Raw genomic sequence first — 244,542 nt, forward strand, 5'->3', positions numbered from 1 at the left:
AAACTAGCATATAGACATGAAAAACAGAAACATCAGACAATGGAACAGAACCAAGAGCCCAGGAATAAACCCACACATATATAGTCAACTCATATTTAAGTGAGAATATCCAGTGGGGAAAGGATGGTCTGTTCAATAAATAGTGCTGGGAAAACTGGACAGCCACATGCAGAAGAATGAAACCGGACCCTTCTGGATCTGCTTCCTTCTAAAGAAGGTGGAACAATGAAGACATTAAAAGGATCAGTGGTCACCACAGCTTAGCAGAAAGGGAGAGAGAAATAGGCTGAACATGGAGGACACTTAGGGCGGTGAAAGTACGATATTGTAGTGGTAGGTATGCATCCTTGCACATTTGTGTTGTGTGCAACACCAAGAGTGAACCCTAACACAAACTATGAGCTTTGGGTGATAATGATGTGTCTGTGTAGGTGCATCAGTTGTAATAAATGTACCCCTCTGGTGCAGAGGCTGTGGGTATGTGGGCACAAGGGCATATAAGGGAAATCTCCGAACCTGCCCCTCAATTTTGCTGTGAACCAAAAACTGCCTTTAAAAAAAAAAAAAAAAGTCTTCTTCAAGTAATAATAATCATGTCAACAGCAATTTATCATCCAGAAATAACCACTTTTTCCTCACCATTTTATCATGAAAAATTTTAAGCATACAGCAAAACCAAAAGAAGTTTACAATGTATTAGGCTGAATAATGGCCCCCAAAGATATCAAGTCCTAATCCCTGAATCCCTATAAATCTTGCCTTGCTTGGAAAAAGGGTTCTTGCAGTTATGGATTAAGTTAAGGATATTGAGACGGTGCGCTGGTGGGGTGGGGGTGAGGGGTATTGTCCTGATTATCTCAGGGCCCTAAATTCAATCACATGTGTCCTTATAAAAGAGAAGCAGAGAATGACCACCCCAGTCTGGGCCTCTGTGACCACAAGCTAAGGAGCCCCCAGAAGACGAGAGAGGCCAGAAGCCTTCAGAGCAAGCACGGCCCTGCAGAAAGCTTGATTTCAGACTTCTGGCCTCCAGAACCAGGGAAAGAATAAATTTCTATTGTTTTAAGCCCCCTCAGTTGGTTGTAATGTGTTACAGCAGCCACAGGAAGCTAATACCCAGTGGGTGCCCAGTTAGTCGCCATCTGGGTTTGACCAGTTGCGTCTTAGCGTGCTCCATGCTGTATCCATCCATCTATCCTCTCCTCCACCCACCCATTAATCTATCTTGTTTTTTTTTTTATGCAACTCAAAGTAAATTGCAAATACTAGTATGTTTCTCTCTAAATATTTCAGTATACTTACCATTAAGTGGAACTCAATAATAGTTTCTTTTTATGTCAAATTTATATGCAATGGACAAACCTTAAGGGTGTATTTGCTGATTTTTGACATATGGGTGATCCAACCTCCTTTCAAGATAAAAAGTATCACGATCATCCTTCCCACCCAATCTTCTCCCACATTGCACAAAAGCAACCTGGTCTGATTCTTTTTTATACCAAAGAATAGTTTTGGCTATTCTAGAATTTTATGGAAATGGAGTCATAATTATGGACTCTTTGGTGCAAAACTTCTTTCATTCAGCATGATTTTTTGAGTTTCATCCATTTTGTTGTGTGTATCAATAGTCGAGCCCTTCTTCTGGCAGGGGGACAATCCATTTTGTGGCTAGACCACAATTTGTTCATCCAGTCTTCTACTGATGCACACCTGAGCTGCTCCTCTTTGGGAGCCACTATAGTCCAAATGGCTGTGGACACAGACTGTTTTTACAAGACTTTTTGTGAGCGTATGTTTTTATTGCTCTTGGATCAAAAACCTAGGAGAGAATTGTTGGATCATAGGGTAAAAAACAACCAGAATTTTTCCCAAATTATTATATAATGTACACTCCCACACTATATTCCAGGTGCCCACCCCAACCTTGTCGACATTTAGTGCTGTCCATTTTCTTAATTTTAGCCCTTCCAGTAAATGTGTACTGGTATAGAAGTAACCACGTGTAACATTTTTATACATAATGAGACTTTTCTCATGCCACTAAATATCATGCTAAGGCACAATTTGGGCTGGCTGCAGATGGTAATTATTGGGGTGAATGCACCATAATCCATCTGATCACTTCCCCTCAACCATTCACTCTTAACAAGTAAGTATTGCCGCCTCCCCTGTTCCAGCCACGGGCACAGTGCCTGGGTCTGGGGGCTGCATCTGGTGGGGGACATGTACTGCCACGATTGTACACTCTGAAATACTGGAGCAAGAACAGGGGTCTTGGGAAGAAGCCCTTTGAAGGAACAGCTGGCCCTTGACAGGTTAGAAAAGGTTTCTAGGGGGCACCTGGTTGGCTCAGTAGTTGAGTGTCTGCCTTTGGCTCAGGGAGTGACCCCGGGGTCCTAGGATTGAGTCCTGCATTGGGTTCCCACAGGGAGTCTGCTTTTCCCTCTGCCTATGTTTCTGCCTCTCTCTGTGTGTCTCTCATGAATAAATACATAAAATCTTTAAAAAAGAGAAAGAGAAGAAAAGATTTCTAGAAGGAGTGACAAGCAAGCTAAGTGCCAAAGGATGAGCATGATGCTGTGGGTGTACAGGGATGAGGAACATGATGGAGGTGAAGAGGGGCTTCTCCCTCCACTGGCTGCCCTGCGCCCAGGCTGGGTCTAGGTCGGGGACAGGGGAGGGACAGACAGTGGCCCCCAGAGGCTCTCTCATGGTGTGGGGCCCACACAAGCTCTGCTCACCTGACCCCAAGCACTCTGGGGTGCAGCTGTTTCCAGAGGTAACCCCGTGTAGATGCCAAGGTCGAGCCCTGAGATCTTCAGCGTTCACTGTTGCTTTCAGAACGCGGACTCGTTAGCCCAGACCCCGTGGAGCAGCCACGTGGAGGAGACCCGGGAACCCTGACCCGGAGCCCTTGCCGAGCCCCCAGCCAGCAGCCAGCACCGGCTACCAGCGATGCCAGGGAGCCCCGTGATGGTCACAGCCCTCAGAGGACCGGGACCCAGCCAATGCCCCGGGAGCACAAGAACGAGTCACCGAGCCCCACCAACCCAAAGCACCGTGAGAAAATAAGTGGAAGTCATTGTCACTTGGACACAGGTATTGTGCCACACTTCATGGCGCACTGACTGATCTAGGGGAGCAGCACCCAAGAGCCTCAACCATGGAGCCCCACCCGTACCTGGACCTCAGGCCTGAGTCCGACGCCTTAATAGAACACGCTGAAAGCATTTTGCTTTTGAGAAGAATGTACATAACTTGTGACCGTATAGAAGACGGTGCTGGACTAGAGATGGCTCGCACATGCCACTCCTCCCACGGAGAAGCCAAGGCGCACGGAGGACGGCCACGTGGTAGACAGCCCCGGCCAGCTCCCCACCAAAAGCCAGCACCAGCCAGCAGCCATGAGGGTGAGCGTGAACTGTCCTGAAGACTCCAGCCCCCCTGCCTCTCCAAGTGCCAGGCTCTGGCCAGAACCACAGGGAGCCAAAGAGCGCCCCGCTGACCCCACTCAACCCACAGAACCCACGAGGCAGCAAGTGGTGGCTGCACTTTATGCTACCAAGTGTTCCACACAAGGGACAGCTGAAACCTCGGGGTGGGGGGACGAAAGGGGGAGTCAAGTCCAGCTCCCAGCACTCTGGCCTGCACGCCGGCGGGTAGTGGTGTGGTGGAACCAGGGGGACAGAACAGGATTTTGTTCAGGGTGGAGGTGGAGGGCTTGGAGTTGGATACTGTAAATTAAGGCACGGACCAGGAGTACCTGGGTGGCTCAGTCGGCGAAGCATCCTCCTTTGGCTCAGTTCACGATCTCGGGGTCCTGGGATCGAGCCCTGCATCAGGCCCCCTGCTCAGTGGGGAGTCTGCTTCTCCCTCCCTCTACCCCTCCACCCTGCTCATATACTCTCTTGCTCACTGTCTCTCTCAAATAAGTAAATAATAATTTATTTTAAAGGTCCTAACCAGATATTGAGTTAGAAATAGCAAGAGGGCAACTTAAGAACTCCGTAGGGAGATCCCTATAGGGTCAGGAGTCCTCGCCGTCCTGGGGCAAGATGCGGCTGTGGCCCCACACAGCCAGAAAGGCGATGGGGCTGGAGGGCCAGGGACGAAGGGGGCACCCGCAGACCCCCAAGGAGGCCACTGGAGCCAGACGACGAGGAGGCGGTGTCTCAAGGAACAGGTGCAGAGAGGATGAGAGAGGCAGGACGGGACCCACCCTTGGACCTGGCAGGGACACCCGTGACCGTGGGAGCAGAGGCGGTGAGGGTGTGCAAGCCAAGGGGAGTGGGTCGAGGAACCGTGGGAGCAGAGACGTGCAGATGGACAACGCCGAGAGGTTGAAGTTTGCTGGCAGGGGCGCCGTGGAGCAGCCGGGCTCTCGGAGGCCACGGTGGAGAAGGCGTTCGCAAAGGTAGGTGCTGGAACCGCGTGTTTTTAAGCTAAGGGGCGAGGTCCGGGAGAGAAGAAAACCTGCGGACGTGGGGGGAGGAGGAGGAGGAGGAGGGTGCATGAGCTGGCAAGAGGGGCGCAGGGGGGCCCCTGCAGCAGGTGGGCAGCAGCTCTGGCCGGTGGCCCGTGCGGGGCAATCTGCAAACGGGGTAACTCAGGGCTTCCCCACCATAACGAGGCCTTCCCGTGAGACATCCATGGAGACTGGGGAATTGGGAGAGTTTGAGGCAACTGGAAAGAAAGGAGAGAGCAGCCACGGTGCTCCCGGTAGAGCGCAAGTGCGGCCCCGCGGCCGGCACCCTGCCATCAGAAAGCCCCTGAGAATCCCAGGGAGTGCACAACAGGCCCTTGAAACGGGGGTGTAGGCGGGGGTGGCCCTGCAGATGTGCTCTGTGGCTCTCCACTCCCCCCTCCTCGGGCCATTAGCCGGAAAGCCTGCTGCAAGCCACCTCCCAGGGCCTGGAGGCCAGCAGGGCCCAGCACGGCGCCCTCGGAGGGCCGGGCAGCGACCTCGCAGAGCCGAAGACGAGCACGTGTCATCAGAACCGCTGCGCTCTGACAGAAAGAAAAACCTGCAAAAAAAAAAAAAAAAATGCTCACAATTGGTGAATCTTGGTCTGCATGGTTTCCACGCTTTTAAACTGCAGGTTTGAAAGAGTTTCCAGATACAAAGTGCTGGGGGAGGAGGTAAGGGAATCCCACTTGCCCACTTAAGGGATAGACGCAGGTGAGGAAGGGGGCTGCTTGCAGGCTGCGAAGCTGAGATCCCGAAGGTCCGGGCTCCACAGAGACGCTGAGGGGCCCCAGGGTCACCAGGGAGTCACAGAGGGCGCGGACAGCAGGACAGCAGCCGGCCTCACCCAGCAAGGTGGAGGCCACCGTCCTGGGAGGATTAAAGAATCGGGATGGCAGACGTGCACAACAGCCATGCTGTTCGGGGAGTCTGAACACCTACATTCCCGCGTCACCCAGACCTGATGGCGCACGGGAGCCTACGCCCTTGGGCTGACCCAGCAGCTCCCAAACTCATGGACTGGCGTGCCCTCGACGGGGGCTCCAGGCCCCACGGTGCTGAAGTGTCTTCTGGGGGACTGTCCCCCGGACTGAGGCCCCTGCCGCTGTCGCGAGTGGCCACGAACCGGGCACCGTACGACAACACGACTTCGTTGTCTCATTCGAGGCCAGAAACCTGGAATCCAGGTGAGGGCAGGGGCCCCCTCACCCGGGGCCCTTGGGGAGGCTCCCGCCTGCCTCTGCCCAGGCCTTGTTTCTAGCTGCTTGTTCCCGTCCGCCCGTCCACTACCCACCCCCCGTTGCCCGTCTGCTGATAAAATCCCCTTAGAGGTCAGCCCCGCTGTCCTCACCAGCCCCCAGGCCGCGTCCTGACCCCCTGGTTGGGATCCAGCCTCCAAGCCCCGCTGCCCAGATGGGGCTGCCCCGGCCCATCGCCCTCCACCCACCCTCCTCCAGCCTTGGCACGTTCTCGACACTTCAGATTCGAGCCCCGCTGGACAGGCCTGCAGCGAGAGCTGCCTGCCCGCCCCCCCAGCAAGGTGTGTGCCCAACGGGAGGTGAGGAGAGGCCCGAGTTCCTGAAAATTCCTCTCAAGTTCAACTGAGTAGGTCCTGGCGGGGAGCGCCTGCCTTCCGTCTGGAGGGTTGAGAGTTAGGCCACCGAGGATTCCAGCACTAATTTTTGGCCGGGACCAGAACTAAATGCTGAGGCTAAGTGCTTGTGAGTATTATTTCAACTGCCTTTAAGAAAACTAGCTCCACGTCATAAAACTCTTGGCTGGCACCTTTGCGCTTTAGCTCTCGGACTTAAATGCCATCGGTATGTTTCTCAGCAACATTAATTAAAATCCTTTTAAAGACCGGGCTGTTTTCCGCACAGGAAGGCTCTCACCTGGGGAGCACTTTCACAGGTGAATTGGCTCCTTAAAAGCTTTTAAATTAATGCCGTTCCCCATAACTCTTATTTTTCCAAAAAAAAAAAAAAGAAAGCCTTACAACTGCTCTGGCTTCCTCCCCATCCAGTGCGTGGTCGGCGGCGGGGCTGGGGGGAAGTGGGGGCAAGGCTCGGTGCTGGGGGTGGGGGGCGCTCCATGGGAGGCCGCGCTCCCGGCCAGCAGCGCCATGTGGGGAGCCCTTGCTGGAACGTCGGCTCAATAACACGCTTCTGGAAAGCGAGGCTCCTCTGTTTGGCTTCACACGCTGTTTCTGCTGAGAAGAAATTATCTGGGGAGGACCATGCCCCCCACGTTGCTATATTCCTTGAAGACCCGCTAGCAACCCGGTCCTTGCGCTCGGCCCCCTGCTTCTGGCAACGATGAGGCGCCCGTGTGTCCCCCGCCCCGGCTCCGTGCGTAAGACATTTGATCCGATGTGGTCCTCACAGCCTCGCCGTCCTGTTATCTCCTTCTACAAACGCAGAGAGGCTCCAGGAGACCAAGTCCGTTGTGCCAGGGAACAGCAGGTGGGAAGGAGGGGAACGACGTCAATTCTTCTGCCTTCAAAGTCCGCGTCTCCACCACGCCAGGAAGAGTGGCTGCTTTTGTGCGTAATCTGATGAGGATTAAAGAATCGGGATGGCAAACGTGCACCTTGTGTTGAGAGTCTCCTCCACCCCTGGTGGTCCCTCCCCACCTGTTGGAGAGAAGGGGTGAAGCAGAGGCAGGTCCCAGGGGCTCCCCAGGAGAGCCCGGGGAGGCTGGAATAAAGCGGGGTAGGAAATGCAGCACCGGAGGCCCCAGGTGAGCAGGGCAGCCGCGCCGGGGCCCGGGTGCCGTTGGCGCCTGCGGGGAGCAGTGGCCCGGGCACCAGGCCGCCCCCAGGCCTCCGCGCTGCCCGCACCTGCTGGCTTGATGAACAAGCAGCATGACCACCTGGCCCACTGAGAGCACAGCCTGGCTCGCCGCCCCCAGACCAGGAGCTGGCGGTGACAGGAGCCCTGCAGGCCCGACCTCGGGGCCACCGCGCAGGGAGGGCCTCTGGCTCCTGCCCCCCCCCACCGAGTGGTGCTTGCCCCGAGGGTCGCGCCCCGTCTCACCTTGACGTTGGGGCGCGGGACAAACGGGGAGCGCTGGGACGGCGAAGGGGCCGGTCTGGCTGCCGTGACGCCGGTGGTCTCCAGTTTTTAGGAAGATCCAGACTCGCACACAGCAGTGAGCGTGTTCCGGGGGGTCGGGATGGGGCAGCCGTGGGGTTCAGCGCGGGCGTCCAGGGAGCAGAGTGCAGGAGAGGCCAGCCCGCGGGGCTCCGGGAGCCCCCTCCGGACCTCAGGGGCCGGGGGCCAGCAAAGGTCTCCGAGCCTGGATCTCAGCAGGCCAGGGCCCAACGACACCCACACTGAGGCACGGAAGACACGGGACTCGACGGGCCAGCCCACGGGGGCCCAGCAGACCTCCCACAGCTGTCACCCCCACCATGCTGCTGCGGGGGCCCTTCCCCCCGAAAGCCAGCCTGGTGGAAATGAAAACTTGAACTTCCATCCTGTCTGCAGCTTCTCCCACCCCAGCCCAGGCCAGACCCCTACGTCCTCCCACCGGCCCAGGGAGCAGGAGAGAATGGGCTTCCCCCAGCCGCACCCCTCCTCTGCACTCTCCCCCGCCTGTCCCCGCTCTGCGAGCCTGGTTCTCGGGCTGTTGTTGAACCAGGCTCTGGCGCCTTCCTCCCAACGCCTGTCCCCGAGCCTGCCCCTGCGCCCCTGCCGGTGGCCACCCCGGCCTCAGCTCCGTCCCCGTGCTCCATCTGTCCCCTCTCCCTGCCTTCCCTTTGGCAGGAGCTGCCACACCGGCCTAGTGCTCAGAGGCCGCCCTGCCAGCAGCTTCAGCTCATCCCTGAGTGGGGATTTGCAGGTGGTGCTGCAGGTGGCACATGGGTGGGACTCAGCGCGGCCCACACAGGCCCAATGCCACGGGCAGGGGCACCGCCAAGGCCAGGGGAGACCAGGAGAGCCAGATGGGACAGATGCCCACACCGGTGCCCGGCGGCCCACCCTGCCCCCACCGCGCCTGCCCCCAGCCCTGGGACATGGGAGGAAGAACCCCAGAATTGCCGGTTTAAACCACTGGGTGGACCTGGGAGACATTATTTTTTTATTTCTTTCGTCGGGCTAGGCATAGCCTTGATTCCAAGAATAAGTATGGTTATATATAAAAAAAAAAAAGTAAGACTCACTTTTTGAAGGTTTTTACTGAGTCTACTACACGGACAGAAGAGCGTGCACGCTGTAAGCACGGAGCTCAGTGGACCTTTCGCCAACTGGAGATGCCCAATAAAATAGTCACTTCTGAAACTTTGCGTGTGTGGCCTCTGAGAATATTGTTCCCAACGCACAGGAAATGAGTCTTCCTGCCAACGAGGGTTTTAAATCCCCTCACGAGGGCCCCCTCGCAGACACACGCCACCCAGGGGGGTCCCGTTCTCCGCGGGGAAGCCGATGGGCTCTTGTCACCCCAGTGACAGTGGGTCCTTGACGGAGGGACCTGGGGACTGATGCACAACACGCCCCTCCCCGGTGGCTCGTCTGCGTCCCCTGGGAGCTTGTAAAAGCCTGAAGCCTGGGGTGCACCCCCCACCAGCTCGGTCGAGGGTGGGCCCCAGGCCCTGCACGCTGCTTCTCATAGCGGCCCAGACGGCCCCGTGAGCCGCGAGGTGGAGAAGCCCCAATGCGGGGTCCTCTGTGCAGCGGCTGAGTCCCCGGCCCCGCTGCCCCCTCCCCGGCGGGCTCAGGAGAGCTCTAGGAGCCCTCTGTCGCACGGGAAATGAAAGAGCCTCTGGGGAGCTAGTGGCCACAATGCAATACCACACCGGGCTCGTTTCCTCGCACTTCTGGAAGCAGGGACGCCGGAGACCAGGGTACCAGCGGGTTTCTCCAAGGCCTGTCTCCTTGGCTTGAGGAGGCTGTCCCCCCCCCGGGGGCCCCCACATGGCCTCCCTCTGTACGTATCTCCTTATAGGGACACCAGTCAGACTGGATTAGGAACCTTCCCTAACAACCTCACTTTTCACTTACTACCTCCCTAAAGACTGTCTCCAAATGCATTCACGTTCGCAGGTCCTGGGAGTCATTCGTTCCCGGACAGGAGGGACACAACCCCGTCCGTACCAGCCAGGCGTGTCCTACCTGGCCATGCAGGCCTCTGTGGTCAGGACACCAGAACGCACCGTGGAAGCCCCAGTCGGGATAGACCAGGCTTCCGGCACCCAGAGGGCCGGCCCCCCTGGGAGCAGCCCCTGCCCCAGCCGTCCGGGTGGCTGGTCCTGATGGGGCGTCCCCACTTCACGTGAGTTTCAGGGGACAGGCAAGTGTGTCCCAGGGAGGAGGTGAGCAGGAGGAGGGGGCGGGGAGGGAGGTGTACAGGCTGGGGCACAACAGCCCCGGCCACACGTCATCAGGACACATGCGGACTTGGGGGCCACGAGGAACCATCTGGAGACATCTGTGACCGCTGAAGGGAGCCAGGTTGTGCGCCCAAGCAGGCTCAGCACCCGGTTAGGCCCCGGGGGTGCCGCTCTTAAGCGCCGCGCGGGGGCTCCCTGCAAGTGTCCCTGTCTGGGCCCTGTAACGGCCAAGGTGTTTTATTTCCTGGAACGTTTAGATCAAAGGACACCGTTTTAAGACCCCGAGCTGCAATTTCCATTTCCCTGGAGAAATCCTACGAGGCCGCGGGCAGTTACTATCAGTCTGGGTGAGAGGAGGAGAAGGAGAAGGCTGCCTGCCTCCTTTGGAAAGCGGCACCCATCAAAGCCCCGCAGGGCCTGCAGGAAACGCATGGCTCCAACTGAACTCTGCCCCCGCAGCAGATAAAGAATGGAAATTCCTTTGGCAGAAGGAAAAGGGATCAAGGCCCCGCTCTCCAGGAAATCCACACGTGCTCGCCGACGCCATCGCAAGAAGAATATTCTCCATCTGCTGCTTCTGGAGACGTGCAGCGGTTGCCTGCAGCCACGCCGGCGGCTGGGGGAGCCCTCTGGGTGACCTCGGGCTGTCCAGGCCACGGGCCCGCCGCTGCGGGCTTCACCGCGCTCCTCGCGGAGGGCAGGCTGCTCCGCTGGAATGTTCTGGATGAAAAAGAGACGCTTCATGATCGCTTCCACGTACATCATTCCCATTTCCCTTTAAAACAGCTCAGCGTCACTTAGGTTTTATGTGTAAGGGGATCCCGGGGCCACCCACGTCGTCGTGGAGGCTGGGGTTGCCAGAACAATTCTCAGAGTCCACATATCTGCCTTCCTGGACCTGGGGTCTTGATCTCACCGCTGAAGGTTGAGCCTCTGGCCCAAAGGTACAGTTTTCAAACCTTTTTTTAAGCAAAAGGATCCTTTGTCAGGTGAAATCTTACACAGCACTAATTTCCAGAAGAAAAGGACATGGAGCTCTTTGGCGGTGGTGGTCGGAGCCTCCTCTTGGCCCTGGAAGGGGTGGTCCCCGTCCCTGGCGCTCAGGAGCGCGGCTGCCTGACACCCACGAGGTGGAGGAGGAAAGGCCCAGGCCCAGGCCCCCGGAGGGACAGCAGGACAGAGGGACGCTCAAGGCCGTTCCCAACATGCTCCTGCACTGTCCGGACGCGCGCTCCGGTGAGTCCTGCAAGGCGCCAGCGCTCGGCTCGTTTCTGACGATACAACCGACGAACCCGGTCTTGCCTTTGCTCTCGGCGCAGGGACAAGCCTCGGGGAGAGGGGCTGCGCTCCTGAGAAGCTACCCTGCATGTAAGCCAATTGTCCCAAATCATTTTGAGTTCAGTGCTACCCCCCCCCCAAAATTTGACCAGGTGACAAAGATGATCCGAAAAGATGGACCGACGGGAATAAAAACTGAGGCTTCTGGAAAAGAGGAGCAATGGAGGCCGTCCGCACTGCGGGATCCTCAAACACGCAGGAGGGAGCCAGCAGTGGAGCAGAAACCTGGTGGGGAGACCCCGGCGGACGGATGGCGGGGACTCGGGGGAGAGATGCTCCTCGCAGAGCTGACGTCAGCATGAAAGCGGCGCCCTTGGCCAGCAGGCAGAGCCGGGAACTTCCAACCACAGGTGCTTCAAAAATTGCCTCTTTGGGAAAAAAAAATCCAGGTTGGAGGCTCACCTCCCAACACCATATCCCAAAATAAATTCTAAAGTGATCGAAAAGCTAAACATAAAAAAAAAAAAAAAAGCAACAACTGATTTTAAAGAGAGTATAGCCGTGTATTTGACTGACTTGATGGTACACAAGGTAAGATCTCTGAAAGTCTGGGAAAGGAATTTCCACCTAAAACGTACGAGTGTCTGTACCTCAGACGGGAACATGGAGCAAACGACGAATCAAGAAAACTGGGCAGCAAGGACGACAGCGGTAATAGCCTCCCCCTGGGAAGGGTGTTCTAACGCAGCTGTTGCTGTAAAAAGGCGAGGTTCCAAGGGGGGGGGGGATAAAAACCTGGCAATTCACAAAGAAAAACACCAAAATGGCCAATAAATGTAAAAAGGGCATCAAACCCCAGTCCCTAACCAGCGTTTTCTTCTCTGGAGTTCACTGTATTTTCTAACTTTGGGGAACGGCTGTGCTACTTTCGTCCTCAGAAGGGAGCGCAGAGGGTAGGGACTGGCCTACAGGAAGCTGGGGAAGCGGGTCAGGTCGGCTCCGGGCTCCGGGCTCCGGGGCTGCTTACTGGATGCCCGGCGAGGAGGCGTCTGGCCTTCTAGTAGCATTTCGCGTCTCGGTTTGGTGGTGACCACACAGGCCTATTCGCCTTGTCAAAGTTCACCAAGCTGAGGATTTATGATGCGTGTGCTGTTCTCTGGGAACATCTACTTGAGCGTTTAGGTTCATTTGAAAACACGAACACCACCACGTATATACGGCCAAAGATACCACCGAGAAACAGAAAACAGGGAATGTGCAAAATACATTTTAATGGAGACGACCAATAACACGTCAGTGCCTAAGATATACGGTAAGCACAAACTCCTAGGAAAAAGTCAAATATCCCACAGAAAAGTGGGCAAAAGATATAAAACGGGCAAGAGAGGTGAGCCGGAGCAAACACAGGAGAGGACGCTCAAAGTCACAAGAAGTCGGGGGAGCGCAAATCAGAGCAACAAAGAGGTATTGCTACACCCCTGGGATCACAGAAAAAAAGTTCAAAAACATGTTGTAGGTAGAGGTCTCTGGTGCACTGCCGGTGGGAACGCGAAGTCTTCTGGTCTTTTAGGAAGCACAGGGGTAACCGCTGTTAAAATGAAACTGGAATCCGCTCCAGGTAGAGTCCAGGACAGTGGGAACCGCGTGGGACAAAGCATTTGTAATTTCAGAGAAATTTGCTTTCTCCTCCTCATCTTCAAGGTCCTGTGAGCTACGGGTTCATATTACAGGTCCCGGGTTGGAATCCCCAACTCTTTATGCATCCTGGGAGAAGGGACGGACCCAGACTGGTGTCTGCCCCCTGCACTCCCCAGGGACGCTGGCTCCGTGCCCCTCTCAAGATCCCAGGAGGTTGGGACGAGTGCAGTAGCCTCAGCCCACTCAATCCAGCTGGCACGCCGCAGCCACGGAGCCTCCCAGAACACGGATATGGTTGGGCCACCATCTCCCGGTCGCTCTTGAGGGTGACACGCCTGGAGCAGGCCTTTACACGCTGGCCCCTGCCAAGCACTTGGCCTCATTTCTCACCACCCTGAGCCCGCCCTCTGCATGCCCTGGCCCTCTGGCCTTTCATCACTTCCCTGGTGATCTTGACTCAGCCTCCAGCACCCTTACTTCCCTGCCCTGGAGGCCCCTTCTCCCTCCAGCCGGTCCCCAGAGAGAGCGCCACCCGTCCCCCTTCCTCGCCGCTGCGTCCCCAGCACCCAGCAGGGTCCAGCACGGGGAGGGCCCCCGGTGAGTAACTGCCGAATGCTGCCCTGGCGCCCTCTGTGCCTGGCGGGTGACGTCTCCTCGAGGGCGCGAAGGCAGCGATCTGTGATGGGAGGAGCAGGGACAAGGGGTGTGTGCTGGTGTCCCTGGGGGGGCAGGTGCCCAGATGCTCCATGGTTCCCAGGAACACCCCGACGCCCTCGCGGCTGGGGGCGCAGTGCCCGCGGGCTCTACTCTGGGGCGGGGTGGCTGGGTTCCTGGCGCGGCTCGGACAGCAACAGCACTGGGCTGTGACCTCTCTGGGCCCTGTTTCTTAGCCTAAAAACAGGGCGGGCAGCTGAGGAGATGATGGCACCCTGGGTGTGCCACCTGAGCAGGGCACAGGCCTGAGCAGGGCACAGGCCCGCTCCGCTGTCCCCATCCTGAGGGCCTTGAGCAAGGGGCCCATGCACTGTGTGCCGGGGCCTGACGACACCCAACCCCCTGCAACAAGGCGGCGGAGCACCTGCACCCACCCGGGGTGCGGGAGGCCCCAGCGGGCGGCACCTGCCGTCAGGGGGGTGGACTGGCAGCCTGACTCCGTGTAGCCTCCCAGCAGCCCCGGGGGGACAGGGGGCGCATTGCCACAGCCACAGGGCAACGCGGCGAAGGGGCCTCCCACCCACTGCTGAGCCCCTCTGCCGCAATGAGACATTCTAGGGCATTCCGGGAACTGTCCCTGCAACCTCACGGGGATGCTTTGAGGCTCCTGACCCTCCGGGTCTGCGGGGGTGGGGGGGCTGGAATCGCCTCTCCCCTCCCAGGCAGGGCCTGAGCACGGAAGTGGGGGAGCCCCCGCAGCCCTGCATGCCTGCCTGAGCCCCGCAAACTCTCCACGGCAGCTTTACAACGGGGCAGTGGCCTCGAGAGCAGAGGGAGCGCTGCTGAATATCAATATCCTGGACAATTAGGACGGAGATATTTCAAGAATCATATATGCAAACAGTCGAAAGGCAAATGGTTTTAATAATGACTTATTAAAAGGTTTTTTCCCCGGACTGAGAGTCCCATAGCACATAAAGCCCAAAGCACTTAGCGTAATGGATTTAAGGCATGTTCGTCGTGTGGTTCTCCCGATGGCCGTGCTGACACGGGCACACTCCCGGGGGGGCTCTGCTCCGCTTCCTGTCTCAGCCTGGGGACGACGGGGACGACGGGGACGGCGGGGACGGTGGGGACGGCGGGGACGGCTGGGCACTGACCTCCCCCCGCTGCCTCTCACTGCACCGCCAGCAACCCCACGGCAAGACGCGTTCCCGCAGCGCGGCACCGGCGCCCCAGAAACCCACGGCTCGTCCCGACCGGCTCGCCTACCCCTCGCCCTGTGGGTGACATTTGAAATGATTTTAATACCTCCTGCTCTTAATTTGAAAAGCAGATGAGGAAAGCAGTCGAGATAATCTCTAACAGCACAGCAACCCCGGCGCTGACCTCCCCTGTTTCCGCCGTCCTCCACGTCTCTTTCCTCTTCTCCGTGGGTTAATGGCTCTTGGGGAAAACCCGCTCAGCACACCCGGAGCTGGGAGGACGGGCTCCCCGAGAGGATGGGGCAGGACCCCGGGGGCCCAGGAAGGCCCCCGCCGGCCAGTGAAGTGACGGGACACAGGCAACCAAGGCTGGGCCACGACGACCAGGCCTGGCCGCACGGGGCCATGGCTGAATGCAAGAAAGGGGATTCCCTAAAACATCGTTCAGACCCACGGACACAGCCGAGGGCTCACCCCACACCAGGCCAATGCGGAAACTCGACACCTACGGTATCTAAGGTTTAATGACACCTAGTTCAAGCCACCGGCCCTCCAGGTCCCCACCCCGACCCATGCCTCAGCCTGTCCTTCCCCTGCTGGAAGTACAGCCCAGCCCCCACCCCGCCCTACAAACCCTGCCCAGTGGGACCCCTCCTCTCCTCCATGCGCCACCAACCCCAGGGCAACCATGGCGACCGACTCGGGTGGGAGGGGATCCCCCAAGCATGAGGCTCGCAGTTGTGAACCACATGTTCTCCTTGGGGCCTCCCGCCACTGACCACCGTTCTCAACCCCAAACCACCAACGTATAGACCAAAGCTCTTCCATGAAGCCGGAGAGGGGCACCGAGCAAGGGTCTTTTCTCCCCGCAGGACCTTGGCACGGCCCCCCCTTGCCTTGCAACCTTTCCAAAAGCACCAGAGAGACATTTTTGTTAGGCGCACACGCATCTGAGGCCTCCTCCCACCTGGCACTCTGTGCCCCCGCCCTGACGAGCAGCTCTTAGGAGTTACTGCAGGCCTCACGGGGCCAGTGCCACCAGGGGCTCTCGGCCGCCTAGTCCCCCAAGCCAAGCTGGCCAACCAGCATCAGGACACAGGAGGAACTGCGGGCCGGCAGCCTCTGCTGGGCACACCTAAAGCACCACCTGTCCCCAGAACACACCCGGGAGTGGGCCTCTTCCAGAAGCCCTTCTCTCCCTGTCCCTGCCACGGGGGGCGGCAGGACGGAGACCAGGGGCTAGAGGGACCTTCTCACTGTCCTCGTCCTCTCCACCTACGCTGGTCCAGGGCTGCCCGCCTTCCCGGCCCAGGACCCCAGGCTCCGTGGCTGAGGGACTTGCTCCCGCCCCGTGGACCCCCAGTCTGCCCCCTGTCCCTCCACCCTCCAGCTCCACGAGGTCACTAACCTCTCTCACGGCCGATGTCCCTTTCTCTTGCTCATCAGTCCTCAGTTTGGGGGGATTCAGAAGGGGCAGCATGAACCCGTGTCCGCCCTGCATCCCAGGCTGGAAGGCCCTCACCTGTGTCAATGGTGAGAGTTCCAGAATTTCTATCAAGGGCCCCGAGGGGCAGCAATTTGGGGGCCGGGGAAGGAGGTTGCCTGGGGGTCGTCCTAGGGCACAGCAGGCACGTCCTGTGACGACCTCTCACCGAGGAAGTCGAGAAGCATTTTTTTAAATTTTTTTTAATTTTATATTTATTATGATATCACAGAGAGATAGAGAGCAGAGACACAGCAGAGGAGAAGCAGCTCATGCACCGGAGCCGACGTGGGATTCCATCCCGGGAGTCTCCAGGACGGCCCTGGGCCAAGGCAGGCGCCACGCTGTGCCCCCAGGGATCCGAGAAGCATTTTTTTAAGGAACTATTTACAAAAATATAGGCAGGAAGCTTAAACCAGCACAGAGAGCCAAGCACGCCCGGCTGCCAAGCGCTGGGCGACGCCGCCCCGGGCCCAGGGTGGTGGGTGGCACCTGGACAGATGGCACCGGGCACGCAGGCCGGGCTCTCCCAGGGCAGAAGCCGGGCTCAGGTGAAGGCGTCTGCTGGGAACCGCCGCGAGGGCCAAAGGTGTGTGAATGGGTCACAGGCCCACGAAGCCCGGCGGGCCCTGTGGGGAGCTGGGAACGGGGGTGTCCCGGGCGAGGGCCACACACCAGGAGTGTGACCCCCGTGAGGGGTGTCCCCGGGCCCAGACAGAGGCGGACAGGTGGGCGCCGCGAGCCGACCCACCCGTGCCGGGCAGCCCACCTCCTCTCTGGAGGGGAGACCACAGGCCGGTGCCTGCACCCTGGCCGCGGGGTGGCCTCCCCACCCAAGTCAGAGCAGGGAGCGCTGGGGGCTGCGCCACCCTGAGCCCCCGTGGGGCACCTGCGGCCGCCAGCCCTGCACCGTGGCCCGCGACTGTCGCCGTCCTCCACCCACTTACTGCTCTTGTCGTACTTGGAGGAGCTCGGGGAGCCGGAGCGACATCACGGGAGGCACACAGGTGTGCACACACACTTATACACACGCCACACCACACTCGCACACTCACATGCTACACACACCACACTCACATATACATACAACACACACTTGCACACTCACATACTACCCACGCACACCACACACCCACATATACATACAACACACACATCACTCCCACACGTGTCCCACACTTGCACTCCACATGCACACGCTCACATAATGCACATGCACACACACACACACCACGCTCATGCACATATGTACACACAACACACGTACACATGCTTGCACACATGTCCCCCACACTCGCACTCCACATGCACACATTCTCACACCCATATACACACAATGCACACTTACACACTCACATACTACCCATCCACACGCACACCACACACCCACATATACATACAACACACACACCCCACTCCCACACGTGTCCCACACACACCTGCACTCCAAACGCACACACTCACAATGCACATGCACACATGCACCACACTCACACATATGTACACACAACACATACACACGCTTGCACACGTGTCCCCCACACTCGCACTCCACATGCACATTCTCACACCCATACTACACACGCACACATACATCACGCTCACACATATACACACACAGTGCACACACACAGCACACTCATGCACAGGCCACACACATTTCGTTGCTACAATGCTTTTCCAGTTTTCTCAAATGTCTGTTAGATGTTGGTGCGTTTATGTTTCCTGCCACTTCTTCAAGTAATTTTCATAACACAGACTTTTCCAGAAAATTATCTCTCTGGCCACATTTTCGCACTCTTAGTGTAGAGCTGTAAGATTATTCTCTTCAGATTCCGGTTTCTCTGAGGCTATTTTCATGTGACACATTGATGTTTCCCGATACTTTTCTTGATCAGCTGGCTGGTAGTTGGTTCTATTTTTCTAGAAAGTCAGCTCTCAGTGTTATCAGTTCTGTTGTGTTGTTTTCCAAACGGTTACTTCTATTCTCTCTGCTGCTTTCCTTGGGTTTGTTTGCTTGTTTCTTCTGAATAATTTCTTTAATTAATTTCCTTTGACGGTTTTTAACCTAGAGACTTATTTTCTCAGGATAGTGCAAGATACAGCCAGTAAGCCCTCACATGCAACTTTCCTCTTTCATTCTTTTCTAAATATTTGGTCATTTCTGCCTTGATTTTTCTCTTTTATCCATGAGCTGATTGTTTTAATTTTGCAAGGAGTCACTGTTCTGTTTCTAATTTGTCCTCTCATTTGTGTTTTCGTTACATGGCAGTTAGTGCACCGTCAGTACTATCTCGGCCATTTAGGATTTACCGGGGCGCCCCCATCTGTGGGGTACGGTTACGAGGTAGACTTTGGGATTCATCTTGTATGATTCACTTACCCGGTACCCTTATGCGCTGGCTGACTTGGTGGGCGCCCAGTGCCGCAGACCACGTGGCAGGGCTGGGGGCAGCGTAAGGAGGAGCTGCCATTGCGTGACCAAGGGCACCTGCCTGCCCACCGGGAAGGGAAGGCCAGACGTTGTCTTTCGAAATATTGAACCCCTGCATAGGATCTCTGGTTGGTCTGGGTTCTGGGACCTGGCCATCGGGACCACAGACTCCTCCTGGAGCCACCAGTCACCAGCCCCGCTGAATAAGGAAGGGGAAACAGAAGGGTTTGCTTTAGCAGGAAAAGCAGGACAGCCCACGCCCCGCCCGGCCCTCGGAGCAAACAGGTCCTCACCCGTGCCCCAAAGCAGGGGGATGGCGAAGGGCTGCGGGGCCACATTTGGAAGAGGCCTCTGACACGCCACTCGAGCTGCCAGACTTTGAGGGGACGGGCCTGGCCTGGTCTGCTGTGGCTGGCAACAAAGAGCTAGGGCCCTCTCCCCTTGGGCCGGGAAGGGGTTCCCACCTAAGGTTCCGGGCTGGTGGGGCCGAAGCTTCGTTAAAGAAGAAAACCTCATCTCAGACGGGCCAGCAGTCTTGGCCGGCGGACCTTGCGGGTGAAGTGACCTTGCCGCGACCTGCGCTCTGTATCCTGCAGAGTAAGGAATAACCTGGCGAGCCGCTCACCTCTGTGCACGGCACCTACCGGGAACGAAGAGGTGACAACTGCCTTTGTGGCCGTTTCTCCTTGCGTCTCTGGTCCCTTTTCAACTAAACGCTAACACCGCGTGTGACTTTATTGCGGGTTGGCATTTTATCGGCAGAAAGGAACCGCCTTCGTGCAGTTTAGTTTTCTTGCTTTGACCTCGGTCCTCCGGGAGTGAGCAGACACGAGATGAGGCATCCGGGCAAGCGCACTCACCACCACTGTGCGGACCTAATTTGATGCTTCAGGAGACCCTGCTCCCCTCCAGATCCTCCTTTCCAAGATCGACCTAGGTAGGCCTCGGGTTTACCGGCTGGGCCCACCTCTCGGCGGTGAGCATGGACGTGAAGCAGCTCCTGCTGGACGGAGGAGGCCGCGCACGCGGCGTGGGCCCGGGGCAGGGCAGCAGAGCGCACGAGGGCCACGGCTGTCGGCTGCTGTTCAGAGCCCGGGAGGCCCCGGGAGGCCCCGGGAGGCCCGTCCCCTCTGAGCTCGGACAGCGCGCAGGATCCCCAGGGGACATGCCTCGGGATGCCGTTGGGTCATTTCTGCACTCACCCGTGTTACTGGGAGCTGGTGTGGACACGCCCGGAGGTGAAGGGTCACCGGGGGCTCACCTGGCGGGGGCGTGGGATGGGAACAAGCACCTGGGCTGCGTGCCAGGCGCCGCGGCGGGGGCGGTGGAGCACCGGGCAGGGCTCGTGCACACGCAGCCCCGGCGGGGTCAGGGGCAGGGCCGCCCGCGCACACACCCGCCGGGCGCGGAGCCTGCAGGGGGTCGGCAACCCGCGGGCTGGGGGGCCGGGAGGGGAGGCGGCCCTTTTGCTTGAAGCCTGTTCCTCGTCTCGACTTCACACGCACACAGGGGAGGGCTCCGTGGGGGGAAGTGCGGTGTGGTGCGGGGGCGTCGCGTGACTTGTGTGACGGGGCGGGTGGGATCTGTGCAGGGCGGTGGGGGCGGGGGTGGGATCTGCAGGGGGCGGGCGCGGGGGGGGGGATCTGTGCAGGGGGCGGGCGCAGGGGGGCGGGTGGGATCTGTGCAGAGGGCGGGTGGGATCTGTGCAGGGGGCGGGGGCGGGGGTGGGATCTGCAGGGGGCGGGCGCGGGGGGGGGATCTGTGCAGGGGGCGGGCGCAGGGGGGCGGGTGGGATCTGTGCAGAGGGCGGGTGGGATCTGTGCAGGGGGGGGGCGGGGCGGGGGTGGGATCTGCAGGGGGCGGGCGCGGGGGGGGGATCTGTGCAGGGGGCGGGCGCAGGGGGGCAGGGTGGGATCTGTGCAGAGGGCGGGTGGGATCTGTGCAGGGGGCGGGGGCGGGGGTGGGATCTGCAGGGGGCGGGCGCGGGGGGGGGGATCTGTGCAGGGGGCGGGCGCAGGGGGGCAGGGTGGGATCTGTGCAGAGGGCAGGTGGGATCTGTGCAGGGGCGGGGGCGGGGGTGGGATCTGCAAGGGGCGGGCGCAGGGGGGCAGGCGCAGGGGGGCGGGTGGGATCTGTGCAGGGGGGCGGGGGTGGGATATGCAGGGGGGTGGGCGCGGGGGGCGGGGGTGGGATCTGCAGGGGGGCGGGTGCAGGGGGGCGGGTGGGATCTGTGCAGGGGGGCGGGGGCAGGGGTGGGATCTGCAGGGGGCGAGCGCGGGGGCGCGGGGGGATCTGTGCAGGGGCGGGCGTGGCGTGCGGCGCGGGGCCCTCCTGCGGGGTCACCTTGCGGGGCGCGGGCCAGCAGGAGGCCGGGAACGGCGCGTGGCCCGGGAAGCGTGGGCGGCGCACGGAGTCCTCGCCGGCCGGAGATGGAGACCCCCACGTGGACCCCCGCACCCCCGCACCCCCGCACCCCCACGGCCAGGGCGGGCGGCCCTGAGATCCCCGAGGCCGCGGTCCGGCGCCTGCGCCCCATCAGTCGGGGCTGACGCGGAGGTGGCCCCCGAGGAGACGGGGCATCCTGGGGCTTGGCCACGAAGAGCCCTGGGACTCCAGAGAGGGCGAAACAGGGCGGGGGAGAGGGAGCGGCAGAGGGACGCTGCCTCCGGAAGGAGTAGACTTTGACGCTGCTCTGACTCGTGTTTCAGCCACAGCCTTTTAAATGAGATGCAGCTGGGAAACCCCTCCCGCAGCCCCAGGCCTGCCCTGCTCAGGCCGAGGTCTCCAGCCAGTGTGAAACGGATAAGCCCGCCAGGCTCAAGTGTCACTGGAACAGATTGAGGCAAATCAGTAAACCCCGAAGCACCACCTGCGTTTGGGATGCCCCTTGCCTGGCTCCCTAACACGCCGCAGACGGCCAGGCCCCGAGGGCAGCAGAAAGTGGCGGCGTTTACCGGGCTCTGGGAGCGTGGGAAGAGCCCTGACTCCCTGATCGCGGCCACCTGAACCTGCACACGCATCAGCAGGTGTCATCGTCACACGTCTTCCCCGCCTGCGTTCCTTCCTTCCCTGGAGCATCGTCCCTCCTTCCACCTGCCTTTAGTGGGACAGTTCAGGTGTCACAGTGTCCTGAGAGCACACAGATGGGGAAGCCAGCCTAGGACATTTGATCCGAAAAGCAAGCAAGCGAGCACCAGCCTGGCCTGGCCATTTTGTGCAGTGGCTGGGAGGAGCGGTCTCCTGGGGCTTCCTCTCCAGGGCTCTAGTTACAGGGGCAGATGCCTCAAGGCACCGTCAGGAGCCTCCGAAGTGAACCTTCCAAGACCTTCCTCTGCCAACCTCACTCCTAGGATCAGTGGTCTGGCCCCGGGATCCTCCCCTCCCCTCCAGAGGCCCTCCCTCCAGGAATCTCCCACCTCAGCTCTGCCCCTACGGCTGCTGGGTGCGGCTGGGGCGGCCTCTGGGTCATCAGCCCCCGCAGAGGCGAAGCTTCCATGGCGCCGAGATGATGAAAGCCGCTCACCCAGTAGATGCCCCATGGCTAAGGGCTTTGAACGATATGCACTCTGGGTGGTGAACAGAAAGACCCCTTAACTTTAAATATGTGCAGTAATAAATAATATCCTCATAGTGCTTTTCTCGTGATTCCACTTCGCGTGATGAACTGTGAGCTTGCCATGCCTCTGACAAGGTGCCTACGGCCCAGGCCCCATGGGCATCCATCCCTCTCTTTGCTCTCTTTAGACCCGCTTTCCCTGCCTGTAACATCACTCCCACTTTCCTGGTAGAGAAACAACCTGTCCTCTGTTGCCTGTGGTCTGTTGGGAGGTGTTTTGGTCAGGGTTCCCCAGCCCAACAGGATGGAGAAAGAGATGTATTTCAAGGAGCTGGCTCACACAGTTGTGGGAGTACAGGGCCAAAATCCACAGGGTAGACCAGCAGGCTGGAGACCCAGAGGAGGGGTGCAGCCTGAGTCCTAAATGCTGTCCACTGGCGGAATTTCTTCTCGCTCGGGGGAGTTCAGTCTTTGTTCTATTCAGCGGTTCAGCCAGTTGGATGAGGCCCACCCACACTATGGAAGGCAATCTGTTTTACTCAAAAGATTTAAATGTTAATCTCCAACAAAAACACGTTCATGGAAACATCTAGAATAACGTTTGACCAAATATCTGGGCACCATGGCTCAGCCCAGTTGACACCTAAAATTAACCATGACAGGGTAATTCCAGGTAATCAGCTTCCATTACAGAAGTGGCAGGGTCCTGAGCGCACCCTCACTGGAGCTGTAAGAACTGAAGGGCAGGTGTGGGGGTCCACACCCTCCCCTAATGCCGTGCTGTGGCACTTCCTGCCGCCTGCTTCCTGGCCTCTAGAGCCCCCTCTACTTCTCTTAATCCCACACCTGGCCCCCAGTCCTCAGTGGATTCTGAGAGCATCTCACCTCTTCCCCAACAGACACACTCAATAGCCTTCCAATAAAACTACCTGGGGTGGAACCCAGTTCTTGAAGGTAATTCTTAGACCCGTTTTCCATTTATTCCTATGCATCGCTTTTGAGTTCTTAGATCAATTCTGCTAATTCACTCTTCCCAAGAGAATCATCCATCTCATCTGAGGTTATAATGGATTGAGATAGAGTTTGTGGCAGGGACAGAAGGCTCATAAATATTCTATCTGCTCCCCACCCTGCCCCACTCCCTTGTAGGGTCATGTGACTGGTCTGGTCAGGGGACTTTGAGCGGCTGTGACATGGGCCAAAATACAGAGGACCCATGAGTCCTTCTCCAGGGGTCTCTTCCCTGCTGTCATATCTCAGATGGAGAGTCTCGGTCGACATGTGTCTCTGGCTTTCTGGGCAGAGAAGGTTCCCTGCTGACCGACACTGGACATGCAGCCTGAAGAAGAAACGCATCTGCGTGGTATTGAACCTCTGAGACATTGTGAAAGGCTCTGTCTTGTTCCTAATATCAATTATTTGTGTGTCTTGCCTGAAAATATCCTCCCATCCTTAAGAATACAAAAATATTCTACTGTACCTCCTTAAAATTTTCAGTCTTCCCGTCTTACGCCTAATCTTTAATTCAGCTGGAATTTATTTTAGGTATGGAATGGGGAGGGAGGATATTACCTTTTAGCAATACTTTTTTTAGGTAACATTTTTCCCCCTATAGATAGCCAATTAGCCAAAATCTTGTATTCCAGTTTCCCTACTTATTTGAAATGCCACTCTTATCAAATTCTAAATTCATATCGTGGAATCTGCCTCTGAGCTCTCTGCATTGGTGACTGTGAACTAACTAGAATTACAGGGCTGTTGGCTATGTTCAGGGACGTTGCTTGACTCGTTGCCCTATGACCTTTGAATCAGTGTCTACTCTGGACTCACAATACTGAAGGGCCCGGAGCCTTATTCTAGGTGAACGTGTGAAGGAAGGATGAAGTCATCAGAAACCTGGCAGTGAACAAACCAGAGATTTGTTGGGATTCACATGAACCAAAAGTCTTCCTAAGGAAGGTCAAAGGGCTTTGCCAAATCCACTCGAAGAACATCAGAGCCTTCTGATGAAGAGTGCTGAAGAGGGTAGTGACACAAACTCCTTGGGAGCCCAGCCACCCCTGCACGCGCCCAGCTCCGGGATGGAGAAACAGTGTTCTTGGTGCCAGGACAACTCTTGAGACGGGTGAGGTAGAAAATGCCAGATAAGACCCACTCTGTGCTCAGACACCTCCTGGATGCTGACTGGGACCGGGCCCCTGGCCCAGCATGCAGGACTGGGTACAGAAGGAACACCAGCAACTACAGCCATGGTCATCCTGTACCAAAGGAACAACCTATCTAGGAGCTCAAAACATCGGGGATTGACGACCCAGCTCCTTCTTAGCTGTGTCTTCTCTTTGTTAGAAGGTGGAAGAGCCCCCGATGGAGAAGGGAGCGGGAAATGAGGATTGTGAGCTGGGGTTTCTACTGCTCTTTGAGTTCCTGGGAGTACTCTGCTGGGATGGCCAGTTTCCCCCGTTCTAACTCAGACTCTCCTGGAAGGCATCTTGCTCTGCTAAACCCAGGACCAACCCCAGCCCAGTGGTGGTGGTAAGAGGTGGCTTCAGGCCCTACTTCTCTCCCTGGCTGCAGCACCTTCTGCTGGTTGGGCCGTCAGGGACAGGATACATTGATCATGTGCACCCAACCCATCAAGCCCACCATAGGCCAGGAACCTGGACAGCTGGCTATTTGGGTTCACCCGCCCAGCCAAGCCAGAGAACACACACATCCCATCCATCGGGCTCCCTCTGCCACACAGTCTTCCCACTGAGGGCTGTATCCATGAGCAGCATTGGCGTCCCAGGTCAGCTGTCACTCCAGCCAGCCAAAAGAACTGCCAAGAAAGAGAAGCTACTGCCAGCATTTGAGGTGGGAAGTGATGAGATCCAAACTGTATTTCAGGGAAACATGCTCTCTGAGAAAGGATCTGGACCAAGTCGGGTAATTCGTTTGCTTGAGATCTCAGGAGGTGAAGGGTTCTGGAAAGTCCAAGCATTGGTTGTCAGGAAGGTTTGGATTTCAACCTCCACTCTGCCTCTGAGCTGCATGACCTCCAACAACTAGCCAACCTTCTCCCACCACTAGCTGCTTCTCCTGGATAATCGGGGTGAACGCCCATGTGACCCAGGTCATACAGGCCTGAGCGAGTGGGCCAAGCCTGATACACGGTAGATGCTCAGCAAATGGTACCGTATGTGTGGGCATAAGCTGTGGCCCATCATGGGGTTTTCCTGTCTCTCCTGGTTAGAGGAGAGGGGTGCTGTTGTGGGACCGGTTGGCGTCGAGTGTAGTAAGCAAGGAGGCTCTCTCCACTTATCTCAGCTTCCGGAGAACTGTAGGGCCCCTTCTCACTGAGTTTAAGGAGAAGACTTCAGCCCATAGAATCACATGCTGTGCAAACTCATCACGGCAGAGCCTTCCAGAAGCTGTCGGTCTAGGGTTGAACAAGAGAAAGAGAGGCCTGGCCTCTGCAGTAAGACAGCCACTGCGCACCCTGCGAGCCGAGTATGGCCATGGTGTGAGTCTCCCACGAGAAGGCCCATCTCATCCGCCCACGAGGAGAGTCTGCGGTCCCTGGAGCAGGCCTTCCAGACGATCGTAGCAGACGAGTGTCGACACATGACCCGGGCCAGACTGCCACGACCCCGCCACGGGTCCTCGTTAACCCTGTTTCCGCGGAGGCCTGGCGTGTTGGCATCGGAGACAGAGAAACGTAAGAGCAGCAAGGCAGTGGGGCCCCCAGCGGGTGCTGTGCCGGCAGCAGACGTGAAGGCCGCCGCCCTCCCAGGTCACAGGGGAGGGTGCCCGCGGCCGGGCCGAGGCCACCAGTGCCCAGACAGGCGCCGCCCCTGCTGCGGCGGTGGTAGGCCTGGGAAGCCGTACAGAAGAGTTGAGCGTCAGCGCCCGGGCCGCGCCCCTCCCCGACTCTCTCCCAGGCGCGGCTATTAAACCCCTTCTGGCCTCCAGATGCACGCCTGCAAGCCATTTCCCTTTTGTTATTTCAAGCTCGGGGCCTTGATCTTTTGCCACTTTGGAAGAAGCGGAGAAACAAAGAGGTCTGGTGCAGTTGCTTAACAGCGAGGCTGGCTTTCCAGCTCGGGGCCAGCAGTCAGATTCGGGTGCCGATTACTGAACCATCACTTTGATGGGTGGAGGCAGGGGGATCTGGCGGGGGCCTGAGCTCCTCGGTGCTCCCAAGAGCACTCTCAGCAGCTCTCTCCCCCTGCAGCCTGCGGGCCTGGGCTCATCGGAGGGAGCAGGGCCGCCCCGTTGTCACCCTACTTGCAGTGGCTGCTAGAAGACAAGAAGTAAAAGAGGAGGCTCCTGATGTCAGTGCCAGGTCAGGGCAGGGTGCGTGCGCAGAACAGCTGGCGCTGCTGCGTCCTCGACACCACCGCACTCATCCAGCTGAAGGTGCAAAATGCCCCGCAGTGCTGGGCCAGCTGGTAAGCTTTCCACAGCATTTTGGGAAGAGCACTGAAGTACGAGTCCGCAGACCTCGGCTCTGACTCCAGGTGAGCAGAGCCTGTGTTTGTTTTGTTGGCTACCTGGACGCTGGCTCTGAACACAGAGCTGGGCCCAGGAGGGGACACAGCAGACACTTGGCGAGTGATGGAAATCCCAGCTCTGCCATGGGGAGCCTGAGCAATCCTGGACATCTCAGTCATTCCCTCCCTCCCTTATTCATGCTCTCGGGGAGCACTCAGAGCCTGCCCTGTGCTCTGGACTGTAATTAGGTGATAAGGGCTGTGTCTGGCTCTGATGGCAGGACACTGGGGGCATCTCACCCCAACAGAGGACCAACGCGGGCTTCTTGCAGGCGGACACCCAAACCTGGCTGAGCCTGAAGGATGGAGGGAAGTTTCTCGAGAAAGCGAAGGAAGAGGAAAGACCAGTCCAGGTGGAGGACAGAGCCTGTGGAGACCTGGACACACAGGGAGTAGGACCACTTGGGAACAGGTAAGGAGCCCCATGTAGTTAGAACACACACGGTGAATACGCAGGAATGAAGACATGTTGAAGGGGCAGCAGAGGCCCAGGTCCCACGAGGGGTCCCAGGAGTGACAGCAAGAAGTGCAACCCTCCTGGGAAGTGTGAGGCACACACTAGATGGGGGACTCCAGGTGGGCAGCCAGTACCGACGCCACTGCACTCTGGAATAGCAGTGAGGGGGCAGCAGCAGGTGGCAGGTGGAGGCAACCGTGAGAACCAGTGAGGAGGAATAAACAGGACTCAGGTTACACAGGGACAAGTGACAACCAACCACCAGTTCCCTCTACACCAAGTTACAGAGCAGGTGGGGGAAGGGCTCGGCTTGGTTTGTTCAGGAAGTGACTGAAACAGGTGGCAGGATGCCAGGCAGAGTGCAGGGGATGTCTGGAGATCAGGAGGGTGGTCGGGGCTGGAGGCTGGGATCTGAAGCCACATGAACTGGGGAAGCAGAGGCTGGGGATGGAGGGAGTCCAGAGAAGCATCCATATCCAAGGGAAATGGAAAGGTGAGCAGAACGCCAGCTGGGGGTCCTGGGGATGGCTCGGCCTGCCCTGGGGAAATACAGTCACCTATTCAGGTCCCCTGCTCCTGGAGGTAAGGAAGGTCCAAAGACATATGGACAACGGTTTCACCCTCACCATAGACTGGTCCCCCACAAACACACTTCCCCACTTTGGTCCCTGCAAACCTGCTCCTCATCGCACATTCTCCTGGTCCTGGGGCTTAGGCTATGGCCATGTTTTCCTGATCCTACAGAAATGTGGGCCTGTGCAGTGGGATCCCAGAAAATCCCTTTCTTTCTGGATGCCTTTGTTTACCACAAGATGCCAGCACTCTTGGGGCAAAGTAGGACAGAGCACTGGGCTGGAGAATAAATGGTCTGGGTCAAGTTTCAGCTCTGCCTCTGGGCCAGCAGAGACATCTTCTCTTGGCCTCATTCACTCTGGTGGGTGATTGATAGACCGCCTGAGTGCCTCCCCAGAGGGTCAGACAAGTATCAGTTGGGTATGAAAAGGAATTTTTATTCATGGTCAGCATAATATGAACAGAAAAGATTAGATCATCATTACCCTCATCATCACCACCACCATCATCACTATCATTGCCACCATCACCATCACCACCACCACCAATACATCACCACCACCACATCACCATCATCATCACCACCACCACATCACCATCATCATCACCACCACCACTACCATCATCACCACCATCACCATCATCATCAACACCATCATCAGTCCTGTACTTGATGTCCTGCCAAGTGGTCCTCTTGTGACAGAAAGCACATACGACCATCTGTGTCATCCCATCTTATTTGTCAACAATTTTCCTAACAGAAAGCTCTTCGTCTTTTTGCTTATTTCCATAATAATCAGTCTCCCATTCCTATCAGAAAAAAAAATCAACATCCCTCCTTCATGTGACATTTCTTCAAATATTTAAAGACAATCATTGTGTATCCCCAAGTCCTTTTTACTCTAAACCAAATAGTTTCTTCAGCCATTCCATTTTATTTTTAAACATTTTAATTACTAAATTACTACATGCTCATAATATAAAGTTTAGAAAACAGAGCTAGGTCCCCAAGAGAAAGGTTACTGGGGCACCTGGCTGGCCCCGTCAGTAGAGCCTGTGATTCTTGATCTCAGGGAGGTGAGTTCAAGCCCCACAATGGGTGTAGAGATTACATAAAAAATAACATCTATCGGGGTGCCTGGGTGGTTCAGTCAGTTGAGCACCTGCCTTCAGCTCAGGTCATGATCTCTGGGTCTTGGGATCAAGTCCCACATCAGGCTCCCTGCTCAGCGGGGAGTCTGCTTCTCCCTCTCCCTCTCCCTCTGAACTCTCTCTCTCTCTCTCTCAAATAAATAAAATCTTTAAAATCAATCCATCAATCAAACAAAATCTTTAAAAAAACACACAATTACCTATAAATCCCAATCCCATCACTTTGAGATGATTATTCCCAGTGTTTCTGTTCTTGTAGTTCTTCTATTATTATATATAATAAATATATACACATTCACCAGCCAAGCTGTAAGATTCATGTTACGACTTGCCTTTTTCATGTAGTGCATCAGCAACATACTCACTAAATGTCCCTCTAAAATAACATCCTTCTCCTCTTTCTAAAACTTCTGACAGCCTCACCTGCTCCTTATTCTTGGCAGTTTCTGAGAAGCTATTGGAAGAGAATTTCCACACCCTCCGCCACCACATGCACCCTCACCTGCGTCTGTGTCCATACTCTGGGCCTTCCCACCTGTCCCTGCTCTTCCCCATGGCAAGTGCCCAAAGGGCCTGAAAAATGTGCTTCTCCCTGAGGACTCTGCAGTGAGAGGGCAGGCTCTGATGAAGGGGGACTGTGGGGAAAGTGGTATTTCTGCCAGGGTCACCTTAGAGGCCCAAAGTAGCTAGGGGCTGGGTCCCCTGAGTCAAGGACACAGGAGAGTGGGAGCTCTGTGAGGGCCCCGAGGACAAGCCGAACTTGACCGGGGCAGACCCTTCCCATGACCTTTCTTTCTCCAGGGGCCCAAGCAGCCTCCGCTACATTCCAAGTCAGTCTCTTAAAATGGGAGCAGACTCACCCAGGCTAGGAAGCAAAACCTGGATGAGGGAGGGCAGGATCCCGCATGGAAAGGGAGGGAGGACAGGGGCTGTTGGCTTCCAGTCCAGCCCAGCCACTAGTCACCTGGGGTCTATATGCCCATCTGGGCCTTGCCTCCGATCTTTGAAATCAGGCCCGGCCACATGCTGCCCCACAGACCAGAAGTTGTGTGCATGTATGTGTCCAAGTGCGTGTGTGTGTGGGGGAGCGTATGTACACACACCCCAGGAGGGGGCTCTGGGATCTTCAAAAGATCCCCACAGGGCCCAGCACTGAAAATTGGACAAGAACATCAAATTCAATGGTGCAGCCACTGTGGCTGGGGCAGCCTCCCCTCCCTGGGTGGGGCAGGGGTGCTCAGAGAGCAGATGCAACCCCACAGCCAGTAGGGACCCCTGCAGGATGGTGAGAACACCCTGACTTCTCCTTTGCTCCCTCTGAATAAGAGAGGCTGTAGGACCTTGCCCAAATCCTGTTGATTAAAGAATAGCTGACAGGGGCCCAGGGTGAAGATTAAAGCCATGAGTTAGCGCTGCAGGAACAGTTCCTGATAGGTCAGATCTCAGAGTTGGACATTTAATTAATGAAGTTCTCCATGTAAAAATAAATAGAGAGATGACCCAGCTCAGCTTCATACCACAGAGAGGGTTGGGAAGGAGCTGAAATCTGCCCCACACATGGCGAGGCCAGGAATGTGTGTGGGTCTGCGTGTCTGTGCAAGTGCGTGTCTGTGTAAGTAAATACACTGACGTGTGTGTGAAGTGTTTTAACATTAAGCACTCGGACCCTCCATTTTCCTTGGGAGGCGGAAGCACTCAGTGAAAATCAGATGCAGCTCCGTGCGCGATGGAGAGTCCAAGTCTGATTAAAGCAAGCCTCCTGCCTCCCCTCGCTGGGGACTTAGGTGACCCCTGCAGATTCGAAGCAGCTTCTGCAGCCCTCGTGTTTTTAGAAGGAGCTAACCATTATCCCGTCAAGTACAAACCATGAATGGTATATGTTTCCATTTAAACCTCCCGAGTCTACGAGGGTATTTCATTCCATGAAAGCCATTGAAATCATGCAGAATTCTAAGGAAACAGTCTATTGATTCATGTCAGTCCTTCCTGAGCCTCTGACAAGATGGGAATTCTTTCCCGATGAGTCTCCAGCTCCAGAGCTGGATGGATGTTTTGACGAAGCAAGAGCTTTGATGTGAGAGAATTGCCGTCATTTGGACTAACAGACACGCCTGCCCCATGAATGGACCAAGAAGATTTCCCATTGATTAGCCTCGACAAATTCCAGGGCTGAGGCAGGTTTTTGCTCCAGCCTGGACGGCCAAAGAAAAATGGCATAATAGTGCACATTTATCAAAATACCATACGTTTTTATACAAATCACACCCCAAAACGCCCTCTCTCTCTTATTCACTAACATGAAAAATGAAGATGAAAATCAAAGACCCTGAAATCAAGAAAAGCCACAGCCTCACGATGGATGCTCTGGAGGAAACCGGCTGAGGGTGTGTAGAGAAGGCTCCTCACAGAACCCCAGGGGCTGGGCTGGGGGTGGGGAGGCCACCACGGAGCTCAGGCATACAGGACAACGTTTTTGTTCTCTCTGATTTGGGGCAAATGGGAAACTCATGTGAAACTGCTGTACTCCAAGATAAGCAAACACAAGAAACCCAGCATCTTAACCTATGAAAAAATTCAAAATCAAAATATAGCAAGTAAGAAACCAGATGAAAAGAACACTTCAAAACACTTCCTACCTCATATGCTCAGGTAAATGAAAGGAAGCATGCAAAAATATATACATCTGGGGAAAAAAAGGTATATCTAGTGCCTTTTCTTGAGTTCCTATATATACATTTATATAGTATATAAATACTTATACTTATCTTACTTAATCCTTAAGTATTATTTCCATTTTACAGATAAGGAAACTGAGGCCCCAAGAAGTTAACTGATAATTACAAAAACAATGAACTTAAATGGGATAAGTTTACTGTTCCTGTTTCTATATGCTGTATAACAAATCACCTCAAAGCTTAGTAGTGTAAAAGCCATTTTATTATGCTCACAATTCTGTAGGTCAGGAATCAGGGCAGGCACCATGGGGAAAGCTCGTCTCTGCTCAACAACGTCTGCAGCCTCAGCCACTGTGGCTCAGATAGCAAGAGAGGCAGTGACAGCCCAACCAGTATCTTGTGTCTGGGCCTCAGTTAGTCTAACTGTGGCCCCAGAAGGGACTAGGCTACTAAGATGACTTGGTTACCTATCTAGTACCTAGAATGAAATGGCTGAAGCTGCTGGAAGCTAATTATGGACTGTCTGTGTCCCACCCCAAAACTCATATGTTGAACCCTAACCCCCAGTGTGGCTGTATTTGGAGATGGGGCATCTAAGGAAGTAATAAAAGGTTAAATGTGGTCATGATGAGGCTCTGATACAATAGGATTAGTATCCTTAAAAAATGAGGTACCAGAGAGCTTGCTCAATCTCTCTCTCTCTCTCTCTCTCTCTCTCTCTCTCTCTCTCTCCTCTCTCTTCCATGTGAGGACAGGGGCAACTGTCTGTAAGTCAGGAAGAGAGTTATCACCAGAAACTGACCATGTTGACACCATGACCTTAGATTTCCAGTCTCTAGAACAGTGAGAAAATATATCTCTGTCTTCTGGGCCATCCAGTCTATGGTATTTTGTTATGGCAGCCCACCCTGACTGATACAGGGCTGATCAGCACCTCTCTATTCAAGTGGCTTCTCCACATGGCTAGCTTGGACTTCCTTATAGTATGGTGGTCTCAGAGGAGTTGGACTATTTACATAGTACCTATCAGACGGACCCCCACCCCCAAGCAAGCATTCCAAAATACCAAAGCAAAGCAGCAAAATTTCTTCCAATCTAACTTTAGACATAATGTAGCACCAATTCTCCTGTACTCTGTTAGCCAAAACAGTCACAGAGCCCATCCAGATGGAACAGAAGGGGAACTATAAGCCTCATCTCATGATATGAATGTCAAAGAATTTGTGGCTATCTTTAATCCACTGTGTTAACCTTTTAAAGCAAAAAAATAACCCAAAAATCAGGAAAGACTGCATGCTTTTGTTCAGCTAAAGAAAATAAACACATTCCCAAACTACCAATGTGTCCAAGAAGAAATCACAGGGAAATTAGTAAATACTTTGAGATGAATTAAAATGAGAACACAACATGCCAAAACTTATAGGATGTAGATAAAGAAGCAGTTAGAGGGAAATTTATAGTTGTAAATGCCTAAATTAAGAAGAAAGAGCTTGGGTGGTGGTCATAGGTGGGGAGTGGGGGGTGACTAAAATGGGTGAAGGTGGTCAAATGATACGAACTTCTAGTTATAAGATATGTAAGTCCTGGGGATGTAATGTACAGCACGAGGACTAGAGGTAATAATTCTGTAGCATTTCAGAAGTTGCTAAGAGAGTGGATCTTAAAAGTTCTCATCACAAGAAAAAATGTAAAAATATGTGGTGAAAGATGTTAATTAAACTTGTGATCATTTTGCAAAATATATTAATTATATTGTACACCTAAAACTAATACAATGTTATATTTCAATTATATCTCAATTTAAATTAAGAAATCAATAAACTGGGGATCCCTGGGTGGCGCAGCGGTTTGGCGCCTGCCTTTGGCCCAGGGCGCGATCCTGGAGACCCGGGATCGAGTCCCACATCGGGCTCCTGGTGCATGGAGCCTGCTTCTCCCTCTGCCTGTGTCTCTGCCTCTCTCTCTCTCTCTGTGACTATCATAAATAAATAAAAATTTAAAAAAAATTTTAAAAAAAAGAAATCAATAAACTAACCTTCTACCTTAAGACACTGGAAAAACAAGAGAAAACTAAAACTGAAGCAAACAGAAGGAAAGAAATAATAAGATTAGAGCAGAAAATAGTGAGATTGAAAAGAGAAAGACAGAAATCAATGAAACAAAAAGCTGATTCTTTGAAAAGAACAAGTTTGACAAACCTTTAGCTAAATTAATCAGAAAAAGAATATTCAAATTACTAGAATCACAAATGAAAAAGGAGACATTACTACTGACCCTACAGAAATAAAAAGTATTGTAAAGGAACTATTGTATGCCATGAATTAGGCATACAATATACATATATTGTATAATATATATATGTATATATATTATGAATAACCACATACCAATAAACTATGTAACTTAAATGAATTAGACAAATTCCTAGAAAGACACAAACTACCAAAATTAACTCAAAAAGAAATATACAATCTGAATAGACCTCTAGCAAGTGAAGAGACTGAAAAAGTAATCAGAAAACGACATACAAAGAAAAGCGCAGGCCCAGAGACTTCACCACTGAATTCTACTAACTATTTATAGATAAATAAACACTAATTCTTCACATACTCTTCCAAAAAAATAAAAGAGAAGGGAAAATACTTCCCAACTTCCCAGGAATCAGATATTATCCTGATACTAACACTGTAAAATATCACAGAAAAAGAGAACTGTAGACCAATATTTTATATGACTATGGACACAAAAATCATCAATAAAATACTAACAAGCCAAATCTAGCAACATATAAAAAGAATGATACAACATAACCAACCAGGAATTTCAAGGTTGTTAAAACATTTGAAAACCAATTAATATAATACATCAGTTCCATAGAATAAAAAACAAAAATCACATTATCATCTGAATAGATGCAGAGAAAGCATTTGACAAATTCCAACACCTTTTTTGTGATTTAAAAAAAAAACACCCCAACAAACTAGAAACCAAAAGGAACTTCTGCCATCTAATAAAATGAATCTACAAAAACCTCACAGCTAAATTCATATGTGATGGTGAAAGACTGGATGTTTTCTCTGTAGAATTGGGAATCAGACAAGGGTTATTTGCTCTCACCATTTTTTTCAAGATTTTATTTATTTATTTGAGAGAGAGAGAGAGAGAGAGAGAGAGAGAGAGTGCACAAGGGAGCAGAGGAAGGGGCAGAGGAAGAGGGAGAAGCAGATTCTCTGCTGAGCAGGGAGCCCGACATGGGGCTCAATCCTAGGATCCTGGGATCACGACCTGAGCCAAAGGTGGAAGCTTAACCAACTGAGCCACTCTTCTTTTTCATCACCATTTCATTTCTCCCCTGTGAAATTTCTCCATTTCTAGCCAGTGCCACCTTGGCAGATTAAAGAGGGCCACAAATTCTTTGATATTCATTCTATCAAGTCATCTATAAACAGAGAGTTTTACCTCTTCCTCTCCAATCTGGATGCCTTTTATTTCTTGATCTCCTGGCTGGCTATCAGCCAGGGGCCTGCATTCCTCTTTACACTTTCCTTTTGGTCTCCTCCAGCAATGGTGGGCCTAGTCCTTATAGTCCTCTGACTTCTTCTTGGAAGAACACAAGATCTACCAAGAAACAAAGACCTCAGTCCTATAACCACAGACACTGAAGTAGGACACCAACATGAATGAGAAGCAGATTGTTCCCAGCAGGCCTACACCTTAATTTTGGATGCTGAGCAGAGAACCCAATCATGCCAAGTCAGATCTCCAACATAGAGAACTGTGAGCTCACAGCAGCCATGTGCCGTTAAGCTGAGGTGGTGATGATTTGTTATGACAGCAACAGAAAACTAACACACACTCTCCCCTTGTGACTACTGACAGTCTCCTCCAAGACCCTGCCTAGTGCATCAATGTAGGAGAGAAGAAAAGTTCACGCAGGCCTCAGGTGTAAAATTCCTGCTTCTTTAGGAAACGCCTTTAATGGGCCTGTGTGTTCCCAGGACAAATCGTGGAAGAGAAAAGTGAAGACAAAAGAGCAAGATGTTCATCTGCATGGTAAAGTAACAGAGCAGGGGGGAGCTGGACCCCAGAGCATTCACCTGGAGGGCATTTCCTCCCTATGCTTCTGTTGCTCTGTTCTGCCCAAACCTGGAACTTTGGGACACCCCTCTGTAAAGTGTTTTGAGGAGACAAAGTAGAGGAATGGTGTCCATTAAAAGAAATAATAAACCAGTGAGCAAGCTATCCAAAGTCAACTGAGACAGGTGAAGACTCCAAGGCAGACTACCAGGGGAGTCAGAACCTCAAGCCAGTTTATTTGGGTTCCAAAGGAAAGAATGACCCCAGAAACTGAAGGATTTTGGAATATCCAGGAGGCAGATTATTCGGGTCATTTTTTCAGCTCGTTCTTGCTTTAAATTTTTAACAACTTCCCATTCTACAGATGTAATGCCTTTTTCATTCTCTCTTGAGAACACTAATATAATTCTGTTAATTTTAATTTTTAAATGCGATTTAACTTAATCTGAATTCTAACATCTAATTATAATTTTTTTAAAGCTTTTATTTATTTATTCATAGACACAGAGAGAGAGAGGCAGAGACACAGGCAGAGGGAGAAGCAGGGTCCATGCAGGGAACCCGATGTGGGACTCGATCCCGGGTCTCCAGGATCACATCCCAGGCAGCAGGCAGCGCCAAACCCCGCCGCGCCACCGGGGCTGCCCTATAATTTAATTTAAACATTTTGACTTTCCCTGGGCTGTGTCTACCTTTCTCGGAGCCAGTTGTTCTGCCCGTGATCTTCACACTGGGCGCCCATGCTGTCGGTCTCCCTCAATGTCAGCTGTCCTTGGTTTGGCCCTGGATGTACGCACAGGGGACAAGGGCAGGGAAAGCCGAGTGGTTGGGGAGGCAGCCGCAGGCTTCAGCACCACGGAGAGCACCCCCAGGCCTCGCCGCGGGCTCCTGGGCACGGGCCAGGCCGAGCAGGCACAGCTGCCTTCCTTCCTTCTGTCCCTTTGGTGCCCGGTGGGTGACTTGAGCACCTCAAGCTGTGCTGTTTCTCCTTTGGTCCCAATTCCCACATGACGGCCCCCTCCTCAAAGATGGAATATGGGATCCCCGTGTCAGGCATTATCTTCTCTCCAGATCTGCCCACAATCAAGGTCCCTGCATCTGTGGCCCTGACCTAATGCCAACAGCAACCGGCACACAAATCGCACAGAATGGAAGAATCCTAAGCCGCTCTGCCAGGCCTCAGATGAAACAAGGCTGCATAGGATCCCGTGTGACCTCCTCTGGGATCCCATAGCCATGAGTCTTGGCCGAGGACTCCAGAGGTTCAGGGAGTGGTGGGGGAGGACGCCTGGCTCAGCAGCACGGCTGTAGGAAGCCCAGGTGGGCTGCGAGCTGTGGCCCATTGCCTGCTGCCGGACATCTCATCTGCAGCCACAGCCACGGCTTTTGAAACCAACACCACTGCAGAGGCACCAACCTGCCTGTCAATCGCTCAGATGCTCTGGAACCGGAATCCCCACTCCCTGCAGGTGCACACGCACACTCTTGCACATATAGACACATGCGTGTGTGCAATTGCACACATATACATGCACACATACATTTACGCACATGCATACACAGTCCCACCACCACCAGCACAGCCACCATGTGGCCTCCACGTAGCATCACTCTAGATTCCTCTCTTGCCTTTTACATTAGTGTCCTGGGGTTGCCGTAACAAAGTACCATAAACTGGTGGCTTAAAACAATGGAAATGTATTCTCTCACGACTCTGGAAGCCGGAAGTCTGAAATCCTGGTGTCAGCGGGGTCCCCCTAGAGGCCATAGAGAAGGGTCCTTCCTGGTCTCTCCCCGCTCCTGGCAGTTGTTGGCATTCCTGGGCTGTGGCAGCGAATCTTCAATCTCTGGGACTGTCTTCGCGTCACCATCTCCTCTGTGTGTTCGTGTCTCTTCTGCCCCTTATCAGGACATTTATCACTGAATTTAGGGCCACCCAGATGATCCCAGATGGAATCCAACATGATCCCATCTGAAGATCCTTAACTTAATTACATGTGCAGAAAGGCTCTTTCCAAATTGAGTCATGTTCTCATGTTCTGGGTATTAGGATGCCCGCGTGTGGGGCCACGATGCACAGCACGGCAGCACCTGCACAGCAGCTGGGCTTAGAGCAAAGGGTGGGGCGTGGTCCCACAGTCCACTGCTCACCCACAACTACCCAAAGCAGCTGCCCACCCACTGCCTAGCGGAGGTGGGTGCCTGGGCCCCAACACCCAGATAGGGTGGCCACCGACCCAGACAATGGGACCCTCTCCAAGATGTAGTCATTAGGACACCCTGCCAGAGCTCTTGAGCCCAGCCTACCCTTCCCTTGTTTCCTGGACTGATGCTGCCAGAAATGCAATTGAAGCTGACTCCAGAGCCAGCCTAGGCTTCCTCCAAGCCCAAAGTGCCCAGGGATCAGGACTCACTCAGCTCCAATGGAGTATCACCCCCGAGCCACAGAGGAGGGTGCCCTTCACCCAGCCAAGCCCTCCAACTCCAGATGGAGGTGCATGCCTTGCACCCATGACCATCCATGCCACTGTCTGGGGTCTTGCTTCAGATTCAAAAGAGCTCAGAATCCACCCATGCCCCCAAATGACCACTTGATCCGCTGCCCAGGGTCTCCTGCTGTTGAAACAATAGCCACACTGGGTCGGCCCTCACCACTGCCCTGGACACCAGGACTGGAGGGTCCTGGCCACTTCCCAAGAGGACCAGCCTGATACAGCAGTCCCTGATGGTGACCCACCCCCAGATCCCTGAGGGCCTGGCTCAGGTCAGAGAGAAGCCTTATGATGAGTGTGGAACTGACACACACACACACACACACACACACACCCCACCGTGGGTGTCCCACCCGCAGGGACGAGCAGTGGCTTGGCCCTCCTTCCAGCACTGCCCCTTCTGAACACTGCATGGGGGTGGCTGGTCTTCCCACACTCTGAGCCTCAGCTTGGCCCCCGGCTGCCCAGATGCTTCCAGCAGGGCAAAGGCCAGAAAAGAAACAGCGCTGAGTCCCACCTCACTCTTCAAGTGGGTTAGGCAAAAACTTGTAGGCTTGGGAAGGTGAGACCTGTCCGGATGGATCCGTGAGGTCCGGGAGTGATTGCCTCCCCCTGGAATTCAGGGGTCCTATTCTGTTCCCTGCTGTGCATGGCTGGACTTTAATATAATCTCCTTCCACACACCAGAGCATCCGTTCCCAACGCCTCAGGCTCAACGAGCCCTGGAGAAAATGCCTTAATAAACTATGAGTGTTAATACCCAGTGCAATAAATAAGACGCAGTTAAATTTTCCCCAGGGGAAAAGAAGTAGGTACCTCAGAATCGTAAAAACGTAGCTTTTCCACAAAACCGTCAGTATTAGACATAAATAGAGAACAAAAGGGCACTCGGGTTTGTTCAGACTGTTCCGTTTGTTTATACTAAGTGCACACAACATAAAAATCACCTACTCAATCTTTAAAATCAGTCTTGTCCATCGTGTACATGAAAGCTATGGTCGAGAGAGGGTTTTTTTTTTTTTAATAACTCCAACCCATTTGGTGGTACCCAAACAGTGCGAAGATACAAATCTTACTTAAAAAAAAAAAAAGCATCTAGACTTCCCCTTAAAAATTCAATAAAGAGACACACAAAGGCAGGCAGGCAAGTGGGGGCAGCTTTTGGGATGCTCTGAGCTGGCCCCCACAGGAGCGAGTGGCCAGGAGGGGCCTCAGGCCAGAGACCCCTGCCTAACTGGTCGAGGGGGTGCTCCCACTCCACCCCGTCCCCCCAGAGCACACACCCAGCTCTGGCAGCTGGAGTTACTAAGAGGAAAGAATCCCAGGGCTCCAAACAGAGGCACCATGTCAGAGGCCAGGGTAGGCCAGCCCCCAGCCCTGCGCACTTGCCGTGGGACCCGGGCTGCGACTGAAGCCACTAGCTCGCGGAGGCCACTCTTCTTAGCTAAAAACTAGAGACCCAGGCGCACCACCCCGAGCGGCTGCGTGAAGTAAAGCCATCTGGAGCATGTGCCAATGCCCAGGACGGAGCCTGGCACCAAACGGCAGTTTTTATATGATGAGTGGCCACCGTTACTACTGTTTGGTGGAGACCCGCACTCGTCAGAAGGGGCAGATCACCTTAGAAATGAAATTGGGGTGCACTCCCGTCAGACGACAGAACAAACAGAAGCCCAGCACGGATGGCAGCAGATAACGGCCGAGGTCCCCACAGACAGAGAGAACCAGAAGAGGCCACAACAAGAACGAGGGACGGGCAAGTGAACTGACGGTACAGACCCAGGAAAGCCCAATGCGCGGCCAGGAGTCGGGAGCAAGCCGGCCGCCCCGGGAAGGCCCAGAGGCTGCCACGAGCAGGTGCCCGCCGCTGCAGAGGTGGGGAAGGGGCCGCAGACGCCAGGAGTGGTTGCTAGTCTTGAGAGAAGCACCTCGGCCTGGTAAGATGGACACGACAGCAGAGGCGTCCGGGGGGATGCCGGCCGTCTCCAGAAGCTGGAAACATCAAAGAAACCCGTTCCCCCTCGGATGGAGCCCAAGAACGGCCTCGACACCCTCGGGAGAACAGACCTGCGCCCTTGCTGCGAGCCGCGGGATTTGGCAGCTCGTGCACTGTGCCGGGTCTGCATTTATAAGGGAGGCTGAGTGATGACACGAAAAGGCTCGGGCCCTGGAAAGCAGGTTCAACCCCCGCAGCCCCCAGGAGACAGAACTGACCAGACGCGAGGGGAGGGAAGCAGACGGAAGCACGGGGCTGTGGCTCTGTGGTCGCGGAGGCAGGAAGGGGCCCAGGAGGCATCCCCTGGGCGTCAGAGCTCAGCGGCCAGGACAACCACAGGCCCGCGACAGCTAGTCTGCCGCGAGGCCACCCGGTTGGGGTCTGCAGTCTGGCCCTGTGATTCAGCAGAAGAACGGGGAGGTGGAGAGCCAATACGGGACGCGCAGCGGTGAGCACCTCCCCGGGCCTCTGTCGCAGCCGCCCTCGGAAACGGACGTGCCACTCCCGGGGAGCAGCCCTCCAACAGGTGCCACGGCCCCTGAGCAGAGGACTGGGAACAAAGACGTCAGGAGAGGGGCTGGGGGAGGCAGCAGCGCCCGCGGGTGGCTGTCTCCTGGGTCCAGGGAGACTGGAAGGCAGCCCAGTGGCCACTGGGTCCTGAGCCCACCAGGGGCCGTGCAGGCGTGTCGGGCACCTGACCCCATGCTCGAGGCTGGCTGCTCAGGAGCCACAGCCCCCTCAGTGTGGACGGGGCACCTTGCAGGAGGGCGGCAGCGAGGAGGAGCCTACGTGAGGGGGAAGGGGGTCGGCGAGCCACACCTCAGATGTGACACGGCCTTCGGGCTCTTGGGGCCAGAGGAGAACCCCAGACAAGCAAACACCCAAACAGGGCTGCCCTGGGAAGTCTGCCCGAGGCTCGACCCCTCTGCGGAAAGCAGGGCCAGTGAGATGCAGGAGGTCGGAGGCCCCAGAACGTTCTGGAGGATTTCACACGTCTCAGCGGTGCTCGCGGAACTCGGCTGCAGCGGGGAGAAAGAATTACGGCTTGTGGATCAGGAAAGCGAGAAGCAGCCGGGGCTCCCCCCGCCTCCCCGCGTGAGACGCCGGGGTGGGAAGTTCAGGATGAATTTCAACTGTGAAGACCAAGGTGATTTAGAAGGTAAAACATTTGCGTTTGTGTCAGATTTCCACACCTTCCGCCTCCAGGTCCCCGCGCCCCAGCTCCCCACACCGCATCGCTCAGCCCGCGCCCCCCTGATGACAGCAGGCTTCAGGGGCTCACGTCTGCAGGTTAGAGCCCTCCGCGGCCCTCCCGCTCCCCCGGGGCCCACCCCGAGCCTTCCGCGGCCCCGATCCCTCGGCCGGGCCACCCGGGGAGGAAACTCGCCCTCCTGCCTGTGGTCTCGCCGTGCGGGGCCAGAGCACACACTGCCCCCATTGTGCGCCAGCCCGGGCTGGCCGGGGGCCAGGCTCACCCCCCGTTATTACATAGTTTTTAAATCCTACCATTTATGCATTCGGTTTGGTAGCTTTGGGTTGCTGATGTACTTAACTTCTCCACGATATTGAGTTTGAATGAACTGAAAGGAAAACACACAAATATAAAACAACGCCTGGCCAGTCTCAACACCAAGGGAACAGGTGTTTCCTATCTGTATCTCCGTCGCTCGCATTTGCCCTGCTGGCCATTTCCTCCCTAGGAGCTAGGTGTGCCCTGGGGCCGTTTCTTTAAAACAGCTTTGTGATAAACAGGCAGGTCCCGGGGCCCAGCTGGACCTCCCCTTGGGACAGCTCTCTCCTGGGTCTTTTAAATACAGCGGATCTGGCAGGAAGGCTCATCTGTCACGTCGGTGGACTGAGCCGGGGGTTAACTATTTGCAACCATCAGGTGTTTCTAACTCCCACTGCGGACGACAGGCAAGAAAAACATGACTATCCGTGGACAAAGTGAGAGATTTATACCGAACTTCACCGTCCCTTCCAGAATCGTAGGCTACAGTTTTGCAAAAGTGATTTAAAAAAACAATAACCAAAGGGCAGAGCAGCTGAATGAAAGGATCGGCAGGGAACCCCGGGTGTCTTGCTGTGGAGCGATGGCTTCTTCTCGGTGCCTCGCCTCAGGCCAGGGGCACAAGCTTGACTTGAGGGGCCTCAGTGATCCTCCCTTCAGGTCAGAGGCCTGATCCCAAACAGGGGTCTGCCTGATGGCCCGCGTTCCCCGGGGCGGAGGCCCTCCCGGCCAAGTCCCACGGCACCCCGTGCTCAGGGGGGTCCTGCACCTGGTGGCGCTGCCTTGAGAGTCTTCACAGGTGTCTTTGTGTTTGCAAAATGAGGTCCCACGGGACAACGGAGCATGCCACCTCCCAACCCAGTGACCGGTGCCCGAGGCTGGAGGCGGGCGTCGTGTGTTGGGGTGGCCCGGGCTCCGTGAGAGCCTGCGCTTGCACAACAGTAAGCGGCAAATGAAAAACACTATGACAGGTCAAAAGAGAAACCACAGGAAAAGCTTTGTTCCTGCGTTTTGAACAAGGGGCCCTGTGTTTTCATTTGACCCTGAAGCCTGCAAAGTATCCAGTCGCCCGAGAGCGAGTGCCTGGGGGCCCCCCCAGACGACAGGAAACGTGCCGCTGTTGGGGTGCTGACATCGGGGGCCAGGAAAGGGTCTGCTGCCTGCCGACACGCTGAGAAAGCTGAGAGGGCGAGGTGACAGGGGAGGGCTTCCCTAATATTAAAGATAAGGGAATGAGGCCAGAGAGGAGAGTGAGGTCCTCATGGTGATACCCCCCACCCCACCCCCGGAGGGCCTGAGTCACAGAAGAGGGAGAGTGTATGGGGTGACCCGGGGTCAGGACCCCCGCCCAGCGACATAGCAGTAAGGGTGGGGCCTGGCACTGGCCACAGGCAGCAGCTCCGGGGGCGGGGGAGCACCCCCATCCCACCCCGGGCGGCTCTGTGTGCCTCGATCGGATCTGAGCTCCGCACGAGCAGAAGAGGTGACCTGATTTTTGTTAGGCCTCGGCCTGCCCGCCAGCCAGCGTGGAGTTGGGTTTACCGGGGAGAAAATGATCAATCACTTCCAATAGCCTCAACCTACTTGGGCGGCCGACACAGCACTCTTCAGAGTATTTTCAGGTCTCTTGGCCCCCTAAAAAGTCACTTATTACAAAACTATAAATGAGATCGATATAAAGATATTTTTAAAGCTCATTTTGCTCTGACTGAGACCCCGGTGAATACATCTATCTGTTAAATACATAACAGCCCCAGCATGTTTCATTAAGCATCAGAGTCCTCTAAATTCCTCGTCAGGCCCAGCCCTGTGAAAAGAACAGAATTTAAGAGCCGCGAGAACGTCCACTTGGCGGGGCCGGCCCCACCGCCTGTCACAGGGCCCTTTGTAGGACTGAATATATTTTGGCTTGGGGCAGAGAAAATGCATTTGCCAAAAGGGTTATTATTACCTTAGCAGTGATTCATTTAAGTGGTTTCCCGGGAGTGGTGTTTTATTATGACTTCTCAGCTCTCAGCTCGGTTCTTTCCCCTGCCGGGGGGACCAGGCCGGTCAGAGCACAGACGGCCCATTCAGCGGACCCTCGGGGCCTCCACCGCAGCCTCTACCCTGCCGCCCGCCCCAGGTGGGCTGCCCCCCAAGGTCCCTGCGGGCCTGGGGGTGGGAGCGGCCCACATCCAGGAAGTGAGGCCGCCCCTGTTTCTGGTGCCCGTGTGTCCCGGCTGTGCTGGCTGCACCATTGGGCAATGACCCTCTGTCCTTGCTCTGACCCTGATGATGCCAAAGGAAGACAGAGACGAAGCACCAAGAAAAGAGAGTGAACTTGCCAGTGAGGTTTGCAGGGGAGCCAGGCTTTGGAGTGCTGGCTCACCAACGCAAATGCAACCGGAATTCAGACAAAATGGGATGTTACCAAAGCCACCAAGTGTGCAGTGAGTCTATTCCTGGGTTTGTTTGGAAAGCAGCAACTTGTGACACGATTAGCATATATGAACGATCACAGCAGATTCTAGGAAATGCACCCCCATGGCAGGAGGTGGTGGAGATGGGAGTCAGGGACTCCCAGGAAGTGTCCAGGTGTCCTCGCCACGGGGAGTAGACTCCCTGAGATGGGACATCCCCCCAATCCCACATTCCTAACCGACCTCTAACCAGCCTTCCTCTACTCCCTGCAGGAGAGAAGGGGCAGCCATTCTCTTCCCATGACCTGCTGCCCAGAACCCTCATTCAGGAGCCCTGGCCTGATGGGGAAGGGCTCCCCAGGTAGCCGGGTCTCTGGGGTCGCTGAGGCAGATCCCTCGTGTTCTGCCCACCTCCCCAGAGAATGAGGGCATGCCTGGGGAAATGTGATTCTGTCCCTAAACAGCCCGGGGGAGGCGGCTCCCAATCACACGCAGCTCCCCCAGCCCCACACTCATCTTCCTGCCCACAGACTCCTCTTTGACAGAGAAGACAATCTGCCCAAGGAAGACCCTCCCTCCCTTCATGGGGACCTGACCCTCCCACGGAGGCAGCCAAGCACCAAGCTCCCTGCTCATCCCCCTTTCACCTCTCAGACCTGTGCCACCCATGTGAGGTGGCAACTGGACATGTGAGGCCATAGACATGTGCGGTTTAGTGTCAAATGTACACTGGTGTCCAAGACTCAGTACAAAACGAGGACACGCAGTATCTCAATGATAATGTTTATATGTTTATACAGGTTGAAATACTATTTTAAAAAGAGTACGTTCAGAAATATATTAAAATGACTGTCACCTGTGTCTTCTTCCTATTTTAATGTGGCAGAGATACGATATTAAATTTAGCAGCCACATTTTAAAAAGGAAAAAGAAACAAGTCTTTCCATATCTCATGATCAGGAATTGACTATATCAGGAAGACTTGTCTCATTTGGGGGTCCTCCGTGGTAAGCTCTGACCGCCCCAGGAATGAGATATGAAAGGGGAGGCGGGTGTTTCCTGCAAGTAACCAACCAGTAAGAACATACCTGAGCCATAGACTCTGACATCCCCCACCTTCCATGCAGAAGACAGTTCTGGCTCTGCGAATGCCCACTGCCTCCCTTTGGAGCAGTAGAAGGCAATTATTAAAACCTGTTTGAGGTGAACCTAAGTGATCCAAAGATACTCTATGCACAAAGAAAGGGTTCTCCTCACCTTTCCATCTGAGTCATGATGAAAAGAACAAGATCTGGGCCGATGCCCAAAGCGAGCACCTTTGTGAGGGGTTGCCATAGGATCCAACCCTTCAGTTAACCACAATCTGGGAACTAAAGTTCAAGAAAGGTGGCTAGCTTTCTCCAAGTGGCATGGCTGGCTCATGGCAGAGTAGCAATTACAGCAGAGGTGCGGGGTGACTCACCTTTTTCCATTAGTTTTCGGTTTTTAAGTTCTGTAGGTGCAAAGAAGGGAGAAAGTGAGATGTAATAGCAATCTGCTTTTGTTCCTCTTGGAGAAGGAGACAGAGGGGAAGGGGAAGGAAGAGGACATCTTTCAATGCAAAATACAACCGAGCTCTTCGATGTATACAGATGCGGGGGGCAGGGGTGTACATCTGGGCACATAGCGTGCTGATTTTGAAAGAAGTGATATGACAGTAAACTGGGAGATGAACACTCTGCACAGAGCCCCAGTGAAACCAGTGTTTGCCGGGATCGCCCAGTCTGAGCAGGTGCTTGCCTGGCCTGTTTACGTCAATGCATCTAGTCTCTACCTCCTTTTGGCCACCAAGCTAGGAAAAGCCCCACTGTGTTCACATCAAGTGGGAAATTATGTTTCCCCACCAAGATATCACCAGAGGATGCAATAAGACACAGAGTTTGTCTGAGAGTCAGCACTCTGAGCACATTTGAGGAAGGAAGGAAGGAAGGAAGGAAGGAAGGAAGGAAGGAAGGAAGGAAGGAAGGGAGGAAGGAAAAAGGGAGGGAGGGAGGGAGGGAGAGAGAGAGAAGGAGGGGGAGGGAGGAACAATATCCAAGGACCCAGGCTCCATCATTGACTGCTAAGACCAAAATGGCACCAACTGTCCTTGTGACCACAGTAATGACAAGAAGAAAACAGAAATCCTTCTCTTCACCTGGGTCCATAAGGCACAGATGAGGTCTGAGGGACCGGGGGTGATGTTGCTAGAGCACAGAGGGTGGGAGCTTGGGTGGGGTAGGGGGGCACAGCAGGAGCTTGTTGCCTTCCCCTTCCATCCTCAGACCCACGGACACTTTCCCTCACTCATGTGCTGCCCAGAAAAGGACGTGCCAGAGAAAGGGCTACAGTCGTTCTCAGCCTCCTTTTGAATCTGGAAACCCCATCCCTGTTCTCCTTTCTGAAGGAGGAAACCGTTTGGGTTAGCGGAGACCGCCCGCATGCTCCCCCTCTGTTGCTTTCCTGATCTGCTGGAATACTTAAGTAGACCTTTTGGGAAGGACTTCTGGTATAAAAAGTAATCACTGGTTCAGCTAAAAGCCAGAGAGAAACAAGAACAGGGAAGCAAAAGTCCAATGTCTCAGTTATTAATTTTATGAACTACACAGGGTTGCCGTCTCTCCTTGCAGCAAACTTCCTTTGTCATGGATGAATGTAAACATACAAAATTTCATTGGCAATTCTGGTCAAAATATTTAAATAGAAAAATTTATGAGCAAAAGAGTGATTTTATTATTCAGTTCTATTACAAGCAGCCCCCTGAGTGTTTGCTCAGATTTATTTCAGCTTGAAGGCAGTCTTCTGTTCATTCTCTAATCCCATCAACTGAATTAACATGTAACAGTTGATCAAACACTCTTGCATTTTATTTTTTCTGATTATAAAAAGAATTCATGTTCCTTCTGCTTCTGGGAAGATGAAGTGGACTTACTTTTTCCCTCTTTTCCCCACTAAGTATAGCTGAAAACTCTTCACATTATATATAAAACAAATACAAAATACCCTTAAAGGTGGCAGACTGCTAAGGACCCAAGTGAGGGATGACACATTGCTGGGACAGGGGTTGGGCGGGGTGGTTCCTGGCTTTGCTCTTGCCTAGTATATTCCAGACTTGGATATGGATGATGCTACAACCCAGAGAGGTCAATGGGCAAAAACCCAAAAGAGCCCCAACAAAGCTTGCTCCCTCTAGCCAGAGGATCATAAAAGGCCTAGCTGGGCCTAGCTGGGCAGAAAACACTTAGACAATAACTCTCTACTCCAGCCAAACACCACAGAGAAAGCTGTGGCCCACCCCCCTCACGCATAAGAGCAAGGGCAAGTGGGGAGCCCTCCCCACTCCCACCCCTCCCCTGCCAGTGGAGTGTTGCAGGCTTCAGGCCAAAATCACTCATCACACCAAGAACCAGGCAGATCTCAAACTGGGTGAACAAAGACAACCAAGAGATGTTGACAGCGAGGTGGCAGGGGCGTTAGAATTTCCTGGCAGAGATTCTAAAGCAGCCGTAACAAAAACGCTTCAGCAAGCAATTACAAATATGACTACAACAAATGAAGAAATTGAAAGCCTCAGCAAAGAAGCAGAATATATTCTTAATGGAAATATAAGGACTCTGAAGTCCAGTAGAAAGCTCGGTGGGTAAGCTCAACAGCAGAATGGACAGGACAGAGGAAAGACACAGTAAACTGGGAGACAAAACAGCAGGCATTGTCCAAAGTGAACATGGAGAGAAAATGTTCTGGGGAAAGACACTCACTACAGAGTCTCAGGGACCTGTTGGGCTGTAACAAAAGATCAAATGTTCACGTCATCAGAGTCCTGGAAGGAGAGGAGAAAGAAGAAGGGGCCAAAAAACAGTCAAAGTATAGTGGCTGGAAACTTCACCAAGTTGACAAAAGACACAAACCTACAGATTCAAGAAGCCTAGCAAGCTCTGAACAGGACAAACCCTAAGAAATCTGCGCCAAGACACAGCATGGTTAATGTCTAAGAGCTCAGGACAAGGAAGAGATCTTGAAAGCAGCCGAGAAAAGCAACATTGTACTCTAGAGAAGAGAACAATTGGAATGGCCATGGATTTCTCACGAGAAACCAGAGTCCTGAAGGAAGCAGCTCAAGTGCTGAAGAAAGAACTGTCTGCCCAGAATGAAGGGGAAATCGAGACAATCTCAGGGGAAGGAAAGCCAATAAGAGAACCTGTCACCAATAGACATGTCCTAAAGAATGACTTGTGGAAGTTTCCTGAGCAGAAAGCAAACAGCAGGGATCCCTGGGTGGCGCAGCGGTTTGGTGCCTGTCTTTGGCCCAGGGCGCAATCCTGGAGACCTGGGATCGAATCCCACGTCGGGCTCCCGGTGCATGGAGCCTGCTTCTCCCTCTGCCTGTGTCTCTGCCTCTCTATCTCTCTCTCCCTGTGTGACTATCATAAATAAATTAAAAAAAATTTTTTTTAAAAAAAGAAAGCAAACAGCAGAAGAAGGAACCTGGGACATCAGAAAGGAAGAAAAACACACGTCTGACAAAGACACAGAGAACCACCACTGGTTTCCCTTTTCCTCCTGAGATTCTGAGATTATGTTTGATGTGGTTCTAAATATTTTAGAGTAATATTAAAAACAATACTCTCCTAAGTGGGGAACAGTAAAGGGACATACAGAGAGGTAAGATATCCATGCTTCATTCCATTTAGCAGCAAGGGACTGGGCCAGCACTGTCTGAAACACTGCATCTAGGGCGCCGGTGCCCCATGCACATGTACCCGAGGGGCTCATTGGCCCCCGTCCACCGGCGGGACCGACTGCATTGCTGGGCCCACTCCCCGGTCCTGGCACAGGGCTATCCTTTCCACCACTTCTTGCAACCAGATGGGAAGCCATACGCCTCTTGCTGAAAGTCCCCTGACAAGCATAAGATTGGAGTGACTTGAAACTGCCTGCTGCTCTGAAGGGCCAGACCTATCTGGGGAATGACTGGGGAACCAGGCGAAGGAGGCGTGGGCTCCCATCATCATCCCTACCTGAGTGAGCGTCTGTTAACCCATCCCTACTAGCAGCTGCTGTGTGGCCTCATTGGAGCAGCCCTGGCACTGTGTGTTCGTGGGCCCCTCTGCCCGAGGCCCAACGAGGGGGCCAGGGGGCCGGGATAGTCAGACCGAGCCCTCCCCGTGCAGGCACTGCCACCGTGGACCCACAATCTAAAGGAAGACCAAGAATGGGAGAATGAACAGGAGTCTGTCCCATCATCAGGAGGACGACAAATGGTACGGGGGGCGCAGATGTCTTAAAGGGAGTTGAGAGTAATCACGAAGAGGGGAGTCCTGGAGCATGGGTAGCTAGAGGGCATGGGGCTCCCTGCCACGGGAAAGAGGAAAGGCACAGGGTCCCCCAACCGCCAGCCAGTTTGTGTGTGAAACAAGACCACGGCCTTGCCATCGGACTGGTGATTTCCACACCCCCACTCTTCCCTGTGGGACCCGTTTTGAAAACTTTGGGATCCAGACAGCAAAGGGGACAGGGGGACAAACTGAATCTGAACTTTCAGAGGCAGGGGGAGAGAGGGCTAAATCTGGAAGCATCTAGACTAGATCGATGACAGATTCTGAAGACACGATTTCAGGGACAGGGAGATGAAAGGGGGTGCAGAGAGGAGAGACTCAGAGCTTGCACCAGGGTGACCAGGTCGTCTATGCCGACTGTGTGATTCATGGTGAATGCCCGTCTTTGCCCTGGGGGCTGGAGCCAGTCACACAGACACTGAGTCTATGTGACTAACCCCAGTAAAAGCCTCGGCGAGCTTCCTCCGCTGGTGACACTCCACGCATGTTGTCACCCATGCCTGCTGAGAAGACAGTGTCTGTGTGACTCCCCTGGAAAGCCACGGGAGACCGGTGGCTGGTTTCTCCCGGACTTCACCCCGGATGCCTATTGCTACTAGCCCCACCGTGGCCACCGGAAGAAGCGTGCCCCGGGCACCCACACTCACCCCTGCACCTCCAAAGGTGCTGCTCCCTGGAGAGGAGCGCTCGGGCTGCAGGTCGCTGGGCTCCTCACCCTACCTGAGGGCTGGCAGGGGCCGGGGACAGGATGGGGGGGCCCGACGCGATGTCCTTCTGACCAGTGAGATCTCCGGCAGCTGCCACCCGCTCTCCACAGAGAAAGGGAGAGAAGGCGGCGAGCGGCCTCCACCAGCCCCGACTGCCCGCTTCCCGCACACCTTGCCACCCGCCAGGCTCTGTGCACAGCGACGCTGGTGACACTTGCAGGCTGCGGAGCAGCGCCTCCGCTCCCTGCGCCCTGGCTGCAAGCCCCTTGGCCTGGGAGCTACGATGCATCCAGCCTCGGCCCTTTGTCCCCTGAGGCCAGAGCCACTGCTCTGGAAGCACTTGAGTAACGTTCAATATTCGGTATTCAGCTGCTTTCTTCAAAACCACGTTTGTTGCCTTTACAAAACACGCACACACGTGCGCGCACCCCCCACAGAAAGCCGGCTTCCCGGAGGTCCCAACGAACTGTCCTCTCAGAACGGCCGCCGCACGAGTCGGGAGGCCCGAGCGGGGCCGGGGGGCCGGGGGGGGCCGGGGCCGGGGGGCCGGGGGCCGGAGGGCGGGGGTCAGGGGCCTGGGAGGACAGGGCCCGAGACGCACGCCTGCAGGCCCAGCGGACCAGCCCTGCTCCGGGGGACACGGGCCGTCGCTCGGGGGCCTCGGGCCAGCAGGTCCTGCACCCGGGGGCGGCGGGCCGAGGGGCCAGTAGGTGCCCGTCCCCGGAGCCTTCCGGACGCGCCGCCGCCCCTCCCGAGCCATCGCCAAGCCCGGGTCGGAGCCTTTGAAGACAGCGCTGGCTCCTTCGTGATTCACGGCCCTCCTGGCCCCCAGGGAGCAGAGCAGGGAAACAAAAACCAGTCATGGGAGTGAGAACATTCCAGGGCCCCGGCCCGGCTCCATCGCTGGACCAGCCCGGGAAGGGGGCCACGCGGCCCGGAGGGGCGGCCACCCGGGGACACAGGAATTCCTTACTTCAAGGCCCGCCTGTGAAGCGCTGCTGGCAACCGGCGCGGGTGCTTCCCTCTGAGAGGAACCAGAACAGCCGAACACGGCCCGGGGCCGGCCCTGCGAGGCCAGGGGCGTAAGGGAAATCAGAACCTCCCGCGAACGGTTAGGAGCGCAGGGCGCCGGCCGGGTGAGGCCGAGGGCCGGGAGGCTGCGAGGCTGCGAGGCTGCAGCAGGAGCCCGGGGGCTGAGGTCACCCCCGGGGGGGGGGGGGGGGGGTGAGCCTGTCAAGGCTGACGATCACCAGAACACGGCGAGGCGCTCAAACCCTGATCAAAGGGCGGCCTCTCCTGCTTTTGAATAATTCCAACCCGGCCTACGGCCTACGAACGCGGAGTCCACTCGCCTCGGCCAGGGAGGCCAAAGGTGAGGCTAATTAAAGCAAGCTCTGGAATGTGCGGCGGGGCGCGGGGTGGCCCAGAGGAGCCCCACCTCCGGAGCAGCACCTGGGGAGCCCGCGCCATTTGAAAGCTGATTCAGAGGAGAGAGTCCACGATGCTCTCATTTACCTTGAACCTTAAGCCATGCCCTTTCGCCCCCTGGGCCCTTGCACAGGCCCACATTTGTCTGCCCTCCCCCCTCCCTAATCTACAAGGTTGTTCTGGAAAAATCCCTTCCTCACGAGATCCCCAAACCCCAGGACACATCACCAAGGAGGCTGGAATCCCTCCCTTAGGGCTCACATGACAGCCAGTGAGACACTTTTCCCAGTTTTTGTCTTGGGTCCCTGGGCTGAGGGTCCCAGGAAGGCAGAACCAGGTCATCCTATTCACCTGGCACCACGACCAGTGGCTTCCACTTAACTGGGGCTCAAGAAATGCCCGTGGAATCGAGTCTGTTTCCAGGGCGGCTTAACACAACAGCGATGTATTCTCATAGTTCAGGAGGCCCAAGCCCAAGATCAAGGCATGGGGCTGAATCCCTTGCAGGCCTCCCTCCAGCCTGTGGGGGGTCCGGCAGCCCTCGGCAACCTCTGCCTCCCTCTTCACGGGGCCACCTTCTCTCTGGGTCTCCTCCAGGTCTCCATGTCCAAACCTCCCTCTCCTTCCTCTTTTAAGGATACCGGTCACTGGATTTAGGGCCACTCGGACTCCAGTATGATCTCACCTTAACCTGCTTACATCTGCAAAGACCCTATGTCCAATTAAGACCAACATCCACAGGTAGAGGGGTTAGGACAGGACACAGCTCACCCCACTGGAGCAGCCTGAAGAAGGTCAGTCCCAGCCCCAAAAGCAGTATCCTTGAGCATCCCATCTCCCTCAACTTTCCAAGGCCTACAGTGGTGAGCACTTCCTGTCCTTGGAAAAGCAAGAGCTTGAGACCAGGCGGCTCAGTGCTGCCCCATGAGGGAGCCGTCCAGTCTGCAAACCTGCAATTCCAAACATGGAAGCAAGTCCCCAGTCACTAATCATAACCATATCCCAAACACATACACCACACCACAGCTGTGGGGATACATGTGTGGGATGGATGCATGCGTGTGGTGTGTGTGTGCGTGATGTGAGGTATATATGTGAGGCTGCGTGTGTGTATGTGCGTGTGTGTGTGTGAGATTGAAATATGTACGTGAGGTGGGTGTGAGGGAGTGTGGACAGCTGAAGGCCTGCTTCATTCTGCTGACCTTGAAAGGTTTCATGGACTGGATGCACTTCACTAGATAAAAAATGTTTTGGAGATACCAGGGAAGTGTCCCCAGTGGGGCAGGGAGGTGGGAGAAATGCCAGTTTTCAGTCTGTGGGCAGTGGTAAGCGGTGGTGGTATTAGTCAGCTCAGGCTGCTCTAACAAAGGACCACAGAGTGGGGGCTTCATCCACAGAAATGTATTTGCTCATAGTCCTAGCGACCAGAAGTCCAAGGTCCAGGGCCTTTAGGATTAGTTGGGTCTCCTCCTGGCTTGTCGACAGCCACCTTCTTGCTGTGTGCTCACAGGGCCTTTCTACTGCGCCTCTTCCTCTTACAAGGACATCAGTGCTACTAGATCAGGGCGCCACCTGATGACCTCCTTTAGCCTCAGTGACCTCCTTAGAAGCATTATCTCCAACTACAGTCACATTGGGGTTTAGGGCTTCAACATATGGATTTTGAGAAACACGACTCAGTCCATAAGGAGATGTAATTTGAGGAAATAGGTATTAGTGCCAACACTTCTCTTTGGAAGGACATCCAGGACCAAGGAGAAAGGACACCTGAGTGGTGCTGCAAGAATGTCGAACACGGCACATCCTCACCCGGGAACCTGAGGCATGAGGCACGAAGTGTGAATGGCTTGAGGGGGCTCCAGGAACAGTCAGTGAGGCCACAGAAGTGTGGCCCCTGGATCTGCACCTGCCAGAAACACTTGGAGCTTCCTGGCTCCCTGAAGGGGATGAGAGATGTGGAGAGTGAGTGTCTGAGAGGAAAGTGGCACCCCAGTCAACCCTCACGGGATTCCCGGTGACCTTGGTACCATGTGCTGAGGGGGCTGAGGGAGGGGTCCCCAGGAGACCACACACAGACTCACAGAGGCCCAGAGCAAAGGGGACTCCAGGTGACGTGTGGCGACTAGGGGACGTAACACCACCTGTCCTGAGATGATGACCTCATATGCGGCAAAGGCACCAGTGCAGCAAATGTGCGAGATGATCAGACGAGCATGGCTTCTATCACATCTCTTACCAGATATGAGCTGTCTACCCATTCTCTTGTGCTTCTTCAAACACTCCCTGGAGGCCAGGTCCCTATCAGCCTCCCCCAGATCCTCCAGACTGTTCTTCATGCCACCATGGAATATGCAGAGCTCAGAGGACTCCCAGGAGGCCACCTGAGGGGGCTTACTTTCCCTCACAGATGTACAAAAACAATAAAGGGGGTCCTTCCCCTTTGCTGCCTTTCCCAAGAGGATAATCAGTGTGGCTGAGACCAGGCTCTGTGCCTCAGGGGTGCCACACCCTTGCAGAGCCTCCACTTCCTCACCTGTGGGTTGGTACTTCTCTCAGGAAAGATGGATAAATGGTACTTTGCCCATGAAATCACTGTGCCAACCACCAACACCAGTCGAGAAAAGCTTACGATCCGCCCTTCAATGCCACCCTTCGCAGAGGTGATCATGAAGCAGCCAACCAGCAGAGGGCACCCCACAGTCCCCGAACCTCAGTTCCACCAGGGCTGGTGTCTCCAGCTCTGCTTCTCAGCACCTCTGCTCAAAGGAGGTGGTGATGGCCGCATTCACTGCACATGGAGCAGGTTTATTTGCTGCTGGGACTTCCCAGTCGCTTAGAGTGAAAATAATTGCATCCACATGGCATTTGTTTATAGAGAATTTCACTCATGTTTCACTGAGTACCTTCCTTTTAACTCAGTGACTGAACCACCACCCACCAGGTTCCCCTTCTTCGATTACTGCTGTTTCCTGTTCCCTGCACACAGTTTGGGTTCTCTTAAATGGTGTCAGGTACAGTGCAAGTGGGCCTCAGTGTTGAGTAAGGGTTTCAGATGACCCCACCACATATCAATGATAGAAACCCCCTCAACCACTTTAGTCCTATGAGCCTCAGCGTCCCCCACATGTAAAGTAGGGACAATAACTAGCTAACTATTTCATTGGACAATTAGGAAAATCAAATTTAAGAATCATCTGATAGAATGCAAACTGATGCTGAAACAAGGTGCCTGGAATTATTCCACCAATCTGCTCTAGCATGACAGAGTAGCTTGTATCAGACCAAACTCTGTGCCAGAAATAATAAGAAAAGCTGGATGAAACACAACAATCCCAGGGAAAAGAAAACTGACTGATGTGAGTCTGACACTGAGTGCTGCTCCCACCATCCAGGTACTTGGAAATTCCTAAGCAGCATGGATTTGAGAGGATTGGAAGCCAAGCAGAAAGTGGCTGTGAGTGGGAGAAGCAGATTCTCATCAATCTCATAGGTCTGAGAGGAAAAAACAACAACAACAACTGTGGTTCAAGGTACTTATTTAGCCAAAGTGTGAGGACCTTGAGAGACAAGAAGAATGCACAGAAGTGACCCCGACACTCTTCATCACTTATCTCTTCAAAGTGATTGCTTATGTGCCAACAGCAGCCCATGGGCTGACAGACCATGGAGAGAATAAAAGCCAAGAGTCTGAGAAGCCAAGCAGAGCTTCAGGCACTGTCACTAGGCTGTGGAGTAACTGGAGTTCAGGCTGCATCAAGGAGCATACCTGTGAAAAAAAAGATAATCCAGACATTGACTTGGCCTTACAAGACTTTAAACCACCTCAAATCAGTTCACTACCTGATTAAATTAAATCAGTCTGCCCCTAATCTAACTGCCTAGCATAAGCAAAAGTGAAACCTCTCTAGAGGAAGATAACATCATTCAGAACTGCACCAATTTATGATACAATGCCCAACATTCAATCAAAAATTACCAGACACAATGGACACAAGATCAAGAGAAAAGGTCACAAGAGAATAATGGCGTAGAAATAAATCAAATGTCCGTTAACAGTACAATAAACCAGGGCACCTGGGTGGCTCAGTGTTTGAGCATCTGCCCTTGGCTCAGGTCCTGATCCTAGGGTCCTGGGATCAAGTCCTGCATCGGGCTCCCCACAAGGAGCCTACTTCTCCCTCTGTCTCTGCCTCTCTCTCCCCTCTCTCTCTCTCTCTGTGTGTGTGTGTGTGTGTGTGTGTGTGTTTCTCATGAATAAATAGATAAAAATCTTTTTAAAAAATTTCTCCCACCTTAAAAAAATGAGAATAAATAAAATGTAGCATATTTGTATAGTGGATTTCTACATAACAATAAAAAACTACTGCTACACAAAACATGGATGAATTAAGACATAATGTTGAGTAAACAACACAGATATAACAGAATATATACTAAGGAATTCATTTATAGACAATTCAAAAACAGACAAAACTAATCCATGGTGATAGAGGTTAAAAAAAAAGAGGTTATCTCTGAGGAAATATCATATGTGTGGACATAAGGGAGACTCTGGGATGCTAGGAACATAAAATATCCTGATACAGTTGATTATTTGATATGAATATAAGCAAAGATGATATAGAGATTGAGATAGACAAAGACGTGCATGTGTGTGTATGTGTATGTAACAATTTATTAGGCTAAACACAGGATTTGTGCACTTTATCATATATAAGTAATACCTCATTGAAGAATTTATTTATTTGACAGAGAGAGAGTGCACAAGCAGGGGGAGCAGTGGCAGGCAGAGGGAGAGGGCTGAGCAGAGAGCCCAACGAGGGGCTTGTTCCCAGGGCCCCGGGATCATGACCTGAGCCAAAGGCAGCTACCTAACCAACTGAGCCACCCAGGTGCCCCTAAATTATACCTCATTGATAAAAGAGGGAAATAATATTTAAAAAATAGAACTCCATATATTACTTTAAAAGCAAATTATACACCAGTGGAGAGAGAAATAAAGAAATGGAAGATAAGTCAGTAGAAAATGAAATACAGAAAGAAAACTACAGATGAAAATACAGAAAATCATTTTAAGAGAAATTTGGGACAAGGAACATTTGACATGTGAACAAAGAAAAAAATTACGTGGTAGGTAGATTTGAGCCCAAATATATCGCAATTATAATAAATGTAATTTTGTTAAATACAGCAATTAAAAGATAAACTATCAGATTGGATAAAAATACAAAGTTCAATTAAATGAAGCTTGACACTTACAAGATATACATCTTAAATATAAGGATACAGAGGATGGGAAAGTAAAAGGAGCATTCAAAAAGATCTACTATGCAAACACTAACCAAAGGAAAGCCGGTGAAGTTTACTAATATCAAATTAAACTCAAAAGCAAGAAGCATAAAGAGGAATCTTTCATTAAAGGGTCAAGAAGTATTGACAATTCCAAATTTGTATGCACCTAATAATATATGCTCAAAATATATAAAGCAAATTGGGGTCCCTGGGTGGCTCAGTCAGTTAAGCATTTGACTCTTGGTTTCATCTCAAGTTATGATCTCAGGGTTATGAGATCCAGCCCCAAGTTGAGCCCCATGCTCAGCAGGGAGTTTGCTTCTTTCTCTCTCCCTTGGCCCCTCTCTCTTTCTAAAAATAAATAAATAAATCTTTAAATATATATAGCAAATAATTACACAAATAGAAGGAAAATAGATGAATCCACAATCAAAATGAAATACTTTAATAAACAACTATCTAAAATGCATAAAATAAGCAGACAATTATATCAGTAAATATATAGAAGACTTGAGCAACATATTGAAATCTCGACAATTTTAAATAAACACACTGCATTCTCTGTTTTCTGATTATATTGGAATTAATCTACAATTGTGAAAAAAATTTAAAATTGCTTTTAAATAACCTGTGAGTTTAAAAAATAATGTAAATCAGTGAATTTGAAGTAAATGAAAATGAAAGTAGAACATACCAAAATTTAAGAGATTGGGGCACCTGGGTGGCTCAGTCAGTTAAGTGTCTGCCTTCAGCTAGGTCATGATCTCCGGGTTCTGGGATCAAGCCCTGTGTCTGGCCCCTATTCAGCAGGGATTCTGCTTCTTTCTCTCTCTCTCTCTCCCTCTACCCCTTCTCCCTGCTTGTGTTCTCTCTCTCTCTCTCTCTCTCTTTGTCTCTCTCTCTCATATAAATAAATAAAATCTTCAAAAAGAAAAACTTTAACAGAATAAAGTCAAAGGGATGCTCAGAGGGAACCTGTATCGGTTTAAATGCACATAAATGAGGGGGGGAAAGGCTAAAAATCAATCATCAAAGTCTCCATTTCAAGAAATTTAAAAATAACAACAAATTCAACCGAAAGAAGGAAGAAACAAAGTGAAAAGGCTTATCTAGAAGAGACTTGTGAATGTAGCTAAGGAAGGGAACCCCCAGTGAGATTGACATGTGAGCCGCAACACTGTAGTTGGAATCACATCAGCAAAGACAGTGCCAGCTTAGACTGAAAGGGATAGAAGCAGAACCAAAGTAAAGGAACTGATTTGGGGCAGCCCGGGTGGCTCAGCGGTTTAGTGCCACCTTCAGCCCAGGACCTGATCCTGGAGACCCGGGATCGAGTCCCATGCCGGGCTCCCTGTACGGAGCCTGCTTCTCTCTCTGCCTCTTTCTCTCTGTGTGTGTCTCTCATGAATAAATAAATAAAATCTTAAAAAAAAAAAAAAGGAACTGATTTGATCCCCAAATTCCACTGACAGAAATAAGGCTCTGAAAACTGCCCCGATGCAAAAATGCACCATCTTTCACAGAAAAAGGAGGGAAGACTCAGAGGATAGAGCCAAGAAGCCAAAGGACAGAGCCAAGCGCTCTGAAGAATCATTTCTGGGCCCTGAGACCTAATCAAGGAGCTTCCACCATTTGCCCAGTGCGATGACAGAATTGCTGTGGATCAGTGACTCCTTTGGGCCTCCCAGGTCCCCCTCTTTAGAGCGGAATCTCGAAGTGGCTATGTCCCCCCGCTGTGCGTTAGGTGTAGGGAGCCGATAGCTTAGATCTGAAGATGGAGAGGGACAACACTTGATGATCGTACTTACAGACCTTTGAAGAGCCTCCTTGTGAGGGCAGCACACTTGGAGGAGTCTGAACCACGCACAGGAAGGAAAGGATCTGGTGGACACAGCTGGGAGGAAATGAGGGGTTGAGAAGAGTTGGGTGAAGTTTTGTGGAAGAGAATTGAGCCTCCAGTCAAGGGTCTGGGACGTTTACTCTCACTCACTCTCAATGACCACATGGTGGTCAGTGTAGACACAGGCAAAGGTAAAAAATGGGGCCAGATCTCAACCCTGAACTCAAAATTATACATCCAACGATACCTGTTCCACATTTTTCACTAATGTGTCTCAAAGATACCTCAAACTGAACATTTCCAAGTCCAAACCTGATCTAGTAGCTTCCATACCAGTGAATGAAAAGATTCCATCCAGTTGCATGAGGCACAGTCCTCCATACCTCCCCCCTCCTTTCCACATCGGGTGATCAGTCACCAAGACCAGAAGACCCGACTCCCTAAGCAATTATCTAATTATCTAACATCAGCCCACTCTTCAACAGTCCCCTCCTGCCGTGCCAACCACTGCCACAATCCAAGCTGCAGAATCCACACGGGCCTCAGGAAATAGCCAAGTCGTTGCCTCCCCTCCGCCTAGACGTCAAGGCTGGCTCTTGTGGCCAGTACAACTCTTGTCAAAATTCAAGTCCCATTGTGACTTTCCCTAAAACCATTAGGTGACTTCCAGAGGCTCATGGGATGAGGATCAGGGTGCTCACCTGACCCAGTGAACACTCCATAGTCTCCACCTGCTGGTCTCCACAGTTCCCTTGCTCCTCTCTCCCTCCTGCCTCCTCTCAGCCCCTGGGGTTAGTGGGCACCCTTCCACCATGGGGTTCTGCACAAGATCCCCCCCACTTCCCCCACCCTCAAACCTGCCCCTTCTCCTAGTAAACTCTCCGATTTTGGCTAGGTGTGGCTTCCCCTTGGGAGTCCTCCCCACCCACTCCCCACTTTAATACGTGCCCCATTAAACAGTTCTTCCTTCCTCAGCATCCCCTGCTTGGGTTCATCTGACCCTTGAAATAACCCTAAGCAGTGGAGGACGTTCTCGGTCTCCCCTTAAACATGAAGAGACACGGGCCCAGCGGAGTGAAGAGACATGGCCAAGGTCACAGAGCTGGGGACACTGAAGGAATGGGAGGCTCAGTTCGCATCTGATTAACGGAAAGGAGGGGGGAAAACACTATCGGGAAAGTACATCTCGCTTAGAAAATTATGATACTCAGAACAAGCAGAGAAGTAAAATGCTGTGACCAGAGGTTCCGTACTTGCAAACCCCTCTCCTCCCGCACGTTCTTTCTCTCTTCTCCCTCGCTTTTTTCCTCTCTCCCTGCATTCAGTAGCTAACCTGTCTCTCTTTAAATAATTCCCAAGGAAGCAGCCTGAACAGTCTTTCCCACAGATTTGAAAATTCCCTGCAATAAAAATGTCAAGGGTGAAATAAGACAATGCATTTTCTCAGCCCTACATCAGGCCAAGTTACACAATAAAGGACCAACACATGAACAATAAAACTCAGGATGAGGGCCACCTTTCACTCGCCGCAGCCCCGGCTGAGGTCTGTACTGAATGGAGTGGGCCTTGCGGCTAAAGTTGCCATTCTCCGAGGCTCTTGCACATGGGGGGCGATCCGCTCAGCCCCTCCCCTGCAGGGCAGATAGGAACCCCGGGGAGGCTCCGATCCACTCCCACAAGGGGGATTGCTGACAAACTGCCCTTTCTTGCTAGAAGTAAGTTTGCATCGTGCTGCTCAGAGCGCCTCCACCCTGAAAGCCCTGAGGGCCCAGTCCCTGGGGCTCTGGCAGCTGTCCCTTCCCTAGCGCTGCACGGGCCCAAGCATCTGCTGAACTGAATGCAGGATTGTGAGCACGTGTGCCCCAACTGAACCAGTTCCGCCAGGCTGACATCACAGGCGCACTGGAAGCTCGGGGTGCTGAGCCAATTCTTGCTCCAATGGAGACGATGTGTCTAGACGTGTCACACCCAGGACAGGGAAGTGACCAGGGCCTTTCTCATCACTGTCTCTTTCATTAGAGAGCCAGTTCATGCTGCCCACTGATGGCCTTTTTTTTTTTTTTTAACTTTTTCAAACTTTCTTATTTAGGTGAAAGGACTCGAAGACTCCTCTCCCCAGAGCACCTGAAAATCCTTCTCTGTCCAAATACCAATTTGCACCTTGTTGTTCTATTAGTTACCAGCACATTCTGTCCTGGACTTGTATGATATTAGAAGACAGTGCAGGGTCCCTGAGTGTCCTGGAACACCTGGCACCAGCCCTGGGTCTGTGGAAATGCCTCAGGAACACAGTCCCTTCCCTGGGCCTGTCCAGGACAAGGTCAGGACCCAGCCCAGAGAATGAGCTGTGAGCCCTCCCCAGAGTCCCTGTCCCCAAAATCACCCACGAAAGGCCAGTGTCAGAACTGGATGACTTATAAAGTTGATTTAGATTTTAAGGGTTTGGGGATGAGGAGGGAATGTTTATTATTTCTAGAGTCAAGACCAGGCATTGATGATGACCATATGATGTGCTGATGGCCAAGGTGTCATTCTGTTCCCCTGTTCATTACGCTGGATTCAAACTCCCACATAAATTCCCTGTGCTTAATCACCAGGTAAATCCAATTTCTGCACTCTTCTGAGGCTTCCTTAATTTTGATTTTGCCACCACAGACAAGGATGGGGAATGCCAAAGATGCTTAGTTACTCACCAGAGACTGTTAGTTCCTCCTCTTGATTTAATAAGGAAAATAGGACCCAGGCATAGATACCTTGCCCAAGGCTAGAGACCCAAGTGACATTGGACCCAGAGCCTCCAAACCCTCCTATAGCCCTCTGTCCACAGGAAGACTCACATAGAGCAGGTGCACTTGTCTCCTTCAGCAGGAAGACCCTATAGGACTCAAACACTATAACCAGCCCCCAGGGGCCTTCTGCTTGCCCATCCTGGCTCTGTAAACCTATTGCTTTTGGTTTTCATCCTGTTTTCTATAAAGATTAAGATAATGCTTGAAATCTAAGGTCCTTCTAAGTATCAATGACAAGGTAGGCTTGGGTTTAGGGCCTCCCCTGATATGGCTGATATGCTAAGATAGAAACTTAGTCCAAAGGAGATCAGCACACGTGCACACACACACACACACACACACCATGGTGGTGTCAGAGGAAGCCTGGTAGGGAGTCAGGACTTTACTCCAGTGTTAATGAGGTGACCACCCTGCCACCCCACACCCCTAAGGCTTCTGAGAAGGTATCCTCTCCATCCCCCAGAGTGTCACCAGAGGCCAAGAAGGGGACTTAGACTTCCACCCACCTGACAGTAACAAGGCCACACCCCATTCCCTCAGTGACGAGGGAACCTCAGAAGTTGCCTGCAAAGACAGATTTAAATAAAATCCCAAATACCCAAAATGTTCAAGATACAACCAAAAATCATTCATCATACCAAGAAACAGAAAAACCTCAACTTATAGGAGAAAAAAACAGTCAAGCAAGATGACATATGTGCTGGAATTATCTGACAAGGGTTTTGAAGCAGCCATCATACTTTATGCTTCAGTAAGGAACTATGAACTCACTTGAAATAAATGAAAAAAAAAAACCCAGAAGCCTCAACAAAGAAACAGAAGATATGAACAAAGTAATGGATATTTTATGACTGAAAAATACCATAACCAAAGCTTTTTAAAAACTCACCGAGTGGCTCCACAGCAGAACAGGAAAGGGGAGAACTGGTGAACTGTAAGAGGGAACAGTAGAAATCTCCAACCTGAACATCAGAGGAAAAACAGACTAGCAACAAAAATTAACAGTCTCAGGGACATGTGGGATGATAATGAAAGATGCAACATTCATGTCATCCAAGTCCTGGGAAGAGGGAGGGACACACACACACACACACACACACGCCTACAGATTCAAGAAGCTAAGCAAACACCACAAAGGATGAATCCAAAAATCTGCATCAAGACACATCATGAGACTTCTTGAAGCTAAGGACAAAGAAAACACCTTGAAAGCAGCAAGACAGAAACACCTTGTTTTTTTAGTTTATTTATTTAAGCAATCTCCACACTCAACATGGGTGCAAACTCATGACACCAAGATCAAGAGTTGCACGCCCTGCCACGTGAGCCAGCCAGGTGCCCCCAGAAACGTCTTACCTATAGGAGAAAAACAATTGAAATGACATGATTTGTCACCAAAAACCATGGAGATCAGAATGAAGTGGCTCCATATCTGGCAAGCACTGAAAGAAAAGAACCATCTTCAAATCTTTCAATATCTTCAAAACTTAATGGGGGGGGGCTACCCAGACATCCTCACATGAAGGACAACCCAGAGAGTCTGTCACCAGCAGACCGGGAGTGAAGAATGGCTAAAGGAAGCTCTTGAAGTAGAAAGGAAATGAGAAACAAAGGCTCTTAGAACATCAGGAAGGAAAACATAATGACAGAAAAAGTAAAAAAAAGAAAAAAATATATATACACACACACACACACGGGTAAATACAATAAACTGGGCTTTATGGAAATATTTTGCTAAACATTCATATTTTTCAGACATTTATAACAGCATCACCAGATGCATAGATGGTAGGCACCTAGGAAGTCACTGATGCTTTTCAGATGTATTTTAAAGCTAATTTGGAAGAGTTTCATTCAGATTTCACAAATACAAAACAAGGTCTGATTACTTTGTTTGCTCTTCAAAATAGTCACCATCCTTATGTATAAGACAGATTTCCCACTGGCAGAATTACATATTCATAAAATCTTTATTTTTATTCCCAAGCTTATTCCAAATAGAATTGCCCAATTTAGCAGATAAAAATCCAGGCTGTCCAGTTAAATGTTAATATTATTTGCGAAATAGCGATACTAAAAAAAATTATTTGGGGTTTACCTGAAATTCAAATTTAACTGGGCTTCCTGTACTCAGTCTGGCAACCTTATAGGATTTCAACCGTTGGAGGCTACGGAATGGGCACTCTCCTGAGTAGAAATCCTTCTAGAACCTTACCCTCTCTCACAGCAAGAAGCAAGGGACCTGTCATCTCAGCACCATCAGTCTTGGAAGATAAGAAAGGTTCTTGTTCAGAAATGTCCCATTTCCATACATCAGGAAGTCCTGGGTTCTTTAAAGCTTTAATTAATCAGGGTAAGGATTATCTGGTCCTAGAGACCTTCGAGAATAAATGAAAGTCTTTAAGTTACTGTCAGGCAAACACCAGGGAGGGGGGGGTGTCTATAAGGCGGACCCCCTGAGCACATCCCCCCAAGCAGCTCCATCTACAAGCATTCACTGAGCACCCTGTCCAGCCCCCCACGGTGTGAGGACCACAACCCTGCCCTCACAGCCCTACAACAAATGCTTGGGGAGCACCGTGGACCACACTCAGCGGGGAGGGAAGGGAAGGCTTCCCGGCAGAAGGGGGTGGGAGTAGCTCCGAGGGGATTCCCAGCACAGCTTGTGGGGAGGAGCGGGGCATGGAGGGGAGGGGAAGTGGCTCCCCCAGAAGTGGGGGGAGGTCTGGTGGGGCCACTGAGGAGCTGGAGGTGTCTACAGGGCAGGAGGGGGTGGAGGAGCTCGGGGGAGCTCCTCCTCGCTGGGCACAGAAGGTGGCAGGCCGCAGGACAGACAGGAGGCAGGACAGGCGTTAGGACGCTGTGCCCGCCCTGCAGGAGCACCCAGAGGTGGACTCAGGGAGGCCGGGAGGGCGAGGGGCTGCAGAGGGTGATGTAAGGGACCCAGAGCCTGCCCACCTGCCCCGAGGCCTGCAGGGCAGCCGCTTCCCTGCCCGATGCCCTCTGAGCCCCCGCACGTGCCGGGCATAAGGTGGCGGTCGCCTTGTCTCCCGACGGCCGTGAGCCCGGGGGCAGGTCTGAGCTGGACCTGGCAATGCTCAAGGTCTGTCCCCGAGTCGCCCAACCCCGCGGCTCCTGCGCCGTAATGTAGTTGTAGCGCACGCACCTGCGTCAGGTAGGGCTTGCCAGCCTCGGAACTCCGCTGCGCCAGGCCCTGGAACCCCCACGGCACTGGGGGCTCGTGGCCTTCTGCAGCAGCAGGCGAGCCCCTGCGGGGTCTCATAGCCACACGTCCTCCAAGCCCCTTCCCGGGCCCCAGACACCCCAACTCACACCTGGGGAGAGGAGCCTGGGGGAGCCTCTGGTCCTCAGCAAGGCATCCTCTGCAGGCCATTTCAGGCCATACGATGAGCTCGTTTTCATCAGAACACACCTTTCATTCCTTCATCCATTCATTCATTCCTTCCCTCAGCAGCTTTAGGAAGCACCTCCCATCGGCCAGGCCCGGGATCTCCACAAAGGAAACAGGAAGCTCCTTCCAGTCGAAGGACACCGGTTTCCCTAGGAAGTACCAGCCCCCACTCTAACCTACTCCCCCAGAAAACAGCCTTGTCTGGGGCCTGACAGTCACTGTGAAGCTGGAGCAGGGGCGTGGGATGCGGCTCAGGCTGGGGGCCCCGGGCCCACCCTGTGGGTGGAGTGACTGCAGCCGGCTGCCCCTCCTCACCTCCCCGAGCCTCAGCATCAGTGCTGAGAGTCAGCCTGAGCAGGACCCCACTGGCCACCCAAGGCCTCCTCTGGAACCAGGAGGGTCAGAGCCGGTGTCCGTCCCCACATCCACGGCCACGCACTGAACCCCTTCACTGAAGCCCGTTGCATCATGAGTCAGGCACAAACAGACCCGCAGATCTATTTCTCGGCTCTGTGTGCTGGCCTACTGGTCTTACTGGTCCACGCGTCTGTCCGTGTACATAACACCACTCTCCACCTGTACCACGGCCATCGGCTAAGTCCTCAAGTCAGGTGGAGCAAGACTCCCAGCATCTGTTTCTCCAGAGCCAGTTGGCTAGCTTCATCCCTTTACGTTACTTATAATTACTAGGATTGCCTTCCAAATTCAAAAAAGGAACCAGTAAACATTTTAATTGGAATTTCATTAAGTCTCGAGGTAGAGAAATTTGACATTTTTATATAGTCTCTTTGGATCTTGATGTTTCTCAAAGATATCTTGCCTTCTGCCGTGCACAGTCCTGGCTACTTGCTTTTCATGCCACTGTAAGCTGCACCCTTTTAAATCTTTAATTTCTAATTTCCTGGTTTTGATGCAGAGGATGAGAAGACTTGATTTGGGGGGGGCGGGGGGCAGGGGAGAAAGGGTAGAGGGAGAGAGACAATCTCAAGCAGGCTCCACACTAAGCATGGAGCCCAGTGTGGGGTTCGATCTCACGACCCTGAGATCATGACCTGAACCAAAATCAACAGTCAAACACAACTGACTAAGCCACCAGGTGTCCCACACCGATTTTTATCAGCGACTTTGTAGACTTTCTTGCTTATTCTAATAATCTCTCTGTATATACTTTAGGATTTTATATATATATATAAAATCTATGTATATGACTATATATGTATATATATATACATATATAGTCATATAACAAGTTTTGTTTTCACCGTTCTGATTCTTACACCACCTATTTATTTTTGTTAATTGCCAAGTGCCCCCAACTCAAAACCAAAGCTTCTGAGCACCAATAAAAATTAATTTATTAAAAAAAAAAACCCAAAGCTTTAAATTTCTCACCGTTAGTATGCTTGCTGTAGGTTTTTTTTTTTACAAGTAACCTGTGTCAGAACAAAGATACCTGCTTCCATTCCAGTTATCAAGGGTTTTTTTTTTTTTTTAACAAGGGTTTTTCTTTTTAATTAAACATCTTTTTTCTGCATCCACTAAGATGATCATATAACTTTTATTCCTTCTCTGTCCAAATACCAATTTGCACCTTGTTGTTCTATTAGTTACCAGCACATTCTGTCCTGGACTTGTATGATATTAGAAGACAGTGCAGGGTCCCTGAGTGGCCTGGAACACCTGGCACCAGCCCTGGGTCTGTGGAAATGCCTCAGGAACACAGTCCCTTCCCTGGGCCTGTCCAGGACAAGGTCAGGACCCAGCCCAGAGAATGAGCTGTGAGCCCTCCCCAGGGTCCCTGTCCCCAAAATCACCCACGAAAGGCCAGTGTCAGAACTGGATGACTTATAAAGTTGATTTAGATTTTAAGGGTTTGGGGATGAGGAGGGAATGTTTATTATTTCTAGAGTCAAGACCAGGCATTGATGATGACCTTATGATGTGCTGATGGCCAAGGTGTCATTCTGTTCCCCTGTTCATTACGCTGGATTCAAACTCCCACATAAATTCCCTGTGCTTAATCACCAGGTAAATCCAATTTCTGCACTCTTCTGAGGCTTCCTTAATTTTGATTTTGCCACCACAGACAAGGATGGGGAACGCCAAAGATGCTTAGTTACTCACCAGAGACTGTCAGTTCTTCCTCTTGATTTAATAAGGAAAATAGGACCCAGGCATAGATACCTTGCCCAAGGCTAGAGACCCAGGTGACATTGGACCCAGAGCCTCCAAACCCTCTTATAGCCCTCTGTCCACAGGAAGACTCACATAGAGCAGGTGCACTTGTCTCCTTCAGCAGGAAGACCCTATAGGACTCAAACACTATAACCAGCCCCCAGGGGCCTTCTGCTTGCCCATCCTGGCTCTGTGAACCTATTGCTTTTGGTTTTCATCCTGTTTTCTATAAAGATTAAGATAATGCTTGAAATCTAAGGTCCTTCTAAGTATCAATGACAAGGTAGGCTTGGGTTTAGGGCCTCCCCTGATATGGCTGATATGCTAAGATAGAAACTTAGTCCAAAGGAGATCAGCACACGTGCACGCACACACACACACACACACACACACACACACACACACCATGGTGGTGTCAGAGGAAGCCTGGTAGGGAGTCAGGACTTTACTCCAGTGTTAATGAGGTGACCACCCTGCCACCCCACACCCCTAAGGCTTCTGAGAAGGTATCCTCTCCATCCCCCAGAGTGTCACCAGAGGCCAAGAAGGGGACTTAGACTTCCACCCACCTGACAGTAACAAGGCCACACCCCATTCCCTCAGTGACGAGGGAACCTCAGAAGTTGCCTGCAAAGACAGATTTAAATAAAATCCCAAATACCCAAAATGTTCAAGATACAACCAAAAATCATTCATCATACCAAGAAACAGAAAAACCTCAACTTATAGGAGAAAAAAACAGTCAAGCAAGATGACATATGTGCTGGAATTATCTGACAAGGGTTTTGAAGCAGCCATCATACTTTATGCTTCAGTAAGGAACTATGAACTCACTTGAAATAAATGAAAAAAAAAAACCCAGAAGCCTCAACAAAGAAACAGAAGATATGAACAAAGTAATGGATATTTTATGACTGAAAAATACCATAACCAAAGCTTTTTAAAAACTCACCGGGTGGCTCCACAGCAGAACAGGAAAGGGGAGAACTGGTGAACTGGAAGAGAGAACAGTAGAAATCTCCAACCTGAACATCAGAGGAAAAACAGACTAGCAACAAAAATTAACAGTCTCAGGGACATGTGGGATGATAATGAAAGATGCAACATTCATGTCATCCAAGTCCTGGGAAGAGGGAGGGACACACACACACACACACACACGCCTACAGATTCAAGAAGCTAAGCAAACACCACAAAGGATGAATCCAAAAATCTGCATCAAGACACATCATGAGACTTCTTGAAGCTAAGGACAAAGAAAACACCTTGAAAGCAGCAAGACAGAAACACCTTGTTTTTTTAGTTTATTTATTTAAGCAATCTCCACACTCAACATGGGTGCAAACTCATGACACCAAGATCAAGAGTTGCACGCCCTGCCACGTGAGCCAGCCAGGTGCCCCCAGAAACGTCTTACCTATAGGAGAAAAACAATTGAAATGACATGATTTGTCACCAAAAACCATGGAGATCAGAATGAAGTGGCTCCATATCTGGCAAGCACTGAAAGAAAAGAACCATCTTCAAATCTTTCAATATCTTCAAAACTTAATGGGGGGGGGCTACCCAGACATCCTCACATGAAGGACAACCCAGAGAGTCTGTCACCAGCAGACCGGGAGTGAAGAATGGCTAAAGGAAGCTCTTGAAGTAGAAAGGAAATGAGAAACAAAGGCTCTTAGAACATCAGGAAGGAAAACATAATGACAGAAAAAGTAAAAAAAAGAAAAAAATATATATACACACACACACACACGGGTAAATACAATAAACTGGGCTTTATGGAAATATTTTGCTAAACATTCATATTTTTCAGACATTTATAACAGCATCACCAGATGCATAGATGGTAGGCACCTAGGAAGTCACTGATGCTTTTCAGATGTATTTTAAAGCTAATTTGGAAGAGTTTCATTCAGATTTCACAAATACAAAACAAGGTCTGATTACTTTGTTTGCTCTTCAAAATAGTCACCATCCTTATGTATAAGACAGATTTCCCACTGGCAGAATTACATATTCATAAAATCTTTATTTTTATTCCCAAGCTTATTCCAAATAGAATTGCCCAATTTAGCAGATGAAAATCCAGGCTGTCCAGTTAAATGTTAATATTATTTGCGAAATAGCGATACTAAAAAAAATTATTTGGGGTTTACCTGAAATTCAAATTTAACTGGGCTTCCTGTACTCAGTCTGGCAACCTTATAGGATTTCAACCGTTGGAGGCTACGGAATGGGCACTCTCCTGAGTAGAAATCCTTCTAGAACCTTACCCTCTCTCACAGCAAGAAGCAAGGGACCTGTCATCTCAGCACCATCAGTCTTGGAAGATAAGAAAGGTTCTTGTTCAGAAATGTCCCATTTCCATACATCAGGAAGTCCTGGGTTCTTTAAAGCTTTAATTAATCAGGGTAAGGATTATCTGGTCCTAGAGACCTTCGAGAATAAATGAAAGTCTTTAAGTTACTGTCAGGCAAACACCAGGGAGGGGGGGGTGTCTATAAGGCGGACCCCCTGAGCACATCCCCCCAAGCAGCTCCATCTACAAGCATTCACTGAGCACCCTGTCCAGCCCCCCACGGTGTGAGGACCACAACCCTGCCCTCACAGCCCTACAACAAATGCTTGGGGAGCACCGTGGACCACACTCAGCGGGGAGGGAAGGGAAGGCTTCCCGGCAGAAGGGGGTGGGAGTAGCTCCGAGGGGATTCCCAGCACAGCTTGTGGGGAGGAGCGGGGCATGGAGGGGAGGGGAAGTGGCTCCCCCAGAAGTGGGGGGAGGTCTGGTGGGGCCACTGAGGAGCTGGAGGTGTCTACAGGGCAGGAGGGGGTGGAGGAGCTCGGGGGAGCTCCTCCTCGCTGGGCACAGAAGGTGGCAGGCCGCAGGACAGACAGGAGGCAGGACAGGCGTTAGGACGCTGTGCCCGCCCTGCAGGAGCACCCAGAGGTGGACTCAGGGAGGCCGGGAGGGCGAGGGGCTGCAGAGGGTGATGTAAGGGACCCAGAGCCTGCCCACCTGCCCCGAGGCCTGCAGGGCAGCCGCTTCCCTGCCCGATGCCCTCTGAGCCCCCGCACGTGCCGGGCATAAGGTGGCGGTCGCCTTGTCTCCCGACGGCCGTGAGCCCGGGGGCAGGTCTGAGCTGGACCTGGCAATGCTCAAGGTCTGTCCCCGAGTCGCCCAACCCCGCGGCTCCTGCGCCGTAATGTAGTTGTAGCGCACGCACCTGCGTCAGGTAGGGCTTGCCAGCCTCGGAACTCCGCTGCGCCAGGCCCTGGAACCCCCACGGCACTGGGGGCTCGTGGCCTTCTGCAGCAGCAGGCGAGCCCCTGCGGGGTCTCATAGCCACACGTCCTCCAAGCCCCTTCCCGGGCCCCAGACACCCCAACTCACACCTGGGGAGAGGAGCCTGGGGGAGCCTCTGGTCCTCAGCAAGGCATCCTCTGCAGGCCATTTCAGGCCATACGATGAGCTCGTTTTCATCAGAACACACCTTTCATTCCTTCATCCATTCATTCATTCCTTCCCTCAGCAGCTTTAGGAAGCACCTCCCATCGGCCAGGCCCGGGATCTCCACAAAGGAAACAGGAAGCTCCTTCCAGTCGAAGGACACCGGTTTCCCTAGGAAGTACCAGCCCCCACTCTAACCTACTCCCCCAGAAAACAGCCTTGTCTGGGGCCTGACAGTCACTGTGAAGCTGGAGCAGGGGCGTGGGATGCGGCTCAGGCTGGGGGCCCCGGGCCCACCCTGTGGGTGGAGTGACTGCAGCCGGCTGCCCCTCCTCACCTCCCCGAGCCTCAGCATCAGTGCTGAGAGTCAGCCTGAGCAGGACCCCACTGGCCACCCAAGGCCTCCTCTGGAACCAGGAGGGTCAGAGCCGGTGTCCGTCCCCACATCCACGGCCACGCACTGAACCCCTTCACTGAAGCCCGTTGCATCATGAGTCAGGCACAAACAGACCCGCAGATCTATTTCTCGGCTCTGTGTGCTGGCCTACTGGTCTTACTGGTCCACGCGTCTGTCCGTGTACATAACACCACTCTCCACCTGTACCACGGCCATCGGCTAAGTCCTCAAGTCAGGTGGAGCAAGACTCCCAGCATCTGTTTCTCCAGAGCCAGTTGGCTAGCTTCATCCCTTTACGTTACTTATAATTACTAGGATTGCCTTCCAAATTCAAAAAAGGAACCAGTAAACATTTTAATTGGAATTTCATTAAGTCTCGAGGTAGAGAAATTTGACATTTTTATATAGTCTCTTTGGATCTTGATGTTTCTCAAAGATATCTTGCCTTCTGCCGTGCACAGTCCTGGCTACTTGCTTTTCATGCCACTGTAAGCTGCACCCTTTTAAATCTTTAATTTCTAATTTCCTGGTTTTGATGCAGAGGATGAGAAGACTTGATTTGGGGGGGCGGGGGCAGGGGAGAAAGGGTAGAGGGAGAGAGACAATCTCAAGCAGGCTCCACACTAAGCATGGAGCCCAGTGTGGGGTTCGATCTCACGACCCTGAGATCATGACCTGAACCAAAATCAACAGTCAAACACAACTGACTAAGCCACCAGGTGTCCCACACCGATTTTTATCAGCGACTTTGTAGACTTTCTTGCTTATTCTAATAATCTCTCTGTATATACTTTAGGATTTTATATATATATATAAAATCTATGTATATGACTATATATGTATATATATATACATATATAGTCATATAACAAGTTTTGTTTTCACCGTTCTGATTCTTACACCACCTATTTATTTTTGTTAATTGCCAAGTGCCCCCAACTCAAAACCAAAGCTTCTGAGCACCAATAAAAATTAATTTATTAAAAAAAAAAACCCAAAGCTTTAAATTTCTCACCGTTAGTATGCTTGCTGTAGGTTTTTTTTTTTACAAGTAACCTGTGTCAGAACAAAGATACCTGCTTCCATTCCCAGTTATCAAGGGTTTTTTTTTTTTTTTTAACAAGGGTTTTTTCTTTTTAATTAAACATCTTTTTCTGCATCCACTAAGATGATCATATAACTTTTATTCCTTAATCTGGAAATACAGTAAAATATATAATTTGTTCTATAACATAAACATTATTAAGGAAAGGCCAAAATGCACACTCCCCTCAGAATGTGTACTAGCTCAAAAAGTTAGAAGTTTACCACCTGTGTAACAGCCCGAGACAGAGGGTTTTTTTTTTTTTAAGTTTTTATTTATTTATGTATCTGAGAACGAGCAAGTGAGAGCATAAGAGCAGGGGGCTCAATCCCAGGACCCCGGGGTCATGAGCTGAGCCGCAGGCAGATGCTTAGCCCACTGAGCCAGCCAGGCGCCCCGAGATGGAGGTTTCTGAGCGGCAAGAAGCTCTTCTTCACGCGCCAGCTCTGCCGCCTTGTACTCCGCTGGCCCCACGGCAGAGCCTGTGGTCACCCACATCCAGGGAGCAAGCCTAAGGGGTCCAGAACCTCGAGGAACGGCAGCCGGGGACGCACTCCCCCAGGGAAGGGCAGGCCTGGGCTTGGCCACGGGTCCCTGTAACAGCCCCATCCCATGAAAGGGGAGCACGGCCCGGTGTGCAGCCCCCTGCTGCTGCGATGAGCCCCCGTGGTCTTAACGCGCCGTATTTTATGTATCGCTAAAGCAAGTTTCCTGGGTTTTCTTCAGGATTTCCCATCTATGCCTAAGTGCGATGGGCCAGTGTTTCTTTTCTCCGGCCACATAGGTTGGCCTTTGTCCATCAAGGTTCCCTAACTTGGTAAAACGAGTTGGTTGCACGGCGTAAAGGGCTTGCCTCTCAGCAGTACCAGCGCTTTCCACGGCCCGGCCAGGGGATGCGGCCCTGGCTCTGTTGGGAGAGGGAGCAGGAGGGTCGGGGAGCAGCAGGTTTGCCTCCCTGGTTCCCGCCTGCTTTCCCTCCTCCCTGTTCCCCAGACCCTCGGTGGGCTGCTGCACACCCAGTGACGTGGCGGATTCCCGGTGTGGGGGAGGGCTCCCCAGCAGCTCCCCAGCAGCTCCCCAGCAAGGGCAGCCGTGCCCCAGCAGGCTTCTCAGCAAGTCTGACGGCACCTCCCTTCCAGGAGAATCGTGCAGACACCCCACACTGTGGGGGGTTTGGGACCTGGGGGTGGGCAGTGGCAGGGTTCTCCCTTCTGCTGGCTCATAGTTCTTTCCCACTCTTGCCCCGACAAACACGGCCGCCTCCAGTCCAGATCAGCCCATCAAATTCCTCTGCCATCTGCTGAGCTGAAACGGCACCATCTCCAACAAGGTCTCAATCTCCACACCCTTAGGGAGGGATTGCTTCCTCCCAGATTTGTTCCTTCCTTGGTACTGTCCCTCGGAGCATTCCTTAGAATCTTCTTTCATCTCCACATAGTAGTTAAATCCCTGGAAATAGCTAATATTCTTTATATCCAATCTGCTTTGTTCAGATTCTGGATGGTTCCTCTCTGCCGGACTGGCCCCTGACTGGTACCACACGGTACCAGGAGTAATCACAAGGGATAGGCTTGCACAGGTGGGATTTGGGAAGTGACTCGTACTCCTCACCTGACACCTGTCGTACTCAACAGCCTCCTGATGAGCCCGTTACCAGTGGGAAATGGGAAGCCAGTAATCCATGTCGTGCACTGGCCTAAGAATTAATGGAGCTGTCACCTCGGGCTGATTGTGAGCCTGACCGAAGCAAGTGCCTTGGAGCCCCGGCACTGCTGAGCTCGTCTTCTTATGGTGCTAATGATGCCACAGAAACCCCGATGTGGGACAAGCCTCTCCAGTGCACCAGAGTGCTTACAGAAAATGAGTAGTCATGGCGAGAACCGGAGATCTTCAGGGGCTGCTCTCACGGAAGCCCGTTGTCGTAGTCACAGGGCTATTGCTAAAAGTCACACGGAAACATTAACTGCATTTGTTGAGAACAACAGTTGGATTCACAGCCTCACCTTTCTCAAGGGAAAGCCTGGGCATTGACCGGAAAGGATCGTGAAACTCAGGGTGGAGACACGCGGTCGGACCCAGATATCACTGACCATCTTAAACCTTGAGTCACTCTGCGCCCGTGAACTTGGCCCGTGGTGCCTTAGAAGATTAATCTTCGGGATCCCTGGGTGGCGCAGCGGTTTGGCGCCGGCCTTTGGCCCAGGGCGCGATCCTGGAGACCCTGGATCGAATCCCACATCAGGTTCCCGGTGCATGGAGCCTGCCTTCTCCCTCTGCCTGTGTCTCTGCCTCTCTCTCTCTCTGTGACTATCATAAATAAATAAAAAAAATTAAAAAAAAATTGTTTAAAAAAAAAAAAAAAAAGATTAATCTTCCTTTGCCTGAAAGTCCTGTGATGACCTTGCCAAGGGTAGGTGGGTGCCTTGATAGGGGGACACTCATTCACAATACCCTCTGTTGCCACCAGACCCATAACTAGGGTCACTCTGCAGGGTGCGTCAGAGGGACGGGTACACGCCGTGCCCTCGGCAGAACAGCTTGCACACCTAGGAAACCAGGAGGGCTTTGCTAATACCTATCTGTAGAAATATGGAGAACATATGTGGATTCTAAGGGTGTTAGACCAAAGTGGATGGAATATAACACCAGGTCAGACCAAATTTACTGATGATGATAAAGTTACTAGAGAATCCAGGTTTCAGGTACCCACTTGGGCAGCAGGAGGTGGCTCTAACAGCATATGGGATTGCTTGATGGAAACCTAAACTCAAAAATGGCCTGCATTTAACAAGGTGAGAGGAACGTCGGGCTCGATTTATCATGTGCGACCTGCACCTTTATCTCCTAACTACACATTTTCACTAAGGCACGAAGAAATACATTAGTGAGAGGAGCACGCTCATCCTTGGAAGACTCTGGTTACTCCCCTTGGCAGGTGGCTATAGTGGTGGAGATGAGACGGGCGGATGGGCCGCCCTCACTGGGGATGATGGATCTGGAGGAGCAGAGGATCCGACCAGGTGGCAGGACCCAACCGCCACAGGCAGGGACACGAAGGACAGCACGTAGGTGCCGGTAATCAAAATACCATGGCCCAGGGCATGATCCTGGAGTCCCAGTATCGAGTCCCAAGTCGGGCTCCCTGCGTGGAGTCTGCTTCTCCCTCTGCCTGTCTCTGCCTCTCTCTCTGTGTATATCATGAATAAACAAATAAAATCTTAAAAAAAAATACCATGGCCCACAGGGGCTTGCGGCAGTGGTCAGTGGAACACGGTGCCCCTAGAAATACGCGAATACTGATAATGAAACTGGGTGGGAAAACTTTAGATCTTGTAGTCCCAAACCGGCCTTGGGTCACAGCCGCGGTGGTGCCTGCCTCTCAGCTCAATTTACAGGCCCAGACCCCTTGACCGGAGGGGCGCCTGGGTCCCAGGCAGAAGAACGCTGCAGCACTCGCTGAACCCTCCTTTAAGCCTTCCCGAACGCATTCTCCGTTGCTCTGCTGTGATGCTGGAACCTTTCTTCCTTGCCAGCTGGCGAGCTAGGCTTGTCTAGAGGGCACGAGAGGGGGCACTGGGTGGAGGAAAGTACTTGCTTCTTACCCCCTGGCCTTTGGCTGGGATGTGGGACAGCAGGGGAGCTCCCACCTCCAGCAAGTTGCAGCAGCACCCAGCAGGCGGCTCCGCCTCGGTCGCAGGGAGTCCAGCCCGCTCCAGCTAGCTTCCCAGCAAGTCCAACCTCTCCCCTCCCTGCAAGCAGCTGCCCAGCAGATTTCCTTGGCACTCCGGCAGGTGGGCAACTCAGTGGACTTCTCTGCCCTAGAGAAGGGCCCAACCACTACAGAACCAGCACAGGTTTCCCCTGCTTTCCAAAAGTCGTGCATTCCCGGGGCAACAGGGTGGCTCAGGGGGTTAAGTGTCTATCTTCGGCTCGGGTCTTGGTCCAGGAGTCCTGGGATCCTGGGATGGAGCCCCCCATCCAGCTCCCTGCTCAGCAGGGAGTCTGCGTCTCCCTTTCCCTCTGCCCCTCCCCCCCGGTTGTGCTCTCTTGCATAAATAAATAAAACCTTTAAACACACACGCACAAAAGTAGAGCGCTCCCATGGAACCTTTGGTAAACCGAAATGGCATAAAGAGAAGAAGCAATTACCAGTAATTTATATGGAAAACTTTTGAGGGTTCCCAGACCCAAAAAATCACCTTTCTTAGGCTTTTCTGATTACCTTAGGACACATCTTGCTAACAGATGCACGAAATAAATCGAGACAAAACACAGACGTCCACAGACACAGTTCAGAGCTCTGGTGGCTTGACGCTGAGATGCCGAGTACGGTTCTTGGGGAGGGAGCGCGCAGGGCCACTCTCTGCCGAGGGTGCGCACCCCTCCGAAACGGCGCACTGCAAAATGAACGCTGAACACTGTATTTTCACTGTTCACCTTTTACATAAAAGTGAAAATCCGCTTCAGATTTCTCTGTTAGCAATAATGGGTACTAATGCAGGTCTCTAGTAATAGCAAAGGGGTGTGATGCAAACTTTCAAAAAGTGGAGGACACCTGTGTTTACCGACTGTGAGCATAGCTAGCGGGAAGATGCAGGTCTGAAGATCCCGAGAATTTCTGCGCACTGTCATCTTGCAAAGCTACAGTTACAAGGACATTTGTGAATAGAAGGGGCACATCCCCCCTAACTTTGCCACAGTCTCCCCCACCCCCTACTACTACACCAGGGTTTCTGCACGAATCATGACTCCTCCAGAGCCCCTGCAGGTCTTATAGGTCATCATACCTGCCTACGAGGTTCTGGACTTCAGGGGGCGCGGCTCCTAGGGAGGTCCCGGGAAGAAAGCTCGCAAGTGTGGGACACCCCTGGACACAACACACCCGACTTGCACAGCCTGGAGTTGCGCTGGCGGGGGCTGGAGGAGGGGGCCAGGCTCGAAGCCTTCAATTATTCCCTGAAGGTCTTGGACAGCAAATCCCACCAAGCCAAAAGTGGACTGCGAGTTCTTCCCCTCATCACTCTCCCCCCACCACCCACTGCCTCAATTCCGCTCTCATCTCTGACCCCAATTCCGCTCTCATCTCTGACCCCAATTCCGCTCTCTTCTCTGACCCCAATTCCGCTCTCACTTCTGACCCCAATTCCGCTCTCATCTCTGACCTCCATTCTGCTCTCAACCCACCCTGCACAGTAAGCAGAAACCACCAGATAAAGGTGGCTTGAACAAGAAGGCGTCTATTTCCAGACCTAGCAGGATAAGGGGGTGGGGGGCAGTTCCTCTGAAGCCAGACCTGGCAGCTGGACAAGTCCAACAAGAGTCATAGGAGGCCAACAATACCTCGGAGAAAAGGTCAACCGGCCCCACTGAGCCCCCAGACGCCCCCAGCTGAGGTCCTCCTAGCCAAGAGCTGCGTCACCCACAGGTGACCCGTCAAGAGAACGAAGGCCTCCAGCGGGCCCAGGCTGCTGGGAGGCCCTCCCGGCTGGCAGTTGGGCGAGAGGGCCCCAAACGGTCGCCGACAGGTAACTGCAGGGCGCTGGGCGCGGCAGGGTGCAGCCGAGCTCCTAGGCGCGTCCACACACCTGGCCCTCGGACACATGCCCCGGTGCGTGTTGGCTCCGGACGACCACGTGCTCACAGGGGCTGTTCTCAGAGCTTCTCCGTGCGTGTCCTGTGGGGCTGAACAAGGAGCACACGCTCCCTGCACGCTCCCTGCACGCTCGAGGCCTTTCTCCAGGGTGATGCCGGAGCGGGTGAGGCCCTGGCCTGGAGGTTTTCTGGCCCTGGCTGTGCTGGGAAGGCCCGTCTACGGCGAGGTGGCCGGTGCGGGTGCGGAAGCCTCGGCCAACACCAGGTCTTCCCGCGCGTGGCTGTGCTCGGGGCTCACGCCGCACACCTGGGAGCTCTCCGCAGCACAGATCCGGGCTCGGGCAGGGTTTCCCACGCCTGCTGCGCTCCTAACACCTTCTAGACCCGACCAAGGCTCCCACGGGACTCGCGCCCAGCAGCCCCGAGCCCCGGGCCCCTCCTCCCGCAACCCCTGTGGGAGGGACCACGCTCCGGCTCCTCCCCAGAGCATCCTTCCCACCCTGGCCGCCTCTCCCCCTGTGAGCTGCCTGGGCCAACAAGGCCAGAGCTGGGGCCCCAGGACCTCCCAGGGCGGGGGTGGGGGGGCTGCACAGGGACCTGCTGGGCGGGGTGTACTCAGCGGGGGGGGGGGGGTGAGGGAGGGGGTGTCGGCTGGACGGGGAGGGGGGCGCTCAGCCCGGGAGGGGGGCGCTCGGCGGGGGAGGGGGGTGCTCGGCGGGGGACGGGGGTGCTCGGCCGGGGAGGGGGGCGCTCGGCGGGGGAGGGGGGCGCCGGACCGGGGTGCTCAGCCCGGGGAGGCCTCTCAGCGCACGGCCGTGCCCGGGGCCCCTGACCCGACCCGGGACACTCTCACGAGAAGACGCGGGCTCCGAGCCCGGCCGAGCGCCCCCCCTCCCCCCCCGGGTACGCGGCCGCCCGAGCCCCGGCCAGGACCGCGAGACGCCGCGCCGCGCCCGAGAGTTCGGCTCCAGGAGCCCCGCCCCCAGCTGGTCCGCGCGCAGACACCCTCCTCCTGGGCTCCCATTGGCCCGGCACCGCGTGACGTCATCAAAATGGGCCCCGGGAAATGACAGCTCCGCAGGAGGCGGGGCTTCGCTCCCTCTTAAAGGAGACGCGCCGACATTTACGCAGCAGGTGCTCCTGGGCCACTTGGTGCCAGCAGTGGGTGTGGTTACTGGCCGAGCACTTTCTGAGAGTTGCCTAGAAATTTGATTTTCACATTTCCTATTACCAACTTGTTGATCGTCATGGTCTCCAACACTGGCCTTCTTCACGGTGATCTGTGTGCCTCTTCGGAAGGGAATAGACTAACTTAGGAAGCAGCAGCCTGTGGCTTGTTGCTGCCCTCTTGCCTGTTTCCTTTTTTTTTTTTTATAAATTTTTTTAAATTTTTTATTTATTTATGATAGTCACAGAGAGAGAGAGAGAGAGGCAGAGACACAGGCAGAGGGAGAAGCAGGCTCCATGCACTGGGAGCCCGATGTGGGATTCGATCCCGGTCTCCAGGATCACACCCTGGGCCAAAGGCAGGCGCCAAACCGCTGCGCCACCCAGGGATCCCTCTTGCCTGTTTCCTAATGGATTTCTTCCTGCGTTCCCCCTTCCACTCCCTCTGGGTTCATTCTGTTCCTTCCTGACCTCATGCCTTCAGGCCCTACTGAACTCTCGACCCCTCCCCACGGTGAGGACCACGTGGCTGTCACCCCACGCCTCCCCACCCTCGTCCCCTTGAGAGCTCCTGGCGGAATGGTCTCCGCCCGTGTTACTGCGACAACCCTGTTTCTTGCCCATCGTTTTCTTCCCCCTGCTTTCCTAGGAACCTGTCAATAATGGAATCCCAGCCCTCCACAAACCCGTCCAGAGGCAGGAGGCATTCCGATCACGGAGGCCTCCCTGGGGCTTCCCCGCGTCCCTAGACCGGGTGCCTTGTGGGCCTGGCCCCCGGTGTGGGCTGCCCTCTTGCCGGACACCATGTTGTCCTCTTTCTTGGGGAGGTGTACATCCTCCAAGGGTACATGGAACATACATTTTTAAAGATACTATAAGTCTTTAGCTTGACTTTTAGCCTAGCTGAAAATACTCCCTTCAGAATTATGCAGGTGAAGGCCCGCACTCCTCTGTGGCCCAGTGTGGCATCTGAGGACTCCAGAGCTGTCCTGACACCTGACACTTTGTACATGTCCTGTTATAGCCTCTCCAGAAGTTAGACGATCTCCTCTCCAGTTCTGAAGTTTCAGTGATGTGTGTTGGCAAGTCTTCTTCCATTGTGTTAGTGCTACGCTGTCATCTGGAAACGTTGCCCTTTGTTCTCAGAATTTTCATCTGTTGGAATCCACTATAAGACATGTGACCATTTGTTTGGCCACCTCCAGTACTGGCACGTTAGGTCTTTGTCAAAATCCAAACTGCATACTAAACTAACACAGAGTCTATTATTGCAGGGCTGTCAGGCTGCGAACCAGGTAGCCCACAGCTACAAAAGCAATGAGTTCCTGGTTGCTTACAGGCTAAGAGGCTTTAATGGAACAAATATGAAAGGCACTTTGTTTTTTCAGCTGATTGGTTGTCTGGTGGTGTCCTTTCTTACGTGGACGGGGTAGCTGGGCTAGGGAACAAGAAGTCCAACGGCAGAGTGACAGACCCAGCATTTGGGGGCTGGCTGGTGTCGTCCTCTGATGACTTCCGGGAAGAGCCTTCAATTCCTGTAAGGTTGTTTCCTTGACAGGCCTGCAGGGATGGCCTCCACTCCATCCCTGACCTAAGGGACTCCATTTTAATCTGGTTCTATACATTAGGCTGGTGGGATTCCCCGAGAAGCTTCTTTCCCTGATACCCAGCTGAAGAGTTGATGTACGGAAGGCTGAATGTGGCACACTTCCTTTCACTCTTGCACTGGGTTGGGGCAAGTACCACTGCCCAACTGTGTGCAGCAGGGTCAGGACTACGTCTCAACCTGGCTCTTGGCCAGTCCTCCCACAGCCCACCCACTTTCCTGGCTCTTGGCCAGTCCTCCCACTTTCACCCACAGCCACTTCAAAGGTACCTGAGCTGCTGATTCCAGGGCCTTTGGGAGCTCTGCGGTGAAATCAGATTCTCAGATACTCTCACTTCTTCTTACAGGGTGGTTATCTCAGATGTTTCTGTACCAGTTACCATCATCTGTTTTCTTGAGAGGTTGATCCCTAAATGTTGTTGCTATTCAGTCATCTTAGTGGATTTGTACATTTTTCAAAAAGTAAAACTCCCCTGTCACTTTAATGGGATTTCAGAAAGGAATTATGGCAAATGGCCACTGTACAGAGGCTAATCTGGGAATTTAAGTGTCCAGCTGAAACTGTGGGCTTTGTTATCACACATGAAAACTGGACAGTGCAGGAAAACCACTCACCTCTGCCACACAAATTGAGCTGGTTTGGGACAGAAAGTGAAACCACCCTTCCGTCCGAGCAGGAGTGGTGTGTGTGCAGCTGGGGGTGGGGAGTGGCCAGGATGCGAGGAATGAAGAAGGTATCCGAGACAGCAGGCACAGAGAGCATCCTAGTGGTCTCTGAGATATACATACATGTTTTTATTTAGTTCCTTCCCTGCTGGGCTCATCCCAAAGCTTCATACCTCACCCTCCCGCTGTCAAAGTAAGCCACATGTAACAGAGACCCAGAAACAATGGTTTTGCCCACAGCTCTCCACTGCCTCCCCCTGCAGAGCCCCACAGGGACAGTTCGCTCTGCTTGAAAGCCGTGGGTTTCAAACACTTTAAGGGCACGTTCTCCTCAAACTGGAAACCCCACTAAGTAAAACAGGCTTGGCTGAAAGTTTAAATCTGTGCCACATTCTGGGTGCCTCCCTAGAATACCAAGATCCCTCAGAGCAGTTCAAAAAAGTTCCTCTCTCCGTATCATTACAAACTTTCCAAGGAGCCCATCACGTGGCTGAAATGTGTATTCAAAGATTTCACAAGACCAGTTTCTACCCGTTGAGATAAACAGTCCAAAAAAGTAAGACATTGGGGATAGGGGTTGAGTTAAAGGGTAATAAAGCGTTTATTAAAGTTACAATAACATATCAAAGATGCCCATCATACTTGTGAAAACTCTTCACCAGGCACAAGTGCAAGAACAATCGCCATCCCAGCAGCAGAGGGCAAACACACATTCGTTACCGGAGCGGAAGGGACACGCAGGGACTATGGCGAACACTCCCTGCAGCATGTCTCCACGCACACAGGCCCCTGCGGGTCACACTCCCAACCAAGCACTGTGCCAACACTGCAGAGCTGAGCGGGCACGCTGGGGCTAGAGCACAGCAGGAAGCCGTGACTTCAGAGGTACAAGAAGCTGTGTTCACAAACACCACACTCAAGCTGCATTTACACACATTCGTACATTACTGGTGGAGATCTGAAATCAAAACAACAGCAAAAAAAAGGCTGCCCATGTATTCCAGACACTGGGTGATTACATGTTAAGGCAACAGAAGTGACCCCTGCTCCCCGCCTCACTGCTCCGTCGGCTTGTCTGCCTAGGATTATAAAGTGTATTTCTGTACATCACTACACTCCAAGGTCTGCGTGGCCCTCCCGTGGAACTCTCCTGAGACAAGCCCACTAACCACTAAGAGTGCACACCAGTTATTTTATTCCACACCGAGGGGTCAGGCTGTAGGGGGGTGGGAAAGAGATAAAAGTAAGTCAGGGAGAAAGGTCACATGGCCACATGAGGCACTTTCAGCAAGTAGATAGGAGTTGGTGGGGAGCCCAGACCACTGAGGACTGGTCACCGTGCGCCTGGGCAGGCGGCCAAAGGGGCAGGGCAGAAGCCTGAAGCCTCAGCCCCAGAAGGCCTGCTATTAGCGCCATCACCAACATGCAACGTGCCCCAGGCGCTCAGGGGTGCCACAGGCCCCGAGGCCCGAGGTAAGGGCGGGCCCCACTGAGAAGGCCACACAGTACTCCCAGACAGTGTTTCTCATGGACGCAGGAATGGCTTGATGCCTACCCCACAGGGCGGTTCTGCCACCGCCAGGACATAAGCATGACCCTCCAACACCACATGTAGTGACCTCAGAGCTTACTCTTAGACTACCAGGCAGCAGAAATGCTGTGAGAGCCTTCAACAACATAAACAGGCTGTTTTAAGAATCCAAGAGGAATTTCTCATCATTATGTAAACATACACCATAGCTGGACTGTAGTTCCCTGGCTCTGGGACTTCAGAGACTGGCAAACTTAAGAAGAAACTCTGGGGCTTGACAAAGAGCAGCCAGTATTTTATCTTCATCTTACAGCCAAGAGCATTTAAAAAAAAAAAAAAATATATATATATATATATATATATATATATATATATATAGCCCTCTATTATCACCTTTGTTACATAAAAGTACATTTTCTCACCCAAGTTAGGAAAGACATTATCTCAAAATAAAATACAAACCTCTAGGTTGAATAAACTTGACCTCTTAAGTTATTTAACATGTGCCCTGTCCTTACTGACGTGCACAGAGCCCTCTGTGCCAAAGGCCTATGCTATGGGCCCCTATGAGCATCGCTGCCTGGCCGGGGGGGGGGGGGGGGGGGGGGACACAAGGTCAAGCCCGATCCCCAAGGTCACAGGCCCTTCCAGCACCTCCATCCCCTTAAATGCATATCCACTGAGAAAGGGACAGCAGTCACAAGAGCAGTTTACAGTCACAGGGAATGCTCAGTACAAAGTGCTCTCACACACGTTCTCCCGTGTGTCCTCCCAAAAGTCCTGTGGGCATGTACAGGTGTGAGAGTGCAGCCTCCACACTGCCTGGGGCCTGCCTGGGCCGTGCAGCAGCACGCAGACAACCATGGGCAAAGCATTTCTCTCTAAGGCTGATTTTCCTTTGCTCACACCTACGCTTGCTGCATGTTTCTCTCCTCCTACTTCTACATGAACCCTTTATTAAAAAAATCAATTCAAGAAAGAAGGTAAAAAGAAAAAAGGATGGCACTTAAGCCTGAGAACAGAAATATAGTCAACATTAGAAAACTGCTAATTGTCCTCTTTTTAAAATACCCTAATGGGTGCATGTGGACAGAAACTTCCCAAATGTCAAAACAGAACATCAAAAACCAAGCATCAAAAAAAAAAAAAAAACCAAAAACAAAAACAAGCATCACTGCCTTCAACCCTTTTCTAGAACAAGGCAGGACATAAATAAATAAATACATAAATAACATAAGTAATAGGAAAAGGCACAGCTATGTGTGACATTGATGGCTTTGGGAAATACACTCAAAATCCACACCCAGGATGCCAGAGCGGAATTCTCAGAGGTATCCCTGCCCACCTGTCCACAGCAGCCAAGGCCTACAGCAGGACTCTGTTTGAGGGGAGAGTTGGGACACTCCTGGGACCAGGCTGGGGGGGGGGACACTCTGGCTCGTTCCCATGGGTCTGTCGTGCCCCTCCTTGCAGGGCCCTGGGGCCTGCCAGGCAGCAGCCTCATCAAACCACCACCACTACGTTTCCTTGCTACGTGGGACCTGGGTGCCCCACACCTCAGAAACATGATTACCCTATCCTTGCCAACAGAAAGAAAGGGAGCTTTAGGAAAGTTACTCACAACAAGTACGAATGGCCTTAAGCAATGATGTACACTGTTTCCAGATTCATGTTTGGCGGCTATGAAGTTTCAGACTAGAGGGTGAGCCTCAAAGCTGTCCAGATTCTGAAAGAATCAGCAGTCTGGTTGAACAGCAGACCTGTCCTCTGCAAAGGAAAAGCGGACGCCCTGGTGCCCTGCTGCTGGCCTAGAACACAGCACACTCCAGGGGCAGAGCAGGAGAGGCCCCACCTCCTGACCCTGCGCTCCTGACTCACACCGCCTCCCGGGCCAGGTCTGGGGGAGACACAGCAGTGAGGGTCAGCTCAGTCCACTCCTTTAAGAGAGACCCTGGAAAAATCATTCAACCCCCCAGAAATCAGCTCCGCGCTTGCTTCCCTGGGCTACGGACCCCAAGACCACGCTGCTGGGCCCTTGCCTCGGCGCAGCCGGGTGGTCGTGCCTACAGGTACGAGGCTTCTGCCCTGGCAGCATTCCCAGGTGCTGCTTTCCAGAAGGTCCAGGACAGAGTCACCGTCTACCCCGGGCAGTGCTGGAGAGGCCCGGTCCTTAACGGGCCTCTGCAGAAAGCACCCAGGGGGGCAGATGCACAGTGTGCCTGGGGAGAACCTGAGCCAAGAGGGCAGAGGAAAGGGGACCCAGAGTTGGAATTGCTGAAAGTAAGGTGAACTACCACCCACACTCTCTCAGCCCTACCAAGAAGATGACCAGCCACTGCTTTCACACCACTGGTAACATGAGTTCCCTGCCAGTGGCTCAGTCCACCCATGGGTGGCTCGAACTTCTCCATGTGGAGACAGAGCCCCACCTCCCCAAAGCTCCCACCACAGCCTCACTGCGGTCCTGGGCCCACCCCGAGTGCCACAAGGAACACCCCTGATCCCTTCTCAGCCACGGCACCTGGCTCTGGCTCTAACGGCCCTCACCAGCTACCCACAACCTGCAGCTCACAATGTCACTCTGACAGGCCCCAAGCTCTGCATAAGCCCAGCCAACCAGGGCCCCCAGGCCTTTGGCAGCAGCGCACACGCCGAATCGCAGGCTCCGACAGCCATCCCACAGTTACACTATGGCCACAGCTTGTGATAGGGTCACTGAAGCCACGTGGAGTCTCCAGTGATTGTCTTCCCCCCCGAATCCTAAGGGACTCTTCTCCCCTCCGTCCCCACGCACGCACCTACAGGCCACAGCCCGGCTTTCTGGCAGAGCCGTCCATGACACGAGGAGGGGTTTAGAATTCTATCCTGGAGCCACCTAAGACAATGACAGGCACTGCGTGTCTCCTCGGCTAAAATATACAGTGCTGTCAGTCATGAAGTAAACCTGCATCATTAACTCAATGATTACAAATTAGATCTCTCTTACTACAGAAAACCTAAACTCAGATTTGGAATTTACCCATTTCTAAACACTTCTGAAGGTGAGAATCACCACGATTCCACACAATTGTCATCAGAGGCTTCAAACTACCAGATGTGGTTTCCCAAGAAACAGCATCACCTGGAGAGCTCTGAGGAGGCAGCCAATGGCCCACCTCTACAGACACAGCCAGTCCCGAGCTGCACAGCCGGGATGTGAGTGACCCCTGCCCACAGCCAAACACCTGGGGATGATCACTTAGCTCATCTCACCTACCAGCAGCCCCAAGGAGGCAAGGGAAGTCCCCTGACCTCACTGCCCCGTCCTTAGGTTCAAGGAGCAACTACAAAGACATCAGGTCCAAAGAGGCAAAGAGCAATCAACCAAATGCCAGATGTGTTGTTCACTGGACACTAAGCAACTGGAAGCTTGGAACCATCCAGAGGGCAAGTGAATCCCCCCGTCCTGGAGTGTGCAAGGACTAGAAGGCAGTGCCACAGGTGTTTCCTCCGGTTAGAACTGGCAGTGAATGCTGTTGGAGCAGTCCTTGGTCCAAATGGAGGCAGTCATTTTCCTGGCTAGATCTTCAGTGTGGGCCTCCTAAGATCAATCAGTGTCTGGAAGCTCCCCAAAGTGAAGGGGCAGAGAATTCATGAGACCTGCTGGCGTGACACTAGGCACAGTTAGGTATCAGAACAGGTGCAGCGCTGCCAAAGGGTATCCCGTGAGACTCTGAAAGGATGCAGGTACTGACTGAGCTAACACAGCCAATCCATGCAGCCAAGAAACCCTCTCAGAGACAATTAACAGAGGACACTGCCACCACAAGAAGAGAGCACTGAAGTGGCAAGGAAGGGCTGTGTGTAGACAAATGCCACATGTCACCCCCAGGAGCAGGGAAAACAAACTAGCAAATTCATGAACTGCATTTCTGTACTCTACTTTTTTTTTTTTTTTTTTTTTTTTTTTTTTAACAAAAGCTCTCTTTTCATTTAGGTGTCAGAAGGTTTTAATCAAACAATGAAACTGAGAAGTAAAAATATAAACAGAAGCACAGTTCTGGAAAGTGCTAGGCGTCTTCCCCACTGGAGCCATTAGCAGGCCTCCAACCTTGGCCCGTACTCACACACACTGCAAGGCCCACTTGGTTAACATGCTACCGTGAGAATCCACAACAGAGATACTGAGGAAGAACGAAATGGAATTTTGTATGAACTTTTCAGCTGACAATGACCCCAGGCCTGTCCGATGCCCCAAGCACCTGAGATGGAATTACAGTCCATGAGAACAAGGCGGTTTCTGCTTTACCAGGAGCCAAGTGGGATTCCATCAGCAGCACAGGATGTGGTTCACGGGGGCAAGAATCAGCGTCAACTTTCACGGCAGATCACCTTCTTCTCACTGCAATCAACTGCTGCACCGGAATTCTACTCATAAAGCAGAAACTTTTTTATGGGGTCTGGCAGAGGCAGCGAGGGAATCAGATGAAGCCGGTATTTGCCAAGAACTCTTCTCACGGCCACACGGCACAGACTCAGCAAGGTCCTGGGGACACCTGGATCGCCGTGGGAAGAAAGGGAGACAGAGGGAGCGAGGTTAACTCCAACGACCGCAGGCAGGACTGTACTGACGCTCACTGCCAGCTCCCAGCTCTACAGTGGACGGGGCGGTCCCTGGTGAGGAAGGTCTTGTCATCTGCTCCGCCCGGCTGTGGAAAGGCTGGGATCTCCCCCTGGGCCACCTGCTCACCGTGACAGCACCTCCTTGACTGTGGTTAATTTCCTAGACAGAAGTCAGAGCTGACCACTGAAGGCGCTGGCAGGTGTGAACTGACCCTCACCCTCTGTCAGCCTCGGCTCCTGGGGGATCCCAGAAAGTCCAGGGGGACCCAGGAGACACAGGCTGAGCGCTCTATGAGGCCTGCAGGCTGACAATTTTACTCTGGGTCAAAACGGCCTAGCCACGTGTCTGCCTTGTGAAGCAGGCACAACCCAGGCAGCTTCGCTCCACCAGGATGACTCCAGTGACCACTTCTCCAACTCTTTCGGGGAAGGCTCCATGGGAGCACGTTTTAATGACTGGCTGAGGAGACCCCAACAACAAAAACACAATCAACTGAAGTTCTGTAAGAGGTAAGGGTCAGGGAAAAAGTTTTCAACTCAGATGCCCTCAAAACCCAGGCAAGGAGGCCGGGCACGGGTGGGTCACGGAGGGCCCACGGCAGCCCACAGGAGGTGCACAAGGCCAATTTCTGAGTCCCGGACAGAGTCTCGGAGAAGTCCAAGCCCCAGATCAACTGCACACAACCTGGCTATCGATTTATTAATTCACTAGCAAAATCTTTCTTCATAAATAAGCAACTATGGGAGTTTATCCTAACAAAAACCAGACATTATCACATAATAAAAATAACGGTATTTGAGTGGGAACTGAAGAAAGGGAAGGAGGACCCCTAGAGGAGGAAGGGCTTGCAATTTGTCGTCAGGCAAACATGGAGGAGAAACTATGTGTAAGTGAAGGAATGTGGGGTCACAAAGCAGAGCAGAGGGGCAGAGAGACTATAATTCCAGGAACTTTGAACATGCACTTTTATATATTCCTTTGTATCAACTCTTGGTGTCTAGGAATTTGAAAAGGCCAATCTGGAAGTAGTCTGGAAGATTCCTGGTCCTGACTGAAGATTCTGACTACGGGCTTCACTGGAAGGGTTTTTTTCTTTTTAATCACTACAGCCCGATTCATTTGGTTGAGCCAAACAGACTGCAAGTCAGAATGGAACTCAGGCCACTTACTTCTGGCCTCTTTAAAGACTTGCAAGGCCTCGGGGTCCACCTTCCTTCTGCCTCTTGACTCAGGGCCCAAGGATTCCCACTTCACCAGGTTCAGGTTGGCTCCAAACTCTACAAGCAGGCTCACGAAGGCTGCCTCACAGCCGTGACGCAGGACAGCATCCATGACACACCCGGGGGAGCCCCTGTAGAAGCCCTGCGTGTTGACAGGACCATTGCAGTTGAAGTCGGGGTTCGCCCCAGCCTGGAGAAGCAGCTGGAAGCACTGGAGGTTGTGGTAGGCTGCGCTGATATACAAGGGGCAGACCACCAAGGAGGTGAGGCGCCGGGAGAAGGGGGGCCGGATGTCAGGAGTCAGGTGGTGGTTGACATCGACGTCAGCCCCATACCTACAGGGGAGACACAGGGACAATGAGACCTTGTGGGAGACCAGCCAAAGTCAACAGATACCCACCACACCCTGAGGAGACAGGCCTGACCTCCGTGAGCACTGGGGAGCCGCTGAGGAGACCCCACAGACCACGATGGTCTCACGACTTCCAGCAATGTAAGACACTAATTAACAACTTGGAGTCCACTCACACAAAAATTCATAAGGGAACTCTGTAAGGCCTGTGAGGAGCTGACAATCTTATGGCTATTTAAACTACTTCAAAACCAAGGGGAAAAAAGGAAAAATTCCAAATTCATTTTATGAAATTAGCAAAACAATCCCCAAACCTGACAAAAGCCACACCATAAAAAAAAGAAAACCTACCAACTAATTTCACTTATGAATATCAATTTAACAACCTCCAATGAAATATTAGCATAGAGAATCCAAAGTATATTAAGAAAGCAATAACCATGACCTCAGGAGGGTTATTCCAAGAATGCAAGGGTGGTTCCATATGAGAAATTCTAAGAACATAGTTCATCACATTCACAGAACTAAGAGGAAAATCATGGTTACCTCTACAGATGATAAAAAGAAGGCATGGGCCAAAACTCAACACTAATGCAGGTTTATAAATACTCAAAAAAAAAAAAAAAGTGAGAGACATTTCCTTCATAAGATAAAACCCAGATGTTGGTACCTCACCTTATTGGAAAGGGGCAGCTCTCCTATGGAAGCCGGGACAAGCCGCCTACACCTAGCCCACTATTATTAAGGCATTTTAAAGATTTATTTATTTAAGAGAGAAAGCGTGCGCACGTGCGCGCACACACGCGCGGGGTAGGGGTGACTGGGGGAGGTGGCTGAGGGAGGCGGGGGAGAGGGAGAGCGGAAAAAGCAGCAGACTCCCTGACATAGAACTTGACCTCAAGACCCTAACGCATCATGACCTGAGCCAAAATCAAAAGTCAGACAATCAACCGAGCCACCCGGGGCGCCCCTATTCAGGCCTTTTAAATAAAGTTATTAGTGCAATCAGATAAAAGAAAGCAATTAGTCGATTAAGATTATAAAGGAAGAGGAAAATTTTTCCCTATTTTCAGAGGATATGACTATGTCTGGAAAGCCCTAAATAATTAATGAAAATACAATAAGCAATAAGAGAATTTATTAACTAATAAAGTTATAAAACCAATAGACTTCATACATACAAAAATAAGTTCAAAAACACAAGGAAAAAAGACCTCATTTATGACATCAAAATAATTTTAAAATGAGATATCTAAGCATAAACTTCACAGTACATGTCCAAAATTTGCAGGAGGGAAGTTAAAAAACACTACTAAAGTCACACAAGTAGACGTCAGAAATGGAAAGATCCACCACTGCCTTGGAGATGAGGGCTCAACATTATTAAGCGGTCAATTTCCCCTAGGTTTATTATATAAATGAAAATCCCATTCTTAGAACTAAATAACTTGATTATAAATATAAATAAACAAAAGTAATATCTCTGGAGTTACAAAGTTGATTATAAAGTTCCTTTGGAAAATCAAACAAGAAAAGATGTAAAAAGCAAAGCTTTTCTTTTTTTTTTTTTTTTTTAAAGATTTTATTTATTTATTCATGAGAGACACAGAGAGAGGCAGAGACACAGGCAGAGGAAGAAGCAGGCTCTCTGTGGAGAGCCCAATGTGGGACTCGATCCCGGAACCCCGGGATCATGATCCGAGCTGAAGGCAGACACTCAACCACTGAGCCACCCAGGAGCTCCAAAACAAAGCTTTTTACCATAAAAATTAAAGAAAAACTTTTGCATGGCAAAAAAACAGCATAAGCAAAGGAAAATAGTAAGTGGAAAAGTTGGGGGAATATTACAAAAGATTAATATCGTTAATACATAAAGAACTAATAAAAGGAAAAGATCAGGGCACCTGGGTGGCTCAGTCAGTTAAGTGTCCGACTCCTGGGTTTCAGCTCAGGTTGTGATCGCAAGGTCCTGGGATCAAGCCCCAAGTTGGGATCCACATTGAGCACGGAGTCTGCTTGGGACTCCCCTCTCCCTCTGCCTTTCCCCCATGCTCACTCTTGCTCTCTCTCAAATAAATAAATCTTTTGTTTGTTTGTTTGTTTTAAAGGAAAACATCAACTGTTTTACAGGAAAATGAGCAAGAGATATTGACAGTGGCAGGCATCTCTCAGCCATTTGAAAGGATGCTCAGCCTCACTCATAGCACAAATGCAAATTAAAACTACTTTTACACCTGAAACATAAAATTATATGTCAATTATACTTAACAAAACAAACAAACCCTACCCTGAGATACTACTTCTCACTTATCACACTGGGGAAAAGCAAAATTTTATTGAACAAGCTTTAAGAAACAACAAATCTCATTCAGATCTGGGGGCAATGCAAAATGGAACAGTCCCACTAGGAAAACATTTGGCAAGAGCTGGCAAAATTACATTAGCATTTACCCTCTGACCCATCAATCACACTCTTGGAATCTATCCCCAAGATACATTTGCAAAATTCTGAAAAGATGCATGCACACAATTCATTAAAACCTTATCCATAGCAGCTGAAGGCAGGAAACAACCCATAGGTCCCTCAAAAGGAGACTGGTTCAACAAACTGTGGTCCATCCACATAAAGCAGCACCGAACCACTATGAAAAGGTGTGAGGAGTATCACTAAATACTGCTCTGGAATGACCTCAACACATTTAACAAGTGAGAAAGGCAGGGCAGTGAAAGTATGTAGCATGCTACTGTTTATCTGGGGGAAAGTGGTTACAATACATACCTGTCTATGACACAGACCTAGACACATAGACACTATGTTTATTTTTTAACAATGGAGCAATAAACCATATAAGTGTTAAAAGGTCATCTATAGGGGGTTGATGGAGACCAGCACAGAAGTTAGACTTCTTTTAATATACTTTGTTTTACAGATTTGACTTGGGAACCATGTAAATATATGTCATAAACAAATTAAAAACAATCCACAAAAGTTAAAAGGAAAAAAACGAAACAAAACACCTTAACCCAACTGTGTTTCCAGATGGTGCCATCATGTCCTGCCTGCAGGTTGGCTCCTCTTTTCAACTATACCAAACAACCAGATAGCCAGGCCACTCTCAACATGAGATGACCTAGAAGGACCTAAGACAGGAAGCACAGCTTGCCAACAGGGAAGCTTCATGCAACATCCCCTTTGCCGCCGCCCGCCCCCCCTCCCCATGAGCGTGCTCACAGCAGTCCCTGAGATAAGCCTTATGGCCATCCAAGAGCTCTCCTCTTCTGAGGCCCACTGACAGCCCAGATGTAAGGAAATGCATCTTTCACGGGACAGATGCATGAACAGTCTGACCTGGAAGCCTCATTCTTCAGCAGAGCCGATCTCTAAATGACTGTAAAAAGGCAGAGGCTTCTGGGTCCCCACAAGAGACCTGCCCTTGTCTTCCGGGAAGTCCAAAAATGTGACTTACCTCAAGAATTTGGAGTTCTCTCAGCCCAAGTGCAAACTACCAATCTAGGTCTCTTTAATCTAAGCAGAGGCCACTGACTCAAGCACGGACGGCAGCCTAGCTCAGTGAATCAGTCCTGGCAAAGCTAAGAGGATGCCTGCTAAAAGGGCTGCCTGGCATGGAGTATTGTTAGCCCGCATGAGATGAGGAGTCATGTGTGAGAGGGAGCAGCAACATTAGACTGGTTACAGATGGGGGATTGGCAAAATAAATATATATGTTAAGGATAAGGGAACCAGGTCTCTGTCAGAAAAGCAAATAAATTTGGAAAGGGGAAAAGTAGGAAGGCCTCTGTGGTACCAGACTGGATTAGAAGTATCTGGGTGAACTCAACTGCCAATGTATGTAGATATAGAAATGTGTTTATATGTAACTTAGGGTCTGTCCAGTAGGAGGGCTGAGAACAGAACAGCCCATATGTAATAAACACTATCAGTATCCAGATCTTGGCTTCTAAATACCATTCTCCATTAAAAGAAACCAGGACTCCTTGGAGAAATGACTAATTCCAGGGCTAAGACAGGCATGACGCTAGATGAGCCTAGAATATGCTGTTATAAGACAAAATAAGGAACTGTTCAAAGGATGCAGGGAACATGTCATGACAAAGCTGGGCTCCCTGCAGCCAAATCCGAGACCATCTGAGCATCAAAGTAAGTAACAATAATGAGGGATTATAACTCCTGAGATAAGGGAGGAACCATAAGTCTAACACAAACAAATAAATTAAAAATTTGATGAGAAATATGATATATATGTGTTGCATGGTACCTCTCCACAAAATACTAATTAAATAATTACAGAGGGGAAAAAGAATAGCTTTACAGTGAAGAAACCTGACAGATACCACCTTAATCAAAAGATCAAAGTGAACACCAGCAGTAATGGGCCCAAGTGCAATCCTGTGCAACCGGATAGGATCTGGCTCCTGTGAGATCACTGCCCCGCAGGCTTTACCCGACTCTCATCTGAGTCAACACCAGACAGCCAGCACCTGCTTCCTTGGGCTTCCAGCACCCCAGACAGCCCTCAATGCCACACAGGTTTTGTCGGCACGTGTTTCACTGCAATTAGGAAATGACAGCATGAGAAGCAGAGATGACAAGTGGACAGGCAGGGGTCTAGGACACAGGAAAGAGCATCATCTTCCAGGCCCTGATATAAATGTCTGGCCAGCAATCATATTCTACCGCCGATCTCCTCAGCACTATTCTGAATGTCCAAAGGAACTTCTCTCTGAAACCCACACTTCTGCTTTCCGGCAGCACAGGCCTAAGAAGAGAAAGGAGAGGCACACAGACCAATGTGCTCACAGGCCAGTCCGCTTCCCCACTGATGCCACGTAGCATCATCAGACACCACTAACACAAACATCGCCCAGCCTCCTAGACACTCCAGCACGGACAGGAGTGTCCTAAAACATAGACCAAACCACACAGAAACTGCCATTTCACTTCACATACTCAATCAATTAAGAAAAAGAGAACTAGATTTTAAGCAGTGATATTTTTTTTTCCCTCCTTTTGTCAGGAACAGGTCTTCCAAAATGTTTGTACTTTTGGGCAATATGACAATCTGGTATTACTGAACTATGGGAAAGACAGCCCTTCATCCACTCATAAAAATATGCTGGATAGAATCCAGTTAATTTTAATCCTGAATATTTTCCAAAATTCCCCTCCTGCTTTTAATATCTCTGGCAAGGAACCACTGGGACAACTCAGTGAATCAATATAAATTTTGCACATACAGAAACACCACTCCTTACCTTCTTTAAAAAAGTCAGCAACATATATCAAGGGAATTTACAAATAACAAAGTAGAATTTACTTGCAGAGAAACAGCAAATTACGGCGTGACAGCAGAGAGCCCTGCATTATCAGGGCCAAGGACCTAGGAAGGCAACAGCTGACATTCTATTTAGATTATATTATTTGTTCAGTAAATCAACCGTATCACTCCCATTTTCCAAAAGTCAGTAAGTCAGTTACCTGGTAATTTAGAAAATAGAAAACTTTTAAATATGTGTTCTTGGTACCTCGTTGTAATAGTAACGTCCTATGCTCCAGTAAGAGAATAAGATGTCTTAATAACAGCCACACTTTCTCAAACCGGGCGTCTGTATATGTACTTCTGGAAGTCAAGCCTGCAGTTAATTCAAAGCAGTTGTGCATCATGAACTGACTGAAATGCCTGAAGGGATTTCTGGAACCAAAAGGAAATTTCATTGATTGATCCTATTCAAAAATATTTCCAAATTAATGACTTACATTCTCTAAGATGCAAAGACATGGGACCGGGGTGGCTTAGATTATCAGGCTAAAAATCCTTAAAGAGAAGGGAAAAAAAGCATCACAGCTTTATCATCTTCTAATATAACAACCATAATACCCTTGTCTGTCTTTCCAAGAGCCAATTCCATAGTTATTTTAAAAAAAAAAAAAGTTTCACGTAATAAATATGCTCTCAGTACACCCTGCGCTGGGTGAGGAGACACCAGGTCTCTTGCTCCTCAGAACTACCCCCACTGCGGCCTGTAACAATAGGACCCTTAGCCGATCCTTTCCACACTGAAAACTGGCTACCTAAATAAACTGTACTCTGTCCAACCACAGGAAATGCCTCCGGAACAAGACATGGGAAAAAAAAAAAAGCATCTTTGGTAGAAAGAAGTCATTGGAGACACAGAAAATGAAAATGTAATCTGGTTCAAATTCTTTAAAAATGTAACCATTACTATAATTGAAATAACACCATAAACTATCCAAAATAATAGAAAGTGAAAGCAAAGAAAACAGAGGTCATGGAGCAAAGATACAAAATATGGAGCAGCTGAGAAACCGAGAGAGACACAGACCTAACATCAGCTATGGTCATAGTGTTAAATGTATGAGAAAACAGAATCCTACCCAGTCCACTAAGAAAGGTGAACACCCACAGCACTGCTTAAACCCACAAAGGTTAAAACTAAATGCGACAAAAGGCCTTCAATAAAACCTACAGTTACCTTCTGGTTTGATAATGAGCATAACCCACACGCAACAACTTTTAGCATCAAACAGGAAACAAAAAGATACTAGAAATAAAAAGGGAAACTGACAAATCACAACAGCAATTAAAGACTAACAGACTTCTCTGAACGTGGGGCAGATCTGATGGTTAAACATGTAAAACAAGAGGGACCACGAGGAACACCACCGAGGCTACCATACTGCACTATGCAAATAAAACACCCATGGTTGGTACGGCTTTACGAGTAACCATAGCAACCTAACCTTTTAACGTGTGACATTAAAAAAAATTACTAAAAAACTCAAAAGAATCCCCCAAATGCAAATTATACACTGCACATTATCTGAGCCCAATACAGTAAAAGTAGTTCATAAAAACGTGTATCCAACTTTTCTCTTCCATGACCATAAGAGCAAAGAAGAAATCGACCTTGATAATATCTGGTTGAAAAATGGGGGGAAAGTTCAGCAGATACGACCAAAGCTACACAGAAAGGTGAATTAATAACCTTGAAAGTTGACACTTCAGGGGAAAAAAATCAATAATCATTCAACTGAAAAAGGAGAGAAATAAAATTAAAATAAGGAAAATGGGAAAAATATAAAAATAGACGATCAGCAGAAAAATGAGAACTGGCAGGCAGCACTAAGCAGCAGCTCTTTAAAAAGACTAACTAACAGACAAATCTTCCAACATGTCTGACTTTACAGAGAGAGAGAAGTAAATTCAGGCAACAGGGATGAGAGTGTGGCCCCAGGAAGGCCAGCCATGGGGCCACGTCCCCCCAAGGGCCCATGCAGGGCAACGGTGGCCAGGCCTCGGCGGGACTGACCTGATGAGCGCCTTCAGGATGTCGGCCCTGCCCACACGCGAGGCATGGTAGACGGGGGTGCTGCGGTGGTGCCGGCTTCCGTTGGGGTCAGCGCCAGCTTCCAGCAGGATCTGGGCGCTCTCCAGGTGCCCGTTCACCACAGCCACGTACAGGGCAGTCTGTCCTTTCACATCCACGAGATCCACCTCGGCCCCTTTCCGGATGAGGAAGTCCACACAGTTCCCGTGGCCCGCAGTGGCCGCGATTCTCAGCGGTGTGCAGGGGAGCCAGCCGCAGCACCAGACGGACTTCTCGTTAATGCGGCTAAGAAAGAACACAGGGGGGCCGGGCTGGGAGGGCAGCTGGGAACCCCACAAGCTGCTCTGCTCCCTCTCATGCTGGCACATACAAGGAACAGAGACCCAGGGGGCAACCTCTTCAGACACTCTAGGCTTCAAGAATGCCTCCACGTGCGTTGTTTTATGAAATGCCGGATCTGCACATGGGGCACCACCGATCCAAAGCAGAGGAAACTGAGGCACAGGCAGACCAATGAACACTAGAGCCAAGATCCCAGATTTCCTGACTCTTGGTCCAAAGTTCTTTGTTCCACAAAGAGTGGAAGGGTCTGCCCAGGGAGACACTGCAGGATGAAGAGCAGCACAACTGCTGGCAATCTGTGTCATGGTCCCAAGGCCTCTTCCCACCAGCTACTAGCTGTGAAGGCCTTGAGGTGGGGCCTTGGCATCCTCACTGGGCCCAGGTGACCACTGTGGTCCCTCTGCCTGTGACACAGCACAAATGACAGCCTGCAGGAATCACTAAGGCCAACACAGAGGGAAACTGGCTATACTCAGCTCTCATCAGAAGTGACAATCAGACCATGACTCCCTGGTGAAGGAACGCCACGGCCGTGTAGTCCACCGACCCACCACGTCAGCAGCCAGCTCCCTATGCAGCTCTGAACACCAAGCCTGGCCATCCACATCACTGAAGCAGTGACACGGAAACACGGAGTGGGTCAGGGGTTCCTCCTTCAGTTGTGCACTGGCTTCCACTAGCCAGAAAGGCCAAGGAACACTCCAAGGATTCATTGTCAAAGAAGTACACAGCAACAAGAAAATGTCATCTAGAAACAGATCTACTAAACCCAAATATAAGAAGGAAAAAAGCATTTGGAAAAGCAATACGTAAATACCCAGTTGAACTCTATCCTAATTTTTTTATTCTACTATTACATCTGCAAATTTAAGATTTCCTTTGGGCTTGAGTCACTCGCATCAAATATTCATGCAGAATCCATCTGATGTCTTTGTATGACGATCCTTTCTGGATCCTTAGAGCTTTTTTTTTTTTTTTTAAATACTGTTATCTATTCTGAGGAAATAATGCTAAGACATTAGAAGTTAAAAAAAAAAAAAGAAACCCATTCTCATACTGTTAGAAATTCTTCTCTTGGGAGCTATTCATAAAAAGCGGCATTAATTTCAATATTGACAGGCAGGCATTTTTTTCTGTCAACTCCCTGCCATCCTAACTCTGACGGGGAAAAGAAACACCAAGCATGAAGGACTTTCTGGCTGCAGGTCAGTTTCTAAGCTAGCTGGGACTCCAATCTTCGACCCACAAAACAATCCAAGAATACCAGGAGGGAAGACTCTGTGCTCTCCCAGGGGTCCCCGGTGGGGAAAAAAGTAGTATCAACACTCCGCTGCTACCAAGGAAGAGCCTGAGCCGGTTTGGAGGAAGTGGCAGGATCGAGTGGGCAACAGGCAGGGTACTACAGACAAGTAAATAAGATGAGTGCACAGCACGCCCCCAGGTGATGGGATGATGGCCTGGGCCTGAGCACCAGGCCCCGGAGGCAGACAAGTGGGCACCAGATGCTGAAGGAGGGTACGTCAGGAAGTCTGCACCCACAGAGGGGTAACCATGGGAAAATAACAAAGTTAGGTGAACTCACGTACACAGCTTAGGGTAAAGAGCCCCAGGAGACTTGGAAGGGGGCAGGACGACTCTTCAAGAGAATAACAGTGCTGCCCTCAAGACTAACATCAAGAAAGCTGACACCAGAGAGAGCCAGAAGTTTCCAGAAAATATAAAGGCCAAGGACAGAGCTGGATTTGAACTCAGGTCTCCTCACACTCACTGCCTGGCCGTCTCCTGCAAGTCTGACCATGCCTCCTCCGTCTCCTTTGTGGCCCTGTCCTCTGACACTGGGAGCATCAGGTTCTTCACCTGCACACCAGGGAGTCCACACCACAGCCTCGTGCAGTACTGGCCCGGCCCCAGCAGTGGCGCTCACCTCCGGTAGCTCTCCTCTTGCAGCAGGCTCCGGAGGGTCTGGAGGTCCCCCACGTAGGCTGCATCATGGAGCCTCGTGTCTTCACAGTGCTCCAGCGGATGGTCACAAAACTGCTCCCTGAGCCATTCCTTCAGATTAGGACCTGCACTGAAGACAGGGGCTCCTGTCAGCTAGGGGAAACCTTGCCAACACCAGGCAATAGGGGGCACCCTCTGCCGCGGGCCCCTTTGTCATCTGTACACCGGGGCGAGCTCAGGCGCTCAAGAATAAACCACTCCCGTGCTCCAGAAACTCCCAGTGCTTAGAAAAATATAGAAAGCTTCCCTTAATGAAACAAGCACATTCCTGACACCAACCTGACAAGGGTAGTAATTTTTAAGTGGGGCTGGAGGTAATGAGTCAACCCTGCTGAAGAATACAGAAGATCCTCAATAAAATATTAGCCAGGGGCAATTTAAAATAGGTATCAAAAAATCTACCATAGCATTACTCTATCTATCCCAAGAATGTAGCAGTGTCTTAATCCTGGGGCACACCATATAATCATCTCCTACGTTACAAAAAGATACTTGCATCTGGCAAAATTCAACAGCCAAACAAATGCTGCTGTCTGCAACATGGGTGACTGCAGCAAGCTGACCTGGGCACTGACCTCACAGGAGTCTCCAGGAGAATCTCATCAGATGGTAACCTAAGAGGGGTACACTGCTGAATATAGGTTACACCTCAGGAAGAAGGAACATTTAAAAACATATGCATATAAACAGAAAGCCAGCTTCACATAATGAAGACTGGAAAACTGGAAAACAAAAAAGACAACTAGAGATAAGTGCTCAACACCATACCATGTGCTTGGACAAGATGAGTCAATGCTAGAAAAATTTTAAATAGCAACAAATAAATTAAGCAGATTAACAAACCTCTTTTGAGGCGGGTTATATGAGATGTGAGAAAAACATTATAAAAGTCTATCTGAAGAGGGCGCCTGGGTGGCTCAGTGGGTTAAGTGTCTGACTCTTGGTCTCAGCTCAGGTCTTGATCTCAGGTCCTGAGGTCAAACCGCACCCCCCCACACACACACAGAGCATGCTAGGAATGGAGCCTACTTTAAAAAGAAAAAAGGTTTATTTGGAAATATCAATGAAAATCACTTAATTTTTAGTACACATGGGAAAAAAATACTACCCTACCGGTTAACAGAACGTATTCTCGGGATGCCTAGGTGGCTCAGCAGTCACGCGTCTGCCTTAGGCTCAGGGCATGATCCTGAAGTCCTGGGATCGAGTCCCCCCTCAGGCTTCCTGCATGGAGCCTGCTTCCCTCTCTGCCTATGTCTCTGCCCCTCTCTCTATGTCTCTTGTAAATAAATAAAATATTTTTTAAAAAGAACTTATTCTCATTTGAATAAAAAGATAAACAGAATCAATTGACCAGAAAAGATCTTACTATAAAGATAAATGGGTATCGAAATCTGTGAGGAATAAAAGAGTAGTTGCCATAAATTGAATGTGTCTCCCCCCAAGGTGATGGTATTAAGAGGTAGTGACTTTGGCAGGTGACTGCATGGATCATGAGAGCAGAGCCTTCATGAATGGGATTGGTGTCCTTATAAAAGAGACCCTAGAGAGCTCCCACACACCCTCTGCCTGAGGACAAAGCAAAAATACTCCGCCTATGAACCAGGAAGCAGACCCCTGTCGGACAAAGAATCTGCTGGTGCCTTCCTTGGTCCTGGACTTCACAGCCATCACAGCTAAATTAAGTAGTCGATGAATTTGTAAAATTAGATACCTATTTGCAAGTAATGGGAGCCCAGCTCACACTGGAGCCCAGAAACAATCTCCAGATAATCAAGAGTTTTGCATACATCACTACAGACAGGGGCACGAGGAAAAAGTAGGAGTGCACACTCCCAGCACGTGACCAGGCACAGATGGAAAGCATACCCCTCCACAGGTGGACTCTTTCCAATGATGGAGTTGCTTTTACATCCAAATCAATGTCTTTTGATTTGGATGTAATGTCTTTTAAACGTCTTGTAAATGTCTCTTAAATACCAACTGTGTACAAGGGAGGCCTGACCACCGTACAATGGGGGCGATGAATAAGCTTCTTTGCCCTTCAGGACTCAACGGTTCACTGGCAGGTGGGCAGGGCAGCAGGAGTTTACACACACACACACACACACACACACGGCTCAGCCAGGCTGATCCCAAAACCACATAGGCAGGCATCGGGGAACCTGCAGGGCTGCCCCCCCACCCCGATCTTCCTCCAGCTGCTCTCCTCTTGTACAGCAGCTACCCTGCAGTTTCAACCCCCAGAGTGAAAAAGCTCAAAGCAGGAGCGAGTACGATTCAGAATGTGTAGAGCAAAGACTGACAGATAAGTGGGAGCCACAGACGTTTGCTAAGCTCTTCTCTGGGCCTCCCTTTGCTGGCTTCTTTTCAACCCACCGCCTGGTCCAGCCTCAGTGCAGCCTCCTCTTCCCTAGCTCCAGATCCAAGGATGACTTCAAGTTTGCTTTTCTACCAGCTTCTTCACGGTCAACACAGGGACTCCACAGAGCTCTCAGACCTTAACTGGAAATCTCTGTGGCTCCTCACTCCCAGGCCTGCAACACTGTAAATAACAAAACAGTGCTGCGAAGATGTAAGAGGCCTCACATACAGGCCAGAGCAGCCTGTCTCCCACACTACCCCCCGTCTATACTGGGAAGGGGCCATCCCAGTCCTCCTCTATTCCAGACGTCTCTCTCATGCTCAAATGACATCCAGACATTAAAGTCCTGATCCCTGGGGTCAAAGTCCGCACCCACCAAACCCCGGGATAGAAGAAGCGGCTTCGTTTGACCTGCCCCTGTTCACTGCGGTGTCCCCAGCCAGGGCAAGGTCTGGCCAATAGCACTTTCCTCAATAAATGTCTGTTGAGGGATGCCTGGGTGGCTCAGCGGTTAAGCATCTGTCTGCCTTCAGCTCAGGGCATGATCCCAGGGTCCTGGAATCAAGTCCCGCATCAGACTCCCAGGGTGGAGCCTGCTTCTCCCTCCACCTGTGTCTCTGCCTCTCTCTCTCTCTCTCTCCCTCTCTGTGTCTCTTATGAATAAATAAATAAAATATTTGGAAAAAAGGTCCCACGATCGAGTTCTGCATCAGGCTCCCCTGCATGGAGCCTGCTTCTCTCTCTGCCTGTGTCTCTGCCTCTCTGTGTGTGTGTGTGTGTGTGTGTGTGTGTGTGTGTGTGTGTGTCTCATGAATAAATAAATAAAATCTTTGGGAAAAAAAAAAGGTCCCGGGTTCGAGTCCCACGTTGGGCTCCCCGCATGGAGCCTGCTTCTCCCTCTGCCTGTGTCTCTGCCTCTCTCTCTCTCTCTCTCTCTCTCTCGTCTCTCATGAGTAAATACATAAAATCTTTGGGGGAGGAAAAAAAAAGTGTTGAAAGAATGAACAGAGAGGGATGAAAAGCGCTCCTTGAACCAGTGTCCAAGCCTAATCAGCTCTGGGGGGGGGGGGGGGGGCTCTCCAAAGACCCAGATGATGATGACCGCGTGTAAGGTCCAGAGCCCATAAAAGCATCTGGTACATGGGGCGAATCCAGAGACTGACCCAGAGGGACCCCAGCACAGGTCAGGAGGGGACGCGTCCCCAACGGAGCAGGCAGCGCAGCCGCCCGCCCTGCAACCGCGCGCCCGCTCGGCGGGAGGGTCTCAAGGTGGAAGCCCTAGGTCCGACGGCCGCGGGCACGAGCGTCTGTCGCCCCCGGACGTGCTGTGTCACGGCCGCCGCCGTCGCTGTCCCCGCCCGTGCAGGTGCCGCGGCGCCCCGGGCAGGCGGCGGGCTCCGGGCGCTTTCCCGAAGACGACCCGAGCCCCGTCCCGACAGCCGGGGGGGCCTCTCACGTCCCCGGCGGCGGCGGGGCGCGGGCTCCACCGGGCAGCAAGGCCGGGCTGCAGGGCGCCCACGACGCGCGGCCCCGGCCCGGGCACAGCGACCCGGGCGCCGCCCCCGCCCCCGCCCCCGCCCCCGCCCCGCGCGGCCCCCCCGCCCCCCGCGGCCCGGCGGCTGCGCGCACGTTACCTGCGGGCCCCGGCCCGGCCCGCCCGTGGGGGCCGCCGCCCTCCGCCATGGGCGCCCCGGCCCTGCCCCCGTCCGCGGCCCCGGCCCGCGCGCGCCCCGCTGACCGGAAGTGGGCAGCCGCGGCCACTTCCGGCGCCGCGGGCAGGTGGGCCGCGGCTTCCGGCGGGCGCGCCCCTCCCGACGGGCTCCCGGGGCCCCGCGCAGGGCGCCGACGCCTCCTCCTCCGCCTCCTCCTCCGGCCTCCCGCGCGGACGTGAGGCCCAACGAGCCGGGGCGCGGGCTGTCGGGGTGCGGCGTGTCGGGCGCGCGGGGCGCGGGGGCCGGCGGCGCCGCGGTTCCTCCGCGGAAGTGGAGGAGTCTGGGAAAACACGCTCACCTGGGGGGGCGGAGCCTGTTGCGCGGGAGCTGTGATTGGCCGGGCCCGTCCCCGCCCCCGAGGAGGGGGCGTGGCCTCACGGGTGTGGGCGTGGCCTCACGGGTGTGGGCGGGGCCTCGCGGGTGTGGGCGGGGCCGAGGGAGGTCCCCGCGCTCCTCCTGGGGCTGCAGCAGCGGCGGGAGAGCCTGGATGCGACGCTGCGGGACGGGCAGTCCTGGTCCCTGCAACAGGCTCTGCATCCACCTGCTAGGAAAGGGGCGCGCCCCCACCCCCTGGAATTCCTTCGATGAGGCCGGGGATCCCACCTATTAAATCATGGCCCCATGCCTCTCGCAAAAGCATTTACTGAGCAAATTGGGGAACAGAGCCAGTGACTCTCCCTGCACTCTCGCTTCTTAAACGTTGTCACACGGTGTGTGTTGAGTGTGCATCCTTCACGCCTTCCCGGGGCTGCAGGCCTGGCCGCCCGGGTGGGGGCAGAGGGCTTCCTGCAGCGCTGGTGGGACCTGATAACAGCAGGCGGCACCCTGGCCCACGCTGGGGTGACGCCCGTGGAGGCCGCAGGGTAGGGAGCCAGGGGTGTGCCCGGCCCGCGGGCCGTCCACCGCAGCTGCAGGCGACGACACCCAGGCCTGGAAACCACCCAAGTGTCCACCGTCAGCGGTGGAACAGGTAACGGTGTGGTCTGGCCATCCAGACTCAGCCTTAAAAAGAAAGGACACTCTGGGGTGCCTGGGTGGCTCCGTGGGGTAGGGGGATCTGACTTCGGCTGGGGTTGCGACCTCAGGGCCCCAGGTCGGGCTCCCTGCTCAGTGGGGAGTCTGCTTCTCCCTCTGCCCCTCCCCCCTGCTCAGGCTCCGGCCACTCTCTTTCTCAAATAAATAAGTAAAATCTTTCAAAAAGAAAAGGAAGGATATTCTGACACCCGCTACAGCATGTTTGAACTTGAGGACATCGTGGTGAGACGAGCCAGTCACCAAAGGACAAATACTGTATGATTCTACTTATAGGAGGGACCTGGAGGAGTCAGGTTCATAAGGACAGCACAGGATGGGTGCCAGGGGCTGCAGGAGGGGAGAATGAGGAGTTGCTTAAGGGGGACACAGAGTTTTCATCTGGGGAGATGATAAAGTTCTGGAGATTGACCAATGTACAATGGTGTGAATGTACTTAACCCTACTGAAATGTGTGCTGTTAAAATTAAATAATGAAATAAAAGGGTTAAAAAAAAGAAAGGTTTGTTATGTATATCTTATCACAATTAAAAAAAAAAAAGGAAGCCTGGCCCCACCCTACTCTCACCACAGAGGTCCTGATGCAGTTGGTCTGGCTGGGCTGTGGCCTGGGCCTCACAATTTTTGAGGCTCAAGTGACTCTAACGTGCAGCCAGGCCTGGGAGCCCTGTCCCAGCTGGCTTCAGGTGTGCTGCCTTCCCCGTCCCCAGTCCTCAGTGCCCTCGCATCGAGGGGTCAGCAGCCTGAGCAGAGCATCGCTCTGTGCCAGGGCCTGGCTCCGATGTTGCCCTTAGAACCCTGTCTCTTCTTGAGAAAGACCTGAGGCCCCACCGCATGCCTGGCCTCCCACCCCTCCTCCTAAATGCCCACCGGTGGGCACCATGCCATCAGTACCAGCAGGGGCTGGCGGTGGCACTAACCCCCCTCCCTGAGGCTGAGGTTAACAGCCTTGGTGCTGTGTCCAAAACACACAGTGGCTGAGACAGGACTCAGACCCAGGGCTGACACAGGCCTCACCTCTCTCCAGGGTCCCACTTCTCTGGGTCTGTTAAGCCCCAAACGCCCACCAACAAAAGGGAGTTCAGTGAATGCTACGGATGGAATTAATTCAGCTTGCATGATCTACACCCAACAGCGGTTTGCCAGTGCCGTCACAGCCCTGGGCACACGGGGCACACCAGCCCACGGACACAGGGCTGGTGCCACCTCAGGCAATCGGGGCTGTCTCTGCCCCCCCTCCCATTCCCAGCAGCACCCGTGTGTTTTCCCACATCCATTGCTCCCTCCCACCCTAAAACCCACCCACAGCCTCCCGTTGCCATCTGATAGCTCGGGCCACCCCCACGCTGCCCACTCATCTATGGCCCCTGAATAAAATGCCCAGTGTCCCCAGACGATAACCTCCTTGAAGTCTGGCCCAATCTTTCTGGAAGATAGCTTGGCATTAAAGGTTCCTAATCTTTGATCAAAAATACCTCCCCCAGGCATTTATTCTACGAGAGTAATCAGTTGTTGTTTTTTTTTTATAATAAATTTATTTTTTTTATTGCTGTTCAATTTGCCAACATACAGAATAACACCCAGTGCTCACCCCGTCAAGTGCCCCCCTCAGTGCCCGTCACCCATTCACCCCCACCCCCCGCCCTCCTCCCCTTCCACCACCCCTAGTTCGTTTCCCAGAGTTAGGAGTCTTCATGTTCTGTCAGTCTCATAATCAGTTGTGTGAGAGATTTAGCTACAGTGGTGCTCATTTGGGTATAATTTTTATAGCAAAAATGTCCAACAAAGCTCTCTGGCACAGGAGGTCAGAGACAGGGGCCCTCGTCCTGCCCGTTCCCTTCTCCTGCTGGGAACACCACTGGTATGCCTGATGGCTAGAAGCCTGAGCCCCACAGCGGCATGTCGTGAGGACCCCACCCTGGGCTTGGGGTGCTGGCAACTCAATCCCAATGCCTAGCACCATGTATGGTCAGCAGATCACCACCCAACAGGGTGAGAAAGGGCAGCTTTCCTGGTTTCGGGGCCCTCTGAGCCTGCATGTGGGGTGTCTCTTCCCAGGAGCCTTCGGCCAGGCCCCCCTTCTCCTCCCAAACCCCATCCCAGGTTGGGGACCCACCTTCCTCCTCTGCCCAGGCTGGGAGAGAAGCAAGGGTCAAAGCCAGAGGCAGCGTCCAAGCAAGCCTCCAGCCGGGGCCGGGACAGGGAAGGACAGGCAGCGAAGGGTGGAGAGCGGTCAGCGTGGCCCACGAAGCCTCCTCGCACACCCACCCTCCCTGGCCAGAGATGGCTGAGGACGGCGTCCAAGCCGGGCCGAGCTGCCGAGCTGCCACAGGAGCCCCATCAAAGCGTGTATCCCCCCACAGGTGTCGAGGAGACCAGGCAACCCCGAGTCTCTCCTTTCAACACCCATGTAAGGCACCTGCTGTGCCCACATCACAGGGAGGAGAGAGCCCCAGGCGTCCTGGTGTCCTGGTCACAGGGACAGTGACTCACAGCAGGAGCTGCAGACTCTCAGAGGATGACTCACCGCTCCCGGGAGAGACCAACCTTCCCGCCTGGCTCCAGGCCCCATGGGTTCCCGAACACAGGACTTCCAGTTGTAAAGCCAGTTGGGACCCTACCCCGCCCCTCAAACTGCTCCTCAGGCCACCTCTCTCCCTCCTATCCCCCCAGGCTCACTCTTCCTGCCAAGCAACTTGAGTAACTCCGAGATTGAGTCTGTCCCTGGGCTGCTAATTCCTAAGCGACCCTTGGGACTCCCATGGGTTCCTTGGCCAGACGTGCAGGGCCCTTCGCCACACGTGCTCCCCGCCCTCCCTCCTGCAGCCCCCAGGACACATCTAGAACCCGGTGTCCACACACACCCTCGGGTCCCCACATCGGCAGCCCAGGGTGCCCCCCCCCCAGCAGCCGGTGCCTGGGCTCCCGCCAGCCTCCGCCCACACCCCCGCCGCCTCTATCTCTTCCCACCTGGACTTAGAGCCCTGCGCCGAGCTGCGCTATCTCTGCTGGCAGATGCTTAGATTCCTCGACAGCTGCCTCCGGCGGCGGCTGGATATTCTGATTCTCTCACAGGACTTGTTATTGAACAAATGGGTAAAGTCATTCATCGACCAGAACAGACAGGGCCCCTCGTCCAGGCGGCAGGCGAGAGCCCACCTGGTCGCCGCCCACGGAAGCTATGGTCCAAGGCGGCGGGGTGCACGGCGGCCCCCCAGAGCCTGTGAACGGGATCTTGTCGGGGAGAGGGGTTTGCAGACGTAATTAGGGCAATGCCCTCAGGCGCTCTGGACTCAGGCTAGGCCCTAAATGCAAGGACAGGTGTGTTAATAAGAGAAAGGCAGAGGACGATTTGAGGCTCCGACCCAGAGGGAGAAGCCACGTGAGGAAGTGGCACTGACTGGAGGGAGCGGCCAAGCTGGGGAAGCCAGGAGTCGTCGGGAGCTGGAAGGGACCAGCAGGACCTGCCCCTAGAGCCTCCGGGGGACACGGGCCCACAGACCCCTCTGCCCTCCGAACCGGGCGAGCCTGCGTTTCTGCGTCTCAAGCCGCCGGGTAACGAGTGGGGAGCAGGCACAAGAACGCGCACCCCCACACACACCCCGAGAGGCAGTGTCACGCCTCACTGCCACCCGGGGCCGGGGGACAGAGCAGGGCTGGGGGCGCACAGAAGGGTGTGCAGTCCACCACAGAGAGGAAGCAGCGGAGCCCAGGGTACGGACAGACAGCAGGACGGTCCGGCAAAGGCCACTGCCCGGGCCGCGGAGGGACGGCCTCGTGGGCCCCTGACCGACCGAGCGTGTCCCAGGGTCACAGGGACGTCGTCGGGGCGCAGTGACTTTTGTGTGTGGGAAGAAGAGGAGGGAGACCCAGAGTGACCCCCTGCCACCCGCACTGGCCCAGCTGGGGCCCCGGGGACAGGAGACACCCGCCTCTCATGGGCCGGCTGCCAGCGGCGGGGGGCACACGATGGTGGCACCCACAGGCTGGTAAGGTCAGTCAGGAACCACGCGTGGCCTCTCCGTGGGCTTGGGTTCCTCACAGTGTGGCAAGCGGCTTCCCGGGGGAGGGGGTGTCCCAACAGCGGCAGCGGGCCATGCAGGGACACCTCAGGAGCCGGGCAATGGCGTGTCTGCTGCATTCGGGTGGCTGGTCACCCAGCTCCGCGCTCAAGGGGCAAAGGCACACGGTGCCACCTCCATGTCCTTTCTGGGGTGGCAGTGGGCGTGGGCAGCCACTGCTGCAGCTACTTGCAATGATGCAGCTTCTCCCTGCCTACCCTTTGACGCCTGTCACTCTGTCCCTCCATCTCTGCCTCTCACTGTCCCCCTGAACCCTGGTCTCACTGTGCAGCCATCTGGCTCTCCCTTGGCACCTGGTCCCTCTCCCCTGCCCATGCGCCCTCTGCAGGGGGACTTCCTGGCTCCTCTCTGAGCTCCAGGCCCTGCCTCGGTGACTGGCCACTGCCTCGCAGAGTCGCAAACTCCTGGCCTGACCCCACGAGAGCAGCAGCTCCGGCATCCGGCACCACCATAGGTCTCCCAGCTCATGTCCTGGAGACGGAGCCCCGCCACCAGTCAGCCAGGGTCAGGCCCCCGTGGCCCAGAGCCCCCTGCGGCCCAGCCTGCAGGGACCGGGTGGCCACTGGACAACCGAGAGCTTCAGCCAAGGTCTGTGGAGGGGTTGGTTCCCTCACTCGCACAGCAGGTGGGTGACTGGTCGGGGCGCCCCGCTGCTAATCAGTCTCGGCTCAAACCAGTGGAGCCACGAAGCCCCTGGCAGCCTGTTGTAGCAGACGCTGTTGGTGCCCGTGGGCTCCAGAGCCACCACACAAGGGGGTGAGAGGGAAAGGGGTACCGGGAGGTCACGGCCCTTGTGTGAGGCAATATTCGCACTCAGAGCCCGCCATGGTTTGGCTCCTGCTGCTGCCTGACATCACAGACCACCTGTCTCCACCCTTCCCCATCCCCGTCCCCTGCCCGCCCCCTCCCACAGGACCACTTGCTTAATCTCTTGCACTCACCTTAGGCTCTGCTTGGGGAAGCCCACCTCCCCTCAGTTAGGGCTCCCCAGAGATGCCGAACCAGTAGGATGTGCGTGTGAGTGTACGTGTGTGTGCGTGCATTCATGTGTATGATATATGTACACACGCGTATCACATACATATACACGTATGTAAAGAGATTTATTCTAAGGAATCGGCTCATGTGATTGCGAAGGCTGGCAAGTCTGAAATCCAGGCTGGCAGCCTGGAAACTCAGACAGAGTTTGTATGCTGCAGTCTTGAGGCAGGACTGCTTTTTCTCAGAACAACCTATTTTTGCTTTAAAGTACAACTGATTAGATGAGGCCCACCCAGATTATGAAGGGTAACCTCAAAGTCCACTGATTTGTAGATGCCAAATACCGTCACCGCAACACCTAGACTGGTGTTTGGCCAAATAACCAGGCACCGTGACCTCGCCATGGTGCTCAGGCACAGAAAGGTCACACCCACGTGCAGCCTCCACCGTGACAGTTTCCTCTGCGACATCACCACGGACCTCCGAGTGCCTAGCTCAGCAACTGCAGGAGAGGCCACCTCTCGGCCCGCACGCCGTATCCACGGCAGGGAGTGCCCTGAGTGCCCTGCTGCCGGTGCCAGCCCCAGAGCTGGGTCCCCCCACCAGAGCCCGGCAGTCCCCCCGAAAGAACTGGATAAAGGGGAACAGGAACAGGGCCAAGGAAGCCAACACAGCCACACAGCTCCTGTCTGCCATGTTGCTCAAAAGCCCATCGCTTTGGTAACTTTTTCTCAGGATTTAATTTTTCCGCTGTTTGAAGACAAGATGGATTTCTCTTATTTTCTCAAAGGCCACAGCCAGAAAACACAAGCTATTTGACCTTCGGCTGTCTTTCCCAGGTGACCCACTGCTACCCCCGAGCTTTCCGCCGCAACAGCGGCCACACTGGGGTCGGGACCAAGGGTGTGCTGGCTGCTTCTGAATCCATAAAGTAACAGAAGAATGCCCCGGGTTACAATTAATAAAGATCATTGTTCCTAGACGTGAACAAAGCCGGCCTTCATTTCTCTATTTGGTGGCCCATTTGGTGAAGCACTTAAGAAGCGCCCAGGCCAACATACACATATAGTGGTTTTAATTACATCCTGTGAATTTATTTTTCCAGAGAGAAATATTTCTTGGGGAAATGTCCATAAAAGTAACTTTAGCGGCCGTGTGCTCGTGTGTGTGTGTTTCCTGTAGGAAGTCTGTTGAGTTTAAGGCCCAACGTCAGTGCAACTTTTTTACAGAGGCAGGGGGACGGTGAACGTGGATGGGGACGTCGTGGCCTGGGTTTCCCAGGGGGAGCTGGGCATGCGGCCCCGCCACTGAAGGAAGGCAGGCTGGCTGCAGGCGGGACGACTTCAATGGACATGCTGTCCAGGCAACACTCAGGAGCTTGCAGGGTTACGTCCACACAGCTCTGCGGGCTTCTCCATGTGTTCCTTAAAGATGACTCTAAGGGATCAATTTTAGAAGGAAGGAACAGGATCCCAGATGGAAGGTCTGAGATGCAAGACAGAATGATGAGCAGATATTGGTAAATATGTGAATAAATTTGAACAAAATGTGGCTGCCTAGGCAAAAATAGAACAAATCATGAGTTTAAAAAAAAAAAGTAAAATTAAAAGACCAGATACTACAGCATATCAGTTGGGACTGCGCTTGTATTGTTGGAAGAAAACGAAAGGCATGGATGACTCGTAGACTTTGTAAACTGTGAGGAGTCCACGGTAGCTACTACGGGAACCATTAAAATAACAACCATCAAAAAAAATAAAATATAAAATAAAATAAAATAAAATAAAGTAAAGTAAAGTAAAGTAAAATAAAATAAAATAAAATAAAATAAAATAAAATAAAATAAAATAAAATAAAATAAAATAACAACCGTCAAAAAAAATAAATAACAACCGTCGCTTGAAAGCGTAACTTTCAAACTAGACAAATCGAGGAAAATGGAAGAAGAAAAACGGGATGAAAACTTTTCTTTTTCCAAAACAAGACAAATAGAATTTAAAAAATGAAGCTGGAGAAAAGAACAAAAAGTGGCAAAAGAGAGAGCCCACGTAATAAGACAGGATAGGACATCCACACGGAATCAGTCTTCGAGGTGAAAACAGACTGCCCGACGGAGGGTTTATGAGCGTCACAGTTGAGATGTGAAAAGTCAGAGAGATTTAAAGGCAAAGGATGAAAACTTATCATCCAGGAGAAATCGCTTATCACAGCAGGTAGGAGACCTGAGAATACAAACCTCCCTGAGGAAGCGCAGAATCAAGTAGGAAAAGCATCTACGAAGAGTGTGACTTTGGAGAAGACGAGCCACAGTGTCGGTGAGGATGTGGGGAACCTGGAACCCCGGCCCGGACAGTGGGAACACAGAACGGCGCAGCTGCCCTTGGAAAGCAGGGCCGCGGCTCCTCGAACAATCTACCAGAGTCCGCACGACGCGGCGATTCCAACTGTATGTTGTGCGCAACCAAAAGCCGGGAAAGCAGGCAGGCGAGGGCCCCGCAGGGACAGCAGCGCTGCCCACGGGAGCCGCGGGGGGAGAGCAGCCTGGGCGCCGCCAGCCCACGGCTGAAGAGTCGAACGACACGTGGTGCCATCGGCGCGAAGCGGCACGTGTCGGCCGCGAAGAGAGTGAAATCCTGGCCCGCGGAGCGACGGGCGTGAAACTGGAAGACGCTGCGGCCCGTGACACCAGCCCCCCTGTGCGGAAGGAGGACACGTCCCATCCGCACGCCCTGGAGCCCTGACACCCCTGGGGACAGAGCAGGGGCTGGGGCCAGGGACTCGGTGTTTCACGGGGACATAGTTTCAGTTTGGGAGGAAGAGAAAGTTCTGGAGACGGACGAGGTGCTGATGGTGGCACAGCCTGGACGTAGTTAATGCCACCGCCCTTGACACTTAGGGGTAAAGTGTACATTTCACGTTACGCGTATTTTACTGCAACAAAACAACTAAGGGGGGATAATGACGCGTCCAATGTTGTCTGTTAAACACAATGAGGTGAAGCATCGTGTGTGTGTGGGAGGGGGAACCTATTGGGAACTTTTATGAACTGGACTGTGTGAGCTGCTCAAAGGATTGGGACCCCCAGGCACCCGCTCTCCCCACGATGCGGCCAAACCGGGGTCGACAGCAGGGCGGGGAGCAGGGGGCATATTGGTCTAGGCGCCAAAGAATAAACTACGATGGGATGAGAAATATTTGCAACCGAACCAAGACAAGGTCCCCAATGAAGCGGCGGTGAGAACGCTTAGTGACAAGGGGGAGATGCAACACATCGCATCGCTTATAGAGGACGCCACGTCTGTCTGTTCGTCCGTCAGTCCGTGTGACATCGCAATATAAACTATATAATCCCAATAGTGTAAACACGTGTGCTTCAATACAACATGTGTTGTATCCACGTGAAAAAAAAATAGATGAGTTTGCAAAAGACATTATTTAAGGATGAGAAGATGGACGTGTCACTTTCTAATGGATTAAGTATTAAACAAGCAGAAAGCTAGAACCACAAAGGTCTCTGGGACGGAAGCAGCAGTCACTGTGGGGCACTAATGGATTAAGTATTAAACAAGCAGAAAGCTAGAACCACAAAGGTCTCTGGGACGGAAGCAGCAGTCACTGTGGGGCCAAAGGACCGGAAACCACCGCCCACCCACCTCCCTTTTGATCTACTCGGTGCTGCTGGCCCTCTGCCCACCTGCCCCCCGACCAGGATCTACGAAGGTACCAGCCCTCCCGGCCTCCCCAGGTGGCACAGGTGGCAGGGCCCCGCGGGGGGGGGGGGGTGGCCGGGACCTTCCGTGGAGTTGACAAGGCAGGGTCTGCGCCGTCTGTAAGGCCCCCACCCCCGATTCTGGAGCCCCCCTGGCGATGTGCAGGCCCCTGGGAGAGCTCAGCAGCCTGGAGCCCGCTAGACTGAGGGGGGAGGCCACACCCAAAGCCCCCAAACGTGCCCATTCAAGCAAACAGAGCCCGAGGGGGCTGCAGCCCCAGGAGGCCGCATCGTGGGGCCACGGGGCAGGTGCAGGTGCAGGTGCAGCCGCGTCAGCTCACCATCGTGGGGGTTTCCAGCAGCCCTCCCCGCCCCGGCAAGCCGGCCCCACAGGAGGGAATCGCCCCCTGAGGAGCCAGGCACGGGGGGCGAAGGCCTGGGAAGGGAGGAAGCCCCCGCTCCCGGAGGGAAAGATGTCCCGGGGCCCCTGGGGGGGGTCCCCAGAACAGTGAGGAGCGCCGCGTGCCCCCTGAATCCCACTCAGAAGGGAGAGGACCAGAATCAGAGGCCGTCCCCTCCCCCGCCCATGGAGGAGAATTACAAAGATCAGCAGTGATGTAACAGCGACGTGTATTTTAAACATTGATAAAAAGGCGCGTAGCACACAGTTGAGAACTAGGAGACCACACTCGCCGTCCTAAGTGCCCCACAGCCTCGCAGAAGGCTCTGGAGCCTCGCCACGGCCCTGTGCCCACCTGTGCCCACAGCCAGCCCGGCCGCGGTGCCTGAGTGTGGTTCTGACGCCAACGCGGCCGAGATTTCTGTTTACTGGACGGGGCGGGGGTGGGGGGGGCTCCGAATGCTGCCAGGAGCGCCCTGGATGTGGCGGGAACACAACGGGGCCACACACTGTGGCCTGTGACGGGTGGTGCCCGGGGTGTCAGCACCCCGACCCCGGCCCAAGATAACACTGGGGAGAGACGAGCTCTCCTGGGGGCTCCGATGGGGGTAAAATGTGAAAGGTGATCAAGCGCCGGTCGGCAGCGCTGACTGCCCTGCTCTTGCCACTTAGTGTCTCAGAAGTCCCCGAGGGCAGTCGGAGGGGCGGCCAGGCGGGGCGGGGGGAGGTGCCCCAACACACCCCAGAGCCCACCTCACTCTTTACAAGACGAGGCTCCTCATGCCACCACTGAGGCATCCGGGACCTGAGTGTGAAATGGGGGACACACGGAAACGGGGAGCAGTTCCGCAAGGGCACGGCGGCTGGGGCCCCGCGGAGGGGCGCACACGGCCACGGCCGATGCTCTGATTTCACCGTTGTCCCCACAAGCTCAACGCCTAAAATCCTTGGTCGAGGAGCTTTTATCTGAACGTCCTATTTTTAAATGCATCCCAGGGTTTGTGTTGAAAGTGCCCTGGACACACGTTGCTTCAGAGCCAGGATCCCCGCGAAGGGCAACCCCACCGGAGGGAGGTGCGCCCCCGGGTCCCCGGGTCCGCTGCGCAGCGGGTCCCCACTTGAGCTGCAGCATGGCCCCTGGCGCTGTGCCTCTGTGGGCTGTTCCTGCACCAAAATCATTAAAAACCATATTACGCAAGCGTGTTGATGTAAAGAAGAATACACTAATAGTGTGTATTAAAACATCTACTTTGACTTAAACGTTGATTTTTTTTTTTTTTTTTTTTGGTTTTTCTGATTGTGAAAGAAGTTGAAGCCCCTTCACAGGTCCCTGAAGAACTTGGGGTGCCGCTGGCTCGCCCAGATTTAGGCAGGGTCTGGCGCGGGTGTGTGGCTCGGAGCCGGGCGGGGGTGACCTGCAGCAGGCCGGGCCGGGTCGGGGCAGGGGTGCCTGGCTCGGGTGGGGGAGACGGAGCGACCGGGAGTTTCCAGCGGATCACTGAGTGGCCCCTTCTTAGCTTTGTGCTCGCTCAGGTGAGAGAACCTCCTGGGCCTCCGGCCAGCAGCGGCCTCCGGAGCGGCTCCCCCGCGCCCTGCACCCCAAGGTGCCGGGGATTCACAGCTGGCAGAGGCCCATAACTCGCTCCCGCAGCCTCGCTGTCTCAGCCGTGAAGCGGGTGGAAGGCCTGACCCCTGACCCCAGCCCTGGAGAGGCCCACGTGAGAAAGTGCGAACGAAGGATCTTCGTAAACGATTTCCCACCACGGGGCGGGGGGCGGCGGGGTCTTTCTCGCTGCGGCCCCAGCAGAAGAGCAGAGGGGCGTCTGGGACGGGGAACTGTTCCAAGGCCTGATTTCCTGGAGGGCGGCCGCAGCCAGGGCCTGGCATGTGATCGCAGACAACAGCTTCGGCCCGAGTCGCAAGGACAATTTTGGAACATCCCCAAGGGATCGCAAACAGGCTGCTTGAAAGCAAAGCAGAAAAACAGGCAAATGTACGTGTCCCGATCAAATCTGCCCCGAGAGGCACATCCCGTCTCCATCCTCCAGTTCCTTGCAGGAACTGCCTGCAAGGTCCCCCCTTCTCCGAGGGCCGTGGCAAAGGGCCCTGACGTGGGATAGCGAGCTCCCTGGCTGGGGGGTGGACACTGGGGGCCAGCCAGGCTCGGCTTGCACGCGCTCCTGAAGATCATCTCTGCTGAGGCCTGAAGCTCAGGCCTTGGTACATGACAGGAGTCAGCTGGGGCAGGAAGGGGATGCGGGGGGAGACCTGGGAGGGTGGGGTGGCTTATTCCTAATATTGCGGGTAGGCAAGGCCTGGTACTAGCAGCGGGGCATCCAGGGGAAGCCTCCACAGCATCCCTGAGCAGTGGTCAACCAGTTCCGTGTGCACACATGCTGTGACGGGGAGCTCACTACCTATGCAGACCACCGACACCATCTTCGAACCACTCTGTGCATGGAGACTCCTTCCTCATTCAGACCCAAAGTCTATCACTCCAAGTTTCTCACCCATGGGTCAGTCCCGCAGCCACAGGGCACAGGTTCAACTCCTCCTCCACCCACCACACCTTTCATTTGAAGACGGCGGTCACGTCTCCGCCTCAGCTTTCTCCTGGGTCAGAAAAAACGTTCCCGTTTTCAATTTTGAGAGGTACTTCCAAGCCGCCTTTAAAAATACCAAACAATCTATACCACCACATGGTCAACCACACCAGGTATCGAGAATCTTTTTGATTCTTGACTTTTTAAAGATTTATTTATTTATTTATTTATTTATTTATTTATTTATTCATGATACACACAGAGATTGAGAGAGAGGCAGAGACACAGGAGGAGGGAGAAGCAGGCTCCATGCAGGGAGCCCGATGTGGGACTCGATCCCGGGACTCCAGGATCGCGCCCTGGGCCAAAGGCAGGCGCCAAACCGCTGAGCCCCCCGGGGATCCCCTGATCTCTGTACTTTACAATCAGTGGCGCGCCTATCCCCTGACAAGAAACTATGAAGCAGGTGCCACGTGGATTAGCCCAATCAAACACAGGCGATGGCGAGGCGAGAAGTTTCGGCCACTTGCCCACAGCCACAAGCTAGTGACGCGAGCCGTCCCCAGGCCGAGGGCAGGGCACGCTGACCTGCTGGGATTCCGACCCAGGTAACTCTCCCCCAATAACTCTCTGGACCTCAGACTCTGCCCCGGTATTTGTTGACAGGTTTTTTTTTTTTTTTTAAGATTTTATTTATTTATTAAGGAGAGACACAGAGAGAGAGAGAGGCAGAGACACAGGCAGAGGGAGAAGCAGGCTCCACGCAGGGAGCCTGACGTGGGACTCGATCCCGGAACCCCGGGGTCACACCCTGAGCCAAAGGCAGACGCTCAACCGCGGAGCCCCCCAGGCTGCCCGACAGGTCTTGATCACTGGCACCTGCTACCAACTGTCTCTTTCTTCCGTTGTCCAATTGGGCCCTAAGTATTTTTCCTTGTTAATTAAAAATCTCTGTCTACTGTGAATATTAGCTCTACTAGAGATGGTGCGAATACTTCTCCCAGTGTGCCCTCTGTTTTTCTTCCACGTTTGCTTGGCTAGAAACATTTTAATTTTTATGGAGCCAAAGGTTAATTTTTTTTTTCATCTATGGCTTTTGGAAATTATACTTTTTTTTTTTTTAAAGGAAGAAGTTCTTTACCCCAAAACCTATTTGGCACTTACTATGTGCTCTCTTTCGGTGCTTCGTTCCTGCGTATTCTGTTACCTATCACGGAATAAAACCAGGATAACGTAAATGTGTAAGCTGTATGATCGGTACAAAGAGCTCTTCAGTCACTGTCTTCCAAGTATTCTCGTAGTTTTTAAGCTCCTTAACTTCTTTCGGAACTTATTTTTGTACGTGGTACGAGGCAAGAATAGAACGTTACTGCTGCCATACGGGTGACCATATGCTGCAACATCATTTATTTGGACAACAATCTGAAATGCTTCTGCTTTGAAACACCACGTTTATCAGAAACTGAATTCCCAGATTTACGTATCTGGTCAGAAGCTGACTGACGCCGTTTCATTAACTTATACTTCCCCACAGTCTTACCACTTTGTGGTAATTACTACAGCTCCATAGTATATTATCAGCTTAAATTTCCTCAACAAATCCATTCGGACTTTTTTTTTTTTAATTGCATTCAATTTACAGACTGGTTTGGGGGAGACAGGGCATCCTGTGTCCCCGAGGTCTGCACCTGCTGCCTGCTGCCCAGGGCCCTCAGGGCTGTGGTCTGGACAGGCCCCACCAGCGGCTCTCTCGGGGCTCCAGCTGGCGTGCCCTCCTGGGCGCCTGTCCCCAGCTCCCCGGCAGGGGTCACCACTGCAAGTCCCCACAGCAGAATCGGACACAGGGACTGCACTGTCCTCCCTGGGGTCCACCTGCATCAGGGTATCCCTCCCCCGACCCTGGGCCGCACCCATCCCTGCCTGCACCTCACTCCTCCAGGGCTGCAGGGGACCACGGCCAGGGCCCGAGGGGACTCACACCCCAGCGGCCCCGCGTGCCTGGGGAAGCCCAGCGTTTCCAACGGTGGCACCGGCTTCTCACTGCCTGAGCCACAAGGGCTCTGTTCACTTATAAGAGCAAATCGAAGCTTCCGGAAGCGCCAGGCCCCGCCAGCTCCCACGGGCCCCACTCCTGGCTTTGAAATCACGAACCTCTGGCAGGCGCCTCTTTTCAGCGCCCCCGCCCAGGAGGCCGGAGCCCCGACTTCATGGGCACGCGGCCACGGCACAGCCCGGCTCTCACGTTCCCTGCCCCGGCTGTCCGCTGGCGGGAGGGCTGCGCAGGGCCCCCCGGAGGACCTCAGCTCAGGCCGCTGTTCGGTTCGCTGAGCTCCCTCAGGCGATGCTGGGAGCGAGCTATCCCGACACAGGAGGAGGAACGCTCCCGACTGAACCGTGTCTGCGGCACATTTCAGGAAGCCGCTTCTCTCCGCGGTGACAATCAGCTGGGAGGCCCTCTGCCCGGATGGGGACGAGGCCAACCTGCTGGGAGCGTAGCACGGACCCCGCTAGGCCTCCTGAGCCCGAGAGGCCCACGGACAACAGGCTGAGAGGCTTAGGATGGGGTCCCGGCCCCTAGATCTCCTCCCAGGACTCCTCCCCGGGCACCGGGGCCTCCTCCCCACCAAGACCTTGCCGTCACCTGGGGGGTTTCTTAAGGGAGGGAAAACCACTGTGTCACCAGGTGGGAGCAGCTCATCAGGGCAGAAGGCACCCTGGTGGGGTGCCTGCCCCTCAGGCCTCCCCAGATTCCTCCTCTGCCCACGGAGGGGAGGGCAGGGGCCGCCGGCTGTGCACATCCCCAGCTCCTACTCTCCCAGGGTGGAGGACGCAGCCCCGTCAACCCCAGACGACAACCCCAGGCGGCCCGTCCTAGGGAGGCAGGCCCGCCCGCCGGGCTCAGGCCTCAGCCGCTGCCTGATTCCCCTGAAGCCCACGCCCACCGCCTGCTACTGTTGATAAGAAACTTTGTGCTTCAGAAAAATGAGGCGTGACCCAGGAACACGGATGGCGAAGCCAAGGATGTGAAGCCACCCACGTGTCAGGTCCCAGTTCTGAGTTCCAAACCTGCCAGGGCCTTCCCATCCACGGGCTGGATTCAGACTGGGCAGTGACCTCGGGAGAGGCAGAGGGGGCCCTCCGGTCTCCACGCAGGGCCCACGGCACGGCTGGGGCGGGGGAGGGCTCAGAGGGGGGCGCGGGGGGCTGCCAGCAGGTGTTCTCCATCCCCTCTCAGGGCACCGGAGGTGGGCCGGGTCAGCCTGCGGGGAGCTCGGAGCAGGCGACGCCCCAAGGATGGGAACCCACAGAAGACCACGGTTAGTCTGACAGCACAGGGGGCCCCGTCCCTCACCGCCAGACCTCACACGCCGGGCAACAGGAAACAGGAATAAGGATCATGTAGCAGAACCCATCGGCCAGTCAAAATAACCCGTCCTCATCCTGCAGGATCGAGCCTATGGCTGTAAGAGTATTTCAGTATTAGGTAACGCAGCACATCACATCGGCGAGGCCAGCCGAGCACAAGATGCCATCGCCGCGACGAGAACAACTCGGCACCCGTTCCTGTTGAAAGTTCTCTGAGAGCCAGGAAGAGCAGGTTGGAGCGTGATGGAACCATCCCGGAGCAGCTCTGGGCGCATCGGAGGCCCCGGCCCCCGCATCAGGACCACTAAGCGTCCGGCGGGAGGAGGCTCTTGGCGGCGAACTGACAAACTGGCAAAGAACAGTTGTGACTCAAACACAAGAGCTTCCGGAAATCCGAAGAAAAGGGCCAAGACAAATGACCTGAAGTCAGTACATGGAGCAGAAATGGCCCTTAACCACGCGGAGATGCTCCCCTGTGCTGCAAACACCTGCAAGTGCAGCGTCGCCAAGACCTTCCTCCTCGCCCATCAGAGCAGCAGGGGCCTCAGCGCAGCGTGGCGGCTGGAGAGGCCACGGGCCCACGGGCGCACCCGCACACCTACCGTAGGGCAGCACATGCAGCCCCACACCCGCCAATCACCTCCCAGGGAGCCCACGGCCTCGCTTCCCGCGTGCGTGGCCCGGGGACACCACGGGGGCCCAGGGGCAGTCACTGAGGCGCTGACCTGAACGGCAGGAGCCCGGAAGCCACCCACGCACGTTCAGCAGCGACAGGGAGCTGGGTACGCCCCCGGGGATATTCCCGGAGACAGGCAGTGAGGGTGATCTCCGGGGACCGGCAGGGCGAGGGCTCCCCCACACGGGGGACGCAGCACAGAGCACGGTGCAGACCAGTGCACACCGCGTGCCGCCTCCCGTGGCCGTGTGTTGTGCGGAGTGTAAATGGACTCACATACGCTTGCGTTTCCCTAAAGAAACAGAGAAATAAATGGGAAGCTAATAAAAACTGCTGCCCATAGGGGCAAGGACGGGAGGGAGGGAGCCCTCCGTGTGGACTCTTTCTTGCCACTTATATTACTGATCCATGTTAATATGTTACCTATTCAAAAAAAGAGACCACTTTACATAAAAAATAAAGATAGGGCCCTGTTTCTAAAACTACAGTTATGCCACACACAAGGACACAAAAAAATGGAACAATTAATGATACATAACAGAAAGAGTAACTTTCTTTTTTTTTAACTTTCCTTTTTTAAAAAAATATTTTATTTGAGACTGAGCGAGGGAGCACGAGCAGGGGTGAGGGGCAGAGGGAGACGCAGGCTGCCCGCTGAGCAGGGAGCCCAAGGGGCTCGACCCTAGGACCCCGGGGTCATGACCTGAGCTGAAAGCAGGCAGAAGAGCAGAGGGCGTTGGGACCGCACCTGCTTACAAAGCCCCGACCCCTCCCTGCCTAACGGGGCACAGCGTCCTTGCAATTTACGGACTTCACCGTTCGAACCCCACGTTCTTACCAGAGAGACCCACGTGCTTGGGTGACGGAGCTGATCATTAACCTGGAACTCAGCTCTGCATATGGACTTAAAAAATGTTACAGTTTAAAAACCTTTTAAACTTCCTTTCTCTAGCCAAGTTAAGAATCCTCCCCAACCTCCCTTTATGAAAACACTCAAGACAAGCAAAGCAGGGATTTGTTTGGGGGCCTCACGTCTGCCCCACTGTAAGGCTGGTATAAACTACTTATCAGAACACCTTTTGGGAAAATATAAATCATTTTATTAATAAAGTGCACACAGGACAGTTCCACCCGGAGCCCAAGAGCAGGGCGCGGCCTCCCCCGGGTCCTGACAGGGCAGGCCCTCCCTCCCGCCTCAGCGGAGGGCCTCACGCGGCTGCCCATCTCACTCCCACCCTCTGCTACGGCCGACCGCGCTGAAGCCCGCCCAGGAGGCTATGGTCAGCTCCTCGGGAGGCACGATGACTGCGGCAAGCCGCTCCCCACAGCGCTGGCTGGGTGTGGGGGAAGATTCCGGAGCTGGGCACGAAGTCCAGGTGTGCGTGGACTGTCCTCCCTCGCGGTGGGCACGCCTGAGCACCTGGTCTCGTTGCGCGTGGCCTCCTCGGAGGCCGGTTCTCGTGGCAGCTCCAGCAAACTGGCCATCCTGAGCCCGGGGCCCCTCACGTGGCCCTGCTCGTCCACGCCTGGCCTCGGCCCTGGTGCCCTTGCGTTCGCTCGAGCGCCCGGACACGGCGCACCAACAGAGGACAGACCCAGTCAGCTCGGCGCAGCTCAGCAGAGAAGTGCAAGCACACTCCGGGGGCACCTGTCAGGATGCAGGATGGGGCTCCGGACCACCCAACATCCTAAGCTGCACTCGGGGTCACTAACTGACATCATCTCTCTTCACAGATTTGTCATCAGTATTTGTTTAAGTTGCTTATTGAAAAGAAAAATAAGCATGAATATCAGGCCAGAAAGCTCACATTTTAGTCCTGAATGTTTTTCCCAAAGGTTGACACATTTTCTTTGAATGTAAATGAACATCAGTTCAACTTTTAAATTAAAATTCCTGCAGTGTGACTTCAGCCCTCCTGGAAATGTCCAAGCCAAAGTAGAGGAAAGGGCTTACTAATCCCCTTTGTGTATTTTCTCAAAGCAACAAGTAACATCAGCATTTAACGCGTCTCTGATACGATGCCGTAATAATCACACACGGAGAGGGTCTGTAACTTCGTGAATGACCTTGAAATTTCTGACAAATGCTTACCTGTCTTATAAAACTTCAATTTATACAGAAGAGCGAGAAGTGTCACGATATGAATGAAAAGATCAATTTCCCTGAACTTTCTTCACAAGAAAAACAAAAATATACGCGTTAGAAGATAAAAAAATCCAAATGCTTATGTTTTTCCAGCTGTGAACTGAATCGCACAATCCATACACTTATAGAAAAAATATGTGATTGTTTTTAATGATTTACGTATAAAATAAAAATAAATTTTATGATACAATTTGATAAACTTTCATACAAAATTCTACTCACATAAAATGTATGCAGTTTTTTTTTTTTTGCAACAACAATTCTATTCGTATGTACAAATTCATAAAAGGCAGACACATCTTGAAGCAAAACGGTCAAATGAGGGTTGTGGCTAAGTCGTTCAACTCAGAAGAAAAGAGACAAGTATATGGGGGACTCGTGAACTGACACCCCTCCCACCTCCAATAATGCATTCAGTGCGATCTGATCAAACAATTTTATGGTGCACGGTAGAAATGACAAAGTGGCCAACATGTCAGAACGGCAGAGCTTCATAAGCTGATCTTGAACTTACTCAGCTTGGAAAATCATATAACCACCTTAGAAAAGGATTTATTCTGGAAATCACAGTAAGGAAACCTAACCTGTGCCATCTGTGCTAATCCTTAAAGAAGCAGAACTTTCTCAGGCAATTCTAACATTTAAATGGCACCGTGTGGTTTGCACAATAAATATCTAGAAATAACAGTATCAGGACCCAGACCCTACGACCTATATGTCTCCAAACACTGGAATCCTTTATATACAAACTTAAGACTTTCCTAAGTATTTACAACACCATATGTGAGTGAAAAACTAAATATAAACCATGTTCTAAAAAAAACCCTTGCTTTAAAAAACAATTTCCAAAAAAAATGGTAACATCAAAAAAAATGTTGCAAATCAGTGCGTCCCCTGAAGCCTCCCTTCAGCTGTCTGCCCCGAGCTACCCGCCTCTTAGGATCGCACGTCTAGGGGAGGACCAGGCAGGATGCCAAGGCCGTGGGCGCAGGCGAGTGCAAGCCCCCCCGGAGTCACTGCTCCCTACCTGGGGAACACCCTGGGGCAAATGTCCACGAAGGACATACTAAAATCTCCTTAAATGAATGAACTTTAAGGCAGGACACAGAAGCCAGAGGCCGTAGGGGCTGAGGAGAAACTGCCAAAGAAACTCACGTGTACTTTATAGAGATACAGCCTGAAGTGAACCCTCTCCAAGGGGAAGCGAACTCAAAATGGAGCGGACTCATTTTCAGGCCCCATTCGACTTGCAAGTGCTCACCAGGAGCAGTCATCCTCTACCTGCTCCACGCAGGGTCCGGTCACCAGACCTAAGACCTGAAAGCAAGGCCGCCGGTCCCCTGGCACGCCACCACCACTCACCTGCTAGAGGATCCTGGCACAGGACTGAGCAGGACAGGCCGCTGCACACACGCAAGCACGCGTCTGCATGGCGATACCCCACTGGAGGAAGGTGCGGACGCATGGCCCCTCTACACATGGGCGTGCCTGCGGTCTCAAGTGCGGAGCTTTGAGACCGCACATCGGGTGGACGACGCTGAAAACTTCATTTTCTTAGGAAACTGCACTTAAAAGAGTACTGGCATGCTATCTTCCTTTTTATTGTCAGACTGAGGAAGATTTCCAGCTTTTGAAACGTCTGAGCTTTCACCTTCTTGAACTCAGATTGATGCTGTACACCATCCTCTGAATCTTCTCCTCGTTCTTCAGGACGTTGGCCTTCACGGCGCAGATCTTGTCCTGCTGGTCCTTAATCAGCTGCTCCAGCTCAGCCAGCTCGGCCTTCAAGGGCTCCACCGCGCAGTCCGTGATGCTGATGGGAAACACAGGGGCTCGTGAGTATCTGGTCTCGGCTTAGCTTTGCTTCCTCGTTAAAACAACAAAGGAAGACAAAAGTAAGGTATTCACAGCATCCAAAGACAAAGGGTCAAAATACAACCATACTCTGATAATGATGGAAAGGGATGAGGACCTCACACCTGTGAAAAACATATTTCACCACCCCACAGCCCAGAGTCCAACATGCAATTACACAGAGGAGCTGAATATTCAAGTCCTCACATCACATTTTGCAGAGAACCCTGGGACAGCAGGGAGGGGAACGGCGCAGCCACCAAGGGCCGCCGCCTCTGGGCAGCCCGACAGGTGCCCCACCTTCCTCTGGGAGAAGCTCGTCCAGCTTCCAGGGCTTCCCCATGGATGCCCCCTGACTCATGTGTTCAAGGCATGAGGCCTTTCAGTGCTTGTTACCTGCCAGGAAAAATCTAGAACATTCTTCGGAAAGAATGGGGGGGCCTGGGTGGCTCAGTTGGTGAAGCGTCTGCCTTCGGCTCAGGTCATGATCTCAGGGTCCTGGGATCAAGCCCTGCATGGGGCTCCCTGCTCAGCCGGGGAGTCTGTTTCTCCCTCTCCCTCTGCCCCTTCCATCCAATTGTGAGCTCTAATAAATTTTTTTTTAAGACTCTATATAAAAAACAAAACAAAAAAACAAAAAGAGTGATTGTTCCCAATCATCCTGCCACAAAGCAAACTCAGGTTCTGTGAGGAACAAGCACCTAGTGTGGCTTTTCAGTATCTTCAATCCTCTGTAGGAAGTGCCAACAAATCACCATGCTGGACTCGGCACCAAACAGTTCTCGGTGATTTTCTAATTCCTTTCATGCTGAACATTTAAACTTTTAAGGGACTTTTTTTTAAGAATAAGCAGACTACTAATAAAGAATGCAGGTTTGCTATCACACAGCATTTACCATGTGGTTTACAGACCTAGCACTTGTCCACTCAGATCGTTTCCTGACAAACCCTTAGCAACTGATACAGTTTCACGCATTCCCGATTCCCTGATTATAAATACAGAACATCAAACATTTCCCTAAAATAGGGAAAGTTTTTAGTGGTTATTGTATTTCCTTTACAGTAGCAATTTCAAAATAGGCTCACCAGCATTAATTTCTTTTAGAGCAAAAAATTAAAATACTTTCAAAGTATAAACAGTTACCAAACTTTGGGAATTCTGAGAAAACACATATAAAAATAATCCCCATACTGCAAAGGCCCCTGTATTTTTTATTGCCTGTATCTAGTTGCGCATGAACGTTAACTCCAAGTCTTTCTTAACTGCTACAAAGATGTGCACTCTGAGATGTGAATGCAGAAGGGAAACACTTCCTGTGGGAAGGGTGGTGGTCTCCTGGGAGGCGTCCCTCTGCCGCCCCCACCCCCACTGACCTCTGCTCCTTCTGCAGGGCCTCGGCGTGCTGCTTATTCTCATTGTGCCACAGCTGCAGCTCATTCTGCATGGCGTCTACGTCCTCCTGGATGTAGTCCATGATCTTCCCCAGGGGGAGCGCACTCTTGCACAGGGTCTGGATGGACACACGCAGCTTCTCTATCTCCTTGGAAACTATGTCCTTCTCCTTCTTCCATGCTGACTCAAAGACAAGCAATTTCTCCTACAGTCAGTGGGGAAAACAGAAAGAGAAGTAAACATCCTCACTCCTAGGGCAGAACGAGGACATGCTGAGGGAGGAAAGACATGGAGGGGGAGGGTTGGACAGTACTGGCTCAGGACCCACTTTCCACTTGTGCAAAGCGCCGTGCGAGCAGTACACTGTGCACAAGGAGGGTCCACACCCTCCCTTCTCAAAGGTGCAGGGGTCTTTACCTGGCAGGCTGTCAGAGAAGCAAATCTCTATACGGTAAGATTTATCTCCCGACCGACCAGAAACTGACCAGAAACTATGGTTACCAAAGCTCAAGGACACTGATGACTAGCAGAAAGGGGACCTGACCCTGCATCTCCCTCCTTGAATGGACCTACTTTCCATGTCAAATGACTCTGCAACCCACCTCACTGGCGAAAAGAGGTGAGTTTTTTCCTCCTACAGAGAGGAGAATTGCTGCTATGGAGGTGAAGGGGTGGGAGGTTTGCAGAGGAAGGCATGGTGGGCAGCACCAAGCTGGGCAGAGAGCCCACTGGATAAGGGCTAGACGGAGCTGGCTGGACAGACATCGAGGAGGCCTGGTGCCTTCAGTGAGAATCACTGGTATAGGGGCGGTGGAGGGGGTGCCCACAGAGCAGCAAGCAAAGAAGGGAAGGAGACAGGCAACTGGAGAACTTCATTCAATGTTAGTCAGGAATTCTCTTCATATGAGCTTTTTTTTTTTTTTTTTTTTTTTTTTATCACAGACCGCTCTGAATTTCAAAAATTGATGTAAGTTGATAAGCAATGAGTAGTTGGGCTCTTGGAAAACCTTTCCTAGGACACGGACATTGTTTAGGAAGCCCTCCCTGGATGCTGCCAATCCTGGTAAAAGTTTTACAGCTTTACCCACTTACAGTATGAGTCAAATGCTGTTAATTAAATTATAATGATCTTGTTTTATTAACTTATTTAACCATTTGTGTTACTTCTTTTTTTTTTTTTTTTTTTTTTTTAAATTTTTTTTTTTTATTTTTTATTTATGATAGGAACACAGTGAGAGAGAGGCAGAGACACAGGCAGAGGGAGAAGCAGGCTCCATGCACCGGGAGCCCGACGTGGGATTCGATCCCGGATCTCCAGGATCGCGCCCTGGGCCAAAGGCAGGCGCCAAACCGCTGCGCCACCCAGGGATCCCCATTTGTGTTACTTCTAATGCCAGCTTTAGATTGTAGGCTCCAGGAGAGGAGGAACCCTGTCTGGATCCACTGTGGCCCATATAGGTTCTCCTTTTTGGCAAAGGTTTCTCCTTTGTCAAACAAAGGCAGTGACTAAGTAATCTACCTGTCAAGATTCTAGCTCCACTACCTACTGAACTTTGGCAAGCATACGGAAAGCCTTAGCATAATGCCTGGCACACAGAAAATTTAACAGAAAATGTTAAATAAACAGGAGGAGAAATGAAAGGTAAAACTCATAAACTAATAAGGCAAGGTTGCAGGATACAAGATAAACATACAAAAATCAATTCTATCTCTACATACCATCAACACATGGACACTGAATTTTAAAATACAGTGTTATCTATAATTATATATGTAATCAAAAGAGAAAAATACCTAGGTATGAATCTAACAAAATATGTATAGAACTTGTGTACTGGAAAGTACATAATGTGGATGAAAGAAATCAAAGCAGACCTAAACAAATGGAGACATATAAATGTTCTTCAACTGCAAAATTCAAATATTGTAAAGATGTCAATTCTCCCCAAATTGATACACAAGTTTAACAAAATTCCTATCAAAGTCCCAACCAGGGACACCTGGGTGGCTCAGTGGTTGAGCATCTGCCTTCAGCCCAGGGCATGATCTGGGGGTCCTGGGATCAAGTCCCACATCAGGATCCCCAAAGGGAGCCTGCCTCTCCCTCTGCCTGTGTTTCTGTTTCTCTGTGTCTCTCACGAATCAATAAATAAAATCTTTTAAAAAAAAATACCAACCAAATGTTTAGGAAATATAAGATTACCCTAAAATTTATAAGGGAAGGCAAGGGAACTAGAATAATTAAAACAGTGTTTTGTTTTTTTTTTTATTTTATTTTATTTTTTTTAATTTATGATAGTCACAGAGAGAGAGAGAGAGAGGCAGAGACACAGGCGGAGGGAGAAGCAGGATCCATGCACTGGGAGCCTGATGTGGGATTCGATCCCGTGTCTCCAGGATCGTGCCCTGGGCCAAAGGCAGGCGCCAAACCGCTGCGCCACCCAGGGATCCCAACAGTGTTTTTAAAAAAGAATAAAGAGGGAGCAAATAGTCTATCCAATTTCAGGACTTACTATGTAGCTACAGTAATCAAGGCTGTATGGTATTGGCAGGATAGACACATAGACCAATGGAACAGAATGAAGAATCCAGAAATAGACCCTCACAAATAGGCCTGATTTTTTTTTTTTAAAGATTTTTATTTATTTGAAAGAGAGACAGAGAGAGCACAAGCAGGGGGTAGGGTAGAGGGAGAGGCAGAAGCAGACTCCTCGCTGAGCAGGGAGCCCGATATGGGGCTCAATCGCAGGACCTCAAGATCATAACCTGAGCCAAAGTCACCCGCTTAACCACCTGAGCCACCCAAGCACCTCTGCCCAACTGATTTTTGACAAAGGTGCAAAAGCAATTCAATGAAGGAAACAGAGCCTTTCAACATGTGGCATTGGAACAACTGGATATTTACAGGGAAAAAAGGAACCTTGACCTGAGTCTCCTACCTTATATAAAAATCAACTCAAAATGGATCATGGACTCAAATACAAAATGTAAAATTATAAAACTTTTAAGAAAAGAGAGAAAATCTTTGGAATTTAAGGCCAAGCAAAGAGTTCTCATACTGGACACCAAAAACATGATTCATTAAAGGAAAAACTGATAAAGTAGATTCTATCACAACTTAAATCTTTTGCTGTGCGGAAGACCCTGTTGAGAGGTTGAAAGACAAATTAGAGAGTAAGAGTACATATTTCGAAACCATGTATCTGACAAAGCACTAGTATCTAAAATATCTACACCCTCAAAACTCAACAGCAAAAAAGCAAACAATCCAAGAGACAGAAACAAACATTGCACCAAAAAAGGATACAGAGATGACCAATAAACACATGAAAAGATGTTATCTTATTAGGGCAATTGAAATTAAAGCCACAGTTAGATATCATTACCAGGATGGCTTTTTTTTAATTTTTAATTAATTTTTATTGGTGTTCAATTTACCAACATACAGAAAAACACCCAGTGCTCATCCCGTCAAGTGTCCACCTCAGTGCCCGTCACCCATTCCCCTCCAACACCCGCCCTCCTCCCCTTCCACCACCCCTAGTTCGTTTCCCTGAGTTAGGAGTCTTTATGTTCTGTCTCCCTTCCTGATATTTCCCAACATTTCTTCTCCCTTCCTTTATATTCCCTTTCACTATTATTCATATTCCCCAAATGAATGAGAACATACACTGTTTGTCCTTCTCCGATTGACTTACTTCACTCAGCATAATACCCTCCAGTTCCATCCACGTTGAAGCAAATGGTGGGTATTTGTCGTTTCTAATTGCTGAGTAATATTCCATTGTATACATAAACCACATCTTCTTTATCCATTCATCTTTCGATGGACACCTCGGTGTCCACCAGGATGGCTTTTAAAAAATAGTGACACCACCACATGCTGGTGAGGATGCAGAGAAACTTGACTACTTGTACATGGCTGGTAGGAGTGTAAAATGGTACAGCTCCTATGGAAAATAGTATGGCAGTTTCTTTAAAAGCTAGCATGCAACTAGCATCTGACCTAGCAACCATACTCCTGGACACTTATCCCAGAGGAATGAAAAGTCACGTTCACATGAAGCCTGTACATGATGTTTATAGAGGCTGTAATCAGAGCAGCCCCAAACTGGAAACAACCCAGATGCTCTTCAGCAGGTGAACAGTTAAATGATCTGTGCTGCACTCACACCACAGAACACTACTTGGCAATGAAAAGGAATGAACCGCTGATTCATACAACCACCTGGATGGATCTCCAGACAGTTACGCTGAATGAAAGCAGCCAAGCTCCAAAGACTACATGCTCTATGATGCCAATTAAAGAACGTTCTTGCTGGGGATACCTGGGTGGCTCAGCGGTTTAGCGCTTGCCTTAGGGCCAGGGAGTGATCCTGGAGTCCTGGGATCAAGTCCCTCATCAGGCTCCCTGCATGGAGCCTGCTTCTCCCTCTGCTTGTGTCTCTGCCTCTTTGTGTCTCTCATGAATAAATAAATAAAATCTTAAAAAAAATGTTCTTGAAATGACAACATTATAAAAATGGAGAATAGTTAGTGGTTGCTATGGGCTGAGGAAGGGTGAGGTGGGAGAGAGGGAAAAGTGTGGCTGTAAAGGCAGTAAGAAGGACCTTTGTGGTGTTGGAACTGCTGTGTATTCGACTGTATCAAGGTGGATATCCTGGGTGTGATCTGTACTATGGCTTTACAAGATGCCATCCGTGGGAGAAACTGCCTACGTGGGAAATCCTCATTATTTCTTGCAACGGCACGTGAGTCAAAGTTGTCTCAAAATAAGCTTAAGCTGAAGAAAAGTTAGTGGCCACACAAAGGCCTTTAAAATACAATGGCAAATGACTAAAATGAATTCCAGACAACAAAAAACGACTTATGGAGGAAAAAGTGTTGTCTTTACTGTACACAGATTAGTAAATCTCTCATTAACTTAGCTGAACGATTTAAAATTCTACTAAAACATTCAGAGGTGCCTGGGGGGCTCAGGCAATGAGCATCTGACTGTTGATTTCAGCCCAGGTCATGATCTCAGGGTCATGAGATCGAGCCCTGCATCAGGCTCTGCATTTAATACAGAGTCTGCTTGCGATTCTCTCTCTCCCTGCCACACCCCAACTTGCGCACGCACGTGCTCGCTCCTCCCAAACAAATGAATAAACCTTTAAAAAAATTAAACAAAATTCCAGTAAAACATATTCATAATGCTTATTAAGTAATTCCCATGTATTTGGCATTATGTTGAGTCTGATACAAAACTGTTCAAGGTACAGAACTCAGGATGGGGGGTTAATATTTGTAAATGTCCAATAAAACTGGTGAGTTACAAGGTAGACCAAGACACAGAGGGGTTAACTGGCCAAGCTCCCTCCTATTCTAGGTCACCCTGTCAAACTCCCCCATAGTTCAGTATCACAGCACCAAGCTGAATTAGTAACACTAATCTTAAACTTATAACTTTATTTTTAAGGGATTAAGAATCCAAAACAAAATGCATTTGGGCTGTGATTATGACAGTCAAGAGAGACTTTTATTATTGCTGCAAACACAGTGCCGCAAAACACCAAAATTCTGGCTTTTTTTCCTTTTAGAAAGCTTTCATTTAAATGAACATGGCAGAGTGGGGTAAAGTCAGTGATTATTTGCTTCAAAAGCACACCTACACGTCTCTGATGATAGGCTGATTTATATATAGCCCATGCAGCTACATCAGCAAATTTCCAGACAAACATAACCACTATAAACCCTTACTTTATAGACTTTTAATATGTATAATAAAATATGAGAATCTACTACCATATTCACCACATAGGAATGAGTCATATGAAATACGCTTAATTTCTGGAAACAGAAGAGCAAAAAATAATGAAACTGTATCATTACGCAAAATACTACTTCAAACAACCTAGAATGTAGGAAGACTTTGGGGAAACGCCGTGAGAGGTCTGGAGCATGTGCTTGGCAGGTACAAAGCTGGTGCCCATCTGGCTTCACCACCTCCTAACTTTATGGCCCTGGAGCTTGACTTGACCTCTCTGTACCTCGGTTTCATCACAATAAAATGGAAATCATAATATTTATCCTGCAGGTGAGATTAAATGGGATAATATAAAATAAGCAGCTCAGTGCCTCGCACATAGTAAACCTTCAATAAACGTTAACCGTTATCATAAATTTATCCGACACGAAGAACAAAACTGCAAGCCTCACTGGCCGTGATGCAGCTCTTTTACCTCAAGCTAACTTGTCAGCTACAAGAGTCTGGGTCAGGCGTGTTCTGAGTGCTCCGGTGTGTTCCAAAAGAACACATTTATACGGTGTCAGCACCAACTCACAAGTTGCTATGTCCGGCTTCGGATGGACAGATTCTTTCATCAAAAATACACCTTCCTTACTGACACCTTCCCTTTCCCATCTCCACCCGATAAACATAAATAACCACTACCATGAAATTAGATCTCAGAACTCTTTCCTGGAAGACCCGTGGTTCTGCTCTGGGCCGGGCAGGACCAGCTGTAGCGGTGCTCTGCGGCACCCCTGCCCCGGCACCCCTTCCCCCGGGGGAGGCCCGCCGGGGTGGCAGCGGAGAGTGTCCCCCGGGGACCCGCCCCCACCCTCCTGCGGCCTCCTGGGCCTCCTGCTTCTCGCGCAGGCTGCAGACTATTTACTCAGCTGCCTTCTGGCAGGAAGGCCTCTGACAAAGCGTTTCAGCGTTTGGCTGGCCGCTTCACACGTGTGCTTTAGAAACAGTGATTTTCCAAGATTTTTCAGGTGAACAGTTACTTACTTCTGGGACTTTGCGTTGACCACACACACACTTGTCCCCAGAAATGTGAGCATTTGTGTCTATGGTGATTTTCAAGTTTACAGTGATTTATTCTCAGTCATTTAAATAAATGCTATGAACTAAAAAGTTTGTTTCTTTACCTTCCAATCGCAGTGCTTCAGGACAAACAAGTACTGTTTTATAAATAATGCCCTACAAGCGTGAGCCCCCGACACTGCCACAAGCCTCTCAGAAGCAGACTTCGGGCACAAGGGCAGGGGGTGGCACCTGCGCGCTGCCCTCCGCCCAGTCGCCGGATGCGAGGGTCGCCACACGCCTGAGCAGCACTCGACCCGACGTTAAGCAAACCCAATACACAAAGGCCTGATGGATGCGGGGTGCGCAGAGGGAATAGTAAATCAGCGAGTGAGAATATTTGCTTTCAATAACACACTCTCCCATGACCTCAGGAAGTGATTTATACACGAGCTGCCAAAAGTTCATTTTCTTCACAGGCCGAGGATCGCCGCGTCCAAGTTGCGAGAGGAACGCGGAGACGGACGGAGTCGGTGTGGGGAGCGTGTCGTTCGCCCCAGCTTCTCTGGACACCAAGCACGCACCTCTCGCGCGGGTCACGCCAGACGAAGCAGGCTGGCCCCGCGTGTTTTAACCGTCTTGCGCATCCGGAGCAGCACGTCCACCGTCACCGGGTAACAAAATGATAAAGCGAGTCTGCAGCCCCCGGCTGGGTCGCCGCCGCCACCACGCGGCCCTCCGTGCGCACCTGCCCCCCGCCCGGCGCCGTCGGCCTCTCCTGCTCAACCGAGCTCGGGGCACGTGTGTGCGCAGCCCCGCGGTGCAGGTGCGACTCCGCCACGGGAGCACCCCACGGCTCACGTCCCCACGCGGCTGCTGGGCACTCGGGCTGTTCGGGGCCTGCGGCTACCACAACCTCTGATGGGGAAAAGCGATTTTTCTGAGTAGCTAAACCGTAAGTCATGACAGTCATGACAGCCAGAGGCGGCGACGGCAGCCCTTACGCAGGTCCACTGTGAACCAGGCGCGGGCACGGGGCCCTCGGGACGTGCAGTGACGAGGGGCGCCGCGGGCCACAGGGAAGTCTGCGACTTTGTGACGCGGTGTCAGACGGTTTTCCAAAAACGGTTGTGCCAAGTGACGTCAAATATTTTTCACGAACCGAGATGCTCTTTCTATGCATAAAATACAAGAACGCAGCAACCAGGGCAGCGCGGCGCTCCGACGGCGGCAGGTGCAGGCGCTGAACCCGGCCCGGCCCGGCCTGGCGGCGGCGGCGGCAGCGAGAACAGGCTCTGCCGCCAGGGGAACCCGTCCGTGAGCGCAGCACTTGCGGCGGCGACTACAGCGGGGCCCGGGTGCTCCAGGCCGAGCAGGACGCCTAAGAAGGGGCGCGTCCCCAGGGCGCCACGGCCTGGGGGGACGTCCCACCTCTGCCACTTGGGCTCCACCGCAGACCGAGTAACCCCACGCCTCCGCTTCCCCACCTAGGAGGCGGGGATGGGACCGACCGGATCAACTGCTGGGGACCACAGCGACGCGCCACTCCGCAGCCCTGAGGAGCCCTGCAGGACGGCAGGCAGCCGCTGGCCCGCCGACGACCTCGGCACCGCCTGGTAAGCGTCGCAGGAGGGCAGGTGCGTGGCGCTCGCTCCAGCACGCGGCGCAGAGCCAGAGGCCGCGCCCTTAGCCGCGCTCCGGACAGGAGGGCCCGCGGGCAGCGACGGGCGACAGGTACCAGTGAGCAGGCCCGAGACCCACTGGGGTCACTGGAGCTGCGGCCAAGGGTCAGGGCAGCGCAGGAGAGATGTCTCTTCCCTTCACGAGGCCTTTCTGACGGCCCTGAAGACTGGAAATAGCTTAAGGACCCGCCTCTTCTCACACACGGATCGCAGCAGCGGGCGGGCACTCACAAAGCCCGCGGGCAGCGCGGAAATGCAGACCTCAGATTCTCAGCCGCAACGACGCCCTCGGCCCCTCTCTACTTAAAGTCACGGGAGTTGAGAATATGACAATGCTGGCCTCAGACTGGTCTTTCAAACATTTCTTTATGAAAGGCTATTCTCACATATTTATTCTCTCAGAGGAACTCTAGAGTATTCTTTGCCAAGCTCCAAAACATCCAATGAATATTTATTGGCATTCCATTAAATTTATAAACTAAGTTGAGGGAAATAACATCTCTATCATACGGAGTTTCCCATCCAGTAACACTCTCTCGACTTTTTCCAGGCCTTTTTTATATTTCTTGGTAAAATTCTGTGGCTTCTCAAAATAGTTGCTATAAATTTCTTGTTAAATGCGTGCCTCGGTAAGTTAGGTTTTTGTTTCCAGTTCTGAAGGGGAGCTTTATGCACGTTATTTTCAACGGGCTATTGCTGACATGTAGGAAAAATACTGACTTTTATATATTTGTTTTGACATTGGCCATCATATACCTTTATTCCAGTTAACCTTTTGAGGATCAATTTACTTGGTGGACTGCTGTGATCTTCAAATAACGATGATCCTGTGTCATCCCATGAAGAACTCGGTACCTCACTTGTCTCTGCGCTAACTAGGAGCCCCAGTGTAGCCGGACAGGACTGTTTCACAGCCTCGTTCCCGAGTCTGGGGGGGATGTACGCAGCCCCTCACTGCTGCCTAGGATGCCCACTGCCTGGTGCAGACATGAGCTCCCTCCACTCCTCGTTCACTACACGTTTCTAGTTGTAAGGGATCCTGAATTCTATATGCGCCATTTATTATTAAGAGAAAACACACCTACCTGCAACCTTATTTGGTTCAAGAATAGTTTCTTGGTGTCCATCGAAAGATGAATGGATAAAGAAGATGTGGTCTATGTATACAACGGAATATTACTCAGCAATTAGAAACGACAAATACCCACCATTTGCTTCAACGTGGATGGAACTGGAGGGTATTATGCTGAGTGAAATAAGTCAATCGGAGAAGGACAAACAGTGTATGTTCTCATTCATTTGGGGAATATGAATAATAGTGAAAGGGAATATAAAGGAAGGGAAAAGAAATGTTGGGAAATATCAGGAAGGGAGACAGAACATAAAGACTCCTAACTCGGGGAAACGAACTAGGGGTGGTGGAAGGGGAGGAGGGCGGGTGTTGGAGGGGAATGGGTGACGGGCACTGAGGTGGACACTTGACGGGATGAGCACTGGGTGTTTTTCTGTATGTTGGTAAATTGAACACCAATAAAAATTAATTTAAAAAAAAAAAAAAAGAATAGTTTCTTGGTTAAACCTAAGAGAAGTAAACCATGTTTAAAGGGTGCTGCACGGGATCCCTGGGTGGCGCAGCGGTTTGGCGCCTGCCTTTGGCCCAGGGCGCGATCCTGGAGACCCGGGATCGAATCCCACATCGGGCTCCCGGTGCATGGAGCCTGCTTCTCCCTCTGCCTGTGTCTCTGCCTCTCTCTCTCTCTGTGACTATCATAAATAAAAAAAAAAAAAAAAAAATTTAAAAAAATAAAAATAAAAATAAAGGGTGCTGCAACCACTGAGGTCAATTTGTTTTAGGCTGGGAGGGCTGCCTCTTGCCTAAATGAGAGGAACAGGAAGCGCTGACTATTCACGGAAACAGAATCATATTTACATAACAGAGGTAGATCTTTGCTCCTAGGATAGGTTCTAGTTCACTATTAGTTATATAATAAATTAAATGCTTTAGAAAAAAAATAATAGTAGTAGTTACTAGTTCCTAACCATGAACTTTTAGTTCTTCTTGTTCTTTAAATCTCTAACATCCATTCTAGGTACAGATTTTTAAGGTTCTATTAATTCTTTTAAAATATACCAAGTAGATTCTGGCCAGAATGAAAAGATTGGAACCCAACTAGGAAACAACCGTAAAACAGAACAAACCCTCAGAAGCAGCTGTTTCCAGGCCACATCTGAGAGCCTGAGAAAGGACAAGGGGGCAGCCCACCCCAAACCTTGCTCGCTGTGTGAGGACAACCTCCTGGCGCTGGCTTAGAGCATGAGGGTGCCACTGAGCCGTGGAGGTGAAGGCCCCTCCATGGGGCAGCTGACACTCTGGAACCGGCAGACGGGGAGGGTCAGACTCCAGCTGGGCCCAGAGAACCATCTGAGACAATTACCCATGGATCGGAGAGCCTGTGTGCAATCCCAAGCGCCCCAAGAAGTTCCAGTACACCATCGGAGCAAAAACGAAGAGGGGAAGAGAAGGAACACTGAAGAGAGGAAGAGAAGGAACAGTCTGACTTTACCCACCCTTTACCCCCATCACTTTTCCAATGGGGCACAGCATAGGACCAAGAGAGACCTCAGCTCGTAATTTCTCCTATGGGGTTAAGTGATAGCATGTGAGGGAGCACCTGGCCTCCCTAGCTGTGCAGGATGTATATCCTATGACTTAGGGGCCCAGGAGCAGCTGGGAGAGAGGTGGACAGGACTCTCAGAGGACATCAAAGGGAAAAGGTCCAACTGCACCACAGACCCCACTGAGAAGTCCACCCACAAGCTGCTGGGGACACCTTGCCCATGGATCCCCACCCCTGCTGGTCCACAACATCCCGAGCACTCAGCGTGCCTCACCCACGTGCACCCCCACCATGTGGCTGGCTCCCTGTGTGCCCTCCTGATGGACAGACAATTCAACAAGTCAAAGAAATAATACATGGAAAAAATGAATAGTTTAACAAAGAGATAGAAATCCTAAAAAAAAAAAGAACCAAACAGAAGAAAGAATGTGTGAATTACAGGACAGATCTGAGGTTATCCAGCTCAAGGAAAACAAAAAGAATAAAGGGGGTAAAGAGAGTCCAGGTGATCGATGGGATCCCATCAAATGAAGCAATCTGCAAATTACTGGAGCCAGAAGGAAGAGGGGGTCGTGGGGGCAGAAAACTTATTTAAAGAAATAACGGGGATCCCTGGGTGGCGCAGCGGTTTGGCGCCTGCCTTTGGACCAGGGCGCGATCCTGGAGACTCGGGATCGAATCCCACGTCAGGCTCCCGGTGCATGGAGCCTGCTTCTCCCTCTGCCTATGTCTCTGCCTCTCTCTCTCTCACTGTGTGCCTATCATAAATAAAATAAAATAAAATAAATAAAGAAAGAAAGAAATAACGGCTGAAACTACCCCAAGTCTGGGGAGAGTCTGGGTCTCCAAGTTCATGAAGCTCACGAAGTTCACCAAACAAACTCAACTTCGGGAGATCCTCCCCAGACATACTATAACAGAACTGGCAAAGAGAATCTTCAGGGCAGCAAGAGAAAAGCTTGCACGTCCCAAGGAAGCCCTAAGACCGCAGCAGACTTCTGGCCTGGAGGGAGCAGATGATGCACTCGAAGGCTGAGGGAGGCCAAGTGCCCACAAGAACAGGACCCTGCAAAGCTGTCCTTCAGAGGAGAAGAAGACATACAGCCGCTCCCAGACAAGCAGCTCTGAGGAGTCGGCCAGCAGCGGACCTGCCTCCCAGCAAATCCTAAGAGGAGGCCCGGGGCTACCCTGAGAGCCATGCATTCTCTTAGACAAAATAGACTTCTAGCCAAAAACTGTGATAGGAGCCTCTCTGTGCACAGGAACCAACAGAGGCCAGCAGCCAGCTGGGCCAGAGGTTCTATGGCGATGTCTGATTCCTGCGTGGGGAACTTTTTAAAATGCCAATGCCAGGTCCCGGCCCAGAGACTGATCTAACAGGTCTGAGAAGGAGCCCTGGCACTGATATTTAATAAAAACTCTCTGAATGGTTCTAATGCATCAGCAGCTCTAAGCAGATACACTTTAAGTACCTTTCAAAGGACATAAGACTCTAAAGTTTACTTGCTTTACATTTTATAATCATTTTCTATGCTACAAGCAGTGGCAGCAAAAAATGTAAGTTAAAAACATACCCTAAGGGCACCTGGGTGGCTCAGTGAAGCATCTGCCTTTGGCTCAGGTCATGATCTCAGGGTCCTGGGATCGAGCCCCATGTCCAGCTCCCCTCTCAGCAGGGGGTTTGCTTCTCCTTCTGCACACTCACCCCCCACCTGGCACTCATGCTCTCTCTCAAATAAATAAATAAAATCTTTAAAAAAAATACACTACAAAAGTATTTTGTTTTCACTATGATAGTTTTCACTATCATCTCTGGAAATGACCATTATGATTATTAAATTGCTTTGCTTTCCATTTCCATCCCTTTATTAATTAATTGGATTTGCTACTTTAAATGTCTTGTTAAAATAGTCATCATTTTTTATTGGGCCTATTGCTACAATCTTCTAATTCTGGTTCCAGTTTTATTTTTACATATTTAGCCTCCTAAATTCTGACCATATTTCATAGCTCTAAAAATACCAGACAAAATAATCACACCCAAATTAACCATTAATCCTACAAGGCAGTTTCTGGGCAATATGCAACCCACCTTATGGTTGGCATGTGAACCGAAGAAGAAACATTCAAATCTATTAACTAGAAGTGCTTCAACAGAAAATACATTTCACAGAACCAATGATGAATATAAGGACTGAGTCCAACGGCTGGAAGAGCAGAGGAAAATTCAAACACTGGACAGTCAGGTCCTAAATACCCTTGCAAGCAGTAAGGCCAAGATGGCAATACTATGTTATAGATGGTAACCTGACCTGCTGATGTAGATTGGGGATTGGCTTGTGCTCAGTATGCTCTACTCCTCCAGCTGTTGAAAAGGTCAACCCAAAACCACACAATTTCAGTGAGTGATTGAGACCAGGAAGGAAATAAAGGTGGCGTCTGAGACCAGTGGGCGATGGGGTGGCGAGAAGACTAATGAAGCCGGCTGGTCAGGGGAGGCCCCTCTGAAGAGCTGGTATGTGAGCAGGGACTTGCATGGTGACAGGAAGAGTCTCTGACTAACCAAATGGCAGTTTTCTCCAAGAGGCCCTATTACGATGCACCAGGCCCAGGATACCAGCAGCCCGCCTCCAGAGAACTCTGGACTGCCAGCACAAACCAGGGCAGGAAGAGGCCTGGCCGGCAGGAAAACAAGCCCATAATTATGTACAAACACCTGCTCCTCCCTACCCTCCCTACCTCCCACAGACAACCAAAGAGGGGAAGAAACCAGCTGCACAACCGCAGGATCCCACTGAGCCCCTACCATGGGGCTTCTGGGGTGCAGATGGGATAGGGATGGCACAAGGAATGACAGGAGAGCATGCTAAAGAAGGACTCTCCCAGGGCTCCGTGCCTCAGACCCACATGCCCTGCAGCCAGGAGCGAGGGAATCTGAGACGAGTCAGCAACAGTTGACCACAGAGCCACGCGGGTTCCGAGCAAACCGGGATCTCAGGCCTCATCGAATAGGAAGTGAGCTCCTGCTTCTGATCAGTGGCCCTGGGGAGACCAGCCCCCAGGGAAGACCGACCTCTTCCACGAGGGAGGGAAGGTACCCAGCCCCAAGGCTCCATAGCTTCTGTGAACCAGATCACTCCTCTAACTCAAAACTGTTCTAGGGCACAGGAAACAGTTTTATAAAAATTAACTATATGAAACTAACATAATCTTGATTCCAACACCTAACAACAGCAGCACACGTGTGCATGAAAACTCCAGGCCAATATCACATGAATATGGACTTCTATTTTAAAAGATTAGTAAATTGGGGTGCCTGGCTGGCTCGGTCAGAAGAGCATGTAACTTTTTTTTTTTTTAATATTTTATTTATTTATTCATAAGAGACACAGAGAAAGAGGCAGAGACATGGGCAGAGGGAGAAGCAGTCTCCATGGAGGGAGCCCGATGTGGGACTCGGTCCCGGGACCCCGGGACCATGCCCTGAGCCAAAGGCACATGCTCGACTGCTGAGCCACCCAGGTGTCCCCTAGAACAGATTAACTCTTGATCCCAGGGATGTGAGTTCGAGCCGGACACTGGGTGTAGATATTACTAAAAAATAAACAAAACGTACAAATAAACAAATAATTGGTAAATTAAATACAGTTTTGCTTTAGGATAAATAATAGACCATGACCAAACAAAGGTTATTTTAGGAACATAAAGATTGCTCAACATTAGGAATTCTATTAATATACAATAGCTGCGAAGAAGACATTTGATAATGTTGCACATCCATTTCTGATCAGACTCCTGGAATAGAGCCAGTGCACGGCAGATGATGAATAAATCCTGACTTATAAAAACAATAACTTGTAATCAGAAAACAAGTTTATATTAAGGTTAAAAAAAAAGGCTAAATAAACACTGGCAATGTGAGAGTCCAACTTAAGAAATTAAAAGAACAACAGAATAAACACAAAGAGAATAAAGGAAGGAAATGAAGAAAACTGGGAATCAGTGAAAAGAACAAAGATACAAAAGAGAAGACCAATGAAGCCAAAAACTGATGGTTTAAAAATAACAGACAAGTTTCTGGAAACACTGCTTCAAAAAAGGAAGAAAAACTACAAATTAGTCGTATTGTTAATAAAAACACAAAACAAAACTAAACTAAATTACAAATAAAAGCACATGTTCAAAGAATTCTATGCAGAACTTTTGCCAGGGCACTTGAAAATTTAAAAGATACTGACACCAAAACTGACTGAAGAAGAAAGAGAAAGCCAGCTCATATAATATAAAAATAACAGCTGTGCCCTAAGAGCTTCCCATCAAGGAAACATCATCTCAAATGGTTCTACACACAACTCCCACCAAACCATCAAGAAACATACCATTCCACCATCTACCATCTCTTCTAGAAACGAGAAAAAGAACTCTCCTCAGTTCACTTTTAACCTTGGGACTAACACAAGTATCATATGAGTAAAAGAAAATCACAGGTCCATTTTATCCACCAACATAAAAAGAACGCTACTAATTAGCAAAATAATCTACCAGTGGATGGGGGCAGTCCGGGGGGCTCAGCGGTTTAGCGCCGCCTGCAGCCCAGGGTGTGATCCTGGAGACCCAGGATGGAGTCCCACATCAGGCTCCCTGCATGGGGCCTGCTTCTCCCTCTGCCTGTGTCTCTGCCTCTCTCTCTCTTTCTGTATGTGTCTCTCATGAATAAATAAATAAAAGCTTAAAAAAAAAAAAAACCTGAAGAATCTACCAGTGGATGAAAAAGATAACACAGAATTTCATCTCAGGAATGTAAGGATCACTTAAAAAATAAATGTCATTTAGCGAATTAAAGAACTATAATGGAGTCATCTCAATGCAGGAAAAGCATTTAATAAAATTCAACACCCATTCATGATAAAGCCCCATAGTGGGGAAAAATATCAAGCTTTCTTAATGTTTTATTAAATGCTATAGTAAGTATCATTAGAAAAGGACAAATTCTGGAAGAACGGTCACTAAAAATCAGAAAGGAAGAAGGTGGCCCACTATCACGGTCACTGCCCTCTCCCGTCTGGGAGGCCCAGGCTAATCTGTCCAGTTAGACACCAGCATGGACAGCATGAGGCCTGGAGAGGAGGAACAAGGCCACAGGGCCTCAGGGCAATGGGAACGAGGGAGCAGCTCATGGGGAAGGGCACAGACTTGGGCCAGACGCCTGCCTTTGCATCCCAGCTCTGGCGCTCACGGGTCCCGCAGCCCCAGACAAGTCCCCTAACCTCCGGATGTCCCTGTCCCAAAACAGAGGTGAGAACAGATACTGTGAAAACAGTATCTGTATCTCGCTATATTCTCTGTGTTAGTATCCGGCTGCTACTATACTACAGAAGACACAAAAGAATCAACACATATTTTTAAAACAACAATTTATCGGGTGGGAGGACGGGGTAACTGGGTGACAGGCACTAAGGAGGGCATGTGATATGATGAGTGCTAGGTGCTATACTATAGGCTAGGAAATTGAATTTAAGTTAAAAAAAATATATAATTATCTCTCAAAACAAGAAAAAAATAAAAATAAACACAACAACAGTTTATCAGGGAAGTGGTTATAAGTCAACAGCATTCCTACCCACCAACAATTAGAAAAGAACTTTAAGACAGAATATTTCCAATAGCAGAATAACCTCCAGAGTGTCCACATACAAATCTAACAAACAAGGGGCACATGGCTCCAGAAAGAAACCACAAATGTTTACTGAGAAGCATTAAAGAAGAGCTCACTGCTCACCGACACTCCTACTTAGTTCCCGAGAGGGCTTTTCGTGGCGCTCACTAAGCTGCTTACGGGACTTCCACGGAAGTGGGAAGGGCCAATAGCCAAATCGCCAGATACGAGGCCTCTTCATAAAGCTACTCAAAGCAGCGTGGAATCGGGCAGGGTCAGTGAGACAGGCCACGGCCTACAGGCTGGCCCGCTGCCTAGTTTCTTATACAGCCCATGAGCTAGTTGAAAACAAGATTTAAAGGGTAATATTTGGTGACACATGAAAGTGCTATGAAGTCTGCATTTAAAAAAAAAAAAAAAGAAATCTGCATTTTAGTATCCATTAAAAAAAAATTTATGGGAACCCAGCCACAGTCATTCATCTGGGTGTCATCTATGGCTGCTTTTGCGAAGCTGAATACCAGCGACCGAGTATGCGTGGCTCTCACAGCTGAAAATATGTGCTTTCTGACCCTTTCTAGAAAAATCTGCTAACCTCTGGCATACAGAGTCCAGAAAGCGGGCACACGAAACGTTCACACGCAGCAGAGCAATGTGGGAAGGAGGAAAAACTAGTTATTCATTTTGGAGAGAAACTGCATCTCTATCTCACAGGACACAGGAAAATCAACTCCAGGTGGATTAAGGACGGAAATGTCAAAACAAAGCTTTAAACGTTTAAAAAGAATAAATACCTTTCTCGGCTTAGAATAGAGAAGGATTTCTTAACTAAGACACAAAAAAACACTAATCCTAGGAGTTAAGACTGAGAAATTTTGATTACATTAAAACTAAGCACTTAGTCACCAAAAGATACCTTAAAGAAAGCAAAGGGGGAAGTTTTGGACAATGATTTTAATGTGTTACCTCCCTTGGCCCTCTGCCCCACCATCAAGTCTTACTGGTTTTTTTTGGTTTTTTTTCCCCCATAAAACTGATTTTTCAGAAACTGGTTTAGGACTTTTGCACTGAGTTCCATAGTGACAGTTTCAAGTTACACTCAATTTCTATTTGCTTAACCGGTTTTATTTCCTACTAGTTTCGACTCACTTCATTAAATACTAAGAGGGGAGGGACACCTGGGTGGCTCATTTGATTAATAAGCGTCTTCCTTCTGCTCAGGTCATGATCCCAGGGTCCTGGGATCGAGCCCCACATCAGGCTCCCTGCTAAGTGGGGCGCCTGCTTCTCCCTCTCCCACAGCCCCTGCTTGTGCTCTCTCCATCAAATAAATAAATAAAAATCTTAAAAAAAAAAGAAGCAAATTAATTCCAATATATATTTTTTAAGATCTTATTTACTTATTCATGAGAGACACAGAGAGAGAGGCAGAGACACAGGCAGAGGGAGAAGCAGCAGGCTCCATGCAGGGAGTCCGACGCGGGACTTGATCCCAGGACTCCAGGATCATGCCCTGGGCCGAAGGCAGGTGCTAAACTGCTGAGCCACCCAGGGATCCCTACGTTCTTTTTCTTCTAAGTCTTTGAAATCCATGGCGTGTTTTATACTCACCTCTCTGCTCAGTTTGGCCTGGCTGCTTTCCTTATGCCCGCACACCCAGGGTACAAGTAGGGTCCAGAGCTGTAGGTTTGAGGCTTCTTTTCATGTTTACTTTTCCTAGTTAACTAGGGAGACTGTCATAGGCAATTTTCCCCCCAAGAACCCAAGAGCAGTAATTTTTTTTTGAGCCCTTGCATTATCCAGATCAATCTTGCCTTATTTCTATATATGTAATGCCAACCTAAGTAATAGAATCCTGAGTCAATCTGCTTCTCCACAAATGCTATGATGCTATGACTATCGTCCCCTCTTCTTTGGACATTTAGGGCCACAGAGCAAATCTAAAAGCAAATCTGACTTTGGTTCTTTTAAGAGCCTACTGTTTTTCACACCATGTTCTTTCCTGGGGCACGAAAGCCCCTGTGAGGGCAGGCCCATAGGGGGTGAGGTTCCTGCTGTGACAGGTGCCTTAAAAACAAAAACAAAACAAAAAAAAAAACAGACTTTGTTTAACATCCCACGAAGCTAGGTCAGAAAGCTTATCATTCTTATCACACTTGACTTTGCAGTCTGTATTACTGTCCAGACTACAGTTTCCGCGTTGGAGCAGAAAGCCACGCGGCTCCGCATCGGGAGTCATGGTGTGAGGGGCTAGAAGCACACCCACTGGTCAGTGTGGGGCTCAGCACAGCCATGGCACCTCCCCACTGGGCCCTGTTGTCCTCCAGAAGCATCGTGAGAACATCCACCCTCCAAGTGCAGGTGTGCTTATGTCACTCTGCCGCGTGCTGCCTCACATTGGACCGTTCAGTCCTTTCCATCTCCCTCTGTCTCTTCTAACTTTTGTTCCATTTGCTGAAATTCATCTAGTCAACAAGTCAGCAATTTGTTCTCAAGTGGTCTGGGGGTGCAGGGACTTCCTTGTATTCCACTCCTAACTTTTCTGTAACCGGACACAAGAAGTCTCTGGGGCAGCACAGCCACCGCACAGCCGAGCTCGTAGCCCCAGCCCCACTTGGCAGACGCTCACCAAAGGCTGGGACACTACGGTTCCTGCTGCCACCCACACGATGGGCCATCGGGGAAGGGGTCCATCCCAGAACCGGATCTGCTCCCCCCACTGGAGGCTGAACGCTGCACAGAGACCACAGCCAACAGGAGGCCAGCAGCAGAGACCCCGCAAGGACAGGGCAACGCGCTGCGTCTGCACCTTGAACATCACAATCAGTCATCTCTGAAGTACCCAACAGTTCTAAAAAGTGCTCTTCACAACTCTGAATGTCTGACCTGCTTCTAAATCTGCTTTTCCTCAAGAGTTGCTTTTAAGGTTGTATAAAAACATTAACTGTATTTGGTTTGCTTGTTAGTATTACATTATTTTCTATCATTTTTCACTGCAAACGAACTCTTCACGGTACAATAAAGCTTCCATGAGCTACCTGGAATCTTAGTACCAAAAAATATTAATATTTGGAAATTACTCTCGAGTTTCAAAATATAACAAATAAAACTTTTAGAATGAGTCTTGCTTGTAACATGGAGTGTACACGGAAGAGCATACTTCAGAGTATGTGTTCACATACGGTGTATTTACAACTTATAAATAACTTAATGTCTAAACTAAACACATTTCTATTTTATCTTAATATCTTTTTTTTTTTTTCCTGTAAGGGACATAAGCATAGTCTGTGAAGTGTAAAGCTTACGTATGGCTAGACCCCGAAGTAACGCTCAGACCTGGCCTCTCTGACACAGCTCTCCAAGGGGTTCCATCAGTTACTAAAGGGGTCCCGGCTGATGGGGAGGGGTCTTCAACCAGAAAGAAAGGTTTGGAGAATTCCGTCAGGAAACCTCGATAACGCACTACTATGAAAACCCGTATGTGCATCATTGCTACAGGTAGGAAACGAGTCCTTTCATGCCGAGCGTTTCAGTTTTTTATCACTGTAGAAAGTCCCTTGAAACCCATCTCCTGCAGAAAAAGGACAAGGCTGTGTGACCGGCTGGCCCACGTCCGCTCCTCCTGAGTCTCTCCTCCTGCCCTCAAGCCTCGAGTTCAACTGCACCCAAGCAAGCCTGACTCAGCAGCCCAGCCCGTCCCTCCAGCACCAGCACACTCTGCTGGAAGCCACTCTTGACGCCAGAAGCAAACAGACAAGAACGAGAAAGAGAGCAACCAGGAAAATCAAATAAATGTTATTTCTCAGCACAAATGGGTAAGTTTCAGAAAGGACAAAAATAACTAAGAAATAAGAAATAAAGTTATCAAGAAATCAACTTGTTTAAAGAGAAGCCAAAGAAACATGGAATTTTAGGGTTAAAATAATTCTGGAAGCAACTGCTCCACCTAAAGCAGAGAGAACCCCACGTGTACCTGTGTCCCAACACACACCTGTGGTCCCCAAGCTGCCCGTGTGCCCAGGAGCCAGATGGGAGGTGGAACGCAGGCCTGGAGCGCGAGGTGGGGGTGACGTTAAAGGCACAGGAACGCAGCCCGAGGGAGGAAAGCTGCCGTGGCCCCCACACCGCGGTCACTGGTCACTGGTGGAACCACTAGGGCAAGCAGGACACCTGGCCAGCAACACCGCTCTCAGGGGGGAAGGAAGCCAGACCTTGCCTCCAGCTCACCCAGGCTCAGGGGTACACCTCTCCTCTCCAAGGTCCCTTCCCCCTGGACACACCTTCCTGACATCTCACCGGGTACTTCTGACCGTCTTCAGGCCTCTGCACACCAGTGAGAACAGTTCAGGGGGCCAGGGCATCATCAGTCGCAGGGTGGCCACAGCTTCCAGAATGTGTGCTGAATCCCTGCTGCTCCATTACTGCTCCCTGCACAACCTGTGTTTGTGTCGCTGAGCTTCGCCCATCTGTTCCAAGCCCTGTGAGTCACTTGGTCCTGAATTCTAATCCTTATCAGCCACTTTTCATCCTGGGGCTGCTACATCATCACTCCCTCCTCCCTCCTCTGTGTGCCACAGTGCCCATGTGTCCACACCAGCACCTGCACCACTTAGCACCTGAATTTACAGCTAGACTCAGGCTGTCAAAAGTCAATCAAAGTAAAGATTTGTTTATGCAAAGCAAACAGGATATTGATCAGGCCAAACTGAGTAAACCTCGAAAAGTGATAAATTATACGATACAAATGTTAAGCTGCTATTTTTTTGGGGAAAAATCTTTTAAGAGAGAGAGAGAGAGAGAATGCAAGGGGGAGGGTGGCAGAGGGAGAGAGAGAATCCCAAGCAGACTCCATGCTAGTAGGCATGGAGCTTGGCACTAAAAATAGTCTTTATTCATCATATTATCATTCACCGAGTAGACATACTAACCAGAAGGTGAGGACCATTCAGTTTGGAAATGTTTGTCAGACTAGAGCTGGTCACAGTTTTATAATCCTTAAGTCACGTAGACATTTTTCTTCAGGTACGGTATTTTGATATTTTATCCACATCAGGACCTTTGTTTATACAAAGAAGGCCTATTTACTCATAATTATCTTCACAAAGTTCATATACATGTAATGTCTTGATAGTTTCCATTTTCATGGTCTATAATATATCCATGCCATAGATCTGTAAATATTTTTAAGTGACATTGTTGATTATTTGCTGGCAGCAAGTTTATATCCAAAACCTAAAATCCCCCATGTGCATGTTGGAAGGCACTGCAATACTTGGGAACATAAGACAATCACCTTATTCCCTAGAATAAATAACTCACTCTTGATGACTAAAGTCCGTGTCGGCAGCTCCCCAGTTTGGCTGCTCAAGTCTCATCAGTGAAGAACATCTAGCATATGTCCCTTTTCTTTCTTTCACAGCTATTTAAATGCAAACAGTGCTTCTAGCAAAAATAAAAAATTAAAATCCATCCAATAATACCAGGACCACAAACATCCAAACTAAAAATACTCTTCTTATCAGGTGCAGACTTGCAGTTAAGGAGGGATTCTGAGGCAGCTTTCTCGAAGAGGGTGCAAGGGTTTGTGATGAAACGGCACCACCTAGTGACCCAAGTAAGAAATAACCGAGCGATCTACCCGGATCACACAAGCAAGAGAATTAAAATCGAAATCCCTGCCTTTCCTGTAAGAGTTGCTCTAACAATCGTTCACTATTCGTTACTGTAACTGAAATACACCATGTTCAGGGTAAGGTCATTTTACTCATCAACAGTCATTTCAAGATACACATTCCCAAATACGTGCTCTTTCGGATGACTATCCACAATCCCTACTGCCACCTGGTTGCCACAGGAGGCCCTTATCACAACCTTCACCGAGGAGGGCAGTAAATCCATGCATTCACGTCAAAGTAAACACAACGCCAAGCTCTCGTCTGAAGACATGGACGGCCTCCAGAGGCTGCAGTTTACATGACCAAGAAGGCGGAGCAAGTAAAATCACACAAACTTGAAATGAACTAAAAAGGAAACTCAGAGAAATACGTGACTTCAAAATAAAGAATTTCAATGAAAAGAGAAAGCATCTGCAATTTACACTCGATTAGAAAAGACACGACACGAAGAAGGCTAACGGAAGAGCAGGTAAGCGGGGACAGCAGATAAGGAATGAGAAGCCGTGGCCAGTACTTTGCAGTGAGAGAGCTGTCTCTGAAGTTGCTGCTATCATCTAAAGCATCTTCGTTTATAAAGTTCAAAAAGCAAGTACTTTTAAAGCAGAAGAAACGCTAATAAAACTGCTTTTTTGGTTGTTTTTCAACAATGTCTTCATAAATCTGAAGGAAATAAAATGCTGGCGTGAGCTAGTATCTTACTATTAACAAAGTTTATATTTCCTCTGGAAAAGACAGCAAGTCGGCCAGGATAATGAAGAAAATGCTCAAAGCAGTCCTGATGTGCATATTTATTTTGTAATGTATTATTCAAGTCCATCAGTACAGTAAGAAATAGCTTTCCTTCAAGCGCCACTCCAAAGGCAGGCCGCAGGGATGGCTCCACTGCAAGCTCATTATCTCTTCAGCACAGAAAACAGTGCTCCCTCCAAACAATGAGAAGCACCCAGACTAGAGGCACAACATGATTTACATGAAAAGCAGAGTAAACATCTACCATCTGAATTTTTAAGTGAGACAGAGGGAAGACAAGCAATTACTATCATGACGAGCACGTACAAGTCAATAATGACAACAGGCAGACGTGGCCTATGCGTTTTGAGCGGTCTTATCGTCGCCTCTCTGCAAAATCAACCAGGGCCACTGGAGTCTGGCCCCAAACACACAGAGCAGACACACTTTGCAAACACTTGGAAACACTTATAAAAACTGACCTCAGACTAGGCCACAAGGAAAGGCTTAATTCCAAGTAATAGATATCATACAGACCATATTCTTTGAACATGAAATTAGAACTTGTCCACAAAAAGACTTTCTAAAAATCCTTATGTTTCAAAACTAAAGAACAGGATCCTTAGGAATTTTGAATATTAATATTTAATAAATTCAAATAAAGCATGCTTAAAGAAAAATGTATGGCCTTAGGGCACCTGGGTGGCTCAGTCAATTGAGCATCTGACTTTTGATTTCAGCTCAGCTCATGACCTCAGGGTCATGGGATCGAGACCTGTGTCGGGCTCCACTCAGCATGGAGTCAGCTTGGATTCTCTCTCTCTCCCTCCCTCCCTCCGCCCCTCCCCCGTGCTCAAGTGAATTCTCTCTAAAATTAATTTTAAAATTTTAAAAGAAATGAATAGCCCTAAGCATATTCATTTCATATTCATTTCAAAGACTAAAAATAAATGAACTATTTTACACAAGAGACTAAAAACGTAAATAACCAAAGAAATTAAAAGGAAAAATAAAGAAGAGGAGAAATCAATGAAATGAAAACAGAAGTGAGTATCTGCAAAACCAGAAGCTGAGTCTTTGCTAGAGGGTGCGTATTTCAAGTTTCTTTCTTTTTTTTCAATAGTTCCTTTAAAGTCTCATCAAAGAAAAAAAAGACAAAATTTTTGGAAGAAAAATAAAACTTAACTATAGATATATTTTTTAAATCATAAAAGCATAGTTGAAACATCCTTATGCCATGACTTTGTAAAACATGAACAAAACAGTTCCCTGGAGAAAGGCTGGGGAGGGCACGGCCCGGACATTGGTTTCTGCTCCCCCTCCCACAGCCAAGCTTCCTGCCCCGTGTGCAGCCCACATGTGGGAGATGTGCCGCTTCCAGAAACCCTCGGCCCCCAGCCAGGCAGCCAGCTTCCTCCGCTCACCCACGTGCCTTGCAAATATCATTTTCTGCACATGCCAGGCAGCGAGAAAATTTGGCAAACTCTAGTCTGTGTGGAACCCGATTGTTACCTAAGCAAACCGATGCCTGGAGTAAGGATTTCACTTCACTGTCCCTTATTGGCAAAGATCTGGCCAGTATCACCTAAGTGGAAGTAGTACGTACAACTTCCGAGAAATAGTCTAGAAGGAAAGAGGCATGTTCCTCTCCTTCTCTTCTTCCTCTTCCCTCCTTCCTGCTGGATGGACCTGGACAGCCTCCTTGGACCGCGAGGCGCCCTAAGGCACAGGGTCACACATGGGCCACAGCCACCTGCAGACTCTGAGTTGTGAGCTAAAGCACCTACCACCTCATTTAAGCCACTAATGCTGTAGATCTCTCAATTCCAAAAGAAATAGAAAAACGGAATATACCCACTCAGGAAACTGACTTGTAAAGCAAAGAGAAAGGATTAGCTCAAATGATCAGAAAAGCTAGTAACACGGAGACTTCAATACTAAGAAAAGAGCCAAGAGAAGGAATCAGCAGTCACGACCAAATCATAATCAGCCATTAAGGAAATGCATATTAAAACACAAAGAATGTGACCGTTCCAAGCACTGATGCGGACAGGAAAAAACCGGAACTCTCACAGGCCGTGGTGAAAACATAAGTGGTACAACCACTTTGGAAAACACTGGGCAGTTTCTTAGAAAGATCAATATTCGCTGACTATGTGAGCCAGCAGTCTTGCTCCTCGGTATTTACCCAAAGGAATGAAAGTGTTTGTCCACGTGGAACTCGTATATGAATGTTCTCCACAGCTTTACCTGCAAGAGACCCAAACTAGAAATGACCCAAACACTCATGACCTGACAGATGGATACACACACTGTGGTGCATCCAGACAGTGCACTACCCAGCAATAAAAAGAAATGAACTGTTGATGCCTGCTGAAAAACAGATCTCAAAATAATTGTGATGACTGAAAGAAGCCAGGCCAAGCAGGAGCACATGCCCTCTGACTCCGCTCAACTGCAGTTCTGGGAAACACCAACCACAGTGGCCAAATGCAGAGGAGCAGCTGCTGGGCCCTGGCGGGAGGTGGCTGGGAGGGACCCCACAGGCCGCGGGGCATGGGCCACTGCGGGGTGGGGTGGGGAGGGGGATGCACAAGTTGACCATGCTGCCTGTGGACGGTGCACACGTGGAAGACTCTTGTTCCACTGGGACAGTACCTGGGGACAGCCACTTGGAGGACTAATTTGGCAGTACCTGGTGAAATTGAAGCTCTGTACGTGCTCTGGCACAGCAATTCTGAGCGTGGACACAGACTCTAAAGCAGGATCGCAAACTCCAGCCCCAGGCTGGGTCCTGTTGTTGTGAATAAAGCTTTACTGGAACACAGCCACACACATGGTTTACTGCTGTCTACACCACGGCTGCTTTCAGGCTACATCAGCAGAGCTGAGAAGCTGCAACAGACTGTACGCGGCTCATCAGCCTAAAATATTTACTATCTGGCCCTTCTCAGAAAATGTTTGCCGACTGGTGCTCCGAGAGACACTGGCATCTGCATGCCAGGAGACACATGAAAGGAGTTCGTCAGAGTTTATAACTGTGGAAGGCTGACGAAACCTATGTCCACCATTAAAGGAATTAACGAACAAACACTGGAATGCCAGTCATCAATTAAGATGACTGAACTAGACCCCCAGGTATCCACACAGGGAGGGTCTCAGAACATAATGGTGCCCAAAGAAAGCGATCTGCGTCACATGCCAGCAACAGGGCAGCACTGAAAACTCACCCGAGCAGAGGCAGCTGCGTTTAAAGTATGGCTCACACCAAGTTCGTCCCTGTGGCTGCCCTATGGACAGTGCGGTTGGGGCAGAGGCAGAAAGGACATCAACTTTTCCTGTACGTTTTAATTGCTTTTATTTTAAAACTCTAAGCTGTTTTCAGAAGACCAATCAGTGAAATTTAAATCTGATGTTTATGAGCGTACTACGGAAAACAGAGCAGAGCAGCCTCCTTGTTCCCTGTCTGCAATACACATCACCCCGACTCTGAAGCACTTACTAGCTGTACTTTTCTAAAGCAGCAAATGTTCACCACTCAAGGACATTTTTCCCTTTTATCTTCTAAAGTCAAAGTATGTACTCTGAAATTTACTCTTCAGACGAAAGCCTAAAGCACAGACCTTGTGTGCATCGCATAGCAAACAGGGCTATAAAATTTAAACCAACTGAAGCTTCAAAGGTTGCCTACATTAACAGCCTGGAGGGACACACTCACGGTTTCCGACTGGGTCCCAGAAACGCTGCCAGGGACACCAGGACAGCCCCTTGGGCCTATGACATGAAAATTTCACAGCACAGACAATGGACCACAGAAAGACCATTCTCCTCCCAGAGGAGCCAACGGTGGTGCCTGGTGCCTGGTGCCGTGGAGTAGAGCCCCGGGGAGCCCTCTTCTCCTGGGACTGTTCCGGGGCCCCCCTGAGGTGGCTCTCAACTGCAGAGTCCCCTCCCTGCTGTTTCAAGCCACATCTTCATTACAAACCCGGACATCTGAGGCAGAATTATCTGTGCGTGTGTGTAAAACTTCCTGAATTGTTGGCTGCTGCTGAAACTATCCAAGAAACATCTTTCTGTTACAAAACCAGTAAGTGAAGATATATTCTTATTTTTTAAAGTGACTATAACAGAAACGTAGCTGTGACATTTGAGGCCTACTATGTGGCTGGCAAGTATTCGCCCCAGGGTCATATGCTCAGGGGCAGTGGCTGGCCAGGAGCTGTGGGTCCCAACAAACAACATCCCACAGCTGCAAGAAAGACAGCTGGCAGGCCAGGGATAAGCAGCACCTGGATTTAAAAGCCAGACTTGAAAACTCCCTGGTCTCTTAGTGTGGAGGCAGCCAGGGCCAGGCGGCCAGCCTCCCGACTCTGCAAGCAGGGAGAGGGACTGGACGAGGCTGGAAGGGGACAGCCATGGGATCAGAGCAGAACAGGCCCTTGGCCTGGACTCCTGAGCCCCCACCCAGGACATGCCGGAGGAGCCCGGAATTTTCTATCCTCCCAACCAAGGAGGAGGTGGAGCGGGGCGCTTTAAAGTGTGTCAGCGGACTCTGCTGATGAGCACATTTGCAGGCATCACTCCTTACCTTCTCTCCAGGTCTGGGTGACCGCTGTAACTTCTCATAATCTTTCTTGGTCTCCAGAATTTTTTTCACAAGTCCTCCTGTTGAGAATCAGTGATTTTATGTTATTCTCTAAAGAGCTCTTCTATTCTAAATGGGCAGAGGGGTGGCAAGAACACTAGTTTCTTGTTTTTCCTCTTTCTATATTCTACACGGCTTCAAATCATCTTTATTTGCTTGGAGTCTACAATAGTCTAATACAGCTGGTGGTAGAAATTAACTATAAAACTTCAGAGTGTTTCAAAGAAATCAGCTCCTCAAAGGTTAAAAAAAAAAAAACCATTGGAAACAGAAAAGAATTATGAGGACACGCAGATGGACATTCAAACATATAGCCACCTTGTCACAAACAGGTGTGCCAACTCTGTTTCTAAGCACAATTACTCCTTTTATATTAGTTCAAGAGCCTTCAACTTCCTTTTAAAAAGAAAATTTGCCCATGGGGGTAAATATCATACAAAACATTTTCTTTAGAATACTGTCTCATGCAAATGCACATCCATATGAAATTGGCTGCATACGCCCCGAAGCACCTGGATGGCAGAGGAGGGCTCAGCTGTGAGCAGCAGTGAGGATGACTTGTCTGTGCTGCTGGGGGACGAACACCAACACACGATGCCAAGTCACAAAAGCAAGACAGAGACACGCAGATACTGCTAAATGCACACACACACTCCACGCACGCGTACTAACTTACAGTTTTTTAAATCAAAGTATAAGCCATATTTCTTACCATTACCTACAGGGAGAGGGCAGGTGGAGGCCCCAATCTCAGAATATACATTGTTTGGTACATTCCACCTCGGAAATGTATTATTTTACATAAATAAAATCAGATTTTTCAATGCCTTAAAATTGAAACCAAAATGAAACTAATACACCTAATAATATCAAACTGGCAAGCACAGCCTAACAAAGAATTGCTTTGTAACTTTGCAACAGAGTGGTTGTCTGTCCATCCCTGATGGGACATAACCTGAGAACAGACAGACCTGACCTCCCAAGAAACACCCGATAGTGTTTTCAGTAATTGTTGTTGCTAGTGACCGGTGGTGGTGGTCTAAAGACGCCGTGCATGCCACAGGGTAAGGCAAACAGATGGTGACGTTGGGAGCCAGGATTTGGGGCATGAGATAGACACATACATATAAAATAAAAAATTTAGGAAAGACTCTAGTAAAGCTGCGTTGGAAATACCAGTATGAACTTGGATATATTTTCTCATTAAAAAAAAAAAAAAAAAAAAAAAGGCAAGAAAACCCCTGGAAACAACGACCAACCCAGAAGCAATACGCAGCCAGGCTCCTTGGGGAAATGGAGGGTTCCAGCTATGGGGCAGGAAATACACAAAATGAGCCTGAAACATCTGGTCGTCTCAGAAAACAAGGAAGCTTCAAAGTCTCCTGGGATGTGTCAAAAGCCCCCAAAAACCACTCAAACAGGCTCCCTCGGTTACATATTGGACAATCTGAATATCAGTGAGAAAGGATTTGGCTTGAAGTGAGGCACATCAAATGTGCTAAAGGAAAACCCAGGACTTCATATAGGTAGGAGAGGGATCTACAGCCATCACCCCACAAGCCCTCCCTAGTCAGCTTGGACGGTGCCAGGACACAAACTCACTGGGAGGAAAACCCTCTCCCTAGGGGCTGCGCTTTGGGGCAGAGGTGGGGGAGGAAGCTCTGCACCACAGTGTCCTCCAGCTAAACCCCAAGGAAGGGAGGGTAGGACGAGAATGTCACCCTTAATGATCCAGGCTAACGTCACGAGCAGACGTCAGGAAGAACCAACACCACTGACCAGCATTCCTGCCCCAAACCTGCATCTCTTCAAGTCTCTGGAACCAAGTTACAAGAATGGAAGAACACGTGAAAAACCTTATCACGGGCATGTAATAAGCAACAGTCAACTGCGGGAAACCCTGAAGGACAACCAGCCAGCTTCGTCAACAAATATGTTACAAGGGAAAGGCAGAGGGACGGGGACAGACAGGCTGAGAGGCTAAGAGATCAATCAACTCCAATGCAGTGACCTTATCTGGATTCTGACTCAAACTAGAAAACAAAAATTTATAAAACTGGAAAAACTGTGATGATATTAGGGAATTGTTTTGTTTTTTAATATACCACACAGAATTGTGGTTATGTTTTGGAGAACACTTATCTTTTAGAGATACACGTGACAAGTTAACCAAAGAAAACGGTCTTCTCTAGAACTTGAGAACAGTTAGGGGAGCAGGGGTCTGCAGCAGGAGGAGGCTCAGAGAAAACATGAGCCCATCACTGCTGAAGCCGTGACCTGTATAAGGGGGTTCGTCAGACTACTCTCTGCTTCTGCAAATGTTTGAAATCAAAGAAGATCCTTGGGAAGGGAACAAGTAATGCCACAAATATTGTCAATTTGGGAATGACCCTAGAGGTCTAACCTCTAATGTAACTGCACACCACGTCAGAGGCTGCTGACAGCGAGCTCCAGGGTCCCGGCGCCCAGCACCCATTGTCTCCCGGACCAAAAGCCACCAAGCGAGGAGGCGCCCACCCATGCCGCAGTGACCTGCTCGTGCTCTTTAGACCTGACCAACACCTTCTGCACCACCTGCCAGGCCCAGCACTCACCGTGCTTCTCCTCGTCCTCTACGTCCACCGCGGGCACCTGGACAGGAGAGCAAGGAGGAAAAAGCTGATTCTTGAAATCCTGTTTCCATAGGGTCTCCTCAAAGCAATGACAAAATTAAGGCAGACAGAAATCTAACTGAAAAATCAGAGGCACGTTTTGTCTCCATCAACTTAAACGCTGGCATATGAGCTCCAGTGTCATCCAAGTGCAATGACAAAAACCGACACTCGCGTTGCCTCACCATTTCAAGTTCTGACATCTCAGGGAGCGGGGGGGCAGCCTCCACCACAAACTGATCGTCTTCCTCATTGTCAGAGTTCTGCGTGTCCACAATCACGCTGGCGACGATTTTACCACTCCCTGTCCTAAAGAGAGGAGTGCTGTTGGTCGCACGTCTGCATCAACCCCATGCATCCCGGGCCCCGGGATGAGAGGAGTTTAGCCACCACCTACCTCTAGAACATCACAAAATATGGGGGGAAGCTGAGTGAAGGCCAGCAGGCCTGCGACCTGGTGCGTCCTGCCCTCTGTGCTGCCCGCCCTCCTCCCTCTGCCCCTCCCCTGGCTGCACTCTCTGGACACCAGCTCCACCTGCAGCCCCTCACCTGGAGGGCCCTATTCTTCCGAGTGGCAAACACTGGGGCAGGGTGGCGAGGTGGCCCCAGACAGCAGCCTCCTCCTGGCCACCACTCCCTGCCTAGCACCTCCTCTCCACCAAGTCCTACCCCTCCCACTACCTACTGTGTCACTGCTTGGCTTCCCTCGGCAACACAACCTGAGTCCACGTCCATACCCGTCTCTAATTCCTGCCTCCTGCTCTATCTGAAACCACTCTGGTCCAGCGTGGTTTGTCTATTTTTTTGTTTTGATTTTTCATACTTCCCTCTAAAGATCACACTTCACCCACAGGTACACCTGTAACACTCAGAGAACCCTGTCTGTGGCCTGCTTTTATATCATTTATGACTTTCTGACCTTTCGTTTTACAAGGCTGTGCAATTTAGCCTTAAATATTTGTTTTCCTCTTTTTTCCCCTCATTGTTTTTAGCTTAGAAACCACCCCCCCACCTCCTCTCAAAGAATAATTTCCCCACGTGCTGTAAAGCTTTAGCTGCATGTGCATGGGCACGTTCTTCTCTTCAGCTAACTGAACTATGTGGTTGTTGTGTGGCCTGGGTCAGGGCCTGACCTGGCTTCCCTTCCCCCGTCAGCTGGCAGTGGCACTGCCTCTGGCCCCCACCCCTGCCCCTACACCCTCCACCCAGCACAGCCTCCCAAAGAGGCCTCACCTGTCAGGCGTCAGAGCTTCCACACTGTCTTGGCGCTTCACCCGGGGAGGTGCTGGTCTCGCACTCCCGGGCCGAGGTATTCTTCTAAACCCAAATATGGAAAAACCAAAAAGAGGATATGACACCCTTGCACATTTCAAACAGGATAACAGAAAACCCAGGTCAATGTTAGCACTAACTTCCCGCCAGCCATCGACATGCTAGTCAAGACACAGTCTGCACAATGTTAAGAACATCCCACTAACGTGAAAGTTTAAAAGTATCCATCTTTTAGGGCACCTGGGTGGCTCAGTGATGGAGCGTCTGCCTTTGGCTCAGGTTGTAATCCCATGGTCCTGGGATTAAGTCCTGCATCAGGATCCCCACGGGGAACCTCCCTCTCCCTCTCCCTCTGTGTCTCTGTCTTTCTCTCTGTCCCTCATGAATAAATAAAATCTTTAAAAAAGAAAGTATCCATCTTTTAATCTTATGTTTTCATTAATTTTAAGGCCCAGAAAGTAATTATGTAAATCTTGGTAATCAAAACATAATTTACCATAATTACGAATTTCCCTAAATCTTTAAACTGGCCTATGTGTAGTAACTTGTACCCAGTATAGGAAAACTAAATAAATGGTACCAGCAATTCCTCATAATTAAGCTCAAGCACTATTTACAAACCGCAGAAGGTGCAGAGAGAAGCATGGGGGTGGGGGTGGGGGTGGGTGGCTGCCTGGGTGTCGGACTGGAGCCAGCACACCTGATGTTGGCTGGAAGCTCGCTCGGCAGCTCAGAACTCTCTGACACCTCAGACTTCTCCGGGCCAGGAGGTCCAACTTCTCCTTCTGAACCATGACAATCCAGTCAGCAATTCACAAAGGAAGAAACACAAACAGGTAATAAGTGTTTGAAAGGACAGCACTCAAATGATCGCAAATATAAACGAGCTTTATTCATCTATCATTTTCATGAAGTTAAAGCAGACATTTCATATCTAGATTTGGTGAAGATCTGGGGAGATGGGTGCACTCAAACCCCGGCAAACACACTGGTTCAATTTCTTAGGAAAGAGAATTCAAAAGGTAGGTTGATCGAGTCAAGGAATTTAACTTAAGGGAGAAACAACCTGAGAGGGATGGACACGTGTGATCCTACGACCGGCCACCTTTTGTATTAGTGGCGGATGCTGGGCCACCCCAGCAAACCGTGGCAGTCCCTCGCCAGACCCACCGTTCTAACACATAACCGAGTGCAGTAATGGATCTAATAACACACACAACGGGGGCTCTGGAAGGACATTCATTTATGTTAGAAGCAGTGCTTTTCTTTCCTACTTCCTATTTTTCTGCATTTAAAAACTGTGCTACTTTGGGTATGTACCAAATTATTTTTATGATCTGAATACGGCTTTCTTCATTTTAAAAAAAGACTTAATCAGTAAGTGCAAACCCTAACTATTAAAGCAATCCAATTTGCTCCCCCATCTTCAGTAAAAAGGGATTTTGTATTTTAGAAAACAGAATAAATCGGACTTTGAATTTAGGAATAAACTTTTTACTCTGGAAATAATCGTGAAATACATTCTCCTGGAGCATAAGACAAGTAAATTAAATCTTAAAGTGGTATAGTTATGTTTCCTTAAATTACTTTCACTGTGTATAACAAATCTGGGAGTACACGTTGGTATCTACACACACACAATCTACACCAATACACTCAGTTCAGGCCATTGCTCACCTGCATCACTAGGGGAGTCGCCTATTAAAAAAAAAAAGCAGCACGTGAGAAAACCGACTTTTGTGTTGGTAAAGCTCAGTGTATTAGCTAGCAGGACCAGGGGAAAACACACACTGAGCCATGCAGCCATCTGCCAGGGACACAGCCCCGTCCCCACAGCCGTGCCCACTGTCCCACTGTCCCACTGCCATCACTTTATTTTCAAAGATCGAAAGACAAAGAACCAAGAAAACTGTGAATTTTAAAATGCTATTAATGAAAGGCAACAGGGGCATGAGGAGAGCAGAGTGGATCACAGACAAATGAGAGAGATCAGAGATCAAGCAACAGCAGATACGCAGGGGAGCACGGGTCACGATGGGGTGACCACGACCAGGGCCCTCCGTCCCTGGCTCATTAGCAAAGGTCCTTCCATCAGCCCCTGAATGAGAGGGCATCTCTCCAGGTCCCCACGGACCTACCTTCTTCTTGAAGGGCTCCTTTTGGGGCACAAATGGGACCTACGTGGCCACAAGAAAGTGAGCACAGGAGCGAGAGGGGGACTCAAAGTCACAAGAGGATAGTGTCCGTGTGACACACTTAAAATGCATGACCACATCTGCAGAAGCGCCAACACTGCTCGGGTCCGGGTCAGAGCCAAGGACACCCCAGGAGAGCCCCTCCCTGACTGCAGCCCCACCTCCACACAGGGACCTTTCACACGCACAAGGGCCAGGCCCGGGGTCACCCTGAGGACACACATGCCCACGCAGGAGGAGTGTGCTCCCCAGACACCTCTGTCTGTCTGCTGAGGCAGACTTCAGAGCTCTGTCACTGGTCAAAGTGACCTATAGAAGGTGGCTCTGGGGACAAGGGGGGCCAGGCATATGGGGCAACGGGAACCACAAGGCCCTACAGGACCTACATGTATGGAACACAGGAGCCTCCCAGAGTCCAGTGCTCACAGGGCCTGAGGAAGCGTGTGTGGTGCTTAGGAGGGGCCCAGGAATCACGTTTCCAGACTGTGCCCCCAGGACAGGGTGACAGCAATGGGGGACTCGGCTCGGGCTCCTCCCTGGGACGGGGCTGCACCGGGACCAGAGCAGGTAGCCGCAGACCCTCTCCTCGACACCACGCCACCTGGACTGCACTGGAAGAGCCCAGCACGTGACAGTCACTGTGCAGCCGGGGGCCCTAGACTCCAGACCCCCGAGCGCTCTTCAAATCTCACACCATTGGTGTTGGGGACAGACTGGGGGTCACATGCCGCTGCTGGATCTCAGGGCCGATACCCAGGCAGAGACTGCGCACAGCAGCTTCCCCCTCACCCCTCGGCCGGGGCTCCTGCTCACGGACCCTCGGGTCTTCCCTGGCCCCTTCAGCAGCTCGGCCTCTTTCCCAAAGAGGCGCACAGGCCCCCTCCCCCTGGCCGCTCGCCCGCCGGCCCTGGCGCAGACCTTGCCTGGAGCACCCGGGCCGCCCGACCCCCAGCGCCCACTGCGGCGCGGGCCGCTGTCTCCCGCACGGCTCCGCGAGCCTCCCCAACTAGCATGACCTCCGCGGGGTCACCCGGGAGGCGCCCCCGGGGCCTGGGCCCCTCCGGGCTGGCTCTGCGCCGGGCCCCAGGCCGCTCGCCGCCCCGTTTAGATGCCGGGAAAGATTACGCCAGAGGCAGACTCTCCACGGAGGCCAACGTGAGACACCGGAGAACACGAGACAGAAGCGCCAGGTCAGGGGCGCTTCGAGCTGCTCCCCAGTCCTCGTGGGCGCGACGCGGGCGGCGGCGGCCGGGCCGGGACTCCCCGCAGCGGCTCCGACGCTCGCTCGCAGTCACTCCGGCCCTGGGCCCGCCACGTCCCCTGCGAGAGCGGCGGGGCCCGGGAGAGGCCGGTGCCCCCACGCGAGGCCGCCAGGCGCCGGGGGGCCCGGGAGCCCCCGCCAGGAGAGGAGGGCAGGAGGCGGCCTTCTTACCTTTCTGCTTCCCTGCTGGCTCTGGCTCGACGCCCTGGCGCCACAGACCAGCTGAATTATCATCTGAAACACTAGCTGCGTAAGTATTGGCTTCCTCGGTTCCTGACACAAAACATCAGAAGGAGTCATCACGACGTGGACGTGCCCGCGGCTGGCCTCGGCGCGTCACTACTGAGAGCACCTGGTCATCGCTCATCCGAGCCGCCCCACACCGCAGCGACCAAAGGCAGCTTTGGGGAGCTTAGACGAGGCCCGCTCAGCCCAGGAGGAGGCCGGGGCCCCCACGGCCACAGCAAACTGGCCCCTCCACCCCCATTTCCAGAACCTTCCTGACACTGTGTGTCTCCACCCGCCTCCCCCCTACAGCCAGGCCCGGCTGAGAAGCTGCAGATAGGTGGCAATTTCAGCAAAGCAGAATGAAAAGAAAAATACTTCTGGCAGACTCCACAGTCCTAGACATACAGAAAGCTTCCAAACCCTGGTGGAGCTACTGACCAATGTGCCAATGTCTATAAAAATAGAAAAAAAATATCAAATACCTAAGAAATAAAACATTTTTATATTAAAAATAAAAGGGGGCAGGGAGGCGTGGTAGGAACAGATTTTATGGGGCAGGACCCAGGTAGAAAACTAACCCATCACTAAAGGACCCCCACTCTCTAAAATGAAACGAGGAGGCAAAAATAAAATTAGAAAAATGTTCTCTTCCCTGAAACACAATCTTAAAATTTCTTAAAAGTATTCAAATAGTTTATTTCAGAATCAGCCTTCAATTAACTATCAAAGAACTGATTCCATGTAAAGAACTACATACAGCAGATGACATAATTTTCTAAGGAATTTTTTTCAATCTATAAAAAATGGTAATTTGAACAGTCTGATTCAAGTAATTATTCACGATCTATAAGGTAGCCAAAGAATCAATATGAAATACCAAATTGTAAAACAAATTTAAAAATAAACATAAGCCAGGCAGCTATAGATCGATTTTAAAAGAAAGTACACAAGAATTTTAGATTATTACATTTATTTCAAAGTGTCAAAAATTTCCTACACTGTTCAAAACGCACAGGCACAATAAGTAACTTCCAAATGCAACACCTTCTGTCCAAAGCTCAAGGGGACCCTCTGCACCATTTCATCTCTTCAAAAGCCTAGTGGCATTCTTTTTTCTTTCTTTTTTTTTTTTTTTTTTGAGACGCCTATGATAGTTCCTCTAACACATCTTTCCTAATATTCTTAAGTAAATTTTACTGAAACTCTGATATACACAGAGAAACACAGTAATAACACCACAATCAATTCTTAATCACAGAGGGCATACGACCTAGTCTGCCAAATAACAGCTTTAGAAATAATAAATAATGTGCCCGTCATAAATAAAAATTATTATGAACTGGCCAAAAATCTATTGCCTGAATTACCGGCAATGAACGAACGTCGAAGGTAAGGATGTGGGCCTTGGTGTCCTGATTTCCTAAGTTCCAGTGCCCCCAAGCACCGTATCCTGAGGAAGCTCCTGGCCTCTTCTGAGCCAGTTTGCCCCAACTTACCGCACTTGGGTAACGAGACTGTGGTGCACAGAGCAGGGGGTGCTGTGCCAGGCCAAGTCCCCATCTGTTACCATCCCTGACACTCATCAGAGGTACAGCCCACAACGCAGCTACAAGAAACTTCCCGCTACGCCAGAGTTCTGTAGAAAGTTTAGCGGCACGGAGTTGCCGGCTACATCCAAGCATAAATGTGACCAAATAACCAGGGTTTAAGAGGAGGGGCCCTGCCTGGCCCAGTGTCAGTCTTAGCATCCCGTCATGGATGCAGAGGCACTACGTGTATCCACATAGGACACAAGATAAAGGCACAAGTTCACTACACACAGGTCAGATGCGAAGCAAGATGTTTGACCCAAAGCTAATGAGGCCTTTAGATCAAACAGAATATTGGGGGAAGGGGGTGGGGGGAAGGAATGTCACAAGTGACACCACAAGGAAATGAGACAAATCCAGAGGGTGGAACATTCTGCAGGACAAGCAACCTCCTCTCTTCCAAAGCCAGTGTGCTGGACTAAAAGGGCAAGGCAGGGGCGCAAGCTGTTATTTGAGATTCGAATCATTTAAAAATACAAAAAGATTAAAAAATATATAGTGTGAACTAAATATTTATATAGAACTAAAATATATATAGTTCATCTCAATGGAATCCTGGTTTTTTAAAAAATAACACTTTGAGACACTAAGAATACAGCCTGGGGACCAGTACTCCTGCTAGATACAACAATAACGTTGTGGCTGTGTCTAAGCATATCTTTCTTGTTTTGTTTTGTTTTGTTTTTTAACTTTTTGAGCTGCATGCTGAAGTATTTAAAGTGTTAGGATGTTTTTAATATACTTTGAAATCATTCATAAAAATACACTGCTGTAGATGAAGCACATGATTATAACCATGGAATCTGTGTGAGAGGTAGAAAGCTGTTCATCATTCTTCCTACTTCTCTACGTTTTTCATAATAAAAAAACTTCACACAATAAAATGAAATGACATGAGTGATGGAGCCCAAGCCAGCCGGAGACACAGGGATGGCACATGTTCCAGGAGAACCTGGGCTGTCAAACAACTATAACCACGAGGAGGCTCATGCAGTGGGCATTTCGACATGCAGCAGGGAGGAACCGGTTTGTGCTTGAGAAAAAAATGGATAATCTCCTTATTGAGTTCTTCAGTGAGCCCGAAGGAGCAAAATGGTAGAGCAAAGTGGATGAATGCTCCATGACACGCCTGCAAAGCGGGCAGGGGCAGGCCAGGGCCCGGGGCCACCGCCACAGCAGGTGTGGCTTACGTGCAGCAGCTCGCAGGGAAGGGCAGTCGCGAGGAAAGCCTCACTGACCAGACCCAGCAGCACCGCATCTGGAAACCACACTCCGTGAGATGAGAAAACCAGCAGCTACAACTGCTGACAAACCCTGAATCCCAAAAGTCAAAGGACTGGCAACGCAAGACGACATCTGTGACTGGCGTGATGGTGAAGACGGGGACCCAGGGCACATGCAGCAGCAGGTTTCAAGGGGAGGAGGGTCGGGGGACGGGACCACCCAGGGACAGGGAGCAGGACTCCACCCTTGGCCACCAGGTGGCACTAGGCTCCGTCCTAACGTCTGCAAAGCTCTCCACCGAGAACCACCTGCCCCTTGCAGGCTTCCCCGAAGCCTGAACACTGAGCCCTACGCAGGATCTACAGAGTGAGGATACGTGTCTGAATGACTCTATTTATTTTAAATCCATGTAACCATCTCAGGATGAGATGCCTCTCACCCTGACTTGGGGCTCCCAGTCACTGAAGTGGTATCCATAAAGCAGAGCCAGCAGGGCACTCATGTCACAAGCTGGCCACTGACGGACAGATCTCACTGAGTCTCAAGGCAGGTATTTTCAGACCCAATTACCTGTGGGGTACCTGTGGCTCTTGGAACGTACCCATGAAGCTTGCTCAAGGCCGAGAGGTAGGCAAGTGGCAGGAACGGGCCTTCCTGCTGGGCTGGGAGGCGGGCACAACCAGGCCCCTCTCCTGCCCCTCTGCGGCCCTCCCCTGGTCCTCTGTGGCCCCTCTGTGGTCCCTCTGCAGCCCCTCTGCGGCCCCTATCCAGCCCCTCTGCGGCCCCTCTCCTGCCCCTCTGCGGCCCCTCTCCTGCCCCTCTGCGGCCCCTATCCAGCCCCTCTCCTGCCCCTCTGCGGCCCCTCTCCTACCCCTCTGTGGCCCCTATCCAGCCCCTCTGCGGCCCCTCTCCAGCCCCTCTCCTGCTCCTCTTGGCCCCTATCCAGCCCCTCTGCGGCCCCTCTCCTGCCCCTCTGCGGCCCCTCTCCTGCCCCTCTGCGGCCCCTCTCCTGCCCCTCTGTGGCCCCTATCCAGCCCCTCTGTGGCCCCTCTCCAGCCCCTCTCCTGCAGTACAGGGACTGCCTGGTGCTTCCTACTCGGACTCCCACAGGAACGAAACACAGGATGTGGGTGAGCCGTGCCACACCTGCTGGCTGTGAAGCGTTCCTCAATGACAACTCCTGCTCCCGTTCAGCACCTTCCGGTGGGGGCCCCCACACCGCTGAGGAACTAGATCAATCTCCTGAGCCTGACCTACTTGGTGGATGATCAGCGAGGACCACCTTTCAGGCTGCGCCCCTGCTGAGCCAAGGATGCAGCCCAGCAGCCCGCCTGCAACACAGCGCTCTCAGGAGCTCAACTTCTTAAAGGGAAAGCACAGGCACAGAAAGATGCACTAACCATTATCAGCCACAGGCACAGAATTTTTGAAAATCAAATAGATACAGGTTCAGCCTAGACAACTTTTTATCTTTTCCCGGGGTCAAGATTTACACTATACTTTCCCCTAAATATCACTCCAGATTTTTAATATTTCTGAAGAATTTAGTTTAACATTACAGATGGCAAATACTGATATTCATCAAGGATCACGCCCTTTGAAATCCCGAATTCTCACATCTAATTGCTCCAGGGCAAGAGGGTGAGGACACATGTGCACACATCACACTGCCCACCTCAGTGTAAGAGGGGAAGCCACAGGCAACGACTTCCCAAACGCACCACAGCCAAGGACCTTCAAATCTGTATTATAAAGCATTTTCTTAATACGACACAGCAGAGCAGGATGGGAGAGCTGAACAACAATCCCTCTACCTGACCACCCACATCACTTTGCAAAATTCCAACAGCAAGATAAAGCATCTGGATCGAGATGCAAATATAAGTTCACATAAAAAGGCAAGTAAAAGTTAACTAAAATTGAGTTAATATTATCTTATAATTCATCAAATTAAAGCAAGTAGAATATCAGGTCATTTCTGATCTTCACTATATCAAGGTTAGAATAAAAAATAAAACTATGCTGAGAGGTAAATATTCGTATCAAAGTGGGGAGGAAGGTAGACTAAAGAATATCTTTTTCTTACCGATTTCTGAAGACATAGTTTCCTGATCTGCTTCATTATTTAATCCAGACACTATGGGATCTAAAATTTTAGCTGAAATTATTATCTTCCTTTCTTCCTGACATAAAATAGTTAGCAACAGATTAAAACATTGCTGAGGTTTTTCTGTGCGGTGCTCGGGCCAGGACCCACAGGGGTTTATGCCAGGCTCACACGAACTCACCCCCTCCAGGGTTGCAGGATGCCCCCTGCCGCCACTCCCCCTACCCCGCCCCCCCCCACGTGCTGGACCACCCCTCCCTGTGGGTCCTGGTGGGCTCTGGAGCTCGCTCTCTTGATTCCCACGCTCCCCTATGCTAATCCCACATGGGTCTCCACGGGATGGCAGGAAAGAGCACCACGCAAAACCCCCGACTTCTCTGACTTTACCTTCAGTCACCCGGGCCCCCTGAGCCGCAGGCCTACAGCCCCACTGCTGTCCTGACACACTGCCAGGCTGCGTGGCAGGCACCTCAAACTTGACGTGTTGAAAACAGAATTCCTGGCACTTCCACACATCCCACCAACTAGCTTCTCCCACAGCCTTCCCGCTTCAGCAACAGCACCATGTGGGTGCCCAGAGCCCTCCCCACCGACCTTCTCCCTGTGCCCTCTACGGTTAACAAGCGCCACCCAGTCAGCCCGCAGACCTGGCACCCCTTCCACCCGACACATCCTACACCCAATCTGTCCTCGCCAGTGACACTCACTCAGGTCCCGGCCGGCAGTCTCCCCTGGACACCTACGTGCTGTCTGGCCTCTATACTTGCCTCTCTCCACTTTGAAAAGGAGATGCTTCTAAAACCGAAGTCCCATCAGGCCTCTGTCCTGCCTAACGCCCGCCACGGACTTCTACTCACACTCACTGTGAAGCGCTCGGCCCAACACCTCGGGCCTGCCTCTGCGTGCAGTCTCTTCTAACCCCTCGCCTCCCGCCCGGCCTCACAGCCGGGCTCCCGCCACTCAAACAGGCAAGCCTGTCCCCAGCACAGGGCCCGGCGTATCCTCTGCCTATCCCTGGACACCAGCATGTCCTCCTTCACCCTCGTCAACTCTGCCCAGACACCCCCTCCTCAGAGCCTCTCTGCCTACACACCCGCCCCTACCGTGCCCACCTCTCTCGGCTACATTTGTCCTCAGAAGACTCACCACTACCATGAATGTACACCCTGTGTTCTCTCCATTATCTGCCTGCCCCTCCACATTATACGCCCCAGAGGGCAGGGACTCCATAAACTTCTACAGAACAAAGAAAGGAAGACTCAAGTGGACAATCCCAGCCCGTGACTGATTTATGGTAGGAACGCCGTGGTGGTTGGGGTGGGCCCGCAGCTCAGCGGGCAGGGCTTACACGCGCTTCTGCCCCACTCCACTCTGGGGCCCGGGCCCTGGGTCCAGCAGGGCCCCACCCACAGGGTTCCACCGGCTTGGTGGTCAAAGGGTCCGATTCCCCAACATGCACAGCCTCCACTAGGGCCTGCTTCGTCTTACCGAGCTGTTTCACGGCATGCTCCTTCTTAGCTTTACTGTAGGAAGAGTTATGTTCAAGGGAAAGACTATTTTCACTGGTTCTACAGTCCCTTCTTCCTGATACAAAATTGCATAATGAAAGTACGTATTAAACTTAATTGTAATGCTGCATAGTATATTCACTATAGTGTATTATTCTGCTATAACATGCTACTTAACAATAAGCAAAAATTATCATATTCTTATGAAAAAAAATTTTTTTTTGTATTCTATAGAGATTCTAGAATAGCTTTAAAATTCTAAATAAAAAAATAAAATAAAATTCTAAATATGTTTGGGATGCCTGGGTGGCTTAGTGGTTGAGCATCGGCCTTTGGCTCTGGGCGTTGAGTCCCATGTCGGGCTCCCTGCATAGAGCCTGCTTCTCCCTCTGCCTGTGTCTCTGCCTTTCTCTGTGTCTCTCATGAATAAATAACTAAAATCTTTAAAAAAAAATTCTAAATATGTTTAACAAGCATGACACCCCACACTCCAATAAATGCTAGGCTTATTCTCTCAAGCAGAACATAGAGGTCTTATGCCTCCGATACCTCCTGGATGCTGGACATTTGCCCAAATGCGACCCATTTAAGTGAGGAGGAATATCAGGGTGAGGATGCACAGTGAAGTTCACGCCCAGCTAGCAGACAGGGAAGGAAAGAGTCCATCAGCCTGTTGACAGCTCAGTAAAGCTTAGTATCATAAAACCTGCATATCTCTGGTATCATATCTCTTAGAGAGCACCAGTAAACTCAGAGGCACATGCCCCGAGTTATTGGAAAAGGAGACAATAACAACTGTCAGCTTAAACAAAAAAACACAATTCCACACAGAACTAAGGGCTAAGACTGAACATGAGGCCAGGTTTGCGGTGCAGGTACCACAGTCCATGACACTTCTATACTCCAACGATCATCACTAGGAAACAGGGAGGGGAAAGAAGATGCCATTTCTAAACCAACTAAAAACAAGCTATCATAAGCTGTGGCTAACAGACATAGCCCAGCACATGCACACATATTCTTTGGGGAGAAGGGAGGGACACCCTCACTAACTTGGAATCAGAAGCATCCAATCTTCCCCAAATCACAAAAGCGTAAGTTTAACACAAGTCCAACTCAATCCTCATCAATTAATTAGTTCTGTTTGTGGGAGGCAAGATTCTTGACTCAATGGTTTTAAAATAATCTGTAAAGATAAGCACATGAAATGGCTTAAAATTAGTAATTCTGGAACACCTGGTGAGTTACTCTGGAAAAAAATAACCTCACTTCACAACAGGAATTAAAATAAGAAATAACTAAATAGATTATATATGAAAATGCATGACAAAATACAAATCTTTATCTCCCAAATCTCTGGACAAACTACCAAAAAAAAAAAAAAAAAAAAAAAAAGGCTGGCTGCTTCCAGCGCACAAAAATTAAACACTCAGGCAAGTCAGGAACTAAACATAATGAGTAGAAATAAACTGGAAAACAAACACTTACTTAAAAATTGGCAGATGTCCTGAGTGTATAGTGAGTGTGTGTAAATTAGGGACAACACTGCAACTGCCATCAGAGCGATGCGGAATCCCCGCCAAGAACAGACGAGCCCAAGAAGTCAACAAAATCACTAACACACACAAAAACGTGCAATTTCACTAGCAATTAAAAAGAGAGAGCGCTGTTCATTTTTCAGCTCCCCAAATCAGCAAGCCTTGGGAACCCCGGAGGAGGCGGAGGGCAGGGGTACAGTGTACCCTGCAGTCACACCCGCAAACGGCTCTGCCCTCTGCGCCAGGGCCCCATCTGGAGCCTGTCCCAGGAGATTGCCAACGGAGGGAAAAGCTGCTGGAGCAAAGATGCTCATTAAAGCAGCACGTATATTATGAAAGGGGGGCTTTCTTTACATGTCTGTGTAAGTCCTGGATGAAGAATTCCAGCTACGGCACCCCCGCCACACCGCTTCAACTTTACAACTTAGGAAAAGGATGGGTTTTCAGGCACTACCACTGCTCAAAGTGACTTCCCACTTCACCTGAAAACTGCAACACCACCAGCCCCCAGCAGCACCCATCTGCAGTGCACGGACGTGCTTCCCACTTCCCACCCTGGCAGACCCAGGTGCTCCCCTTGGGCAAACCCCTGGCCACGCCTGTTTGCTTCAATTTCAGTCCCTAATAGCATGATTCCCAGGGATCATTTCTGCCGATTTTAAAATGCACGGCCATGCCCTAAGAGCAGGATGCTCTTGCTGGCCACTCTGTGTCTGGATTAAATGACAAGAGTCAGTAAAATGTGGGTGGGTGGCTGATAACCATTTCTGGAAAACTAAAGTTCGATCGCATCTTTTAGGTTGCAACAGATCTCCAGCAAAGAGATGCTACTCTGCCGCTGGGGTCATGGGCTCACACATGCGTGGGGGGAGGGCGGAAGGGAGGGAGAGAGGGAGACGGAAAAAGGAAGGGAGAGGGGGGAGAGACGGGGAGAAAGGAGGGGAGAGAGGGGAGGGAGGGAGGGAGGGAGGGAGAGAGAGAGAGAGAGAGAGAGAGAGACATATCTTCATCCTTTTCACAGTCTTTGTTTATTCCCCCCAACAGATCTACTAGATTATGACTAATATCAATTATGATTATCAATCGTAAGTATTAATACATGATTAATATCCATATTTTCAGTTACTTATATGATAAATTTGCAGTACCTTCCATTGAATTTTTGGATCGCCGTTTTGATGCTTTTGTTGTCACTGACCTGGATGCTCTGGCGGAAATCTCGGTCTTAAAGAAAATGGAAAAAGAATTAGTTGACGCATGACCCAGCAATGCCTTGAGCAGATTTACTAGTCAAGCTCTTCTCAGTGACGAACAAGGAGGACACAGAACAGCACCACCAGGTGCTTTAATGGGAAACGGATACCAACTCGGCACAACTCAGCACCCTGGACCCGAGGGTGAGTTAGAGACCGCTCGGGCCTTCTTCACTCTAAAATCAGAAATCCATCTTTCTGCGAAGCTCTCAAAAGGCCAGCAATCCGCCAACCACACTGAGAAGCGCTGTCTTACCGGGTGTGTTTATGAGGACTCCATCTCTGTTGCTTTGTGCTAAGTACTCACATGCATCTGTGACAGCGCTGAGGGCAAACGTACGTGTGTTTCAACAGAGCACACACCAGCCATTAGGTTTTGCTCAGCCTGCCATGATGACCTCCTAACTGGCCTCCCAGCCTCCACGCCACTCCTCATCCATCTTCCCTGTAGCTGCCTGGACATGTTTTCTGAAATCCAAAGTCCATTAGCAAAGTTGTGCTGAGTCTAACCTCGGTGGCCTGGAGGCAGGGAAATGATGTGGCCCAGCCTCAGCTGTGTCCCACCCCCAAGACACGCACCATGGGCCCCCCACAGGCTGAGCAGAGCTCAGAGGGATCTCTCCGGCACCCCTGCTGCCCCGGCCAGCCTGGAGACCAAATCCTCTCCCAGACTCATCTGAAGCACCACCTGGACACGCTCCCAAATGCCTCCCATCCCTTTGTACCCCATACGTCATACCTGTCAAACAAGTGTATACAGAAAGCCCAGAGCCCGGCATGGAAACCCAAGGTCATGTGGGAACCTGTGCCACATCCCCAACCCCGGGCTCTCCATGGACTAGAAGAAACCACAGCATGGAAGTCACATCAACCCAGCCATGGGTTTACATCTCTTGAAACTATTTTTCAAAGTTTACCTCTGCTTCAACTTTGGAGTCTTTCACGGATCCATCTGACAACTTTTTAGACATCTCCCCCGAACTTGAGGACTGCAACAAAAAAAAAAAAAAAAAAACTGATCATATTCCAGAATTATTCAAATCTGTTACATCTAAAAACATGTCAAGATGCAAGGTGTTTCTTGTTGAGCAGCAGCAAGATCACCCTTCCCATCCATCCCACTCCAGGCCTATCTGCGGCAGGAACGCAGCCCACACCCCACAGGGCCGTCCAGATCATCCCCTGTGGAGCAGACTAGGGCAGAAGGGGAGCTATGGAACAGTGTCTCCCAAACACGCAGGATCCGCACCCCAGGCCAAGCCTCTCGGAAACACCCCAGTGAAACACAGGGAATCTGGAAATAGGGGAAGAAGTGAATGACAGAGACCACCAGCCACCATGGAAGGGGGGAGCAACTTTCCAGTGAACGGTTCTTCTCAAGCAAAGCTTTCAGACTCCACAGCAGGAAATATTCTCGAAGTGAAGTACAGGAAACCTGCAAACACCAGCTCACAGCTACAATCCAGTCTCCAACCCACACATCTTGACATACGGACTAGAAAAGACGAGGCCACGGACACTTTGCGCCATGAAGACTGGAAAGCAAGGGATGACTGCTGAGTTCAACCGTGACGCATCTCCATAGCTTCCTGCTGGAAGCCCCTGGCTCTGCACGCAGCTCCTCGCCTCCCCCCCACCCCGCCCACCCTGCCAGCCCCTTAGGGTGAGCACTGCACCCACTGCCCTGACAGCTGGTCCTTCACCGCCACACCCGAAGCTCTGGACACACCTACTACTTCACCTTCTCTTCACACACAGCCTGAGAGGGGGGGAGAAGGTCTCAGCATCGTCTGTTTCAGACACGATCAAACGGAGGAGAGCCATGGGATCTGACGCAGGGGGAAGACCCGCACAGCTGGGTCAGAACAGTCTCCTGGGAGGCGTCCCTCAGGGGTGTCCTCGCCGCCGGCAAGAGCCGCCCCACAGAGGAGCCCCAGATTTACACCAGGGGGCCCGGCCCCACAAAACCACCACGAAAGATCTACGGAGAACCGACTTCGGGAGAATGTGGACCTGCGCTGAGCAGAGGCACAGGCCCTGCGCCCTGGCCTCACACACTCGAAGCCGAGCCCACGGAATCCCCTACAAAAACTTCTTTGGAATTGGCTTTCTATTTAAGACCCTCCTCACAGCATCAGCAGCTCTGGTCAATGTAATGTGTGGAAAACCATCTGAAGACCCGGAGGACTGAGGCCTTCCCACTCGGGGGTGGCCCCACGCTAGGAAAACATATGAGAGCACGCTACTGCCTCAGAAAAATCACATCAGCAAGAAACACTTTTCCTTAGACCTCTACAAAAAGGCAAAAGATGAGGAATGCCTTTGTTATTTCTAAAACTCCTGAGGGAAGCCTGGTTTTCGTGACATACCTCACGGGGTCCGTTACTCCGGGGCTCTCTACGCGTCAGTCCCATGGGCCCATCATCACCCAGTACCGGGATGCACCCCGGGATGCAATGCCAGACAGCCAGGAGCACGAGCCACGCACGCCAGCGCAGGCCTCACCCCTCACCACACTGCTGTGTCACATGGCAGATCTTGAACCTTTCCAGACCTCGGCTCCCTCCTTCCTACGGGCTGGACACCAGACTTCCACAACCTTCTGGGGACACCTGACAAGATGCTGTGCCCGAGAGAACAGGCAGGTGCAATGCCAGCCCTGACGGAGCCCTGCAGCACCTATGCTGAACCCAAAAGCAACTTGCACATTTAGGAAACACGGAAACCAAACACATTTTCTGGACAATCGTAAATCTACTTGAAAATTTAATTAAATAAAAATTACAGTCAGAGGTCCTGTACGTATCCACCGATGCCTACGAGACCAAAGCACGATCCTTCAGAAATTCAGCTGGGCCCACGGGCATGGCCATGCATACGCGCCTGCCCACCACCATGGCACACGTAAGGACGGCTCACGCAGCCATGGTGTGGGCCCATCTCCAAGAAGCATCCACACAAAAAAATAAAAATAAAAAAAGAATTAAAAAAAAAAAGCATCCAACACGCACACGCAGCCAGAGGTGAAAGCAGTACACCTCAGAGCCCCATCATCCACTGGTGTCCGTGTGGGTTTCCACTGGGAAGGCGCGAGTGTCCTAACCTCACCGCGGTGCTGTGTCCCCACCACGCCTGACAAAGGAACCACTGTAGAGAACACCAGAACTCCTCTCAAAGACAGAGATCGTCAAGCAGGACTTTACCTTCTTCTCTGGCTTGTCGGGCTCTCTGCTCTTTTCCTGGTCAGGCTCCCGGGAGTGCTCCGCGTCCTTCACTTTCCGTCTGTCCCTGTCCCTGTCCCTGTCCCGGGCCTTATCTCGCTCGTGCTCCCTCTCTCGGTCTTTCCACTTCTCTTTATCCTTCCCTCCCTCGTTCCTCCTCTCCCTGTCACGGTCTGGATCCCTGTCCCGGTCTCTGTTGCCTCGGTCTCTGTCCTGCTTGGCCCGGCTCCTGGCTCGCTCTCGCTCCCCTTCACGGTGCTTGTCTCGCTCAGGATCTTTACGTCTATCATGGTCACTCTCCTTTGTCTTCTCCTTCTCCTTGTCCTTCTCTCTTGCTTTGCTTTCTTCCTTCACTTCTTTCTGTTTTCGATCTCTGCTTGTACTTCTCTCATTTATTTCAGAGTTCCTTTTATCCTGGAAAAAAGGTCAGACAACAATATCACTTACAAATGTCTTTACCTGTGCTATGAACAGACTCATCACTTCATTTTCAAATATGCACAACTTGCAATTCACCTCTTTATCTTTATGAACTTTGGGCTCTTCTTCTCGTGCATTCTTGTTGTCCAATTCCTGAGATTTTGACGTCAGGGAGGTCCTTCCTTTCAGATCACTCCTCTCTCCAGCTAACACCCTCTTCACCGCCTCGTCGCTGGGGAGCTTGCAGTCCAAATGGGAGGAAATGAAACACAAGGTAAAAACGAGATCAGCACAGGTGACAGATGCGAGCATCTGCATTCAAAGACAGTTCACTGGGATCCCTGGGTGGCGCAGCGGTTTGGCGCCTGCCTTTGGCCCAGGGCGCGATCCTGGAGACCCGGGATCGAATCCCACGTCGGGCTCCCGGTGCATGGAGCCTCCTTCTCCCTCTGCCTGTGTCTCTGCCTCTCTCTTTCTCTATCTCTCTGTGACTATCATAAATAAATAAAAATTAAAAAAAAAAATTAAAAAAAAAAAAAAAAAAAAAAAAAAAAAACAAAGACAGTTCACTAAACACGGGAAACATGTGGACATGAGTCAAAGGATAAAACATTCAAAGGAAATGCTGTTATCACCAAGTGGAGCATCTCTTGATAGCTGTCACCTCCAGCACTTCAGACGGGAACAGTAGAGTTGACCCAAGCCAAGTGAATCCCACCTCAATCCACTTGAGCTGTCAAGTGTGCGCGTGTGTGTGGTTCAAGGACAACAAAGCTGCCGTGCATGACTCCCCAAGTGCCTTACACATCTCACAGGATCATGGAGGCCCGGCACTGAAAGGGCCTTACACAATGATCTACCTCAAGCTCTATCAAAAGCAAAAAGCCTCTCCAAGGCAGCATCCCACGACTTGGTGCCAGAGCTTCACACACCCCCGGGCAGGAATCCCACCTGCTCACACACTTGCTCGTTCCACAGGATGCACTGAGTGACCATCACATGGCAGGCACCAGACCACAGGCTGACCCTGCTGTGGACTGGGGGAGGGCCCAAATGCTACAGTTGAACAGCAGGGTGCCTAAGCCAGGCGGGGAGAGAGGGAAAAGCCAGGGCTCTGGGGACAGCAACCAATCCCACACTGCTGCCACAGAAACGAGGGAGCATCGCCAGTGCAAAGGGCCTCAGGGTGCAGGCAGGGGTGCGGGAGCTGAGCAGGACCTGGAGGGGAGGGAGCAGCAGCAGGCCTTGAGAACCCTTGCGAGCCATGCCACGGAGCAGGCTGTGCCCAGAGGCAACAGGAACCTGACAAAGGATTCAGCAGGGAGGACAGGAATCAAATGTGTTTTGAAAGAGAAATAACAGGAAGGATGCAATGGTGGGGACCAGGGAGAGAAACCAGGGCACTGGCAAAATCAGCTGTATGCCTCTGAGCCTAAGATTTGGATGCAGGCCAGGGTGAGACTCTCCCAAGGCCTCCTTGGAGCCACCACCTCCCACCCTCACCCCTGCTACATGGGCCGAAATCCAGCCTCTTTCCCCAGCCCACAACCCACCAGGTAGGTGAAGGGCTGTATGAGTTATGCCCTCTCCCTTCAGGGCAATTTGGCTCCCACAAGGAAGAAAGGCCCTGAAGATGCCCTGGTGCCATCACCAAGCAGAGCTGTCCTCCAGCGTCTCTAGTGAGGACATTCTGGGCTGGACCTAAGCAGAGAGGCCAAGTTTCCAACCCACAATGAGGATCTCAGGAAGTAGCGAACCAGTCCCTGTCCAAGTGACACAGGAAAGCAGCACAACTCTGCTATCCACAGCCAGGAGGGAAAGAGGAACGGAAGAACAGAGGGTGGGGGAGGGAGGGATGGAAGGAGGGAAGCAGACACGGAAGGCTGGAAAGGCAGGCAGACAACAGGAGCCTCCCATAAGCTGGGAAGAAGAAAAAGAACAGCAGGTCCTCCTGCCTCTAAGACCCTGCCCGAAAAGGAGACCCGAAAGGAGAAGGCAGGCAGGGCTTGGCTGCCTGGGCACACAGCCTCCACCCCCTGCCCCAAGAGCACGTGTCTGTGAGGTTCCCACGTTCATACTTAACACTTGAAAACCTCGTGCATGGCATACCTTTGTTTCACTGTATAATTCTTTGGGATTAATTGATTTTAAAGATTTTATTCACTTATTTGACACAGAGAGAGTGTGTACAAGCAGGGGGAGCAGCAGGGAGAGGAGAGGGAGAAGGAGACTCCCTACTGAGCAGAGAACCCCAGGCAGGACTCAATCCCAGGACCCTGGGATCATGACCCGAGCAGAAGGCAGACGCTTCGCTGCCTCAGCCACCCAGGAGCCCCTTCCTTGTATACTTCTACTTCACTCCTCCTGGAACTCTGAGGCTCCAAAGCCCAGATTTGCCAGACACCAGCAAGCTCTTCTTCCCGAGATACTGCCCATGACCCTGTGGTCGCCCACCACCCCGGCCGTGTCTTTCAGGACTAAACTCTGAGCCTCCACGTTACCTTGCTGAGACAGCATTTTCCAATTCTCTGGAGCAGCTCGTTTGTTCTTTCAGGCTCGTGCCCGGCCACGATGCGCACTGGTTTTGCTGACAGTGGCTCTCCCGAAACCATCACCACCACGTCTATGGCCTTCTGAAGGAAGCTAATTTTTGCATCTTTATCCTGAAAGATTCCCATTTAAAATACAAATAAAAAGCACTTCCAAAAACGTTTCCCTCATCTTTGGTATGCTCAACAGGCACAGTTACTATTTATGTCACGTCAAATTGGGAATACTAACTCTGTGTAACAACAACAACAAAAACAAAGCTTTTCTTTTTGTTGTTGTTGTTCTAAAAATTTATTTATTTATTCACGAGAGACACACACTGAGAGAGAAGCAGAGAGACAGGCAGAGGGAAAAGCAGGCTCCTTGCAGGGAGCCTGATGTGGGACTCGATCTCGGGGCCCCAGGATCACGACCTGAGCCGAAGGCAGGTGCCCAACCACTGAGCCACCCAGGCATCCCTAATTAAAGCTTTTAATTTTAGCTGGTAGGCTAGCAGTTGCCTTTAAAACACTAGTTCCATTTCTTAGTGGATAAAATTAGCATATATGCAGTTGGCAAAAATAAGAAAATGAAATGAGAAAGGATATACTGCAATTCGTGAATTAATCTACCTTGTACTTCAACATGCATCAGCATATAAATGACAAACACCGGGTTCCCAGCTTACAAAAACCCCACTTTGCTAGGGTGAGGGGTGCCCCCCAGCCTACCTTAACGTTGTCAGACTTCATCTCCGCGTCTGTGTAGAGGCCCTTCATGAAACCGGTCATCCTAATCACCTTCAAGAGACCAAGGCCATGGTCAGCACCTCCCAGGACAGCCCCTCCATCAGCCTTGCCCCCGAGCCCCGGAACCCCACGGTGCCCGGAGCTGTCGGGTCTGCTCACAGCCAGGATTTCATTCCTTCACTTACTGCGCAAGCTTCTGAGTGTCTGCGATACGCAAGGCCTTTCCCCAGGCGGAATCCAGCCTGGACGCGGGGACGGGGAAACATCTTGCAGGGTGCCAAGTGAGCACGGGATCACTCCCTAATCCAAGCGCAGGAGGGGTGCAGGTGTCAGGGAAAGTTTCCCAGAAGACATCATACATCCATTGACACCACAGGCCAACAGGAGAACAGGATTGGGCGGGGGGGCGGGGGGTTGGTTAGGACACATGAGCCAGGCCAAACAGCCGCCAAGAGGGTCCTGTTCGAGGGAGCAAAAGTTCAGGGCAGGAGGAGCCTGAGGCCGGAGTCGGGTGGGGCCTGACCCAGATGGCCTTGGAAGCCACTCAGGAATGCGGACTTTAGCCTAAGGATCACGAGGAGGCCCTGACAGGTTCCACGGCTGGGCGACAGCATCTTACAAGGGGCACTCAGGCCCCGTGGAGAGAATGGATTCTGGAAAGAATAGCAATTCCTCAGCTTCGGTTTCTGAACGTGGACAGAAAGGTCGTTCTCCTCAGTCACGTCCTACAACAGGGGGGTGCTCTGTGCAATGTCACTTCTGTCCCTTTCCCGCCCGTCCCTCTCAGTAAACCTGTAGCTCCTCATTACCCTGAACCAGCGTTAGGGGTGGTGACTCTCCCTCTTCCTCCCTGCACCCACACAGCCAGGCTCCTCGTTCTCTAGGACCAGAATTTTTCAAAAGGCAAGAATTCACTGTAAAAATCAACATAATGGGTAGCAATAAGCATTTTTTTTTTCCAAAAAATCAAACAAAACAAAATGTTAGCTGCATTGTATGTAGGAAGCGTGAACGTGCGTATGTCCTGGGTGGACAGAAAGCATATGTACTAGTGCAAGACTCGTCTGTTAGAAAAAAGTCCCACGCTAACATGAGGCTATTTCTCTGAGACCAAGCCACACCTCCCTATTAATTAAGCTGGCTCTCGTTCCTCAACAACTACCTAAGAGCTGTGTATTCTTTTTCCCAAAAAGACAAATGGAATATTAAGAGTATCCTGTACTTGATATCCCTAGAGCCTTTCATTTTGTCTCTTCTGAGGTTTTCCTATTTTGCTGGCAGTTAAAATTGTGAACAATATTTTTAAGGGACAAGAAACATTAACCTTACAAGGCCAATGCTTTGATTTATGAAAGACAGCTAGTTTAGCTGTAACTAAATTACTGATATGGTGACTTGAACACAATACTCAGAGAGAGTTAAGAATTTTCAGGAAGCTCTTCATCTCTTACCAGAAAATGCTTTTCAATGTGTCATTCTCATATCCCTAACAAGAGGTGACAGTTGACGCGTTTACCTTTACACAGGCAGAGAAATTGATTTCAGCATTAGATTTGGAAAAAGAAAAAAAAAAAAAACATGAAAGAAAAGCAGACCACTGGCCCCTGATTGGGAACGTGTGACTGCTTCCACGCAGCCTGGCGACCTGGCCAACCAAGTCAATTCCTGCTTGAATGTCCCTCCTCCTTCCCCATTCCGAGGCACCCCAACCTTCCAGGAGCCCAGCGCCAAGCCAAGCCCCACAGAATGAGGCATATCCCCCTGCCTCCTCCCTGGCTCTCCACAGGACTAACACAGAAGGTAAAAGGGTGAGAGTACGGTGGCACCTGCCGTGGTCGGGCGGGCTCACCTCCTGGCTAACGCACTTCTTCCCTTCTGGGTTAGGGGACACTACCTGCCTACTTCACTGGGTAATGTGGCACATGCCTCTGTGCCATGTCCCTTCCCCCAAACACCACGTAGGGCAGGCGAAGTGTTGCCCCAGCTAGAAGAGGAGGGGGCAGCTAGACAGACAGCCCTGGGATGTGGGTGGGATTCCAGAGAGTTCTAAGCACAATTAGGGTTTTTAACACAGACGCACACATTATAAACCATGTTGAGATAGCAAATGAGTAAAGCAAAGTTAGTGGAGAATAATACATCCAACCTATTGGAAAGAGTAAGAGAGGAGGTTGGAGGACCCATAGGGGGTGCCCTCGGAAGTCTGCAAGTTTTTTTTTTTTTTTTAAGATTTTACTTATCCATTCAAGACAGACACAGAGAGAGAGAGAGAGAGAGAGAGAGAGAGAGAGAGGCAGAGACACAGGCAGAGGGAGAAGCAGGCTCCATGCAGGGAGCCCGACACAGAACTCGAACCCGGGACTCCAGGATCATGCCCTGGGCCAAAGGCAGGTGCTAAACCGCTGCGCCACCCAGGGATCCCCAAGAAGTCTGCAAGTTCCACCTGATTCCTAACTCCCAAAGCCCACGCCCAAGTTCCTGAGTTCAATACCCTTCTTAGGGGCACCATGGAAATGAGTTACCAGGAGCCTAGACGGCCTCAATCAACAACGAATGTTAGTGCTGCACCTTCCGTGCGTCTTCCCAGGTCAGCTCACCCAGGATATGGCAACAAACAAGTATGGTCTCCATCACAAGGCAATTCACCCCCTGGGGAAAAGCCACAGACAACCAATCTCAACGGAGGTCAGGCTGCGCAACTTCACCCGCCAAGACCAACCTGCTCTTTGATAGTTTCCCCTTTTGGGTCCCACTACAACCACTTTCAATAAATTTACCCACAAGTACTTTATGAAGCATCCAAAATGTGGTGCAGACTCGCATGGGCATAAGCTTGGGGGACATGAGGATTTAAAAAAAAAAAAGAATTCTCCAACCATTTCTGATCCCCTTTCACAAGCTTGGCACTAACAGTGGGGGGGGGGGGGGGGGGGGGGGGGGTCATAGAAACAACTGCCAGGCAGGGTGGAAGAATCCTAACAGATACTAGGGAAGTCGGGAAAGAAAGAATGGTCCCGGAGGGGCCGGAGGAGGGCAGCGGCGAGGACAAGGAGCCCATGCAGGGGGACCTCCGAGCAAGGGGACCACCACCTTGGGCCCAGGGGCTGCGCTAGGCTACGGGAGGTCAGACTCTGATGCCAGCCCTGATTCCGGCCCCGACCTCTACCTGGTCCCGGACCTGGCCAGGCCTAAGGCCCACACCTAGGCCCCGACCATCACCTGGGCCCTGACCATCTCCTGGGCCCCGACCATCACCTGGGCCCTGACCATCACCTGGGTCCCAATCTCTACCTGGTCCTGCACCTGGCCGGGCCTGAGCCCCTCACCTGGGCCACGACCATCACCTGGGCCCTGACCATCTCCCCGACCTCTGGTCCCGGACCTGGCCAGGCCTAAGTCCCACACCTGGGCCCTGACCATCACCTGGGCCCCGACCATCTCCTGGGCCCCGACTATCACCTGGGTCCCGACCATCACCTGGACCCTGACCTCTACCTGGTCCTACACCTGGCTGGCCTGAGCCCTGCACCTGGGCCCCGACCATCACCTGGGCCCCGACCATCACCCTGGGCCCCAACCTCTACCTGGTTCTGCACCTGGCTGGGCCTGAGCCCTGCACCTGGGTCCCGACCATCACCTGGGCCCCGACCTCTACCTGGTCCTACACCTGGCTGGGCCTGAGCCCCGCACCTGGGCCCCGACCATCACCTGGGCCCTGACCATCTCCTGAGTCCCGACCATCACCTGGGCCCTGACCTCTACGTGGTCCTGCACCTGGCTGGGCCTGAGCCCTGCACCTGGGCCTGACCATCTCCTGGGCCCCGACCACCACCTGGACCCTGACCATCTCCTGGGCCCCGACCATCACCTGGGCCCCGACCACCACCTGGGCCCCGACCATCACCTGGGCCCTGACCACCACCTGGGCCCTGACCATCACCTGGGCCCCAACCTCTACCTGGTCCTGCACCTGGCTGGGCCTGAGCCCCGCACCTGGGCCCCGACCACCACCTGGACCCCGACCATCTCCTGGGCCCCGACCATCACCTGGGCCCCGACCTCTACCTGGTCCTGCACCTGGCTGGGCCTGAGCCCTGCACCTGGGCCCCGACCACCACCTGGGCCCCGACCATCTCCTGGGCCCCGACCATCACCTGGGCCCTGACCTCTACCTGGTCCTGCACCTGGCTGGGCCTGAGCCCTGCACCTGGGCCCAACCATCTCCTGGGCCCCGACCACCACCTGGGCCCCAACCTCTACCTGGTCCTGCACCTGGCTGGGCCTGAGCCCCGCACCTGGGCCCCGACCACCACCTGGGCCCCGACCACCACCTGGGCCCCGACCATCACCTGGGCCCTGACCTCTACCTGGTCCTGCACCTGGCTGGGCCTGAGCCCTGCACCTGGGCCCGACCATCTCCTGGGCCCCGACCACCACCTGGGCCCCAACCTCTACCTGGTCCTGCACCTGGCTGGGCCTGAGCCCTGCACCTGGGCCCCGACCATCTCCTGGGCCCTGACCACCACCTGGGCCCCGACCTCTACCTGGTCCTGCACCTGGCTGGGCCTGAGCCCCGCACCTGGGCCCGACCATCTCCTGGGCCCGGACCACCACCTGGGCCCCGACCATCTCCTGGGCCCCGACCACCACCTGGGCCCCGACCACCACCTGGGCCCCGACCATCCCCTGGGCCCTGACCTCTACCTGGTCCTGCACCTGGCTGGGCCTGAGCCCTGCACCTGGGCCCGACCATCTCCTGGGCCCCGACCACCACCTGGGCCCCGACCCCAGGCCCGCACCGGGGCCCGCGACGTCCGCCTCGGACCCCAGCCCGCACCCGACCCGGCCCGCCCACCTCCGTGATGATGTCGTGCAGGTAGCGGAACGGGGGCTTGCTCAGCAGCTTCTCCGTCAGCGGCGGCCTCCGGATCACCTTCCCCAGGGCCTCCTGCGTCCGCTTCACCACCGCGGCGTTCATGGCGGCGCCGCCCGCGCCCGCGCCCCCGCCGGCCGAGCCTAAGCCGCGCTCCCGGGACGCCGCCGGCCCCGCCGCCGCCGCCCGCTCCCGCCCCGCCGCGCCGCTCGGGCTCCCATCCCACAGTGCACCGGCGGCGGCCACGGCGCGTGCGCGGGGCGGAGGGCGCCGTCGTCAGGGCGGCGCGGCCCTAGCAACGGACGCGCCGCGCGGCCCCGCCCCGCCCCTGCGCGCGGCGCCTGCTGGGAGAGGGCTGGACCACACGTCCCGCGGGCGCCTAGCAACCAGGACAAGCCACGCCCCGGCCCCATCCGCGGAAGGCCCGCCAGCAGCCTGGAGGCTTTGTGATGTTTCTAGTTCAATTCTAATGAAAAGATGCACATGGCAGCTACATTTTTAAAGCTTTTTTTTTTTCTTAATTGACACGTAATTGACACATAGAACATTAGCTTTCGACATTTGTGTATCCTGCAAAACGATGAACGCAACAAGTCTACTAGATACCCGCCACCATAGTTGCTAAAAGTTTTTATTGTGATGAGAACCTTTAAGATGTGCTCTTCTTAGCAACTTCCAATATGTGACACGATGTTGCTGGCCATAGTCGCCATGCTGCCCATCCTGTTCCGTGACTTCCTACAACTGGAAACTTGCACCTTTTGACCTCTTTCATCCTCTCGCGGTCTTGTGATAGTATCTTTATAACTTTCATTTACATTTATTTTATTTGTTGTTTTTTTTTGCCATTTTCAGTGCTCTTCATTCTTTGCATGGACTCGAATTTCCATGGGGTATCACATTCCTCCTGTCTGAAGAACTTCCTTCACTATTTCTTTTTGCAAAGGTCAGCTGGCAAGGCGTGCTGTCACCTTCCCTTTGTCTGAAAGCGTTTATCACACTTTCACATTTGAAAGATTGTTTCACGGAGTCTGCAAGCTGAGTTAACTTTTTTTTTTCCCAGTACTTCATGGATTTTATTCCACTGGCGCGTCTGGATTACACAAAGTCGGCTCTAGTCCTCTGTTCTATGTATCTGGCTGCCTTCAAGATTTTTCTCTTATCATTGGTTTTTATGAATTTGCCCATGGTGTATCTAGGTGTGGGACTTCTTTTTTTTTTAATTTTTATTTATTTATGATAGTCACACACAGAGAGAGAGAGAGAGAGAGGCAGAGACATAGGCAGAGGGAGAAGCAGGCTCCATGCACCAGGAGCCGGAAGTGGGATTCGATCCCGGGTCTCCAGGATGGCGCCCTGGACCAAAGGCAGGCGCTAAACCGCTGCGCCACCCAGGAATCCCTAGGTGTGGGACTTCTTAAATTAAATTTTATATTTGATTATTATTTATGTGCAATAAGCATCACCTATTTTAAGTATACTGGTTGATGCATTTATGTTACTGCCACCACAATCATGACGCAGAATAGTTCACGCTCCCTAAAATATTTCCCCTTGCTCATTTGCAATCTGTCTCCTCCGCCACCCCAGCCCCAAGCAACCAGTGATACACTTTCTGTCATTATAATTTTGCCTTTTCCAGAGTTTCATATAAATGAAATCATACAGTCCATAGTCTCTTGTGTTTAATTCTTTCTCTTAAAATGATTCTGAAATTCATCTGTGCTGCTACCTACATGAATATGGCATTCCTTTTTGTAGCTGAGTAGTATTCTATAGTATAATTTGTTTATCCATTTACCAGTTTATCAATATTTCGATTGCTTTTGGGTTTTGATTATTTATGAATAACACTGCTAAGAGCATTCACATACAAGTCTTTGTGCAAACATCGTTTTCCTTTTGTTGCAGGGCTGCAGGGTTCTTGTCTCAAGGAGTCAAAGAGTGAATCTCATGGACACAAAAGGGTGAAGGGAAGTGAAAGTTTATTAAGTTAAGGTAAGAACAGAAAGCAAAGCTCTCTAGAGTGAGAGGGTTCCTGAGGTGTTTTATTGAAAACTGACCAGGGAACTTGAATCTTCTTGACATCTCTACCACTGATAGCACCACGTTAACCCCTCCTTTGAAGTTTGGTAGCTTTTAGTGGTCAATCTGTAACTATCATAAAAATAACTTGTCTCTGACATTTAAGGCAAGTGAGGTGGTCTGGTTAGGTTCTCTTATCTCTGGTTCCTTATGCATTTTTCCACATTTGGGATTTCTGTCAGCCTGAGCGCACTGCTCCCTACCCATCTCTCCCTACCTAGCCCTGCCTGTCCCTTACTAACTTTCTCTTGAATGAATACCCAGGAGTGGAATTTTCAGGTCATATGTTAAGAATATGTTTGATTTTACAAGATGCTACCAGATTTTTTTTTTAAGATTTTATTTATTTATTCATGATAGTCACACAGAGAGAGAGAGAGGCAGAGACACAGGCAGAGGGAGAAGCAGGCTCCATGCACCGGGAGCCCGACGTGGGATTTGACCCCGGGTCTCCAGGATCGCGCCCCGGGCCAAAGGCAGGCGCCAAACCGCTGCGCCACCCAGGGATCCCCACTACCAGATTTTCAAACTGGTGGTATCATCTTTCATTCCTACCAGCAATGTATGTGATTTCCAGTCGCTTCATATGCATGCCAAGACCTGATAGGTCAGTCTTTTTTCTTTTCTTTTCTTTTTCTTTTTCTTTTTCTTTTTCTTTTTTTTAGGTCATTCTTTTTAGCTGCAGTCATTCTAGTGGTGGTATAATATCTTATTATGGTTTTAATTTGCATTTCTCTAGTGATGTGTGAATTTAAACTCTTTTCATGTACGATTTGGATATTCACATGTGTTGGGTGAAGATAGCTCATAAAGAAGTGTCCAGGCGTTCAGTGAATCCCTGCTATGTGCTGTGAAAAATAATAAAAGGAAACATCGCCTACAATGGAGTCAGGAGGCCAGCAGGAGGAGCTCGCATTCCCAGCACTGGTTATCAACTGCAGATCCAACAGGAACAGAGGGACCTTGCATGCGGATATTATTTTATCCGCCCAGTGCAAGAAGAAAGGTTTCCTCCCCGCCAGGAGACAGCCCAGCCAACCAAAGACAGTCACAGCTCAGCCCGTGAGAGGCACTTCCAGCTCCCACTTTCCTTCAATGGATGTTTTGTTTATAACAGCTCCCAGGGACGCCTGGGTGGCTCAGCAGTTGAGCGTCTACCTTCAGCTCAGGGCCCCATCCTGGAGTCCTGGGATCAGGTCCCGCATCAGGCTCCCTGCGAGGAACCTGTTTTCCCTCTGTCTGTGCCTCTGTGTCTCTCATGAATAAATAAATAAAATCTTAAAAAATAATAAATAACAGCCCCCCAATTCCCTCTTTCCTCTATAGAAAAGAATCTCTCTCCTTTGTTCTAGGGACTTGCCTATGGTATTGCTGGAGCTTGCTTGTCCTTGAATTCTCTGTTATTCCAGAATAAACCCATTTTTGCCACTAAAATAACAGACAGTTTTATTTTTAAGGCTAGCAGTGCCGAGTACTGCCTAGGTGCTGGGGAATTCATGGAGAACTAGGTACCTCCTAGTAAGCAACGTCTGTGTCATTGTCTGCAATCTCCTGCACCTGAGAACATCACTGTCCTTACTGCTAGTTGCGTCCTGCACTGCATGAGCTTTGGCCACCCAGACAGAGGTCAGGTGAGCCACCGGGGCTCACTTCCTTCCAGCGGTGCCAACGTCGCTCCTGCCCATACCTCACCAGGCAGGCAGGCTGTCTGTCTGAGACTTTCCTGAGAAATTGAGGGGAAGGAATTTGACTACACTCACTATATAGAGCTATTCTGTGGTCCATGGGGGGAAAAGCACCCAGCAAATTGCACCCTCAGAAGTGTTCCCTCCTGAGTGGCCCTCAGTTACTAACCCTGCTCCCCAGCTTCCAAGTCTGGATCTACCCCCATGGTCAGAGCACTTCTGACCCCTGCCTTGTCAAATCTCCCTGACTTTCTAGAATCCCCACCATCTACATATGTATCATCCCATGTACCCCCTTCCTTTCAGCACTGGGTGTTCCATTCCAGACTCATCCCAAGGAGGGGGCGGGACAGTCCCCTGGGACGTTTGGCCGTTCAGCCCCTTGGAATAGTCCAGGGTGGTGATGTACATTATGACTCAGTCTCTTTCCGGGGCTCCCAGATCTCCAACGTTCTCCTGATTGTCCACATGTTTATCTTTATCACACACACGCACACACATACACATTCTGCTTCCCAAGAACAAATGTTCTCAAAAAGTTCATCCAACTCCTTGAAGAAGAATAGTTTCCCAACTACGTCATCGTTTCTGAACATCCTTGCCCACACTGCCACCAATACTCCATGTTCACGTGAAGAGCAGGTTAGCCCCCTCTCTTCCCCTCCCTGCCACTGCCCGGTGCCTCCACCGGCTTCCCGGAAAGTCTTCTACCTGGGGGATGGGACATAGCGAGACTGTGTCCTTCTTCACGGCTGGGCCCTCGGCTCACAAAGGCTGGCCCAAAGCTCTGAAGAAGATGATTAAGCCTTTAGACAAAGATGCACCAGCTTCTGGCCCTGCAGCTTTTAGGGAGAGAGGGGGCGGCAGGACCGCCAGGTGGGGCCCACGAAGCCTTAGCGCCTGACAGCTGGAGTGTCCTGCGCGGATGCCTTACCTGATGGGCTCTCTGAGGCTGAGCTGGGAGTGCAGGGGCTCCTGGGAGGAGTACCCACCCCTGGCTGGGCTGGCCTGAGTAAGGGGCGGGGGGGCTCAGGGAGGTCACCGACCCTCGTCTGTGTCCTCAAGTGCCCTGCCTTCCCGACAGCACTGCCCAGACCCCTGCCTCAAAAGTTCACACTAGATAGACTCCTCCTCCGGGCCCAGGGCCTTGGGATGGGCCTGAGCAGCAATGGCTTGTCTATGAGGGTGGGTTGCCCACAGCAGCGGGGACGGGTGTGGCCGCAGAGAGCCCTCTGGCCCTGAGGGTCCACTGAGCACCAGCCAGTGCCACACGAGGGGAAAACCTGATGCTGGCCTCTCCCACAGCCGGCGGGCAGCAGGGGAGCCATCTAGGCCAAGGAGGCCCTGTGCAGGCCTTGCTGCTGCCTTTGGGACCAAGGGCCATGAGAGAGGGTCTCTGAGAGGATGGGGACAAGGAAGCAGAGCCCCCAGGCCCCACTGCGAGCCTGTGTGAGGGAAGCAGGCCACAGGGTATGGGCGGCAGCCTCTGGGGACACGCTCCCGGTCACAAGATGCATCCTCCTGAGGCCTCCACGCTGCCCTCCACAGGGCACCGGGGCAGGTGTGCGGGGCGACAAGACCCAGCCAAGGAGTCCAGACTCCGAGAAAGAGACGCGGAACCACCTCAGGAGAGGGGAGAGGAGGAGGGCCCAGAGGCCGGCGGGAGCCTCCAGTTCCGGGGGCTGGCGGTGCGGGGGCCGGCGGCTGAACTACCCTCAAGCACCTCAGAGTCGTGTGAGGCTCAGAGGAAAAAAGAACAGGAAAAAGTCATTCATGACAACAGAGAAGTGATTATATAACTATAGGAAATCACGGCCAGAGAGCATTTGAGACATAAAGAGCTGGCAGGAGATGCACTTGAAATAAGCAGCTTCCAAATGAATGGAGGAGACGACAGTGGCCAGGACTCACCCCAGGAGAGAGAGCTCCACAAAGCAAGGGGCTCCCAGACCCTGCCTCCCCTCCCCTGAGAGGCAGAGGGTCCCAGAGACAAAGGCCCGGGGAGGGGAAGAGCCCGGATGTGGGTCAGCCTGCAGGACACAGCCTCATCGGCCGGGGATCCAACACCGAACTCCCCGGCAGGCTCAGAAGGAAGGCATCAGTTTGCGTGGCCATCAAGTGCCTTGCTGTGCGCTGCCCCGTCTAAGCTGGAAGGTGACCGGCCCCCGCTTTGTGGAGCCTGACGGATTTGCTTCCTGATGGAAGACCTTGCTCCCTCCTCTCCAACGGAGCCTGGGGGAAAAAGAAGACCAAACCTTCTTCCTAAGCTTGCTAAGGTCATTTCTGCCTCAGGACCTTTGCACTTGCAGGTCCCTTTAACTGAATAACAGTAACACGCTTCACCTAGATCTTCATATAGCTGGATCCTTGCCATTATTTGAGTCTCAGCTCACATGGGACATCTCAGAAATATCAAAAATAGAGCACATCTGAATTCTCCAGCATGTCATCTTACCTATTTCCTTTAAAGTACTTAACGCTGTGAAACTGCTTTTTATTCATATGTGCCCTTTTGTTTTTGTTTGCCCTTTTCTTCCCCTACCCCAATCACTCCAGAAAGTGAGTTCAGGGAGTAGAGGGGCCTGTTTGATTTGCTCACCCCCAAATCCCTGATACCTTCAACACATACGGGCACTCGGTAACTATTTACTAGATGCTGAACAGACCACACTCTTATTAAAATTGCTCTTTCCAGGGGCGCCTGGGAGGCTCAGTGAAGGAGCATCTGCCTTCACCTCAGGGCATGATCCTGGGATCCTGGGATCAAGTCCGGCATCGGGCTCCCCTCAGGGAGCTAGCTTCTCCCTCTGCCTGTGTCTCTGCCTCCCTCTCTTTGTTGTGAATAAATAACTAAAAATCTTTTTTTAAAAATTGGTCTTCCCAAAGGACTCTTAATAATATGGTTTGTCTATACTAAAATTTTAAATGAAAAAATTAAACTCTAATGTTATATAAACAATGGGAGGGGATCCCTGGGTGGCGCAGGGGTTTGGCGCCTGCCTTTGGCCCAGGGCGCGATCCTGGAGACCCGGGATCGAATCCCACATCGGGCTCCCGGTGCATGGAGCCTGCTTCTCCCTCTCTCTCTCTCTCTCTCTGTGTGACTATCATAAATAAATAAAAATTAAAAAATTAAATAAATAAAAAATAAAACATTAACTAGATTCTAGGCAAAGTCCACACATTATATATAAAAAAAATAAATAAACAATGGGATCTCAGCAATGTTAAATGTCTATGTGTGTGAGTGTGCGTGTGTGTAAATACATCCAGCAATTTCAAGGATTTCAGAGACTATCCAGGAGTTGGGATAGTGGGATATTCTTCTGCTTCCCTATCCTCCTTATAATATAGACATTTCTCAATAAATAAGAACTTTTAAATCAAAAACAAAAGTTAAGGGACACCTGGGTGGCTCAGCGGTTGAGCATCTGCCTTCGGCTCAGGTCATGATCCCAGATCCTGGGATCAAGTCCCACATCGGGCTCCCTGCATGGAGCCTGCTTCTCCCTCTGCCTGTGTCTCTGCCTCTCTCTGTGTGTCTCTTATGAATAAATGAATAAAATCTTAAAAAAAAAAAAAAAGGTTAAAGGTTGTCAGAGGAGAATTCCCCCAACTGAGGGAAAACCATGGTATGGACAAACCATGTTGGTAAACTGTGTCCCAGGTGCCCGTTTGCACCCCATTTGTGTATAGGTGTTTCTAATGGGATCATTTACAAGATGAGTTTACCTGTAAAGGTGCTGTGGTGAAGGGCAGCCGGCACCTGGAGCGGCCTTGACCTGTAACCAGCCACGCAAACTGGGTGGGTTCTGACCTCTACAGCCCTGTTACCCCACCAGGAAAGTGTGAAGGATGTGACTCTTTTCCAAAAGCAAATGAGGACAAGGCACACGTGTGGACTTGAAGCTTTCAGCCGGAGTAGGTGTCCGCCAGAGCAGGGAAGGGAGGGTCCCACCTGAGCAGGTGCACAGCCCTGCGGAAGCTCAGCCTGCCCGGAGCCGCTCGCCCCACCTCCCCGAGCCCAGGCCCTCCTGCGGGCGCCCCTTCCCATAGCGCCAGGCCCTCAGGGAGGAGAATCTGAATGTCCCCCCTTGAACCAGCGCACCTGCCGCCCTGCTGTTGACTCCTGCCCACTCCTGGGCCCCTCCTCTGTGGCCTCCATCAGGCTTCCACCATCCGCGACCCAATGAGGATTGAGGGACTGGCTGTGCAAGTCCCCTCCCAGCCAGGACACGGGCTCCGGGAAGAGGGAGCCCGTTCTTCCTCCATCTCAGGGCATATGATGATCCTTGGCCACATGAGCCCGAAGGAGGAAGTGTCACCCCCACCAAGGGAGGGGGCCTGCCTCACCTCCTGCCCCCCACAGGCAGCCCACATTCCCGTGGGCATCCGGCTAAGAGAGCTGCTTTCAGGAGCAGCCTGATGAGGCAGCGGGTAAACTGAGGCTGTGGAGCTGAAGGCCCCCACCCCCCCCCCACCCCACACACACTCACAGCTGACCTGAAGCCTCGGGGTGGGGTGAGAGGGAGCACAGAGCCCCCGGTGCTGCGGTCACACAGCCGTCCAGCAGGGGCGCCACCGCAGGCCGCCGACAGGATCCGGGGCTCAGAGGGCTGTTGTAGGTTCACGGTCGTGCACAAATCCATGGAGGCCCGGGGGAGGCTGACGGTGGGCAGGGGGGCCTCCCTGGCAGCCTGCAAAGAAAATCTTAACTCTTGTGGCCGTGGCCGAAGGTCAGAAAATCAACTGCAGGGGAGGTGGGGCCCCAATTCTCAACTCGGGGAAGTTTGGGGGATCAGAGACTAACCTGACTGGCCAAGGGAAAGAAGGGAGTGTGGGCCAGGGGTGCAGCCTTGCAGGCCTTGGGGGGCCCGGGGGGGAGGGCTCCACCTTGCACTATGGCCTGGATAAGCCTTGAGGACACTAGGTCCCGTGAAATAAACTGGTCACAAGAAGGCAAATACTGTAGGATTCCACGGGTATGAGGCCCTAGTGTGGAAGTCACAGACCTCCGGCCACAGAAGAGAGGCTGCCGCGGGGCGTGGGGCAACGGGGAGCTAGTGCTCAGTGCGCTGGATTTGGATCTTGCCGGGTGAAACCAGTCCTGGAGATTGCTTGCACAATGGGGTGAAGGCACTCAGTGCTCCGGAGCTGCACGCCTAAAAACAAGCGTGATGGTAATGTCTACGTTAGGCGTATTTTACCACAACTTAAATTTTAATTTTTAGAAAACAACCCTCGAGGGGCCCCCTGGACAGCTCAGTCGGTTAAGCATCTCACTCTTGATTTCCACTCAAGGCATGATTTCGGGGTCCTGGGATAGAGACCCACATGGTTGGGCTCCCTGCTCAACTCCAAGTCTACTTCTCCCTCCCTTTTGCCCCTTCTCCAGTTCGTGCTCTCTCTCTCTCTCTCTCTCTCTCTCTCTCTGTATTTCTCCCTCCCTCCCTCTCTCTCTCTCTCTCAAATAAATAAAGTCCTTAAATAATAATAATCAGGGGCACCTTGGGGGCTCAGTGATTGAGCATCTGCTTTTGGCTCGAATCCTGATCCCAGGGTTCTGGGATCGAGTCCCACATCGGGCTCCCCACAGGGTGTCAGCTACTCCCTCTGCCTGTGTCTCTGCCTCTCTCTGTGTCTCATGAATAAATAAATAAATAAATAAATAAATAAATAAATAAACAATCTTTAAACAATAACAATCAATTAAAAACAATCCCCAGGAGAGTCCCACCGCTCCAGCTAGTCTACAGAAGAGGACACTGAGGCTCAGGAACTCACCCAGCATCATGCACCTAGTCAACAGCAGGACTGGGATGGGGCTCGCACCGGGGTTGGCTCTCAGCGTCCATACAGGACTACCTCGAAGGTCCTGGCTCTTAACCAATTAGAACATTTCCCCTTAGATGACCCTGCAAGAGGAAGGACATGCCCATCTCTGGGTCCTTACTGAGACAGAGGCCCAGGCATGATGTGCTGTCTCGGAAAGGCAACATTTAGCCAACAATGTCGACGTTAGTTCTCTTACATCCGCTTTGTTCAATCCAAATAGATCAATTGTATGTGTGCCCAGCAATCACAGTAAATGTAAGACAGGTAATACTAGGCATAATGGCAGTATCTGGAAGAAAAGAACGGGCTGGGCCCAACCCTGGGACTCCGGGGCCCGCCTGCAAGAGGACCTTGGAATATTTTGAGATTAAAACAATTACTTTTACTGTAAGTGCAATGGCATTTTACAAACAAACCCAAAACAATTCAACTTGCTGGGACCTAGTAGGCTCCCGACAAAGGCTGAGTGCACGAGGCTTGTCTTTGCCTGAAACTCTCTTTGCAAACGTGGGGCTTGGCTGCGTGCAAGCGCTGACCTGGTGACCCCATGGTGCCCGACAGCCAGCTCTGAATCCCAGTTAGCAACTGGGGGCTGTGCTCTCAGGGTATTCCCATGTCCACTGTTGACTTTGTGCCTGAAGACAGGTTCAGGCTGTAGCTCCGAAAGGGGAAGCCAGAGTCTTCGAAATTTTCCAGAAAGAAAAGAGGTGAGATTTCACAGGAGAACGAGGGCTGAGCTTCCTTCCCACCTGCTGAGCCCATGCCACTTCTCTTAAACACAACAATTGTCAACTGGAGACATATTTCAGGTCTCCTATACAAACTGAACAAAAGTTTCACTGGCCGCAAGAAGGCGGTTGCTGAAAATGGGTCAATCTTTTGATGCTGATGAAAGATGTTGGTCCCCAGGGATAAGTACCCCACACACATACACACACACACTGAACACTCACACCGGGCCATGCAGCGGGAGGCCCAGAGCCACCAGGGACAGACATGGCTCTTGCAAGCGCCATGTGGCCTGGGCCTGAGGACCCTTCAAAGACCTGGAGGGACCACCTACAATCGTAGGAGCTCCACCTACAAGCCCGCAGTCAGGTCCTTTCCTGCCCTCAAAGGGCAGCTTCCAGGGCAGCTCATCTCTGGAGTTATATATATGTGACCCAAAATCTTGATAACCCGAATATTGAGGAGGGGAGCAGTGGAGAAAAAAGGAGTCAAGGGGGGAAAAAAAACACCATTGGATAGCTTGGAAGCTCATCCTTGGAAAAGGAAGAAATAATTCTTATCTTGAGTGACTTTCAAACAGATTTGGAGACCTTCTAAACCTAGAGCCCAGGTTTAGTACCTAAGACTTAAAAAGCCTCTGCTATCCTGGCATGGATGTCATCAAAAGTTGCCTCACCAGATGACGTATCCTGAGTTTGAGAAGTCTGGAGTGTTGAGCAAGGACAGAGAAGAGGGCGAGAATGGGAAGCTGGGGTCCGGAGTGGGAGACAGAATGCACAGTGGTCCAGTCTCGGGCACCTGGGATGGGGGAGACTTGTCTCATCAGGTGACTGCCTCGACACTGAGCAGTCCCCACCCTCTGCTGGCTGGGGGTGCTGTTTAAGGCCCCGCGTCCTCACCCAGATGACCCCGAGGGTCCCGCCTCATCTTCACTGATGGAAGAGCAGGGCAGCCCCACATTCCAGCCCTGGCACCTGCAGGGACCCGGTCCAGGTGGGACCAAGTGAGCCTCCCCACCCCACCCCCCAGGGTCTCCTCCACGCCGCCCACACCCAATCTCTTGGCAGGGCCTTTAAGCCAACATCCTTAGAAGGCTGTTTGTGTCTAAATCCATGTGAGAAAGAGCGTGCAGAAATTAGTAACCCCGAACCCGGGATTATTTGTACCAGTGAAACAGGAAGGAAGGCCACATGCAGGGCTTGGAAAACCCTTTCACTGCATCTGCCCCAACAGAAATAAATCACTTTTATGTATTCCCTCCCAGGCCCCGGGTCGGTCTCCATTGGCATGCATGTTTTATATGGTCAGACATGCAAGATACATACCCCCCAAAAAAGCACAAATTCTGCTTCGTCTTTTGGAATATTACTGTGTGAGCTTTATTTTGACTTCACAGGTATATCCATGCTCATCATTTTATCTTTTTATCTGTCTGTAGCATCTTGCCATGTCTTGCCATGACTCCTAAAAGCCTCCAAAGATCCGACATGTGCAGTCGCACAGTACGTCTCAATCCCCGAGAGCTCACGGCTGCTCGTTTGCTGCACTCACAGCTGTGCCTGGTGTGCATCGTCAGATTGTTTTCTGCAGTTTGTTTATTGTTTCGCTGTCTGACTTTTGCTCTGTGGACTATTTAAGTTGTTCACATTTTTGCAAAAATTTGGACCATAAATATAAGCTTGGTAAATCCCCGGCAGTGGTTGTTCAAAATAGTGCGCAACTCATATTTACCCGATTATTGAAGACAAATGCTGGGGAATGAAATCAGACAAAAATAATACCTTTGCAAGGAGAAAAATCCAGTGTTTTTGCTTTTTCATTGCTCAGGTCCTTGCTCTTCATCCCTATGAATATAACCCTGATCACAAAGCAAGCCAGTTTAATCTGATACTGAACATCCTACCCAAAATTAATTTTTTTTAATTTTATACTAGGTAGTTTATAAAATCTGAAACTATATCATTTCCTAATAAGGAAATGCTTATTATAATATATAAAGGCAGGTTACATAGAACTTATGACCTACACACATATATATATATGTAACATGTTAAGTACTCCTTGCGGACTATAGGAAGGGCACTGAAAAACAGAAAGAATAAAACCAACATCATTCGTGTTTCACAACCCAGGGAAAAATCACTGTGAGGGTTTGGACGTTCCCTTTTGTTTCTCTGTTGTGTACACATTCGCATAAAAACGCTTCCCCCCCCCCAAAAAAAAACAGAGACTGCCAGGTTATGATCCTCATCTACAAAGGAGGTCCATTTTCTTGTCATAAATTGCAAATCTGGGTCTCTGGGGTCAATATTTGAGCTCCAGTGGGGGGGGGGGATGTCTCTGGCTCAGCCACTAGCCAAGCTTACCCTCCTGACTGTCACAGAACAAGCTGTCAGGAACTGAGACTTTCCGTGACCTCCTCCTGGCCTGTGACCCTGAGGGCTGGAAGTGGTTTGGGGCTGGAACGCCAAGGTCCGCCCAGATTCCTGGCTCCCCAGGCTCAGACAAGAAATGTCTGGAGGGCCAGATCATTCTGGAAGGAAGAAACAAGGATGCCTGGCAGCCATCAATCCCTCACTGGAGCCCTCATGGCATATCAGCATTTGAGTGACCGGGGCCATCACTCATGGGAAAGAAACTTGAGGAGCCTCCTTCCTGCTGACAGCAGATTTTATGCCCTCGAAGACCAGGAGCACGTGGTCTGAGGACTGGTCTGTCTCTGCCACAAACAACGTCCTGAGAGCCAACGTCGTGGGCTGTCACAAATCCATCACAGACTGACTTACAGCAGACTCCTCACGCAAGAAGCCAGAGGTCTTGAAGACTGAGGAATACTCTTACAATGGAAACCTCAGGGAGATTATTTGGTAACAACAGGCCCTTTTGGAATCTTCTAAATGGTTTGGAAAAATAGTCTTGTAGGTGTCGAGCTCTCCTTGTAACTGGGCAAACCCAAACTGTTTCCTAAAGCAATGCTGAGTTGGCCACGTTGGACTGGGCCCGGGGTGAGGCTAGGCGGGCCTCCTCTCCTCGCGCATTTGGCCCTTGTAGGCATTGCCTCTTTCATAACAGAGTCACGTTGGTAGCTTGGAATTGGCCACAGTTTGGGTATTTACAGCAGAAAACTTGGCAAGTGCTACAAAATCTTCCCCCTTCAGAGAGTCAGCTGTTAAACTTTTACTAGCACGCTGCTGGAGTCATCCTGGGAAATTATTAGAACCAGTTCCTGGTGTCCTTGCTGTAACCCTGAGTTCTACATCACAGAAGAGTGCCCCTAAGCCAGTGAATCCTCCTCTAGCTCTGCTGACATGTGACCTTCTTTATAGGCCTGGAATCAAAGGCAGTGGGGGGTAGGGGTGAGTGTGGAGGGCAGGTCTTGGGAACAAGCATCATTTTGCAAGGAACCTGGTCCAGGTGAGGTATCTAGCAAGGACGACCCATTCTCCGGAAGGTAGAAGGCACTACCTCTGCCACCTAGGAGGTTCCTGGGAACTTGGGACTTTGAAATTCTCAGTCCATCTCTCCAGCTGCCCACATCCACGGCCCAGGAGCCTTCCGTGTCTGCCCGTTGACCTTGTGCAGAGGACCTGTCAAGGCTGCAGCTTTGGTCTGCTCTGTAGCTCTGTGAATCTTGTCCTCAGAGTCTAGACTGAGTTCCAACAGTCCATGTGGTGGCTACGGGAGATGGGAATCTGCTGAGCTGCCGTAGAGGCCCTTGGGCTTGCAGACTTGGCCTGAGTTTGGCAGGAAACAGACCTAAGCCTATCATTTGTTTTTCTAGGTCTCCAGCACCCACACAGGGAGCCACCCTTCTCCATAATCGGCATCATTACCATTGGGACCCACGAAATCCCACATCCACTTGGTCCCTCGGTGCCTGGCGCTCTGCTGTGCCCCGTTGTGATTGGCCACTGGTGAAAGCTTACATAACTGCAGTGCAAATACACCACTGCTTGGTGGGTTATTACCGGGGTCAGCAAATTTTTCGTGGGCTTCACATGATGTCTGCAACTTATTCTTTGGCATTCTTTTCTCCCTTTAAGCTTTAAATAATGTAAAAACCACTCTTACAGTGGTGCCTGGGTGGCTCAGTGGGTTAAGCATCTGCCTTCAGCTCAGGTCATGATCTCAGGGTCCTGAGATGGAGCCCCTCGTTGGGCTCCCTGCTCAACCGGGGGTCTGCCTCTGCCTCTCCCTCTCCCTCTGCCTCGCCTCCTACTCATGCATTCTCTCTTTCTCTCTCTCTTTCTCTCTCTTTCAAATTAATAAATTCTTTTTAAAAACCAAACACACACACACACACATTACACACACACACACACACACACACACACACATTCTTAGCTCAAAATCCATTCAAAACAGGCCAAGGCTGAACCCCAATTAGTACTGTCCCACTTACCACTAGGAATGGGGCCCCTATTTGAGACGGGCAGACAGTTCTAGCCCAAAATGAGCCCCTGAGAGTCTGCTTTCTAGAACCATTCTCAGTATCCAGTATCTTAGTATAGGTTCCCTAGAAAACAGAGCCTCAAGATAGGCTTGAGAACAAATGCCGCAATCCAGAGGTGCAAAGCCAGGGCAGCAAGAGTGACGGTTAAGGGGAGAAAATGCAGGAGGAGGCATTTCCACGGGGCCCCTGCTTACCGATGGCTACAGAGCAGACATTCAGCAGGCTCACGCGCTCGGCCTACAGGGCTTCTCAGGCCGGGATGAGCGAGAAACCATCTCTGGGATCTTTGCCCACCAGAGGGCAAAGCGTGAGGAACGGACAAGCTGGCGCCCTCCTGCCTCTCACAGGCTAAGTGGGAGGCTTGCCCTGCCGTGCCCACACAGGACGTGTGGGAGGAACCCAATAGCATTTATGACAATGACGTTTCTGGGTGACGGTGACAGCTACCTGGGCTCTGAGGTCCAGCGAGCCCCAGGCTGCCTGGGACCCTGCCCCCATCTGGCACATGTGGACTGGAACACACAGGCCAAGGTCTCCCAGAAAGGAACAGAGGGGACAGGGCCTCACTCCTCATTCTCGGTTCAGTTCGAAGGACTCACACGGGGTGCGGAGAGGCTGGGCCAGGACTGGGTTCACAGGGTGGACCCAAAGCTGTGAGCACCCCCCATGGAATCCCAGTTTGATACTGTCAGCCTATGGGGTGCTCGCTCTTCCTCCATCTGCTGAGGGCTTCAGAGGCGCTAGAAGCTTTGCAGGGTGGGATCACAGGGGGAATGACAGGCTCTAATCTCCTAGGGACCCCCGGCTTTCCCCGGGTCCCCTCCCTCTCCCCCTCACCATCCTCCTCCCTCCACAGCCCCTCACCTATAGCTGCCATAGGCCCACCCCGTGGGTTGGCCAGGCCCCGGGGGCCAGGGCTTGGCAGGCCCCCCTTTCCCTCCTCCGTACACCCCGTTCCCAGGCCACAGCCACACAGCTTGGGAGAGGGGCAGGTCCTCCGTGCTCTGCTCCCCTTCCCTGCCTGAGGCAGGGATCTGGGGGGACTGTCCCACCCGAGCCTGCCTCCCGAGGAGCAGAGCCCAACTTGAATCATCCACTGCCTTCTGAGTCCAGAGCATGCTGTCAGGGGGCCTCCTTGGATCCCCATCCCCACCAGCTCTCTCGGGGTCTCATGGCCTCACTGGGGTGTCCTAGTTGATGCCGGGGACAGGTATGCCAAATTCCAAATTCCCTTGAGCCCTCGTTCCAAGATGCTGGTCCAGACCACTGACTCTGCGGCGGGGCTCAGGGTCTGTCCCCATCACCTGCCATCTGCTCTGCTCGGCGGCACTGATGTGGCCTCTCACTGTGCAGAGGCAAGCACACGGGCTTTCTGGGGGCTCCCAGGTGCTGGTGGTGGCAATGCCGGGGAGTCCATCTCTCCCCCGAGCCCCTGGCACCCCCGCCCTAAGGCTCCCTCCCTGTGTCAAGGGCCACAGCAGCTGCCATAGTGCCACAGGGGTGGGGGCCTCCTATTTGCCCCTCCTCCTCCCTCATAGGGCCCGACCTGTCGAGGAGAGACAGGGACACGGGCACCCAGCAGCCCTCCTGCCCAAGCTCTCCTTCTCAGTGGGCCCGTGGAGGGCCCCAAGCGCCTGTAGTCCAGTCACCCGGGCTCCTGCCTCTGCGCCTCAGGTGACCCACCACCACCCCCTGAGAACAATCCAGTCAAACCCCTTTGTTTCCTCCAAGAAGCTCTGGTCTGGGGGCAGGCGGTATGTCTTCCACATTGGGCAGCAAGGAGAAGCCAGTGAGCCAGGGCAAACGAGGCAGGTAACACACTCTGAGGCCCAGGGCAGAATTTTCCAGAGGAAAAACCTACAGGCAGAGACTGGGGCAGAATTGGCAGGGCCCTGTCATCCCAGGACAGGCGCCGAGGGCCAGCATGGCTGCGTAGACCCGTGGTGGGTGTTGGGACACGTGAAAGGCCCGCATCCCAGCTGTCGGCACCTGTGAATCCTTCGGGTCTTTGAAAAGGAATTAAGAGGGTTCAGGCAGCAGCTGGCCAGCCACGTCGGAGAGGGAGCTCTCCGGCAGGGAGGACACTCAGGGTTCCAGACGGACATTGGAGTTTGGACTCTGGTCACCTGGTTCCCAGACTCCGCAGGGGCGTGGTGGTGAGGGTGGCCAAGAGATCATTCTGTAGACAAAGGTTGACTCTGCCTGGTGATGTAAGACATGGCCCCACACGATTCCTGGGTGCACCGTGACATCAAGGGTCTTTTGCAAAGGGACGGCGGGGACCTGGACACATGTCCTGTGGAGCTGTGAGGGTGAAGCAACAGCACACATGTGGAGTGTGGTGCCTAACTCGGTGAGCGCATGCTGGGCCACAGCTTGTCACGGGGCGAGGGGTGCCCTGAGGCCTGTGCCGCCCGCCCCCCCTCACCTCCCCACCGTACGTGTGACCTCAACCTCCTGAAGGACCCAAGGCCCTGATGCGGATGGGCCTTGTTTGTCCCCCAGTCTGACACTTGCCCCCAGGACCTCCATGGTTGGGGGCCGCCTGCCTGGCTACCCCTCAGGGTCAACCAACCCCAGCACTTCGGGCAGAGCCAAACTGGGGTGACAGCCTCAGGGACCCCACGGCAGGCAGCGTGCGACTGGACGAGAGACCCTGCCGCGGGGCCTGCACCATCCCGTCGGGTGGCGCACCAGTCCAGGAGAGAGGCTTCCACCCTCCGCAGACAGAGGCACCTGGGACGTGGCAGTCACCTTGCACACAGGTGGCCCTGTTGGCATGCTGTCTTTCCTGGGGCCCCACCAGGAGACTGAGGGATAGTGGTGGCCCAGGACCTCCAGAGGGGGTGGTGCCGAGCTGCCAGAGACCAGCTGGCCTGTAGGTCAGCCCTCGAGGTCTGGAGGCAAAGGTGTGGCCGCAACTCAGCCTGCCCACTGCCGCCCCCACCTCCCTCACCAAAGGGGACACTTCAATACTTGGGGTTTCTTTTAATGGCCTCATGACCAGGAAGTTTGACGTTTTCATCCTTTCTGAAGTGACACGCTAGCGAACAGAGTTTTGGTTTCGGTTAAAACCATGTCTTTTGGGATCCCTGGGTGGCGCAGCGGTTTGGCGCCTGCCTTTGGCCCAGGGCGCGATCCTGGAGACCCGGGATCGAGTCCCACGTCGGGCTCCCTGCGTGGAGCCTGCTTCTTCCTCTGCCTGTGTCTCTGCCTCTCTCTCTCTCTGTGTGACTATCATAAATAAATAAATAAATAAAATTTAAAAAAAAAAAAAAAACATGTCTTTTATTTAGAAAGCTGATAATAAAAAAAAAATTTAAAAAAAATAAAAAAAATAGAAAGCTGATAATAAGAGAAGTCAGTTGGGTACACATTTAATCAGTGGATTCCTACAGCAATCGAGGAGGAGCTTACAATATTTAAAAAAAAAAAAAAAGGCAGTATCAGGGCGCCTGGGCGGCTCAGTCGGTAAAGTGTCTTCCTTTGGCGCAGCTCATGATCCCGGGGTCCTGGGATTGAGCCCCCTGCTCGGGGGGGGGGGGGAGTCTGCTTCTCCCTCTCCCCCTGCCTGCCACTGTCTACTTGTGCTCTCTCTCTCCACCAAGTAAATAAATAAAAATTTTTTTGAAAGAAGCAGAAACTTGAGCAATAATATTTTCATTCATGTATATCTTTTGTTTTAAATTATAATAAGGAAGTAAGCAGGTATATACAGATTGTTATATAGTCGAGACAAAGCTATGGTGATTTAAATTATTTGCAGATCTGCAAAAACTAGATTAACTTGGAGGGGTTATTATAAAGTAAATAAATTTCATAAATCAATAAGTGCCATGGATTAAAACCCCATTATACCTATGTATGATTTAAAAGAACCACCACAAACCTCTCAGCAAACTGTAAGAGAAAAAAACCCTTCTCTATCCGATAAAGGCCATCTATGAAAAAGATAAGCACCTAAGGCTGACATCATACTTCACGGTGAAACATCAAGTGCTTTCTCCCTCAGATGAGGAACGGAGCAGGAATGTCTCCTCTGACGGTGGCAGGTGTGTCTGGCTGACACAGTGCCTGTCGCAGAGTAGTTGCCCAGGACACGGCTGGCTAACTGAGTGCACGAGTGGATGAGAGGGTGTGAGTGGCTCTGCAAGGGCATGAGGCCCAGGCATAGAGGCGCCCCAGGCAGGGCCCCGGCATGGGGTGGGTAGGGCTGGGCCCATGGGAACAAACAGGTTGGTAGAAGTGGCCTGGGGGCAGGGGCTCAGCAGCCTCTGGCTGGGAGGCAGGGTGAAGGCAGACACCAGCGGCCAGCCCCTTGCCCTGACAGCATTCCCCAGGCAGCTGGGGAAACTGGCTTACCACCCCCTGCCCCAGCTTCCTCCTCACCAGCCTGCCACCCTTGGTGCTCATAGTGATTTGCCTGGCCAAGGGTTCTGTGTTAAGGTGACAGCTAACCCAACACATTTCCATTTCCATGTCAGTATAGGCTGACCAGGAAAGGATTCATTCCCAGCACCACTTTAACGCTGCAACACACACACACACACACACACACACACATATTCAGGATTCTGGGTTCAGTGAGAATGGCACCTATGGACTTAGCCTGGTTCTACGGGTGTCACCTCATCCGCATTGCAAACGACGGATCCGATGAGATACACTTTGCATACCAACCCCCCACAAACACTTAGACCTAGACAACTATTTGTGGAGTGAATGAAAGTTCCCAATAACAAGAATAATAATAATAATGAAAAAAAAAAAACCTTAGCTGTAAGATCCTGAAAATAGGTTAGGTTCTGATGGGTTCTAGAGGTCCATTATGTTTTATAGTTTTTTTAAATAATAGATTTCAACATCTTTCTACCAGATTTATGGGTAGAAATAGAAAAGACTAAATTTAGGGAGGAAATGTGACATGAGGCTACAAGCTGAATATGGAACAGGACCACAGAAAAGCTGAGCGGGAGAAGAATCTCTATGTGATGTGGATGAGCTGTCTGTTTACTCTTGTTTCCAGAACAATGGAGCTCACCATTGACGTCAATGTACATGAAAGAACAAAAGGCCTTTGGGTGTACACAGGGTGCAGCTGGGCCTGGATTTGCTTGGGGCGTGTGTGCGTTAGGGAGGGGGCAGGAGGGTGTCTAAGTGTCAGTGTCAAAGAAACAGGAGGAGGGCCTCTTTCACCTTGGAGTGTGAGCCACACACTCCACACAAGGGGGGTTGGGGGGGTAGGGCTTCCGGGGGCAAGGGCTGCCCTGATGAACTTGGCATTGGCCCAAGTTTGCATCTGTGTCTGACAAAGTGGAATTCATGACTTGTCAGGGAGAAGGAAAGAAGTGGCTCCTGAATGTGGGTTTGCCTGCAGCAAGAAGAGGCCCAGTGGAGGGAGATGCCAGAGGCCGCTTCAGCCCTTCAGAGCCCCGCCGGCTCCCCCTCCCTGCTGGGACCCTGCATTTTCAGAGCCTGCTGCAGCTGAGCAGCCTCGGAGCCCGCATGCTGCTTCATGTCCTACAAGCAGGTCCCAGGCCTCAGGCCTGTCTGCGAGGACGGTCCCCGGGTACTTTAATTTTCTTTTTTTAATTTTTATTTATGATAGTCACAGAGAGAGAGAGAGGCAGAGACACAGGCAGAGGGAGAAGCAGGCTCCATGCACCGGGAGCCTGACGTGGGACTCGATCCCGGGTCTCCAGGATCGCGCCCTGGGCCAAAGGCAGGCGCTAAACCGCTGCGCCACCCAGGGATCCCTCCCCGGGTACTTTAAACAGAAACCCCAGGCTTCACGTGCCCCAGGCAATGCTCAGTGAAAGAAAACCGGCAGCAGCCTGGGTGCTCCAGGTGCGCAGCCTGCATGCTCCAGGTGCGCAGCCTGCGTGCTCCAGGTGCAGCAGCGTCTCCCGCCCGGAGCCCTAGGCCCCCTCCCTGGGTCTCTCCGGCGTGCACCTTCGGAAAACCTTCCTTTTGCAGACGCCTTTCCTTGTCGCTCTGCAAGGGCCGCTGCGGGTACCTCTGGCCTTGGTGAACCGACTACTTACATTCCCGCTGCAGGAATGAGCCGGCCCGTGTTCCCTAGTGACGTGGTTGGGAGCGTCATTTGTTTCTCTTGTACCTCCTCCTGGTGGAAAGGACCCTCATTTGCTGAATCCAACACTGCGACACGCGAGCTCAGAAAGAAGAAAGGCCACTCGGGCAGCTGCGGGTCCTGCGGACGCGGAGCGAGGGCGGCCCTGGGAGGCCCGGTGGGCGTGCACCTGCCGCTCGGGCCCGCGGCCTGGGCTCGGCACCGCGGGCGGAGATGAATGGGCGTGAGTAAGTGAATGAACGGGGCCGAGGGAATGAATGGAAGCTGCCCACAGGGGGCCTCCGGCGGGGCGCACCTCCGGCCGGTCGCCCACGGCTGCAGCCTTCCAGCGAGGCCGCGGCTTCACGGGCCCCGGCGCCCCGCAGACCACCCCCCCAGCCCCCGCCGCCCCGCGCCCAGCTCCCCCGGGCCGCGATGGTACGCGCCACTCCGCGCTCGCCCCGCCCACGCCCGCCGGCCGTCCTGAATGGAAGGAGCGGAGACCGGAAGTGGAAGGGACCATCGGGAGGACGAGCGGGGGGGGGCCGAGCGCGTCGCGTCTTCATTGAGGAACAGACGCGGTGAACATGGAGTTCCATGTGCGTCTTATGTAAAGAGAGCGACGGGCGCTGCAGCCAATGGGCACGCGGCGCTCGCAGGCCCGGCCCCCCCGGTATGCAGATGAGGCTGCGCTCCAGCCAATGGCTGCATCCGGGGGCGGGCGCAGCGCGCGCAGTCACGTTTTCCACTATGTGACAGCGGCGGCGGCTGCGGGCTGCGCGCGGCTCCCGGCGGCGGCGGCGGGGTCGGCGGCGGGGGCGGCGGACGGACGCGCGGAGCGGCGGGGACGCGGCTCGGTGAGGGCGGGCGGGCGCGGCGGGCGGGCGGCTGGGCGCGGGCGGCGGTCGGGGCAGCCTGGCCGGCCGGCTGGTTACGTAACCGGCGGGCTGGGCCTCGGGCCGCGGGCTGGGGTCCGGGCGACCCGCTCGGGGCGGCGGCGGCGGCGGCGGCGGCTCCGGCTCCTGCAGCCCTCGGGGGCATTGGACTCCTTCTCCGCTTAAAACCGGCGCGGGCCGGGGTGGGGGGGCGGGGGTGAGTACTGCTGTCCCCATTTTGCAGATGGGAAAACCGAGGTCCGGAGAGGTTAGGCTACTTGTCCGAGGCCGGGGCGCCACTGACCGACTGCCCCCTGGAACTGCCGTTCTCTAGATTATTTTTGTTTTGTGGATCTTCCCTCTCCTCCCCGTGCCCCTTGGGGCAACCCAGGGTGGGCGCAGCTGCCCCCGGGGAACATGCAGGGCCCCACAAGGGAGCTGGTTTCCCGCCCGGAGGACAGAGAGCCAAGGCTCAGGCTGGGGAAGGCCGCTGATGGGCACAGGTCTGGGAGCGGTACCTGGACAGCCGTGGTCCAGTCCCTGTGCCAAGCCAGGTCTTGAACCCTGTGCACAGGGAGGCGCCGCCCAAGGTCCGCCCGCTGTGGCTCCCCTGGACCTCCCGGTAATTATTCCCTCTCCCCGACTGAGTAGAAGGGGGTCCCACCCCGATGCAGCAATCACACCATCCTTGGAGGGTGTACCTTGCCTGCCGAGGCCCAGACGTGGACCAGGGGGCCGGCAGTGGCCTGCTTCCGAGCTCCAGGAAGGCCAGGTAAGGGATGGGAACCCGGTTGCCAGGGTTTCTGTAACCTACACGCAAGAAGGCAGTTTGGAAAGCTGATTCATACAGCAGAGCCAGAAGGTACCCTGGACATCATCCAGGGCAGCACCTTGGCTTGACAGATTAGGACACCGAGGCCCTGACACCTTCTGGGCCCACGCTGTGGCAGGGCCAGGCCCCATCATCCTGAGGGTCTCGATCTGGGTCAGGATGAGCTTCAGAGGTTCTACAAAAGCCTGACATCAGGTGCTGAATGCTGAGTGGGCTGGAATTTGAGGGGAGGAGCCCCAGGTCCCCCAAATGCTAAGAACCACAGCACCATGGCGGAAGCTCCTCGATGAATAGATGAATACTGCTGAGCTCCCGGGTCTGACACTGGCGGCCACTGCCTTCTCCCTGGCTGCAAAGGGAAGACACCCCACCCCCATAGCCCCACCTGCGGGGGGTTTCTTGCCCCGGGCTGGGTTTGGCTGAAAATGAACAGGGCTCTCTCCGAAGGCTTTAATTGGAAATTGAGTTTTTATCGAGTTTGTATATACAAGGTAAATCACTTTTTGTAAGTTGTATGTGTAAAATGAGGAAAGGGGCTCCTCTTTTTTTTTTTTTTTTTAAATGGGAGCTACGTGATATGCCAATGCAGGGATGGCACCGTGGGTGTTCACAGTTATCTGTCACTGGCATATTGGTGTGATTCACTGGTAAGAACTAACGCAGCCTGGCTCTCTGGAGGCTGGGGTGACTCAGCCACCGCTCTGGGCCTCAGTTTCCTCGTCTACACGGAGGCCTCCGATTGGGAAGTCTCCCAGGCCTGTGTGCACGCCTAGGTTTTTGGGTTCTGGTTACTCTACGGGCGATTTCCTCAGGCATCTGTGCCGGAGTCCGCGATGTCTGATGTGCTCGGCTTCAGCTCACGGCACATTCCCATTTGAGGCGCATCTGTCATGCTTCGAAGGAAGTAGGAAAAGCTCCCCTCATTCGCACTGTTTCTCATGCACACGCTCAACTTGCAGAAAAATACTGGCGGGCACGCCTCTGTTTTTAAATGGCGATGTCACCTCCCCGGGCCTCAGCAACCACAGGCTCTGTCTGGCCACTGAGTGGCTGGCAGGACCTCTCAGCATTCGAATCGTCAAAAGAGGAGAATGACACTGAAAACTAAGCCGAGGCCCATCACCACTCCACCACCTGCTTCTGCTCCGGGCCCGCCGCCCCTGCCCCCTGGGAAGCCGGCCCACCTGCAGACCTGCAGACCCGGGGAGGGGGGGGGGGGCTACACAGGGGCCTCTGATGCGTCCTTCCCCTGTGCTGCTCTGTTAGGCCCTGGTTCCAAGTCTCTAAGCCCCACGTCTGTAAGAAGCTTGTTACTGCGTTTCCTGGGCTAGAGCAGGCGGGAAGCGCAGGGGAGGGGGCCCTGCCCCAGCGGCCCCGCAGGCTCCTGTGCTCCCGCTGGGTGCCCGGCAGGGGTGGGAGCAGCTCAGGTGTTCACAGGCACCCAGAGGAGCTCCTTCCCTGGACGCCGAGGCCAGGATGCTGGCGTTTTTCGTTATCGCTGTGTTAAATGTCACGCTAATGCATATTTGAGGCTTTGGAGACAGTTGAGAGAATCCAAGGGAGTCTTAGTGAGCCCGAGAGGAGCGTCTCCCCCGCCGGCTTCCCTTCCATATTTGGACGGCGTTTTCCTCGGTTACCCAGCTGTTGCCATGGAGAGCGCGGGTGTTTATTTAGCAGGACAAACATTTTCTCCAGATTACAGCAGGCTGGCCTCAGGGAATTGGCTCCTACCAGGAAGTAGCAAACATGTTACAATATTTGAGGTTGTAAAATACCACGGGCCCCGAGACAGAGTCCAGACTGTGCGATCCCTGTTACATAAAGTGTGAGGACAGACATAACTGGCCAGGCCGCAAGAAGTGAGGCTGGCGGTGACCCTGGGGGTGGGGATGGCTGGGAGGGCCACCAGGGGCCTCCGGGGGACTGGTCGTGTGCCGCCTCCGAGCTGGGTGCTAGGGACACGGGTGTACTGGGTCCGGGGCCATACATCGAATGAAGACGTTTCCGTATATATCTTATATTTCTGTTTCAACGCGCGGATCGTCTCAAGCGATTGAAGCACACGTACACTGACTTCCGATTTCCACAAAGAAATGCAGCCCCCCCCCCGCCCCAGGCTCGAGGTATTGAGGGCGAGAGGCCTTCACCTGCCCTAGGGCCCTGGCGATGGCCGTGGAGGATGGGGCTGAGGACCAGGCTGTGCTTTCGTTCCCGGTTCTTTTTCACTATTTTTCATGGAAACTATGAATCCATGTGAAAGTAGAGAGGATGGCGTAATGAACCTCCTGAACTCATCAGCCAGCTCTGACGAGCTGGCGCTTGGTCCCTCTCCTTCCATGCCCCCACCTCCTTCCTCCCCCTCCCGTATTAGGGTGAGCCCATCCCAGACTATGACCTCATTGCGGACGGTGCTTTCTAAATGTTCCTGTGTCCGGTCAAGGCAACCCTCGCTAGTAAGTTGTGGTCACGTGACTAGCGTCAGGGTCCAGGCTTAGCTCCTCCGGTCTGCCCGTTCTCCGGGGGCAGAGCCACTGAGCGTCTGCAAGGGGGCAGCAAGGGGGACTCCCGGGACAGCTGCACCTCAACTACCCTGGCACCCCCTTTTCAGCCTGGCTGTCCTTTCCTTTCTGGGGTCCCAGGGACCCCAGACCAAGAGCACTTCTCCCCAGGGGTGAAAACAGGTTTGCCCAGGGCTCCCCAGGGGCCTGGCAGTGCTGGCACGAGCAGGTGCTCCGTAAACGTTTGTGGAAGGCAGGAGGCAAAGTCTGCTTTGTCGAGCACGTCGGTTTTGCCAACGTGGCAAAATGAGGTTGGGCCGTTAGAGCCACTGGTGCTGAGCGATGCATTTTCTGGAATGATGAAGTTTCAGGTGGTTTGGTCGGTTTGTTGTTTCACATCGCTGCCATGCTGGTCTGACCCTCTTTGCGAAGATTTATCTTCCCCCTGAGGTAATCCTGTGACTCCTACTCAATGAGTCCTACTCAGACGGGCCTGGGGTCTGGGAGGGTGGCAAAGCCAGGAGCTCTCTGAGGAGCTAAGAGACAAGCCCCTGGGCGTGCATGGAAGCGAAGTGTGTGTTGCCTCCTTCTAGAGAGTGTCTGATTGCCTGAGTCGGGAGTGGCCAGCTGAGCTCCTTGTCCTTTACATACAAGCCAGGGTCAGCTCTCGCAGGCAGCAAAATATCTGCTTTAAAAAAAATTATTTTGTTACCCCATCTGTTTTCCTGCAGTGATTGGCAGTGATGATAAAAGCCGGCCTTTGTTGGACACAACTGCCTTCCAGACACTTGGCACAGGCTGGGCCATTTAACCCTCCCAGCAACCAGTGAGGTGCTGCTTCCACCCCCTTACAGATGAGGAAACAAGGCACAGAAGGCTCGGGAACTTGCCCAAGATCACAGGGTCAGGAAGCAGTGGAACCCGCTGCAGCCTTTGCCATCCAGGGCAGCTCACGTAACCCTCAGCCTTCACAGCTCACTCACGGAGAGGACCGGCTGCTTGTCCCGGGAGGGGCTGTGGGATGAGATGGATGATGTGCAGGGGTGCTGAGGGGGTGGGGAGGGCAGGAGGAGGAGAATGCCCCCCCCCCGGGCAGCCCCTTGGCACCTCTACCAAACCATAGTAAGAGCCCCCTAAGAGGTCCTGCTTCCACCTTGCCTCCACCCTGTGACCCTGTTAGAGTTTAAGTCAGAGCTTGTTGTGCAGAACTCAGTTTCCCATCTCGGAATAGAGCCAGCATCCTGGCTCTGCCCCTGCAAGGTGCCATGTGATCCAGCTCCGACCTTGCAGTACCCTCCTATCCTCTGCGTTGCCCACTCTGCTCCAGGCTGGTCCATCTTCCTCAAAGGCCCCTGGCTCAGGACATTTGTACTTGCCCCCACTGCCCAGCCTAGAATATTCTTCCTCCAGCACCTTCCTGGCCCACTCTCTCACTCTCTTCAGCCTGTTTTAGTTTGGTTTCTTTTAAAAGTAGAATCTGGGCCAACACATAGTGCTAGCATTTCACTGGGAGGTGCAATCCCAGGGCAGCAAGAGTGAGGGAGCGGAGCTGGTCTCCGGGCCCATGGGGGCCTCGTCAGAAAGGCTATGCAAAAGAAGAGGACGAAGAAGAAAGGATAGAGAGTAAAGCTGCCCCGGGGAGTGTGCTGTCCCTCCGGCCAGTTGCTTCAGCGGCCTCTGGCAGCAGCTGGGGAGGCGAGGGGCCACCCCCAGAGTGCGGCCTTCCTCTGAGGCCATGCGCGGCCAGCACGGCCAGAGACTCCAGCCTGCCCCCGGTGTGAAGCCATGAGGCCCGGGGAGTGGAAACCCCGCGGTGGCTGGCAGGAGTGAGGCCGAGGGGCTGTGGCTCAGCACCACGCGTGCGGGCGCAGGTACAAGGCCAAACGTTGCCATCCACGCGCCGTCTCTGGCCGCACTCGCGGCCTCGCCCACGCAGCCCGTCCTGGTCTGCTCTGATGCTTTCTCAGTAGCACTTGGCCTTCATCGGCTGTCTGGGCCCTTCCCTCATGGGTGGTCTGTCTTCCCCACTGGAACGTAAGCTCCATAGGGGCAGGAAGGACGTCCGTCCCATTCTCTGACCTACACCTGCCCGCAGCGCCGTGAGCTGGAGGAGCCAGTTAATGGACGGAGGGCGGCGCCCAGCCCTGCCGACGTGCTGTCCTAACGGTGTTCTTGTTCCTTCGTGTCCCACACTCTCCTCTGTCCGTGTGTCCCCAGCACAGATGTCCCAGGCTGCGTGTCTTTAACCATATGGGCGGGGCTCCGGGGACACAGCAGGGGACAGCTCATGGCCTCAGCACATGGGGTGGAGGACGGGACGCCCCGCAGGGGGTGTGGGGCAGCGGGGGGGAGAGGTCTGCTGTTTGTGCAGGATGGACAGGCTGTCAGCGGGATGAGTCCTGTGGGCACCAGGGAGCAGCAAGTGCAAAGTCCCTGAGGTCAGAGCTCAGCATCAGGGCCGGGGAGGCGGGCTGCAGCGGAGATGCTCAGGAGGCAGCCAGGGAGGCCTCTCAGGGCTGTAGACCCTCGTGCACACTGGGGCCGTGCTCGGGGCCAGGGGCAGCAGGGCTGGGCGGGGGCCAGGTGAGGCACAGGCTCCGTGTGGAAGTCGAGGCTGGCACTGGCCAGGGTGCCCACGATGGACAAGGCGACGGTCCTTCGGTAGTTTAGTCACTCCGGACACCACGCTCGTGGGTCTTTGTGCGCACGTGCGGGCATGCCTGGGGGGCAGAGGGGCCCCCTAGCACAGGGAGGGCAGGATCGTAACTCTTGCTGGACATGCCCAGAGGCCCCTCCAGAAAGACCGTTCTGTGACCACAGCAGCGCACAAGGTCCCCACCCTGTGGACGCCGGATGCCCTTGGTCCTGCTCATTTCTGGTGACCTCATCCTTTGTGTTTTCCTCACGACCTTTTCCTCACGACTGATGAGTGGAGCGTGTCTCCGGGTTCCGGATCTTCGGCAGTTTCCTTCCTGGGAGTAGCCCATTCTTGGTCCTTGGTCTCCCTCTTCCCAAAAGCGAGCACCTTCCGTGCTCTCATCCAGTCGGCTAGAAGGTCCCTGAAAACACTGTGGTCAGGTGTTTTGGTGTTTGGGGTCTCCGTGACTCAGCGTCCTGATAACGTGCTGCTGTGTAAAGCCGCGATGAGCAGGTGTGTTCCCTGCGATTTCCTCCCCTTGACCACGACCGTGGAGACCGTATCTTCCCGGTATCAACCATGTAGACCGTGTCTTCTGCCCAAGACTCACAGGACATTCCACCCTCTGTGGGTAACCCGTGTGGTTTCCCTGTTTGGATGTGGGTAGGATTTTTTTTTCCCTTGGAAACATCATTTTACATCAGGACATCGCTAGGCTTGGACTCTTCACGTAATTTTTTGCCTGATATTCAAGGAATCCTTTCACCGCCGGATGCAAATCCGTCTTCAGCCAGGATGGTTTCCTTGGTGCGTATCTTTCGTTAGAGTCTCTGCGTCACTGTCGTGGTGTCTCTTTCCAAAGGAGCTATTACCCGTGGGTGAAAACACGGCTCTGACGCCTTGTTTTTCCCTTAGTGCTTTTCAGGGCTCCACGTGCTCATCCTCGACATCTCTGAGGCCACCTTCTTCATTACGGATTCTGGGCTTGGTCTTTCTGATTTTCTGTTCTAAAGTGGCATTTTCATCTCCCTCTGTGGCTTCAGTTCATCCTTCTTACTTGTTTCCTTCAATCCACCATTTCTCAATTTTTATTTATGCTACGGAGCAAGTGCTAGCCTGCGTCTGCTGCGCTCCTCCGTGCCCTGCAGGTTGTGTTCATCTGGTCTTGGCTGCACATCTTTTCAGAAGACTCACTATGGCTTTTCCCTGTTTGTTGGTTCATGAACAAGACAAGGTCTAATGAGACCTAATGTGGTTGGATTCTCCATGGGTCCCCATCTTTAGGAGCAGGTGGGCACGGGATCCAGCACTGTCACCCCCTTATGTGGCCTCGAGCAAGTCACTGACTTGTTTCCTCGTTGTAGACTAGAACCCAGAATGGTGTGCTCTGCGCTGTCCGATGGCCAGTGATCAGGAGCGTTACGTGAAACGGTGTGTATCTGTAGTTGCCCCCCATCGGCCAGGTGTCTGGGCTGTTTCTCGGAGCACATGGACCTGTGGGCACATCCTGCCCCCCAACCCCACCCCAAGACTCCACTCAGGGCAGTGCTGCGGGGCCTTCTGGATTGTCCCTCCCCCGCTCAGTGCCCAAGGCTGGCCTTCTGGGACTGTGCTAGTGGGTCCTCTTGCTTCCTGGCTTCCTGCCCACCTAGGTCAGGAGGAGAGAAAAGCCAAGGGCTTACGCCCCCAGCTCTGGTCTCCCAAACTGCAGGTTGTCTGGGTTCCTCTGATTTCAGTAACCATCCCTCTCCCTGCCCTATAGGCCCAGGGTAATAACAGCTTCCCCCTCCCCATACCTGCCTACCTTCCGGGGCCAGATGTCTTCTGCTTCCTGCCAGCACCCTGAGGAGACACTGTCCTGGGTCCTCCTCTCCCGGGGACATCTCTCTTTCCACCCTTAGGCTTCCGGTAGAACCCCTCTCTCATTGCATGCTCCCTGTCTGCTCATCCCCGTGATTCTCTTCTAGAATTATTGCAGATGCCTTGGGGCTGGTCTGTCTCTAACCTCAGCCCCACTCCACCTTCTTACCCCTAAACACCAAAGTTAAAGTTTCTGTGTAGCACAGTGGTGAAGACCTGCCCAAATGCAACAAAGTTCGTTCATCTGGTACCTCGAACCCTTCAGTGGCCTGGTGCTGGTCTCCCCCCCCTCTGCGCCCCCACTTGCACACGCCCCCTGTGCTGCTGTCAGGGGGCTCCCACCCACTGGGCCCTCTTCACAGGGCAACACCTTCTTCATAGCCTCCTGTCTCCCTGAAGTCTCCCTTGCCCGTCAGCGGGGCCCGGGGTCTCCTGTAGCTTGGGATGGCCAAGACTTCTGAACTTGCTGCTCCCCAACATCACCTGGGGAGATTTGTAAAATGCAGGTTCCTAGGCCCTGCCAGCCATTCAGTGAGAACCTGATTTTTCCCAAGGCTCCCCACGTGCTGGGCAGTGGTCGATCTCTCGTCGCCTCCCGACTAGGCCATCAGCGATTTGATGTCTGGGGACTGTGACTATAGGATTCCACTGCCTTCCTTTTTTTTTTTAATTTTTAATTTTATTTATTTATGATAGGCACACAGTGAGAGAGAGAGAGGCAGAGACACAGGCAGAGGGAGAAGCAGGCTCCATGCACTGGGAGCCTGACGTGGGATTCGATCCCGAGTCTCCAGGATCACGCCCTGGGCCAAAGGCAGGCGCCAAACCGCTGCGCCACCCAGGGATCCCTTCCTCTGCCTTCCTAATTCAGGCAGGTAGGCGATAGGAGCTCAGTGAGTAAGAACAAAGAATCCCTGTGATTGACCCTGACTGCTACCAGCATGTTCATCGAAGTGTGGTACCAGGTTCCAGGTTCTGGGGGAGCACTCCATGAGATGGCTGCAGTGACTCCCTGCACTCTCCAAGGCCTCACGACAGTTCTCTCTTTTCCCAGCTTCGTTGTGGGACCAACATGAACAGATACACCGAATACCCACCCAGCCCCAGTCACCCCGCCCAGGAGCCCGTGGAGGCTGAGCCCAGTGGAGCTCCGCTCCAGGAAGACGTTCACATGAGCAGTGGCTCTAGCGGAAATGAAGCCAACGAAAACCACTCCCCAGGGCGGGACTCACAGGGCAGCGAGGAGCTGGGGATGCTGGTGAGGCCGCCTGTTGTCCACCCAAGGTAGGTGGGGCCCTCGGGCCACCAAGGCCGGCCACCTGGCTGTTTTCTCAGCATCTCCTCCCGTTGTTTGATTGCCTTTGAGGTCTTTTTTTTTTTTAAGATTTTTATTTTTTATTTATTTATACAGAGAGAAAGAGAGAGAGAGAGAGAGTCACAGGCAGAGGGAGAAGCAGGCTCTATGCAGGGAGCCCAACATGGGACTCGATCCTGGGTCTCCAGGATCACACCCCGGGCTGCAGGTGGCGCTAAACCGCCCTGTGCCACCGGGGCTGCCCGCCTTTGAGGTCTTTAAATAATGATTACCACGTTTTTCAACATTTAAGAAAACCTCATTGACTCAGAATAACTAAAATTTACTATAACGATGCCACGGTTGAAATTGAATATCCAATCGCCAATAGATAGATACCCAGTGAGTCTAGTAGGATCTTAGGAGCAGAGGAGTCCGCAGCCCTGCTAGCAGCCGGGAGTCTAGAACATGAACTTGCTCAACTAGTCCTTCTCCCAGTACATAAAACTTGGAGGCCTTATGCTCCAGCTTTCCCTTAACCTTGTATTATTTTGTGATTGTTTTACTACATGTGACTACACGTGTGGGATCGTGGTCACGGTTGGATGGGGAGAAGCGGGTAGAGCGCACAGTCCTCTGAGTCTGGCCTTAGTTCTTGTGCTTCCATTACAGTCCAGGTGCCTTTGGCCTCATGATGGCGAAGTCTGAACACAGCACGTCTGCAAGTGGCTGCAGGTAAGGCCAGTTAGAAGTCCCTCAATTTAGGATCCTTACAGAAATGGAGATTTGTTATTGGAGGTTAGTTTTGGGGTAATGGGACATTTTTCAGCCTTCTGCTGGACCCTGTTGGTCCGCTCCGCTGTCTCTATTATGAGCCAGCTGCACCCTCTCGGACCCTGGCTGTTCAGGGCCCCTAGAATGCTCCAGATCTGGATCCCCTCTTGCTCCACTGTGCAGGCCTTGTCTGCATCCTAGACACTTCCATCTGGAACATTCTTCCCCTTTCTTAGGTGTTTGTAATGAAGGTGTCCTTAATTTCACATCCACAGACATTTTTATGTCACCCCTGGAGCAAAGTCCGGCTCTCAGGCCTGAGTGTGTGGGCACCTTAGACCGGACCTCCAGCATTCTTTCTGCACCCCCTGCTCTAAACAGGAAGGGCCCACCTGTTTCATCTTCCTCCCATCTCTGTATCCTTAAGTTTAGAGGCTCTACTTATGAGTCTTTCGTCTCCGAAGTCTGCTATTTTCTGTAATCTCCATCACTCCCTCCTTTTCTGTCTGACAGGGCAGGAAGGCACAGCTCTGAGGCACGGAGCCCACTCCATCCTTGGGGACAGAGCGCCCAGGTGGGGGGCGGGTGTCTGCAGCCCTTAGTGATTCTCAGCTGGGGCACTCTGTCTCCCTGCAGAAGATGGGCAGCAGCATCAGGAGACATCTTTGATTGTCACATTTGGCGAGGGTGCTTCTGGCCTGTGGCAGGGAAGGCCAGGGATGCTGCGCATCCTGCAGGGCTCCACAGAGAACCACGTGGATCAAAAGATCCTAGTGGCCTGGTTGAGGGATGGGACTAGAGGCATGGGAAGGAGGAGTCGGGAAGCTAATGTGTGATCGCCTCTTTAACAGCGAGCAGTCTGCCAAAGCGGATGCTCACAAGGAACTGATAAAAACCCTGAGGGAGCTGAAAGTCCACCTGCCTGTGGACAAGAAGGCCAAAGGGAAAGCCAGCACGTTGGCAACCTTGAAGTACGCGCTCAGGAGTGTGAAGCAGGTGAAAGGTACGTCTGGTTCGTGTACTTGTCCCAAACTTGTAGAAATAAGTTGCATTGTGTCGACTTTCTAAAGCCCAACCCTGAAGTCGCAGAAGGAAATTCTAGAAGTCCGATGAAATCACAAAGATCGGAAACCCTTATTCTTTGCAAGTTCTCTACTGTACTTGACATTCAGAGAAAAAAAAAAAGTAGAAAACCAGCTGATAAAAAGGTATTTACAGCATAAAGTTTTTGTGCTCTGGGCTGGGGTCAGGTCATATTCAGGGTAGCCCGCATCCTCCAGGCTCAGGCTGGAGCTGAGCTGGAGTTGACTGAAATGTGTGAGCAGCTCGGAGCAGAATTTGAGTAGAACATCCCAAGGCGTGGAGCTGAGGGCTGGTCGCTCCTTTGAAAAATAACAGGAGATACCAGGAGGCTATTGCCAGATCTTACCCTTACAGGACAATACTTGAGAGCTCCTGCATGTAAGACCTTGGGCAATCTGTTCTCCTGTTTGTCTAGAAATGCGTGAATTTCCATCAAGGTTGTCTTTTCAAGCAGGAAGCCATCACCGGTGCTCAGTAGTGACCTCCACAGTCCGCATTCCGCTCCCATTTGTGGGCTTGCTTGGGTCTTACTGTTAGGTGGCAGGATATGTGAGAGCTTTAGGACTGGTCCGCGGTCTAGACTGAGGCTTTCACCTGAGAACCCGGGTGCAGAAGCCTTCATAGATGCGGTGCTGGAATCTGTGAGCAAACACTGCAGTTTCCAAAATAGTTGCATCATCGAGCTCAGATGCTTGACGTTTCGGTAAACTCCAAGCCCCTTAAATAACTTCCAACAGCCCTGAGTCTTCCTTCACTTGCTGCTGCAGCTGGACTTCCCCTGAGCAGGTATTCCCTCCTCCCCACCCCATCCCCTGGCTCTCAGGTACCTGCAGGTGCCTCTGTCTCCAGGACACGTAAGGAGCACATTGCCATGGAGGAGGCACCAGCATTTCTAGCGAGCCAAGACTGCCGGGCCAGCTCTTGTGGAGACACCCATCCCTGGGGGTTTGGGCCGTGACCCCTGCGTTCGGGGTCATCGCAGGGTGCTTTAGCTCTAGGTGGTCAGAAAGGTCCAAACAGCCTTGTTTTTTGGTCTGTAGCTGGGAATGGGGACGTGAGTTTTGAGAGTTTTTAAAGTTTCCTCCAGCGTTGCAGAGAAAACAGCAGAAAGCTTGGAGGAAGTGCACACGTGTGCGTTCCCAATCTTACAGCAGCGAACGCTCAGGTGAACCCTTTCTTGTTACTCTGGAAACCACCCACTCCTGCACTTTGAGGAATCTCTTAGCTGTTTTGGTCCCTTAAGACCAGCAAGCAGAGACAGAAGCCAGGCCGGCACCGCCTGGGGGCAGATGAGGGAGGTGCCCTCTCCCCGCAGAGGTGGGAGCCCCACCCCTGCTCTACCTACTTTGCCCCCGTGTACACATTACTCGCACGCTGAGGTCCCAGTGGACTCGGACGCTGGGAACATGCACGAGAGCAGAGAAGCGGCGACGGCTGAGATAAAGGTCTAACGCTGCCTTTTTTCTGGGATCAGCTGTTACTGTCCCAGGGCAGGGCTTACAGGCAGGGCAAGGCTCGTCACCGGCAGCGTGGATACAAAGACATGTTTCACATAGTGCTCGTATCTTCGGACGCTCCGACGGCTTTTGTCAGGAGGGCGGCATTGCCTGTCCCGTGTGGTGTGCGGAGAGCTCGCGCAGGGCCCGGAGGGCCACGTTGCTCTGCAGGCCGCCGGCGAAGGCTGCGTCTGTTTGGTGACGGTTAGTACAGCAGCGACAGACACTGTGCCCGGCCAGCCCACCCGAGGAAACTCCCACGCTGCAGGAGGAGGAGGTTCTCTGACGGGCGGAGCTGCCGCCACCCCTCGCCGGGGGCTCCCCCACCCTCAGGTGCCGGGTGAGAGGCCCGGGAGAGTCTGCTGTCCGAAGCCGCAGGTTGCGTCGGGAACAGTCCGTGGCGGTGCTGCTTCTCGTGCCCCGTGTCTGAGCGGCGGCTTCTGTCTGGATGGACGTGCCTGCCGGGGCTCCCGAGGAGCAGGTGCGGGGGCTGCCCAGGCGTCCCCAAGGGGAAACGTCAGCCTTGTGTCCTGATCGGGGACCCTGCGGGCAGAGGCAGCGTCGGTGGAACCGTGCCCGTGTTACTGAGAGTAGTGTGCACTTACACCATTAAAAAGTTCCGTAATCAAAGGTTTCCGGATTTTTCAGGAAAAATAAGACAGATTTCTGTTTGCTTTGCCTTCACATTTCTCTCTTCCTTCTCTTGGCGGCCCGGGAAGACAGTGTGCGTAGCGCACTTTTCCATGAGAACAGTAGAGCCCCCGACGCAGGGAGGGAGGGCCCCTTCTCAGGCCTCCCCGTCTCTCCTGCAGCCAACGAGGAGTATTACCAGCTGCTCATGTCCAGCGAGAACCACCCCTGCAGTGCCTACGTGCCCTCCTACACCGTGGAAGAAATTGAGAGTGTCACCTCCGAGTTCATCGTGAAGAACGCGGTAAGAGTCTGACTCGAGTGACGTCTTCCCCCCCAGGAAGCTGAGACCCTCGTCCGCTGAGCTCGCTGAGCCTCTGCAGCCAGTGGCTTTGTAGAAACGGAGTTCGGGATTTCAGGAAGTGAGCTCATACCCTGAAAAAACAGTGTAAAGTCAGTGATTCAGACGTAGCAGCTGTTGTGCAGACTCGCCCTGTTTTCTGTGTGATTGCCCTTCTCCCGTGGCCGACTCCACCCCCAGATCTTGCGTGTGTAAGAGTGAGCCCCACCCTCACCCGGGGGTGACCAGGTGACCTTAGGCTCATTCAGAGGAGGGGGGAGGAGAGGGCGCCCTGGGATTTGAACTCAGCTCATGAGACTCCAAAGCTCATGCATTTTTAAGCAACCCATAGGGGTCGGGCACTCTTGGGGGTCTGTGCGCCTACTTCTCCGTCAGAGAGCAGACATTGGGGCAGGTGGGCACCCAGACACACTGACCTGGTCTGGAGAGAGTGGGTTCCCTGATCCTCCCCATCTCCTTCCTCCAGTGCCCTCACTGGGGCTGAACCCCCTGGGAGCTCTGGGCCAGGTCACCAGCCAGCAGGGAGGGAGCCGGGGTGGGAGCCTCTAGCTGCCCAGGCGGCATCGCCCCCCACCCCACCCCGCTCCACCCTGGGGAGGAGATGGGCTGGCAGAGGTTTGGGGCTGCCAGCCCAGGTGAGAGGGAGGGAGCCCAGAGGCCTCCCCTGACCCCCCCAAATCTGTGCCCCTCAGGGAAGGGCAGCCTGTCCTCATGCAGCTCCTTCTTCCTTGCAGGGTATGTTTGCTGCGGCCGTGTCCCTGGCCACCGGGAAAATCCTGTACATCTCTGACCAAGTTGCCTCCATCTTTCACTGTAAAAGGGATGCCTTCTACGGCGCCAGGTTCGTGGAGTTCCTGGCGCCCCACGACGTCAGTGTGTTCCACGCCTCGACCACGCCTTACAAGCTTCCGCCCTGGAGTGTGGGCCGTGGAGCAGGTGAGGGCCTGGGGCTGCCTGGTCTCATGCACCCGTGGCGTGGGGACCGTGGGGGGCTGCTGCCTTCCCAGGGCAGTGGGGCGAGGAGGGCACTCTGGCCCACCCCAGATGGGGGGCGTGCGCCCTACCTCCCCCCTGCCAGAGACCGCCCGGCGCACCTGCCCGGCAGCTGTCCCAGGCCAAAGACGGAAAGCTGCTAGTTCAGGATAAGCTCTGGAGAGTAGTCGTCTGTGCATGAATTTCAGAGAGGCAGAGCTGTTTCGGGAGACTGGGAGGGATGTTAGGCATCTTAGAAACGAAGTTCTGAGAAGCTGAAGTCCTGGCACGAGCCGGCGGAGTGTGGCTAGGCCGTGGGGCGGAGGGCGCCCTGGCTGTCAGCTGCAGGGACGCCCACGGGCTGCAGAGAGCGCTCCTCAGCGTGGCCAGCCACGCAGCCACGTCCTCCCGTACCGCGAGCTCCCCAGGCCCGGCAGGCAACCTCTGCACGGTGGCCACCACCCCAGGCCACAGGCTGGCAGTGCGGCCGCAGCAGGCTTTTGGCCCCGCTGTCCCGGCTCGAGCGGTTAACCGTGCCACGTTCTGGAATTTGACCGGGAAGGCTTGGGGTCTGGAAGGCTTGGGAGCTCTCAGGGGCCAGTGCCTTGCACGTAGCGGGGGCAGGGCGGGGTGGGTGACCAGACCAGTCTCGGCAGGAGCCGGGCCCTGGGAGGCCCCAGCAGCACAGGCACGTCCTGCAACCCTGGGCGGCCCCCAGAAGCCCCTTGGAGGGGACTCCTGCAGCGTCTGCCCGCCCGCCCTCGGGCCTCCGGTGGCTTGGAGCTGAAGCTGAAATGCAGAGCAGTCAGGAGAGATGATGGGAGACAGGGGGACCGGGAGGCACCCCAGACGGCTGGGACCTGGGTCATGACGCGGCAGGAGGCTGCCCGGGCCATGTCACCCGGAACTGGTTCCTGGTTCCCTTTGGCTCAGGGGTCAGCATCTCTGCTCACATCAAATGCTCCTCAGCCCTGCTTCCCGCTGGAGTGTGGGCCCCTCTCCTCCTCCCATCTCCTCCTGCTCCCAGTCAGCTGGCCGGGCCTCCTCCTCCTCCTCCTCCTCCTCCTCCACCTCCACCTCCACCTCCACCTCCACCTCCACCTCCACCTCCACCAATACCACCACCACCTCCCCCTCCACCTTAACTCTACCTCCACCACCTCCACCTCCACCACCACCTCCACCTCCACCTCCTCCTGCACCTCCACCTCCTTCTCTACCACCACCACCTCCACCATCTCCACCACCTCCTCCTCCACCTCCACCACCTCCACCACCACCTCCTCCTGCACCTCCACCTCCACCACCACCACCACTACCACTACCACCTCCACCACCTCCACCACCTCCTCCTCCACCTCCACCACCTCCACCACCTCCACCGCCACCTCCTCCTGCACCTCCACCACCACCACCACCACCACCACTACTACTACTACTACCACCACCACCTCCACCACCTCCTCCTCTACCTCCACGTCCACCACCTCCTCCTCCACCTCCACCACCTCCACCTCCACTCCTCCTGCACCTCCACCACCACCACCACCACCACTACCACTACCACCACCACCTCCACCTTAACTCCACCTCCACCAGCACCAGCACCGTAGTTCCCTGGCTGTGCTTTCTTGACAAACTTGGGAGTTTGCTTTAGGGCTGACTCATGAAAAGAGGAGATATTCCTTGCTCTTGGTTTTAAACAGAGAGCCACCTGCCTTCTCCCAGAATTCCCACCCAAGAACTGTCCAGTGAGGTCCCTGAAGCTTGCAGTGCGTGTCATGAGGACCCATAGGTCACTGAGTGGGACGGACCTCACTCCACACGCGAGTTTACAGCATGAACAGTCTGGCACCATCTTCCTGGCATGGTTTCCACTGAATTTTTACCTGAATAAAAAAGAAGAACCAGGTGACTCCTCCAAGGCCTTTCCCGGCTGGTAACTTTATACCATTTTCTCTAACTAGTGATTTCCTGCTTTTCCTCTTTCTTTCGAATAGAGGAAACTTTATATAAAAGATGAACATCAAAGATTTCTTTTATAAGAAATAAATGTGGAAAACGCCATTCCCTCATCTCTGATGATGCCACCATGTGACGTCATGTTTTTGCTAAGTGTTTCAGATTTCAAAGTAGGTTAATATTTTAGCAGAGAAATTTGATATAAGCTTTGAAATGACCTAAGTTGCTTCTGTCAGAACTGAATAACCCCCCCCCCCCAAAGTCATAGGTTGAAATGCTTAGGGCTTTACTTGCAAAAATTCTGCTTGTAAGTATGTCTCCCAGAGTTCAATTCCTAATTAGTTGGTGTGTTTGTGGCAGTTTATGAACCATTTCAAAACTGGTAAACTTCTGGGGCACCTGGGGGATCAGTGGTTGAACATCTGCCTTTGGCTCAGGGCGTGACCCCGGGGTCCCGGGATCGAGTCCCACGTCCGGCTCCCCGCAGGGAGCCTGCTTCTCTCTGTGTCTCTCATGAATAAATAAATAAATAAATAAAATCTTAAAAAAAAAACTGGTAAACTTCTGGTGGTGAACTTTTAGCATTTCATAATTTGGTATGTGCTATACTCATGAAATACGTTTGCTTGTAGTCAGAACCGTAATGAGTGATCTCTAAGGGCTTCGCTCTGTGCTCCCGTAAATAGGCGTTCACGCCCGATTCCCTGCTTGTCTGTAGCCTGCGGGAGGCAGAGCGCTGTCTGTGCTGTGTCGTGCAGTGGGATGGGTGACTCTGGACTCTCTCTCTTAGATTCATTTACTCAAGAATGTATGGAGGAGAAATCTTTCTTCTGCCGTGTCAGGTAAGCCCGCGATGGGTGTTCCAGAGTTGGTGAGGGCACGTTTTCTCCTGAGCACTTCTTGCAAGGTTGAGGAGATGTGGGAGTGCTCCCCCCCAGTTGTTGGTGTGCCGTGACCCCCTGTGCCCTTCTGCACCCCTGTTCTTCAGGGTATAAGCTCTCTGCCCCTGCCACACAGGGCGCATATTTCTCAAAAGTCTGTGTGGAAACACCAGTTCGACAAGCTGAATTTTAACTGTGCCCTGGGCGTTGAGGAGCACGGTCAGCACTGGGATGACCTCAGGGCGCCACATGGAGAGCCTGAGCAGCCTGGACTCGGTGTCCTTCACCTGGGAAACCGCCCGAGGGCCCTTTACTGAGAAGGCGTGTGCCCCAGGGTCTGGGGACCCCAAAAGCACATGCAGCCTTTAGTTCAAATGTGCATTTTTCCAGGGAGAGTCCACAGCTCTCCCAGCAGGCTTTTGGCCCAAAACAAGGTGACTTGTTTTGAGCGTCCGGCTGCAGTGTCAGGAGTGACTCCCGCCACGACTGGCACTCGGAGAAGCTGGGGCTGGGACCTCACTGTTGAAGCGATGTCTTTTTCCTCAATTGAACTGCACATTGCTCCAGAGAAGGGCTCTTGGAAGACCTCTCAGTGCCCCGGGGCTGCTCACTCTTTGATCGACCCTTAATGTCATGGAAATGGGGCGAGTGGGGCGGAAGCACAGCCCGCAGACCCGGGGCAGCATGTCCAGCTTGGCCCGGGGCCCCAGGCGAGGAGCCTGGCTCCGTTTCTCAGGCTGCCGTACAGCAAGTAGAAGGACCGCTATCGTAACAGCCGCTGCGGGGAGAGGTGACCGGCAATAAACGACGGGTCCTCTGTCCTAAGTCCAAACCTCTGACCGGGCCTTCCTCCACAGTGTTGGGAAAAACCACGAGAACGAGATTCGCTACCACCCGTTCCGCATGACCCCTTACCTGGTCAAGGTGCGGGAGCAGCAGGGCGCCGGGAGCCAGCTGTGCTGCGTGCTGCTGGCAGAGAGAGTGCACTCAGGCTACGAAGGTAACCGCCCAGTCCGGGGTGGGGGGCGTGGGGCACGGTCTCTGTCTGGCTCCCCAGTGACTCCCCTGGTTCAGACCTAACATCAGAAAGGCTGGCCTCTCCTCCAGCCTTGGGCAGGGTGTCTGTCTCCCTCTAGGGCACACCCACCTTTGTCACCTGGGCCTCCCTGTAGCCCCTGCCGTACCATCTCCGGAAAGGGTCTGGGTGCCGGCACCTCCCACAGTGACCAGGCCACCGCTGTGGCCGAGAGTGCCTTCCCCTTTCCCAGCCGCTGCCTTCCATCTGAGTAGTGAGAATGGCCCCAATGGTCCAGGTCCCCCAGCCCCTGCCTCCCCCATGCACCCCCACGCCTGAAAGGTGCAGACACACCACTGCCTGCTCAGAACCAAGCCATTCCCCTCCCAAGAGATGAAGTGCTGACCTTCCTCCTTCCCCACCTGGGTGCATCCTACCTCCCACTGCGTTTCTACCCCCATGGGCACTGGCTTCTGCAGGCTGGTTGGCTGCCCAACACCCTGGCTTTGCTCCTGCTTTCTGCCCTTCCTCGCCCTAGAAGGCCATCACCACAGCACAGTGATCCCACCGGCTGTCCATCCCTGGTCCTGCTAGCTTCTCAGGGCACCCCTTCCCCGAAAACTCCCCAAAACTGGGTTTTCCTTTGAAGCCCAGAGGGCCCCAAGGCACTCTGCCACCCCGATTCTGTCCTTCTGGTGCCGCCCTCCTCCTGAACTGCCTCATGACATGGTCCTTGTGCCGAACCAGCCGCAGTACCTGGCCAGGAGCCCAAGGTCCTCACCCTGGCCACTCAGCCAGCCACGGGAGAGCAGAGAGCAGTCGCCACGTGTAGCTACTGATCCACAGGGATCTGCTTTAGGCCACGTCCCACTGTGCTCCTCACCTTGTCTCAGGGGTTAATGAGGTCACGCTGTAAGAAGGTATTTCTTAAAACTAGGGGAAGTGTCTTAGGGACGTGGCTCTCTTTCAGATGTTTGGTGGGTTCTTCCATAAAGATGATAGAATGTTCTCTTCCAAATATTCAATAAAGACTTAGGTTACTGAGATTTCAACATGTTACTCCTCGAAACGACCTGAGTCTCCTTCAGGAATGAGGCTCTGGAATTCTGAATGTTCTGTGCATGAATTTGGTGGTTGAAGGGAAAATCCTGGATGTATGATTTCCTTTCTGCAAATTACTCTATCAGCTTCACCCACCCTAGAATCTATGAAGTCCCCAGCACAATGATATTTGCTGAGAATTTTGAATCTGAATAAAAACAATTTGTTCAGCTCACTCTCGTCGGATCTTAAAAATCATGAATTTGGCCTCCCAGCCTGATTTTGCTGAGAGAAGCCTATGCATCAGCACAGGGTTCTGTTAACGTGCCAATTCTTAGCTTTCTAGACTAAACCTGTCCACAAAAAGTTGGGAAGGCCGGCTGGCGGTCACCCAGCATAGGGTCGGCCCTGTTCCCGATGCGGTGGGCTCTGTGCTTCAGGTCCATGTCTGAATTTCCTTCCTTAGCTGCCCATCGCTCTGAATCTATGTGGTATTTTCTAGTGTCTGTATCATGACTGCATCAGGCGTGTTATTTCTTAGAATCAGAAACTTGTGTAAAATTCTCTTCTTTCAGCCCCTAGAATTCCTCCTGAAAAGAGAATTTTTACGACCACACATACACCAAATTGTTTGTTCCAGGACGTGGATGAAAGGTAAGTACCGTGACGCCGGCCTCTCGGCCAGCACGCGCCTCTTGCACTTGGCTTGTCTTGGAGGCAGCAGATGCGATCACGTGATATTTAGCGTTTCATCATGATCTCGGTGGTTGCTTAATGGCAATTCAGTAAAGCTCAATGGATTTTCATGTTTTGGACGTTGAAGCTGCGTAGCTAAAGCGAAGGCTGCATCTTGGCTTTACTTACGTGATAATTCACCAGAATGTTGAACCATTGGCAATGAAATCATCCTGGAATTGCCCTAAAACCCTCCTGGGAGATGAGCTTTGTGTAAATGGGGCATTCCGGGGAGCACCTGGTAATCATTCTAATTGAGTCTGTCTTTATTATCCTGTTTGAACTCATTTCATAATCTCACGTGAGTAAAGGAGGTTACAGCCAGGGAAGGTGTGCCTGGGACGGTGTTGGGGTGGAAGCTGGAGACGCCGTCGCAGGATCCCAGCAGAAAGGCGTCTGCTGGCCTGGGTGCCACAGACCGGCCCCGGGGATCACCTCCCTTCCCACCCAGAGCTTTGCTCCGTCTCCCACCAATGGGCCATAGCTGGTGCCGATGGCGTTTCTTGGAGTCGGGAGCACTGCGTCCTGAGAGGGATCCGGGCTCCGGCTGTGGGCCGAGGCCCGCGGAGCGCCTTCCCCCAGCTGCTCCTGCGCGAAACAGAAAATACTGCTGGCTGCCGGGGTCATGGGGAGGAGCTTTCCTTGGGAGACCCAGGGAGGAGGGCCTAGAAGGGCCAGGGTGGCCAGGGTGGCCTCCACAGATGCTGTCAGGGATCCAGTCTACCCCACTGCCCACGCCTGGCCCGCGGCCACCAGGTACCACCCTGGACACAGGCCACGGAGCCTCCTGGGGAAGAGCTGCTCGCAGGCAGCCAGGGAACCATCGGCCTCCTGCTCTGGCCGCGGTAGAACCATCGGAGCATCAGGTAGAACCATCGGAGCATCAGAGTTTCACGGTGCAGGTTCCCGGGCCACACCTGGCCCCGCCCAGCAGGGTCTTGGAGGGTGGGCCCTGGGGGCCCCATTCATAAAGCAAACCCAGGACCATGATTTATTCCTCCAGAAGCCTGAGAACGCGGCCCACACACCACCGCGGGGGGCACTCCCGTGCAGGAGTGAGCGGCTGGGGAGGGTGGAGGGGGTGGAGGGCGGAGGGTCTGTGGAGGAGCCAGGAGCCGCCTTAGCAAAGCCCTGCGGGGGGGCCCAGCCGCAGAGCCCAGGACAGCTGGGCAGGTGGCCAGGACTCCCCCACCTCCCTTCTCCCTTCCCCTCCTCTTCCTTCCTCCTGCTCCCCTTCTTCCTCCTCCTTCCTCCCTTCCCCTCTTCTTTTTCCTGCTTGCCCTACTCCCTCCCCTCCTCCTCCCTCCCCTCTTCCTCCTCCTTTCCCCCTCCTCTTCCTCCTGCTCCCCCCTCCTCCCTCCCTCCTCCCTTCCCCCTCCCCCTCCTTCTTCCTCTTCCCTTCCCTTCCTCTTTCTCCCTTCCCCCTCCTCCCTCCCCTCTTCCTTCCTCCTCCCTTTCCTGTCCTCTTCCTCCTGCTACTCCCCTCCTCCTGCACCCTCCTCTCATTCCCCCTTCTCTTCCTCCTGCTCACCCTCCTCCCTTCCCCTCCTCCCTCCTCCCTTCCCCTCTTCCTCCTGCTTCCCCTCCTCTTCCTCCTGCTTCCCCTCCTCCCTTCCCATCCTCTTCCTCTTCTTACTGCTGATCCTCCTCCCCACCTTTCTCCTCCCTTCCCCTCCTCTTCCTTCCTCCTGCTCTCCCTCTTCCTCCTCCCTCCTCCTCTCCCTCTTCCTCCTCCCTCCTCCCTTCCCCCTCCTCTTCCTCCTGCTCACCCTCCTCCCTTCCCCTACTCCCTCCTGCCTTCCCCTTTTCCTCCTGCTCTTCCTCCTTCCTCCTCCTCCTCCTGCTCCTCCTCCTCTTCCTTCTTTTACTGCTGTGCCTCCTCCCCACCTTCCTTCTCCCTTCCCCCTCCCCCTCCTCCTTCCTCCTCCCATTCCCCCTCCTCTTCCTCCTCCCTTCCCTCCTCCTCCTCCCTTCCCTCCTCCTCCTCCCTTCCCTCTTCCTCTTCTTCCTCTCCTCTTTCCCCTCCCTCCCCCCTCCTTCCCCCCTCCCCCTGCCAAACCTTGACCTGGAAGGGCACCAGGAACATTCTGTACCTACTGTCCCATCAAAGAAATCACAAGGCCTGGCAAGAGTGTATTTTGGAGCAGGAGGAGAAAACAAAATAATGACCCTGGGCCACAAGAAGTTCCCTTCTACTGGGAGCAAGCAAGCTTCGCTCTAAAGACTTGGAGAGCGTCCTTCTGCTTGAGCAGAAGAGTTTGAGGAACCAGTTCATGTGCAAGTAGACTGGCCTCCAAGGGGAGGCTGAGAGGCTGCACTTGGAAGAGGGGGCAGGGCTGAGCTGTGGAGGGAGCTGGATGCAGAGGCAGAAGGGGCCCCGGGGAGTTTACCCCCAGAAGTCCTCCCAGAGGGTAGAGTAAGAGCTACAGCAGACCCAACAGGACAGAGCCAAGGCGCCCAGCCTGTGGGTGGCTCCTCAGGACTAGATGTGGTGGCCAAAGTAATAGAAGAAGAGAACCCTCGGGTGTTGGAAAAGAGGCGCACCCACAGGGTTGTCCAGAGTCCAGGCAAAACTAGTTAAAAAAGGCCATGCCAGCCGCTTCTGGAGGAACTTACAAATGACACAAAGACAGGAAAGATCTTAAGAGAGGAACGGCAAAAACTGTCTGTTTTATTCTCTGAGGAGCTAAGCCGATGCTAAGGCCCTCAGCCTGCCCGGGGCTGGGCCTTGTAGGGCCTTGTTTCCTATCAGCCCCTCGGGAGGCTGCGAGCTTTCGTTTGCTGAGTAACTGCAAGACTGGTTCTCTATTAGCCTCATCCCCAAACCTCGATCTTGGGGGAGTTTGGAGTCTCTCTTTTCCTAGTGAGCAAGAGGGTTCTTGGAGGTGGTCTGCTGCCCCGCCTGGGTGGGAGCTGCAGCCGAACTCCTGCATGCTCAATGAAGGGTGCGTGCTTGCCTTGCAGGGCGGTCCCCCTCCTGGGCTACCTACCTCAGGACCTCATCGAGACCCCCGTGCTCGTGCGGCTTCACCCTGGTGACAGGCCTTTGATGGTCACCGTCCACAAAAAGAGTAGGTCCCACTTTCATGGTCATCCTGAGATCAGCACCCAGTTGAGACGGGTCAAATCGGTTAGCAGCATGTGGGGGTGGGTGCCCTGGCCCTGCCCGAGCCCTAGCTCTGACAGTCGACTATAGTCATGTCTGTGGGTCCCTTTGTGGGGCCTCAATCTTTGGAATCTGGCTGTGACTGTTGGCTTCCCTGGCAGGTGTGTGGGGGGGGTGGCGGTCAGGCTCAGCTGTGGCAGCAGAGGTGCTGACCAGGCCAGGAGACTGGATAACACACGTCCCTGCTGAGCCCAGCCCCACAGAAGGGGACACTGAGCACCCCCTGGAGGGGACCCATCAAGGCCAGCAGAGACGTGTGTCCTGAAGCATGTGGTGGTCCTTCTGGAAATAGTCCATCGTGGACAATTGAAAGTGGGGTGGGGGGGTTGGCATCTCTGGAAGCTCGGAGCCAATTCCAGAGTGGACCAGCCCTCGGCTCTCCTGCTCCCGAGAGCACCCGGCGCTTGTCCTCACGCCCACGCTGCTCTAACTCTCCCAGTCGTGCAGTCCGGCGGGCAGCCCTTCGACTATTCTCCCATTCGGTTCCGAGCCCGGAATGGCGAGTACGTCACCCTGGACACCAGCTGGTCCAGCTTCATCAACCCGTGGAGCAGAAAAATCTCCTTCATCATCGGCAGACACAGAGTCAGGGTGTGAGTGCTCCCAGTCCCCAGCGCAGCTCGGGGGGGCCCCCCTCCCCACCAGCAGGTGGCATGGGGCAGGACTGGGTGACCAGAACCCAAGCCACTTCCTGCCACATACCTGTACCCCCAGGTGGGAGAGACCTCATGCAGGCGGAGCCAGGAGCGGGAGGGAGGAGGTAGTGGTGGGCAGGGAGCAGCCCAGGGGTCTGCAGGGAGGAGGCAAGCCCAGCCCAGGTGTGCAACATGGAGCCCAACTAAGACAAAATGAACACCGACAGGGGCCCATTGAATGAGGACGTGTTCTCAGCTCCGTCGCTCGTGGAGGAGAAGGACCAGCACCCCAGCATTCAGGAGCTCACAGAGCAGATCCACCGGCTGCTCCTACAGGTGAGTACGCTCCCTGCACGCCCTCCTGTCCCCCTGTGCAAGTGGCCAGGAGCTACCCAGAGTCCCGGGGTGCCCATCCCTCCTTCTCAGGCTCCTCTCATTCCATCCTGCTCCACCCTGCACCCTAGTGCCCATGGTCTGGGCCCTGCACACCTACGGCTTGTATAGTTGGGGGCAGCGTCCCCCCTTGCATAGTTGGGGTGCTGTGTCTGCACTGCAGCCCTGGGCAAGAGGCTGAAGGACTCACCTGAGATCCCCCACAGCCATGCTGCCTGCCCACCCGTGGTCCCCCACAGGGTCGCTGTGCTGGGACCTGGGGGCCATGAGCACACCTTTCCCCTGTTCCTGTGGACACAGCACCCAAGAAGACTTAACATGAGCACCAGGCCCCAGCTGGGCAGCTCTGCACCTCCCTCTCCTTAGACCATGGCCAAACCACACTGTGCCTCTTTTTATTTCTAAAACCCTGGGATAGAACCCAGACTGGCCCAGGTGAGCTGAGGGAAAGGGTTGAAGGAATCCTCTCCCAGGGAGTCTTTGGTGACTGGGACCGGGGTGCTCCCCGCAGCCTGACCCTGAGTGCCAGCCCGGCCCCACCTTGTCATCACCCAGCTCGCTGGGCAGGTTGCAGCCCCTCTGCGACCCAGGCATGTTGGGGGGTCGGGGGTCGCTAACCCTGCAGTGCCATCTGCACCCCTAGCTGCGTCTGAGGCCTTCCCATCTGCTGTTTCCCCAGCCTGTGCCCCACAGCGGCTCCAGCGGCTACGGGAGCCTGGGCAGCAACGGGTCCCATGAACACCTCATGAGCCAGACCTCCTCCAGCGACAGCAATGGTCACGAGGACTCCCGCCGACGGAGGACCGTAAGTCCCTCCTGCCCGTCTGTCCCTGTCCCGGGGGGATGGTGCCTCTTGCTCTCTGAACCTGCTCACTCGGGCCTTACTCTACACTCTAAGGGGGGAAGCTGCCAAAAATCAAGCAAGAGTGAAGACATCACAAAAACATAACCTGCCACTTGGCTCTGTGGTCTTCAGATGGCCAAGCATGTCTTCTCTAGCCCTGCCTCACCCAGATTTCTCCTTCAGAACTCGCTCTTTCACGGGGAATAACATGTTCCTTTGTTTCTCCTCAAGGAAATTTGTAAAAATGGCAGCAGCGTCAAAAACAAAAGTCATCCTGGTGAACCTGGAGAACAAAAGGAAAAATCTGTTGCAGGTAAAAACGGTCTCTCCATTTCCTTAATAAAACTTCAGTGTGGCAAGGTGGCAAGGGGACCCTGGTTTGACTCTAGCTCCGGATGGCAGGATATTGACCTTTTGAGCATGCTGTGTCTCCTCCATTGTGCAGCAGCCCGCCCCTGTGCCGACGCAGGGCAGTGTGGGCCTTCACTCCATCAGTTTGCTGACTCTGGTCTCCAGGCATGTACCTGGCACCTTGTACACCTGTCGAGGTGTTGCCTAGGCGTCCATCCCTGCCCCCACGGCCTCTGTCCTCCTTGCTCTACGTCGTGGCCAGAGGGTCAGTGCTTACACTCATGTGAGCACATGCACACGCTCACCCCAGGGAACTGCCCAGCCAACCCACTAGCATTCGTGTGTATGAATGAGGCATCTGAAGTAGACGGCACCAGCTTTGCTCGTGGGCCTCCCACTCATGGGGAGCCAATGGCACAGGGGGCTGTCAGCCACTCCCCACCACCTGAGCCCAATTCACCACCTTGTGATTTTGCAGCCTCCTGCCTGGCCTCACGCAGCTCCTCTGCACGTATGCACATAGGTGCACCGTAGGCCTCTCCCCCTGGTAGGCTCTGACTCATCCCTTGCACTTGGGGCTGACCTGCACCTCTTCTTCACCAGGATTTTTGGCCTTTGGGACATGTGGGTGTGTGTGCACTTTGCCCCCAGTGGGCATGCTGCATGCTCCAACCTGTGTGGGTGTTGGGGACACACCAGTGATCAGGACATGGCTCTGGCCTTGAGGGTCCCTCAGGGAATAACATGTGGTGCCTGCGGAGAGGGCAAGAGAAGCATCCTCAGCCAGCTCCACTGGAGACGTAATTATTGTACCACCGGGCCCTATTTGAAAGGACTGATTCTCCCAGAGACAGAGAATACCCATCCACCACAGAGCATCTGTAATCTTACTGCCCCTGAAAGTTTCAGGAGTTCAAATGAGAACTGGCCTTTTCCACTGCTGAGTCCCAGACCCTGGGGACAGCCTGGACCAAGTGTCACTGAGCCCCAGAAGGAAGCAGGCCCTAGTGACAGCTCTCTCCAGGTTCCCTCTGGGGATGGCACAGGAGCACATGCCCCAACAGGGCTGCCCAAGCAGCTGGCTGTCGCTGTTTCTGTGGCTGCGAATCCTATTCTGAGCCCCCAGCCTTATTTTTAGGTAGAATTAAAATGCTTTTTAAATAGAGAATCTTCTTTTGGGGGAAACAAGTGTGAACTCAAAAATATTTTGTCCTTTTTTCAGAAATGCACAGTAGTTCTCCTGCTCAGATGAAAGCTGTCCCCGTGGAAAAGGACAGTTCGGGCACCAGCCTGCCCGCGGGCAGCTCTCCTGAGGAGCTGGGCTGCAAGAACCCTCCTGCCGGCTCCTACCAGCAGATCAGCTGCCTGGACAGCGTCATCAGGTGTGGGCACTTGTGTCCCTGGCCTCGGTTCATGCACTCTTAGGGCTCCCGTGTTGCCTGACGCCCTTTCCGGCCCTCCACACAGGTACCTGGAGAGCTGCAGCGAGGCGGCCACTCTCAAGAGGAAGTGTGAGTTCCCGGGAAACATGGCGACCCAGAAGGCCAGCGACAAGCGAAAGGCAGTGGCCAGCCCCGGGCTGTATTCCACAGGTGTCTTGTTGGTTTGCACTGTTCCATGTGTGGTGACTCGGGTCCTTTGCTGTGGGATCAGGTGTCACTGAAGGTCAGAAGCCCCCTTCCCTCCCACAGGAAGTTTGAGTGGCTTCAAGGACACAGTATTTAAGTGACCAAAGTAGCTCAAAAGTTAGCAACCTTCTTACCAGCTAGAGGTAAAGGTGATCTGGGACTTTGAGGACAGGATCCTGTGGGGCTGCTGGAGGCCTGGGGGGAATCTCACATTGTCATTCTTGGGCAGGTCTTGTTTCCATGTTTCTCAGAGGAGCTCTGGCCTCTGAATGTTAGTGCCCCCCACCAGTCAGATTACATCCCCGGCCCCTCACGTTGTGAGTGTTGCTGGTGGTCCTTACCAGGACCAGAAACCAGGTGTCCCATTGCTGACGGAGCATAAGTATTGGTCAGTCATGCTGTGATGCTCAGCCTCTGTCCTAGCCCTCAGGGGGGAGAGCACCCAGCAGAGGGTGGGCTCCTGGCTGCCTGCGTGGCCTCTGTACACAGGCCCTGGCCGGAGGCTGCTGACCCCGAGCACCTGCAGCTGCCCAACCACCCACCTCCTCTCAGAGGACTCAGGCTGCAAGACTATAACTGTCTGTTTCAGACTTTCCTCTTCTCCATCCTTACCCTGTGAATAAACACCCGGGGACAAACCGTCACGTGCCGGGGTGTGCGCAGGCTGAGTGGGTCACTTGGGTATTGGTGCACCGTGTAGACAGTGGTGGTTCTTATCCCAGCCGTTTGCTTTTATTGCATTTTTGTGTCTGTGTTCATTTTCTCTTATAAAGAGACCACGTTGCCCACCAAGGTGAATAGCCACGCCGAGGTTAGTGCACACCTGCCCCCACTGACGCTGCCCTGCAAGGCGGAGAGTGTGGTGTCCCTCACCAGCCAGTGTAGCTACAGCAGCACCATCGTTCACGTGGGCGACAAGAAGCCACAACCTGAGCTAGGTATGCTTGCTGGTTCTTGGATGATCTGATTTTAACAATAAAAATTAGGAATCCAGGTGCAGAAAGAAGCAGGGCGGTGGGCAGCCATACCTTGTGGCCAGCCCCGCTGCGCTCTGGCACCACCTGGTGGCAGTCATCTGCTCAGGCATAAATAGGGCAGGAGCCATGGTGTTGCTGAGCCCAAGGGTGGGGGGGTTGGGGATGGGACAGAGGGAGCAGGGGTCCCAGGTATACCCCTTAGTTGAGGCTGAGGGTCCCCACCCCATCTCCTGTTTGAGGACAGGAGCTAGTACAGGTTGTGCCCGCAGGGCAGCAAGGACACCGTCACTGAGTTACCTTGTTCTTCACAAACACCCACGAGTGAAATGAAATCCAGATTTGTCCTTTGCTGGGAAGAGAGAGACAGTGAGGGAAGCATACACATAGGAGAGGCAGTGGGTCCCCCTGCCCTTGTCCTGTCTGCACCTGCAGCTGCCCGGGTCACGGTTGTCACACCCGAACCAGGACGGGGGTCGTGCGCCAGCCTAGCGTATCATGCTCTAAAAACTAGGGACAGCCCAGGAGCTTCATCTTCAACGTTGGGCTGAAACCCCAGAGACCCCAGATTTCAGTTGGTTGGAGGACGGATCCCAGAGCCGCCCAGGTCATAGGGCTCTCCGTCCTCGTCTTTGCCTTTGATTGTTAACTCTCTCGGAAGGCTAACCGAACAGACCCCGGGTTTCCGTGCTGTGGCAGCAGGAAGCAGTCTCTCCTGGGAAGGACTTCCTTCTGCAGAGACGCACTGTGGGTTTTTCAGTCGTGTTAAGGCCCGGGGCCCTTGCAGATGAGGGGTCCCGTCTTCTGTTCCAGAGCTTGTGGAAGATGCCGTGAGCGGCCCCGAGTCTCCAGACTGCCGGCCCTGCGGCCTGGGCCCGGAGAAGGAGCCGCTCAGGACGCTGGGCCTTACCAAGGAAGTGCTGGCCGCCCACACCCAGAAGGAGGAGCAGAGCTTCCTGCTCAGGTTCAAGGAGATGCGGAAACTCAGTATCTTCCAGTCTCGCTGCCATCATTACTTGCAAGAAAAGTCCAAGGGGCAGTTGAGTGAGAGAAGTAAGTGGCAAAACCTGATTCTAAGTTTGTTGGTGGAATAGAGTCCAGCGCTGCTTTCAAAGTGTGAAATGTCCCCCGTTAGATACGGGCTGGAACTTACCGGCGATGCAGAAACAGAGGAGCAGTGCTATGGAGAGCGGTGACAGTCCCAGGTTGGCCCCTGCAGAGTGCAGGACAGGGCAGTGACAGCGCCGCTGCTGGGTGACCATGCGGGGCAGGGGACCTACCTGCCCTCAGGACTGACGGGCATTTGGCGTCAGACCCCTATGGACACCGTAGGAGGGAGTGGCTCCCTTCTCCCCAGGCGATGCGCCCTCCTGGCGAGGCCGGCCTCGGGGCTGGAGGACAGACCCTGCCTTTCAGGGTGGGAGCCAGCAGGTGGTCGGAGGGCCTGGAGGGAAGAGGAATAGACTGGGCTGGACCGATCAGAGAGCCACCTCTAACCCCGCGATCAGAGCCAGTGAGCCCAGGAGACACATGCGCCACAGGCACTCGCCACCCCTAACTCTAGGCAGACGCCCCACGAAGTGAACATGTAAGAAGTGAAGGAGACTGACGCTCCCAAGGATTATGTCTTTTCCATTCTTTTCCTTTTCTCCTTCTTCCCCAGAATTAGGGTGACTGCCAGGCCACAGGGAATCTCTTTGGAAATTAGGAAAAGATGTCATCCCCCACCCTGGGCAGACCTACCCTGTGGGCCTGGCTTAGTGCAGAGTTCTAGCTCCCCCCTGCCCCCTTGGCCCATCAGTTTTTGCAGTGCACAGACTGTGCAGCTGTCCACAGCAGCCCTGTCTAGCCCCTGATGTGTTATCCCAGGAGCCCAGTGCTTCAGCCCCCAGTCCCAGCAAGGGACAGATTTCCTATAGAAGGAACCCCAGACATGGCCTGAATGATAAAGCCTCTACCCACTTAGCACTTTGCCTTGGACTGGCCCATTTGTCTTCAGCATGGAACGAAGGTAAGGAGCAGCGCTTGGCACAGCTGACAGAGGTGTCTCCGCACACCTGCTGCCAAAGCCCCAAGTTACCCTGTGTGACACGGGAGGAGAAACTGAGGTTCCTGGGACCCTTCCCAGACATGACAGGACACCCCAGCCCAAAGTACTGCTCGCAGGATCCAGGCCAGGGGAGGTGTAGGGACAAGCCCAGAGTCCCTCCTGTTGCCCATGGAGACCTCCAGCCTTCTAAAGCAGCACTGGTTACCTGAGAGGAGGCAGGTGGCTCCAGGAGCTCCGGCTCCCTTCTACCCTCTGCCCCTCACCCGACAGGTAAAGCAGGAAACATCTCATTTTAAGGAACAGTAGTGACAAAACTTGTAAAATTAAAAAATAAGGTTAAATGAGATCAGTGGTCCTACCTTTCAGATTTCACAAACCAATGTTGGGGAACAGCAGAGACTTACCAGCCTTTTTACTTTTTGGGACAAATGAAACCTTTTAAATGCCATTTTTTCATCACCATTATTTTGTAAAAGGAAGGACATTTGAACACCAGAAGAAAACGGTGCATGTGCTCTTACTGTTAATGGCAGTCCTGGAAACTGGTGGAGTCTGTTTTTTTTGTTTTGTTTTGTTTTGTTTTTTAATTTTTTTAAAAGATTTTATTTATTCATGAGAGACACAGAGAGAGAGGCAGAGATACAGGCAGAGGGAGAAGCAGGCTCCATGCAGGAAGCCCGACGTGGGACTGGATCCCGGGACTCTGGGATCACGCCCTGGGCCGAAGGCAGACGCTCAACCGCTGAGCCACCCAGGGATCCCTGGAGTCTGGTTTTGTGAACATTTTGCCCCTATTGTTCTCACTTCACCAGGGAAGTGACGGCCAGGGAGCTCTTAGGGTGACATCTGCAAACACAGGACAGCTGCTGAACTAGGAGCTGCCCTCACATTTCTGGGGGCCAAAAGTCTCCAAAAACACACTCATCAGGAGTCACGTAAATGTTGACATTTTAACTCTGCTGTTTTCCCATTATTTTAGCCACTCCAGGACTAAGAAATGCCTCTGGAATAGATTCATCTTGGAAAAAAACCGGGAAGAACAGAAAACTGAAGTCCAAACGGGCCAAGCCTCGAGATTCGTCCGAGAGCACCGGGTCTGGGGGGCCTGCACCCCTCCGGCCCCCGCTGCTGGGCCTGAACGCCACGGCCTGGTCACCGTCAGACACGTCCCAGTCCAGCTGCCCCACGACTCCCTTCCCTGCCTCGGTGCCAGCGTACCCCCTGCCCGTGTTCCCAGCCCCAGGAATCCTGTCCGCACCCGGGGCGGCGGCGGCGGCACCCGTGGCCCCCCACCCCGGCTTCGCGGTGCCCCCCCTGCCCATGGACGCCCGGCACGAGTTTGGTCTCCAGCCCTCGCCGTTCGCCGTCCCCCTGGCCCCGGTCATGGCACTGGTGTTACCCAACTATCCCCTCCCCGCCGTGCCCCCCAGCCTGCCCCAGGCCTTCTTCCCCGGCCAGCCTGACTTTCTGTCGCACGTGATCCCTGCCTCGCAGCCTGAGCTCGCCGGTCGGACGTCACCCCCCAGACAGCCGTGCGCCTGTCCCCAGGCGGAGCGCGGGCCCGCGGCATCTCGCGCGGCCACCCCGGCCTCCCCGGCGCCGGCCTCGGGGCCCACGGGCAGGGCGTCCCCTCCGCTCTTCCAGTCCCGAGGCAGCTCCCCGCTGCAGCTCAACCTGCTGCAGCTGGAGGAGGCCCCTGAGGGCAGCTCCGCGGCCGCAGCCACAGCGGGGTCCTCGGGGACGGCGGGGCCCGACTGCAAACCCGGCACCTCCTGGGACCGGCAGCCAAAGGCAGCGCCCATCGTAAGGGTTTCCCGACGTTCGTTCTCTAGGGACGCGGCTGGGGCGGCACGACGGGGCGGGCGGAGGCAGGTGCCGCTGGCAGACGCGGCGCTCGATCACGGGCGGCTCGGGCGGTGCTGGACGCGGCGCCCTCCCGTTAAACGGCCTGTCAGAGTAGGAAGGGGGAGCTGGCCCTTGCTCGGGGTCCACGAAGGAAGCTGCCTGGACGGCCTGGCGGCGAAGGCCGGGGTCCGAAGGACCACACGTAACCCCCTGACTCCTTATGAGCCTCAAAATTTTAAATGGAACTTCCGAGGGTGAAGCCTCGCTCAGAGCTCGGGCTCGGGGCCGGGGGAGGAGAGGCAGAGGACGGAGCTGTGGACCAGGCCATCCGCCGCCTCCCTCCACGTCTCACGGCCCTGGCGTGCTGTCCTCGCTCGGGTCGTGAGGCTGAGCTTGTGCTTCCGCCGAGCCCCTGCGTGTTGTGCCGCGCTGCGGTGCGCAGAGCACTCGTGAGGCCGAGCAACCACCCGGGCTCAGGAGGAGCTGCCCGGGCGCCCTGCCCCTGCTCCCCGGACAGGGAACGCAACCTGGTAGCCGCAGGTGACCGCCCCCAGTGTGCCTTGGCCCCCCGACTCTGGTTCTGGGGCTCTGGGCCTGCGGTTCCGGGTCCGAGGGTCCGAGGATGAGGATGCAGCCAGGCCGCCACGGCCGTCCCCCCGGACACCAGAGCCCTCGCCCCCTCCCCCCGACCGTGAGCGGCAGCACTGGGGTGCTGCTGAGGGATTTCCCTGCTTCCCCGGCAACCACTGTCCTTGGCGTGATTGTCCCAAAATGAGGGTTATCAGGTGGTGCTCACAGGCCACGGGCGAGGTTGTCGCTGTCGTCCCAGGAACCGCAGGATGTGTTCATGGGGCCTCCGTCGCAGGCCGTGAAGGGAGGGCCAGCCACGTGAGCAGGGCCGCAGCGGGCTCTGTCCCTGAGCGGCCCTGTGCGGACAGTGCCCTCAGCACCCGCCCCCGAGCCCCACTCTGTGTGCCAAGCCCTGACTCTTCCATCTTCTCCCTGTTTCCGAAGCGTGAGGAGCCTGCCGACGCCCAGAACAGCGATGCCCTCTCCACGTCCAGCGGCCTGCTTGACCTCTTGCTGCACGAGGACCTGTGCTCGGCCACAGGGTCGGCCCTGTCTAGGAGCGGGGCCTCCGCCACCTCTGATTACCTGGGCTCCAGCTCTCTGGGCTGCGACACGTCCAGAAGTGGGACCGGTACGTTGGTGGCGCTGGGAGCACAGAATCCTGCGGGAGCAGGCTTGTTTCAGTTGCTCCACTTCAGGTTTCTGTGGACGATGGTCACCTAGTGTCCCTGGGCTTGCCCAGCTTCTCCTGAACCCCAGGCCACAGGCCCGTGTGTGCTCAGGGTCCAGTACCCAGTGCAGACCAGGTCCCAGCAGGTGTCCGGCTGGCACTCCAAGTGGCTCCTTCCTCCTGCCCCCACGCTGCCAGTCAGCATTCCTTCCACCTGTTTGCTTTTGACGTTGCTGTCATTGCAGTCCTCACACCCTGGCCCTTCTGGACCATCTTGGACCACCCCCAGGCTCTCTGGGTCTGCCAGGAGGGCCAGTTAGCTCCCCTCGTGTGAACCTCGGGTGTGGGCTGCATGCTCCGCCAACGAGGATCACTCAGGTGTGATCCGGAAGCCGCAATGGGGAGCGCACACACACTCTCCATACGGTGAGAGCCCTGCCTCCCCGAAGGGAGCTTTTCCTGCACCTGTTCTCTGGCCGCGCTCCACACGGAAGGCTCGCTGGAAAATGTGCCAGGACAGCTGCCTCCCGCTTGCAAAACCAGATCCCAAAACCAGCTTCTCTGTGGCCTGGCCTAGTTGAGGAGCAGGGGGCGTGATTCTGCTGGGGGGGGTGTAGGCACAGTGAGAAGAGAGAAAGAATCTTAAGCTGACTCTGCACTGAGCACAGAGCCCGACTCGGGGCTTGTTCCCACCACCCTGAGATCACAACCCCAGCTGAAATCAAGAGTTGGACGTGTAACCGACCGAGCTGCTCAGGCACCCCAGGGAGCACGATTCCTAAGCCACAGCCCTGTCTGGACTTCTCAGGGCCGACCCAGGAGAGAATCCCGGTGTCATCTAGATCATTTGAGAACTGGAAAGAGAAGGGAAAACCTACCAATCTGGGCAATCATTACCAAGTAAAACTCTTCAGCTCCCTAAAACTGCCATTATACGAGGTTTAACTTTGTGTAAAAGGTTCTCACTTGCCACGTGTTTTGTGTTTTTTAAAGGCAGCAGTGACACAAGTCATACCAGCAAATATTTTGGAAGCATTGACTCCTCGGAGAATAATCACCAAGCAAAAATGAAGGCAGACATGGAAGAAAGTGAACACTTCATCAAATACGTCCTCCAGGACCCCGTCTGGCTGCTGATGGCTGACACGGACGACAGCGTCATGATGACATACCAGATGCCTTCCCGGTAACCGCCCACCCTTCTCCTAGGGACATGGGACACCTCAAGAATCAGGCCTGCCCGGCAGGGGGGACAGCTCTCCAAAAGCCTCATCTCAGATTGGTTAAGCGCAGTAGACAGAGAAGCAAGGTCACCCAGGGTGACTCCCTGGTCCCGCAGAGCATTGCTGTGTAGACGGAGTGACCTTCCGTGGGCTGTGAGGAACACAGGCTCCCCGTCACCCCCCGGAGCATCGTGCTCCATGCTCGCAAAGCCTTTGTGCCAACATCTCCCTTTTGCTCTGTTGCCCGTTCACCTGTGGAGTAAATGGGGTGTGTCTGTCCTCAAGATGCAGGAGCCAGGGGTCAAGGGATATGAGCAACCTAAGCCACCGGCTGCTCCGTAGTGACCGGGTCTGGGCCACCACCGCTGTGACTGTGTCAGGCTGTGCAGGTGACCACCATGGTCACTGTGCCTTTGCGGCGGCCCCTGTGGAAGGAGCTGGGGAAAGAAGGAGGGGTTAATGCTGAGGCTCAGAACAGACAGGCCTGGGGTGGGGGGTGTTACTGGGGCTCCAATTCCAGGGCAGCTTCAAGCCAGCCCAGTGTGTGCAGGAGGCCAGGGACGGCTGTCGCACCCACTGCCTTGACAGCGAGAGTGTCCAGTTAACCAGCCTGTGTAGAACCAAGCATCTGCAGGTACCCAGCTCCCTTGACTAATTTAAAATGGAACCGAAATCATTACTTGGATTACCAATTTAGTAGGAAAACTACAGATTATTGACTAGGGTGATTAAGTTGCCTTAAGTAGCATAATTTATTTTATTTCTTTTTAACTTATTTATTTGAGAGGGAGAGAGAGCAAGAGAGCACAAGTGGGGTTGGGCAGAGGCAGAGGGAGAAGCAGACTCCCTGCTAAGCAGGGAGCCCGATGCGGGGCTCGATCCCAGGACCCCAAGATCATGACCTGAGCTGAAGGCAGATGCTTCACAGTCTGAGCCATCCAGGTGCTCTAGGATAATTTATTTTAAAGAAAAAAGGAAATTTGCATGAAAAAAATCACCTAAGATTAATTGATACTGAGTTTATGAAATATGAGCATAGTATATTTTTTTAAAATGCAAAAGACCCATAAGACCTAAAGCTTACCTATTTCTAAATGTTTTGTGAAGGAACCTGGAGACCGTGTTGAAGGAAGACCGGGAGAAGCTGAAAGCAATGCAGAAGTCCCAGCCCCGCTTCACGGAGGGCCAGAGGCAGGAGCTGCAGGAGGTCCACCCGTGGCTGCGGGCCGGTGGCCTGCCCACCGCCCTGGACCTCACGGTAAGCTCGGCGGCCTCGTCTGGGCCGTGGAGGTAGACGGCGCTGGGATGGCACCGCGCCGTGGGGGCCCTGCCGCTCTTCTGTACAACTCGAACTTCTAAAACTATGGTTAGTTAATGAGAACAAATGATACCGTGATATTATTGAGTCTACTTTAAAGAACTTTGCAATGTTGTTCTCAAAAAGGTCTTCTGAAAGTCTGATCTCAAGGGCTTACTGACGTTTGAAAGTCGTTTCTTTGTTTCAATTCTTTCTTCAATTAAAAAAACACACAGAAAATGGGAAGCGGGTCTCCTATCGTAAACCCGCAGTGGTCTCGTAGACCATTAGGTGAGGTGGGAACCCCACTCCCACCAGGCCCCAGGCCCCTGCAGCTGCGCCTTCTCCTGCCCCGGACTTCCCGGGATGAGTCTGTGCCCATCCGCACTCCCTCTGAGCCTCATGCCCTGGAAGCCGCTCACTTCAGGGTCTCCATGTCCTTCAGCCACTGAGCGCTGCATCTCTGTCCTGCACCTACAGGACAGGCCCCGGCCCCCCATCACCTCCTGCACCTGCAGGACAGGCCCCAGCCCCCCATCACCTCCTGCACCTGCAGGACAGGCCCCGGCCCCCCATCACCTCCTGCACCTGCAGGACAGGCCCCGGCCCCCCATCACCTCCTGCACCTGCAGGACAGGCCCCGGCCCCCCATCACCTCCAGCACCTGCAGGACAGGCCCCGGCCCCCCATCACCTCCAGCACCTGCAGGACAGGCCCCGGCCCCCCATCACCTCCTGCACCTGCAGGACAGGCCCCGGCCCCCCATCACCTCCAGCACCTGCAGGACAGGCCCCGGCCCCCCATCACCTCCTGCACCTGCAGGACAGGCCCCGGCCCCCCATCACCTCCTGCACCTGCAGGACAGGCCCCGGCCCCCCATCACCTCCAGCACCTGCAGGACAGGCCCCGGCCCCCCATCACCTCCTGCACCTGCAGGACAGGCCCCGGCCCCCCATCACCTCCAGCACCTGCAGGACAGGCCCCGGCCCCCCATCACCTCCTGCACCTGCAGGACAGGCCCCGGCCCCCCATCACCTCCTGCACCTGCAGGACAGGCCCCGGCCCCCCATCACCTCCAAGACACAATGCTCCTTCAGCTGGATCTTCACAGCAGCCTCCTGTTGTATGACGTCCCCCCATCCCTACAGTCCTGTCCCTCTCAGTGGTGCCCCCGCCTAGTCAGAACTAAGTGCTGCAAAGCCATAAAAATCTGACACCCCCCCCTCCACCATCAGCCTTCTGCTGTTTCCCCTCCCTCACTATCCACAGCCACACGGGCCTCTCGCCTGTCCCTGGACGTGGCAGGCAGGCTCCTGCTGCCTGGCCTTTGCACCTGCCCTTGCCTCTGCCCGGAAGCCCCTCTCTCAGAGACAAGCGACGCCTTCTGGCTTCCTTCTGGTGTTTTGGTCACACACCACCTGACTGGCTGTCTATTGCCTCATAGCAAAAATCCCCAAACCTCGGTGGCCTAAAGCCATAAACACTGAGGCTCTTCCAGTGTTCCTTCTGGTTTAGAGCCGCTTGCCAGCAGTTCCAGCTCAGGGTCTCCCCTGAAGGTGAAGGCACGATGTTGGCTAGGGCTTGTCATCACGTGCAGGCTGGAAGACACACCCCAGGGGGCTCCCTCACACACCCATCAAGTGGGTGCTGGCCATGTGGGCATCTGTCTGCGGGACTGCTTGGGTGTCCGGGTGGCTTGGTGGCCTGCTCCCCAGGGAGGGCAGGGAGGACCCAGCCTGGGGGGGTCCCACACTGCCCTCCATCCCATCTTCACCTCCTTTTTGCTGGAGGCATCACTGAGTGCAGCACACACCTTAGGGAAGGGGAGTGAGGCTCCACCCTGTGAGGGCGGGTGTCACAGGACCGCCTCCATCAGGCACCTTCTGTGGCCTCTTCTGAAGGTCCAGTGTGAGATTACAGGCCTCCTCCGTGTGCCTCGTTCCACGTCCACCTAGACTTTCATCCTTAATACTCTGGGGGCACCTCTCAGGTCACTGTCCCTCTCCCCGACCAGGATGTCACCCCCACTGGGGCAGGGATTTTGTCTCTGTTCACTGGTGGATCCCAGCGCTTAGGACCTGCCTGGTGCGTGACAGGTGCTTGACAGATACTCAGGGAATAAGACAGAACGTTGTTGATGCCCCATTTTCCGGATTAGAAAACTGAGGTTAGAGAAGGCAGGAAGGGGAGCAGTTGGGACAGAGCCCAAGCCTACCTGCTTCGCCATCTCCTCACCATGTAAAGTGGCCTCTCTGATGAGGGGACAAGCGCCCAGATGCCCCCCTGGGCTTAGGGAAGTGGAGAGTGGGGCCCCTGGAGAGCAGCGTGGCCTCCCTCGAGAGCAGGCAGGTCCCAGCGGCCCCTCAGAGGCTCCCCACCCTCCCTCGCTCCTCCAGCAGCCCCGTGGCTGACCGTGGTCCCCTGCGCTTCCCTCAGGTCCGACCACTTGTCGGTAACGAAGGTGTCATTTTTGCTACTGACTTTACATTTTCTCTTTTAAGGAATGTGTTTACTGTGAGAACCAGGGACAGGACAGTATTTGTGTACCGTACGAGGAAGATAGTCCTACCCTGGGTCCCAGCGAAGCCACGGACACCCAGGAGGAGGAACGTGGAGCCCCCTCGGGTCGCAGCAGGGAAGAGCAGACCTAACTCCCCGCCCCGTGCTGGCAGCCCATGACCTACGTTAGACGGTGCTCGGAAGCCATGAAAGATTTCCACGTGTTTGTGATCCAGTGGACGGATACACTTGTGTTGCCTTTTTTGTTTTAGAACAAAAAAACCCATAGTTTTCCGAAGGAATGATTTAAAACTGTGGAGGGTGAGAAAGGTTTGGGCGGAAATACATTTTTCTATTTAAAACATAAATACAGAGTTTGGGAGCCAGGGGACAGGTGTCATTATTACTTAACTTGAGAAAGACTGAATCTCCTCTTTGCACGAGGCAGGGAGGTCGGTGGACTTGAGGAGACTTCCCACGGCCCCGGGGGTGTCCCTAGCATCTTCCAGGCTGATGGCAAACAGGCCCTTCCCGAGCTGCCCCAGGGTGTGTGTGGCCCAGATCAGATTCTTTCCTCTGGGGGTTGCTCTTTATCTAAATCATCGTCTAGTCAAACTAGATGTTTCTAAAACATACCAAATGGAGATTACGGCCTGTCCCAACTGCGCGTGAAACGGTGTGAAGCGTACTTTGGCAAACCAGCAGCTTCAGCTTCAGGTACGACAGCGGCAAACATTTGGATCTGAGGTAGCTTGGGTTTGCGGTCAGCAAAGCAGAGATGGCCACAAGAGGCCCCGTGGTTGTGTGGCCAAGGCCATCAGACTAGCCCACGCCAGAACCTTCTGTGTATTTCGACATCATTCTTGTATCCTTTTCAGACCATGACAAGTATGTAGATGAAATACATTGTTGGTCATCTCTAGGGTGACTGCCCTTTGCAGACCAGGCTCTCATCGCCACATTTGGGACTTGTTGGTGTTTGTCCCAGACATGAGCTCTGGCAGAGAGTCGCCGCTGACACTGTGAGCTGGTGGCCACGTCTGTGTTTTCCTGGGCGCCGTTAGCTCGCCTCTCCCACCGCACCCTGGGCTGGGACACCGGCCTCCTGTCTTTACATGAGCCTGGCCTCCCTGGGGGCAGCTTCCGGTCCCGGGCCCCTGCAGTGGCAGTCCTAGTGTCACCAGCACTTTCTGGTCACTGGGACACCGGGGAGGGAGTGAGGCCCGTCTGCCCATCCGCTTACAAAACCTCATGTTGCTTCTTGTATCCCAAAGCTCGTCTGCAGGAAGCGCTATATGGGTCCCTGGAGTGAATGGAAAGTTGCCACGGGTGAAACAATGGACTTAAAATCAGGTTGAGTTTGTAGAAACGGAAAAGAAAGGCTTCCCCTTGCTCTCTGGTGGAGAAGCGGCTACTAGAATAAATGAAGCCTCCTTGTAATCCGCTCGCTTTTCTTTTTTTTTTTTTTTTTTTAATTTTTTTATTTATTTATGATAGTCACAGAGAGAGAGAGAGGGAGAGAAGCAGAGACACAGGCAGAGGGAGAAGCAGGCTCCATGCACCAGGAGCCCAACGTGGGACTCGATCCCGAGTCTCCAGGATCGTGCCCTGGGCCAAAGGCAGGCGCTAAACCGCTGCGCCACCCAGGGATCCCTCCGCTCGCTTTTCAATCTTACATTTGGGTGTTAATCCTACCTTTCATAAACTCAAATGTAAGTTTGAGTGGGTCCTGACTGGTGGGTCTTTTTTTATTATTTATAAAGTAACATCACCTTCAGATGCCCAAAATGAGGGTGGTAGCCTGTGCATTGTGTGGAGAATAGATGCCTCCCAACCCGCCTCCTGCCTCTGACGTCAGATCATTAGGGAGTTAGACGCCAGTAAGGTCACATGTACGTTACCTGAACATACAACTGTCAGAACATTCTCCACTGTTATGAATGTCTGCCATCAGCATTGTTTAAGTACATGATTTGTGCTCATTGATTGTTAACTGCGTAGCTTTAACGCGTGCTGGAAAGTTGACAATAGGAGCATTTTGTTAAATTGTTTACACGGTGCCACGCATCGAGACGTGTTTCCTTTTAGTATGTGTGCTTACACAGGGGTCATGAAACCCTTTTCTTGATTTTAAACTGAGCCTTCTTTTTAATCTATTCCTAAAAAAGACATGTACATAAGCTCTCGGAGTCTGTGTAATGACTTGGTAAGCCTTGCCGGACAAGTGGTTTGTTCACGCACAAACCAAAACCTTCTTCACCCAGTGCAATATGTTTGTTTACTGCTTGTGTCTTTTTATGACTGTTTTGCTTTTTAGAAAATTGGTAAATAAAGCAAGTATATTTTTATTGTTCATTGTATGTGTTTTTAATGTAGCACAGAGCAAAAACAATAGAGATCAAAGAATACCAGAAGATTAAAAAAAAAAAAAGGAACTCTAGAAATGCTGTGTTAGGGCCACTTCTGTCACAAAGGCCTCCCTCATCTCTTCCCTTGCACAGCTGGCCCCGTCCTGCACATGCGCGTGGGCATCTCTCTCACGCGCACCCTCACCGCCTGCTGCCAGCGCAGCCCAGTGAACTCTTAGGATGTGAACTTTATAAAATGTAAATCCAATCCTGTAATCCAGTGCTCCCATGGGCTTTTCACTTGCAGATGCAGGGTTGGGGTTGCTTGGCTCAGCCCCCAGGCCTGTCTACTCTGAGGTGTGGCCCCGGGCCCCCACTCTGTTCCTTTGTACCCTGCCCTAGGTTGTCCGTCCCTCCTGGGCTGGCTGGCAGTGTGCTGGCCACGGGGCTGAAGGCAGATGTCAGAGGATGTCAGCCAGAAAGGCCTCGTGTCTCCATCAGAGACGATAGAGGCAGCACTGCACAATCCCCTCACCCCACATGCCCAGTCCCTTCCACAGTGAAGCAGCCTAGCGGGCCCTGGTCAAGATGGGGTGGGGGGCTGCTTCCAACTGCCTCCCACTGTTCATGCCAGTACCATGGCCATCAGAGCAAGGAGATGAATGGATCCTGGACCCGGTGCCCAGCCTCCCAGGAGCTCCCCGAACAGCAGGGCGGGCTCGACTGCCTGCCTCCTGGCCTGGTGGTGATGGGGGAACGGGGTGGGGGTGGGGAGCAAGGGTGAGTATGGAAGCCTTCTGCAGACTGGCCTTAAATGACCAGATATGGCTGTTTGGCTGAACCGAGTGCCGTTGGGGACTTTTAATGGTGTTTTTATTTACCATTTAACCCCAAAGACACCTCCCCTTTATCTCCAGACCAAAAGGAGCTTCTCCGAGCTTTCTGGGCTGATTGCCTACAAGGGGCCTGGACATCCATAGGCTGGCCGCTGCCTTTGTTCCCTGGGGATTTATGGCCTGCCACTCCTGCCGCTAACTGGTCCCCCTGTGGCCACCGCAGCCCTGCCCAGCTTCTGCTGCCCTCTGTTCCTGGATCTGGAGGGATCAAAGGGCCCAAATGCTCAGGAAGTCTGTGCTCAAGCAACCTTTGAAGGTAGGATCAGTCCAAGGGACAAATGGCAGGAAATGGGTCCACTAGGGGAGGTTGTGCAAAGGAAGGAGAGAGGGCTTGGTGGCCCTGGGGTAGAACAACCAGGCTTCTGGGAGAAAAAGGCCAAGCCAGC

General features: G+C 52.7%; 3 protein-coding genes and 1 long non-coding RNA gene across 21 annotated transcripts; 1 reads left to right on the forward strand and 3 right to left on the reverse strand.

Annotated features, from left to right (window-relative positions):
* Window positions 1-81,357: 81,357 nt before the first annotated feature.
* Window positions 81,358-102,441, reverse strand: ASB1 (ankyrin repeat and SOCS box containing 1). The gene is made up of 5 exons (XM_041767021.1): window positions 102,288-102,441; window positions 98,212-98,353; window positions 95,928-96,230; window positions 88,175-88,560; window positions 81,358-86,937 (listed from the first exon to the last, which is right to left on the reverse strand). The coding sequence occupies exons 1-5, from the start codon at window positions 102,334-102,336 to the stop codon at window positions 86,810-86,812; spliced, it is 1,008 nt and encodes a 335-aa protein (XP_041622955.1). The 5' UTR covers window positions 102,337-102,441; the 3' UTR covers window positions 81,358-86,809.
* Window positions 102,442-120,231: 17,790 nt separating this feature from the next.
* Window positions 120,232-181,181, reverse strand: TRAF3IP1 (TRAF3 interacting protein 1). 5 transcript variants are annotated; one of them, XM_041767162.1, is made up of 18 exons: window positions 180,946-181,181; window positions 176,073-176,141; window positions 175,314-175,475; window positions 172,909-173,052; window positions 172,375-172,806; window positions 170,089-170,160; window positions 169,067-169,142; window positions 165,758-165,768; window positions 164,852-164,936; window positions 159,896-159,997; window positions 157,946-157,966; window positions 156,969-157,053; window positions 156,230-156,313; window positions 155,182-155,305; window positions 154,940-154,976; window positions 152,289-152,365; window positions 124,529-124,752; window positions 120,232-123,113 (listed from the first exon to the last, which is right to left on the reverse strand). In XM_041767162.1, exons 1-18 carry the CDS (start codon window positions 181,066-181,068, stop codon window positions 122,948-122,950), a joined length of 2,094 nt encoding a protein of 697 aa, XP_041623096.1. In that variant the 5' UTR covers window positions 181,069-181,181; the 3' UTR covers window positions 120,232-122,947. The 5 variants fall into 5 exon arrangements, with proteins under 5 accessions (XP_041623096.1, XP_041623091.1, XP_041623094.1 ...); XM_041767157.1 differs by lacking the exons at window positions 164,852-164,936; window positions 165,758-165,768; XM_041767160.1 differs by lacking the exons at window positions 159,896-159,997; window positions 164,852-164,936; window positions 165,758-165,768.
* A 5,322-nt stretch (window positions 181,182-186,503) lies between these two features.
* LOC121496732 lies at window positions 186,504-201,921 on the reverse strand. 4 transcript variants are annotated; one of them, XR_005989324.1, is made up of 6 exons: window positions 201,795-201,921; window positions 195,945-198,984; window positions 190,518-190,648; window positions 189,746-189,895; window positions 189,237-189,430; window positions 186,504-186,965 (listed from the first exon to the last, which is right to left on the reverse strand). It is a non-coding gene; the product is annotated as an uncharacterized LOC121496732 (long non-coding RNA). The 4 variants fall into 4 exon arrangements; XR_005989325.1 differs by having other exon boundaries at window positions 188,466-189,430; XR_005989326.1 differs by lacking the exon at window positions 186,504-186,965 and adding an exon at window positions 187,770-188,515.
* An 8-nt stretch (window positions 201,922-201,929) lies between these two features.
* On the forward strand, window positions 201,930-243,265 carry PER2 (period circadian regulator 2). Of its 11 annotated transcripts, none has more exons than XM_041765296.1 (24): window positions 202,733-202,912; window positions 203,347-203,467; window positions 211,578-211,807; window positions 212,490-212,552; window positions 213,443-213,594; window positions 215,983-216,104; window positions 216,896-217,097; window positions 219,886-219,937; window positions 220,834-220,976; window positions 222,608-222,686; window positions 225,732-225,838; window positions 226,373-226,526; window positions 226,796-226,904; window positions 227,641-227,766; window positions 228,037-228,118; window positions 229,379-229,538; window positions 229,624-229,748; window positions 230,558-230,722; window positions 231,572-231,811; window positions 233,788-234,611; window positions 235,668-235,854; window positions 236,887-237,079; window positions 238,224-238,374; window positions 240,915-243,265. In XM_041765296.1, the coding sequence occupies exons 3-24, from the start codon at window positions 211,596-211,598 to the stop codon at window positions 241,062-241,064; spliced, it is 3,798 nt and encodes a 1,265-aa protein (XP_041621230.1). In that variant the 5' UTR covers window positions 202,733-202,912; window positions 203,347-203,467; window positions 211,578-211,595; the 3' UTR covers window positions 241,065-243,265. The 11 variants fall into 11 exon arrangements, 10 of the variants coding, with proteins under 10 accessions (XP_041621227.1, XP_041621225.1, XP_041621230.1 ...); XM_041765295.1 differs by lacking the exons at window positions 202,733-202,912; window positions 203,347-203,467 and adding exons at window positions 204,760-206,475; window positions 206,757-206,856; XM_041765293.1 differs by lacking the exons at window positions 202,733-202,912; window positions 203,347-203,467 and adding an exon at window positions 201,930-202,068.
* Window positions 243,266-244,542: the final 1,277 nt, after the last annotated feature.

Source organism: Vulpes lagopus, chromosome 8 (genome assembly GCF_018345385.1).
Source record: "Vulpes lagopus strain Blue_001 chromosome 8, ASM1834538v1, whole genome shotgun sequence".
NCBI lineage: Eukaryota > Metazoa > Chordata > Mammalia > Carnivora > Canidae > Vulpes > Vulpes lagopus.

Bases quoted from the DNA above. Each gene is read 5' to 3' on its own strand.
- ASB1 (XM_041767021.1), bottom strand. From the start codon at position 102,336: ATGGCGGAGGGCGGCGGCCCCCACGGGCGGGCCGGGCCGGGGCCCGCA. The intron at 88,561-95,927 runs GTCAGTCCCGCC...TCTCCCCTGTAG, and splicing joins ATCCTGAAGGCGCTCATCAG to GTATGGGGCTGACGTCGATG. The intron at 86,938-88,174 runs GTAAGTGGCCTG...ACGGCGATCCAG, and splicing joins AGTCTTTAAAGAGGCCAGAA to GTGTCCCCAGGACCTTGCTG.
- PER2 (XM_041765289.1), top strand. From the start codon at position 203,189: ATGGGCACAGGTCTGGGAGCGGTACCTGGACAGCCGTGGTCCAGTCCC. The intron at 212,553-213,442 runs GTAAGGCCAGTT...CCTCTTTAACAG, and splicing joins ACGTCTGCAAGTGGCTGCAG to CGAGCAGTCTGCCAAAGCGG. The intron at 217,098-219,885 runs GTGAGGGCCTGG...TCTCTCTCTTAG, and splicing joins GAGTGTGGGCCGTGGAGCAG to ATTCATTTACTCAAGAATGT.
- TRAF3IP1 (XM_041767162.1), bottom strand. From the start codon at position 181,068: ATGAACGCCGCGGTGGTGAAGCGGACGCAGGAGGCCCTGGGGAAGGTG. The intron at 175,476-176,072 runs GTAGGCTGGGGG...GGAATCTTTCAG, and splicing joins TGAAGTCTGACAACGTTAAG to GATAAAGATGCAAAAATTAG. The intron at 154,977-155,181 runs GTGAGGCAACGC...TCTCCTGTCCAG, and splicing joins AGATGTCAGAACTTGAAATG to GTGCCCGCGGTGGACGTAGA.